This window comes from Lampetra fluviatilis, chromosome 4 (assembly GCF_964198595.1).
Source record: "Lampetra fluviatilis chromosome 4, kcLamFluv1.1, whole genome shotgun sequence".
Taxonomy (NCBI): domain Eukaryota; kingdom Metazoa; phylum Chordata; class Hyperoartia; order Petromyzontiformes; family Petromyzontidae; genus Lampetra; species Lampetra fluviatilis.
Window position 1 is genome coordinate 409,275 of NC_136278.1, and position 280,873 is coordinate 690,147.

The window sequence follows — 280,873 nt, forward strand, 5'->3', positions numbered from 1 at the left end:
GTGGGGAGGGGGCGAGGGGAAGGGGGTGAGGGGGAGGGGGCGAGGGGGTGAGGTGGAGGGGGGAGGGGCGAGGGGCGAGGTGAGGGGGCGAGGGGGGAGGGGGGAGGGAGAGAAGTGGAGGGGGGCGTCGCCCCCCCCCCCCCCCTCCAGCAGCTCGCCCGCGTCTCTTCTCTGGTGTCGGCCGATCGGTTTCAAAGACGATGCATCATATTATTATTATTATATTATTAGATTATTGTTATTTTATTATTATTTTATTATTATTGTATTATTATCCTATTATTATTTTGTTATTATCCTATTATTATCTTCTCATTATCTTCTTATTATCAACAGAACGTTTTGTCTGCATGTTTTGCCACAAGTCTGTGCGGTGAATGCAGACTTGACGCCTTGCAGAAGCGTTGTCTATTTGTTGTTTGAACATCTTCACATAATTCCTCTTCTGTTGTCAGAAAGGATAACGCCTGTTCTGGTTCTTGTTTAACCTATGGGGTCCCTCTTTGTAAGTCTATGGGATCTCTCTATGTAAGTCTATGGGGTCTCTCTATGTAAGTCTATAGGGTCTCTCTTTGTAAGTCTATGGTGTCTCTCTTTGTAAGTCTATGGGGTATATCTTTGTAAGTCTATGGGGTCTCTCTATGTAAGTCTATGGGGTATATCTTTGTAAGTCTATGGGGTCTCTCTTTGTAAGTCTATGGGGTCTCTCTTTGTAAGTCTATGGGGTCTCTCTATGTAAGTCTATTGGGTCTCTCTATGTAAGTCTATGGGGTATATCTTTGTAAGTCTATGGGGTCTCTCTTTGTAAGTCTATGGGGTCTCTCTATGTAAGTTTATGGACCTGTGTTAGTATTGTATATGGTTGTATGTGCGAGTCTGCAATTATATATGTAGGCCGAAACGTGTTTGTATAATTCTCTGAGTCTCTAAATAACGTTAACGTTATCTGCATGAGGCTCTGTGTGTCTTTGGGAGTCTGCGGGTCTCTGTGTAAGTCTATGCGTCTCTGTGTGAGTCTTTAGTCCTCGTTGTGAGGCGTCTATAGGTCTCTATATCAGTATGTAGGGCTCTATGTATACGAGTATATGAGTGTCTACGTATATGAGTGTGAGTTGATGGCTCTCGATGTAAGTCTGTAGGACTCTGTACATGCGCCTCTGTGTAAATCTCTGTGTGTGTCTATGTACGCCTTCGGCTCTCTATGCAAGTCTCTGGCTCTGCGTGAGAGTCGATGAAAGTCCATGATATTCCACAGGACTCCCCCCCCCCTCTCGCCCCCCGCTAGACGAGAGGGCAGCACGAGGAGGAGGAGGAAGAGTTATGAAGCTGCTGCCTTCCTTGTTTGGAAAGATCGCGTCCCACTTTTTTTAAACACATTCTCTTCCTACGCGTTCCTGTTTAAGTCTCAGCTGTCGGCAATGACTGGGGGGAGGAGGAGGGGTGAGAACACGAGGAGCGAGAAACCGGATGCGAGCAAATCCTGAAAGATGGAATAACCCAGAGTGAGTGAGCGAGAGGGAGGGGGGGGAGAGGGGGGAGAGGGGGGGGCGCGCTGCCCGCACGCCTCGCACGGACTGCGAATGAAGGGGAGGGGAGGGGGGGGGTCGCTGTGGGCACCGCGAGGATCATTGCCGCGTGGTCGAGAGCGGTGGCGGAATGGCAGCTGAAGCAGTGGAATACGCATGGGAAGACGAGGGGGGGAGGGAGGGGTGGGTGGCTCGCAACACTCCCGGCCGCCTTTGTCTCCCTAGTGGCGATATTTACACACCGGCTGAGTCGACTTAAGGGAGACACAGAACCGATTGAGATAATCGTCACCGGTGTTGGTGGTCGTGAGCGGGAATCGAACTCGGATTGCCGAGTTCGGAGCGCAGCGCGATCAGCACGGCACGACAAAGACCCCCCCCCCCCCCGTAGCCTGGAACACTGTAACAGACTGTTGGGGCGAGTGCTGTTAGCGAGCACCAATGAAGGCCGACAGGGCACACGCGGGGGTGGGTTGCCAACACCACGCCCGGCCGCCTTTGTCTCCCTAGTGGCGATGTTGACACATCGCCACTAGGTACTCATTTCAGGCTGAGTCGGCCTAGGGGAGGCCCAGGACCGGTTCAGATAATCGTCACCGGTGTTGGCCGTGAGCGGGAATCGAACCCTGGTCGCAATTTTCGTATCGCAACGCGCTAACCGCTGCACTACCGCTCCCCACTAACACACAGTCACCCATACATTGACACACACACATTGACACACACACACATTGACACACACACACATTGACACACACACACATTGACACACACACACATTGACACACACACACATTGACACACACACATTGACACACACACACATTGACACACACACATTGACACACACACATTGACATACATACACATTGACACACACACACGAGAAAGACACAAGCACAGAGACACACGTCACTGTAGCTGTCAGTGGGACGCGTGAAGGAGCATGAACTTGGGATTTGTGTTTCAAGTTTCCAGGGTTAATCCGCCTCCCCCCCACCCCGCCCCCACCCCTCCTCACCCTCCCCACGTGGAGTTGACGCAGAGGGGGGGGGGTAGAGGAAGGAGCGGGTTCTCTGTGTCACAGTGAGTTCAGCACTTCTGCAATTAACTCTCCCACCGACCCAGACCCCGGCACCATTCCTAACCTTGACACTGGCCTCACCCTGACACGACTGGCCATCTGTGAACAAGAGCTTCATAGCTCATCGGATTCCTCCAGGATATATAAAGAGTATTATTCCGAGCAGCCTAACCCTGACATGAGTTGAACTCTAACCCGAGGCAAACCCGAACGCTCTCCCGAAGCACCAACCACGCCAGGGGAGTGCCGGGCGTGCGCTCGAGACTCGCTGCAGTAGGACGGGGCAGCCCCGGGGAGCCCTCGTGGGGACAGCCCCGGGGAGCCCTCGTGGGGGCAGCCACGAGACAAGAGCTGGGGGGGGGTCGACTCCTCTCACCCCCCGCGCCCCACTCACAACTCGCCCCCACCCCTCCCACCCCCGGCCACGTGGTCCGCGCGCGCACGAGGCGAGATGAGAGCCACGATATCGACCCCGGCGCGCGCCGGGGACAACCAGGAGCGGTCACGTGCCTGTGTGAGTGTGTCTGTGTGTGTGTGTCTGTGTGTGTGTGTGTGTCTGTGTGTGTGTGTCTGTGTATGTGTGAGCATCTATGTGTGTGTGAGTGTGTGTGTGTGCCTGTGTGAGTGTGTCTGTGTGTGTGTGTGAGTGTGCCTGTGTGAGTGTGTCTGTGTGTGAGCATCTATGTGTGTGTGAGTGTGTGTGTTTGTGTGTGAGCATCTATGTGTGTGTGTGAGTGTGTCTGTGTGTGTGTGTGTCTGTGTGTGAGCATCTATGTGTGTGTGTGTCTGTGTGTGTGTGCATGTGTGAGTGTGTCTGTGTGAGCATCTATGTGTGTGTGTGTGAGTGTGTCTGTGTGTGTGAGTGTGTGTGTGTCTGTGTGTGTGCCTGTGTGAGTGTGTCTGTGTGTGTGTGTGCGTGTCAGGCGTGGTGCTGGCCACCCACCCCCTAGCGTGCCGGCCTTCATAGGTGCTCGCTAACAGCACTTGCCCCAACAGTCTGTGAAGGCGATAGGGGTCTGTGTCTTGTGTGTGTGTCTGCGCTACAAACCCGGCGACCTGATTTCAATCCTCGACCACGGCTAGCATCAGTGGCGAATATCTGAAACCGTCTTGTGCCTCCCCGAGGTCGACTCATCCTCAAATTAGTACCTGGTGCGGTGTGAACATCACCACTGGGAAGACAAAGGCGGCCGGTCGTGGTGCTGACCACCCATCCACCCCCTCGTGAGCCGTGCGCGCCTTCGTAGGCGCTCGCTAACAGCACTTGCCCCTCCGCTCTCCGAGGTCATACGGGAGGGATATTTCACTATCTTTGTGTCTCCCTGTGTGAGGGGGGGCGGGGCTCGTCTATTGACTCAAGCCCAGCAGGAAGCCCTCGGGACCTAATGACGGGGGGGGGGGCTGTTGGGGGTGGGGTACGCGACTCGTTAAGGGAAATGTTAATTGCCCCGTCGAGTTGTCATTAAGTTCCGTGGTGTCGTCTCTCATCGCAGAAGAAAAGCCTTTTGAGAGTTCGTGCCGACGAGGGGCGGCGCTGGGACGGGGGGCTGAGGGAGGGGGGCATCACCCATCACCATCCCCCACACACCCCCACCGCCTCCCCCTCTCTCTCCCCCCACTCCCTCTCTGCCTGTCTTTCAAAAATAAAAGAGCCTCCTAATTAATGAGACGGCAGCGCTTGGCAGCTCGTGATGAGACGGGAGGGGATCGGAGCGGGGGCTCGAGAGGGGTCCTTTGTCCGCGGTGATGGGCGATCAAGTGGGTCCCCTTCGCCTGCCCCCTCCACGGACCCCTCGTGTGCTCCCCGGCTGTGAGTGATTGCTGACCCGAGCGGCGCCAATTAGCGTGGCCGCGAGGCTGCGGGGTCGTGGGGACGCGGCCTCCGCCCCCCCCTCCTCCTCGTGCGTGCTCGCACGTGGCCGTGCGGGGGGGGGGGTCATGGGTAGGGAGCTTTGGGGAGTGTGAGAGAATGTGAGTGAGTGTGAGTTAGTGTGAGAGAGTGTGAGTGAGTGTGAGAGTGTGAGTGTGAGTGAGTGTGAGAGAGTGTGAGTGTGAGAGAGTGTGAGTGAGTGTGAGTGAGTGTGAGTGAGTGTGTGAGTGTGAGAGTGTGAGAGAATGTGAGTGAGTGTGAGAGAGTGTGAGTGTGAGAGAGTGTGAGTGAGTGTGAGAGAGTGTGAGTGTGAGAGAGTGTGAGTGTGAGTGAGTGTGAGAGAGTGTGAGTGTGAGAGAGTGTGAGAGAGTGTGAGTGAGTGTGTGAGTGTGAGAGTGTGAGAGAGTGTGAGTGAGTGTGAGTGAGTGTGTGAGTGTGAGTGAATGTGAGTGAGTGTGAGTGAGTGTGTGAGTGTGAGTGAGAGAGTGTGAGTGTGAGAGAGTGTGAGAGAGAGTGAGTGTGAGTGAGTGTGAGTGAGTGTGAGTGAGTGAGTGTGAGTACAGTGAGTGTGAATGAGTGTGAGAGAGTGTGTGAGAGTGTGAGAGGGTGTGAGTGTGTGAGAGTGTGAGTGTCCATCTTCACAGGTGCTCGCTAACAGCACTTGCCCCAAACGAGTGTTAAGGCTATCGGGGTGATGTTTGTCTTTGTTGGTGAGAGTGACTCCGCTTTGAGAGAGGACCTGGCGCGGGGTGCGTGAGCCGTGTGGAGGCCGCGCTGCGTGGATGTCGTTGGGTCTCTCTGTGTCCGCGTGGGTCTCTGTGCCCGCGTGGGTCTCTGTGCCCGCGTGGGTCTCTGTGCCCGCGTGAGTCTCTGTGCCCGCGTGGGTCTCTGTGCCCGCGTGGGTCTCTGTGCCCGCGTGGGTCTCTGTGCCCGCGTGGGTCTCTGTGCCCGCGTGAGTCTCTGTGCCCGCGTGAGTCTCTGTGCCCGCGTGGGTCTGTGTGCCCGCGTGAGTCTCTGTGCCCGCGTGAGTCTCTGTGCCCGCGTGATTCTCTGTGCCCGCGTGGGTCTCTGTGCCCGCGTGGGTCTCTGTGCCCGCGTGAGTCTCTGTGCCCGCGTGGGTCTCTGTGCCCGCGTGGGTCTCTGTGCCCGCGTGGGTCTCTGTGCCCGCGTGGGTCTCTGTGTCCGCCTGGGTCTCTCTGTGCCCGCGTGTCAACACGGCCACCTTCGATTGCGCCCGACACCGGAGCCGCTTTCAGCGATACAACTCCGGACCGGGTTTCGCCCGGATGGGTCTCATCAGCAGAGCCGCCGGGCCTGTGAAACGAACGCCGCTGGGGTTGCCACGCGCCACTGGCGAGAGCACTCCGACGTGTCCCTCGCTCAGCGCCGCGAGCCGCGAGCAGCGAGGGTTGTCGTTGTTGTTGTCGTTGTTGTTGTAGTTGTCGTCGTTGTTGTTGTATTGAACACCGGCGTCTCGGTGAATGTTGAGGAACGTCGCGAGTTCAAATCCCGATAGGAGTGTGGGGGTTGACTACGTCCATCATCCCTTTGGCTTGGGGTCGATAAAACGAGTACCACTTTGTGGGGATAAGATCAACAGTGGTTGTAGTATAGACTGGTTGACTTTGTGAATTAATTGCTATATATATAAATAATATAAATAAATGATTGGGGTCGATTCGCGACTCCGCTCTGAGAGTCTCTGCGCTTGGTGGGGCGAAAAGGGGCGGGGGGCGACCCCCCCTCACCCCCTCCCCCCGGGCCACCCCTCCCCTCACCCCCTCACCCCCTCCCCCCTTTCCCCCTCACCCCCTCCCCCCGGGCCACCCCCTCCCCCCGGGCCACCCCTCCCCTCAGTGAAATTCTCGTGAGAAACTCCGCGCGTCGCACAATGAGTCCCGCGTGGAGTGAACATCTCGGGCTGGGAAGGGAGGGGACCCGGTGACGGGTCACGTGGGACCCCCCCCCCCCCTCCTGCTGCTGCTGCTGCCCGTGTGTCATCCTGGGGAGCAGCGCCACGGCCACGTGCAGCGCCACGGCCACGTGCAGCGCCACGGCCACGTGCAGCGCCACGGACGATGCCGTGAATACATCGATAGTCTCCCACCCGCCTCTCTCCACATCCCATGAGCCCCACGCACTGCCTCTTGGGAGTCCGTCATTTCAAGCAGCATTGGTTCTGCGCAAGCAACATTGTGGGCCCCGTTTCGACACTAAGTGTTCCATCAGCACAGGAAAGCTGTGAAGAAGGTACATTTCTGAAACGTCGACCAATTACTTTTTTTCTTCTAATGCCACCGTGTTGTTGGTGGGTCGGTTGCGCATAAAAGTCAAACTCAGCTGGGACCAATGCTGACGAACTGCCCGATGCTTCGAGGCAAGGACTGGTCTCAACATGCAGTGTCTCATCAGCAGACTGAGACTTATATAATAGGCGACGTTTCTGGCAATGGTCCTTCTTCACAGCAATAAGGGAGGCAACTAAATACCTCTCACAGCAAACAGAAAGGTCACTCCATCTCTCCGGCCCCCTCTATGTGCTGTGAAGAAGGACCGTTGCCTGAAACGTCGCCTATTGTTTAGAGTAATCGTTCCCTTGAAGGCGACGCGCGCGCTGTGCTGTTGACGAATGTCTCCGGGGGTGGAGGTCAGCCCCCCCCCCCCCCCACGTGAGTTAATTGCCGTCGTCGTTGTTTCATCTTCAATTTGTTAGCGCGTCCGAGTGACGCTGCCAGCGAGCTCACTGGCCGGTGGAGAGGCGACGTCGCGCGCTCGCGGGACGGCGACGTCCGTCTGGCGCGTCGTGCTGGTGACGACGGTGATGGTGGTGATGGTGGTGATGGTGGTGATGGTGATGATGGTGGTGGTGATGGTGGTGATGGTGATGATGGTGGTGGTGATGGTGGTGGTGGTGGTGGTGATGGTGGTGATGGTGGTGGTGATGGTGGTGATGGTGGTGGTGATGGTGGTGATGGTGGTGGTGGTGGTGGTGGTGATGGTGGTGGTGGTGGTGTTGGTGATGGTGGTGGTGATGGTGGTGATGGTGGTGATGGTGGTGGTGGTGATGGTGGTGGTGGTGATGGTGGTGGTGATGGTGGTGATGGTGGTGGTGGTGATGGTGGTGATGGTGGTGGTGATGGTGGTGGTGGTGATGGTGGTGATGGTGGTGGTGGTGATGGTGACGATGATGGTGGTGGTGGTGGTGGTCATGTGTGTTGTCCTTTCCCTCCTATTTGCACGGTTGACCACGTACGGTGCGAAAGAAGTTCAACGCGCGCGCGGGTTGGTGGCGTGGTCGGTGGCGGGCGGTGGGGGCCTCCCTCGTGCGGGGCGGGGCAGGGGCGGCCTTTAAACATCTGGGCTAAAGGGGGGGGGGCTGTGAGGGGGTTGGCGGGGGGGGGCTAGGGGGGCTGGGGGGGTGTGAGGGGGCTGGCGGGGGGGGGGCTAGGGGAGCTGGGGGCTGTGAGGGGGCTGGCGGGGGGTGGGGCTAGGAGGGGCTGGGGGGGGGCATTTTGGCGACGGGGAGTCGGGGTCCGGGCGATGCATCACCGCGGAGTCTGTTTCACATCAACCAGACACCCCCCCCCCCACACCACCAACCCCCCCCCTCCCCTTGACCCCCCCCCACACCACCAACCCCCCCCCCTCCCCTTGACCCCCCCCCACACCACCAACCCCCCCCCTCCCCTTGACCCCCCCCCACACCACCGACCTCCCCCTCCCCTCGCACCCTTAACTCCTCCTCCTCTGACCCCTCCCCCCCGGGCCCGGATGTCTCTCTTCAGCACCATCATCACCATCAGCAGCAGCATCATCGTCAGCACCATCATCAGCAGCAGCAGTATCCCTCCTGTCCGTCCGCCTTTGTCTCCCCCCCTCTCTCTCTGTGTATACGCGCCAGTAGCACGTGAAGTGTCGCGCTTCGAGGCTTTTGTGGTAGTGGTGGTGGTGGTGATGATGGTGGTGATGGTGGTGGTGATGATAATGATGGTGGTGATGGTGGTGGTGACGATGATGATAGTGGTAATAGTGATGATGGTGGTGATTGTGGTGATGGTGGTGGTAGTAATGATGATGGTGATAATGACGATGGTGATGATGGTGGTGATTGTGGTGATGGTGGTGATGGTGGTGGTAGTAATGATGATGGTGATAATGACGATGGTGATGATGGTGGTGATTGTGGTGATGTTGGTGATGGTGGTGATGATGATGATGATGGTATGAATGATGGTGTTGATGATGGTAGTGATGTAATCTCTCCTCGTCTCATCTCGCTGACCCCTCTCGTCTCTGTTTGTCTCTCTTTCCTCTCGTTTCCCGTTATAAAAATACTAACTCATAATTCTAACTCATAATACTAACGAATAATACTAATTCATAATACTAACTAATAATACTAACGAATAATACTAACTCATAATACTAACTAATACTAACTCATAATACGAACACAAATCTTCCGTTTCACCCCCTCCCCGTCACCTTTCTCTGCTCTCTCTCTCACTCTCCCCACTCTCCCCTCTCCCCTCCACTCTCCCCACTCTCCCCTCCACTCTCCCCACTCTCTCCCCTCCACTCTCCCCACTCTCCCCTCTCCCCTCCACTCTCCCCACTCTCCCCTCCACTCTCCCCACTCTCTCCCCTCCACTCTCCCCACTCTCCCCTCTCCCCTCCACTCTCCCCACTCTCCCCTCCACTCTCCCCACTCTCTCCCCTCCACTCTCCCCACTCTCCCCTCTCCCCTCCACTCTCCCCACTCTCCCCTACCACTCTCCCCACTCTCTCCCCTCTCCCCTCCACTCTCCCCACTCTCTCCCCTCCACTCTCCCCACTCTCCCCTCTCCCCTCCACTCTCCCCACTCTCTCCCCACTCTCTCCCCTCCACTCTCCCCACTCTCTCCACTCTCTCCACTCTCCCCTCCACTCTCCCCACTCTCTCCCTCTCCCCTCCACTCTCCCCACTCTCCCCACTCTCTCCCCTCCACTCTCCCCACTCTCTCCCCTCTCCCCTCCACTCTCCCCACTCTCTCCCTCTCCCCTCCGCTCTCCCCTCCGCTCTCCCCTCCGCTCTCCCCTCCACTGTCTACCCTCTCCCTATATCCCTTTCCCCTATCTCTCTCTCGCTACTCTCGCCTCTCCTCTGCCTCTCTCTCTCTTTCTCCCTCCCTACTCTCTCCTCCACTCTCCCCACTCTCTCCCCTCTCCCCTCCACTCTCCCCACTCTCTCCCCTCCACTCTCCCCACTCTCCCCTCTCCCCTCCACTCTCCCCACTCTCTCCCCACTCTCTCCCCTCCACTCTCCCCACTCTCTCCACTCTCTCCACTCTCCCCTCCACTCTCCCCACTCTCTCCCTCTCCCCTCCACTCTCCCCACTCTCCCCACTCTCTCCCCTCCACTCTCCCCACTCTCCCCTCTCTCTCCCTCTCCCCTCCACTCTCCCCACTCTCCCCACTCTCTCCCCTCCACTCTCCCCACTCTCTCCCCTCCACTCTCCCCACTCTCTCCCCACTCTCTCCCCTCTCCCCTCCACTCTCCCCACTCTCTCCCTCTCCCCTCCGCTCTCCCCTCCGCTCTCCCCTCCACTGTCTACCCTCTCCCTATATCCCTTTCCCCTATCTCTCTCTCGCTACTCTCGCCTCTCCTCTGCCTCTCTCTCTTTCTCCCTCCCTACTCTCTCCTCTTGACTCACTCTCTCGTAACTCTCTCCTCTCTCTTTACTCTCTCCCCTTTACTTTCTCTCTCTCTTGTAACTCTCCCTCCCTGCCCCCCCCCCTCTCTCTGCCCCTCTTCCCCCCACTTCTCTCTCCCATCGTGTTTCTGTTCCCGCTCTCCACCCCTCTTCTCTCTCTGTCAGCTCCCTCCCGGGCGTGGTGTGCACAAGAGAGAGAGAGAAAAAGAGGTTTACATAAAGCAAAGCATAAAAAAACGAAATGATGAACGAAGCAAAGTGCCGACTACACCGAGCATCTTCTTGTTTCCTCTGATCGTAAAAAAAGAGAGTGTGTGAGAGTGAGTGTGTGTGAGTGTATGTGAGTGCGGCAAAAACAACCCCCTACCTCCTCGTGGTGCCGGACGGCAACGCTGGGGTGGGTAGTGCAGGGGGGGAGGGCCAATTTAGATTGGCCTTTCCCTTCATGGCGTGTGTAACCACCACAGCGGCCCAATGGGGGCTCTGGACGGGTGCGAGGGGCTGGTAACCCCTCCACCTTCAATCAACTACCACTAAACTACGATGCAAAAAACTTATTAAGCTTGTGCCAGAGGCCCCGGGGAGACAGGCATCTATGACGTCTCCTGGCCAAACCCCATTTGGCGTACGAATGAGACTGAATCCTTACCCACGGGGCTCCTCCAGAAACAACAAAAAGCCACTTCGGATGACCACGTGGAATGTTCGAACGCTCATTGCGGAGGAGAGGCTGCCACTCCTCTGTCGGGAGCTGGATCAGTACCGCCTGGATCTCTGTGGTATTCAGGAGGTCCGGTGGACCGGCTCTGGCTCCTGCCACCATGAGGGGTGGACAGTCCTCTACTCTGGGAAGGAGACTGCCAAACAACAGGGAGTGGCTCTTCTTCTGAACAAAAGAATGAATTGGGCATGGGAGCGTGGCGGTGAGGTGTGGGAAGCTGTAAGCCCCAGGCTACTTTGGGCTCGCCTTCCCATCAACCAGAGGCGAGGAGTGGTGGTCGTGGTTACTTATGCCCCCACCGAAGACGAACATCCGTGGAGGGATGCAGGCAAGGCCAATGAGTCAGATGCCTTCTATGACTTCCTGTCACAGGTGCAAGCTAAAGTGGCCCCTCAGGATAGAGTCATCTTGTCGGGTGACTTCAATGCCCGAGTTGGTCATGATGCTAGCCCCTGGTCTGAAGTGATTGGAAGACATGGGCCAGATCAGCTCAATAACAATGGTAGGAGGCTGCTAGATTTTTGTGCAGCCCATGGGTTTGTAATTACCAACACGCTGTTCCAACATCATGGATGCATGCCGGGTCCAAGCAAGAACATCGACTGGACTACATCGCTACGGAACAGTGGATGCGGGCCCATGTCCTTGACATCAGGACCTACCGTGGAGCTGATCTGCCCACTGACCATCGCCTTGTAATCTGTAAGATGCGCCTGCCATTCTTCCACTCCGGTGGTGGGTGTACACCCAGGACCCCATTCAAACCCATAGCGGCATGGTCTCAGCTCGCTGATGAAGTTGCAAGCGAGAATTTCATCATTGCTTGCGGCTGGGGTTGGCATCGTCCCCCACTCCTCCTGATGTCGAGGGGAAATGGGCAAGGTTTAGAACTGTGGCTCATGCAGCTGCAATGGCTGCTTTGGGTACACGGTCCAGACCTCCCCAGAAACCCTGGCTGACGGAGGAGGTGTGTCAGGCTGGCTGAGAAAATGCGACAGGCCCACTCTCGTCGGCTACAGCATCCCACCTCAGAGAATGAGGAGGCTTACCGCAGCCTTCGCTCGGAGGTTCAGTGAGCCGTGAGGCGCTGCAAGGATGGTTGGTGGTCGCGGGTTGCTGAGGAGATGGAGTCTGCCTCAATGGCCCATGATCACAAATCATTATTTAATTCCATCAAAAAAGTAACCTGCAGCACCACACCTATTACCATCATTAAGGGAAGGAACGGTGATCCAATCTCCGACACCTAGGAACAGGTTTGCAGATTTGCTGAGCATTTCTGTGAAGTCCTGGGCGAGGGGAAATTCCTCAACCTGGAAAACATCGTGGGACAAAGTGGGGATGACCCTGCTGAGGCTGCGGTGCCTCAAATATTGGAAGAAGAAGTCACCCCCTGTGAGTGGCTGGCTGAGGTGTCAACTGTTGAGAAAGTACTGAAGGCGATCCGGAGTCTGAGACCAGGAAAGGCACCGGGCAGAGATGATCTCCCAAGCGAAATGCTGAGGGAGGGTGGCGTTGGTGCACAGACTGCCCTATTTGACATCATAACAACAGTCTGGACCAATGGACAGGTTCTGCAGGATTGGAAGGATGCCCTGGTGGTCCCCCTCTTTAAGAAGGGGGACCGCACAGACTGCAATAACTACAGGGGCATCTCACTCCTCAGTGTGCCGGGAAAGGTCCTGGCAAGGATTATTCAACATCGCCTTGCTAGGCACGCTGAGGAGAGGCTTGCGGAGCCCCAATGTGGTTTCGGGAAAGGGCGGTCCTGCACAGATGCCATATTTTCTGTCTGTCTGCTACAGCAGAGGTGTAGGGAATTCCTACAAGACCTACATATCTGCTTTATTGACCTGGTCAAGGCCTATGATACCATCAGTAGGCCTGGGATCTGGGTTGTTCTTCGTGCTTTCGGAGTCCCTGACCCGCTGCTCACGATCATTAAGGACCTTCATGATGGTGAGCGGGCCCGGGTAAAACTACGTTGCCGGGAGTCGGATCCATTCCCTGTTCACTTTGGGGTGCGACAGGGATGTCCTCTGGCTCCCACATTTTCAAACATCTATTTCGACCACGTAGTTCGTGAAGCCTTCAATAGCTGTACTGGAGGAATTTCCATCTACCGTGTTTCAGGTCTGCTTTATGTTCACGGATGCAGTCCCAGATATGTCGTTTGGTTTCTCCAATGTAACTGCTAACACAGAGGCAACTTAGTTTGTAGACGTCAGGGTACTGTATGTCTGGAACCACATCTTTTACAGACGGGAGCAGATCACGGATTTTATGTACTGTGTTGGAGCAGACCTGGATCTTGTGTTTATTCAGGATTTTGGAGATCTTTTTTGTGATCCCCGCAATGTAGGGTAAGGTGATGGTTTTGAATGGCTCCACAAGAGGATTCTTCTTGATGGTTGGAGTGATGGCTTTGTTGTTGTCTCTATGCGCGTCTCTGTGTCGTAGTAGTGAGTTTCTGTGTAGTAATAGTGAGTCTCTGTGTAGTAGTAGTGAGTCTCTGTGTCGTAGTAGTGAGTCTCTGTGTCGTAGTAGTGAGTCTCTGTGTAGTAGTAGTGAGTCTCTGTGTAGTGGTAGTGAGTCTCTGTGTAGTAGTAGTGAGTCTCTGTGTAGTGGTAATGAGTCTCTGTGTCGTAGTAGTGAGTCTCTGTGTAGTGGTAGTGAGTCTCTGTGTAGTGGTAGTGAGTCTCTGTGTAGTGGTAGTTAGTCTCTGTGTAGTGGTAGTGAGTCTCTGTGTAGTGGTAGTGAGTCTCTGTGTAGTGGTAGTGAGTCTCTGTGTAGTGGTAGTGAGTCTCTGTGTAGTGGTAGTGAGTCTCTGTGTAGTGGTAGTGAGTCTCTGTCGTAGTAGTGAGTCTCTGTGTAGTAGTAGTGAGTCTCTGTGTCGTAGTAGTGAGTCTCTGTGTAGTGGTAGTGAGTCTCTGTGTAGTGGTAGTGAGTCTCTGTGTAGTGGTAGTGAGTCTCTGTGTAGTGGTAGTGAGTCTCTGTGTAGTGGTAGTGAGTCTCTGTGTAGTGGTAGTGAGTCTCTGTGTAGTGGTAGTGAGTCTCTGTGTAGTGGTAGTGAGTCTCTGTGTAGTGGTAGTGAGTCTCTGTGTAGTGGTGACCTCTGGGCCAGCGCCTTTATTTATTTATTTCCTTATTCGCTCTCGGCCTGGGACCGGTTCGGCAGGTGAGGCGGTGACGTCACCGCGGTGCCCAGGTGAGGCGGTGACGTCACCGCGGTGCCCAGGTGAGGCCTCGTGGCGGGGTGAGGCTCGAGGCCGAGGAGTTGAGGCAGCAGAGAGCCGCGCAGAGCCCCAGCCGCTCCTCCCCGCCTCGCCAGCTCGATGACGATGATGGCGGCGATGATGAAGGTGGTGATGGTGATGAAGGTGGTGATGGTGGTGATGGTGGTGGTGTGTGCGACAGGCGCAGGTGAGTCGGGGGGACTTGCCCCACCCACACAGGCAGACACATACAGTGCACACATCCACAGGTACACATACAGTACATACACACATACACAGGTACACATACAGTACATACATACAGTACATACATACAGTACATACACACAGACACAGGTACACATACATACAGTACATACATACACACATACAGTACATACACACATACACAGGTACACACATACAGTACATACACATATACACAGGTACACATACAGTACATACATACAGTACACACATACAGTACATACACACAGACTCAGGTACACATACATACAGTACATACATACACACATACAGTAGATACACACACATACAGCACATACAGCACATACACAGGTACACACACCCAGCCAACGCAGCCTTGCCTGCCGGAGGAGCTCACCGATGGGACTTTGCCCAGATATTTCAAGGATTTGTGAGCTCCTCACACAATCCAGCCTGGTTAAACCCAGGATGGATCGTAGGCAGGACAGCCTAAATGTTTCTAACCGACGAAGATGCTCCATTAAGGGGGTCCACGTTTCGCAAGCGTAGAGAAGGGAGGGAATGACTGTGGCCGAGAAGACCTGAAGCTTCGTGCGGAGCGACAGACTAGGTAGCTTCCACACAGCGTTACGCAACCGATGAAAAGATATTGCCGCTCGACTGATTCGGAGTGAGACCTCTGCTGTTAAACTGGAGCCTGTCATAACACACTGCCCAGGTATGGGAAACTCTCCACTCTCTCTACTATTGCCACATCACCGATTGGGAGTTGTGTGGGTGGAGTGTCCAATGGTACAAAATACCCAGGCAGGTGCTTAGTTTGTGGGGCTGATGGTAAGGCCCCACCCTCTTGGTGGCACGCTCCAGTCTCAGCAGCAGCGTCTCCAACTTCTCCCATTACCAAATCGGCATACATAACGTGGTTGACCAATAGGGAGCCATCCCTTGATCGCACCCGGGCGTCGATCAGCCTCCCATTATATCTGTACCAAATGGAAATTCCCCCGGTACAGCTATTGAAGGCTTCACGAACTACGTGGTCAAAATAGATGTTAAATAATGTGGGAGCCAGAGGACATCCCTGTCGCACCCCAAGGTGTACAGGGAAAGGCTCTGACTCCCGGCCACGTAGTTTTACCCGGGCCCACTCACCATCATTAAGGTCCTTAATGATCGTGAGCAGAGGGTTAAGGACACCGAAAGCACAACACAAAGACACACACAGGTGCACACACAAAGACACACACATACAGTACAAAAACAAAGATCCCCCCCATAGCCTTAACAGACTGTTGGGGCAAGTGCCGTTAGCGAGTAGCACCTATAAATGCGGGGTCAGCACCACGCCCTACCGCCTTTGTCTCCCCAATGGCGATATTTACACACTGCACCAGGTACACACACAGGTGTACAGCTACACAGGTGTACAGCTACACAGGTGTACAGCTACACAGGTAGACAGGCACACAGGTAGACACAGGTAGACGCGGCGCAATACGCATGACATGAGTCCCAGCGCTCACACCGCTGGGCAGGGGGGCGATGTGCCCCCCCCCCCCCCCGTGTCGCTGATTAAACCTCTCAACCCACAAAGCAAACACGACGACATCTCATAAAACATCTCATAAAACATCTCATAAAACACGCGTTATCTAAATAATGTCGTGAACCAAAACGATTATCTCTGTCCAGAAACTCTGCGCCAGTCGGCCGGAGCTCGCGCCGCGTGTTAAATGAACAATACCGCGACCCCCCCCCCCAACCCCGGCCGCCTGCCCCCCCCCCGTGAGTGACCGAGAGAGTTCCTCGCCTCTCACGGAGCTGTCGTACAGCCGCCCCGCCCCCCGAGACGCCCGTGATTGATTGCTGTTTGTGCTGCGCCGTGTTTGCTTCTCGCTGCCATCGCGTGTTCTCTTAATTGTATCTGCCCCCTCCCCTCGTCTCCCTATTCTCTCTTCGTGCCCCCCTCTCCTTCCGACTGAACTCTCTCTAGGTCCCACCTGCCCCCCCAAACACCCCCCCCCCCCCCCCGCAGGTGACGTTGTTTAATTGCGTGGCAGTGAGTGACTGCGTCACCCGCGCCTCATCCATCACTGCCGTCTCTGTGATGAGTGGCCCGCGATCCGTGGTGGTGCTGGTGGTGATGGTGGTGATGGTCGTTTTATTCTTGCGTATGGCAGCAGTTAGCGCGCTGCACTACGTACCCCGGGCCAGCCGGGTTCGATTCCCGCTCACGGCCAACACCAGTGACGATTATCTGAATCTCCCCTAGGTCGACTCAACCTCAAATGAGTACCCGGTGCGGTGTGTAATCGCCATGGTTATGCGTTGTCGTGTTCGCTAACAGCACTTGCCCCAACAGTCTGTTCAGGCTATAAGGGGAGGAGTGTCTTTGTAGTGTGTGTGTGTGTGATTGTGATGGCATCACACACATCACTCTTAGTTTCGTAACACCGCACCGCGCACGTCTCCGTTTACACGCCCCCCCCCCCCCCGTGCCCCCCAGGGTTTATAATCCCAGCAACACGATTCTTAACAATCGCCTCTGACCCCCCCGCCCCGCTCCCCCGGGAGTGGGGCAGCTCCCCCGTGAGACTCAACCATTGCCTGCCGCCCCCCTTCTCCTCGCGGTGCAGGAGCGAGCGGGGGAGACCCGGGGACAGCGAGACCCCAGGGGGTCACGGGAGGAGGGGTCACGGGGCCCGGAGGTGGAGGAGGGGTCACGGGAGGAGGGGTCACGGGGCCCGGAGGTGGAGGAGGGGTCACGGGAGGAGGGGTCACGGGGCCCGGAGGTGGAGGAGGGGTCACGGGAGGAGGGGTCACGGGAGGAGGGGTCACGGGAGGAGGGGTCACGGGAGGAGGGGTCACGGGGCCCGTGACCGCCGCCCGCCGCGTGAGGCTGGTGGGCGCAGGGGGGCCCTGTGAGGGTCTGGTGCAGATGCGGCACGGGGAGCGGTGGGACGCGGTGAGACCCCGACACTCACCCCGACATTGGACCAGCCTTGATCCCAACACTGGCCCCCACCTTTACCCCAAACATCAACTTTGACCTCAATTTAATCCTAACACTGACCGACATCTTTAACTTTTACCAAGATTTCGATTTAAAGCTTTCGTGACTGCAGGGATTCATCTTCTTGGTTCTTTCGGTAAAGTCACGTATAAGAGAAATAATAAAGTAATAAAAATAAAACATTATTAAATATTTTATTATGACCTGGCCACTACCACCAATAAGAACCAAGAAGATTTTACCAAGATGTTGATCCCAGAATTGCCCCTGAACCTGACCTCAACAGCAAACAACATCCCAGTCCGGACGCCAACCCTGATGTAAGTGTATACGAGTGAGTGTACAGGTAAATGAGTGGACAGGTGAGTGAGTGTAGAGGTGAGTGAGTGTACAGGTGACTGAGTGAGTGTACAGGTGAGTAGGTGGGTGAGTGTACAGGTGAGTGAGTGTACAGGTAAGCGAGTGAGTGTACAGGTGAGTGAGTGTACAGGTAAATGAGTGGACAGGTGAGTGAGTGTACAGGTGAGTGAGTGTACATGTGACTGAGTGAGTGTACAGGTGAGTAGGTGAGTGTACAGGTGAGAGTGTACAGGTGAGTAGGTGAGTGTACAGGTGAGTGTAGAGGTGAGTGTAGAGGTGAGAGTGTACAGGTAAGCGAGTGAGTGTACAGGTGAGTAGGTGAGTGTACAGGTGAGTGTAGAGGTGAGCGTGTATCTCCGCAGCTCTGCGTGAGTGGATGGAACGCGTCGGGGCGCCTTGCGGAGGAGCTGTGCCAGGGGGCGGGGTGCGGGCCCCCCAAGATGGACGCGGGGTCTCTAAGCCCCCAGCTCTACGGGGGGGACCTCCTCTACCCCAGCGTGCGCTGCCTCGGTGGGGTCCCTCTCTCCCTCCCTCTCTCCTCCCTCCCTCTCTCCTCCCTCTCACCTCCCTCCCACCTCCCTCCCACTCCTCAATCTCCCATCGCTTCCTCCTGCCTCACATATCCACACACTCAGCTCTCTCTCTTTCCCCCTTACTCATGCGAAGACAAAGATCCCCCGTATCGCCTTAACAGACTGTTGGGGCAAGTGCTGTTCGCGAGTTACACCTATGAACAACAACAACCGCTATTTGCCAACTAAGTGCCAGGCTCAGTGCAACTTGAGGCCACGTGAAGTGTGGAAGGCTCTCTGGCAGTTCACGGAACAGACCCAGGTGCCTTGGGCTGACCGAGTTGACTCACAGATCCACCACCTGTGCCAGCTTTCTGCACGTTAGCCACCCGGCACTCGACTCATTGTGAGCGGAGAGCTGGGCACACACTCTCTCACTCTCACACACTCTCTCACACTCTCTCTCTCACTCTCACACACTCTTACACACTCATCTCACACACTCTCACTCTCACACACTCTCAGTTACGCTCTCTCTCACTCTCTCACACTCTCTCTCTCACTCTCACACACTCTCTCACACTCTCTCTCTCACTCTCACACACTCTTACACACTCATCTCACACACTCTCACTCTCACACACTCTCAGTTACGCTCTCTCTCACTCTCTCACACTCTCTCTCTCACTCTCACACACTCTCACACACACTTTCTCTCTCACTCACACTCTCTCTCACTCTCTCTCACTCACACTCTCTCTCTCACTCTGGCACACACTCTCTCTCTCACTCACACTCTCTCTCTCACTCTCACACACTCTCTCACTCACACTCTCTCTCTCGCTCTCGCACACACTCTCTCTCACACTCTCTCACTCTCACACTCTCTCACTCTCACACACTCTCTCACTCACACTCTCTCTCTCACTCTGGCACACACTCTCTCTCTCACTCACACTCTCTCTCTCACTCTCACACACTCTCTCACTCACACTCTCTCTCTCACTCTCGCACACACTCTCTCTCACACTCTCTCACTCTCTCACTCTCACACTCTCTCACTCTCACACACACTCTCGCACACACTCTCTCTCACCCACTCTCACTCTCTCTCACTCACACTCTCTCTCACACTCTCTCACTCTCACACTCTCTCTCTCGGCCCTCACTCTGAGCCTCACTCACACTCGCTCTGTGCTCCCCTCTACTCCACCCAGGGGAGTTCATGTCCCGGTGCGCCGCGTGTCCCGTGCTGCGCTGCTCGTGGGAGAGCGCGGCGACCTTGGGGTGCGAACCCGACCCGGCCACTACCACCGGTAAACAACAACAACAACAACGGTCTCAGTATGACGTGCCGAACGTGTGTTGTCTAATCCACGTGGTGCGCTGTCTCTCCGGGCACGAGGGCGTTGCACGCTTGTCACATTTTGTTCCACATTTATATCACGACGACAACAACAACAACAACCAGGATAGTCACAACGACTACTCGCTCACCTATCCAGCCAGCCACCCACCTACCTCGCAACTCACCTCACCCCATCACTCACTCACCCCATCACTCACTCACCCCATCACTCACTCACCCCATCACTCACCCACCTCGTCGCTCGCTCACCCCATCACTCGCTCACCCCATCACTCACTCACTCCATCACTCGCTCACCCCATCACTCACCCACCTCGTCGCTCGCTCACCCCATCACTCACTAAGACAGTGGTACTAATAACGGCTCTAGTTACAACAACTACCACCATAACAACCACTCACCCACACACTCATCACGAACCCTCACCACCACTCGCCACATCACTCGCTCACCCATTCACTCCACGACTCGCTTATCTACCCACCTCGGTTTGTCTGTGTCTGTGTGCGTGTGTCTGTGTGTGTGCCTGTGTGCGTGTGTGTGTGTGCGTGTGTCTGTGTGTGTGTCTGTGTGTGTGTGTGCGTGTGTCTGTGTGTGTGTGTGTGTCTGTGTGTGTGCGCGTGTGTGTGAGTGTGGGGAGAGGTAGTGTAGCGGTTAGCGCGCTGCGCTATGAACTCGGCGACACGATTTTGATTCCCGCTCACGGCCAACACCAGTGACGATTATCTGAGCCGGTCCCGGGCCTCCCCTAGGTCGACTCAGCCTCAAATTAGTACCTGGTGCGGTATGTAAACATTGCCACTAGGGAGACACAGGCGGTCGGGTGTGGTGCTGGCCACCCACCTCCTCGGGTGAGTGGGGGTGCGTGAGGTGATTCCCATTATTAAAAAATTGAGTCATAATCATCAGTTGGTCTATCGTGATCTCAGCAATCACTATCGTCATCCTAGAGACAATCATCACGTCAATCACCATCAGCTCACCTGGTTGTGTAGTCACGTGTGGTAACGAACTGCCGTTCCCCGCACACATTCGACATTCTCCTGCACGGTACGCGTGCCGCAGCCTGCGTGCCTGCTACTAGAGGCATGACCCCCCCTTCCCCCCCCCACCAGATGAGGTCACGTGGCCGCGGGTGCGGGTGTTGGGGGGGTGGGGCCCGTGCCAGGGCCACTTGGAAGCGCTGCATGCTGGGAGCTGGAGGGGAGTGTGCGCCCAGGGGCTGGACGCCTCGCTCACCTGTGCACAGGTGAGGGAGGCACCCCCCCCCTCCCACAGGTGAGGGAGGCACTCCCCCCCCCCTCCCACAGGTGAGGGAGGCATTCCCCCCCTCCCCTCTCCCACAGGTTCGATTCCAGACTCGGGAGCACCTTTCTTCAGTGCATATTTCTGAGAGGCATTTGTACGAGTTTGAGTGAGTGAGAGTGGTTGAGTGCGAGTAGTTGAGTGAGGGTGGGTGAGTGAGGGTGGGTGAGTGAGGGTGAGTGAGAGTGGTTGAGTGAGTGAGGGTGAGTGAGAGTGGGTGAGTGAGAGTGGTTGAGTGAGAGTGGGTGGGTGAGTGAGGGTGGGTGAGTGAGGGTGGGTGAGTGAGGGTGGGTGAGTGAGGGTGAGTGAGAGTGGTTGAGTGAGTGAGGGTGAGTGAGAGTGGGTGAGTGAGAGTGGTTGAGTGAGTGAGGGTGAGTGAGAGTGGGTGAGTGAGAGTGGGTGAGTGAGAGTGGGTGAGTGAGAGTGGTTGAGTGAGAGTGGTTGAGTGAGTGAGGGTGAGTGAGAGTGGGTGAGTGAGAGTGGGTGAGTGAGAGTGGGTGAGTGAGAGTGGGTGAGTGAGAGTGGTTGAGTGTGAGTGGTTGAGTGAGTGAGGGTGAGTGAGAGTGGGTGAGTGAGAGTGGGTGAGTGAGTGAGGGTGAGTGAGAGTGGGTGAGTGAGAGTGGGTGAGTGAGAGTGGTTGAGTGAGTGAGGGTGAGTGAGAGTGGGTGAGTAAGAGTGGGTGAGTGAGTGAGGGTGAGTGAGAGTGGGTGGGTGAGTGAGAGTGGGTGAGTGAGTGAGGGTGAGTGAGAGTGGGTGAGTGAGAGTGGGTGAGTGAGAGTGGGTGAGTGAGAGTGGGTGAGTGAGAGTGGGTGAGTGAGAGTGGGTGATTGAGAGTGGGTGAGTGAGTGAGGGTGAGTGAGAGTGGGTGAGTGAGAGTGGTTGAGTGAGTGAGGGTGAGTGAGAGTGGGTGAGTGAGAGTGGTTGAGTGAGTGAGGGTGAGTGAGAGTGGGTGAGTGAGAGTGGGTGAGTGAGAGTGGGTGAGTGAGAGTGGGTGAGTGAGAGTGGGTGATTGAGAGTGGTTGAGTGAGTGAGGGTGAGTGAGAGTGGTTGAGTGAGAGTGGGTGAGTGAGTGAGGGTGAGTGAGAGTGGGTGAGTGAGAGTGGGTGAGTGAGAGTGAGTGATCGAGCGAGAGTGAGGTGCGTGTATCTGTGGAGTCTGTCTGGTCTCCTCCTGTTCTGCATGGGGTTCTGCAGTTTACTCCTCCCATAGACACAACAAACCACACACACACAGTGACGTTGGTATTGATCGTAAGCATCCCAATGCTGAGCAATTACCTGGGAATCGCTCAACGTGTATCACACAGCAGCGACATCACCTCCTACTGCGGTGGCGAGATGTGAACTACCTCGCCTGGTATTCAGGATACGTGGGTTCGATCCCGACCCTGACGTCTATGGTATATTTACGCGATCCAACCCCAAAAAACAGTTTTATGGATGATATTGGTCCTGAAAGCCTACGTGTTAAACTGTATATTTGTTTATTCTTTAGGTCTTTCAGTAAAGTCACGTAGATAGGTTCAAATTAATAAAAATAAACATTTTATTTTTTATTGAAAGACCCAAAGAATATCCAAATTAATACAAATAAAATAAACATTTAATTTTTATTAATTTGAACCTATCTACGTGACTTTACCGAAAGACCCAAAGAATATGAATTCCTGCAGTCACGAAAGCTTTAAGTCAAGATGTATTTTTGGAGTTGCATATGCTGCTCGCGGTCACGTGGATTTTTCTCCAGGTCCTCCGGGTTTTCCCTCCACATTTAGAAAAACATGCGTTTAGAGTATGTGGCTGCAATACATTTCCACGTGATAAGCCACTTCGTTGAGCTATCATTTGTGGCCAGGTCGCTTTAGAAAACAGCTCTACAGTAGCTCAGCGCGCCTCACCTGGTAAAATAAAAAATAGTTTCATTAAAATAGTTTCATTGAAATATTTTAGGACCCTCCCAAAATCACCTTCATTTTGAAATTCGGTGTCACAGTGTGGACCCACATCTCACACAGGCCAGGGGCTTCGCCTATACTCTTCTGGAAGTTCACCAGCAATAGCTCAAGCAAAGCTCGACTCTGCTGATGAGACGTTGAAAGTTGAAACCAGTGCAGAGTTCTGATTGCGTTGAACCACTGCTGCTGTGAGCACTCATGGGAGGAGGGAGGCCATACGGCTGATGGGATGTGTTAAAATAAAAGAACTGCGTTGTGTGGAGCGCCAAAGACGGCAGGAGGAGTTTAAGATTCCACGAGTCGACCCCCTCCCTGCTGCTCGTGTGATCCTCGACCCTAGCTGCAGTGTCCCACGGACGAGGTGAAGGTCACGGAGAGGGAGTTCGACCCCGCGGCCCTCGACCCCGACCCCTACCGCTGGGTGGCTCAGGCACCCTGCACGGGGGAGCGGGGGGAGCGCGGGGAGCAGGCCACCCACAGGTGCAGGGACCTCCTCGCGTGGAGCGATGTCTCCACGTGTCCTGGGAACCGCAGCGCCTTCATCTCGTGCCGTGAGAGGAGGTGAGGGCGGTGGGGTGATGACGGTGCTGACGATCAGCTGTTAGCGCACTGCGCGACGAACCTGGCAACCTTGGTCTGCTTCCCGCTCACGGTCAACACCAATGACGATTATTATCTTAGCCGTTCCTGGGCTTCCCCTAGGTAGACTCAGCCTCAGATGAGTACTTGGTGCGGTGGGTAATCATCGCCACAAAGGAGACAAAGGCGGCCGGGCGTGGTGCTGGCCAACTACCACCTCGTGTGCCGTGTTGGCTTTCATAGGTGCTACTCGCGAACGGAACTTGCTCCTACGGTCTGTGCAGGCTATACGGCTGATCTTTGGTGTCGATCATGATATTGAGGTTGAACATGATGGTACCGTTGATCTACTGATGATGATTAATCGATGAGGATGATGCTGTTGTCGTGTTTCTGCAGCTGCTGTTGATGAGACTTGCTGATTATGATGAGGATAATCATGCCAATGCTGCTGCTACTCTTATTGTTGCTGATGGTGATGCTGCCGAGGGTGATTACTTCACTCTGCTTGACCCTCCTCCTCCCTCCCTCCCTCTCCTCCTCCTCCTCCCTCTCCTCTTCCTCCTCCTCCTCCTCCCTCTCCTCTTCCTCCTCCTCCCTCTCCTCCTCCTCCCTCTCCTCCCCCTCCTCTCCCGCCAGTGGTCCCATGCTGGCAGTCAGCTGGCTCATCGTGAGCACGGCCATTGTGAGTCTGCTCGCCCTACTCGCCCTGCGGCTCGTGGAGTGGCGCCCTGGCCTCCTCTCCTCCGTCAAGGGGGGCCTCTCCGCCACCCGCGACCGCCTTTGTCTCTCCCGCTCCCGGCCCAGAGACCGCTACTCGCACCCCAATCCCGCGAGGTGGCGCGGCTCGCTCGATTACGAGGCCCCTAGCGGAGCTCACAGCGAGACCCACGGTGGAGCTCACAGCGAGGCTCACGATGGAGCTCGCAGCGGGGCCCACGGTGGAGCTCAAAGCGAGGCTCACGGTGGAGCTCACAGCAGAACCCACGGTGGAGCTCACAGCAGAACCCACGGTGGAGCTCACAGCGGGACCCACGGTGAGGCTGAATGGGAGACCCAAGGAGGTGCTCACATTGGGGCCCACGGTGGAGCTCACAGCGGGACCTACGGTGGAACTCGCAGTGGGACCCAAGGAGGCGCTCACATTGGGGCCCATGGCAAGGCTCAATGGGAGGCCCACGGTGCAGGTGAGAGCGGGCCCCAAGGTGGAGCTCACAGTGGGGTCCCTGGTGGAGCGGCTCCTGGTGGAGGGGCCCCTGGTGGAGGGGCCCCTGGTGGAGGGGCCCCTGGTGGAGGGGCCCCTGGTGGAGGGAGCCCGAGCCGAGTCGACCGCTACAGCGTGACCCCCGTGGAGGAGAAGGAGCGACTCGACTCCGGGTCCTCGATGCTCTGCGACCTCGCAGGTAGCGGGGATCTCCTTCACTGATTAAATCATTCATTCATTCATGTATTCATTCACCCTCTCCTGAACTGTCCTTGCTCCTCCCTCGTCCTGTGACCTGTGCACCTGGCGGTGTTGGGCCGATCTCTGCCACTGCGGAGGTCAGTGGGGAAGCTGCATTCACCCTTTCACTCGCAGGTTAACTGATTCGTACTCATTCACTTACTCGTTCACTCCCATTCGTTCAATCAATAATTTGTGCATTCCATTCAACGTTTATTTATTTGCTAATGCCGTTACATAAATACATCGCTCTACATCCGTGTATTCGTTCGTTCAGTTTAAGATACTCTTTAGTTCGTTATTTCATTCACGCATTAAATTTCAACATCCAATCAATTTCTTCGTTTATTCATTCCTTAAGCAATTGTTTCATTCATTAACTCGTTCACAATTTCATTAAGTCACGTTTCACTATTTAATCCGTCAATGCAAGTCTCGCACAAATCAGTCATTCAATTATCACTCCTCTACGCAGCACCCAGCATTGCTTCGAGGGGAAGTTATGTAGTGTGTGTAGTGTGTTACTGTGTGTGTGTATATAGTGTGTGTTACTGTGTGTGTATTACTGTGTGTTACTGTGTGTGTGTAGTGTGTGTTACTGTGTGAGTGTAGTGTGTGTGTGTTACTGTGTGTAGTGTGTGTTCGATTCCCGCTCACGGCCAACACCAGTGACGATTATCTGAACCGGTTTTGGGCCTCCCCTAGGTCGACTCGGCCTCAAATGAGTACCTGATGCGTTGTGTAAACATCACCATTAGGGAGACAAAGGTGGTCGGGCGTGGTGCTGGCCACCCACCCCCTCGTGTACCGTTGCGGCCTTCATAGGTGCTCGCGAACAGCACTTGCCCCTACAGTCTGTTAAGGCTATATGGGGGATCTTTGTCTTTTTTAGTGTGTATAGTGTGTGTAGTGTGTTAGTGTGTTAGTGTGTTAGTGTGTGTAGTGTGTGTAGTGTGTGTAGTGTGTTAGTGTGTAGTGTGTGTAGTGTGTGTTGAACTGCTTTCTCACCATACCAAGAAAACCGGGCTCATCGGAGGTGGAGGTGCGGGGGAAGGAAGTTCTTTGATCACCCCCTCCTCCCCCATCCTCCCTCCCCCCTCCTCCCACATCCTCTCTCCCCCATCCTCCCTCGCCGCCTCCTCCCTCCCCCCTCCTCCCACATCCTCCCTCCCCTATCCCCCTCCCTCCTCGAACCCCCCTCCCTTGACCCCCTCCCTCCCCCACCCCCTCTCCCCACGAGTGCTATCGCCAATAAACTGCAACTTGGATCACTACCTGTGAGATCTTCACTCAAAACTGCGCTAGAGGAGTTGTACACCCCCAGCTGCCACTGCTATTCAGAGTGGCCTGAAATCAAATTTATCGTTCCGGATGACCGCTGCAAAGTATGATCGCTGCAAAGTATGATCAAGAGTTTTGATTATCGTGTGCTGATCTTTAAAGGTGGATTGCAATTTTTGATTCTGCTACTGATACACATGCTGCTATGGAGTGACTCATGCAGCCAGATACGGCTGCAAAGTTTGGTCGTACATGTTATGGATATCGTTTATTGTTAAATTTGAATCACAGTTCCTATGATCACAGATACATTGTTTTATAGCTTTATTTTGGTGATTTTGAAAACGTTTTGGTTTAGCCATGTTTATTTGTTGTATTACAGAGTTAGCCTGATAACTTTAATCTACATTGTCTTATGGTTGTTATTGTTTGACTTGCATCCCACTGGGAGTTTTGCACACAGCGCTGGAATACGGTGTTTTTTTCTGGAAGTCTTTGCTGGTTTTTCCTGGATTTTTTCTGTTGCGTGTAGTCACTTTAAGATGTTTATTGTTCATGTTTTCGTTTTGTTGCGGTTGCACCCGAGTCAAGAGCCCCGTGGCTCACAGGGTTATACCTCCTAACACATGAAATGAAAAACGAAACGTCCCTCGCCCCTCCCTGGCCCGCCCCGCGTGTCCCCCAGAGCTGAACGGGCTTCTCTCGACCCACGGCTACCGGCTGGACAACTCCCTCACCCCGCCCCCCGGCTACCTGCAGGCGCTGCGCACCCTCACCAGGCCTCACCCCCCGGGGCTCACCCCGCCGCCCTCCTATCTCCAGGTGAGGCAGCCGCACTTTCTCCTCGTCCTGTTCAGCCGCTCGGGGAGTTAGGCGAAAGCCGGTGAACGTGTCCACAAGGACAATGCGTGCACATCATTATTGTTTCCAGGCGGCTTTGTGTGCATGTGTAGAGGTGTAATTGTGTATGGGAGCGGATGGCAAACAAACACAAGGGGCGTGGTTAGGGCCGTACACATAGGAGGTGGCCACACCGACGTCCGCACCTGCATCCCCCACGGGCCCCTCCCGGGGGGGCCGCGGACTATAAGAGGGGGTGAGCCGGAGGGCTCGAGGTCGAGGTATCAGCTTTAACCAGCGAAGACGGAAGACCAGCTAGAATAGGCCCCGGAGCTCCCCTGGCTCGCTGTCCTTATAAGGGCCGACCAGGGCAAGCCGGTGGCGTGGCCCCGAGAGCCCAGACTGACGAGCAAGTCTGGGAACTCAGGGGGTCGGATCCCAGCTTGACCAGGGCTGGGACAGGTAGCCTCCCCTAGCTCCCTAGTGGAGGACTTGGGCTTAGGTTAGCGGGGCTTAGATGTTGTGTCTCCCTGTTAGCCGAGTAAGGGGACGTTACCCCTTAGGTCCTGTGTATACTCGCTAACTGTATACAAGTTGTGTTAATAAATAAGTGTGCCTCCGATCCCGTCGTCAAGCCTCCTGAGTAATTACTACATCTGGTGTCAGAAGTAAAACGTCCAAAGATGGACACACGAGGGACGACACGTACCAGGGAGTCGGAGAGGGAGGACACCGCGGCCGAATCACCACCAGAGATGGCCGAGGTCGGATCGGAGCAGCCGGGGCCGAGTACACCCGCGCCGCTACGACAGGAGGGGGGGGATGCGTCGGCCGAGGGACTTCGGCTGGCTCACTCCCGCCTGGCGGAGCTGCTCTACGCCGCGGCCGCCGTGTTGGAGGAGATCACGCGGCTGGGAGCTGGAGGGGCTGCGCGGGAAGACGGCAGCAGCCGACGCACGCCGGCATTTCCCGCCACCCCGACGCGGCTCGCGGTTAAATTTCCCGCCATCACTACAGTGCGAGCAGAGGGCGGGGCCGGCCTGCGTCAGGTGACTGCTGAGGGCCAAGCACGAGCCGTGACATCATCAACGCCGGCCAGCGCGTCAACAACGGAGCGACCGGCGATGCCATGCTCACAGCCCGCCCACACTGTAACGTCGGCTGGGAACGAGGGAGCGAGATCCGCAGCCACGGACGTCGCCTTACAACAGCGACTGCCGCCTCTCAAGGAGTTCGTGGGAGCGGCTGGAGATTGGGGTGGCTTCAAAAGGCGGTTCATCGCTCATCAAGAGATGGCGAACTGGACGGACGCCGAGGCACTATGCGCGCTGCCGGCGATGCTGGACGACGACGCCCTGGCTACCCTCACCTCGGCGCCTAAGGAAAAGCGCGCCACGCTGCACCTGGCGCTGCAGCTGCTGTCAGCCGTCTATGGGCCGCCTTCGGACTGCAGGCAGCTGTTCCACGATCGGCATCGGGGCGCCAACGAATCGCCCCTGGCCTTCCGAACGGCTCTCCTGGCCCTGGCAAAGGCAGCTTTCCCGCGGATGGACGAGGAGGGAGTGGACGCCATGGTGGCTGAAAAGCTGCTGCTACTCGCCGATGAGCTGGACATCGCCGTCTTGGCTCAAGACGACGGAGAGATGTCGTCCCTGCTGGTCGCGCGCCACATCCACGGGGGCTTGCGGTCCCTGCGTCGCAAGGCTGCCAAGGGGGTGGCCGGCCATGCCATGGCGGCCACCGCCCTCCCATCAGAGGAGGTCTGCGGGGTGGAGCGGCGGGGGGAATGGAGATCGGCGGCACCGCAGGCTCGGAATGGACCGAGCCGCCAGGAGCAGCCCAGGCCATCTGGGGTGCTCACACGTTGCTACAACTGTGGCCTGCAAGGCCACGTTGCGTCAGGATGCCGGGCTCCCCGTCAGCGCGGAGCGACACCTCGTCAGGACGCCACGCCGTCTCCACCCAAGCTCCAGCAGAGAAATACGGCGAGTCGTGGCACCTCACACGTTTGGCCCATGCACACATCCGACACACACTCACGCGCTCAACTGAACAGGGTTCGAAAATCGCCGCCCATCGCGCGCGATTGTTCTGAAATGCGGCGAGCGCTCCAACCGGGTCAGTGGTCGGAGCTCGCCCATCGTGTCGTTGCTGCGTCGGCGGGATCATCGGTTGTGGTCGGTCATATTGATGGGGTAGAGGTGCGGATTTTAATTGACACAGGGGCATCGGCGACCATTATATCTGATTTGATTTATAACATCCTTCCCGTTCAAAGTCGTCCCTTGCTCCCTGTTGACGTGCCATGCTATGCTGCTAACGGGGGCTCGCTGGGCATTATTGGGCAAATCCGCGCCAAAATTTGCATTGGAGACATTAAATTATCCGGGCCTGTTTTGGTTTCCTCCTCACTCGCGGTTCCGTGCCTGTTGGGGACGGATTTCTTGGCCAAAATGCCCATCCGTATCTTGATTGACCAGGGGTGCATCGAGCTCCCATCGGGCCGACGTGTTACATTTTTGTCTTCCCCCACCACGGAGCGTCGGGCGTTTGCCACCGTGCAGGCGCTCGTGACAAAAACTGTGCGCGTACCCCCGGGGGCTCAGATGCTCGTCCCTCTTAGGTTGCGTCGGCCGTTTGCTAAAGGGGTTGCGGATCGGGGGGTCTTGTTGGGACCATCTCGGGCCGGGGTCAATGGACCCGATTTGCTAGCGGCTCAGACCATGGTGAAAGGGGATGGGGACCCCTTCATTGCAGTCCTTAATGTAGGATCGCGAACGGCCGTGGTTCCTCAAGGGACCGTGCTTGCACACGCAACGCCGGCGCCCTATGAGGAACCACTCGTGGGTCAGGTAACCACCGATCCTCCGTCGCGACCGCATTCGGACTGTGATGACGGATGGCTGGATGCACTTTGCGCGGGATCTGTGGATCTGTCCGACACGCAGCGTGCGCAGCTGCGAGTTCTCCTGAAAGAATTTGCCGACGTTTTTAGTAAACACAAATTTGATATTGGTTGTACTAAATTGCTGCGACACCATATTGACACGGGTGACAGCGCGCCAATCCGCCAGAATCCCTTTCGGCTCAGTCCCGCCGAAAAGGATCATGTCAAATCGGCTGTTGATGACATGCTAGCCGCCGATATCATTTCCCCTTCCAACAGCCCGTGGGGCGCACCGATCGTTTTGGTGAAAAAACACGACGGCTCACTGCGGTTTTGTGTCGACTTTCGGCGATTGAACAAAATTTCTGTGGCAGATGCGTACCCGCTTCCTCGAATGGATGAGTCGCTCGATGCCTTGGCGGGGGCGCGATTCTTTTCCACCCTCGATTTACTATCTGGATTCTGGCAGCTTCCTCTGGATGACGAATCAAAACCTAAAACTGCTTTTCGGACACCGCAAGGTCTCTTCCAATTTAACCGCTTGCCGATGGGCTTACATTCTGCGCCGGCAACTTTTCAGCGGTTAATGGAACTGGTCTTGGCAGGCTTGCAATGGGATTCGTGTTTAATTTACTTGGACGATGTCATCGTCTTTAGCAAATCCTTCGAGGAACACCTCCAGAGGCTGCGTGCTGTTTTTCTCAAAATGCGGGCTGCCAATTTAAAATTTAAACCGCAGAAGTGCCATTTGCTCCGCGAATCGGTGCGGTATTTGGGTCACATTGTTGGGCGCTCGGGGATATCCACTGATCCCGCCAAAACAGAATGCGTCAGCTCCTGGCCGACTCCCACCTCGGTGGGAGAGGTCAGGAGTTTCATTGGGTTCGCGTCGTACTATCGACGGTTTGTGGCTGACTTCGCTACGATCGCGAAACCATTGCATGCCTTGACGTCCAAGGGAGTCAGGTTTCATTGGGGGCTGGAGGAGGAGGCTGCTTTTCACGCCCTCCGGAATGCCCTGGTGGGGGCTCCGCCGTTGAATTACCCCGACTTCTCACAACCCTTCTTGCTCGATACAGATGCAAGTAACACGGGCATCGGGGGCGTGCTGTCCCAACTCATTGGGGGCGTAGAGCATGTGGTGGCTTACGGTAGTCGGGTACTGTCTCCAGCGGAACAACGGTACTGCGTTACCCGTCGGGAATTATTGGCAATTGTTTATTTCATTCAGCAGTACCGCCCATATCTGTACGGTCGGCGTTTCACCGTCCGTACAGATCATGCGGCCCTACAGTACGCTCTGCGGGTTCAACAACCATCGGGCCAGTTGTCTCGATGGTTGGAGATTCTCCAGGACTACGACTTTGTCACCACATATCGTAAGGGCGTCCGCCACACGAACGCTGACGCCCTGTCACGGTTGCCACCCACTTCGGAGTGCGCTTGCCTCCTGGGTTCGGGGCGTTGTAGGCCCCCGAACGTCACCACCGATTCGGTCCTCGTGGCCGCCGCCGATGCGCCTTTGGCTTCGGGTCCTATCGAGCAAGAAGGGAGGGATTCGTTGCTGGGGTTGTCGGTCGCGGAATGGGGACGCCTCCAAATGGAGGACACCTCCCTCCTCGCTCTGCGCCGTCGCGCAGGGGGGGTTGGGCAGGGGGTGGCGAACATTGACTCGTGGGGGTTGTTCCAGGGTCTTTTAATGCACTGGGACGGGAAAACCCGCCGCCAGCAGCTCGTGGTGCCTGCAGCATTGAGGGGTAAGGTGGTATGGGCTGTTCATGAGCGGCTTCTGCACTTGGGGGTTCACAAGACCTTTGCCATGCTCCAGCTCGATTTCTTCTGGCCGGGCATGGCAAAGGACGTGGGGGATCTCCTGGGGTCGTGCACGCAATGCGCGCAGCGAAAGCCACCAGCTAGGGGGTCCAACCCTCCGCTGCAGTCCATAAAGGTTTCCCGGGTTAACGAGCTCGTTGCGCTAGACATACTCGGCCCATTTCCCGCTACACCCAGGGGGAATAGGTATTTATTGACAGGGGTCGAATACTTCACGAGATGGCCTATGGCCTGGCCCCTGGCCAACCAGTCGGCAGCAGCCATCGCGGAGGCCTTTGTCCAGGGCTATGTCCTCGACAAAGGTGCTCCGGAACGGCTGCTTACTGACCAGGGTAAGAATTTTTCGGGAAAACTCCTCCGCGAGGTGTGCGACCTCTTGGGTACGGAAAAAATTCGGACCTCCCCGTATCACCCTCAAACTGACGGGATGGTGGAACGGCTACATCGGACCATCACGTCTATGCTGTCCCAACAGGTGTCCGAATCCCAGACAGATTGGGACCTTCGCATAGCCGGTGTGTTGCAGGCCTACAGGATGGCTCCCCATGCGGCCACCGGATTTTCCCCTTTCTTTTTAATGTATGGCCGCGAGGCTAACCCCCCTGTGACGACCCAGCTGAAGCTCTCGGCGCCTCAGGCGAAGTCTACCTTGTCCGAACACGTTAAATTTAACATCAGCAAATTGTCTGAGGCGCGGGAAGCGGCCGTGCAAAATTCTGAACTCCGCCAGAAGGCGAACGAGAGGCTTCGGCTGGGGCGGGTACATGTGTTCAAATGGAAACCAGGGGACAGGGCATGGTTGCACTGTCCCCAGGTGCCACTGGCAACCTCGTCAAAGTTGGTACGGCCGTGGCGGGGGCCAGTGGAGGTCGTACAGGTCTTACGGCCGCAATGTGTTCGCGTCAAATGGGGGAGGCGTCGGTGGTACGTGCACCCCTCAAGGTTGAAACCGTTCATTGCGCCGGCCCGTGGTTCACACACACACACGCATGGCCAAACGTGTGAGGGGTCCGCCGACTCCCCGACGTCGCTGCTCTCGCCTAACATGACGTCAACTGTTCCATCTCCAGGTGCAACAGGAGTGACGGGTCCACGCCCGCCAACCCCTCCCGGAGGGGTCGGGGGTCACTCGGCAGCGACGCCAGACTCTCTTGCACCCGGACCGTCACCAACCACCACTGAGCGTGCCGGGTCGAGCCCTTGTGACGGGCCCGCCGCGAGAACGCGCGCCAAAACGCGCAGACTATTGTGAGGTCGGCCGTTGGGGGGCCCTTGCGGACAGTGGGGGAGGGACATCCGGAGCGCGTGTATATATGTTGGGTTTGCGGAATGGGGTATTTATTCGGGAGGGTGCGCCGGGTTATTTTTTTTCTCTTTCTTCTTCTACCTGTTCCTGTTGTTGTTGTTGTTGTTATGACTGTTATCGTTCTTGTTAAATTTACGCGAGGCACACACGGTTTTGGGGAGGCATGCACCTTTATTCTGGTTTTGTTGCAGCCGGGGACGGCTGCGAGCTGTACAGGGGGGGGTGATGTAGAGGTGTAATTGTGTATGGGAGCGGATGGCAAACAAACACAAGGGGCGTGGTTAGGGCCGTACACATAGGAGGTGGCCACACCGACGTCCGCACCTGCATCCCCCACGGGCCCCTCCCGGGGGGGCCGCGGACTATAAGAGGGGGTGAGCCGGAGGGCTCGAGGTCGAGGTATCAGCTTTAACCAGCGAAGACGGAAGACCAGCTAGAATAGGCCCCGGAGCTCCCCTGGCTCGCTGTCCTTATAAGGGCCGACCAGGGCAAGCCGGTGGCGTGGCCCCGAGAGCCCAGACTGACGAGCAAGTCTGGGAACTCAGGGGGTCGGATCCCAGCTTGACCAGGGCTGGGACAGGTAGCCTCCCCTAGCTCCCTAGTGGAGGACTTGGGCTTAGGTTAGCGGGGCTTAGATGTTGTGTCTCCCTGTTAGCCGAGTAAGGGGACGTTACCCCTTAGGTCCTGTGTATACTCGCTAACTGTATACAAGTTGTGTTAATAAATAAGTGTGCCTCCGATCCCGTCGTCAAGCCTCCTGAGTAATTACTACACATGTTTGACCACGAGCATGGTGTGTGGTGAATGCAGGCGTGGCGATGCCTTGTCGTGGCGATGCCTTGGCGTGGTGATAATTGGCGTGTCTGCTTGGTGTTTGAACATCTTAACCACATCCTGTAGTCTTGCCGTAAAGGCTGTGAAGCCGATTATAACTTGTTATCATCATCTTGACAGGACCGGTTATCGCTTTCGATAGTCAGAGAGTGGCCGCGTGAACGCCCCGCGCGCCCTGCACGTGCTGAGGTGGTGTCCAGGCGTCGTTTCACAGCCGGGAGAGTCTCGCTCAGTCGTCTCGCTCTCTCCCTCTGTCCCTGGGCCAGGCGCTGCGCATCCTCTCCCGCCCCATGCTGGTCCCCCTCGCCACGCACGACCCCGACCAGCGGCAGGACGAGGAGGAGGAGGAGGCCGAGGGGGGCAACGACGAGGGGCAGGGGTTGCTGGCTCGCCCCGTGATCGTGCACTCCGCTCAGCCCGGCAGGGAGTCGCTCCTGTAGCCGCGCGCGGCCGCCCTCTGTCTCGTAACTCCAAATCACTCAATCCCCACGACATGAACGGCCGCCATTCGCCACTCGGTGACGACGACGTCACCACGGCGCTTGTGCCAGGCTATGTGCACTCACACTCACACACAGCGGCATCGCCCCCCCCCCCGCCTGCTGTGAAAGCAGCGCAGGCTTGTGCCTCGCGTGAAACACAGCGGCGCCTTGCTGCGCTACGATCGCCTTGCTGCGCTACGATCGCCTTGCTGCGCTACGATCGCCTTGCTGCGCTACGATCGCCTTGCTGCGCTACGATCGCCTTGCTGCGCTACGATCGCCTTGCTGCGCTACGATCGCCTTGCTGCGCTACGATCGCCTTGCTGCGCTACGATCGCCTTGCTGCGCTTTGACAACGATAACTCCCCCGTAGCCAATAAACTCAAATGTTCATCTCTAACGGAACAGTCCGAAAAGGTGATGGTGGTGGTAATGCGACTGGGGAGCAGTGGCACAGTGGTTAGCGCGCTGCGCTACGAACGCGACGACCCGAGTTGGATTCCCGCTCCCTGTCAACACCAATGACGAGTTATCTGAACCGGTCTTGGATCTCCCCTAGGTCGACTCAACCTCCATTAAGTACCTGGTGCGGTGTATAAACAGTCATCACTAGAGAGACAAATGCGGCCGGGCGTGGTGCTAGCCACCCACCTCGTTTCCCTGCAAGGGTGCTGCTCGCAAACAGCACTTGCCCCAACAGTCTGTTTAAGGTTACACGGGGGATCTTTGTCTTGAGCTGCTGCTTTCAAAGATGCATGAGCGGCGGCTCAGCTGTGGCTCGGGCTCGGCTCGGGCTGGCAGAAGGAAGGGAGCGATGGCGAGGCGGGGTGGCACCACTGCCATTGCCCGTGATGCCCTCTGTGTGTGTGTGTGTGCTCGCTAAACAGCACTTGCCCCAACATTATATTAAAGGCTATACGGGGGGGGTCTTTGTATTTGAACCAAGGTCATCACGACGACTCGGTGTGTGCTGCATCAATGGGTGAATTAGGCGACAGACAGGGACAGAGACGAACACTTAGGGGGAGACGGACTGACCCAAGACAGAGACTCGCAGACTCGGACACAGACATAGGGGAGAGACCGAGACACACACACAGCGACGTGGGGGACACGGAGACAACGAGACAGAGAGACGAGCGGTGTTCCAGGGAAGCACACGAGCACGGTAGACGGGGAGACAGGAAGACCGGTAGACCGGGAGACAGGGAGACGGGTCGTGTGCAGGGAGACGGGCCCCTGGGATGTTGTGTCTCTGGCCACGTGGAGACGGTGCCGCGAGGCCCCGGGCTCCGCGCGAGGAGGATGAGGAGGGGGGGGGAGGAGGGGGGGAGGGGGGGGGAGGATTCCTGCTCATCGTGAACGAGGTGTGTGTGGGGGGGGCGACTCGCGGAATCTCCACGCCACTCATGGAGGCGTCCTGCAGGGCGGAGATGACGACGTTTGTCTGATGATGTCGACGATGGTAATGAAAATGGTGGTTGGTGATGATGATGAAGAAGCAACTGCTAGAGCTGATTTCACTGATGATGATGACCACAATGATTTTGTTCCACCCTGCTCGTGTCAGGCCGCCACGTTGCCCCGGGCTCGTCCTCACCTTTCCCCGTATCCAGCCGCCCCAGCGCTCTTAATGACATCTCCAGGCGCGGCAGCCACTGATGGAATAATTGTCTCAGGGAGGGAGGGAAGGGATGAGGAGGTGGCGGTGATGGTGGTGGTGGCGGCGGCGTTAATCGTAATTAAATCGGACCTATTCGCCAGTCCTCCATCTCTCACATTCCTCAACCACCTCCTCCCCAAGGTTTGTAGGGAGCCGCCTGTACGTGTCCGCGGGGTGGAGTGAGTGCTGGTGGGGGGGAGTGGGTGTTACCTGGCCAGCAACGGCGGACATACCTGATTGACCGATTGATTGATTGATTATGGGAGGGCGTCAAAACACTCAGCCAATTAAGGCGTCTCACTGAGCCTTTGATGGTTGGAGTGAGCAATTTGAGGGTTTACTCTGCCGCGCTGCTTGCCGCGCTGGGGACCTCCCGTTGCTATGCTCGGGGTTTGTGTTTCTGGGTTTGTGTTTCTGGGTTTGTGTCTCTGGGTTTGTGTTTCTGGGTTTGTGTTTCTGGGTTTGTGTTTCGGGTTTGTGTTTCGGGTTTGTGTTTCTGGGTTTGTGTTTCTGGGTTTGTGTTTCTGGGTTTGTGTTTCTGGGTTTGTGTTTCGGGTTTGTGTTTCTGGGTTTGTGTTTCTGGGTTTGTGTTTCTGGGTTTGTGTTTCTGGGTTTGTTTCGGGTTTGTGTTTCTGGGTTTGTGTTTCTGGTTTTGTGTTTCGGGGTTTGTGTTTCGGGGTTTGTGTTTGTGGGTTTGTGTTTCGGGGTTTGTCTCTGGGTTTGTGTTTCTGGGTTTGTTTCTTGGTTTGTGTTTCGGGTTTGTGTTTCGGGTTTGTGTTTCTGGGTTTGTGTCTGTGGGTTTGTGTTTCTGGGTTTGTTTTTCTGGGTTTGTGTCTGTGGGTTTGTGTTTCTGGGTTTGTGTTTCTGGGTTTGTGTTTCGGGTTTGTGTTTCTGGGTTTGTGTTTCTGGGTTTGTGTTTCTGGGTTTGTGTTTCTGGGTTTGTGTTTCTGGGTTTGTGTTTCTGGGTTTGTGTTTCGGGTTTGTGTTTCTGGGTTTGTGTTTCTGGTTTTGTGTTTCGGGGTTTGTGTTTCGGGGTTTGTGTTTGTGGGTTTGTGTTTCGGGGTTTGTCTCTGGGTTTGTGTTTCTGGGTTTGTTTCTTGGTTTGTGTTTCGGGTTTGTGTTTCGGGTTTGTGTTTCTGGGTTTGTGTCTGTGGGTTTGTGTTTCTGGGTTTGTTTTTCTGGGTTTGTGTCTGTGGGTTTGTGTTTCTGGGTTTGTGTTTCTGGGTTTGTGCTTCTGGGTTTGTGTTTCGGGGTTTGTGTTTCGGAGTTTGTGTTTCTGGGTTTGTGTCTGTGGGTTTGTGTTTCTGGGTTTGTGTTTCTGGGTTTGTGTTTCTGGGTTTGTGTTTCTGGGTTTGTGTTTCTGGGTTTGTGTTTCTGGGTTTGTGTTTCTGGGTTTGTGTTTCGGGGTTTGTGTTTCGGGGTTTGTGTTTCGGGGTTTGTGTTTGTGGGTTTGTGTCTCGGGGTTTGTGTCTCGGGATTTGTGTTTCTGGGTTTGTGTCTCTGGGTTTGTGTCTCTGGGTTTGTGGATTTGACTTTGGGGTTCTTTCTGCACGCGGGCTGCGTGGCGGCTCGCCTTACCGACCTCGCGTTCGCAACTTGCGATCAAAATTAAGATACATTTGTGTTATAAACTTAAGGTCAATTTTTTTAATAGCTTAAGATAATTTTGTGTTAAGAACTTGAGATCAATTTGTTTCGTGAACTTAAGATAAATTTGTGTTAAGGCTGTAAAATTAATTTTCATTGGTCAATACCTACATTTGGATATTAATTTTATTTTTAAACATGTATAGAGGAAATGTTTTAACCATCGGTTGTGAAAGCCGGCTACGTGCGGAGTGAATGTCATGGTGTTCACGCTTTAAGATGCATTATAGTTTGCAAAAAGTCCGTCAAGAGAATCGTTAATTTTAATCGTAAAAAATGAAACCGCGTAACCGTGAGGATTCCCCGCGTGGGTGTCCGCGGTTGTGCTGCTGCTGCTGCCTTGCTGTGCGCGATGGCGTCGTTCGGCACGATGTCCGACGTTTCGCTGCCACGCGCCGGGAGCTCCTTCGGGAGTTGAAGTCGCTCTGAAATTGTTGGCAGGAGATCGCGGCGGCACGAGGCTCCGTGCGCGAGAGCCGTGATCTACGTGCGCGAGAGCCGTGGTCTACGTGCACGAGAGTCGTGATCTACGTGCACGAGAGTCGTGATCTACGTGCGCGAGAGCCGTGATCTACGTGCGCGAGAGCCGTGGTCTACGTGCACGAGTCGTGATCTACGTGCACGAGAGTCGTGATCTACGTGCGCGAGAGCCGTGATCTACGTGCACGAGAGCCGTGATCTACGTGCACGAGAGCCGTGGTCTACGTGCGCGAGAGTCGTGATCTACGTGCGCGAGAGTCGTGATCTACGTGCGCGAGAGCCGTGATCTACGTGCGCGAGAGCCGTGATCTACGTGCGCGAGAGTCGTGATCTACGTGCGCGAGAGCCGTGATCTACGTGCGCGAGAGCCGTGATCTACGTGCACGAGAGTCGTGATCTACGTGCGCGAGAGCCGTGATCTACGTGCACGAGAGTCGTGATCGACGTGCGCGAGAGCCGTGATCTACGTGTACAACTGCCGTGTTCTACGTGCGCACGGTCACGCTTTTTGGAACCCGTAGGCAGATCGTTCGTCACTCTCTGGTGTCACGTCTCTCGTCTCACAACACTTCTCTGTGTAACCTTGCGCCGAACACTTTGTAGAAATGTCCATAAGAAGCAAATAAAACTGGCGGATCGCCCATCCGAGAGTCGTCGCCGCAGTGCCGAGGGAGCACAGCCCCGCCGGGCTCAAACCCATTCCGAGCACCGCGCGTGAGTGGTGAGAGGCGAGTCCGCGTGGTGGTGGTGGTGGTGTGCGTGCTTTGTTGTAGGTTTCAGGTTGAACTCATTAATCAGTCGGCCAGGATCGATCCACTGCTTGATGAAGGCTTCCCCCATGTCGTCTGAATTTTGACTTTTAACTTTCGTGACTGCAGGAATTTATGTTCTTGGTTCTTTCGGTAAAGTCACGTAGATAGAAAACAAAAATGGAAATAATTAAATTAAAATAACAAATACAAATTATAAAAAAATATAAATAATACATTGAAAATAATCAAAGCAAAACACAACAATAAAATAAAAATAGTAAAATACATTTGAAAATATTATTATCATTTTAATTTATTATTTTTATTTTCTGTTTTCTATCTACGTGACTTTACCAAAAGAACCGAGAACATGTCGTCTGAATCTATCTTTGTGGAGTCTCAGTCGCGTCTCCCTCCGTTGGCTGCCACGCCGTCGTTCGTCTCGACCAGCGGCCCTGACGCGTCCCGCCACACACAGGTCCACGTCTCTAAGCAGGCAACGTGACCTGTCACTCACTTGCGTATGTCCTCTCATCTGCTTTATTGCGGCTCCTCAGTGCAATCATCATCATGTATCCACTGCTAGATGGAGATCGATGTGGTGTCTCTAACTTGCGTGTGTTCTCTCACCACGTGTTCTCTTGTTCACGTCTCTCGGCCTAACTCGAAGCGGCGCTTCTCCACGATGCTCTGCCAGTGAATTGCCCGCTGCAGTGGGGCACCGCTCGTCTTCGTGTCTGCCTGTTGAGCCATTCGCGAGACTTTCCACATTCTGATGGCAGGAGATCCGGTGCATCCAGCTGCCGCCCGCTGTGACGATGGAATATCCTCGCGCCACGGAGGACGCGTGTCACCATCATCAGGCGCGTGCAGCGTGTGCACATTTAATTCATATTTGAACGAATTCGGATTGGTAAACATGCATATGCGTGCTATGGTGGCTCGCGGTGGCATTTTATATATATACCCGTATATATTTATAAAAACCCCGTGTTGGTGGCGATGGTGATGAAAGCACAGCCCGTGCTGGAGGCGCCGCTGGGGTCTCGGTGAACTTCACAGACTCGAGTCCCCCCCCCCCTCGCTTCTCCCGATCGGGCGCGGGGTGGTGGAGGGCGGCCGGTGTCTTGATCTCAGGTGCAGCGACTTCACAAGAGGGGGGGGGACCTCTCAGTCGGTGGCCTCGGGGCGGCCGGGGACAGGGAAAAAAATGCGACGATGCCGTGACCTTGAGCCCTGCAAATGCTTCACGAGATCTTGGCTCCCAACCCCCACGGCGCCCGGGGGGGCGGGTGGCCGCTGAGATGAGACGACGACGGGTCCGGAACGGGGTCGCGCGAAAGCGCCGCGGGGACGGGGCCGAGGCGGCGGCGGCGGCGGCGGCGGCGGAGTCGGGGGGAACCGCCTCGTCATTTATCATCATTTACAGCCGCACTGTCAGTCCACTGCTGGATGAAGGTCTCCGTGTCAGTCACGGCCGTTTGAGCACGTGTGTACGTGTGTGTGACGCAGGGCACGCACACACACACGTGCGCGCGCACGCACGCGCGCACGCGCGCGGAAGAGTCGTTGTGGAGAGCGGTAGTGTAGTGGTTATCGCGCACCGTGCTAAGAACCCGAAGACCCGAGTTCGTTTCCCGCTCACGGCCAACATCGTCAATGACTATCTGAACCAGTCATGGGCATCCCCTAGGTCGACTCAGCCCTTAAAACAAAGTACAGAAACGAAGTAAAGCGCAATCGGAACTAACACGCTATCAAGTTCAGTAAAGTTCGTTAAATTTGCCAACATAAATCAACGTGAACTAGTGATCTGCGATTTGCAGGGCCCCACATTTCTGCGAACCTCCGAGCGAAGGCTACAGTAACCCTCCCTCATTCTCGGACGTGGGATGCTGTAGAGGGTGAGAGCGGACCTGCCACTTTCTCCCAGCTCGCCTGAACACCTCCATCAGCCACGGTCCCTGGGGAGGTCTGGACTGCGCACCCAAAGCAGCCCTTGCAGCTGCAGGAGTCGCGATCTTGGACATGGCCCATTCCTATCGGCATCGGGAGGAGAGGGAGGCGATGCCAACCCCAGCTGCAAACGATGATGACATTCTCGCTTGCAACTTCCATTAGCTAACCGAGACCAGGCGGTTTTTGGGCTTGAATGGGGTCTGAGGTGGACGCTCATCACCGCAGGGGAAAAATGGCAGGCGCGTCTTGCAGATGACAAGCCGATGGTGAGTGGGCAGACCGATTCCACGGTAGGTCCTGGTGTCAACGACACAGCCCGTTTTCGCTGTTCGGTCGTTGTATAGGTCAGCAGATGTTCTCGCTTGAATACAGCATGCTTCCACCCACGGTGGTGTGTGGAAGTCCCTCTGATGGAACAGCGTGCATCGCAGCATTCACTTATTATTCTTGAGCTGCTCTGGCCCATGCCTTCCAATCGTTCCACCAAACTGCTGACGACATGACTCACCGAGTCATTAAAGTGCCCAATAATATGACTATCCGGAGGGGCTGCTTTAGCCAACACCTGGGAGAGGTCATAGAAGGCATCTGACTCATCAGCCTTTTTGCGTCCCTCTTAGGATGTTCATGTTTGCGTTTGCCACCATCACCATTCGTCGCCTGTTATTGCCCGAGACTCGTTGCCTCTCGCACCACGTGATACCCTGTGGCCGACAACGGCTGTTGCGTTAAGTGCACTCAGGGAGCACCTGGGAAGGAAGGCACGGATCGCGAGAGGGTGGTGGCCATCCGCCTGTCTCCCGAGTGCTTAAACACTGCACCAGATACTCAATTAAGGTTGAGTTGACCTAGGGGAGGCCCAGGACCGATTCCGATATTCGCCACTGATGTTGGCCCAGGACTGTGAACGGTAATTGAACTCGGTCGCCGGGTTCGTAGCGCAGTGCGCTAACCACATTTTCGTGACACATTTTGACATGCTCGTATTCACCTCCACTTTAACAAACACGCACACACACACACCTGCACACACACAATCCTAACCTTTACACGCACACACTGGGTTCCTTCAAACACTCCCTGCTCCTCACGCTGTCATTCACAGACGATCCCCAGTGTAGCCTTGAACAGAATGTTGGTGCAAGTTTTGTTCGCGAACACTTATGAAGGCCGGCATGCCACAAGGGGGGATGGGTAGCCAACACCACGCTCGGCCGCCTTTGTCTCTCCGATACTTATGTTTACACACCGCACGAGGTATTTGAGGCTGAATCGACCTAGGAGGGACACATGACCGGTTGGCCGTGAGCGGGAATCGAATTCGGGTTTCTGGGTTATTGACGCATTGCGTTAACCACTGCGCCACCTGCTGTCATTCACACACAAATGCACATTCTACAAAGACAATCATACAACACAGACGCACGTGCATAAACACACACACAGACACATACGCAAAGACACACACAAAGACACACCTTCACACACACCCTCAAACACCCACGCATAGACCACATCTTAAACACACAGACACAAACCCTGCATACAATGTAATGTGTATTGGTCAAACATCCCACGGCTGACATTTTTACCCACGCTGTGCACCAGAGTGCCCCCCCCACGCTGTGCACCAGGGTGCCCCCCACACAAGTGCTCGCCACTCCACTTGCTGATGTGCCACTGAACTGGAGGCCACGAGGCGACCCCACCACCACCACCCCGGCTGGCTGTCCGTGCTGTCCCCACGTCTCTCCGCCCGACCCGGTCGCCGCAACACCCCGGGAAGAAGTCCCCCGGGAAGAAGTCCCCCGGGAAGAAGTCCCCCGGGAAGAAGTCCCCCGGGAAGAAGTCCCCCGGGAAGAAGTCCCCCGGGGAGCTGATTCACCGGGACCTCGATGACGGCCCTCGTCACCGCTCCGAGGCACGCGGAGCCCTGCTGGGCCCACACTTAGAGCCCTGCTGGGCCCACACTTAAGAGCCCTGCTGGGCCCACACTTAGAGCCCCGCTGGGCCCACACGCTTCGCCTTCAGCAACCCCTATGAACAACCACCGCCTTGTTGTGAATGACCCAACGCAAGAAGATCCTTGGGTTTGGCCTTCCGCGAAGCTCACGGCCCACCCTGGAACCGCGATCCACTGCACAAACCACGGCAGCAGATGCAGATGCACTTGACGAGGCACAAATGGAACATGAAAAACTCTCCAGTGGCGTGCGACTGGTCATCCAGAAGCGACCGAAGGAGACATCACAGCGATACAGCCCGCGGCTTGACCACCTCGGTGTGACTTTGCAGAGACACAGAGACAGAGAGAGAAAGAGAGACAAAGACACAGAGAGAGACACAGACAGAGACACAGAGAGAGACAGAGACAGCGACAGACAGACAGAGACATCCACGCGAGACGAGTGGAGCGGAGTGTGGCCACAGGGCGGCGCGGTGTGGAGGGCGGGCAGAGGTTGCAAATGTTTCGAGTGTTTTGCAAATCAATTTGCAATAACTTTGATTTTGCAATGTCAATTATAACTGCCCCTGTTGGAGGTATATGCGTTGTCATGATCTTCCCTAATAGAGCGAGGTGGCTCAAAAACCCGCTCGTTTTCCACTCCAATGTGGAACATTTCGTGGTATTGTGACCGGGAAATTTGGACAAAATGTTACATTTCACGAAGTGGTTACTAGTGTGGCTGAAGTTTCTTTGCTGTTGACAGAAACTCTGATTGTCGAGGCATTTACGCGACAAAAACTTTGGAAATTGTCGCGCATTTTCTGAGGTAAATCCCTCAAACGTCGGTGAAGTCGCCAACTCCGAGGAGGGACTGAGGCCAGGGGGAAGAGGAATGGAGACGGGGCGAGTTTACTCTGAAATGTCACGGATTGTTCACACTTTTTCCGTGAAATCAAAGTCGTTATCTTCAAACAATGCTGTAGAAAGTATTAGGCTGAGGGATTGTGATAATTGTTTTTTTACACGGAGAGACGAACATATGAGGGCGGTGTATTTTCTGCATCTCGATGTCAGTGATGTTCACTAATTTTCAGAGGGGGGCCACTTTGGCCGATAAAACAACGACCGTGTGAGGGAGGCCGCCACGCGTTTGAAGCCATTGGGGTTTATACTCTGAGGCTTTTAAGGTAAAGTCACGTAGGTAAAAAATAATAAATGAAAATATATCAATTAAATCACGACGTTTCGGAGGCAACACAAGCTTCCTTCATCACGTGTAAAAGGGCACAGCAAAATAACTGAAGTGATATATTAATGTCCCATCACAAATACCTCTCGCTACGGTTATTTTGTTGTGCCTTTTGACACCTGATGAAGGAAGCTTGTGTTGCCTCCGAAACGTCGTGATTTAATTTATTTGTTTTCATTTACTATTTTATTTTTTACTTAATTTATTATTATTTTACCTACGTGACTTTACCGAAAAAACCTAAGAGTATGAATCCTTGCAGTCACGAAAGCTTCAAATCTCGACCCATTGGGGTTTGACAGCAGCACGGTGATGGGGCGCTGCGTCTTGTCGGAGGCCGCCGCACGTCAGGGGCCGCACTGAAGGCCGCTGGGAGCCGCACTGAAGGCCACTAGGGGCCGCACTGAAGGCCGCTGGGGGCCGCACTCAATGCCACTGGGGCCGCACTGAAGGCCGCTGGGGGCCACACTGAAGGCCGCTGGGAGCCGCACTGAAGGCCACTGGGGGCCGCACTCAATGCCACTGGGGCCGCACTCAAGGCCACTGGGGCCGCACTGAAGGCCGCTGGGGGCCACACTGAAGGCCGCTGGGAGCCGCACTGAAGGCCACTGGGGGCCGCACTCAATGCCACTGGGGCCGCACTCAAGGCCACTGGGGCCGCACTGAAGGCCGCTGGGGGCCACACTGAAGGCCGCTGGGAGCCGCACTGAAGGCCACTGGGGGCCGCACTCAAGGCCACTGGGGCCGCACTGAAGGCCGCTGGGGGCCACACTGAAGGCAGCTGGGAGCCGCACTCAAGGCCACTGGGGGCCGCACTCAAGGCCACTGGGGCCGCACTGAAGGCCGCTGGGGGCCGCGCTGAAGGCCACTGGGGGCCGCACTGAAGGCCGCTGGGGGCCGCACTGAAGGTCACTGGAGGCCGCACTGAAGGCCACTGGAGGCCACTAGGGGCCGCACTGAAGGCCACTAGGGGCCGCCAGTAGCCCGCGGGCCTTCCAGTGAAGAACCACGAATCTGTTCTCCACAGCGACACTAAGTCGTTGTTGGAACATTGTATCGTTGTTGGAACATCACGCTACCAGGCAGCCAATCAGCGGCGCCGTTGCTGCCGCGCGCGTCTCGCCTCAGCCAATCGCGGGCCGCGGTGGAGCACCCAGCGCGCCGCTGCTACACGGGGGGTGGTGACCGGCACCATTCCGTTCCGCCGTGTCCTCGTCTCTGTAGAGAGACAGAGAGACGAGAGAGAAGGTGGAGGAGGAGAGGAGGTGGACGAGGAGGAGGTGGAAGACGACAGAGAAGAGCGAGGAGGTGGAAGACGAGCGAGGAGGAGGTGGACGAGGTAAGGGAGTGCGGTAGCATCGGGGCGGGAGGTCGGGGCCTAGGTGAGGCCTTAAATATAAAACCTGCGAGACCAAATAGCAACAACAATAACGACGCCTATTGGTGCTGTTAGCGAGCACCTATGAAGGCTGCACGACCGACAAAGGGGTGGGTGGCCAACACCACGCGCGGACACCTTTGTATCCCCAGTGCTGATGCCCACACCGTACCAGGTACTCATGCAGGGCTGAGTCGACCTAGGGGAGACCCAGGACCGGATAAAATATTCGCCAGTGTTGGTGGTGAGCGGGAATTGAACTCGAGTCGCTGGGTTTCATAACGCAGTGCTCGAACCACGACACTACCACAACAACAACAACCACCGCCGTCCACTAAGTGGAGGTCACATCGCCACGGCGCTTGTGCCAAGCTAGGTGCACTGGCGGGTCACATTGACTCCCTGAGATGACCGGCAGATGCACAAACTGTGCTTCCTGCTGTGCCCAGTCTGCGTTTTAGACACCCAGCTCGCCCCCCCCCCCCGCTCGTTGTTGTGAGTGTCGCTCTTCTGCCCTCCGTTGCTGGAGGGCGACTGCCTCCCAATGGTCCAGTGGCGTCCTTCACGATCCTCCTCCATAGAGGCCGATCTTGAAACTGCTGGTACCAGCCGTCGGCAAGTCCACTCAGCTCCACATCCCTCTGCACCACATCAATCGATCTCTTCTCGAGCTCGTGCCGCGCGCGTTTCGTCCCTCGAACCTGCCGAACAAACATAATCTGCTCGAGCGTGCGGTGGCTGGGCATGCGGGATCCATGACCCAGTCAACGCAGCCTCGCCTGCCGGAAGAGTTCACTGATGAGACTGTCCAGATCTTTGTGAACTCCTCACACAATCCCGTCTGGTTAAACCCAGGATGGATCGTAGGCAGAGCATGTTTCATGATAAAGGTTGTTTGGTCAGATCGCGTAAGTATAACCCTCCACCACCCGACACAGTCAGTAAGGTTTGTCACGTAAACAACGCACCAATTAGTCACTGCTTGAGCCTGCAGGTGTTTGAGAGCAAATCCACAACATTTACATTTTGAATACAACGTTTCGTTGGTTATTACATCCAACATAATCGGCCGATTTACCAGAATAGTGAAGCCATCCACCTGCTTCTGGTCTTAGAGCAAGACGACGTCATCACTGAACCCATCAGGTGCAGAAATCGTAGGCGGAGAAGGGGGGTTATTGTAATATAATAGATAATATAATAGATTAGTAATAATTTAATTATCATGTGTTCCTTCTATAAGTTCCACATCCATACATTGGTATGAATGTAGAATCTAAAGTGCCGTGAATCTGTAGAATCTATAGCTATATGGGTTCTATAGATTATATAATTAATTAACTATAGTATCTACATGATGCAAATGTAGAATCTATAGTGATGTAAATTTATAGAATCCATAGTATTATGAATTTTATAAATATATAGCGGCACAACAATAGAATATGCATTGGTGTGAATGCACAATATAAAGTGTGATTATCGAATTTACAATTGTGTAATTTTGTCGAATCTATATCAATATTAAACTATAGGCTATGATTTTTTATTAACATAAACTATTTTTATTCTTATTCGTAGACGTTGATTCGTGTATTGTGCTCCATGCTGTGTCTTTTGGAAATCAGTCGGTCATTTTATTTAATCAGCTGGACTTTTATGAAGATGAACTGACAAAATCTCCATCACCAATTTGTCTCTCAAATATTGCCGATCACTGTGAGTATTTACAGCAAATTGAACATTGCTGTGTTTTTTTCCAAGAAAGAAAAAAACATCCTGTTTGTGGATGACCAGTGCTGTTTTCATTTTGATGAATGGTTTTCGATGGACAAATGGAAGGTAAGCCTGATCGTTTCTCTGTTACCGTATTCCGTTCATACCATTGCTCGCTCTGTTCTGATTTGCAGCCTCTTAGCACCGCGCCCCGCAGTGGCACACAGGAGCCACTGCCCAAGGCACGAGTGGAAACGGCAGCACAGATCCCGCCTAAGCCAAACCATTAATCTAAACACGTTGCCTGGCCTAGCGCTAAGACTCTAGGACTCGCTTTCTTCCCGATTCGGCGAATCGCTGTGACCAACCGTACAACCACCATGCACCGGTCACCAGAGCTAGCCACTTTTGGCAATGTGCGCCGCCCGCCGTCACATATGGCGCCAGGCGCACCATCATCGTGGGGCCACCCCTCTCAGCGGCTCTGCCCAGGTGGGTTCCGGCGCTCTGGGTCCCCACCGTGGAAGATGGCACGCGTGGAGGAAGAGCCACACGCAATGCGCCGGCGTTACGAGCAGGGAGAGCCATACGGAGCACCGGACCCGTACGCGCGCCAGTCCCACCACCACGAGCATGAAAACTATGGCATCCACGAAGGTCAGTACGATACCGAGGAGCGTTACCAGAGCGAGGAAGGCTACAGGGGAGAAGAAGAGGGGGAAGCCTATGAGATGGAGGCCCCCTATGTGAGGGAGCCGCTGGACAGGTTTCCAGGCCCGGATAAGGCTAGCACGCGGAATGAAGCATTCTCGGAGAGATGGAGAATTGCGCCAAGGGACGACCCCTACTACGACGACCCCTACAAACACGATGGCTACCCCGACGTGCCCGAACCGCCACGCTTGTACGAGCGAGGGCTCGCCAGACGCCCACCCATGGAGGCCCGCGACCAGCATTCCCCAGTCCAGCCCGGCTTCTCGGAAGCAGACAGGCAGGAGCAGGACGACAGCGAGACGGCCACCGACCTGCTCGTTAACTTCGGCGGATACTCGGGCCCGCACCGGCGCCCATCCAGCGCGCCCAACCGTAAGCAACGACTGGCGGCGCTGCTCACCAGCCTGGGCCTCACGCTGGATGACCTCCAGGACCTGGGCACGTTCCGCGAGGAGGAGCTGACGCCTGGCCGCTCGCTCGAGATCCTCCGAGACATCAGCAATCGCAAGCTGATGAACGTCGCGTGCACCGTGATGGGAAGTAGCGAGGCGGCGGCCGCCGTCTCCGCCATCGCCGCCGCCACCACCGCCACCTCCTCCAGGAAGTCAGCGACGGCGATTGTGGAGGAAAAACGGCCGAAGGTGTGGGACTACACGCATGGAGAAAAGGACACGCACTCTGGCTGCCCCTCCCCTCAGCAGAAGAACGACTACTTTGGGCGCCGACCGCCAAAGTTCCCGCACACCTGCTGCATTTGCAACAAACCCCTGAGCGGGATCCGGGTAAGTGTTTCGCATGTCGGGCTAATCCCTTGAGCTGCGACGCAGCGTGTTTTGCCAAACTTTGCTGCCTCTCCCCGTTGCAATTTGTTTGGGTTAAGCTGGGGGATTTTTTTGTGTCTCCCAAGTTATATCCGTCTTGCGTTGTGCTCGGCATCATATGATCATTAGATGATGAAGTTTGTATTTTAAGCTCTTTCAGCAGAGCAATCCACTTGCCTTATGTCAGAAAATGGCTCCAGGAGATGACGTCGGAGCTGCTTCTGAAGTCACTTCAGTTGCCACTTTAACCGTGCGAGGTGGTGCGCCTCTTCTATGCCCTGCAAAGAACGTACAGTACGTCACGTTCCAATAGAACCAAGATACAGGCGGTCCCCACTTTTACGACAATGCATTTCTGGAAACCCCGTCATAAATTGGATCGTCGTAAATCAGGGCCATATTTTTTCCAATGACAGTCGAAAACAATAGAAGCATCACTTGGCAATGTATTTCTCTTCAGCCCTATTTAACAGGGTTTAATAGGTAAAAATCCACAAAAATACTTGAGAATAACAAAAGCTCCACACCAAGTCATATCGGAAACCAGACTGACTGTTCAAATGTGTTCGGGGTCATGTCGGAAGATGATTCGTAAATCAAGTTTTTGTGTCGTAAATCGATAAATGGTGGCATGTAAACGATGTAAATGTGAATCTTAGTAATTCGACCGTTGTAAGCCGGAGACCGCTTGTATTTGGTCATTTAAGCTGGAATTTGTCGATTTAAGTGACAATACAAACTTAAATCACGAAGCGCACAATATGCCCCTTCATTTATCTGTTCCTCCACAAAAAAACGTTTTTTTATTCATCCCATCAGTCAATACGGCCTTGTGGGAGTGCATAATTTCAGCAGCATCAATTCAACACAAGCATAACTTTGGTTTTGACATTCAGAGTCAGGCTTGCTTGAACCAATGCTGGCTAACTGGCAAAGTTAACAAAATTGTTTTTTGTCTGCGCTCATTGGTGAACAGGATAACACCATTAAGTCACTGCACTTGAAAACCCGCTATAATAATGGGTGGACGAAACCCTGTTATGAAGCCAGGCTCCCAACAGTATCAGGCTCCTCATTCATCTGGCCACCTCCTGGTTAAACATTTAGGATTGTCCTGTCGAGGATGAATGTTGAGCTTAGGATGCAGGGCAAAAGTAAGTCAGTCAGTATCATTTATTTAACCAAGAGATTAAATTAGCCCATTTACTTCACGTGTAGGTTTTTGTTGCCAATCTTATGATGATTTTATGGGTTAAAGGTCCACATTATTATTAGACAAACTTTCTTTTGTTAAGACCCTGCACCACCTAAACAGCCAAACAAGTTATATTGTCACCTGTGCAAGTGATTAATATGCCACTTATTGTTTCAGCTCACTGGTAGGTTGAACATTTCTCACAACCAAATTAGTCTATATTTATCTCATGACTAAATTTGATTTTGAGAACCGTTTTTCAACAATAATTTTCGCATTAAACACGTGCACACACAACTAATTTTTTGGTTCTGTCAGGTGGTGCAGAGTCTTAATGACGCAAATTTGGTCAGATCATTTTGTGGCCAAACGCAAAAAATAATTACGAATCATAAACCCATTGAGACACTTTAAACATTGCCTTAAGAATCATCTTCTGAACACATGGAGTGTGTGCGAGTGCTTTCAAGAAGTAAGTGCATCAGGTAGGTGTAAAAATAAATATATATCTTCGTACAATTGAATGGACACATGTGTAAAACGCACAAGGATATATACCCGTGTCCATGTATACAAGAGGCCGCGTGCTGTTACAAAGTGCGCCTGCGGTGGCAAGTGTGCACGTGCACACCCGCCCACCCGCTTACACTTTCATGCACAACATGAACAGACGCCATACGCACGCACCTGCTCAGCCGACAGCCCTCGCAAAACGCGCGCCAGAAATCCTAATCTGTGTTTATTGCCGCGGAAAAATCCCCGAGGATGTAATATTCAACTCCGCAGGTAAGTGTCGGGATTTTACAAGTTTTTTTCCTTTGTGATTCTGTACAATAGCTCTCTCTGGCTTGCTGCTTAGCACCTCTACGCGATTAAATCCCCGGTGTGTTTAGGGTAGATTCTTAAGTCTCCACTTAGTGTGTGAGCCTCTCACCTGACACCTGCTTTACGTACACATGCTCCTCCACAATCACTTTGTTATTGTTTGTGTGAGCACTTGGACTTATTTTACGCCCACTTATTTCAAAACGCTTATCTTTCAGAAAGTTTTGCTTTTTCTCCGTACTTTGTCTTGACATTCAAAAACCTATATATATTGTCAGTTTCTTTTCCACAATTTGTGTAGATGTATGAAATACTTTTTGGACCTGTTTATTTTAAACACATTTCAAAAATAGAAAGATTATCAAGTTATCATCAAAGGTAGGTATTTTCTCTGAAGCAGTTTCAACATTTGGTAGCTTTCGTGACTAGTAAACTCGATGAGGTGGTTTTCCACTGGCTATTCACTGGGCCGAGCCAGAACCAAGCCACGCTAAGCTGGCCAAACAACGCATCCGAATCTGGCTCGCTTCAAAGCCATGTTACGAGTGAGGCTAGTGAAGTGTACATTGCGTGCGGCATCGGTACATGGCGAGGACACAGCATTACCGCATCATCTACATGCTTCTTGACGTCGAGAATTGCGTGTGGGGGCACGGTTCGGTTTGTACAGTGGGAAAGGACCTGCGTCACACCGACTCGTGATGTGGCATGGCCCCAACACAGCTTGGATGTTCCAGTGGAAAAGAGGCATTGGATGCAGTTGAACTTATCGCAGTTACTTGGCATGAAATATTTTGCCCTGTTGGCTGTTGGGGCCCTTTATAGGTGACCTTGGCTAACGACCGCCCCCCTCGCCATGTGCATGTGCGTGTGCAGGACTGGACAAAGCACATTTCTGGACGCATTCACCAGGCCTCTTGCGAGTTCATCAAGGAGAAGTGAGTGCACAAACTTGTTTGTCTCATCCAGCAGTGGATTCACCATCCAGCAGTGGATCACCAAATCGCACTCACCAATGGGGTGAAGTATGTTAAAACAAAAAACCATGATCGACATGGTGTGTTGGAGACGTTCAACCAGCAATGGATTGGCAAAGGACTAATTTATTTTTTATTGATAATCGCCAACTCGTCTTTAGACTACAGTCTAGTCGTTGTGTTTGTGAGGATTATGACCTGCGGCACAATAACTGTGTGCAGTGTGAAGCCGTGTGATTTGTTGAATGACAGCCACACCCTCGCTCACAATGTGCACTAATACAACCACCCCACAACACTTGAGGCCTGCTTCCACCTCTTGAGTGCATCCATTTGCTTTAATTGGCATCACATTATTTTATTTGCATGAAGGGTTTTTTCCCAAAACTTCACACGTTGAAGCAGGCCATAAGGTCAAAGTCAAAAGTGGTTTTCTTCTCTATTGAAAATTGAGGCATCGGTACCCATTTCCCGTTTAAAGTCCTGCAGAGCCATTGTTGGAAATTCTTTATTGCTATGGTGGGGCTAAGTCTTTCCATAACACAACCACTGTTTGATTTCCCCCACAAAGTGGTATAAATTTTATCGACCCCAGAGGGAGTGATGATGGGTAAGAGGTCAACCCCTTAAGCAAGATTTGAACAATCGACCTTCCAATTGAGAGCTCTACTGCTGATCTACCCTGGCCGGTTGAAAGCCACATGGATGCAGGGAGGGCGGGTTAATCAAAAAGTAAAAGCACGGAACTGTTATAGCCAAGACATATTGGTGTTTGTGAAGAAGGATAATTGGCCACAATATCAACTCCTTAACTTTCCATTATGAGGCAGTGTAAATGACGAATGTGGGCCAGCGGTTTATGATGTCATTGTGCTTATAATGAAGCATATGTGCAAAAAAAGGAATTGCTGTACCATTTTGAATTATTTCTATAACAACAGTGCCTAAGTTATTATTGCTATGTTTGTAAATCTTTTTTAGATATCCATTGTGGAAGCCGGAGAACTGGTACGAAAAGAGGTGAGTGAACAATACGCGAGTTTTCCCATAGTTTCTCTTTGCAATGGACTTTCATAGCTCAGTAGACTCATACACAACCTCCTGCTGCTCAAGATAGAAGCAGTAACACTTATGATGATGATGATGATGTTTAGTTTTATGTAGCGTCATCATTCAAACTGTATCTCAGAATCGCAAAGGAACCACAGACAATCTGGAGGGAATCAGCCGGCGCTACCAACAATTTCCCAAGTTCTGCAGTCCCTCAAGCAATATATTTCATTCTTGTTTGTACATTCAGAACAATTCTTACAATTACATTTAGTATCTTTATTTTATTATTACACTTGTATACACAGGAAAGTCTCATAGGGTCATAAGACTTTTGGAGGAAGGGTCATGCCAAGTGATCACAGTAGTGGGGCGATTTTGCTCTGTAATTAATCCCAGTTGAGCCATTTTCAGATAATGTTTTAGCATGAGGGATGTTTTGTGACTTTCTGACTGGCCCCTACTGCGCATCTGTGAAAAAAGAGCTTCATAGCTCATCGGATTCCTCGAGGATAAATAAAGATTCCGATTTGCCCAATATCAGTTACATTGTGAGGGTTTGTAGAGCTTTGGGAGGAAACAGGGGAACCCAGAGGAAACCCATACAGAACAGGGGGAGAACAGACAAACTCTACACGGAATGGCTCCAGTGTCGGAAATCACACGCAGGCTAAATTTAGTTGTCAGGCACAAGTGTTTACTGCTCTGTCACCCCTGTTTAATTTCTAAATTTGGTCGAGAAAATTGTTCTTCAACTTACCGGTGTGAACTGACATAATAATACTTGTCACATTAAAGGCTTGTACACACGTGCCGACTTAATATGTTAGGCTTTGTCAGGTGGTGCAGAGTTGTACAGCAAAAATTGGTTTAGGTTGTTACGTGGCCTAAACCAAACATCGATTATGAATAATAGCATTGGCTGTGAAAACCCGCTATGTGTTGAAATAACCAAATTGTTTGATTATTTGAGGGATCTCTTTACCTGGAATCCAACCCTAACTCCAACCTTTTGTTCTTCTTCCTCCTTCTGATGTAATTTTTAAAAAGCAAAAGCAGCGAACAGAAAAACAACAACAGCAAAGAGAAGGCAGAAAATGCTGACGGCACCAGTGATCCCGCGGTCAACACCGCCGTGGTGGAGATGGAGCTGGAAAGCGATACGGAAGAGGATAGCACCGCAACCTCTGCCAAAGTTGATGTCGGTGTGAGCGGTGTGGCCGTAATGTCCAGTGGGGCCAACATGTCCGGTGGAGCCGTAACAACTGGTGGGGCCAGGATGACCAGTGGTGCCAGAATGTCTGGTGGGGCTGGGATGACCACTGGGCCTGGGATGTCCAGTGAGCCCAGGATGACCGGTGGTGCTGGGATGTCCAGTGGGGCTGGGATAACAGGTGGTGCTGGGATGTCCAGTGGGCCCAGGATGTCCAGTGGTGCTGGGATGACCGGTGGGGCTGGGATGACCGGTGGGTCCAGGATGTCTGGTGGGGCTGGGATGACCAGTGGGGCCAGGATGACCACTGGGGCTGGGATGACCAGTGGGTCCGGGATGTCCAGTGGGCCCAGGATGACCAGTGGGGCTGGGATGACCACTGGGCCTGGGATGACCAGTGGGCCCAGGATGACCGGTGGTGCTGGGATGTCCAGTGGATCCGGGATGTCTGGTGGGACCAGAATGTCAGGTGGGACCGGGATGACCTGTAGGGCTGGGATGCCCGATGGTTCTGGATTATCTGGTAGGGCCATCATGTCTGGTGGGCCTGATGCTTCTGATAGACCTGGCGTGTTTGGTGGCAGTGATGACATGCCTGGTAGGGCCAGGATGTATGGTGGTACCAGGAACATCCCTGATAGGGCTGGAATATCTGGTCGTGCCGAAATGCACAGCGATGCCAGTATATCTGATAGAACCGGCAAGTCTGGTGGGACCGACGTTCATGATAGGTTCAGCATGTATGCCAGCGCCAGAATGTCTGGGGGTGGTGACACACCTGGCATGGCCAGGATGCCTGGTGGTGCTGATGTTAGTGACCGCTCCGGCATGTACGGTGGTTCCAGTGTGTCTGGGAGGGCTGGGATGTCACCTCGTGGTACTGACACATTTGGTCAGACTGGGATGTCCGGTAGGGCTGGGATGTCCGGTAGGGGTGACATGCTTGGTATGACCAGGGTGTCTGGTAGTGGTGCTAGAATGTATGGTGGTGGCGATGACATGCCTGGTAGTGACATGCATGGTGGTGTAGAAGCATACTGTGATGACACTGCATACAGCAGTGACCGCCGTGGGGGAGCTAGTGGAGCCGGTATTGGTGCGTACGGTGGATACGACAGAGGCCGAAATTACAGTGGATCCGAACCAGCCAGTAGCAGCAACGCCGATGAGTTTGGTAGCAGGGCCAGCAGGTACCCTGTAGCCAAGTCGTATGGCGGCGTTAATGTGTACGAGTACAGCCAAACTGATGACTACGGTGGAGTTAGCGGCAAAGGTTATGTCGCCGACACGTACGGTAAAAGTGACGATGTGTACAGGCGAGCCGGTGGGGGCAGGGTGGATGGGTTCGGTAGTGAAACTGACCTGTATGGTAGTGATGATGATGGTCCTGGTGGTGGTACATACTTGGGGGAGAGAGTCTCTCTCAGCTCTTTCAGTGGATCGCTGAGATCTGCCGGTGCCGACATTTCCGGTGCAGCGCGACTGTCCTATGGGTCAGACGGTGCGTCTGGTTCTCGAGGCATGTCTGGCTCTGCCAAGATGTCTGGCCTCGATAGGATGTCTGGTCCTCCTCGTACTTCTGGAGGAAACAGATTTACTAGGGCCACCGATCATGCCGGCATAGGCGCCCCATTCCTGTCAAAATCTCACGACATGGTGAGCTGCACATCGCAAGCTCCGTGGGAAACCGAGGAGCACGACGGCGGCGATGGCGACGGTGGCGACGGCGGCGACGGCAGCAGCGGCGCCAGAGCTGGTTTCGTTACTGGTGCTGTTACTGGTTCTGGCTACGAACGATGGTGCTTCTCTCCGTCGCAGCAGAGCCACAGGGTGGCGCTACCGCCACCCCCGGAGCGGCACGGCATGACGGGCAGGAAGCGCTGTCTCTTGGAGGAGGAGAGCGAAGACTGCGACAAGTGGGGCAGTGTAAGTCTCCTACCCCACTCTGGCCATTGTCGAAAGTGTCAATATCCGTGTAGCGGTTAAGAAGCCGTGTCGCAATTAAGTAGCGATGTCAGGCGACGCGGTTATTCTGACTTCCTGGATTCCATCTCTAAGTTGGTTTGCGTAGTTGCAAACTAAATGTAATGTATCTCATTGCTAACTTTGGTTCTGATAAATTATTCAACTTACTGGTGAGAGCTGAAACAATAATTTGTGCGTTAAACTCTTGTACCCGTGAACATTTAACTTATTTGGCTGTGTTAGACTGTCGCCCAGACACTGTTTCCTCTCATCCACACCGCGTTCAACCACCACACTGCGGATCACAACAACAACACAACCACACTGCGGATCACAACAACAACACAACCACACTGCGGATCACAACAACAACACAACTTAACCACACTGCGGATCACAACAACAACACAACTTAACCACACTGCGGATCACAACAACAACACAACTTAACCACACTGCGGATCACAACAACAACACAACTTAACCACACTGCGGATCACAACAACAACACAACTTAACCACACTGCGGATCACAACAACAACACAACTTAACCACACTGCGGATCACAACAACAACACAACTTAACCACACTGCGGATCACAACAACAACACAACTTAACCACACTGCGGATCACAACAACAACACAACGTAACCACACTGCGGATCACAACAACAACACAACTTAACCACACTGCAGATCACAACAACACAACTTAACCACACTGCGGATCACAACAACAACACAACTTAACCACACTGCGGATCACAACAACAACACAACTTAACCACACTGCGGATCACAACAACAACACAACTTAACCACACTGCGGATCACAACAACAACACAACTTAACCACACTGCAGGCCAAAACACTTTTCTTTCTGCTCCTTCCCTCGTGCTAGATTTTGGAATAATCAATTTCCCCAAGTTCTTGTAAACTTGCTCAATTCAAGAAACGTGTTAACTACTATATTTAGAGTTTGATGTGTTGTTTTGTGTTTGACGTTTTGGGACATTGGACATGTGCTTAGCAATTGTGAGGGGTAAAAAAATCCCAATTTTCAAGATGTCGAGGGGTGCATTCCTCTACAAATCTCAACCTTTTCCAGTCATCCTACCGTCTAGTGCAGTGGTTTCCAACCTGTAAACATCAGACCCCAGGTGGTCTGCAAGGCCATTGGGAAGTTTTCTGCGGAACTGTCCCAGGTACACTTTTTTTCGTCTAATTTATATATTTTATACTGCTTGGTGGAAATCTTGGATGGCATCAACGACAGAAGAATGAATAAGTCATCAGAAGGTGAAAGAGGAACTGTTTTGGACACATTCTGTGACGATGTAAAACAGGAACGGAAGGAAAAATAATGAGTGGAAGGCCAAGAATGGGGAGGAATAAATGGGTCATTTGTGGAAATGAAGCAGATGGAGAGCAGAATAGGATGGAGAATATGGCAGCCAAGGCCCTGCTGTTGAGACAGAGCACCAAATGATAAGGTTGTAAGTGAATCTTTTTATTTGAGGATTGACAGTGGACCGTGAGTCCGGAAGTATTTTGGAATCCCCCAGCAAGCCCTCACCTCTTACGATATTTCCTATCCAGTTCTGTTGCCTTATTTGAACGGTTGCCATTGGGTTTCTACCCAGATGATACTCGAATATAAACCCAGGATCTTGGCGATGTCGGTCCGTCAGACCTAATATGACACAGCTGTCGGGAGATTGCCGGCAAGGCGGTGAGCGTTTCAGCCGCGTTCTGATCCCTGCGTGTCCATCTTCTCTGTCCTCTTTGCTCCGACAGGACAACCCGGCGAGTGGCGACCGCCACAGTGGTGAGAGGGCGCCACTCGGCCCGTATCGCAGCGCCATGCCTGCCTGGAAAGACGAATACAACAGCAGCGGTGGTGGTTGGCGCGCTGACGCACGCTAACTATCCGTGTAATGATTCACCCGCACACAGGCGGCAGGGTGTCGCGGTGGTAACGCTCGTGCCTCGCAGCAAGAATGGCCTGGATTAGATTCCCGACTCGCACAGCTTTCTGCGTGGAGTTTGGACGTTCTCTCACCCCCTGTTCTGCACACGGGTTTTCTCTGGGTTCTCTGGTTTCCTCCCATAGCTACAACATATACAATGTAACTGGTGTTGGCCGACCATCCCAGTACTAAAAAGATACCTGCACCTTACTCAATTGAGATCACACAGCACCAACATAACCCTCTCCTGCAAAATATTGGCATGACCCTTCTGAATAAGAGTGTTGAGACTCGGCGAGGCTTTTCCTGGGTAGACAAGTGAACTCATGTGTACAGTCACCCACGATTAGTCATGATTGGGAGTCGCGATTCCATTCCAGGATCAATTGATTTATGTCGGTTATTACTGCCTTGTTTTTACCGTTGCTCATTTGTTCCACCATGTTTGTGCCGTCTCATTCGTTTCAGGATACTGAATGTAACACAAACGTGTAATCTGCACAAATTGTAAATAAATTATTCCCCATGCATAATGTTACGCATTTATCAAAGGCATACACATTTTTTAAAGAATTGTTTCCTATTTAACAACGACCATACCCACTGAGGGCTGTCAGAGTGTATGCTGGAAATGCATTCCCCAAACAGATTTGTACACCCCTCCCCTGCCAAGTACAGATTCACTTTTATAGTCTATCTGTGATGCAATCAGTGCAGTCATATATGTGTTACAGAGATGTCAGTAAATCATTTGGTGCTCTTGGCTGAATTGGGACATTGGCAAACCAGTAAATCAGCAGCCACTCCTGTCGGACCACTAGTGTCAACATTATTTCCAATGGCGAGCACATGTCATTGCTCACAGGTCGCCCGCTGCAAGATCTCGCACAGTGCAGCAGCCTTTCTCCAGCAGTGGGCAGAGTACGAGGTGTCGCACGGCCCCCATCTCGCTACAGCGGTTGCAGCAGCAGCAGCAGCTCTGGTTTTGTAGACCACCACCACGTGGCCAGGTTGGACCTTGAGCTACTTGTGTGCCAAGTCGGTTCAGAGTTTTTCCACGCGGTCCGCCCCCCCGAGTTGATCCCGCCACGTCTCCTCGCGGGGAAGTCGTCCAGTGCCCGTGCTGTTGCGAGGAAGCTCCCGCGTGGCTCCGGGCGTTTGACTGCAGCGGCGCGGTTGTGTAGAGGGTGTCCGCTGTCTTCAATTTGTCGCCTCCTTGCCGTTTGACTCTCCACAGTGCTCCAAATGTCTGCTGGTGCTATTCCAGTGAGCGTGTACAGATTTTGGCGAGGACGTGTTGCTTGACAGAGGAGAGGACCTCGACGTTGGCAGCTACAACTGTCACTGCTGGCCCTAAGAGGGATCAGTCTTAGGTCATTGGTAGTTTTTTTTATTGGTGACCAGTGTTGGTAGGACTAACCGCGACATGGACACTTGAACTGTGACCTCTATGGTTATATTTCAGTGATTCTATTCCATAAGCCCATTCATTCCAGTCCTGATTTAAACATCAACATGTTTGGTTTTTATGCCCAACATGGTTAATTAACTTTGTTTTGCTATAAGGTGTCTAATGTGCCAATTGTTGGTTCAGGTCCCTGGTAAGAATAAATCTCAACCAAATTTAGTCAGAAAAAATGTGATTTGTAATCAAATTGTGAACTGTGATTGTGAGAATTGTTCTTCACCTTACTGGTCAGCTGAAACGATAATTCGCTCTGGTGGGTGGTGAAGGGTTTTAACGACACAAATGTGGCCAAATCATTCATTACACGTTTACCTGGAAACAACTGAAAGCGTAAATACTGTAGTGTAAATAAATCGGTAAAATGATTGCTAAGACTTTGAAGGGAGATGAATGTGAGCAGCTGTGGCGAGAAGGAACCGCATTCAAGAAGCCTGTACTGTGCAGGGTGTGTCATTCTTCGTGTGTTATTCTGCACTCTGACGTTTGTTATATTGTGGGTTATTTACAAATTCAAGTTATTGTTGCGTTGTGCAAAGTGTGCTGGGATATATGATGTTGTGTGGTGGGCATGTGAGCGTTGTGCTTGGCTGTTCGTGCTCATGGCAAGGTTGAGACACTCAACTCAATTTGTACCCCCTCGTGACGAGCCGACACGGCCACTCGTTCATCCCGCGGTCAGGGCGTTTTGTGAATTACGTGCTTGCGAGTGCAGTGGCGGTGCAGTGGTTAGCACAGTGTACTGTTAACCTTTTTACCCAAGTTTTAATCCCTAGCCCAGGGGTCGGCAACCTACGGCTCCGGAGCCGCATGCGGCTCTTTACGGACTGCTTCTTGACGATATGTACGTGAGTACAGTATGTACTCAGATGCATTGCGGCTCTTGAAATACTGAATTTTGTACCGAATTGGAAAGAAATGGCTCTTCTTGTTATTTTGGTTGCCGACCCCTGCCCTAGCCACAACTCTTGTCAGCGATGAGACGTATCTGAACCGGTCCTGTGAACATTGTGAAACTTGATAAATGTGTGGCTTAATTGAATTGTTGGTGTGGAATTAAAAGTTTGTGTATATTCCTTACATCGAGTTTTAGTAATTAATGTGCAGTGACTTTGATGCTGCATTCTACATCGAGCAGTGATCAAGTTATTTATTTTTAATCATCTGTCAAAATGTGTCGTAAGACCCTTCACCACCAAACGTAGCGAAACAAATTAAACTGTCAAGTGTACAAGCGTTTAACACTGAGCCGTGCTGCAGAAGTGGCTCACGCCTCCAACAAAGTACTGCGGAGGCAGCGAGGGTTGGTGGATCGCACAGATACTCTGTTTTATTTAGGACGCTTGTGTTGCCCCCGAAACGTCGTGATTTAATTTAGTTTTATTTTTTTATTTATTTCACCTACTAAGTGACTTTACCGAAAAAAAACAAAGAGTATGGATCCTTGCAGTCACGAAAACTTCAAATCTCGGATCGCACACATGTTGTGAAACTCCCTTCACGTGGGCGTTGAGGGGGAGCCATCCCCTTGCTCGCCAAGAGAATGCGGCACAGCAAATGTCGACCCCACCAGTTCCATCTGTCTGGGATAGAGTGTTGCCCCTTGGGTGAGTGCTCGGTTCAGTGACAGGGCGAGCTCGGGTCGGTAACAGAGGGGGAGTGTCTGGTGAGGTTGGGGATGCTGCTCGCCGCAGGCCTGGGCCCCGGAGTACCGTCCCTAAAGCCGCGTTTCCTCATCGCGACGCTAGGTGGCACGCACGTGTGAGCCAGTACGTGGGAGGCAATCCGAATACTCCTTCACACGCCGTCTGACCCCCCACATACAACGTTTTTACACATCCCATCAGCGGTACGACCCTCTAGGCAGTACAGAACGTCGGCCGCATTGGTTCAACATAAGCAAAATTTTACCGATGTTCACATTCAGGGCCTCATCAGCAGTCGGGCTTGCATGAACCTTTGGTTCAGCACTAGCAAACCTTCGGACGGGTTTTCACATTCAGGGCCTCATCAGCAGATTCAGGCATTCTTACACCAACACTGGTGAACTGCCAAATGTTTACGGGCAAGGACTCCCTCTGTGTGAGATATGAGCCCTAGTTTGACGCACAACTCTGCAATACACAACAATAACCATTCGCGTCGTTGTTGAGAATATAATCGACGAAACGACTTTGGTTTGTAGTATAGTGACTTTGGTTTGTAGTATAGTGACTTTGGTTTGCTTTGGATATTTCCCACAACTACGCGCAGGATGCATGTGGAAGGAGGCGAGGTTTGGTGAACGAGATTTGTGAAACTCGCTCTCACGTGCGCTGGCTGTGTAATGGAGGTGACCTGTAGATGGCAGTACCGCAAGTCGAGTCACTTCACCCCCCACCCCCCCATCTCATTGACCCTGCGTCTTCTCCAGGCACCCAAGTATTTAATTCACGTGCAAATTGCAAAACACTCGGATATACAAGTGCAGGGTGGCAGCGCAGTTGTAAAACTCGTTCCTCAGCAATAGAGGCCGAGGTTCAATTTCCGACACGGAGGCCACCATTCTGTAGAGAGGTTGATGTTCTCCATCTGCTCTGCATGGGGTTCCTCCTGGCTCTTCGTTTTCTTCGCATAGCTCAACGCACGAAATGCAATTGGCATTGACCGTAAACATCCAAATGCTGAAAATTACCTGCAAATTACTTAATTGGGATTACAGAGGTAGCAACATCGCCCCCGATAACAACTCATTGTGTAGAACCCTCCCGAGTCTCAGTGAGGCTTGCCTGGGTGAGCCAGAGTTATAATACGAATGGCAGGACCCTCCTGAAAGAGAGTCTTGAGACTCCCCTGTATACATAATAAGTGACTCGATTCAGCTTTGAGCACAGGGGAGGTGTCTGGCCGGGAAGTGTTCTTAGAGAACAGCTGTGCCTGCCGAGGTGGCCTTGGGTATGAAAGAGGTGGTGCTCGTGTTCTTTGTGGTCGTGGGGATGGGGTGGCACAGTGGTTAGCGCGCTGCGCTACCAACCCGGCCACCAGAGTTCGAAACCAACTCACGACCAATAGTGGCGAATATGAGAACCGGTCCTGAGCCTTCGACAGGTCGACTCGGACTTCAATGCGTGCCTGCTGCGGTGGAGAAAGTCGCCACTCGGGAGACGAAACCGGCCGGCCGTGGTACCGGCCACCCACTCCCCTGTGTCCCGGCCTTCATCGATACTGGCTAACAGCATTTTCCCCTTTAAGAGTCTGTTAAAGGCTACAGGGGGGGTCTCTGTTGAGGTTATTGTGGTAGTGTTGCTGGTGGTGGTCATTGTCTTTATGGTGGTGGTGGTGGTTGTTGGTGGTGGTTGTAGTGATGGTTGTTGGTGGTTGAGGTTGCTGGCTGGGCTTGTGGTTGTTGTGGCTATGGCCACGTGTCGAGGCGGTTGCTGTCTGCACGTCCACGGGGGGAGGGGGGAGGGGGTCTGCGCGGAGTCCGCCTGAGACGACCCCTGGGGTCAGAACAACACCACGAGTAGAAATCCGCAGAATCCCTTTCCCAGCTGCAGCCCGACTGACGCAACTACTGCATCAGTCAGACACTAGCATGGCCGTAAGGGGCCGTCCATAAATGACGTCACGCATCTAGGGGGAGGGGAGGGGTCAGACATTTGTGACGATGTGTGACGAGGGGGGTCAAATCGTCCAAAATCGAGTGACGTCATTTATGGACGGCCCCTAAACCCTAAAACCACGTCTCTTACAAACACCGCCTACGCGAAGCGAGAGCAAGGTTGCATCTTGGCTTGGTTCTTTAAAGATTATTACCTTCAAACATTGCTCTCATTCGCCGTTGTTGGGATAAAATGTGGGTACTCCGTACTCGCCATTTCTGAGATGTTGACTAACGTGGAAGAGTAGGCCAAACATTCTGTAGTCTAGAGGGGCTATCTAGAGCTTCCACGAGTGAAGGTCAGCCGTCATGTGCGCAGGCAGTTGCAGGGCTGCGCTTGTTTTATCTTTCCTCCACGCGCAGTGCCGCCTGTTACTTTGAGGGCGGCTCTCGTAGATTTTGTAGCTTCCGCGGATTTCCACGGCACGTGTGGCTCTCGGGCCGGTGTGGTGGTGGTGGTGCTGCTGGTGGTGGTGGTGCTCCTGCTGCTGGTGGTGGTGATATTGGTGGTGGTGCTGGTGGTGCTGCTGGTGGTGGTGCTGCTTGTGGTGGTGCTGCTGCTGGTGCTGCTGGTGGTGCTGGTGGTGCTGGTGGTGGTGCTGCTGCTGGTGGTGCTGGTGCTGCTGGTGGTGGTGCTGCTGCTGGTGGTGCTGCTGGTGGTGCTGCTGGTGGTGGTGCTGTTGCTGGTGGTGGTGGTGGTGGTGCTGGTGGTGGTGGTGCTGCTGCTGGTGCTGCTTGTGGTGGTGCTGCTGCTGGTGCTGCTGGTGGTGCTGGTGGTGGTGCTGCTGCTGGTGGTGGTGGTGCTGCTGGTGGTGGTGCTGCTGCTGGTGGTGCTGCTGGTGGTGCTGGTGGTGGTGGTGGTGCTGGTGGTGGTGGTGCTACTTGTGGTGGTGCTGCTGCTGGTGGTGCTGCTTGTGGTGGTGCTGCTGCTGGTGCTGCTGGTGGTGGTGCTGGTGGTGGTGCTGCTGCTGCTGGTGGTGGTGCTGCTGCTGGTGGTGGTGCTGCTGGTGTCGCGGAACTGGCGCGACCACCGCGTGCCCACGTGGCGCGTGACCGTGGCGGCTGCCACGTGGCTTCTCCGCACTCGTGGGACTGGAGCTGCTGAGCCACACACACACACTGCACACACGCCGTCTGCTCCTGAGTATTGTGAACGGGTTGGGTAACTTTGGCCACGCACCAGGTCGTCAGTCTCAAGTCGACAACCACTCCCTGCTCACATGCTCATATGTCAATTCCACATTCCGGTGGACGAGAGCGGTCCGTCCACGGCACGAGGAGCGCCATACAGGTGGATGGAGCCTCGGGTATCTGCCACGCACTGTTGATCTTCTTGTGCAAACGTTTACTCAGCAATGGGGCCTTGCGAACTGCAAGCAGAGCAACTGCGACCGCCCGTGGTGGTAACCAGGGCTTACGTTTTCACTGAATATTTGTCCAGAGCCGCTGCTGGACTTGAATAGCCACGCGGCTCAATCCGTATCCACACACACGTGCCGAGGGGCATACTGGACGCAGTGTGCCGGATGCGGACCGCGGGTTTTCCGGGTGACTGACCCGGACAGACCCGGCTGAAGTTGACCCCTGGTTGTAATGAATCTCTGATCTGGTTACTTTACCAGGTAAGGCCCACGGAGCGACATCGCTCTTTTTCGTAGACGACCTGGCCACAGGTGATGGCGGCACGAAGTGGCGTATCACGTGGGAATTCACAGCAGCCGAATACGCGAGAGACGCGTGTTTATAGATGCGGAGGGGAAACCCGGAGCAGCACGGTGAGAGCATGGACATTCAAGATACACAGCAGGCGTCAGGGTCGGGATCGAACCACGACCTTTGTACGAGGCGAGGCAGTTAACATCTCGCAGCCGCGGCGCGGTGACGAAGTTGTATATATTGGGTTGCACTGGCTCCGGGCGTTCTCGTAGCGCGTGGCGCTCACAGTGCAGCAAGGCGAGACGTGATTCACGCGAGACAGCCGGCCGTGCTTTCACAGCAGGAGGGCGATGCTGCTGCTGTGTGGTCCAGCCTGTGCTGCTGTGTGCTATGTTGTGTGCTGTGTGCGCTTTGTTGTGTGCTGCTGTGCTGTGTTGTCTGTTGTGTGCTACTGTGTGCGCTGTGTTGCGTGCTGCTGTGTGCTGCTGTGCGTGCTGCTGTGTGCTACTGTGTGCGCTGTGTTGTGTGTTGTGTGTGCTGCTGTGTTGTGTGTGCTGCTGTGTTGTGTGCTGTGTGCGCTGTGTTGTGTGCTGCTGTGTGCTGTGTGTGCTGCTGTGTGCTGCTGTGTTGTGTTCTGTGTGTGCTGTGTTGTGTGCTGCTGTGTGCTGTGTGTTGTGTGCTGCTGTGTTGTGTGCTACTGTGTGCGCTGTGTTGTGTGCTGCTGTGTTGTGTGCTGCTGTGTTGTGTGCTGTGTGTGCTGCTGTGTGTGCTGCTGTGTTGTGTGCTGTGTGTGCTGTGTTGTGTGCTACTGTGTGCGCTGTGTTGTGTGCTGCTGTGTTGTGTGCTGCTGTGTTGTGTGCTGTGTGTGCTGCTGTGTGCTGCTGTGTTGTGTTCTGTGTGTGCTGTGTTGTGTGCTACTGTGTGCGCTGTGTTGTGTGCTGCTGTGTTGTGTTCTGTGTGTGCTGTGTTGTGTGCTACTGTGTGCGCTGTGTTGTGTGCTGCTGTGTTGTGTGCTGCTGTGTTGTGTGCTGTGTGTGCTGCTGTGTTGTGTTCTGTGTGTGCTGTGTTGTGTGCTACTGTGTGCGCTGTGTTGTGTGCTGCTGTGTTGTGTGCTGTGTGTGCTGCTGTGTGTGCTGCTGTGTTGTGTGCTGTGTGTGCTGCTGTGTGTGCGTGCTCCCGATTTGGTGATTCATTTGCGGTGTCATTTTTTTAATAGTCGTGGAGTCCCGAATTAATGCGGGTCATTGTTGCTTACCAACTTCTTATTGGGTCAAAGTGATTTGTCTACCACGCCGTTGTTCCTAAACACAGTGCTCAGTGGCTGTGAAAACATAGATAGTTGCATGATTCAAATTACAATGACGGAGAGAAAGAAGAGGACGTGGATTGGAGATCAGACCGCAGGTGAATGCCATCGTCACGGCCAGAAGGGACACGACGGTCGATGGGCTGTGAGGCTCAGGACGCGGGTGTCAGCCAAGGAATGGAACGCGCCCCAGAGTCCCTCCGCCCCACCTCGGAGATGGAGCCATGAAATGAGGTCGTGTGCAGGCGCCGGGTTGATTGTTACCGGTTTCTACTTCTCTGGGCCTCATCATATCTGCCCAGCGCATTGCAGTGCCGTGTTTCTGCTGCGACTGGGGCCACAGCACGGCATCGACGGAGGGCTCTGGACTGTGACACCCGGCAACCAAGCAGTCGTCGGCATTTAAGAGGCCTTGCTCTGCTGATGAACCCCAGATTAATCGATACCGGTCCAGAGTTTGGCCGATTAAACAAACACGTGCTGCAATAAAAACATACCCCCACCCCCAGGCTGCTGATGCAAATGTCTTGTTGTTGTACTCCCACAATACACCAGGACAGCGCGTAACACGTGTTACCACAGCAAGGACGATCACGTGACAAGCCATTCATCAATCAGCCATGCTCTACACACTGCTGGATGAAGGCCTTCACGAAAACGTTGGCAATTTTTGAATTACGTTGAACCATGGAAATTGTCAGCAGCGTTGGCAGCTTTTCGTGTTTCACTGCTTTGAACCAGTGGAAATTCCACATTCCTCTGGGTGAGCACGTCGTTCATTACGGTAATATTGTGAAATCCGGGCAATTGCAGATATTGATTATACCTGCCCCCTTTGTCAAGGGAATTCTCTGGATATTTGGCCAATTTCAATGCCCGGGTTTGGTCTACAGCGGGAAAGGTGGAACCCCTCAGGACTATCGCCCGCCACGTCGCCTTCTGTGTATTTTAAGGGCAGTAATTGGTGAATGTCTTGTGATTACACAGTATTCTCAACGCAGTGCAGTATTACTAAATGTTCGTCAATCCTCTGCCTTGATCAATCCTCTGCTGAAGGCCTCCCATATCCGTAGCAACCCTCACGACCCTGCCACGCCATACTTCACCTCCCTGGCCACGTGGCCATGCGGTAGAGCGCGCTACTCGCAGCAGTCGGGATTTCGCGAAACCAAATTCTGGTTGGGGTTGTATGGATATTACACTACTGTATGTTAAACTTCTTTCGCACCGTACGTAGCCAATCGTGCCCATCGGGGAGTGCGGGGTAAGGACAACAAACTAAACACAAAAAGAAGTTCGCCTTTTGGCGTCCTCTGGTCTAACACAGCTGGGACAAGGCCATGCAGAAGGCTGTCATGGTGTAGGCCAGTTTCAGAGGCAATGCGTGTACAGTATTATAGATCAGAGCACGTTGTGCCACAACTGTGTGTGGCTCGTGCCATGCGAGAGCTTCATCTATTTGGTGTTTAAACACCTTCACACCTCTCTACTATTTGGTTCACGTCGGTATAAAATCAAACAAAACCCACGTGACTTTACCGAAATAACCAAAAAGTATGGATCTCTGCAGTCACGAAAGCTTCAAATCAAGGTCTTCACACCTGTCTTAGTGTTCTAAATGAACGCGTTTACAATTTAGAAGATGAATACAGCAGTTGGGTTGTCCTTTGGACGTACTCGCCCCCCACTATCGGAATGTGGAATTTCCACCAGAGTCTGGACTGCAGAGCTGAACCACCACCCCACGCTCCCCTACAGCTGCCGCTGTTGTTATGGGCGAGAGGTGACGTCACCCTCCTGCCATTGGTTCCCCGCGGGACACGCCTCCCTCACCGCGGCTCCCGCTCAGCCAATAGCCGCGCGGTGTCTCCGATCACGTGGGCCCCCTTCAATGGGGCGTTCTATCGCGTGCTGTCGCTAGTCACGTGGTTAAGGAAGCAGGGAGGGGGGGTAGCGCCCAGGGTGGAGAACGGGGGGAGGGGCCGTGGGGGATTTGAGTGGGCGCGCGCTGCCTCCGGTCACGTGGGGCTGAGGGGGGGGGACAAAGACGAAGATCCCCCGTATAGCCTCAGCAGGCTGTTGGGGCAAGTGCTGCTACTCGCTCCCCATGAAGGTCGGCACTGTGGCACACGAGGGAGTGAGTGGCCAGCACCACGCCCGGCCGCCTTTGTCTCCCCAGTGGCGATTTTTACAAATCGTACCAGGCGCTCGTTTGAGGCCGAGTCGTAGTCGAGGAGCCTCAGGACCGATTCAGATCATCGTCATTGATGGTGGCCGTGAGCGCGAATCGAACTTGGGCGGCTTGGTTCGGAGCCCGCATTCAAGCCACGAACAAAAATGGATTCTAACGATTCAAATTAAAACGATTCGTGAGTCGATTCCATTCTGTTGCGTCGCATGCAAAGTTGATTCACACCAACAACATCGCTGTTGTGTTTGTGAATCTCTGGTAAGTATTGACAAGTAGTAAAGGCGGACCGGAATCTGAGTAATGGATAAAGAGACGAGCGAGCTCCGGATGGAGTGATTTTGAAAACTGTAACGAAACATAGCCACGTGAGTGTGTGAGGGATATTTAACTCCGTGCGTATGACCTGCTGTGACGCGTAGATGAAGAGACATGGGGGCATTGACTATGAACATGAAGCCAAATCTGAAAAGTACGCAAAGAATCACGGCGAGTGGAATTGCGTCCCACCACGCTGAGATGGAAGGAGGAACGCATCGACGAGAGAACGTACGCAGGGATTCTTATTCTTGGATCTTTCGGTAAAGTCACGTAGAAGGGAAATAATAAAATTATAAAAAAAATGTAATTCCCCTTCAACGTGACTTAACCGAAAGATCCAAGAATATGAATCCCTGCAGCCACGAAAGCTTTAAATCGAAATGTAACGCACGCAGGTTTGCATCCACGAGTGGGCTCGGGCAGGCCACGTGGCGGCCTGGTAACGGAGTGGCAGCTAAAGGTTGGCAAATGCGCCCGAGAAGACGTCCGTCGCAGAGATGGAGCGGTAGAGTGAGCTCGTGTGCTGGCTGGATTATGACATCGCTCGCAGGATCGTGAGAGATTGCGGCGGGGGATGGGGGGTGGCTTCATCCAGCAATGGATTGACCCTGTGGCTGCTGATTCCAAAGTACATTGAATACAGCGCCATAAATGTTTATGTACAAAACAATGGTAAACATCTACATCGATCCATTGGTGGAATCGTTGCAATTGGATCGATTCTACGATCGTTTGGCATCCCTCTGCCCGGTAACTGTGACGCGAAGGGGGCGGGGCTCACGTGTCAATCACGCCCCGCCCCCTCACCCCCGCCCCGCCCCTCACCCCCCCCCCCCCGCTATATAAAAGGCGCCCCCGCGTTCTCTCCACACAGTCCCTGGTCCTGCTTAGTTGTAGTTACTTTACCTCACAACCAACATTAAACTAACAAAACACAACAAACATCAAACGCACTATTTTTTTCGCTTCACGCTGTCATTAATTGCAACCGAATCGTTGTAGATTCGAAATCTCGAACTTTTTTTTTTAAAAGTAATTATTTGTATTATCAACATCACCTCTTCTTCTGCTGCTGTTATTGTTCCGAGGCGATTGAATAGGAAAAAAAGAGGCGCTCGCCACTGTAAGTTACTGAGGAAATCTTTGGGCAATTTATGCAATTACAATTAGTTGCGTGGGGCCGTGGAGGAGTCGTGTTGTTGATGGTGGCGGTGGTGGTGCTGTGGCTTTGCTTTCCAGAAACTTCGTCTCCGTCGTCGTCGTCCGGCGCGAGGGGCATCGCCACCGACGAGCCGAGCCGAGCCATGGCCGCCGAGACCGTGGAGGCCCGGCCCGCGGGCAGACTCGCCCCGGGAGGTGGGGGTCAAACACAACAACAACAACAACAACACAACCACAACAACAACAACCACACAAAGTGTCATACACAACGAGCGACACGAGAATGAACAACACGGACGCGTAGTGCATCATGATAGAGGGAGAGCCCGAGGGTGATTGACACACAAAGCAGTCGACGTAAAGCAACACAAGATGTGACACACCACGGTGTAACGACATGGCCACACTGCTTTGTCACACTCGCCCCGGGAGATGGGCTGCTGATTTATGCATAAAAACACAACAATACATTAACACAACAACAACGACGTACTTGTGTAAACATAACGCCACTGCCATGCTGCATTGTGTACACAACAGTAACACGCCAAGTGGCGTAATAACACAATTCCAAAAACACAACAAAGTAACAACGCTCGCTCCGGGAGATGACGGGGGAGTGATTTGTGCACGACGCGATCCCACCGCCACAGTCGAGCAAGGATAGACTGAGCGAGTGCAGTGCACAAGTCACACACAGGCTGAACAACAACAACAACAATAGCGTACACACGAGCAGTGGCGGTGACGTAAACAACAGCGCCACAGCGCCACAGCGCCACACATCCTCAACACTGCGTAACAACACTTCACCATGCACACAACAACACTGCACAGTAAACAACACTACAGCATGCACACAGCAACACTGCAGCACACACACAACAACACTACAGCACACACACACACAGCAACACTACAGCACACACACAGCAACACTACAGCACACACACAACAACACTACAGCACACACGCAACACTACAGCACACACACAACAACACTACAGCACACACACAACAACACTACAGCACACACACAACAACACTACAGCACACACACACACAGCAACACTACAGCACACACACAGCAACACTACAGCACACACACAACAACACTACAGCATGCACACAGCAACACTGCAGCACACACACAACAACACTACAGCACACACACACACAGCAACACTACAGCACACACACAGCAACACTACAGCACACACACAGCAACACTACAGCACACACAGCAACACTACAGCACACACACAGCAACACTACAGCACACACACAACAACACTACAGCACACACACAACAACACTACATCACACACACAGCAACACTACAGCACACACACAACAACACTACAGCACACACACAACAACACTACAGCACACACACAACAACACTACGCAGCACTGCACAATAAACAGCACTACGCAAACCACCACAAGCCGAACCACACACGAGTGTACAGTAGCACACGACAGGCAAGGGCCTCAAGAGGACGGAACGGGGAGACGCACGGACACAATGGGACTCTGTTGCGACGCAGTGATGTCATGCCACAGCATACGAGCTGACAACGTGGACACAACGGGGACACGACGGGGTGTAACACAGTGCGTCTGAGCTCGGCACGATAGCAGCCCTGTGACATAGCAGGCACGCAACAGCCTCGACACAACGCGACTCGGCCACGCCGCGCGGTACGACGGCTTGAGACAACTACAGGGCGATAAGCGGTAGCACTGACGCGGTTACGGGACGACTACGCAATGGGACACGGGGTGATGACGCAGTGGGACAACGGCAGACACAGAACACTGCTGCAGGAACACGACAACTCACTCGGTAACCAGATGAGATTAGAGTTACAATGCAGCAGTAGCAGCGAGACGGCCGGTAGCACTGCGTCAGCACGATACCAACTCGTAGCACAATTAGACACGGCGACACAATGCAGCTGAACGACAATATAATATTAGAACAAGTATCTGCTGTGAATTGGACGTTGCTTAACGCCGTGGCCCCCTTTGCAAGTGGGGGAAGAGAACCCCCTTGATATTAATCGATAAAAATCGTTAACAATGGTAAAGTACCGCATGCATTCTCTTAATACGCATTTTAACGCAAATCTTTGCTTTAAGATGCATTAAAACTACACGAGGATTATTTGGGTATAACTTTTGAAGGCAATTTCACATTTTAAGCGAGTGGTTCAGTATTGGGGGTGAGCTGAATGCGGCTTGAGTCGTCACCGCGGCTCGCGATGTGCGCACTTTGGTGTCATCACGGGCCGCTTCGTCCGAACTTGTGCTACGATTTCGTGTTTGTGAAATGTTTGCACGCTTTTACAGTTGTTGCCTGCGTGTGTGTGTGTGTTAGCTGCTGTGTATTTGAGTCGCTTCGCCTGTGTGGGTTGCTCGGACCGGTTCACCGAGGTCTCTCTCCCTTGTTATGCTGTACAGACGTGTAACGTCTCAACCTGCTCCCGTAGTCAGCTGTATTTGAGTGCAACATTTCAGCCCGGTTCTGGAACTCAATGGGATCGGCTTGGCCAACATGTGTGGAAATTAACTCATCAGTTTACATTTCAATCGAGTTCCTGCTCAAATCATAATCGAGGTGGTGCTCATTTCCTATCCCTAGCCCTATTCATAGCCCTGGTGGAAATGCCCGATTCTTATGGGCGAGGGCGAGTCTATGCACAGGACAACCCACTGTTCACGTCCGAACAAAGTGGTACTATTCTATCGACCCCGAAGGAAAGGATGATGGGCTGAGTCCAATCTCCTCAGGATTTGACCTCGCAACCTTGAATGTCTGCGAGCGCTCGCCCCGGCACAGGGCAGCAAGCCCCCCGGGGATAACCAGCCTGCGAGTCCGAGGGGGTGGAGGGGACGTGTGCGTGTGTGTGCGCGCGTGTGCGCGCGCGCGTGTGTGTGTGCGCGTGTGCGTGCAAAACAACAACAAAGGGGCCGAGCCTGACGCAAGGCCTGGCTGCCCCCTCGCGGCCCAGTTGTTTACGGGAGACGTCACTCGCCCGCCCCTCGGTGGTGGAGGGGTGGAGGGGGGCGAGCTGCGTAGGCATGGGGGGCCCAGCGTGCCGGAGCGCGCGGGGCCTGCTGACAATGACACGTATTTACTACTAGGCAGGACGGCCCCAGCCTTCAGGCGCCTATTGAGGAGCAGGGTAAACCGGGGGTGCTGCTGGACCGTGCGAGGCAGCAGTGTTTGCTTGGCGTGGGTAGGAGGACACCGGGGCACCAATCGGTGTACGAGTGGATCTCTCGCCAGCGTCTGCGCACCGTGGTGGGCCCGCCAACACTGGCGTGCGGTCGTGCAAAAATAGCGTTGCACTAAATCAGTCGCCCAGAGCCTCACCCCACCGCTAATCCTATCCCCTACTACACCCATAATATCCTGTAACCCCCTAAATATGTTTATAACTCCATCCCCTAACTCTCTAACCTCGTCCCTTAACCCGATTCCTTACCTAATCTCTAACCTAACTCCCTAACCTTGTCCAAAAACTATCCCCAACCCTAACCAGATATCCCGAACACAAACCCCCATCCCCTTCTATCCGCTAAATCCAACCCAGTCTGTCCCTTTGTGCCCTCCACGTGTTTATATGCACGCACGAACACACGCGCACGCACAGTCAGTTGGATCCGGTTCGAGTCGCTGTGCGTGAGCTGCTGCTGGCTTCTAACGAGCACGGTGATTACTTTGCCCTATTTACAAACAATTTGTTAATACCACCCCGAGGAGGGATAGTTGGTACGCTTTTGAGAAGAACAGTTTTAAATGTGGTTCTATACGTGCAGATTTTACTACTTAAATCATTGACCTAACACCACTTCACCGTATCTCGATCAACATAACAAAACATGTTTGTCGTTCTGCTTATAGCCCTGGAACCAAAAGCAGAACTTCGAGCAAATGACAATAAAATAGCTGTACAAATCCCCTCCTCTCAGAAACTCGAGTTGGTGTGTTTGTAAGGTGCATAACCTTGGCCTCGACATGGGTGGGGGGGGGTGATCTTGCCTGGGACGGTAGCTGACAGACGGCTTTTTCACGTAAATTCTAACCACACGCTGATTGTTTTGTTGAAAGATGTTCGTCTTTGTCACTGTAATCGTCATCACAATTGTAAGATTGATGCATTTAGAGATGTATTTATTATCATACACTACTGCTACGCCAGGTCACTTGCATAAACGTGAAACCCAGAATGCACCTGAGCGAGTTGGATCTCGACAGCTAAGCAGGTTCGAGCCTGCGCAGCGTTTACCTGAGCAGCGACCATTCATCAAGCACACGCCGCCACGGGCTGCTGTTGCTGCAGGACTAAATGTCAGCAAGCAAATGCATTGTTGCGCTGTACTTCTATGCTCTCGTGTCTCTGCTTCCTGCTTTCAACCCATGCTGACCAGCGTGGTGAAGTATAGCCATCTTAACCCCAACGATCCTCATGGCATGGGGATTAGCCCGCAGGCAGCAGTTGATTTCCAATACAGCTCTTCATGGATACGTGCCGCTGTGGATGTATCGAAATATGTTCATCATACTCGATTATTGACACAATGAAGGGTGCATTATCATGCTATTGATCTGTCAATTATGTTCATTATTCATTCCACTTGCAACTCGATAACTAAACGTAGTACTGTGGCGTGTGTTTGTGCACACAAGCGACCTTGCTGTGTGCACCGTGGTGGTCGCGACACGGCAGAGGCCGTTTCGTTTTGGATAATAATTGCCTGCGATGGTGATTGTTGCCCGAATGTTGGACGTGTCGAGGCGTCTCTCTGTTGCCGTTGTTGGGTTTTGTGGGCTGCCCATGGCCCCCGCCACGCAAAGAACTTGAGATCACTGGGCCCTGCAGGAGCCCCTGTCGCTCGAGATAACAGGGATTGGTTTGAGCGTAACAGTTCTGAGTAGCTGGAAAATGGGCTGACGTGGGTGGGGGAGCACAACGCCGGCTGCACCAATAGGAGGCAATAGGAGGATGGGCTCTGAGCGATGTTTACCAGCCCGCTCACAAGTCTAATAAGGATCGATTCCTGAAGTCAAACAAGATGGATTCCTGGATCGATTCTTGTTTGAATTATTTTGTACTGTCTTACGTGAATTGTACTGTTGTTGTTTTTCACAATCTACCGTCGTGTGCTGTATGATTAGTCTTCGCCGTTTGTCTTAAACTCTTTGTCTCATTTGTACTGTTCTTTTGTTTATACCCTCTGTGCTGTTACATTTTTATAATGTAACAGTACAGAGGGTATTTTAATACTTCCACCTCTTGTGTGTATTCCCATCTCCAGCACCTTGCCTGCACCGTCTTCCTCGTTTGTACCATCTGATTAAATCTTTGTGCCCATTAGCCTAAGGAAATATTTGAAAAAAACAGTCAAACCTCACACCAAATTGAATGCACAAGTCCAGACTTGCCCATTGTTTACTAGGCCCGTGTGGTGCCTGTTCGGGTTCCGTGCTGCGTGGGGAGGGAAGGGCGGAGGCACAGGGAGGAGGAGGCGTGTGGAGCCTGATGCTTGTGGAATCCTCCACAAAAAAGCACTGCTTCGTGTAAGGGGGGTGGAGCAGTCGACAGGCTTTGTATCCCCTGCCGTTCACGGTGTTTACGAGAATTATTAGTTCCCATTGCGAGGTTCCACGGTGAATGATGGTGTAATTGTCCCAATCCTGCACTGGTTGGTTGTGACGAGTTTTACTTGCACAGGATCGCTGTGTGGTTGCGTAATGTTGATGTAAACAATATTGGGCGTAGCATTGGCATGCACCATAGAAACCCAGCAATGCTGAAGTAGCCGTATTGGTAATTATCAACAACTACTTAATGGTACTCTCTGGTTCTTTCGGTAAAGTCACGTAGATAGAAACAATAACGAAAGAGAACACGACGTTTCGGTCGCAACACAAGCGGCCGTCACCTTATTATTATTTTCTATCTACGTGACTTTACCGAAAGAACCAGAGTATGAATTCCTGCAGTCACGAAAGCTTCAAATCAAGATACTTAATGGTAGTTAGTAATAGTGTAGTATGTCTACTCAGGAAATCCTAACTGAGTCATTAAGACTTTTTCAGGAGGGTGCTGCTACATTATGATGCGTTGCCACTTCCATTAACGTTGACATTTTGGCTTCGAGTGTGAGTTATTGATTGGACTTAGTTATCGAAAATTTGATGATATTTGATATCGTCGTAGACAAAATCAGATCCTGATGTAAGAGTGTAGAAAACGTCAGTCATAATTACTGTTGTTACATTGTTTTTATAGCGTTATATTGGTGATTTCGAAAACATGGGTAATCTAAATTGTATTAAGGTTGTTATTGTTTGACTTGCATCACACTGCGATTTTTGCACACACCGTTTTTTTTTGGAAGATTTGCTGCTTTATCCAGGATGTTTCTGTTGCGCGTCATCGCTTTAAGATGTTCTCCGTTCGTATTTTGTTTGTTGCGGTTGCACCCGACTCAAGAGCCGCATGGCTCACAGGGCTACGCCTAATACTCTTAGGTTTTTTCGGTAAAGTCACGTAGGTGAAAATAAATAATACAAATAATAATATAAATAAAATAATAAATCGCGACGTTTCGGAGGCAACACAAGTCTCCGTCATCAGGTGGGACCGTCACAGCTAAATTTACTGTATCAAGCTTCAAATCTAGAACTATACCTAATACATGAAACTTGAAACTTGAAAACTTGATGTGACTGGAGAGCTACAAAAGATGGCATGCTCACATCGGGTTTGAAGTTTACCTGCGCTGACCTGATCATAAGGGGACACATTTTTGTGATATTACGCTGGCAGTGGAGCATACGCACAAACAACAAAAAAACTCAACATGTCCGTCAATACCACTTCCCTATATAGAAAATAAACATGCCGTATGCCCCGTTTCATATTGGAGGAAATGATCATAAGTGGTTATGCTTCTTCTAGGGGTCAGCTGCTTGGATTTTCTTTCCACGTTCCTCTACTCTTTGCTCCGTCTCTCGTCACATCTGCTGTGCTCATCTCCCACCACATCCTTAGCTGGATCTTCTTGAGCCAATTAAAGTTAAAGCCCTGCCAAAGTCCTAGGTCTGATGCCTCGGTGTCATGAATAGTGGAAAACTGACTCTGCTGGCCCAGGAACAGCCTCGGCACAGCACCGAAGCGCAGGTCCATGTGTCCATTCCCACACCCCATCTCCCTGCCTCCGCGTGCCCCCCCAGCTTACGGAGGCTACGATACATAAAAATAACATGTCCACACCTCCCTTCAACAACGTTGTCAGGCATTTTTTTCATGTTGGATATCAGTGTTTTGTGTGAGTGAGGTATGTGTTTCATGTGTATTTTATCAATGCAACGTGGCCGAACTGTAACCGTGTCGCAGCCTGCGGGCACCCCCCCCCCCACCGTTATATTGAGAACCATTGCCCTAACCACTAATCCCATCTTCCCTTGCTCTTTGTAGTTGGTGGTTTTGGGGGTCAAAAAGTGATCTTTAAAAGTTACTTTTGAACATAGTTTAATATCTACATGAGTTAAGTTGACTAATCAAATTTAAGAGTGTGTTTTGTAGTTTTCCATAGTCTGTTTTTAAACACTGATGGAGCAGTGGCGCAGTGGTTTGGCACACTGCGTTATGATCCCAGCCGCCTGAGTTTGGTTACTGGCTATGCCGAACAACATTGGCGAGTAATACGTTAATCTGTCCCTGCACCTTACCCCCTATTTCTCTCTCCACATGTTGATGTATGGCCAACGTAATCAACAATACATTATTTTCTATGGAATCGTGGCCCAGAATGGTTACGATTTGTCAAAATAGTGACATGACAGACCGTTACTTGGCCTGCATGTACAACACAAATTAAACAAATGAGTAAATTCTTAACTTGAATTGTGATCATGTATCGAATCGGTAAGGTGAATTGTTACAAGTCTGCAAACGGTACAGGTGAAACAAATAGGAGTCGTTTATTTTTGGATTGAATCCTAATTATAGGCACATTGTTACGTGGCCTGCAAGCAATATAAATAATACGAAAAGCAATTGTTAAATGGGTGTGGTTTCAATGTTCAGCGTTATAAAATGCAATTTACATGAATGACTCTTACAGAAATTAAATAATAATGACAAAATTATAATGGCGGAGTGTGATTCTTCAGACTCTTCAGCTTCACCTCTTAGCTGCCGCTGCTGACTCTACTCCCACCCCTCGTTGCGCACAGCGGAGTTTGTGGATGCCTACGACTACGACGACGTGGATGACTCGGAGGACTTTGGCGAGGAGATGAACGGGAACTGGTCACCGCAGGAGAAGGCTCTGCACGAGGCGAGGATCCGCGCGCGTGAGAAGCGCCGCCTCCGCAAGAGCTCGTCGCGCGACTCGGGACGCGAGTCGCTGTCCGAGGAGTCGCGGGGGTGCGACGGAGTGCGCGGGCCCGGTGGGGCCGGCACGCTCTCGGTGAGCCCCACCAGTCCCCGCGGCAAGGCTCTGCCGCTGCTCGACCGGCGCTCGCGCTCCAACAAGGGCCGAGGCCTACCCAAGAAAGGTGCGTTGTTGTTGCTGTTGTTGCTGGCACTGTTGTACAGCTTGCACTGCCCGCCCGCCTCCCTCGAGTCACCGGTCCCATCCGTTAGGGGAGCTGTGTGCTGCGCATTGAGGTCGTCGTGATGAATGGGTTTGTGGCGGCGTCGTGTGTAAATGTGACCCTCCCGGTAATGAACTAGACCCCACCTAAACCCCACCGTGCGCCGTTTCCTGTCCATGGGGGGTAGTGGATTATGCCTGCTCCTTTTGAGCAGCCCCCTGTGGGTTACTGCAGCTGTGTACATTGTCGATGCTCATCCTGTTCCCCCTTTGGTGGATTGACTCGAGCAAGTGGTGGATGTGTCCGTCTGGGAAATTATGAAATCAAAGACAGTAGGGGGGTATTGAGATCCTCATTAGGTTGTGCCATTGTTCAGCACGGGTTGTGCAGCCTCACACTTACACCACTTGAAATGGGAAAGAATGTTCAGCTATTCGGTCGATAATATAATCTCATGATAAAATTGGACCCTGCAAAGCCATTTAAAATGGCTCCGGGCGCACGGACGTTGAATGGGGGGGATATGGCGAAAAGTGGACTGCGTTTTTTTATTCACTGCTTAATTTTTTGTGTCATTGTGGAACAACCACCCTAGGTATTGCGTAACAGTGAGGCAGATAACTTTGGTGTAGGGCATTGGCCAATGCTGTCTCATCAATTTAGCAAGGGAGGCTGCACCTCAGTGGATTAGATGGCAGGGAATTCATGGAAAAGGAGCTTTGTTTTGTGGGTACACATGCTGGAATAAGACGCTAACGATGTGATTAACGATCTGTGATGTTCCACAAAGCCATGCAATTATAAATTTTCGAATATTTTTTTATGCAAATAATATACATGCATTGAACCGTGTGTGATGCTGTCCTGGTGTTAAATGGTGAGTACACTGGACTTGAAATCCAGAGGTCGCCAGTTTGATCTCCCGGAACTGCAGTTGAAATAATGGTTTAAGTTTATTAATTGTCCCCCCAACCGCCTCTGTTCGTAGCATGAAATCACAATAAACTCTTAAATCCATATTTAAAACAAGCCAAGGATACAGCATTGGAATTGCCTGCTCGCACCACTGCTCTAGAGAGCAGCTGTGTAGAGCTCCCTATTACATAGGCTCCTCCACCAGCAGTGGTGTGGTCGATCATTTCAGGGCTCCACCTTTATTTACAAACTAAAGTCCTTGAGCATAATTAAACAAACCATACGACACGAGATGGTCTAAAGGATGTAACTGTCAAGTCAGTGAATGGCCGGAGGGTAGATGGTAGAGGGGAGCCGGGAGGTTACATATCTATCTACCATGTCACAGAAACTCCCATTGCTGTAATGTTGTTGTTGGTGTGTCATGATGTTGTTGTGGCAGGTGGGGCTGGAGGCAAAGGTGTCTGGGGCGTTCCCGGGCAAATTTACGACGACATCAACGTTGATGCCCGGGACCCGAACTACGACGACGCGCAGGTGCGCTAACAGCAGCTTGCGCCTCCTCAACTTGAGCGGCTTTTTTTAAAGGGGCACATAGGAAACTCATTACTTTGCCTGCTAGATATTATAACAATGACAACACTGCATTTATGTAGCGTCTAATTGCAATCACATCTTAAGACTCCTTACAAAAAACCTATGCTCGTGTAGACGGAGGCTGGGTTGGAGAGTCAGGATGGAATTATGGGCAACAGCAGGAGGTTAAGCAACCCCGTGTCACAAGCCAGGAAAATGCAACAGGGGCCCCCCAGCACCAACATCAACAACACCAGCTAAAAACAATGAAAGTGATATTGGCCAAACATCCAAATGCTGAAAAATAACCTTTAAACGACTCCTTGTGGATCACACACAGCAGCAACATTCTGAGAGCCAGGCAGGACCCTCCTGAAAAACCGTCTTGAGCCTCTGTACGGCGTGTGCAGGAGAACTGCGTGTACGAGACGGTGGTCCCGGAGCTGGAGGACGGCAACTTTGAGAAGACGGTGACCCCCATTGTGCAGGAGTATTTTGAGCACGGAGACACCAACGAGGTCATGGTGAGCACCGCCCCCACCACAAGCAGCTTGGTCGTCGGGAACACCGCACCAATTAGTTCGTGGGCGAAACGTCAAGTACGCCTCCCAGTATGTGCATAGAAGTAAGACTGCCTGAACAGATCTCAGAAGTATTTGTACGCTGTTCGTAACCCTAACACGTTATACAACTCCATCCTACTCAAACCAAACCAGCCAATTCTGTTGCTTCATTAACTCTAAAATAGTTTAAACAAGTTTTCAGTCGGCTTTGCCTCTCCCCCCTCGTACATACGGTTTGTGCTCACGTAGACACATTGGTAATGATGAGAGGTTCTCTTGAGCAGCATACCTTGAACACCAATCAAGTCGATGCTGTTTAACCTCATTCTCCCCTCTGCCATTATGCGGTCTGCACATGTGCTCTCGTGCACACGCTTGTCAACGCGTGTCCACGAGTGTCACATTGCCAGTTGGGCGTGCTGTCCTCACGACAAAGTAGGTCGCGGCGGATCGTGTGTGTCTGTGTGTGTGTGCGCGCGTGTGGCGAGCGGTAGTGTAACGGTTAGCGTGCTGCGCTACGAACCTGGCGACCCGGGTTCGATTCCCGCTCACGGCCAACACCAGTGACGATTATCTGAACCGATCCTGGGCCTCCCCTAGGTCGACTCAGCCTCAAATGAGTACCTTTTGCGATGTGTTAACATCGCCACTAGGGAGACAACGGCGGCCGGGCGTGGTATTGGCCACCCACCCCCTCGTGTGCCGTGCCAGCCTTTATCGGTGCTTGCTAACAGCACTTGCCCCTACAATCTGTTAAGGCTATACGGAGGATCTTTTTTTTTATCTTTGTGCGCGCGTGTGTGTGTGCGTTTGCCACATTATTTGCAGGAAAACAGGCTTGGGCAAGTCGCCCCAATGAACCGTGCTACCATGCATCTCAAAGAGAACCCGACAGTGATAGACGTTACTGGCTTAAGTGCACGCAGGTTGTGCGCGTGGTGTGCTTGCGTAACCTGGTGAAGGTGCACCCAGCCTTGGCCTTGAGCTCACAAACGCTGGCGCTGGGTAAACACGATGGCGCAGGCTGTACAACCCGCTCGGCTTGCGCCTGAGAGGAGAGCGCCACGGTGCATGGGACACGGGGCAGGTGCGCTGGGAAAAACAACGGCTGTGCGGCCCCCCTATGTGTGTGTGTACGGGGAGCGGTGGCACAGTGATTAGCCCACTGCGCTACGAACTTAGTGACCCGAGTTAAGTTGCCACACACGGCCTATTTCAGTAACGAATATCTGAAACCTGTCCTGGGCATCCAATAGGTTGACTCGGCCTTAAATTAGCTCCGGGTGCAATGTGTATTGAACATCGGCAAATAGGAGCCCGAGTTGGCCATGTGTGGTCCTGGCCACAGCCGACCTGCTCGTGCTTCATACCCCTCTTGACGTGCTCATTAACAGCACTTGCCCCAGCAGCTTGTGTAGGCTACACAGTCCAATCATAACACTTGGGTCTGTCCTGTGACCTGCCAGTGAGCCTTCCGCACATCACGTGGCCTGCACCCTAGTCTGGCACGCCGCTACGACGTCACCACCTTTTAGTGGCGAATGGCGGCTGTTGTGGTATAGAACATAAGAGAGGTCTCGGTTTTCTCGGTTGTGCTGGGTAGCACTCCGATTGTTTACAGGCTTCACCGGGTGATCGGCAAGATGCCTTCACGTTTCGGTCCACATGCTGGGGGGACCACCAGCATGTGGAATGGAGCGTATATAGTAAAACCCTGTGTAGCCAGGCACTTACAGGATTTCACATTTAGCCGAAACCAGGTCGTCTAAATTATAAAGTAATCCTTGCAGTCCTCACGCAGTCTCGTTCGCCCCCTGGAGTATATACAGTACTCACATTAGCGGTGGGGATTTGGGGTGGAGGGTCGGGCTTTGGGGGATAATGGGGTGCTCGTGGGAGATGGAGAGAATGGCTGGTGGGGGGGGAGCGACAACCTGCCGAACCGACCAGAGAACGCGCGCGCGACTCTACAATGTGTACAATGCAATTGTGTTGGTGGTAGGGGAGGGGGAGGTGTGGAAGGGGAGGGGCGATGGTTGGGCGTAAGATGGTGGCACGGATGGACAGTCCTGTAATATACAGGAGTTGACAATACAGTAAGCACACACTGCACAAACTGATGCATGTATGTTAAACGTCTTTCGCACCGTACGTAGCCAACAGTGTTCCTCTGGGGTGCGGGGGAAGGACAATAAACGAAAAACAAAAAGCATGCATTTAACGCATATACGAACGTCTTTTGACGTAGGTATTCATGATTTTAGCAGCTAGCTGGACAAATATTAGTTTTGCTATTCGAGGTTTATGTTATAACATGCAACATCGCCAAATAACATGCGGGAACAACACGAATACACGTTGGAGAGAGAGTATAACGATACGGGTGTCACAAGTTGTGAGTGCTGTTGTTGTTGGTGAGTGTGGCTGGCTGGATTGGGGGGTGTGGCAGGGCGGGTTTGGCTGTGGTGGGAGGAGCTTGTGGGTGTTTGTGAGCTTTGCACGGTGGTGGGGAGACAGGCGAGGCGCGGGCGTTGGTTGGCGGTGAGCCGTGGAAGGCTGGGAAGCCCTCGTGTTAGGATGGGCTTGTGGGCTGCGTCTGCAGACCAGCGAGTGATAAACACGCCTGCCCGTACGTGACCCCACCGTACACTTGCTGCTCGTCGCATAGGCGTGCCGGCCCGCTCGACCTTTTGTTCCGCGAGAACCCCATCTGCCTATTGGCCGTTAGTGGAGAGTGTTTGAGGTGAGGCGACGAATGTGAGCTTGCCCCGTGGACGTTTATGGCCCAACTGGTTGAGCCAGGCCCCAGGCACGGAGCGGCGCCCTTAAACTTGAGCTTGACCTGTGCTCCCAACAGAAGGTCTCTCCACCCCCATCACGCCGAGCGGCAGTTGTTGAGTGCTCGTGTTTCTTTGGCGTAGCGGGAGTTGGTATTTTCGTTCCTTTCTTAGAAACCCACCCGACTGTAACATTTGGTGGCGTGGCATGATCTTTGTGTCTTGTGCGCGTCTTTTGCGCGACAAAGTTATTTTACCAATGCCAAACTGCAGGCTTTGTGTTGTGTGTATTCAGCTGTGAGAGAGAGATGGCTGATGGGAGGGGGTCTTGACTTTAAGGTGCGAGGCAGCCTTCCACTTGCGTGGAGTTGCATTTTTCTTGAGGGGGTCACGAACACTGGATTTTTTTGTCTCAATTGACACTACATTAAACAGCAGCCCGCTGCGGGTTTGCACATGCTACATTTGCCGTTGTTGCTGATCAATGCCGACGCTAGTCTCCTTGGCAGTGGCAGACCTGCCATGTTTGCTACGATTACCTCCAGCAAGCATCCCTGCCTTCATTGGTAAGTAACACGCTGGGCGGGCTATTTATAGGCATCTTATCGGCATGCGTGGTGCTCACATTACTGCTGTACGCTGGTGAACGCGCTGTAATCTCTCGCGACGCACAATGGTGAGACATTAATCTGCGGGCGAGCCAAAAAGAGCCCATTGGGCAGTCCCCTGTCTTTCAATGCGCCCAGAAGCACGCCCCACACACAGTTTGCCTCACCAGGCAAAGAGCACTACGAGTGCTGTGGCTGATGGGACGTGTAAAGAAAATGTATGCAGAGGAACAGATCGTGAAGGAGACATCTCTACTGTGTTTCAGTATATGTTGTGCATTGTGAGTGTGCTTTCACAAACAGTTTCTTTTAAAAATTCTGAATTATAAAGATTCCTGCTCCCCTTCCAGTATATGCCCCCGACCTCCCCTTTCCTGGAAACCTATTTCGTGAAGAGTTTCTTTCCCGCCGGATAAAAGTAGAGGAATGCGTGCAGTGATGAACGGCCTCTTGCCCATCCATCTGTGCGTGTCCTGTCTCGGGTCCCCTCACTGCGGCCCCTTGTTGATCCATCGTGAGGACGATGGGTTCTTTCCCCCTAGCCAACCACCCTCCCGCCCCAGCACCTTGTTATTCCTGCGCCTTTCTTTAGGACTCGGTCTTCCAGAATTATGGTTTTGTCTCGTCCACACTTCAAATACCACACTCCAGGTCACATCGCCTCTCATCCTCCTACTCGCCACACTGCAGGTCACCGAGATTTTTTATTTTTGCTTCTTCACTCGCACTGCTCCACTGTCATTCTTTCCCATTGCGGTCTCTCTTCCCCAAAGCTCTGATTACAGTAACTTTGCTCAATTCAAGATACGTGTTACGCTCTTATCTATTGCGACTTTTGTCCGTGCTGTTTTATGCTCGTCGCCTGACATTTTCAGCCTTTGGGCCCTGGCTCAGAAACCGTTGACAAAATATAACAGTTCAAAGGTGGGAGGGGGGGTAGCAGGAGTGTTGAGATGCCTGCTGCAGATGCCCACGAGCATATTCAAAAGAGAAGCAGCTGCCAAAACGGAGCTCCACACACACACACTCGCGCGAGTCAGAATCTTCACCGGGATTGCGTCGAGTCGCGCCTGAAAAAATTATGACGCCAACGACTCGGTTGAGTTGTAAATTCTGTTATTAAACTGATTGCGTCACAAGCTCAACGATGCGTGAACATGTAATAGTGTACCAGGACAGAAAAGGTGGTAGGAGCCAGGGTTACTTGTACTGTGTATTAGGACTTTACAATTTGGCTGCCCAGCGTTTCTCAGCGAATTGTCACAGTTGGGGTTTGCGGTTTGATTCAAGAATCGATTGGTTCTTACGTCGTGGTGCAGGGAATTGTCTCTAGTAGGGGCAGATCCCACGTGAGCCCTGCTTCAACAACAAATATATCTACAGCTTGTTGCAGAATAGCATGTTATGAATCTTAGATTGATTGACTCAAATCAATCCAAGGCTAGATGAGGGCTTCCCCAGGGAGGGGTCATGATAACTCGTAAATTTGATCGAATATAAATAAAATATATTATATTATTTGGTGCTTTCAGTAAAGTCATGTAGATAGAAAAAGTAATAATAAAAAAGTGAGCGTACTGGCAGTCTATAATGTAGACTGTAGCCTGGTTTTTAAGCTGGTGAGCGTACTGGCAGTCTATCATGTAGACTTATTCTGGTTCTTTCAGAAATAAAGTAAAAAATAAACACAAAAACCACGACGTTTCGATGGCAACACAAGCGGTCGTCATCGCTTGTGTTGCGATCGAAACGTCGTGGTTTTTGTGTTTATTTTATTTTTATTACGGAATTCCTGCAGTCACGAAAGTTTTAAATCAATTTTTTTTATATATTTTAGAGTTGTGTTGCTATTGGGGACCTACCATGTAAAGAACCAGCCGAACTGATCAAAGGGTTGGAGAGAACTTGGCGATTAAAAATAAAAAACGGCACTAAATTAGTTAGCCTTTTCGGCCAAGGTGATGGCATCATCATGTGTGGCATCATCTCACTATGCGGCTTCGGAGGGTAACGTTATCGTTAAGTAAATATTTTCGAGGACAACTGCACGTTTGTAAGCGTTGCAGAATCTCTGATGTGTGTGCGTGGTTTTTCTTCCAGTGCGATGACCCCTGACCGCCCCTCGTGCGCGCCCCCTCCTCTCCCAAAAGGTGCTGCTCAGCGACCTGAACCTGGGCTCGCGCAAGCCGCAGCTGCCGGTGCTGGCCGTGTCGCTGTCGCTGGAGGGCCGCGCCAGCCACCGCGAGTTCACGTCACGCCTGCTTGCCGAGCTGGCAGGGCGCGAGCTGAGCCCCGTCGAGATGAATCGCGCCTTCAACCGGCTCCTCAAAGAGCTCCCTGAGCTCATGCTCGACACGCCCGATGCCCCGCAGGTGCGTCCATGTGCTAGCCACCCCCACCCTCGTGTGCCACAGCGCCGGCCTTCGTAGGGGCTCGCTAACAGCACTTGCCCCAACAGTCTGTTGAGGCGATATGGGAGATCTGTGTGCGCGTGCATCTGTGTTGGCACAGTGTGGAGCACAGGTGGTGGTGGATCTGTTGGTCGTGTTTAATGTTTAGTTTTATGTAGCGTGCTCGTTCTTGCAAACAAGCTGGAAGGCAGCCAGACAGGTGAGCCGGTACTACCAACAATTGCCCAAACGCTGCAATCATCGCTGTAGTTTTCAGCCAATTAATGTTTATACAATTGGGAGGAAACCCTTCCCTTTGCAGTGCTGGATTACAGGTGTGCACCACCACTGCTAGGTAGTGTCATCTCACTCTGTTAACCCAACACACCAGGGCCTTTACCCTGACTTGTCAGCCTAGGTGTAACGTCACCACCACTTTGTGTTGAACGGTGGTTGTCGTTGTGTGCGCTTGTGTTTCCTTGTGTGTGCATGTGGATAAAGGATATTCACGTGTGTGCGAGTCTATGCGATATCACGTCTGGCCATGGCCAGCCCAAGATCCTGGGGGTGTGCGAAGAAGATCCCCTTGGAGTGATGGGGTGGGAGCTTGCGAATGCAACAGTTGCTGAGCACAGACATTAAGGCCTCCTTAATGCAAAGCAGCCATCAACAAACAGCATGATAATAATTACACTTCAAGACACTCACATACGCCGAGATAAAGATCCCCGCAGAGCCATAAAGACTGAGCGAGCACCTATAAAGGCCAGCAGTGCACGAGTAGGTTTTGTGGTCAGCAGCACACCCGGCCACCTTTGTCTCACCAACAGTGCTGATGTTTACACACCGCACCATGCAAAGGGGTCCAGTGCAGTTCTTGATTTGAGCACAGTTATAATAAGGTATTTGAGAGGCGAGACGATACGAGAGAGTTGCAAAGTCGAGCTGTGTGAGGAAAGGAGGAGAAAGAGAAGTGATTCGTCCTACGCCATCGTAACTGCATTTTTGTGGGGGGAGGCACTGTGCCTGCTTTTTTTTATGCATCGCACCACAGCAGAAATAGCCAGAGACTTGCCAAAGCCTGTTGTCCTGAAGAAACGCTATGGAAGCGATGGCAATGCTTTATCAGAGCAGATAGCTTGTAAATACTTTGTCATTCCAAATACACTGTTATTTGTCAACGTCGTTTCTCGTAAAGTTTGGAAGCTTTATCAGCGGAGTATTGCAGAGTACACAGCTTGTGCCTCCACCGTTTTTCCCTCGTTCCGAGAATGTTTGACACCAGAGAAGACAGTGGGGCCTTTGTTTTTTTATTACACGCTTTTATTTAACTCACTCTGTTATGTTTCGCCTTGGGTCTAAATTGTCCACGGTCAACTAACGTTGGCTGTAATTGCCCACGGTCCCTTACGTTATGGCAAGCTTCGGGGTCGATATACTGCTGGATGGCTGCTATGAATCTTTACGTGATGTAATGCAAAGTACTTGAACATTTAAAAAAAATGGTAACTTTTTAGTACATTTCCATTTAAAGCTTTCGTGACTGCAGGGATTCATCTTCTTGGTTCTTGCGGTAAAGTCACGTAGAAGAGCAATAATAAAATAATAAAACTAAAACATAATAAAATAAAATTATCACGATGTTTTTAGTACATTTCATAAAAGCGTGTCTTTTAAAAAAGTTTTTCTAAATATAGATTTGTAAATCTTGTTTTGTGACCTGTGGCACTGCTGCTGCCGTCAGCGGTGGTGGTTTGTGCAATACGCACCGCACAACTGCTGATACGCACCGCACAACTGCTGATACGCATCGGTGTGAGCCGTGGGCCTCTGCCTCATGCACTTTTTATCAACTTAACGTTCTTCAGTGCTGATAGTGATTACGAGTGTGAAGATTGTAGAAAAAACTGAAATTTGTATCAAGTGATTAACATCATATCTGTGTTATTTCTGCCAAGGATTTCATCATTTAGACAAAATATTTGGTGATGGACGCTGAATGCCAACAGGCTAGGTCTGACAGTTGCTTTGTACATTTGTAAGGAAAATTAGGAAATAGATGTTGATGAAAGCCCTTTGAAAATCTTTTTTTATAATTAATATCCACACTTGGGCCGGGAGGTGGGTTTACTCATGTTAAGCAATTCTTCAAAGATACAAAAGTTCTGTCTCGGGTTTGTAGGGCTATGCATGGGGTTTTTGTTGTTATGTGTAGGGTCTGTGGGGTTGCCTAGTGTGTTATGTTACTCTAAAAGGGCATTCTCATATATTTAGCGTGAATTCCAAATGATCATATTCTTAGGTACAAGATTCGATTTATGTAGAATGTAATCAATGCACGACTACATTCCTGCTGCTTGCTATGCCTCACGGCTACATGAACGTGTGTTGACCATCATAATATGTGGTGGGAGCTTTGCACGGGAGAGAAAAAAAGTTAGACATTTGCACTTGCTTGTTACCCTGGGGTAAATACTAATTTTCACAGCTCGTGAGTGTGAGAGAGGGCCCGCGCTGTGAGAATTTGGACCCATTTCAAAGGTTGGCTGCTTAAGTTAAGAGCATAAAAAACAGCAACAATAAGTTTATTGCGCAACTTCTGGGCCCCTGCTCTCGCGGCTGCTTCCCCTGCTTCTTCTTCCCTTGCAATACCCAACTTGGAATTCCCTCCCATCGTCTCTTTTCCCAAGCTCTTACACATCTTGCTCGATTCAAGAAATGCTTTGCACTCTTTTATTTCTCACAACTTTGATAGTGCTGTTTATGTTGCTGGCCGTTTGACGTTTTGGGCCTTTGGGCCCGCGCTGTCGGCGCTGGCCGCGGCTAGCGCACCTGGCGCGTCGCATGCGGGCGTTGACATCTGGGGAAAGAAAGAAAACAGCAGAAAGAGTGGAGGGGCATTTATTTTCTTTCTCTTGGGAAAGAGGGGGCAACCGAGGCCCCTACGTGGTGATGTATGCGGCGCATATGTGCAGCTTGCATCAGCCGTGTGGTGTGCCTGGCCCGTTGCCTGCCCTGCGTGTTTGCTGCCACGAGGCAGTGTGTGATGGGCAGGCCGTGTTGCATAACTAACGGCTCACTATGTTTACGGAACTGCCGTCAGTTCCCCCCCACCCCCTCCACCCCCCACCACCCCGCGCTCCTCCCGTGTATGGTGGAAGGCCGAATATGCGACGTCAGCGCTAAAGGAGCGATAGATGGGACCTCGGAGAATGTTGATGCCTGCTGCTGCTGCTCACGTGGCCTGTGAATGTGGCATATGTGTGCGTGTCCTATACGTCTGTGTGTGGAATTGTTGTGTGTGTTGCCTCCATGTGCGTGTGTATTTGGTTGTTCATGTATGTGTGTTTGCATGCGTGTTTATGTGCGTGTGGGGAGCGGGAGTGTAGTAGTTAGACCACTGCTATACTCACCTGGATTCAATGCATAGCCTCCCCTTACGCCAGTAGCGAGTGTCATCTGAACCTGCACTGGACCCCTTTGCATGGTGCGGTGTGTAAACATCAGCACTGTTGGTGAGACAAAGGTGGCCGGGTGTGCTGCTGACCACAAAACCTACTCGTGCACTGCTGGCCTTTATAGGTGCTCGCTCAGTCTTTATGGCTCTGCGGGGATCTTTATCTCGGCGTATGTGAGTGCATGTGTGCATGTGTGTGTGCGGTAGTGTCGCAGTTAGCGCGCGCTGTTAAGAACCCAGCGACACGAGTTTGATTCCCGCTCACGTCCCACACCAGTGACGATTATTTGAACCGATCCTGGGCCTCCCCTGGGTCGATTCAGCCTAAAATGAGTATCTGGTGCTGTGTGTAAACATCGCCACTGGGGAGACAAAGGCGGCCGGGCGTGGTGCTTGGCCACCAATCCCCTCATGTGTTGTACCGGCCTTCATAGGTGATCGCTAACAGCACTTTTCCAAAAGTCTCTAAAAGCTATACGGAGGATCTTTATCTTGTGTGCACAAAACAAGTTCATGGGGAGGTGGACCCAGAGAATGAATTAGTTCAAAAAGGCATTGTAGTATCATGGGACCTCCTTTGCCAGTACCAAAATATATGTAGTATATTTTCCACTTGTTGCAAAGGGAGTAGAGGTGGACGTTGGTGATGAAACATCTACATTTTATTGAGTGTGTTAATGTAACAACAATAATAACACTTAAGTTGCACCCGTAACGTAGGGAAGCGTCTCGGAGCACGGCTGTTTCGCCTATTCGCTAGGCTCCTCCTGAAGCCGCCCACTGGCTGACTTGCCAACCTTAACACGGGACCCAACGTTGCTGATCAACTCCCCACCATACAAAATAAGACTGTCTATTTAAATCTACGGATCTCTATGCGAGCCTTTGAGTACCTATGTAAGTCTATGGACCTCTGTGTGCATAAATTGATCCCTATGCTAGTGTGAAATCTCCACGATATGCACCAGGCTGCTCCTGAAGCTGACCACTGGCTTGCTCGCCAACCTCGGCATAAACATATAGATATTGATGATCCACTCCCCGCAGTACGAACCAAGAATGGTTCTGTTTTCGGGTCTATAATGTGGATTCTTGATACCGAAATGCCTTGGCCTGACATAACAGAGCAGGCAGGAGTGTGGCTCCTTGAGAATGTTGGGTGGAGCGCGACCGTGAACTGGCAACAATGTTGTTGTGTGGCCACATTCAACCCCCGGTAAGGTCAAGCCACAGCAAACAGCGTTAAAAAAAAAACGGGCCGCCCACGCACGGCAATTGCTCGGTGGCCGAGAGGACTGTTCACCGGCAACCTCCTCCACCTTCTCAAAGGGGCTAGCAAACCACCGGGCCAGCAAATAGTAAATTCCCCCATCAGTGGAAAAACACAGGTCCCGTGACTCCTGCTTTTGTTAGTTTTGTTTTTAGGATGGCACTCGTGTATAGATTTATCCCCCCACCCTCCCCCTGGAGTGATTCGATGAATTGTAAATGACCACCAAAATGTATTCTGATAACGAATTTGCTTTAAACAATAACGAGGTCGGCCCGGGTAATGTTGTGCTGTTCACTTACGAGAGGGAGTGCTGGAAGCCCACTTACCGAGCCATCTTGGTGTTGGAGTGGCCCAGTAGCACTGCCTGTAGGAACATGTAATTTTACATTATTATTCCTAAGCTTGTTTACCCAGGAAAGCCTCGCTGAGTTTCAGGATTCTTTCAGGAGGATCCTGAAAGTTGTTGGAGTCAGCGGCGATGGTGCTCAGTGTAATCTCAATTGAGTATTTTACAGGTATGTTTTTTACATTGGGATGTTTGACCAATACCAATTATATTGTGTTTTTTTTTTTCAACTCTGGGAGGAAACCAGAGAAACCCATGAAGAACGGGGGAGAACATACAAACTATACTCTTTATACATACAAACTGCACACAGGAAGGTGCCAGAGTCGGGAATTGATCCCAGTTCCTTCTTGCTGCGAGGCACAAGTGTTGCCACTGTGCTGCCGCCATGGCACCAGATACTTTATTTCACAATATTATTTTCAGCAAGCCCCTTAATGCTCGGCAATACGGGGGTGAGCTCGGTTCACAAACAGAACCAGCCCGGTTCCCACTTCGTAGAAACATGGCGCGCGTGGTTTTTTGTTGCCATTGATCTCAGTGCCAGACCTCCAGCGCCAGCTTGGTTTAGTCACCGCACGCGGGCACCATGAGGTGGTTGAACCGTTGCATGAGCGAGGAGGAAGCCATGGGAAATGAAAATTCAGCCTCGGTTATCATGTGAGATTTCACCGCTGAGCCCCGTTTGATTTCACGAGCCAGGACTGCAGATGTGGGAATCGGCTGTGTGTGCGTGTCCGTAGTGGATCCAGGGGTTGGGCGGCAGTGCCTTGAGGCCCCAACATTTTTTATTTTATTGATATTTACCAGAGAACAGACATTGAATGTTATAAATGTAGAGCCCTATTTAAAGAGCGTGAATGAAGATCGCATCGTAATTGAACACATAGTCACGGGTACAGGCAAGTAATCGTGCAAGCTAAAGCATTTGTGGACAGGATTTTAAGAGTTTGCACAAACTCTCCTTTGATGTTCATCACTTAAATGAGGCTCTTATTCTACCGCCGCTATTTAGATCTCACTTCAAAGTGTGGGGCACTTCAAAGTGAGTGACGTAAGTAGGGCCACAGAGTTGCAGGCGCATCTCTGCTCTGTCGCAGTCCAGAAACTCTTCAGTTGAGGGCGCTTGTCAGAGAGGACAGTTTGGTCCTCGAGAGAGCGACTTGACCAAACGTTGAAGCATGCCGAAAATATTTCCGTGAAAACAATATACCACACACGAGATGTTGTACTGCAGGGATGACCAACCTGTAACACACCGAGCCCAAAATTACCCATATATTGAGTTTTTGCCACAGGACAGGAGGAGACATTTATTGTTCTTTGCTACTGCGATAGTACGTTCTACCCCTTCGATAGAGCCACATGTGGTGGATTGAAGAGGCCAGTTGGCCACCGCTGCTGTATAGGAACCGTGGCTGTGCTTTGTTGATAGAGATGCAGTCAGTCCTAGGCAGAGGAGAGAAGAGGAAGGTGTTGAGGCTGGACTTGAATAGTAGCTGGGAATCCACAGCAAGGGTGGCTGTTGGAAAGTAGTTTAAGATCTTGGGGTGGAGGTAGCAGAGCAGAATGAGTGACCTCCCACCGAGTGAAGGGTGATTGGAGGGACTTGACTGCAAGCCTTGGTTGACATTGCCGAACCACACATCGCGCATATCAAACAATATTCAGGCCCCATGTACAGCGGAAAGCCTTGGACACAGGACCTGGGGCTGCAGGGCTGCGCTAAGTGGTGGTCAGCAGAGGACAGTGCCGCAAAATACATCAGACTGCGCTGCTGCCACATCTGTGCTCCCCACCTTCACGTTAATTTTGTTTAACAGTGAGAACTCGGGAGACAAGGATAGTCTCGTTTGCGTAAGTGATCTGGGTTAGCGTCCTTCATCAGCCTGCATTGACCAAAGTGGTGAAGTATGGTCAAATATAACCCTTCGGACTCACATGACATGAGGAGTCCTTTATTCAGCAGTGAAGTGACAGGCTATAATCTATAGGTGTGCGTGTTGGATTGAAGTGGGTGGGTGGGAGATGATGATGTACTCATTCGTGGCCACTGCACTGGCCTGGATATCCGACAAACAGCGTGAATTGCCATGCCGGTCATTGTCATTGACCCTGCCTGTCGTGCACTGCCTAACATTTTTATCCTGCGTGCGTGTCTCTGCGTGTCTGTCGTGCAGATGGTCGGGCAGTTTGTGGCACGAGCGGTGGCCGACGAGGTCCTTCCTCCAAATTTCTTGGAGAGCCACAAGGGCAAGGTGGACTGCCCACACGCCAGGTGGGCAAGGCCGCGGTGCCGCCCAGGCGCGCCTTCCTCTTACCTGGCCGGGCTGCGATTGCTAGACAGCTGGTCACATGTCCTGGCAACTAATGCTAACCAAATAGCCAACGAGGCCCTAGTAAGAGCCTAACCCTAACCAACTAGTCAGCCAGCTTACTAGTACTAGCTCTACCCATAATCTTGAACCAATTCGCCAGCTTTCCACTACCCCTATCCAAAAAGCTAACCAATTAGCCAACCAGCAACTAGGACTAGCTCTACCCCTAACAATTACCAAATAGCCACCCTTGTCACGAGCTCATGCCCGAAAGCTAACAAACAATCTGCTTGTAGTTAAACCAGTCTCTTGGGAGTAGCGAGTTGATGGTCCCAGCTGGGTCACCGATGGCTGCGCTAAATAAACCATCGCAATAATGTTGTGGTGTTAATTTTTTTTCAATAAAACTGGAAATGTTCTTGTTATATCGACATTCCACAAACGCCCTTTGCAGGGCATGTTAACAGTGAGCTCATGTAGTTAAGAGGGGGGGGGACTATCGAAAGGATATTCCAAAATGTGATGTCATTTTCCAGCACCTTTCTGACACAAGGTGATGCCATGTCATCTTTCCAAATAAGATTTCGTCAACTCATGACATGACAGAAATTGAGCGGCTGGAATTAAATAGAGCGTGCGTGTGTGTGTGTTGGTGAGAGCGCGTATTTGTGAGGTCGACTTCATAAGCGATCACTCGCAGCACTTGCCCCAACAGTCTATTTATGCTATACGAGAGAGCTTTGTCTTTGTGTAAGTGAGAGGGCTCGTTTGTGTGTTTATGTGATTGCCTGGGCAGACGTGAAGATCCGTTTGTCTGGTCCTGTGAATCGGACGTTAGGCACGAGTCGCTGAGCGCCCACACAGCCTTTAGTGCAAAGGCGGAAAAAAACCTGAGCTCGGCAATTTATTAAAGCGGCGTTGTCCGTGTTGTGCCGAGAGTGCCCATGGGTTGGGAATGCACGCGCTTGCCACGTGTATCGTGTGTTTTTGTCTTCCCGCACATGTTATTACAATTGCGTGTTCTTCATCACGAGGCGAAGTGTCCGTTGAGAACTCTAGCCAAGCGGCGCGTCATCCTTTAGAAGCAGGATATCAACAACTGCTGAAAGACCGTCACGTTACTTGCTGGGAGCGCTGCACTTTCCCATGTGCCCTGCGACACTTTTTGTCCAGTTTAGTGAAAATCTCAAATTGAATGCGATGGGTTTTTGTTGTTCAGTAATTGGGTGACCAGGTTGGAACCATCGACTCACTGCACTGGAGAACCATTTGCCACTCGTTTTGATGTCTAGTCAACCACACACGGGTTCATGGTGCAGGACAGCGATGGTCAGTCTCCCAAGCTCTGTGACGAACCATCCTTGTCGATCTCAACAGGCTCCACGAGCCACCAGATAGCTATGACATAACAATTACCCGGATGGATTTAACCCTGTAATTTACTGTAATAATAATGATTATAAACAATTTATTACGCACATTTCGCAAATGGAATACAATCGAGGCGCAGGAACTAGGCACTCACAGTACGATGTACTAGCGCCATCTGTTGGTAGAAGTTATTTTTACTGTAATTATTTCTAAGGGATTTGCCATCAACATTAACGAGAATTGTCTGCTTATGATGTCTGTGTTTGTTCTGATTTGTCCTGAGATCCATAAACAAAATGTTTAGCAATCCACCCGTGGATCACGATCCACGTATTCCCCACCACCGATGCAGGAGTGTCTTACCAGAGCTCGCAGTATGCTGTACAGTCGACATTAATGACCCCGTGACCTCATTCATAAAAAAAATACATTACTTTGTTCTTATGTCTTCTTTACACCAGCCAAAATATGGAATTATAACTGTGACGTAAAAATGTAGATTTTAATATCGTTCAGGTCTTTGTGAGGGAGAGTAAGCATCTCCTTGAGCTTCGCATGGTTCAGTCGACATTTCTGCGTGGTTGGAAATAAGCAAGGATAGCCTGTGGGCACTGTAGGGAAATACACTGCTGCTACCAATCGCAATCGTTTTTGGGTCCCAGGTGGTGCCATCGCGCGTATTAATGGCAGCAATGAATAGGAATAAATTATCGGATGGGGTTGGGGTTTAGTATTAAGAGTTAGGGTTGGGGATAGAGTCAAGGCTGCCGATTCTCCTCCAGAGGAGTTTTGAGACTCGTGTTAAATCTTGGTGTCGTTGTGCATCGTAGTGTTTGTCGTCACTGGCCCCGCTCACCCCGCGTGCCGCCGGGCGTGCAGGGCGGCGCTGGAGCGGGCTGCGGTGCTGCTGAGCATCAAGCGCGGCATCATGAGGCTCGACAATGTGTGGGGGGTGGGCGGGGGACAGCGACCCGTCAAGCACCTCGTTAAAGAGGTGCGCTGCCTACCCCTCCCCCTCGTCGCGATTGGATGATTCGCCACGAGTAGAATCGTGATCTCATTCTTTTGTTATTAGTGGGTCATGTAGAATGTATATGATGCAGAGCACACACACAACATTACAAACGAGACAGGGAGGGGAAAAAGAAACGATTCTAAAATAAGTAACGATCCCCGCGTAGGTGAGAAGTCGACAGACCAGGGTAGAGTCTGATTTGCAAGAGTGACCCGGGTCACCAAGACGACAAAGCAATCACAAAAAACCGATACCACAATGAGGCACATGGAAATTGGATCAAAAAAACCAAATAGAAATCAGAGCAATTTCCAATTTCAACAATTCGTCGCGGTTGCTCTGGGAGGGTGGTGAATTATTACAAGTGCTCACTGGCGTGCGTGCATGCGTGCGTGCGTGTAGATGACGCTGCTCCTGAAGGAGTACCTGCTGTCTGGCGACGTGAAGGAGGCCGAGCGCTGCCTGCGCGAGCTGGAGGTCCCGCACTTCCACCACGAGCTCGTGTTCGAGGTGTGCGTCCCCACACACGCTCCCACACGCCCCACCCCGCCGCTTGCGCCGCCCGCCGCTTGTGCCATGCCCGATATACCAACGATGTCGTCAGTAAATTTTCAGTTAATTTTTTGACACCCAGGTCTTCACAGCCCATTGCGATCTGAGCGCGGTGTTGAGAATTTCTCTTCTGGAGCTTTGGCCGTGCACTGCTGGGAGCGTCGTCGTTTGAACTTCGATGCCCGCAGCAGTGCGTGACAAAAGCTCGAGAAGAGAAACGAGGCAATGCGCAGCCCCAGCTGCACAAGCGCGCATGGGAATTCCGCTGCTGTGTAACGAGCAGGGGGTGGGGGGCTTTCTGGAGGTGGCATCGGCGGCCGTGTGTCCCCGTGTGTGTCGCCGTGTTCGTTCGTTTGCTCGGCTGACTGGCCCCGTGTCTCGTGTCTGAAATCTGGCGCCGTGTCGTGCAGGCGGTGGTGATGGTGCTGGAGTCGAATGGCGAGGCCGTGTCCTCCATGATGGTCAACCTGCTCAAGGTGTTCTGGGGGACCGGGGTCCTCACCCTGGACCAGATGAACCGAGTACGCGCACGCCGCCACCAGCGCAGCGGCCGCTACGAGGCGACACAACAACCATGTGCAACACGATCACAACGGCCGTTGGCTCACAGACGCAGGGATCGTTGCTAAGCGAATTCAAGCACTACTTTACAAACGCAACGATTACTACGGAAATCACACATCCATTACTCTGCATGCACAACCGTTACTTCGCACGGCCCAGCGGACCTGTGATGCACCGAGTTGTTAACATGGAAGGAAAATAGCACACACGCATGGATTCTTTAGCAATTTCCAATGTGCATTTGCACATGGCAGCATTAGTTAGCCATTATAACGTCGACCACCAATCCACACAGCAAGACGGCGTCATCACACTGCACGGGAACGTGTGATGTCGTGAGATGACGAGTCCACGGCATTGCGCCCCGCAGGGAAGCGAGGTGCGTGTCATGCGACGTTGGCCTTGGCCGAAAAGGCTTTCCCACCATCGCTGGGCTTTTATCATCATCAGGTTTTGGACTACCCCTTGACCAATTTGGCCGTTTTTTTAAAGGGCAAGTTCCTAATAGCAAGACAACCTTTTATCACTATTTGTATTGGATCTTGTTCACGAGGGTTGTCGTGATCCACCGCTGCAGACCAACGGAGTGAATGCAAACAACGAGTAAAGATGTGCTCACAAACAGCAGGAATCCCATCCTGCATTTGAATGTTGTGATGGGCTTTCTCATCATTTAAAGAAAGTGGTGGCGTTAAATGTTGTTGGAAAGCATTGCAAATCGATGCGACTGTGAGTGGTGTGTTAACCGTGTTTGTGCGTGTGTCAGGGCTTTGAGCGCGTGTTTGGCGAGCTGCCCGACATCAGTCTGGACGTGCCACGTGCGTACGCGCTGCTCGAGAGGTTCGTGGAGAGCTGCTTCCAGGCCGGCGTCGTCACCAAGCTACTGCGCGACCGCTGCCCCATCAGGTACCAGCACACCGGTCCCCCATGCCCCCCCCCCCCCGCATTATCCGCTAGGTCCCCCATGCCCCCCCCCCGCATTATCCGCTAGGTCCCCCATGCCCCCCCCCCCCCCGCGTTACCTCTAGGGATAAATGTTGTTTGGGAGCTCTCTGAAGTTCTTCATTATGATAGGGCGCCTCCTTTATGTTTGAGCATCTCGGAACCCTTTACGTTGCGCTCCGTCTCAAACATTCGAAAAGGCGGCACCCCCAAGCGGACGCTATCCCTGTGCATGCACACAGCGACTGCTCTGGCCTGCAAGTGGGCATTCATCTGCGGCCAGTAGGGGACCATGATTGCTACTGTGCGTGATAGTAACGGAGTAATTTTCAGTGTAGATTTTCACATTTTCTAAATTTAGCCCATGACGCACTGGCCTACTATTCTTTGAATGACGCCAGGGGATCTTTAACATCCACAGTGAACCAGATGGCACGTAGTATTTTTATGGTTAATACACAGCGGTAATAATTATGCTTGTGATGAACACGTCTTGTGCGTGACACCTGTGCCTGAACGTGTGGCGTGCAGGGGCCGCAAGCGCTTTGTGAGCGAGGGAGACGGCGGGAGAGTGAAGCAGGAAGCCTTCTAGAGTACGGACTCCGAGCGGATCATCGGCACAGCCTCCTCCCCCCTCCCCTCCCTCCCTCGACCTACCCCCCACAACCTCCCCCCCCCCCCCCTGCCGCATCACCGGACCACACCGCCCGGGACTGCCCGGTTTCCAGTGCTCACTCAGCGACTCCCTAGAAACTGCTAAATATCTAAATATGAGTCCTCGTCACGTCGAATTTGCCGCACGTGTTCATTTCTCCCGTTGCCCCTTGGTTGAGCCGTGGGCAGTTGTGACTGTCGGCCAGGTGGCCCGGGTGGCTCGAGGGTCGGGCTGCCGACAAGGCACCGTCGCTGGGTTTCTCACTCGGGATCGAAGGCAGCTGAGCTGCCTTGCGATGAGGCGTAGCGAGTTTACGGTCTCAGCCCGGTCACTGTTTACCCCACACACAAAAAACACTTTTACATGGTACTTAAACTTAATTGGGATAAATTCCAGCTCTTGAGAATTACAATATTTGACATTGCTGTGTTTCCTAGGTTACGTCGTCCAACTGAAAAGGGAAAATGAGAGTTGGAAACCCGTGGCAACGTCACCACGGGCGCCACGGCCAACAAACGTGCACAGGCGGCAAATTCCGAGTGAGAGTTGGGTCCGCTAAGTTTTTGTTTAAATCGTCGGAGAGACTGTGTCCGGCGTGGCTCTTGCACTTAATTCGAGATGAATCTGTGTCCGTGTGGAAGGCGGCAGCAGGGCAGGCCTCGGATTGGCGAGCCCTCTCGGGAGGGCGACAGCTGTACCCGGCTCCACGTGTGGGCTCGTTTATGCTTCCCTCGCAAATTGCAACGTTTTGTGCCTTGACCCCCCCTCCCTAGCCACTTCTTGATGGAGGAGTTGTAAATCTTTATAATGAGCCCAATGTCCCTTTCACGACCCCACTGTGAACTCTCAAAAGTGAGAACGAACCGGAAGCCAACGAGGTATTGGGGAGGACGAGATTGCCGAGTGAAGTGTCGGTAGAAGGAGTTCGAGTTAGGATCGTAGCTAAAGTTACAAGCTGATTGGTCTGGAACTCTTTCCCCCACCCAGCCTCCATACACGACCGCTTCCTTCTCCCCGTTGATGTTCACGGCACCGCGTGTTCGCGGGTCACCCTCCACGCCCATTCCGGCATGGCGAGTCGAGTCGGGCGATCTGGAAATGAAGGAACGCTCTGCCTGAGGCTCGCGGGGCCGGGTTTGCGGCCACCACTGCCGTCGCCACCATTGTACGCGGGCATTTTTTTTATTTGTTTTTGGCAGAGATGTATTCGTAGTCTTGAATCTGCCAACTAAATTCTGGTCGATGTTATTGCCACCAATGGGGGGGGGACCCCTGTTTACCAAAATCGGAGCCGCCATTGCGAGGATAAGGTTCCTAGGTAGTCGTTGAAACGTTTGACTGGTGAGGTCTGCTGTTGCCTCTGTCCACCCAGGAGTGAAGCCGTACAACCCGCGGTTGCCAGCTGGTGGTGGAGTAAAGTGTGGGTAACTCCCACGTCTTCCAAACCCAGTCTTGAACGGGACATTTATAAATTTGGTAGAGGGGGAGGTGTCTCCACGCACGCACACAGCGGTGTGTTGGGGCGGGCTTTCCCTCTACTCCTTCGAGGCCATGATATGTTAAACACTGCCGGGAGGGGAAGTAGAGCGTGCATAGACTTGTGTAAACCCTCCCTCGACAATTGACGGTGGAGGTGAGACAACTGCCAGTCGCTAGGCACGATGGGGGGCGTCTCGCTGTGTGGTGTGGACGCAGGCACACCGGCAGGAGGGCGGAATATGGGCCGCCCCCGAATCCCAGGCCCCCTCTCCCAGCAATCCCGTGTGTTACGCGCAACCCGAGGGCGTGCTGCCAGGCCCTGCTGTACCCATTCACACTCGCAAACTGATTTTACCGTCGTACGACAATTTCGTGCGCATCAGCCCTTAACGGGGAAAACATATTCACGCCAGGGCGTTTGTGAATGTACGTGTATAAAGTCGGGTGTAAAAAAAATAAGAAAAAATGAAAAAAGGTAAAAATGTAAAAAAAAGCTCCCTGAAGTTTATGTTTCCCTTCAGGCTATTTTTTTATGGTGTTAGTTTTGTATGTTGTCATCGCTTGCGCTTATCAAGGGGGGTGGGGGTGAAGCTCGTGGAGGGCGGTGGCGGCGGCGCCCGTGGTGGTGGCCGCCACCACCACGGGCGCCGCCGCTCCGCTCTGTTGGCCCACGTCGAGGGCAGCGGCAAGACTGACGGCTCCTTCGCGTCCGGGGCGGCCTGCGCGAGACCGCCGCGAAATCGCGGGGGGCCTGGCCCTTACCCCCCTCTCCTCGTCGGACGCCGCTCACTGGAGGGGGGGGGGGGTGGTGGGAGCGCCCCTCAGTGGAGGTGCGCCGGCGGAGAGAGACGGGGTAACGGTTGGTAGGCGGGTACGTTTTATTTTGTTTAAACATCTGTAGCACTAAAACAGAAAGCGCATCCCAGTTATTATTGACTGGTCCCCGCAGGGCTGAGGGGCCGAATTATCTCGAGGCCGTGACTCTTTGCGTGTCTTGGAGGGCGGGGGCTCTGCGTCAGCTCTGGGGGGCCCAGGTTGCAGCTGCAGAAGAGAGTTGGGGGTGGGGGGCGCTGGCAAGGCAGAATTTGGCTTGCGGATCGGACAACATTTACGTGAGGCTGTCCAAGTGGGTGGGCACCGACGCATCGATGCGGGTATTACAATTCATTGTTATGCTCATGATGCATGCGTTGGATCGTGTGTCATCAACTTTAAAAAATTAAAATGATAAGCTGCTGTGACAATTGGGATGATGGAAATAAACAAAACAAGTGGGACTGGAAACGGGAAACCACACAAGTCGGTGAAAACACGGCCGCAGTTTGATGGCTTATGACCCCGCAATTTCGATTTGTGGAATCTTGGGGGGTGGATCAATTGCTGCCAACCAAACGGCCTTGTTGAGTCCGTCGCCAAGTGTTACGGCCAAGACCGGGCTGAGCCGAACACTCAACCTTGTGGCTCGGCTTGGGCAAGGTTGAGCAATGGCCCAATAGTCAAAAGGACCAGCAACAAACAGCACTGTCAATTTGGGCCAAAGAGGAAGTAGCCAAGCATTGCCAATTTGACTTTGTGAACAGAAACCTCCGCTGCAGCTGCATCCAGTCAGCAGTTCTTGGGTTGCGTCTGCCCTTGGGCTATCTGTAATAAGCTTGTGTTTGTGTTGCACAGTTTCCGAAGGCAAAAATGTGAACGAGTCCAATCTATGTTGGGCAGGCGGCGCCGAGCGGCGCCGACGCATGGCGGCGAGTGGGAGAGTCCTCGCCCCTCTCCACGGCTCACGGTGGCTTCCAGATCTCATCGTCCCTCAAGCCCGGTCGTCACTCCGGGTGGGCGGGCGAGCGGGCAGGGCGATCACTCCAGAGTTAACGTCCAGCGCTCGTGGTTGGGAAGCGTTTGTAGAAATTGTCGGTGGGAAAAAACCGTTAAAGTGTGGATGGCGTGGGTGCAGTGCAACAGGCTCCGGCTGTCAGGTGAAACTTGATCAACGCCTACATCTCTACCTCCTCCCCACTAAATTGACCCGCAATTTTGCTTGTAAGTTCGAGGCGTCATCGTGACCAGAGCCACTGACGCGGCCACACCTCGCTGTACCAACAGCGCTCTCCTCGCCGCCAGATCCCGCGGCTGTACGTCTACAGTCGCTATCAGTAACAGCCCATGCTCTGTGGTACGGTTAGTGCCATGATTCTTAACACAAAGAAAACCTGCTCTCAGTGACATGTAATCATCATTGATAAACTGATTGTAATGGACATGAATTCGAGGGGTGTGGGGGGGGTGTAACGTTTCCACCACTCGTGCAAAGTCCGCAGTGAGTGGTCGGTCTTCCTGTGGCGCTTTCGCAGAATTTCACCTCGGCTCCACGCCAACGCTGAGTGCAGTGGGCTCCCCGCACTGTTCGCCCCGGACTCGGAGTACGGGTGGCGTGCATGGCCCCACGTGTGTGTGAGCGTGCGTGTCCATCCGTGCATGGTGGTGGACGGGAGGTGCGGGGAGCGGTGCTCTTTGTTCCGGTCAAGCGCTGTTACACCAACAGCGACACGGTGACGGTGACATGGCTACAATTGGAAATGACCAAACCTGCTGTCCATCCAGCGTTACCCTCAACCCTACCTCTGGCCCTGAGCGCAGCCCACGTTGTGTTCACTGTTGGTGTTGACGGCACAGCCGCCGTGTTTAACTTCTGAGTTTTCCCTTGGGAGGGTAGGGGGGTGGATTGACGTGAACCGTGGTTATTGTCGTCGTGGTGGTGGTGTGCTCGTGGAGGAGGGAGGAGGCGAGGCGCGATGCCGATAACGACGCTTCTGTCCGTGCGATGATGACCGCGTCGAGACCCTGACCAAACCGAAGCGAACCCTCCCGGCTCTGTGCCGGAGTGAGAAACTCAAATAAACGCGTTGAAGTAAAACCGGACGCATCCGCTGCTTGTTCATGCCAACAACGCGTGCACTCAGTCTCTCGGTGACCGTCGAGTTGAACCTGGTGGGAAACCTCTGCTCTTGTGCGCCAAACGCGGCCCACAGCGACATTTCATAACGCCCCCCCCCCCACTGCATTTTTCACGACCCGCAGCCACAAAGCCTACAATTGCAAAGCGGCCGCAAATATTTACCGTCGCTACCAGCCTCTTAGCTGCACTAATCGGGTAAATACAACTAAAGGGGAAAATATTTTTGCCCTGGCAACACTTGACGGTTTTAGCACTTGCAGTCACGAAAGCTTCAAATCTAGAATTGACAAAGGTGGGTCCGTGTTTCACGTGTCGCCCGCTAAAGGAAGTCACGTTAAATAATCAGTTAAATGAAGACACGTGACTCAAACAGCTGTGCTACACACCCAGTGAGACTGAACAGCTCATTCAAAGCTGCGTTACACAGCGCACGAACGCTCCCGTACGTTCCAATTAATCACTGCCGTGATGGTGGGCGTTCTTCTGGAATGTGAATACGTTTCAATAAGGTGGTTGCATCTTATCAAACAACTTGTGGCCGACACCCAGCCCAAGTGTGTAATTCCAAGAGCTCATCTCATGCCCCTTTACACTTTAGAGTGAAAACCCAGCTCGCAAAAAGGTATTCTCACCACAAACACCACGATGGTTGTTTTATTTTCCCTCGGCAAAAACCGGTTTGACCATGACCTCTTACGAGACCCGGCTTCTCCTCGTGAGCGATTAACAGGACGGTCGCCCTCTGGTGGTCAACACAAGCATTGCAGTACATTGTCCTTAAACGCTCGTGTGTTAACTTAGACGACATTAATAAACATCCTTCAGCAGATTCCTGTCCTTGTGTGTTTGGACACATCGAGGCAACAAGGCGCAAAAGGAGGCCCAAGGAAAACACGAATCGACATCCTCATGAGAGCATTGCACAGAGATGGAGCACACAGACCGCAGCGGAGGAGGGGGCACACACGGCCGGAAGTTAGCCACGAGATTCTGCAGCCACCACGCACCAATCTGGCGGCGTCGCCAAGCCCATAACGTCAGCTGGTGCAGTCAAAAATTGTTAGTATGTCCTTCTGTTCTACATGGGTTTACTCGCATAGCTAAACACCCACACGCAGCAGAAGTGGTATTGGCCAAACATGCCAGTGCTGAAAAAAATACCTGCAAATTATTCAACTGGGATTACGATGACAATCATCGATCGCTACTGCAAACACTTGGCAGGGTTCTCCTGCAAAAGTGGTGAGACCCAGTGGGGCTTTCCTGGGTAAATATGCGTGAGAATAGTCAGAAGTCGACGTTTACATCCGGGTTTATTAACATCGACTTGAAGTCGATAAACAACCCCTGAACATGGCCAGTGCTGACCGGCCAAGTGCAGTGAGCTACGAATCACCCCACCCCAATTAAATCCCCATCAGCCAAGGCAACAGCGACTGGACGCCTGCCAGCGAGGACCGGTCACCCCACAATGGCCACGGTGACCAACACCTCCGCCCCAAATCCTCGCAAGATCCAGGCGCTGCTATGCAGCCCCACGGCGTCGTGCGGCCGGCTGGGCAAGCGGGATTTGCTCACTCGCCGCCGGATGCCAGTGCGGCCTCGTGTTACCAACACCACCTGCGGGGAAACGCGGCCCAGGTAGCTGCGTGGTAGCTGCATTAGCCAGGCTGCATTAGCCAGGCTGCGTGTGCTAGGCCGCCCAACACGAGGTGTAACCTCAGTTAAGGAGAACACATTTGAATATCGCTGGCATGGCATCCCTGGCGCGTCAGTGCAGTAGCAACGCCACCAGTGTGCTCACGCACTGCCCTTGATATCTGTAAAGGATTTGTCTCTCACAAATACGTTTCAAACGTGTTGGGCCAGCTCATGACAAGCAGCCTGGGTGTGTTTGTGTTAACCTTCAATACGAGTCGGTCACTGGGTTCAACATCATCCTTTTACCGTACAGCAACGACGTCGTTTTGCTCGAGCAAACGCCAATCGTGTAAAGATCGTGAACTCTGAGATAGCGTCACGAGAGGGAGCTCCCGGTCGGGATGACAGACTCTCGGTCTGCTCTGCCACACGCTTGCGGCTCATCCTCCTGCTGCCACTCTTGCTCCTCCATCGTGCTCCTGCTGCTGCTCGCTCTGCTCTTCCTGCTGCTGCTGTTGCTTCTGCTACTGTTGCTGCTGCTGCTCGCTCTGCTCTTATTGTTGCTGCTCCTGCTGCTACTACTGGCTCTACTCTTCCTGCTGCTGCTCTTGCTGCTGCTCCTGCTGCTGCTCTTGCTCCTTCATCATGCTGCTGCTACTGCTGCTGCTCGCTCTGCTCTTCCTGCTGCTGTTGCTTCTGCTGCTGTTGCTGCTGCTACTACTGCTGCTCGCTCTGCTCTTATTGTTGCTGCTCCTGCTGCTACTACTGCTGCTCGCTCTGCTCTTATTGTTGCTGCTCCTGCTGCTGCTACTGGCTCTACTCTTCCTGCTGCTGCTCTTGCTGCTGCTCCTGCTCTTGCTCCTTCATCATGCTGCTGCTACTGCTGCTGCTCGCTCTGCTCTTCCTGCTGCTCCTCCTCTTGCTTCTGCTGCTCCTCTTGCTGCTGCTCCTGCTGCTGCTTCTGCTGTTCCTGTTGCTGCTCTTGCTGCTGAGCGCTGCGCACCTCCTGCTGCGCGTCGCGCTGCAGCTGCTCCATGCGCTCGAGCGTGAGCGACTTGAGGGGCAGCAGCTTGGGCTTGCACATGGCGAGACTCGGGGAGCCCTCCACGGACAGCTGCCCTGCTCCGCCACAGACAGACAGGCGGACAGACAGGGGGCGACACACGCACGCTGCGACACCATGACTCGGAACCGCGACCTCCGCATCGGACAACTCTCGGCACCGGATGCCACGGGGGGATTAAGCCTCGAGGGTTCCGACCCGGTACCGTGCCAGCAAATCGGATGAGCGTGCAAGAGGCGGATAAACCCCTCTCTAGCAATGGTGGCGAGCAGAGTGGGGTGCTGTGAACGTAGAGCCCCCACACACCGCTGGAGACACGACTAGAGGCGGGGTCCCTCGGCCCAGGGGATGAGCGGCTGAGCGCTCCCCGCGGGCCTCTCCTCACCTTGCTTGGGCAGCACCTCCTTGAACATCTCCCTGCGAGACGCGCCGCCGCCTCCTCCGCTGCTGCTGCTGCACCGCCAAGCGGCAGAACTGCGCGGTGTGGGAGTGCCGCGTGGTGAGGTGTTGATGGCTCTCCTTGTGCAGCAGTGGTCCCTGTGGTGGTATTGGTGTTGCTATATTGGTGGTGTAGTTGTGGTGTCGTTGTTGTGGTATTGGTGTAGTTATTGTGGTATCTGTGGTGGTTGTATTGGTGGTGTTTGTTGTATTGGTGTAGTTGTGGTGGTTCTTGCCGTTGTCTCGCGGCTACCACCGTCTCTCGCGCGCGCACGGATTGGCCAACACCCGCCACGTGACGGGGAGGGCACGTGGCGGCTTCGCCGCGTGATTGGTGGAGATGATCCGAAACTCCTCCCTCCTCCATGGCGCGCCCCGTTGCCGTGGAGACGGTGGCGCGCGCCGTCCCTGAGGGAACAGCGGCCACGTGACGCGGCCAAAGCGCGGGAAATGGATTCGGATGGTGACGTCACCGAGTGGGGGGGGGGGGGCAAAGCGCTTTAAATTCTCTCCCCCTCGCAATGTTACAGTACAAATATAAAATGATAATTGTTTTTCTACCCTTTTATCTGGCAACAAAACTGACACTTTTTTTTACGAGGAATCATGTTTGCATTGGCCACAATACCTGCAGTCGGAATGCACCTTTTGGCGTCATCTGGTCCAACACCATGTGAGACTAGGCTCTAAGAAAAGCTGTCTCGAGTGTGGACCAATCAACTTCAAGGACAGTGCATATCATGATCAGAGTTGTGTTTTTGTTTGCATTCCGACCGCAGGTATTGTGATCAATGCAAACATGATTCCTTGTAAAAAAAAAAATGTGTCAGTTTTTTTGCCAGATAAAAGGGTAAAAAACCAATTATCAAATTTTGCTACTGGCAAATGAGGTTGCAATGGGGTTAAAATATAAAATCGGTGACGTTTCGGGCAATTGCCCTTCTTCATGGCATGTAGAGAGGCCAGTAGATAGACAGAGTGGCGGTAAGACTTGAAAACTGCATTTGGGGCCTGAGGAGAATGACATCTAAAACAAGTTTCCTGATGAACAGTTCTTACATTGGGGTACGAATTAGCTCCGGGCAGTCGGCAGTGATGGGTCTACAGGACGTGGCTTGTCAAGTTGATCTCTCCGAGTTTCCCCAAATCTCCGCCTGGGTCACGCCGCACAGACGGCGCCCACTCCCCTCAGCCACGGCGAGTGCGCGTTGGCGATGTCCGCCCACGGCTTCGTGTTGTTTATTAGATCAGCGTCGTCCCCTTACAGACGGAGCGGGGGCGAGGAGCGGGGGTGGGGGACACGTGGAGACAGCTCCACGTGGAGACAGCTCCACGTGGGAGACACGATCCACGTGGAGACAGCTCCACGTGGGAGACATCTCCACGTGGAGACAGCTCCACGTGGGAGACATCTCCACGTGGAGACAGCTCCACGTGGGAGACACAGAGACAGCTCCACGTGGGAGACAGCTCGACATGAGAGACAGCTCCACGTGGGAGACAGCTCCACGTGGGAGACAGCTCCACGTGGAGACAGCTCCACGTGGGAGACACAGAGACAGCTCCACGTGGGAGACAGCTCGACATGAGAGACAGCTCCACGTGGGAGACAGCTCCACGTGGAGACACAGAGACAGCTCTGCGTGGGAGACACAGAGACAGCTCCACGTGGGAGGCGCGATCCACGTGGCGACTGGGGCTGGGGGACGGCAGCGAGCCCGAGACTCGGATGCCCAAACACAAACGAGCACCGCTTTGTTGGAAGAAGTCCACACTGATCGCCTGTTGCCTCCTCCATGGGAATGTGGAATTGCCTCCATTGGCCCAGGCTTCTCAGTGGCGACTACGACTATTTATTTAACCGGGCAAGGCCCACTGAGCTACATAGCTATTCTTTAGAAGCAACCTGGCCGCAAATGATAACTCAACGAAGTGGCTTGTCACGTGAAAATGTTGACTCTTAACGCATGTTGATTCTAAATGTGGAGGGCAAACCCAGAGGACCTGGAGAGAAATCTCCGCGACCACGGGGAGAACTTTAAACTCCAAATACACAGCGGCAGCAGCAGGCGTAAGGGTGGGGATCGAACCCACGGCCTCCTGTATACTGGGCGAGGGAGTTAACATCTCCTAGCCACCGCGGGTGACTTGAGACACGGGCTGTGGTGAAGGCCGCTTGGCCTGGCAGTGTGAGTGTCACGTGAGAGGTGAGAGTCACCAAACTGACAAGAATGTCGCTGTACAGTGTGAAAAGTAGTGAGAGGGAAAATCACACATGGTGACTTTTCACAGGGTGACTTGGCACAGGGTGATTTGGCACTAGAGGCCGACCGAAATTCGATTTCGGCGCCGAAATTTGGCAAATGGCCTCTTTCGGCAAACTTTCGATTTCGGCCGAAAGTCCATTTTTCACTTTCGGTCTGGTTTCGGTTTCGGCCGAAACTGATATTGATTTTCGGTCCATACTCTTTGTTTTTTTCGGTAAAGTCACGTAGGTGAAAACAAAATAAAAATAAAACAACTAAATTAAATCACGACGTTTCGGAAGCAACACAAGCATCCGGCGTCAGGTGTAATCGCTCCAGCAAAATTACGCTACAGTAATAAATACCGAAAAAACCAAAGAGTATGGATCCTTGCAGTCACGAAAACTTCAAATCTAGAACTGATTTTCAGTGGTCAACCGAAGATCTATTTTTAGAATATAACGCTCGTGCTACGTCTATCGGCGCTCGGCAATCCTATGCGATAGTCTGCAAACACACACACGTCAGCAGCAGCAGCTTGGGAGCGAGGTTACAGCCGCTAGCACGGTCTGCTAATGTAGATACGACCGGTCAACAGACGGCAGCCTGCATCTACATCCGTGGGTGGAGTCTCTCTGGCGGGACGACAACAAAGTGCCTCTCTGTTGTCTGTGTCCAGCCGCCTGCCCGCCTTGGCTGATGTGTTGCGTTCGCTTCAGTCTACACGCGTGTTGATACCGAGATTCGAAGTCTGACAATATTGATATTCAGTTAGTTAATAGTTCCGTATCAAATTAGTGATAACGAAATTACGAATCTGAGTGAAGTAGAAAATTAAAGTTAATAAACGGAGCAGTTAATCACCGTGAAGAATGTCGAAACACACGGTGTGGGATCACTTCACTAAAGTCGATTCTGATCAAAGCAAGACGCAGCAGCAACCTGCTGGGCAAGAATGCGGAAAAACTGTTGTTTCTTAACTACAACATTTGTTTGTTTGGATATAATTCCTAAGTAAGTAACATCTAAATATTTGATATTTAGCGACTCTTACTGCAGGCTTTGAATGATTAGTTCTAGATTTCTTTTTAATTAAAGTAGCATTGCATCATGACATATTTCATAAATCTTGTGTTCGGTAACTTCGGTTATATACCTTTCTGTTTCGGTCGCAGTCGAAAGTGAAGTTCAACTTTCGTTTTCGGCTTCAGTTTCGGCCGAAAGTAAATTATTAACGTTCGGTCGACCCCTACGTGGCACAGATTGACCTGGCACAGATTGACCTGGCACAGAGTGACCTGGCACAGGGTGACCTGGCACAGGGTTATGGACACACACACTGGAATCGCTCCCCACCCTGCATCATGTTGTCGCTCAGTCTCAAGATTTGTCGATTTGATAAAATGTGATTGGGGAACCCAAAAAAGTAACTCAAATTTACAGCAACAATCACCGAATTGGCAACACTAACCCCCTTTGTCTCTTCCCGTGCCCCCAACCCCACACCTCCCAGCCTGACCCCGTAACTCCGATTTTGGCTTCCTCTAGGTCGGCTTTGTGTTGCTGAGCCTCTCAATCTTCTGAAGCCGAGGACGATGACGACTTCTCACGTGCTGGAAGAGGCTCCAGATGGAAATCAACCTGAGCAGAAGGAGCACACACACGTGTACACGCATCGTGTTAGGTGTACGGACACAACTACACGCACACAATAGCGACAACCGCCGTTCACCACTTAGTGGCAGTGCCGTCACCACGGTGCTTGTGCCATGCACTTTGAGGCCATGTGAAGTGTCGAAAGCACGCTGGCAAGAGGTCACGGAACAGACCCAGGTGCCATGGGTTAACTGACTAAGATGACTGGCACATACACCAACTGTGCTCCCCACTGTGTGAACTTGCTGTGTTTTATCTGCCTGGTGCTCTGCTCGTTGTTGTGAGCATCACACCTCTGCCCTCCGTTATTGCTGGAGGCCGACTGCCTCAAACTGCCTAGTCACCCAGTCGCGTCCTTCACTAGCCTCCTCCATAGAGGCCAATCTTGACACTGCTTTGATCGGTCTTCGGCAAGTCCACTCAGCTCTACATCTGCCTCTTCTCGAGCCAACTCCCGGCCACACAGCTTTAACCTGGCCTGCCCACCATCATGAAGGCCCTTAATGATTGTGAGCAGAGCGTAAGGGACCCTAATAGAATGAAGAATAACCAAGATCCCTGGCCTACTGATGGTATGATAGGGCTTGACCAGGTCAATAAAGCATTGATGTAATTCCTGTTGAAATTCCCTACACCTCTGCTGTAGCAGATGGACGAAGAAAATCGCGTCCGTCCAGAACCAACCCATTCTGAAACCACATTGCGGCCCCGCAAGCTTCCTCTCGGCATGCCTGGTAAGGGCAGTGGCGGTCGTCGTGATTTCATAACCTCCGTGAATGATTGAACTCATGTCTCAGCACTGTGCTCTGTGGAATGCGTCCGTGTTTCTACCCAGGCGGTCAGGCATTCACGTGTTAGTGTGCTTGTGTGCATGTGTGGGAAGCGGTGGTGCAGTGATTAGTGCGCTGCACTATGAACCAAGTGACCCGGGTTCGATTCCCACTCAGAGCTAACAACACCGCTGATGATGAATATCTAAAATGGTCCAGGGCCTCCTCTAGGTCGACTCACTTTTAAACTTAGTCCATACTATGGTGTGTAAACATCAGCGCTGGGAAGGCAAAGACGGCCGGGTGTAGTGCTGGCCACCCACCCCCTTGAGCATCAATGCCGGCCATCGTAGGTGATACCCACTCGCAGAACTTGCCCCAACAGCCTGTGCAGGCTCCCTGAGGGATCTGTGTGTGTGTGTGTTTGCATGCCTCGCTGGGTTCGCTGTCCGTGACGATGGCGTCCGCGGTGGCGGTGAGGTGGCCCGCGGCCGATGCGCTCAGCGTGTAGACGCCGGGCAGCAGCAGTCGGAAGTAGTCCCCGTCCGTCCCTGCGGGGACACACGACATCGTGACCACCCCGGGGAGAACTCCCACACCAGGGGTCTGTGTCCCTGCGTGGGGGTACATGTCCCTCTTTCTGTATCCCTGTGTCTGTCTCTCTATCCTCGCGATGGTTATTGTGATTACAACACTACGTATTCATGTATGTTGAACTTTTTTCGCGCCGTACGTAGCCAACCGCGCGAATCGGTGGTGCGAAAAGTTGCAGTGAATGTAGTGATGATGTTGTGGTTGTTGTGGTGGTTGTCTTTAATCTGTGACTAGCCTTTTGCCCGTCCAAGGACGGGTGTATTGCAGTAAATCTGAAATTTGCAAGCGAAAAGCAGCCCGCGACGTGATATTCACTGCATCAATGCGCGTGCAATTTGTAAGGGCGCGGTGACACAGACCTATTTCATTTTAAGGTTATAATCCCTTGTTCATCATGACGTCATTTTTACTTTGATGTCTCAACAGCGTTACGAAGATCACGTGACGTGAGGGTTCTGCCTTTGTAGTGAGGGTTGTAAGTTGACGCCGAGGAGGTTGGAGGAGGCGCCTTGCCCCCCCATGTGGAGTGACGTCACCCGCTAATTATTGATGGAGGGGGGATGACCACGTCACCTGTTCATGATTATTAATGAGGGGGGCTGGTCGACATGGAGTGACGTCACGTGCGTTACACACAGTCATTCTGAAGCGGCGGTTGCGGTGTTTGCGTGTCTCACCTGCTGTGATGTCATGAGCGATCCCGGCCACGGAGATTTGGGCCCCGGGCAGCGCGACCCCCCCCACCCCCCGCACCACCCCCTTCACTCCGCGGTGAACCTGCACCGCCACCAACGCCAAAGCGTCCAGTCAGCGACCATCAGGGGTCATCATTGATCATTCGTGGTCATCGTCGACGGTAGCCTCGCGGCTCACCTGTTTTCATCTGTGAGCGATGGTGGTGAGGTGGGGGTGCGAGTCGTGCGGGTAGTGCGGGTGGTGCGGGTGGTGGTGCAGGTAGCGCGAGTGGTGTGGGTGGTCACCAGTGGTGTGGGTGGTGCGGGTGGTGGTGGTGTTGCAGGTAGCGCGAGTGGTGTGCGCGGTGTGGGTGGTGGTGCCCACCTGCTCGATGAAGGAGAGCAGTGCCTCGCGGTTGGCCTGCCACTCGCGTGCCAACTCCTGCGCTTGGGGGAACTTCTCACAGCTCAGCTCCAGTGTCACCTCAAAGCAGTTCGAGTGCAGGTAGTTAAAGTCCTGCATACCTGGCACAGGTGAGTGAGTACCCCCTGAGTAGTCTGGCACAGGTGAGTGAGTACCCCCTGAGTACCCGGCACAGGTGATATGTGCTTCATGGTATAGTAATGAGTAAGATAGTGATGGTGTTGATGTTGATTGTGATGCTGATGTTGGTGATGTGGTTGATGTCGTTCATCATTATGGTGGTGATGTTGATGTTGATGACGATCCTTACCCCCGCTCAGCGAGTACCAGCTGGCGCCGTTGGTGATGCCGTCAGGAAAGTAGTCCCCGCAGTTGGTCCCCGTGTGCATCCACCCGTGCGCGTAGGAATACGTGATGGCGAGCTGCGTGAAACGGCACGGCCTCAAACGTGTGGACACGGATCTGTGCAGTTGCGTGTGCAGCTGTGTGTGAGCTTGTGGGGAGCGGCGGGTGGCACAGTGGTTAGCGCACCACGCTACAAAAAACGGCGACTAATGATAGTGAGGAATATTTGACCTGGTTTTGAGCCTCCATTAGGTTGACTCAGCCTTAAATTTGTACCTAATGTGTAAACATCACCATTGGGAAGACGTGTGTGGCGCTGACCACCCGCTCCCCCCCACCACCTAGTAGGTGCCACGCCGTGATGGCCGTCACAGGGCTGCTGCTGCTGCTGCTGCTGCTCGCTAACAGCACTGCCCCACAGCCCATGAAGGCTATCCGGGGGGAGGGGGGGTTTGTCTCTGCGCTCACGTGGCGGAAGAGCGGGTCGTCGGGGGTGCCCGCGTAGTGGTGGAGCCGCGAGGGCAGCGGCTGGCGGCCGCGCCGCGATTTGTCGAACGGGTAGTTGGCCACCACGGCTCCGCCGTGCAGGTTCGCCGACAGCACGAAGTTGTGCTGCCGCAACCAGCGGATGACGGCGCGCGTCTCCGGCTGCACCTGGACGGAAAGGGGACGGGGGCCGGGGGGTGAGGGGGGAGCGGGAACCACGCGGTCGGCCCGCTCCGTGCCCGTCCGCCGACGTTCAGTAAAACGTGTGTGTGCGGACGGCGAGAGAGATTGTTGTCAGAACTCGACCGGGAAGCCAATGGGGGTCCCCAGGGCGAAAGGGCGTGAGGCCTCCCCACGCACGCGGATCCCAGCGGCTCGTGGCCGCAGCAAACGCCACCACGCTGATGAGTCCCGATGAGGGTGAATACACGCCTGCACGTCCGTGCACCCGCTCCCCTGGACACCTCCATACTGCACACCTGTGGACGCACTTACTTATCGACCTTGACCCAAAAGGTCATCTCGACCTCACAGTCCAAAGTCACAACTCACGTGACCGGGTCATGCCCCCCCCCCCCTCCCGTGACTGCAACCTCTCGACCTCGTGACCTCCCAACGAGGCGCCCTCGCCACGGTCCCGTGACCTCTTGACCCCAGAGCCCCCCGCCCGGAGGCGCGCACCTGGGCATGCCAGCCGCTGGGGAGCGCGAGGTGGTGGTTGGGGCCCCCCCCGCGCTCGTGCTGGTAGAAGACGGCCGTGAGGTCGGGGAAGTCGCGGTTGAGGTCCACGCCGCGCGCGTTCCCTCGCCCGTCCGTGTACCAGTGGGCCTCGGCGCCCTGGCTCTGCGGGGTTGCACGCCGTAACGGGGGAGCGTGGAGGTTTTAACGGCGACGGAGCGTCGCGTGCCACGGGTCACGCACGCCGGCATGAAGTACGCGAGACAGGCGCGCGCTGCGCTACGAAGCCGCAAACCCGAGTTCGATTCCTGCTCACGGCCACTGCCAGTGACGATTCTCTGCACTGGTCCCGGGCCTTCTGTGTAAACATCGCAACAGACCCCGCAACTCCATCCCTCTCCCTCCCCCCCTCACCTGTGCGGCCGCCACCTCGTACCCATCGGGGTTCATGGTGGGCAGCACGTGGATGCGCGTGGAGCGCAGCAGGCGCTGGACGCGCGCCGCGCCGCGCCGGTGCTCGCTGCACAGGTGGTGCAGCAGGTGCAGCAGCAGCTCGCGGCCCAGCGCCTCATTGCCATGCATGTTGCCCACGTACTTGAACTCCGGCTCGCCTGAGGCGGGGGGGGGGCACAGACGGCGGTAATTAATTGGTGCGTCACCGACGTAGCGGTCGGGGTGTCCAGAGGGGAGCTTGGGTCAGGGCGAGGAAGACCTCCATCGTCGTGGCAGGAGTGAGGGGAGGGCGTGAGGAGATGTTCGGGCAAAGCGTGAGGGAGGTCTCGCCGATGGCTGCGGCGAGCCCCGTGGTGAGATGCGCGCTGCACGAGGTGCCGAGCTTCGGTGACGCCCGCGGGTCGCTGTGGCCGCTGCCGGGATGGCGGAGGAGCACTTCCGAAGGTGGCGGAGGCTTCCTGCGCCGGTTTAGGCGCGGCGTCTGACGTAGGAGGAGGCGTGCGGTGCTGGAACGGGGCCCTGCGTGCCGCTCGCCCTGCTGGCTCCGCGGGAGCAAGTTCCCAGCGCCTCCCGGGTGGCTCGGCGTGGATGGCACCGGCGTGAGTCGCGAGCCACGCGGCGACGGCGGCGGCGTTGGTGGTGGTGGTGGGGAGCGGTGGTGTAGCGGGTAGCGCTACGCTGCGCTATGAACCCAGCGACCCGCGTTCCATTCCCGCTCACGGTCAACACCGGTGACGAATATCCGAACCGGTCATGGAACCTCCCCTAAGTCGACTCAACCTCAAATGAGTAGCTGGTGCGCTGTGTAAACATCCCTACTGGGGAGACAAAGGCGGCTGGGCGTGGTTCTGGCCACCCACCCCCTCGTGTGCCGTACCGGCCTCCATAGGTGCTGCTCACTAACATCACTTGATCCAACAGTCTGTTCAGGCCACGCAGAGGTCTTTGTAGGTTTTTTTGGTGGTTGTGGTGGTTGGTGGTGGTGGTTGTGGTGGTGGTGGTTGGTGGTGGTGGTGGCTGTGGTGATGGTGGTTGTGGTGGTGGTTGTGGTGGTGGTTGTGGTGGTGGCTGTGGTGGTGGTGGTTGTGGTGGCTGTCGCTGTGCTGCACGTGGCTGCCTGTAACCAGGGCCGGGTTGAGGCTATGAGGGGCCCAAGGCGAATAGGAGAGAGCAGCCCAAGTATGTATGACATATTGGAGAAAAAAAGTATTAAATAATCAAACATGTTTACTTATTTATCGACGTAAAATGAACAAATGTATTAGACTCAAGGTAAATTCATAAAACACTAATCGCTCATTAGCTTTCGCTGTGACAAAGTCATGAATGATGTCATCATAATGTAAAGACAAAAATGTCACGAGAATTACCAGCAATCAATCACACAGGGCTGCCTGTGTGTTTAGAACGAATATGCTGTGCAGAAGGCCAATACAGTACTTACTTCACCAATCGTATAAGTCTAGGGTGTTAGGATGAAGGCGTTGGACTTTTTTGATCATCCGTACGGGAATACTTCTCTTTAAAAAGCCTCTATTGATTGAAATGTTTTTTTACGTAAAGTCAATATTATCCCTAAACAAAAAGTTATGAAAACCAAACACGAGGGAGGTTGGCGGGGTGGGGAGTTTGGCAATAATCCAGATGCGTTTCAAAGAATACACATTCACCACTCACACATCCACCACTCACACATTCACCACTCACACACACACACAACATACACACACACATTCACCACTCACATTCACCACACACACATTCACCACACAAACTTTCAACACTCACACATATTCAACACACGCATTAGATACAAATACCCCCCCCCGTATAGCCTTAACAGACTGTTGGGGCAAGTACTGTTAGCGAGCACCTATGAAGACCGGCACGGCACGCGAGGGGGTGGGTGACCAGCACCACGCCCGGCCGCCTTTGTCTCACTCATCCACTCACACTCCGACCGGGACTCGCATGCCCACGGCAGCACGGAGCAACATCAGCAGCCGCAATATCAACAACATAAACACCAACAACGTCGCTACGACATCAACAACAACCAAAGTCAACAACTACTAAATACCCACAGCAACACCAACCACTCCATGAGCAACAACTTAATCGTCCAGAGCTCTGCGTCTCGCGGTGAGGGAGGTCGGGGGTCGGTATTGGGGTCACCGGTCAGTGGTAGGATTCGGGATTCAGGGTTCGGTTTACGGGGTCAGGGTTTAGCGTTAGGGGTCAGGGGACGAGGTCACAGTCCGGGTCAGGTCATGCGCTGGAGATCCCAGTTGAGGCTTCAGGGGCCACAGGGTCAAGGTCCGTGATCTGTGTCGGTGCAGTCGGGACCCCCCCCACCCACCCACCCCCGTCACCCACCGACTTCGTGTGTGCCCGGATTGTCGCTCATCTCCATCGCGTAGAGGTGGCGGCCCTGCGCGCTCTGCCCGATGGAGTAGAGGCGCGAAACGTCGGGACAGCGCGACGCCACGGCCCTGAGTGCGCGCACCATCGCCTCGTAGTCGTGGTGGACGAACGACGGCGACCACGACGCCGCCGCCGCCGCCGAGTTGGAGAGGTTGTGGTGGTTGTGGTAGTCGCCTCCGTCCTCGGACAATGGCACCGCGCGCACCGAGCTGAGCCACGCGACAAGAAGCAGCAGCAGCAGCGGGGGTCGCGCCGCGGAGGCGCGGAGGAGGAGGAGGCGCTGGGGAGCGGCACGTGGAGCCATCTCCTGCCGAGCTGCCACGCGGCGGCCGCAGGGAGAGGAGCGACTGGGCACGGAGGAGCCACGCAGAGCAGGAGGAGGAGGAGGATTGTGCTGGTCGCTCCTCGTGTTTCAGTGGTGGAGAAGAGGTCGATTGTGGTGGTGGTGACGATGGAGGCGGTGGTAGTGGTTGTCAGCGTTGATGATGGTAATTGATGATGATTGCGGTTACTATTTGATGATTATAACCGTGTGCTTTACTGAACGATGAGTGGAGTAACTACACGTGATGATGACGGCTGTCGTCTGTGATGATGTCTGCTGACGCCGAGGACGCTGATGTGACGCTGGCTCGGGTGCGTCGCTCGCTCCGTGACCCCCCCCCCCCCCGTGTCAGCACGGACCCGCTCCTCCCCCTCCACACGCGCCCGACAATCATTGACGACGCCCGGGAGATTCATTAACGAGGAGCGGCAGGGGTCCAAACCGGGGGCCCCAGTGGGGTCCCCTCGGGGCTCCGAGCGGCAGGGCTGGGTTGGGCTCCGGGCGAGGCAGCGTGGGGAGCGGTGGCGCAGAGCGCAGCGCTGCGCTTCGAACCCGGCGACCTGAGGTCGATCGCTGTGCCACGGCCGACGTCACTGCGATTGACGCCGCAGGTTGACTCAGCCTCGATATGCAGCAGCGCACCCGCTGGGTGCAGTGGCGAGTGCAGCAGCCTGCAGAGTGCACGGAAGAGGCGGGGGGGTAAGGTGCCTGGCGGGATAGGGGGCTCTGTAGGGGGTCTCTCTGGGGGGTCTCTCTAGGGGGTCTCTGTAGGGGTCTCTCTAGGGGGTCTCTGTAGGGGTCTCTGTAGGGGGTCTCTGTAGGGGGTCTCTGTAGGGGGTCTCTGTAGGGGGTCTCTCTAGAGGGTCTCTGTAGGGGTCTCTGTAGGGGGTCTCTCTAGGGGGTCTCTGTAGGGGTCTCTGTAGGGGGTCTCTGTAGGGGGTCTCTGTAGGGGTCTCTGTAGGGGGTCTCTGTAGGGGGTCTCTGTAGGGGTCTCTGTAGGGGGTCTCTCTAGGGGGGTCTCTGTAGGGGTCTCTGTAGGGGGTCTCTGTAGGGGGTCTCTGTAGGGGTCTCTGTAGGGGGTCTCTGTAGGGGTCTCTGTAGGGGGTCTCTCTAGGGGGTCTCTGTAGGGGGTCTCTCTAGGGGGTCCCTGGTCCCCGAACCGGTCGGGGCCTCATTCCTGCGGCGTGACCTCGACCCGCGCCGCCTCACGGGGGCCGCAGCCCCCCCCCCCCCCCGGCTCCTCCTCACCACTCACTCACTCACCTCGATATTTATTCGTCGTCGTCGTCGCCGCCGTCGTTTTGTTTCCGTCATCGCCGCGGAGTTTGGCTCTGAGCGCTGCGAGCCGGAGACCGGTCGAGCCGGCACGGCCGCTGAGACACCGGCGGCGGCGGTGGCTGCCCCGAGTGCGGGCAGCAGCCCTCTGGCTCCCCCCTCCCTCTCTCTGCCTTCACGGGGTGGGGTCGTCTCCGTGCACAACAACGCTCACAACAACGAGCGGGGCGCCGGGCGGATAAAGTGAGCAGTTGGCACAGTGGGGGACACGGGCGGTGGCATCCGCCGGTCGCCTGAGTCGACCCGTGGCACCTGCTGGACCGAGCCTTCGACACTTCGCGTGGACTCAAAGTGCACCTAGCCTGGCACGAGCGCCGTAGCGACGTCACCACCACTATCAGAGTTATAATCTTCATTCATCCTGGAGAAATCCGACGAGCTGTGAAGCTCTTTTTCAGACATATGCGGTAGGGGCGGGTGAGAAAGTTACAACGCAAACAGCGCGAGAGGAGTGAGGCGCCAGCAGCGTGCTCTGCACACGAGGGGGCGACGCCTCAAAAGCTCCGCACAAACGGATTCACGAATCCATCGATGTGTTGCCATCTGCTGGCCACCCCACAGAGCAGTCTCAACAGCGAGGTACGAACTTCCGAGGTCTCACACGAGGGGGGGGGGGGGGTTGGGGCGCATTGAGGGCGACTTGGAGATGAACAGAAGTCCATCGTGGCTCCGCGGGGCACTCTTCAACGCCTCGTGATGTAACACGACGTCGCCGCAGTGCACGTGCTCCACAGTGAAGATGGCATCCATCTAATCACCCGGAATGTGCCCGACCTCGGAGGCTAAGCAGGCCGCGAGCCTGGACGGTGCTCGGATGGGCGATCGTCGTGCGCGGCAGGCGCTGTCTGTGTCGCCTGCCGCTCGTGCCGGCACCACTCTCGTCACGAACTCAGTCGTCACCCACCCAGGAGCCAACTCATCCACCCTCTCAGGCTGCTGCCACTCGGTGGCGCAGCACGGCGAGTTCCCTGGGCGCCCGTGAGCCGCTTCTCACAGCCCGGCGTCTGGGACCGAGTGCAGTCGTACCGCCTGCACCCCCTATAGCTACGACACTTGCACTCACTCACTCACTCACCCGACCACCCGGCAAACACAACGTGAACTGCTTTGTGTGAAAAATTTTAATGAAAATCGATGGGTTTGGTCCATTGACGACCCATCTGTTCCTTCTGCACGGGATCGGATGTTGCCCCCTCGCACTCGTGGGGTTTCTCAGGGTGCTCCGGTTCTCTCAAACATACAAACAACTCATTCATTGGCCGAAAATGTTCTGAATATATCGAGGGGACCGCAGAGCTGGGGCACTCGTTGTCAGCGCTGGTTCATCGCCGCCGACTTCGCCGCTCGCCTGCGGCTCCTCCTCGACGATCGCGAGTGACGCGGATTGCAGAGACGACGATGCTGCAGCAGCAGCAGCTCGGTGCACAACATCCACGTTGTTGTTGGTGTTGACGACGTGAAATCCGCAGTGACGATCCACATCGGAAACAATGCCACTGACATGGGGGATGGATTCGCGGCACGACACCGGCATGAAGGCGACATCGCCCGCGGCGCTCGATCCCCACCAGAGCGCCGCAGCCCGGGGCCCCTGACGAACCGAGGCGTTTCGCCTCGAGGAACAACGCGGGCGGAATGTTTGAAAGTGCTAAATGCAAATAAACAAACTGTACAAGTGGCGAAAAACTCACTCCCCACGTTCGTCGCTAACGCTGCCTTATAACACACACCATACACAACGGGCTGACGTTTCGGGCAATGGCCCTCCTTCAGAGTAGAAAGGGCAGAGAGGTCAACCGACTGACCTGCGGTTGAAGGTGGCACTTGGCACTGGGACCACCCAGAAGAACTGGGAGAGCGTTTTAGGAAGACGACTAAAACTTGGGGGTCGAGGAGACTCGGGGGAGGACCTCGACCCCCCCGAGCAGCGCAACCCAAACTCGAGCGAGGAGCTCACAGGCGACTTCAAGGTGGCGTCACAGGCGACTTCACGGTGGAGTCACAGGCAAGGCAGCTGCGCTGGCAGGTACCAGGGACTAGGTACCAGGGACTAGGTACCAGAGGCGAGATACCAGAGGCGAGGTACCACCGCAAATTGGTACCCCGAGTGAGGCTGCCCTGTCCATCCCCGCCACTCAAGGTGGGGGGGGGGGGGCGCCACGCGGTCTCTCCAGGACCCACCGAGTACCCCGAGTTGTGGGGGGGGGGCTGCACAGTGGTCAGGCTGCAGCTGCGGTGGATTTGTGGTGCAGCAATTGGCACAGCAGCGCTCGAGGAAGAAGCCCGGAACAAACCCGAGTTCGACTCCCGGCCACGGCCCGCATGGACGGCGAGCGACATCTCAACCGGGGACATCTACCAAGCCGCGTCGGCCAGCGTGGCGAGGTTTGTTCAAACAACCGCCGCCGCCCCCATGACGGCGGACAGAGCTTTCATCCAGCAGTGGAGTGCGTGGCGATGACCGCACGCCCCCGGCTTGCGCAGCCGAAACGCCCGCCGCATGCGAGGAATGCGAGGTGGAGACATTCGCGAGGAGCTGCGTCATCGCTGCCAGCGCGGCCCCCAGTGTCTGAGGGGGGAGGGGGAGGCAGGTGGCGGGGGGGCTCGCGGACCCCACAGATGAACCCCCCATCGAGAACACTCACAAGTGCCCCCCCCCCCCCCCCACTAGTAATATTTATCCAGGCGGCTCAGCTCCTCGCAGCAGCAGTCGGAAGGTCGTGAGTTCAACTCAAGGTTTGCGGTGGGTGGCTTGACTCGGCCCATCATCATCATCATTCCTCTCCCCCTCCAGTGGTACCACTTTGTGGGGATATCAACGGTGGTGGTCCTATGGATAGACTCGGCCCCACCATAGGATTGTGGAATTCCTACAACAGGCTCTGCAGGGCTGCAAAGCAGATGTACTCCACCGACTGCCTCGATGCTCAATGCAGGGAAGTTTGGCTTCACGTGGCAGCAGCGAACCCGGAGACAGCGCCGCTGGATGGATACGAGGGGGTAGCACTCACGGGTCCGCACAGACGGGTCTGCAAACCCACTGGCTCCACTGTCGTGATCCTGACCACCTTGCAGCCTTAGGAGGGTTTGGGAGTTTCACAAATCTTTCCACCATCACCTCTAGTGCTTAATCACAGGTGTGCACTACCACACCTGTCTAACGCACCAGTGTACACCGAGTGAGAAGTAGGTGGGTCGGGGTGGGTGAGTGGGTGAGTGAGTAGGCAAGTGAGTGGGTGTTGAGTGTGTGAGAGTAGGTGAGTTGGTGAGTGGGTGTATGTGTGTAGCGAGTGAGCGGGTGTGTGACTGGATGAGTGAATGGATGAGTGGGTGAGTAGGTGAGTTGGTCAGTGGGTGAGTGGCTGTGTGACTGGGTGAGTGGCTGTGTGACTGGTTAAGTGGATGAGTGGGCGAGTAGGTGAGTGGGTGTGTGTGTAGGTGAGTGAGTGGGTGCGTGAGTCCACGAGTTGGTCACTGGGTGAGTGGATGTCCGAGTTGATGAGTGGGTGTGTGACTGGGTGTGTGACTGGGTGTGTATGGGTTGCAGAAGGGAGCCACTGGGAAATCTCGCGCCGTGCTTCCACGCAGACCCTGCAGCGCCACCACCACCACCACCGCCGCCGCTGCCGCCGCCTCCAACCCCCACTCTCGCCAAATTCCACAGCGCGCCCAAGCAGCTGCCACCATTCATCTGAGGTCACAGACACCAGGACACTTATTCTTCCTGTTGCTTCCACCACATTTTTATTCGTATCGTCATCACCACGATCATCGTTTATGCTCCGATTCGCAAAAAAAGGGGAACAGAAACAGTGGTAACCACGTGGTCGCTGTCGTCATTATTATTACTATTGTAATAACAGCTATCGTGGGTTCACGTGGGGGATTGGCTTGCCGGTCCTGCTTGTAGCCAATAAGGGTTGAGATAGGGAGTGTGGGGCCGGCGTGATCACGGCATGTCAGCAGGAGTGATTGGCCCAGCCAATTGGGACCCCAGCCAATGGGGACCCGGGTAAGAGGCGTGGTCCCGGGATTGACAGGGAACCATCGAGAACGGTCGAGATTGTCCATGGAGGATTGGCTGGGAGGACCACATGACGAAGGGATTAAGAGGGAGAGAGAGGAAGGATCGAGGAGGAGTCTGGGAACTGAACGGGGGCGAGAGCCACGCGCGTACGGGGCTCCGGGTGCCACGTGCGCGGTGGGAGCTGGTGGGAGTCCGCTGACGCTACGTTGTCTGCCAGCAACGGAGCGTGTGGGAGCAAGTGTACCGTCAAGTGAAAATAAAGAGGACTGATTCCGAATCCGTCTCCGGAGAATTATTACATTGGTGTCAGAAGTACTTCTGCGACTGTTTGGACGATCGTCAAGATGTCCAAGCACCCCAGAAAAAAGAACCTGCCTGTGCCTCTATCGGAGGAGGAAGTCGAGACGGATGAAGATGAGCTGTTGGGAGCTACAGCCCCTATGCCGCCTGTTGAAGATGTACCTCTCGACGTCTCTCAGCGTCGACCGACGGCAGATGCAACCGCTGCAGGAACAAAAGACGAGTGGTGGCTGATGGCGGAGCAGATCGAATCATTACGCGCCATTCTGCTTAGTCTGGTGACCGCCGTGGCATCCTCACCAGCCGCGGGCCGCCAGATTGCCGATCGACTGGACGCCGTGGGAAGGAGTCCGGTGAAGGAACCTGCGTCCGCCATTCCTTCTGCTACGCGGGAGGACGCCGTCGTTTTGGGTGGGGCAGCTGCGCCAGAGCCGTCGGCCGCCATTTTGGGCGCGCCTACCGCCACGCGGCCGCCATTTTGTCTGATACGGGTGGAGAGCGGGAACGCCAGTCGGAGACGCCCGCGGCGCGCGCTTGCCACCGCGGACATCGCCTTCCACAAATCAAAGAATTCATCGCCGGAGGTGATTGGAGTGCTTTCACATGGCGCTTTGAATCAGCTTTTAGATCCGTCAATTGGACGGAGGAGGAAGCACTGGGAGCGCTACCTACACTGCTCGACGATGTTTCTCTGGGGGTCTTCCGTTCCATTCCGGCGGCCAAGAAGAAGACACTGCGGGACGCGTTCGTGGAGATGGCGGAATTCTATGACCCACCGACGTCAGCCACCAGAAAATGTATGTTACGTCGCCGAGCATCGGAGGAATCGCCGTTGGCCTATCGGGGGGCATTGATGGCGCTGGCCATGGCTGCCTACCCCGACGCGACGGCCGACCATTTGGATCCTCTCATCCTCTCCCGTATGCTGGAGTTGGCTCAGGAACTCAAGATTTCGCTGCCAGTGTGCGGCCACGAACCACTTACATCGCGATGGGTGGCGCGTTGCCTGGACGCAAAATTTAATATCAGGCGTTGGGACCAGATGGCGGCGTGGACGGGGAAGCCGGAGATCGACGGGCCACCTTTGGGGTGGTCTCCACGACTAGTGGTCCACTGCTCCGACGACTCGGGCGACGACGACATGCTGGCTGCTGCTGTTCAGCACGAGAGTCCGGGACGGCGGCTGCGCAACCAGCGTGGCAACTACATGGGCCGTCCGCGTGCAAGGGCCGGGTCGTCCGACCGCCGGCCGACGTCGGCGGCTTGCTTCAAGTGCGGCAGACGGGGCCATTTCGCCCGTGACTGCCGCTGTCGGCCTCTGCTGTCGCCTCCTCCGACGAGGGGACCTCCATCTCCTCCACCTGCCGCGAGCTGCAACAACCTCGGGCGAGTCGGCACACATCGGACACCCGGCAGGTCCTGTCACATCACCCATCCATTCGCACTCATTCTCACACTCCTCGGGAAAAATTTACTTCCCCCGCTACAGTTACGCGCTCTGCTACGCAGTGGAAAAAATTGGCTCGCAGGGTGGTAGCTGCGGCTTCGGGCTCGTCGACGGTACGAGGTACCATCGACGGCGTTGATGTGCGCATCTTAGTGGACACGGGCGCGTCGGCCACCATCATTTCTGATGTTATTTTCCATCCGTTGTCCATCCCTGCGTCGCAGATACGTAGGGTTAATGATGCGTGTGTCGCCGCGAATGGGGGAAGCATGGGTATCTGTGGCCAGGTGGATGTGAGCATCGCTATCGGTAATATTACCGCCGCAGGACCTGTGTTAATCTCTCGCTCGCTAGCTGTTCCATGCTTATTCGGTACTGATTTCCTGCGTCGGATGCCGCTGAAAATACGAGTCGACCAGGACTGTTTAGAAATGCCGGGGGGTCGTCGTATGGCGTTCCTGCCTTCCTTGTTGGCCAGCGCGCCTACAGGTAACGCAGTCACTGCCGTTGTTGCTGCTACGGTAGAAGTACCGCCGGGAGCACAGATGTTGATACCGTTGCGTTACCGAAAACCCCTTCGAATGGGGAAGGGTGCAGAAGGCGTGCTGCTATCCCCATCTAATTCGGCATCTAAATCATTTTCTTTAGCGGCGGCGCAAACGATCGTACGACCGGGTCAAGCACCTTTTATACAGGTGTTAAATGGGGGACCTGACCGCGTTATTGTTCCAGAGGGGTCGGTGTTGGCTCACGCCACTACCGACTTCGCCTCTTGCGACGCAGCGCCGCGCGCACGAATGCCTGCTGGTAGGCCCCCACACGATCGCTCTCAAGAACGTTGGATCGCAGATTTGTGCGGAGAAAATTCTTCCTTGTCGAACGAACAAAGGAACGCCCTGCGTTCATTGTTGATACAGTACACTGATGTTTTCAGTAAAAATGATTTGGACCTCGGCCGCACGTCGCTTTTGTCGCACCATATTGACACCGGTGCGACGCCTCCCATCTCTATGCACCCTCATCGCATGAGCCCGGCGGAAAGGGATCACGTGCGCGGAGCGGTAAATGAATTGTTGGCGGCGGACATCATTTCGCCGTCCAACAGCCCCTGGGCCTCGCCCGTCGTTCTGGTAAAGAAGAAAGATGGCGGTACAAGATTTTGTGTTGATTTCCGCCGGTTAAACAAAATTTCGGTGGCGGATGCATACCCCTTACCGAGGATGGATGATTCGTTGGACGCTTTATCGGGTGCTAAGTTTTTTTCTACCCTTGACTTGTCCTCGGGGTTCTGGCAGCTTCCCCTCGACGATGAGTCGAAGGCAAAAACGGCATTACGCACGCCGCAAGGTCTCTTTGAATTTAATCGGTTGCCTATGGGCTTGAATGCGGCACCGGCGACGTTTCAGCGGCTCATGGAATTGGTGCTGACTGGACTGCAGTGGGAAACGTGCCTCATATATCTTGATGATATAATTGTTTTCAGCCGCACGTTCGAAGAACACCTCCAACGTCTAGAGGCGGTTTTTCAAAGAATGCGTACGGCTGACCTTAAATTTAAACCTAAAAAATGCCACCTTCTGCAACACTCTGTCCGCTACTTGGGTCATATCGTCAGTTCGGACGGCGTATCCACTGACCCGCTGAAAACGAAATGCGTACGAGAGTGGCCCACACCCACTTCGGTGGGAGATGTTCGGCGGTTTATTGGCTTCGCTTCCTATTATCGCCGCTTCGTTAAAAATTTTGCGACGTTGGCAAAGCCATTACATGTTCTGACTGGCAAAAATCAAAGGTTTCAATGGGGAGCGGAAGAGGAAAAATCTTTTATGGCACTTCGGGACCACCTCGCCACGGCGCCAACGCTGGATTACCCAGATTTCTCACAGCCGTTCATCCTCGATACGGACGCTAGTGATTTCGGCATTGGGGCCGTTTTGTCGCAACGTAAGGACGGGGTAGAGCGAGTAGTGGCGTACGGCAGCCGGGTTTTGTCCCCTGCGGAAACACGCTATTGCGTGACACGACGGGAACTTTTGGCAATTGTTCACTTTGTCCGTTTGTACCGGCCGTACCTGTATGGACGGAAATTCCTAGTTCGCTCGGATCATGCGGCTTTACAATACTCCTTGAAATTAGATCAACCGTCAGGCCAATTGGCCAGGTGGCTGGAATCGTTACAAGAATTTTCCTTTGATATTACATACAGAAAGGGGGCCCGTCATGCGAACGCTGACGCGCTCTCAAGGCTGCCGCTCCTTCCTCCGTGCGCTTGCCTGACGGGCACGCACCGCTGTGCGGCACCGGCCGCTTCGCCTTGTCCGGTTATGGGGGCGATAGCGGATGACGAGGCAGGGGCGGAAGCGAAGGAGGACGACCAGCAAGGGTCGGTGGACACGGATGATATCTTGCGGTTACCGCACGCGGTTTGGCTACGTGAGCAGGAGGCTGATGCCTCGCTGTCTCCACTACGGAAATTGATAGGGAAACAAAAATCTCGATTGGCGGGTTGGAAATGGCAGATGATCCGAGGCAAGTCGGGATTGTTAATGTGTAATGACGGGTTGTCTGATCGGCCACGCTTGGTCGTGCCTACTTCACTTCGCTACGACCTGCTTCGTGCTTTGCACGCTGATAAATTGATGCACCTCGGCGTCCAAAAGACTTTGGCCGCACTGCAGGATTTCTTTTGGGCCGGTATGACAACAGACGTCAATGATTTTATTCGCTCATGCCAGGACTGTGCAAAGAGGAAACCGCCTCGTAACCCCTATGTACCACCGTTACGTTCCATTGAGGTGTCCCGCATTAACGAATTGGTCGCGCTCGATATTCTGGGCCCGTTTCCCCCGTCGGCGAGGGGCAATAAATACCTTCTCGTCGGGGTGGAATATTTTTCTCGATGGCCGATGGCCTGGCCCCTACCCGACCAGACGGCAGCATCCATTACCGACGCTTTCTTGAACGGGTATGTCATGGACAAGGGGGCACCTGAAAGGTTGCTCACAGATCAGGGGCGGAATTTCTCTTCCAAATTGCTTAAGGAAGTTTGTGACGCGTTGGGTACGAAGAAAATTCGCACTTCTCCTTACTACCCACAATCAGATGGTATGGTGGAACGATTTAACCGCACCCTCTCGGCTATGCTTTGTCAGACGGTCAGTGAAAAGCAAACCGATTGGGACCTGCACATACCAGGCGTCTTAGCGGCTTACCGCATGGTTCCGCACACATCCACGGGATACTCACCATTCTTTTTGATGTATGGCCGTGAAAATGTTCCACCCATCGACGTGCAATTGGGTGAGCCAGGCAAACGGCCTCCCGTTCCTTGCCTGACCACGTGCGTGACTCGCTTAAACGAGTGACGGAGGCGCGAGAGGCTGCCCGGTGTGCGACAGCCCGTGCTCAGGCGAGGAACGAACGTTATGCGCGTCGATCGCATACGCACATGTCTTGGTCAGTGGGGGACCGAGCGTGGCTCCACTGCCCCCAGGTACCGGCGGGCACATCCCCCAAACTGCACAGGCCGTGGCGGGGGCCTGTAACACTAATAGATGTTCGGAACTTGCAGAGTATCCGTGTTCAGTATGAAAATCGGCGGTGGTATGTCCACTCCTCACGGCTCAAACCCTATGTTGACGCGCGTCGGCCCTTCATCCCCATTAGTTGACCTGCCGGGTTCCGTCGAGCCGACCACGCCGCTTGTCACACCCATTGATCCCAAGGGGGACTGTGTTGTGCCTCCTACAGATGAACAGGTTCTGAGGGCTGAGGTGGCCCCAGCCGCCCCCCCTCCAAGGAGACCTGACCTGGACGTGACCAAGCATCCACAACCTACTTCTTCTTCAAGCCTACCACCTCCTGTCCATCCGGAAGCAAAGGGATCAGGCGCTGGGAGCGGAGGGGGTCCCGCGTCGCGTACGCGGTCGAAATCTCTCCCGTTTCGTTAACGCTTTGTCGTTTGTTTTATTCCCTGTTGTTACTGCGCTGCAGGGGCGCCCTAATGTATGTCGTTGTTTTTGTTGTATGGGTGACTTTTTATATGTTGTAGGCGCAGGGACGCCGGTTCACCCTTATATCGTTAAACGCACCTCGGTGCCCTAATAATATGTTTCGGAATTGGTTTATCACCCTTTCCCAGCCGAGACGGCTATTTTTTTCACCGGGGGGGGGGGTGATGTAATAACAGCTATCGTGGGTTCACGTGGGGGATTGGCTTGCCGGTCCTGCTTGTAGCCAATAAGGGTTGAGATAGGGAGTGTGGGGCCGGCGTGATCACGGCATGTCAGCAGGAGTGATTGGCCCAGCCAATTGGGACCCCAGCCAATGGGGACCCGGGTAAGAGGCGTGGTCCCGGGATTGACAGGGAACCATCGAGAACGGTCGAGATTGTCCATGGAGGATTGGCTGGGAGGACCACGTGACGAAGGGATTAAGAGGGAGAGAGAGGAAGGATCGAGGAGGAGTCTGGGAACTGAACGGGGGCGAGAGCCACGCGCGTACGGGGCTCCGGGTGCCACGTGCGCGGTGGGAGCTGGTGGGAGTCCGCTGATGCTACGTTGTCTGCCAGCAACGGAGCGTGTGGGAGCAAGTGTACCGTCAAGTGAAAATAAAGAGGACTGATTCCGAATCCGTCTCCGGAGAATTATTACACTATTACTACTATTACTACACAGAACGTATGTACAGGTAATGTACACGGGACGAGCCCCCCAGATCCCACACGCCACGCCGCCCTGCACCCTCGGGTCACAACGCTGCACCCCACGCCACACCGCTTTGCACTGATGGAAGGTCAACCTCCGAGGCCTGCCCAGGGCAGGGCATGAGCACTGTGGATGAGGGGCATCAGGGGCAGCAGTGGGGATCAGGGGCAGCCTGAGACAACCTTGGCAGCAATGGGCAGTGGAGTGAGATCTGGGTCAACAGCACCAACAACCTGTACATCATCGTAGCCAACATCGCCATCATCGTCACGAACGCCATCGTCGTCAGAGCTGTTGTCGTAGTCATCGCCAAAATCGTCATCGTCAGCGTCATCAGTGAACGTTTATATTTCCGTCAAAACAACGGAACCCACACGTTCATAAATCAGGGTGGGAGATCCGTAAAAAGGTTTAGCGAACAATTAATTCAAGGAATGCTAAACAAAAAACAATCATCATCATCATCGTCGTTATCCGGGATGAAGAGGAGAGTGAACGCTTAGAACGAGTATAAAAACAAAAATCAGAGTTTGGTTGTGAACATCGCACGAGGGGTGATCGGAGACGCGGTAGGGGGAGACTTGGGGAGACATTAGGAGCTGGGGGGAGACTCGGAGAGGCACGGAGGGTGAGCAAAGACACGGGGAGACACTGACGTGGAAGATCCAGACTCAGTACTTCGGCCCATCAAAAGCTCCGGGTCCAGGTTTTGCAAATTCCCCACGACGGCAGCTGCCCAAGGGAAGTACGCGAGGCACCGCATGTCACTCACACCGCCCCACACACGCACACCGCACCACACCATACACGCACACCGCACCACACCATACACGCACACCGCACCACACCGTACCACACCATACACGCACACCGCACCACACCATACACGCACACCGCACCACACCATACTCGCACACCGCACCACACCGCACCACACACCGCACCACACCTCACCACACACGCACACCACACCACACCACACACGCACAACACACGGCACTCGCAACATTCATACTGCCTGGCACACACCACCCACCTCACCACCGACCACATACACCACTCACCATACGCCTCACACGCCACCCAGTCACCCACCACACAGAGCACCACACATCAAAGCTCACACAATCCACAGCATCGCACACAACTCACACCACCGCCCACACACACACGGACGTTGCCAGAATATTACACCTCCATAGCTTATATTCGACCCAGTCCGTCTGGGTTGGCGACACAGAAAATATTTCCGCACAAGGCACACCACATCCATTATACCTCTGGCTATGGATGTGTTGTCGACTCGTCACACGCCACCTACTCCAGTCCGTGAGTGACCCGAAAAATATTGTGCAAGAAATGAATCCCCGCTTACACCCAACAGACATTCACGCACGCACACACTCGCAACCGTTTGTGTCAGCCTAGCCCCGCCCAGCAGCTGCTGACAGGAGGAGAAGGGCAGCACACCGTGCCACACACACCGCCATGGAACACACACGCACACCTCCACACTGCCCCTACTCGCCAAACCGAGTGGGAGATCCCAGCTCCACCAGCCAGCTGCAATGCCACCACCACCGCCGCCACCGCCGCCGCCACCACCGCCGCCGCCGCCACAGCCGCCCGTCGCGTGAGCCAGTCCGGCACGGGGGGCAGGGGACGGCGCGGAGGGGTCAGATGGGGCGGCCCAGGAGGACGGCGTCTTTGCAGAAGCCTTCGGCCATGGGGACCTCGAAGAATCCGAGTTTGGTGTAGAACTCCGTGTTGCCCTTGTCGCTTGCCTTCACCTCGCAAAACGCACCCTGCGATCCTGCGTACACGTGCGTGTGAGAATGTGTGTGTGTGTACGTGTGTGCGAGAGCGTGTGTGTAAGAGTGTGCGTGTGAGAGTGTGTGTGCGAGAGTGAGAATGTATGTGTTTGAGAGTATGTGTGTGCATGAGAGTGCGCATGTAAGCGTGTGTGTGAGCGTGCGTGTGTGAACAATTGTATTATTAATGTATTAGTCCAGATCTCGCCATGGCAGACGTAGCACACGATGCCCTTGCACAACTGCACATGAGAAACGGTGGTGCTTTTCATGAGCACAAGTGCCCGGTCCAACCCTGGGGTGGTCCATTACAACAAATACAGCAGCAGCATCATTATCTGAGATTACAAGAATGATAATAAATACGCTCGTTTACCCGGGAGAGCCTCGCCGAGTCTCAAGGGTCCTGCCAATTTCTCGCAGGAGTAGGGGGGAAACGTTGCTGCTGCTGCTGCGTGTGATCTCCAATGAGTAACGTGGAGGTGTTTAGTCAGCACTGCGATGTTCGCAGCGAACGCCGCCTGGGCTCGCCTGCTGCCCGGCAGCAGTGGCGAGCGAGCGAGCGAGCGGTACCGTTGGCCTTGAGGGACGAGAGCAGGCAGCCCATCATGCTCTTGGCGACGCTGGGGTCGGTGACCCGGCTGTGGATGTCCACGCGCACCAGCGACGGGAAGCGCGATACCAGCGTCTCCGGGGGCACCCGCGCCTCCTCGTGGAAGCTCAGCATCACCTCCTGGGCGGAGGGGGGGGGGTGGTGGGGGCAGGGGGTGGGGTGGAGGTGAAGTGGGAGGCGAGTCGGAGGGAGCACGGCAAGTAGGGAGGGCGACAGGGATGGAGCACGATCAGTGATGCCACCGTGGCCAATGCCGCCGATGCCACCACCAGCACCGCCACCGTGGTCGCCAGCGCCTCGCTACCAAAGCTTCCGACCATCCCCCCGTCATATCCAGCAGCTGCTGCTGCTGCTGCTGCACAACAGAAGATGGGAGAGCACTCACACTTTACCCCAGCACACGCGACCGGTGAACCCATCTGTACGTGCTAATTATTTCGACTGCTGCGCGAGGAGATTGACGGACAGCAGGTCCGGCGTGCCGCTGACCGTGACACGGCCGTGGCGGCAGCGTCCCGACAGAGGGACACGCGAGCGGCGTCATCATCGCCGTGGTCGTACCAGCGAGAGGGAGAGCGCGTCGTCCCCGGTGGCGGCGGGCCGCGTGTACTTGTCCTGCATGGCCGGCAGCCAGGCCACCTCGCAGCGGCTGAAGAAGGACTTGGCGTCGACGGAGCCCAGCGCGTAGCCGCACACGCCCTCCTCGTCCTCCAGCACGAAGCAATACTCGGGGCTCAGCGACAGCAGGCTGCCCACCAGCCTGCTCGCGAGACGCAGGACACGCGCGGCGAGTCACGCGCGGCGAGTCACGCGCGGAGAGTCACGCGCGGCGAGTCACGCGCGGAGAGTCACGCGCGGAGAGTCACGCGCGGCACGGGCGACTCGTAACGCGCATTACGCGTCAGGCTCGTCTCTACGAACCGCGCGACACGCACGGCACACGCTACGCAACGCACACGCTACGCAACGCACACGCACGCCACGTTTCACACAACGCACGCGAAGCACGGGAAGTTACGCACGGCCGACACGACGCATTACAGACATCTAAAACAGCGGTTTTCAAAGCCAAGACGAGCGTTCACGTGTGACTGTTGGCTGGAGTGCCGGCAGGAGCGCCACACGAAGCTCACCGGTCTCCGATGAGGTCGGGGTTGTCCGGGAAGAGCTGCGTCCCGTCCAAGCCGTCAGCGTACGTCTCCCGGCACACCTTGTAGGCGGCGGCCTGGCGAAGACGCGACAGGAACGCTCGCGTCTCTCTGCCTCCCACCCACCCCCCCACCCCCGTCTACACAGCCAAGCCTCGCCAAGTCTCAAGATGCTCTTACAGAGGGTCCTGCCATATTGGGCAAATTTCCTCGTAAAATAACAGGAGCGTGGCGAAAACCCACCGCGTACATCAAGGGGATAACACCGAGTTACAATTCCGCAGCCCCGAGAGGCCAGCAAGGCCCACACAACTTCCTGCGATCCACCAACCCTCTTCGTTGGTGGTCACATGACCACTCGCGCGGTCCACTGCCCGGATATACGCCGAGCGCCGAGGGAAAGGCGATTCCTGCACCAACACCGGCACCGGTCAGACGGCACCGCCGGGGTGAGGGTGGGGAAGAAGAGGAGGGGGGGGGGCTCACCTCGTCCTGCGGGAGGTACGGCCGAATCGTGTACACCTTGGCCGTGGGGGGCAGCGGCGGCGGCTGAAAGAAGAGGTCGTTGGCGCCGTCGATGGGCAGCATGCGCTGGGCGGGCGACGCGACACGACAGGGAATCAGTGCGGCGACTTGACGCGTCGAGCTGACCTGTGACCCACCCTGCCCCGGTCTGGCAGGGGCAGGGTGGGTCACCTGCTATTAAGACGTGGGGGGCGTGGGGGGCGTGGGGGCGTGGGGGGCGTGGGGGGCGTGGGGGCGTGGGGGGAGTGGGGGGCGTGGGGGCGTGGGGGGCGTGGGGGGCGTGGGGGGCGTGGGGGCGTGGGGGGCGTGGGGGGCGTGGGGGGCGTGGGAGGCGTGGGGGCGTGGGGGGCGTGGGGAGGTGGGGGGGTCGGGAGGTGGGGGGCGTGGGCAGGTGGGGGGGGTGGGGAGGTGGGGCGTGGGGGGGTGGGGGTGTGGGGGGCGTGGTGGGAGGCCATAGAGGAGAGAGGTGCCGTAGTTGAGGTTGGATGAGGCAGCAGGGGTAAGGAAATGGAGGGCGAGGGAAGTGAATATTGAAGGCTGGACGCGGGCACGCAGTGGCCAACTCCCCTTCGAATGACATCACCGGATCTTGAACGCACAGCGTGAAGCGGACGGTGCGGAGCATTGTACGCTGAACACACCCGGCGATATCAACCAGCACGACGAAGGTGAACGAGCGATGATTATGATGATTACGAGGATGTAGCGAGACGAGCGTTGGCTCACCTGTAGCTCGCCGGCGAGACCACCGCGGAACACCCACGGCTCCTGGTCTCCGCTCAGGAACTGCGAGTGGGTCTGGCTGCGGCACCCTGTCACGGCACACGGCACACGGCACGCGCAGTCACAACCACGAGACGGCGTGCACCGCCGGTCCATAGGCGCGACGCGCGAGCAATCGTGGCGAAGGGCGAAACCAGAAAAAGTTCACACACACGTTCACACGTTCACACGCTCACCCACACGCTCGCACACACACTCGCACACACACGTTCACACGCTCACACACACGTTCACACACACGCTCGCACACACACTCACACGCTCACACACACACTCGCACACAAACGCTCGCACACACACGTTCACACGCTCACACAACAAAATATAATAATTTATTCTACCCTTTCTGGCAATAAAGCAGGTGGTAAGATGTTAAAACACCAAACTGAAATCTTTTGCAAAGAATCATATCTGCATTAACCACATATACTTGTGGTGAACATGCAATAAAAAAATATGCTCTGATAGTATATGCATAGTATATGCATATTCTATCAGAGGATGTTCTTGGCAGAGGAGGTCCCATGATGTAGCTACTCACCGCGAGCTCTCAATGTCCTGAGAGTGGCATTATCTTTGTGCTGTTCACCTTTTGGAGTCATCTGGTCTAGCACTGTTTGAGACTCGGCTCTAAGGAAAGCTGTCTCTGGTGTGGACCACGAGTATATGTAGTTCATGCAGACGTGGTTCCTTGCAAAAGGTGTCAGTTTGGTGTTTTAACATCTGAACACCTGGTTTATTTCCAGAAAGGGTAAAACCTAATCTTATATTTTGATACTGGCAATGGCGGTTCCATGATATCACACACATTTACACACACACGCTCACACACACACTCACAACAACAACAACCGCCATTCGCTACTAAGTGGTGGTGACGTCACCACGACGCTTGTGCCAGGCCACACGCTCACAGACAAAGGCATCCCACACTGCACTACCCCACATTATTGCTGGGTCACGCTGTGTTTGCAGATTTCCCATGGGATTTTGCGGAAGCCTCTATCACTTTCATTTCTCTTTGCGAGTGGAAACCGGGCGTCCGTACTTCAAACGCACCGAGAAGAAGAGGCCGGTTCGGGGCCGAGGGACCGAACCGGGTCGCCGGCTCACAGGCCTCGACAGCCGCCCCCTTACCAACTCTCCTACCTTCGTCCGACCCTGAACTCTGGCCCACAACCCCGGGAAAGCTGCCTGCGCGAGTGAGCTCGTGCCCGCCGCCTCCTCGCCAGGCACCTGGGGAGAGACAGGGAGGGAGCGCACCACCGCAAGAACCCCCCCCCCCCCACCAGCCCCGCCGCCCACACGGGCCGCCACCCGAGCCCCACCGGTGACCAACGTGCCGCCACTCTACCCACAAACCGCTCTCTCGCTCGCCACGCCTCTCTAAAGCCAAGTCCTGGTGAGCTTCGCTTGGCCAGGAATGGAGAGCACCGGGCCGCGCTGGCGAGCCGGGTGAGAGCGTGGCGAGAGGGATCGGTGCGGGATGGATGGCCGTGCCCGCGGGGGAGATGCGACCGTGCAGTTTGACCTCTGCACGTCACCGGCTCGCTGCGCAATCGGAACAGCGCGCAGAGGAATGCCGCCCTCTACTGGCAGACCAATGTCCACTTGCCGGCGGGTGCCGCCCACAGCTTGTGCCACACAAGGACCCGCGCAACTCTTTGAAAAACCTGGCTCCCTGCCCCCTCTATCGATCACCTCTATAACTCCCTCTCCTCCAAGAGGCGCCCCCCGCGCCCACAGAGACAGCCCCCCCACAGGTAGGACCCCACGTGGACGGCACACCGCCGCGTTGTGCCCACCCAGCCACTTGACGAACGACTTGACCATGGAGACGATGCCCTTGATGTCCCAGATGTAGGGGTAGAGGTCGTAGAGGACGCTGCGGTTGGCGATGCTGGAGAGGCGCGTGAACATCTGCGTCACGCGGTTACACAGCTCCTCGAAGGCGAGGGCACGGGCTCGCCACTCCTCCTCCTGTGAGAGCCACGGAGAGAGGGGGGAGGGTGAAGGAGGGTGAGCGTGGGGAGAGAGGGGGGAGGGTGAAGGAGGGTGAGCGTGGGGAGAGAAGGGGGTGGGTGAGGAGAGGGGGAAGGGTGAGTGCAGGGAGAGAGAGGGGAAGTGAGCGCAGGGACCGCATGTGCACTGACATAGCAACACGACTATGGAGTCGTCAACACAGCTGAAAATACAACAAACAACAACACAGCCACACAGCACAGGCACTGCATCACAGCCATAACGTTACACGAACAGCAACGTAGCCGCACACAACTAAATGCACGGCAATGTGGACACGCGCACACAGCAACGCACATCAACACGGAGACCCACGCACACAGATACTACACACAGCAACACGGATATACAGCTACACATACATAAACAGAACCACACACAGCACCAAAATCACAGATCCCCGTATTACCTTAAGAGACTGTTATGGAACGCCTATTAAGGCCGGCACGCCACACATGGCACAAGGTACTCATTTGAGGCTGAGTCGACCTAGTAGAGGCCCAAGACCGGTTCAGATAATCGTCACCGATGTTGGCTGCGTGCAGGAATCGAACTCAGGTCGCCGGGTTCGTAGTCCAGCGTGCTAAACACTCCACTATCACTCCCCACAGCACCTCCCACACTACAGTACACGGCACCGCACACGGCACCACAGACGGCTGCACTCACGCGCTCATTGTTGGGCTCGGCGACGCTCCGGCTGCAGCCCACGGCGCTGCTGTTGACCTTGAGCCAGTGGAATTCGCGCAGCAGCTGAGCGGCGCGCGGCCCGTGCTCGTACGGGAGGTAGAAGAGGTCGGCGAGGAGGTCCAGGTCGTCGGCCGTCACCGGATCCACGGCCGAGGACTTTCCCCCGCTCCCCGCCGCCGTGCCGGCACCGCCGCACGGGATCACATCGTCCGTCTGCATGGGCCACGCCTCGGCCTGCATGCTCCTCCCATCCTCCTCCTCCTCAACAACGACGGCATCGATGTTGCCACGCAGGAAGTCCGGCGTTCTGACCTGGAGAGCGAGGAGAGAGGGACGCACGGGGAGCTTCGCGGGGTGAACGCTACGGACGGGATGCCATCGAGCGAGCATGACCCCAACGAGAGGTCAGGCTCGTTAAATACTGCCCCCCCGCCACCCCACCCTTCACTGTAGTCTGGAACATCCCTTCCCTCCATCCGTCCGTGCAGTTGACTCAGGCTTAGGACCTTTGCCTTTGACTGCCTCTCTGTTTAAAAGCAAAATGGACAGCAACTTCAAATATGGTGACATTCGGATGCTCACTCGCTCGCTTCCCCACTCGCTCCCTTTCTCGCCCGCTCATTCACCCAATCACCCGCTCACTCGCTCGTCCACTCATCCCCTCACTCACCTCCTCACTCACCCCCTCGCTGACGCCATGCGCCGGGCTGCTCTCCGCCACTCCCTCACGCTCCGTATCAATCGGACGCATCTCCCGGTCGGGCGGCGTGGCGGGCGCGGTGCCGCCGGGCCCCTCCTCCGTGCCGCCGGGCCCCTCCACGGTGCCGCCGGGCGGCCCCCCATCCGTGGCCACGGGGCCACCCGCGGCGCCGTCCAGGTCGGTGTCCATCGGCCGGGGCTCGCTGGCGGTCACGGCGTCCCCGCAGTCTGGCTTCTCGCACGCCGCCGTCTCCATGGGCTCCTCCACCACCGGTTTCGCACCGGCGCTGTCGTCGACGGCACCGCCGCTGCCACCGCCATCATCCACATCGTCCCCCCCTTTAACGAGGTCTCCGCCTTCCTCTTCCACCTCCTCGTCAATGCCCAAGAGCGGCTTGGGGTCGATCGCGGAGTCCGGGGAAGCTGTTGGGGAGATACGGGTAGACACGGGTCAAAGCGCAGAGATACACGGAGACACACAAAGGGAAAAACACAAAGGGAGACAAAGGGAGAGAAGGGACACGTGGGGATTGAGTGCTGGAGAGCGATGAGGAGACAAGGGGATGGTATTAAAAAACTACAACTATAATTGGAGGGAGGGCCCCCACCTGGCAGGGTAGTGGAGGATGAAGACATGATGGGCTGCTGGTAGATGGAGGTGCTAACGGTTGCCATGGAGGCAGCCGGCAGGGACACGGTGATGACGTTGCTGAGGCTGGTTTTGGGTCCGCTCCCTGTCACTTGTCTCCCTGTGGGGCAGGGGGGATGGAGGGGGAGGGAGGGAAGAGGAGAGGATGGGAGGGGGGTCACGACCATGGCTGTTACAGTAGTATTGCTTGCGTAACTGGTAGCCGAGTAAAAACATCCAGACCAATAAATGTAGCGCATTTACCTTTGAAACAAAGAAATGTGGGAGAATCAACCACGTGGTGGCTTAGGCTACTGTGCTGTTTGTACGTCCACAAACGACTCCGACGTGCCATGGGAATCGGTCAGAAACCAGTAACCAATTCTGAAAGCGGTTGCCCGTTTAGCAGGTTACCATTAATCAACCCTAGCCGCGTCTCAGCCAGCACTTGCCAGCAGAGTCGGCTCTTGGGCAGGTGTAGCGAGTCGGTGAATCTCCCTTCCTTACCCGGCAGGCTACACGAGTCCGGTGAGACACGAGAAACGTCATCGCCTCTTTGGCAAGGGCAGCCTGGGTTTCATCCAATCCAAAGCTAACAATAATACAAACAACTGTTTGAATAAGGTTACTTGAGTGCCTGCTGGGTGGGCGGGGGTGTTGTGTGTGTCTGTCAGGTAAGGGTGTCACCTGGCCGATAGGTGAGCTGACAAGTAAGTGGAGGGCTCAACTGGTTGAAAGGTGAGTGGACAGGTGAGCAGACGGGTGAGGGGAGGGCTCACTGGGCTGCTGGGCGGCGAAGTCGTGGAGCCACTCGACGAGCGCGAGCTTGAGCGCCGTGCGGGGGCTGTAGAGGATGTCGGTCTCCAGCTCCTCGTCGCTGCCCTCGTTCTCCAGCTTGATCTGCACCGACACCGTGCTGTCCTCGCTGCCTGCTACACACACACACACGCGCACAAAGACACCACATGTAACCCACGCAGGATGTTGGGCCAAGTCCTGTCAAAGAAACATTTTACGGGTTTAAGTTCCCTTTGGAAAGCGTTGAGATCAGACGCAAGGCGTAGGCCTCTTATTGCGTGAAGTGCTCCGAGACGGCGTGAAAGAGGGCGGCTTTCTCGCACAAATCACGGTCGTTAAATTTGATTTTGTCGATTCCAATGAGCCAGCGGCAATTCTGATGTAACTTGGGAGGCAGCGAGCAGCCCAACTGAAGCTCCCTGGCACTTCCTGATATGAGGCAACTTCTCGGATCCACCACAAGTTCAGGATCGACCGATTCTTGGCACGTCAACTAGGAGTGTAAGAGGTCAGCCATTCCTGTAAATATGAAGGCACGAGATGACGAACAGCTCCATAAGCAGCGATTAGGATTATTTTAAATCAATGCTGAATTTTGCAGGAACATAGCCAGTAGCGCGATTTCATCACCGGAGATATAATCAGAATCTTTATTTATACTGAAGGAATCCAATGAGTTTGGTCTTTTTCACAGATGTCCAGTCGGGGCAGGTCAGAACATTACAACAATACAAATTTCATCACAGGGGTGGCAAAGTGTGTAATGGGGAGCAAGGTAGCACTCTGGCTGCAGTGTGTGCTCACCGCCACAACAACCGTCACTTCCGACCAGCACGGTTGGCTACGTACGGTACGAAAGAAGTTCAACATGCGTACAACCGTCACAACCGCAACAACAACCGCCGCAACAACAAGTACAATGCCAACCGCCAAAACTGACCCATGACGGCATCCTTGCGCACGCCGTGCATGTTGGAATGGTACCACGTGGCAAGCGTGTGCACCGCCACGAAGTTGGCCTCGAACTCGCAGTTGGGGTTGGTGAGGACGCCGTTGAGCCGGGGGATGAGCTCCGAGGAGCGGCCCTTGAAGGGCCCCAGGAAGAGGCGCTTCTGGTCGTAGTCGTTGGCGTGGATGTTGTCCCAGATGACGGGTCGGCGCTTCAGCACCTTGGACACTTCCTCCACCGACTCCAGGGAGATGTCCTTGGACACCACCTTGGGGCCTGCGGTGGCGGCACACGAGTAAGTGGCGCACATCCGAACCGGTGGAGGAAATTACATATTCCTATGGTGGGGACCGGTCCATCCATCTGGTTTCCCTATTCACCTAAAAAGGATTAAGGACGTTAGTGGGATGAATAATGCTAAACCACAAGGATCAGCCAATCTATATCTCAACCAGTACGTTGTTAATTTACTTTGTTTTATTTCTGTGATTGTCCTTGTTAACCCAGGAAAGCCTCACTGAGTCTCAAGACATTTTTTTCAGGAGGGTCCTGCTAAGTTCTTGCAGTAGGGGATAATGGTGCAGTGTAATGACAACTGAGAATTTTTCGGGAATTTTTCAGCATTGCGATGTTTGGTTAAATACATTAACAGTTGCACTGTATGATTATTTTAGCCACGCGAGGAAACTGGAGAACCTGGAGAAAACCAACGGAGAAGAGGGGTGAACAGACAAACTCCAGGTGGAAAGGCACCCCCAAAAGAGTCGGCAATCGAACCCAGGCCCTTCTTGTCGCGGGGCCCAAGTGTTACCGCTGCACTACCGCCACCCTGCCACCACCGAAGCCCTCCGTTTAAAACCGTGTGCGAGGGTCTCGGGCGCGTACGCACCTGTCCACAGGACGTCGATGTTGGGTAGCAACTTCTCGCCCACTGTCTGCAGGTACGGAGACTGCGCGGGATTGGGGTAGCACAGGGAGCCGCAGTATTCTGCACGCCGCACCAAGACAAAGAGCCACTCGCAATCAACAGGGAGGGCAGGAGGCCGCGTGGCTCAGGGGTCAGAGACGCCGAGAGCCTGGATTCAAATTTGGGTTCCAGCCACCCGTCGTGTGCGACATCGTGAGATGACGTCACGCGTGACGACGTCATGGGGAAGCAAGGCTCGCCCGTGGCATATGACGTCATCGCCTAGGCTAAAAGGACTAATTCATTAAGCACCGTTTTTGTTTTCAGTAACCTTTTCATCAAATGGGTCTGTTTTCTATAGGTTAAAGTCCCTACAAGCAACACAACTAACCACAAAATGTAATTAATATTGAACAATCTTAACGAGAGGTATTGTGACTACCCCGCTACACACGACCGCTGGGGCTGGAGTCACGCCAAGGCGGGAGCGAGGGGCGGCCGCACGTACTCACCCGTCGGGCAAAACATGAAGGAGGCGGGCTCGCCGAGGTGCTGGTAGACCTCGTTAGTGACGGACACCTGCGCGTAGGCAAACGAGGTGAACACCTCCTTGTCGGCAGGGCACATGTTCTGGTCGATGTCATCAAAGAGAAGGGCGAATCCACGGCAGCCAAACTGAGAGACCTGCGTGGAGGGGGAGAGGCAAGGGAAATACGGGGGGAGGAGGGGATGAATGAGAATGTCCCGTCTCATGGTTCAATGTTGATTCTTAAGCCTGCAATACACGAACCCAATCGCACACGTGATAATTGATATTTTTATATGTATACAAATTATATACACGTGGGCCAACGTGGAGAAGCACAGTCAAATGACCCCCAACGACCCGCGCGACTGTGGGGAGATCCTTGTCCAGCAACGTGCTGACAAAAGGGGCCACACGGGGACATGAACAGTGAAAAATTGGGCACACGAGACGGTACGAGCGCACCTGCTCCAGCTTGCGCTTGAGTGTCACCACCTCCTTGGGGTTGGAGAAGGACATGTCGAGGCCCGGCGAGATGGCGTACACAAACTCCACGTCGTGCTCGCGCGCTGCCGCGATCAGTGACATCAGCTGATCTGTGGGAGGGGAGGCGGGTCGCACGGCTCGACCTGCGTTAGCCACTCATGGCTCACACCACCGGCGGCGCAAAGGAACCAGCGAAAACCAGCCAGCCTCTACGGAGAACCGCACCAGAGCCCTGCACGAGACTCGCTCTGTGGACTTCTCCAATGTGCTTTTCGGGTTGTACGATGTCCGACGTTTCGTTCAATATGCTGGGAGCTCCTTAAGGAACTGAATGGAGCAGGTCACTTCAGTCGATTACGTGAGGAGTTGCCAGCTGCTGCTGGTGTTTCCGGTTGTTGACGCCGATTGGCTCAGCTCTGAGAAATGTATTCAGGTTCCTGAAAGCGCCTCTCAGCACAGTGTAGAGAAGAGTAGGGTGACAGTGTCGAGAAGAGTATGGTGAAATGAGAGGAGAGAGGCATGACTGTGTGGAGTAGAGTGCGACGAGAGGGGAGAGGTAGGAGAGCGCATTGAGGGTTGTTACAGGAGGTTTATCTTGGCATTATAACATACGCATATCTAACCAACACCATACTGCCAAATAAAAACAATCCTCCTTTATTTATCTAGGACACCCTCTGATCTCAAATCCATTTTTCAACAGGGTCCCGAATTTGGATGCTGGACAAATTCCTTTTGTAAGTCATTTAAATGATTAAACCTCAGCTCTCCGGATGTTCTCGTGCCCAGACCTGCCCCGTACCAATCATCTCTCCACCTGAACACACGCGCAAGCACTAACTGCGAACCGCGGTCATGAGGAACAAGCGACCATTTACAAGGAAACGGAACCAGAACACCACAACACACGCCGGCAGCCGAGAGTCTCAGTGACTCCGACACCATAGCTGCCGCGGCCGCCACCACAACACCTACCGGCCTCCTCCACGGAGTACATCTCGCGCCAGAACATGCGGTGCTTGCTGTCATCCTTGGGCGCGTACATGTAGGTGTTGAGGCCCCAGCGCTGCATCCTGCCGGGCGAAAGCACATCCGCTATGATGAGATGCGCCGCTCACTTGCCCTCAAAATAACGTTGGTGGAAATACCGTGACCCGCGTGTAACAGGTGTCATCTTTGGGAGAGGCCTAAAATCTTTAAAATATCGGAAATGTTTTAAAAATCGCACTCATTAAGCTCAACATTTCACAAGGGTGCAAAGCGTTGCTGCCTTGTGATTATCTGCATCTCCATGGTGCTTTCCATTCCCCATCCATGCTGGAGCGGGCAGTCCCAGTTTAGTTCTGTACTGTAACTAATGTGGCATTGGATTGTACGTTCCAATGGCACCGCAATAGGCAACCAAACACCGGCAATCGATGCAAACCAAGGAGCAGGAAACTGAGCACCAGCAACTAACAACGAATCACCAGCAACTAAGCATCAACAAACAATGCAAATAACAGCATCAGTAATGTATGCAGCCAGGAATTAGAAACTAGTAAAAAAAGCAATTGGCAACTCAGCATCAGCAACCGAGCACCAGCATTCGAAGCAACCAGCAACTTACAACCAGACGCCAGCAGCCAAGCACTGACAATGAATGCAGTGAGGCAATGCGCTCGGGGTGACTCGGGTGAGTGCATGGCGCCACGTTCCTCACCGCTTGAAGAGGTTCTTCCTCTGCTCCATGGTCCATGGTCTCCCGTAGAATCCTGAGAGGGGAGACAGAGAGAAGAGAACCCCAGCCAGGGAGTCCAGAGTAGGGGTTCGTTAGGCGTTGCTCGCTACTTAGGGAAGAGGCAGTGGCAGGGGTCTGGAATGCTGCACCCCTGAAGTCGGTTAATGATGATGATGTGCTATGGAGGAACAGAGACAATGTGATGATGCTAGGTTTTGATATTCGGTACAGAGCTTCGGGAGATGTGGAGTGAATGAATATGCCAGTAATTAATGATTGCTGTCTAAATGTCACCAAGGACTTACATTTGTATGGTTATGATTGTAATTGTTGTCACCGCATTATTTTTTTTCATTTTTGTGTTAAATAAATAAATGTATTATCCTCAAACAAGCTGACACAAATCACTTGGTGATGCTGCTGCGTTGGTAGTGATGCACAAACACAACGAACAAGAAACTCCACACATTCATCAGTAGCAGTAATAATGATGATACCTTAAAAGGAACCCACATGTGCTCAGGTCATTGCCCGAAGCGCCGCCGAATATACACATCTCCTTTAGCGTTAACACGAGATGCGGTTATTGTGGATGCAAGTTCACGTCCAGAACAACGAACACATCAACAGGGAAAAATAACAGCATCGACAACAAGAACGGCAACCACAAAAACAGAAAAAATACAGGAACAAACAACTACAAGTACTTTAACAACATCAACAGGCATGCCATGAGCATCAACAATAAACACAATGACAACAACTATGACAACACCATTATCCACAAAGTCAAAAACATGAATTTTTTTAAAAGAATGTGTCAGCACCCAAATCAACAACCACAGAAACCACAGCAACAACAACTCGCCATTCAACAACGGCACCACCAAAGACCGTGATTGCATTCACAACGCAATCAACACTGTAGCGACAGCTTTACAATTCATAATTTGACCCAAACAAGAAGAAAAAAAGCACTATAGATTTAAAAACCACCACAAAAAATTAATTATATTACGAACAAAAGCAGCAACTACGACACCGCTGAGGCCTTGCCACAGCGGCGCTCGGCTAGTTGCCACGCCGAGACCGACGTGGGGGAGCCCGCAGGCAGGGAAAGGCCGAAGGGGGTCTCGGTCAGGCGAAATTTCAAGATGCAATGTAAATATATAAACCATAAACCCCCAGCGAAGTTTATACAGCAGTGCGTGTAATGTGCGTGTGTTTGTTTTTGTGCATTTCGCGTTTTATTGACGCAATGCAATAAGCAGCGAAGGTTCGTCAGCCCTCTGAGGAGTGCAGGCGTTGTCGAACTACAAGGCGCTGGCATTGGTTCAATCCCCCGACTTGAGGCGAATCATCACCAACAACATCATCCTCCTCACTCCCACCACCACCACCATCATCACCATCGACATCACCATTATTGCCACCACCACCGAGCACATGACAGTTATATATAGAGCTGTGGCAGCAGGAGCACCAAACAACTCGCCACATTCGGTCTTAAAAGAACATTACACATATTAAATATAATCGGCGACGCTTCGGGCAATGACCCTTCCACACAGCACATCCCCACAAAACAATTTATCACGACCATCATCATCACGACCATCATCATCACGACCGTCACCGCTTTCATCACCGCTAGAATGATCACCATCATCGTCACCACTCCATTCAGCGGTTCATCATTGGCAGCAGCATCGCCCACATCATCACTATCACAACAATTATCACAACGCTCATCAGCACGTGCACATCAGCACAATCATCATCGCCACCAGCAGATAAAGCAGATACCGCTTTGTCGTAATTACACAGCGGGTTCTCTCACCGCCATAGTAACGTGGAATTGTCAACACAATCCCAGGACTTTTCGATCGGCCCTTCCCAATGAGTGGTGGCTCTAAATCACTGCGCAGTGATTGATTATATTTTTATCAGACAATTAAGGCGATATTCATGTTTAGAGGCACACTCCTCATAGATAATGAACATCAGCACGCGATGGGTCGATAAATTCCGCTCGTTGTGCAGGCGCCCGATGGATGTTGCTGCCACCGCTGGGCCGAGAAGGGTGGCGACGGCTTGCGAGGGCCTTCATCCAGCAGTGGATCTACCACGACTAGCGACGACGGTGCCCATGACTCAATCTGGGCGATAAAGGACGCGGATCAACTAACGGCGACCGATGAACGAATCTGACGGATGAATCGAGTTTCGGTGTTAACCGCGCGGATCCGTGCAGCAGTGGACAGAGCACGCCGGAGCTGCTCCCCCTCCCCCCCCCCCTGTGTCTGTGTTTGTGTCTGTGTGTCTGTGTGTGTGTGTCTGTGTGTGTGTGTGCGCCTACCCTCCACACCCTGTGTGTGTGTCTGTGTTTGTGTCTGTCTATGTGTGTGTGTCTGTGTGTGTGTGCGCCTACCCTCCACCACCCTGTGTCTGTGTGTGTGTCTGTGTGTGTGTGTGCGCCTACCCTCCACCACCCCGCACGAGAATTTCCTCTTGGAGCCGCCGCCGCCGTGCGCCGCTCCTCCCTGCGCCATGGGGGGCGCGTGCGCCTCGTGGGGGGGGTCCCCCTCCTGCTGCACCATCTCCGCCGGCCTGGGACGCGAGCTCCGATTGGGGGGCTCCGAGTGGGGGGCTCCGCGTGGGGGAGGGGCGCCGCGGAGATTCCGAGCAGCGAGCGGTGGAGCGGGCGCGCGCGCGGTCTCACTCGCGATTCCCTTTCCTCGCGATTCGCGCGGGTCGTCGATTCCCGGCCTAATTGATCGTCGATTAGGGTCGCCGATTCGTAATTGCGTTGGTAAATCGGTTAAGTTTGTCGAGAACGGTCGATTAATTTATTTCTTACGATTATCGGGATTTTAAAGGTAGTCAATAGAGTAATAAGGTTGCTCGATTCGCACTTGTAGAGGATACAGGACTCAATTAGAGTAATCGATCACCTTACGTAGCGATTAATAGCCAAATCGATTCCTATTTTTGCAAAGCGCACAGTTGGTCAATCAATGAGAGCGGAGCGAGTCAATATTGAAGGAGGGTGATTGATCTTCACCGCTTCCTTCCCATCCTTCCAATCGTCGATTCCAAGGGGCGCGAGTCCCCACGACCCTTTGCCGAATGATCGATTCTTCCCGCCGCAACTCTGGGCCGGATCGCCGACTCGGCTCCCCGCCGTTAGCGTCGGTCAATGGAGCACAGCAGACAAAGGTTCCCCGGGTAGCCTTCACCGGACTGCTGGGGCAACTGGGGCAAGTGCAGCTACCGAGTTGCAACCTACGAAGGGCGGAGCGGCACTCGAAGGGGGCGGTGCGATGCCAGCCCCACGCCCGGCTGCGTTTGTCTCCCCGGTGCTGATATTTACACACCACCGGGTAACACGCGTTTGAGGCTGAGTCGACCTAGGGGAGGCCCGCGACTGGTTCAGATATTCGTCTCTGCTGTCGGGGATCGAGCTCGGATCGCCGGGTTCGTAGCGCAGCGCGTTAATCGCTGCGCCACCGCTCCTCGCACGTGTCCGGGTGGGGGTCTCGAACCCAGCCTCGTGTCGCCGCGAGACCTCGCCAGCCAGCCTGACAGTCGCCAACACTGCGCGGCACGGGGCCGTGAGCGTCTGGAGACCTTCATCCAGCAGTGCGTAGACCATGACGATGTTATACCCTTAGGCTTCTGTCGGTGAAGTCACGTAGGTAAAAATAAATAAATAAAAGTTAAAATAATAGAAATAAAAATATTATAATCATTGTATTTCTAGTATTATTTCTATTATTATAAAATATTTCTATTATTATTGCTATTATGTTTATTATTTATTTTTCTCTACGTCACTTTACCGAAAAAACCTAAGAGTATGAATCCTTGCAGTAACGAAAGCTTCAAATCTAGAAAAAACATGACGATCTTGATTAATGAAGTCAATGTTAGCCACTCTTCCCTGCCACTGGCATCTGGAATTTGCACCACTGGCTCACGACCGGATCGAGGCACTTTGAGAGAATCATAGTTGGTGGAAAAGTCGGCCAAAGTGCCCTCTAGAGGGGCTCTCTCCAGCAGGGGCGTTAGTGGGCGATTGCAGGGCATCGCCTTTACCTTGGTGAATGTTGTGGAGCGAGCGGTGGCGTCGTGGTTAACGCGCATCAACACGGGGCCCTGCCCGCACCTTCACAGGAAGCCGCTGGAGCTACGCACTTTTAAACCTCAAGTGAAAACTCATTTATTTAAATCAGATTGTTGTGTTTAGTTTCTTGTCCTTCCCCCGCACCTCCGATTAGCACGGTTGGCTACGTACGGTGCGAAAGAAGTTCAACCGTATGATCAAAACAACACCCATGAACGCGACACGGCGTGAGGAGGCCTTCGTCCAGCAGTGGAATGACAAGAGGCTAAACATTTACACAATGTTACAATACATTTGTTTCTTTTTTTATCACGTTTCATAATAACGCGGCGATTGACTGGCAGTGTGCGCCTTGTGCCGCGTAGGGCCACGTGCCACTGGGGAGTCCCCTAGGCGAGGACTGCCACCCGCAGCGCGCCACTGAGACAGATGCAGGAAGCTAAGCAGGGCAGGGCAACACCACCACCCGTTGTACCGTACTCCTATGTTCACCCACATCTCTTGCGGTTCGTTCACAGCTATCTTCATTTAAACGAACCCACACCACCACCATCATCATCATGCCACACTGGTCAAGAACTCCCATGTCATATTCGGAGTTCGCGTGTTCTCTCCGTGGTCGCGTGGATTTTTCTCCGGACCCTCCGGGGGTTTCCCTCCACATTTAGAATCAACATCACCACGCGTTCAGAGTATTTGGCGGATGTCAATTTCCACACGATGGTGAGCCACTTCGTTGGTCTGACATTTGTGGCCAGGTCGCTTCCTCAGTAGGCATTACCTGTAGGCATTACCTGTAGGCATTACCTGTAGGCATTACCTGTAGGCATTACCTGGCCACATAAACAGATAATTGGTTCTTTACCCTTCTATCTGGCAACAAAACTGACACCTTTTTACAAGGAGTCATGTTTGCATAGACCGCAATACCTGCAGTCATAATACAAACAAAAGAACATAACTCTGATAATGTGCACTGTCCTTAAAGTTGATTGATCCACACCCGAGACAGCTTTCCTTAGAGCCTAGTCTCATATGGGTTGGACCAGATGACGCCAGAAGGCGCACAACTCAAAGACAATGCACCATCAGAGTATGAGAGCTCGGGGCAAGCATCTACACTATGGGAACCTCATTTGCCAGTAAAAATATGATAATTGGTTCTTTACCCTTCTATCTGGCAACAAAACTGACACCTTTTTACAAGGAGTCATGTTTGCATAGACCGCAATACCTGCAGTCATAATACAAACAAAAGAACATAACTCTGATAATGTGCACTGTCCTTAAAGTTGATTGATCCACACCCGAGACAGCTTTCCTTAGAGCCTAGTCTCATATGGGTTGGACCAGATGACGCCAGAAGGCGCACAACTCAAAGACAATGCACCATCAGAGTATGAGAGCTCGGGGCAAGCATCTACACTATGGGAACCTCATTTGCCAGTAAAAATATGATAATTGGTTTTTTACCCTTCTATCTGGCAACAAAACTGGTGTCAGTTTTGTTGCCAGATAGAAGGGTAAAGAACCAATTATCATATTTTTACTGGCAAATGAGGTTCCCATAGTGTAGATGCTTGCCCCGAGCTCTCATACTCTGATGGTGCATTGTCTTTGAGTTGTGCGCCTTCTGGCGTCATCTGGTCCAACCCATATGAGACTAGGCTCTAAGGAAAGTTGTCTCGGGTGTGGATCAATCAACTTTAAGGACAGTGCACATTATCAGAGTTATGTTCTTTTGTTTGTATTATGACTGCAGGTATTGCGGTCTATGCAAACATGACTCCTTGTAAAAAGGTGTCAGTTTTGTTGCCAGATAGAAGGGTAAAGAACCAATTATCATATTTTTACTGGCAAATGAGGTTCCCATAGCACATAAACAGAGTTTAGTTTTAACTCCCGTGGAGTCAGTGCCACCCTGGAGGGGATACCCTGGAGAGGGGGCCCTATAGAAGGGGTGGGGGGTGGAGAGGGGGCCCTATAGGGGGGGATCCCTACAGCGAGGGCCCCATAGAGAAGGGGACATTGAAGAGAGGACCCCATAGGGGAGACCCTATAGAGAGGAGACCCCACAGAGAGGAGACCCCACAGAGGGGAGACCCCATAGAGAGGAGACCCCATAGAGGGGAGACCCCACAGAGAGGAGACCCCACAGAGAGGAGACCCCATAGAGGGGAGACCCTACAGAGAGGAGACCCCACAGAGAGGAGACCCCATAGAGAGGAGACCCCACAGAGAGGAGACCCCACAGAGAGGAGACCCCACAGAGAGGAGACCACATAGAGGGGAGACCCCATAGAGGGGAGACCCCACAGAGGGGAGACCCCACAGAGAGGAGACCCCACAGAGAGGAGACCACATAGAGGGGAGACCCCACAGAGAGGAGACCCCACAGAGAGGAGACCCCACAGAGAGGAGACCCAACAGAGGGGAGACCCCACAGAGAGGAGACCCCACAGAGGGGAGACCCCATAGAGAGGAGACCCTATAGAGAGGAGACCCCACAGAGAGGAGACCCCACAGAGAGGAGACCCCACAGAGAGGAGACCACATAGAGGGGAGACCCCACAGAGAGGAGACCCCACAGAGAGGAGACCCCACAGAGAGGAGACCCCACAGAGAGGAGACCCCACAGAGAGGAGACCCCACAGAGGGGAGACCCCACAGAGAGGAGACCCTATAGAGAGGAGACCCCACAGAGAGGAGACCCCACAGAGGGGAGACCCCACAGAGGGGAGACCCCACAGAGGGAGACCCCACAGAGGGGAGACCCTATAGAGAGGAGACCCCATAGAGAGAGGAGCCGTTGCACCGGGAGGGGACGCAGCGAGCCCGCGGTGGTGGCGAGAATCTCCCGCGCTTATCCGCTCTAGCAAATGTGAGGTGCATAACCGCCGCGCCGTTCTCGGTATGCGGGGCGGCGTTGTAGATTTCCCAGCCGGGATAAGCGAACCCCCGTCGCGGGCGCCCCCTGGCGGCCAGGCCGGGTCTCCGCGCACGTGTGCGGCGGGCGGCGGAGTCCAGCACCAGCGGCGGCAGCAGCAGCAGCAACCCCGTGTGCGTGGGAAGCAGAGGGCTGCCCTTCCCCTGCCCTTGCTACTGCCGGCCATGGGGGTCTTTCCAAGGGGGCAGAGACCCCGGCGAGGGGGTGCCGAAGGGACCTGGTTGTCGGCGCTCCTCGCCCTGGTGCTGTGCGACTCGCTGTGGCCGCGGCTCGCCCGCTGCGAGGTGAGCAAAGGGCATCCGGGAGAGGGGATGTAGTGGCAAGGATCCCACAGAGGGGACCTAGAGAGGGGATACTACAGATGGGACCCGAGGTGATCCTAGGGTAACGTCGAGGAATCCCTATAGAGGGGAGCCGAGAGAGGGGATGTTGAAAAGAGGACCCCTTTTAGGGAACCATAGAAGACCCTGGAGAGGGCATCCTCGAGAGGGTAACCCGGGAAGGGACCCCATAGGATCCCACAGAGAGGACCCCATAGAGGGAACCCATCCGGGTTGCGATGTTACCGCAACAGCAGCACCGCTGCCAATTCGTATACAGTACAGTGCTACTGTACATCCCGCAGACTAAAGCCCTAAAACCCCGAACCCTAATCCCGCCCGCCAATCCTAGACCTGGCCCTAAACCTTTACCCTAGCCCCAACCCACACCTTGACCCTAACCCCAACCCACACCTTGACCCTAGCCCCAACCCACACCTTGACCCTAGCCCCAACCCACACCTTGACCCTAGCCCCAACCCACACCTTGACCCTAGCCCCAACCCACACCTTGACCCTAGCCCCAACCCACACCTTGACCCTAGTCCCAACCCACACCTTAACCCTAGCCCCAACCTACACCTTGACCCTAGCCCCAACCCACACCTTAACCCTAGCCCCAACCTACACCTTGACCCTAGCCCCAACCCACACCTTGACCCTAGCCCCAACCCACACCTTGACCCTAGCCCCAACCCACACCTTGACCCTAGCCCCAACCCACACCTTGACCCTAGCCCCAACCCACACCTTGACCCTAGCCCCAACCCACACCTTGACCCTAGCCCCAACCCACACCTTGACCCTAGCCCCAACCCACACCTTGACCCTAGCCCCAACCCACACCTTGACCCTAGCCCCAACCCACACCTTGACCCTAGCCCCAACCCACACCTTGACCCTAGCCCCAACCCACACCTTGACCCTAGTCCCAACCCACACCTTGACCCTAGCCCCAACCCACACCTTGACCCTAGCCCCAACCCACACCTTGACCCTGACCCCAACCCACACCTTGACCCTAACCCCCAACCCACACCTTGACCCTAGCCCCAACCCACACCTTAACCCTAGCCCCAACCTACACCTTGACCCTAGCCCCAACCTACACCTTGACCCTAGCCCCAACCCACACCTTAACCCTAGCCCCAACCCACACCTTAACCCTAGCCCCAACCTACACCTTGACCCTAGCCCCAACCCACACCTTAACCCTAGCCCCAACCCACACCTTGACCCTAGCCCCAACCCACACCTTGACCCTAGCCCCAACCCACACCTTGACCCTAGCCCCAACCCACACCTTAACCCTAGCCCCAACCTACACCTTGACCCTAGCCCCAACCCACACCTTAACCCTAGCCCCAACCTACACCTTGACCCTAGCCCCAACCCACACCTTAACCCTAGCCCCAACCCACACCTTGACCCTAGCCCCAACCTACACCTTGACCCTAGCCCCAACCCACACCTTGACCCTAGCCCCAACCCACACCTTGACCCTAGCCCCAACCCACACCTTGACCCTAGCCCCAACCCACACCTTGACCCTAACCCCAACCCACACCTTGACCCTAGCCCCAACCCACACCTTGACCCTAGCCCCAACCCACACCTGAACCCTAACCCCCAACCCACACCTTGACCCTAACCCCAACCCACACCTTGACCCTAGCCCCAACCCACACCTTGACCCTAGCCCCAACCCACACCTTGACCCTAGCCTCAACCCACACCTTGACCCTAACCCCCAACCCACACCTTGACCCTAGCCCCAACCCACACCTTGACCCTAACCCCCAACCCACACCTTGACCCTAGCCCCAACCCACACCTTGACCCTAGCCTCAACCCACACCTTGACCCTAACCCCCAACCCACACCTTGACCCTAGCCCCAACCCACACCTTGACCCTGACCCCAACCCACACCTTGACCCTAACCCCCAACCCACACCTTGACCCTAGCCCCAACCCACACCTTAACCCTAGCCCCAACCTACACCTTGACCCTAGCCCCAACCTACACCTTGACCCTAGCCCCAACCCACACCTTAACCCTAGCCCCAACCTACACCTTGACCCTAGCCCCAACCCACACCTTAACCCTAGCCCCAACCTACACCTTGACCCTAGCCCCAACCCACACCTTAACCCTAGCCCCAACCCACACCTTAACCCTAGCCCCAACCCACACCTTAACCCTAGCCCCAACCCACACCTTGACCCTAGCCCCAACCCACACCTTGACCCTAGCCCCAACCCACACCTTAACCCTAGCCCCAACCTACACCTTGACCCTAGCCCCAACCTACACCTTGACCCTAGCCCCAACCTACACCTTGACCCTAGCCCCAACCCACACCTTAACCCTAGCCCCAACCTACACCTTGACCCTAGCCCCAACCCACACCTTAACCCTAGCCCCAACCTACACCTTGACCCTAGCCCCAACCCACACCTTAACCCTAGCCCCAACCCACACCTTAACCCTAGCCCCAACCCACACCTTAACCCTAGCCCCAACCCACACCTTGACCCTAGCCCCAACCCACACCTTGACCCTAGCCCCAACCCACACCTTAACCCTAGCCCCAACCTACACCTTGACCCTAGCCCCAACCTACACCTTGACCCTAGCCCCAACCCACACCTTAACCCTAGCCCCAACCTACACCTTGACCCTAGCCCCAACCTACACCTTGACCCTAGCCCCAACCCACACCTTAACCCTAGCCCCAACCCACACCTTTACCCTAGCCCCAACCCACACCTTGACCCTAGCCCCAACCCACACCTTGACCCTAGCCCCAACCTACACCTTGACCCTAGCCCCAACCCACACCTTGACCCTAGCCCCAACCCACACCTTGACCCTAGCCCCAACCCACACCTTGACCCTAGCCCCAACCTACACCTTGACCCTAGCCCCAACCCACACCTTAACCCTAGCCCCAACCCACACCTTGACCCTAGCCCCAACCCACACCTTGACCCTAGCCCCAACCTACACCTTGACCCTAGCCCCAACCCACACCTTGACCCTAGCCCCAACCCACACCTTGACCCTAGCCCCAACCCACACCTTGACCCTAGCCCCAACCCACACCTTGACCCTAACCCCAACCCACACCTTGACCCTAGCCCCAACCCACACCTTGACCCTAGCCCCAACCCACACCTGAACCCTAACCCCCAACCCACACCTTGACCCTAACCCCAACCCACACCTTGACCCTAGCCCCAACCCACACCTTGACCCTAGCCCCAACCCACACCTTGACCCTAACTTCTAACCCTGACCTTCACTGCTGATCCCCAACCCGATCTCTAGCCCCCACCCTCCGACCCCGACAAGGACATCCAACCCTGCCACGAGCCCACGCCCTGATTCGAGCTCTGACCCCAATACCCTCACGCTCTCCCTGCACCCACCACCTGCTCCCACCCCTTGCACCCACCCGCTGCACCCACCCTCTGCACCCACCCTCTGCACCCACCCCCTGCTCCCTCCCCTTGCACCCACCCTCTACACCCACCCCCTGCTCCCTCCCCTGCTCCCATCCCCTGCTCCCACCCTCTACACCCACCCTCTGCATCCACCCCCTGCTCCCTCCCCTTGCACCCACCCTCTACACCCACCCTCTGCACCCACCCTCTGCACCCACCCTCTGCACCCACCCCCTGCTCCCTCCCCTTGCACCCACCCTCTACACCCACCCCCTGCTCCCTCCCCTGCTCCCATCCCCTGCTCCCACCCTCTACACCCACCCTCTGCATCCACCCCCTGCTCCCTCCCCTTGCACCCACCCTCTACACCCACCCTCTGCACCCACCCTCTGCACCCACCCTCTGCACCCACCCCCTGCTCCCTCCCCTTGCACCCACCCTCTACACCCACCCCCTGCTCCCTCCCCTGCTCCCATCCCCTGCTCCCACCCTCTACACCCACCCTCTGCATCCACCCCCTGCTCCCTCCCCTTGCTCCCACCCTCTACACCCACCCTCTGCATCCACCCCCTGCTCCCATCCCCTGCTCCCATCCCCTGCTCCCACCCTCGGCTCCCACCTTCTCCACCCACCCCGTGCCCCCCGCAGGCCAAGGACGTGTGTCTGGGTCTCAACGAGCAGCAGTACTACTGCGAGAGTGGCCACTGCTGCGGAGACAACGGCTGCTGCACCTACTACTACGAGCTGTGGTGTGAGTACCTACCAGAGGTGTGGACTCGAGTCATGTGACTTGGACTCGAGTCAGACTCGAGTCATGAATTTGATGACTTGCGACTCGACTTGGACTTGCATAACAATGACTTTGTCCCACCTCTGGTACCTACTACTACTACGAGCTGTGGTGTGAGTACCTACTACTACTACGGGCTGTGGTGTGAGTACCTACTACTACTACGAGCTGTGGTGTGAGTACCTACTACTACTACGGGCTGTGGTGTGAGTACCTACTACTACTACTACGAGCTGTGGTGTGAGTACCTACTACTACTACTACGAGCTGTGGTGTGAGTACCTACTACTACTACTACGAGCTGTGGTGTGAGTACCTACTACTACTACTACGAGCTGTGGTGTGAGTACCTACTACTACTACTACGAGCTGTGGTGTGAGTACCTACTACTACTACGAGCTGTGGTGTGAGTACCTACTACTACTACTACGGGCTGTGGTGTGAGTACCTACTACTACTACGAGCTGTGGTGTGAGTACCTACTACTACTACTACGAGCTGCGGTGTGAGTACCTACTACTACTACTACGAGCTGTGGTGTGAGTACCTACTACTACTACGAGCTGTGGTGTGAGTACCTACTACTACTACTACGAGCTGTGGTGTGAGTACCTACTACTACTACTACGAGCTGTGGTGTGAGTACCTACTACTACTACTACGAGCTGCGGTGTGAGTACCTACTACTACTACTACGAGCTGTGGTGTGAGTACCTACTACTACTACTACGAGCTGCGGTGTGAGTACCTACTACTACTACGAGCTGTGGTGTGAGTACCTACTACTACTACTACGAGCTGCGGTGTGAGTACCTACTACTACTACTACGAGCTGTGGTGTGAGTACCTACTACTACTACTACGAGCTGCGGTGTGAGTACCTACTACTACTACGAGCTGTGGTGTGAGTACCTACTACTACTGCTACGAGCTGTGGTGTGAGTACCTACTACTACTACGAGCTGCGGTGTGAGTACCTACTACTACTACTACGAGCTGCGGTGTGAGTACCTACTACTACTACTACGAGCTGTGGTGTGAGTACCTACTACTACTACGAGCTGTGGTGTGAGTACCTACTACTACTACTACGAGCTGTGGTGTGAGTACCTACTACTACTACTACGAGCTGTGGTGTGAGTACCTACTACTACTACGAGCTGCGGTGTGAGTACCTACTACTACTACGAGCTGCGGTGTGAGTACCTACTACTACTACTACGAGCTGTGGTGTGAGTACCTACTACTACTACGAGCTGTGGTGTGAGTACCTACTACTACTACTACGAGCTGTGGTGTGAGTACCTACTACTACTACGAGCTGTGGTGTGAGTACCTACTACTACGACGAACTGCGGTGTGAGTGTAGTACCGCTCCCAGTGGCTGGCAGCGGCCACCACCTTACACAGGGGACCCCAGAGAGAGTGTTCAGAGAATACCCGAGAGACCCTAGAGAATATTTATTGGATGTGGAAATACTAACTGTTTACAATTCAGAATAGATTTTTGAGAGAATTCGAAGACAGATTCAGCAGTGGTCGGATAGCGCGATGTCTCGCTTGAGACTGCATCGATCGTCTTGAGGGCGAGGTCCGGGAAGGCGTTGGCCTCTCTTTGCCGCCGTGCCCCCCAGGGTTCTGGCTGCTGTGGACGCTGGTCGTGGTGCTGAGCTGCTGCTGCGCTTACCGGCACCGGCGCTCGAAGCTGCGCTCGCACCAGCGCGCCAGGCAGCGCCGCATCGACATGCTCGCCTACCGGGGGGCCTGCAACTACCCGGGCCCCCCACTCGACATACGTGAGTGGCGCACGGGCATGGTCACACAGAGACACACAGACAAAGATCCCCCGTATAGCCTGAACAAACTGTTGGGCCAAGGGCTGTTAGCGAGTAGCACTTATGAAGGTCGGCACGGAACATGAGGGGGTGGGTGGCCAGCACTACGCCCGGCCGCCTTTGTCTCCAAAGTGGTGATGTCCACTAAACATCGCACCAGGTGCTCATTTGAGGCGACACACACGAACACACACAAATGGGGGTACGTGCAAGAATACAACAACAGCCACCATTCCACACGGTGACGTCAGAACGGCACCTGTGCCAGGCTAGGTGCACCGTGAGGCTACGGGAAGTGTCAAGGCCCGCTGGCAGGAGGTGACAGAAGAGACCCAGGTGCCATGGGTTCACTTAAATGACTGGCACATGCACCAGCTGTGCTCCTCACTGTGCCAGTAGTGACACAAAGACACAGGAGCACACACATTGGCATGGGCACACAATCAGAAACGTGCGCACACATGCGCTATCACCCCCACGCATGAGTGCATTTTAACCAGATGAGAGCCTTAACCAGGTCGAGAACCCCTCCAGAGGGTATTTGGCCTACTCTTGCATGCTGACCAAGTACGTCTTGGTAGAATAGGCGTGAGTGGTGAATTTTGTTGTTGATGTTATGTTGATGATGTTGTTGGGTGACATTGTCGATGTTGTTTTGATGTTGATTATGTTGCTGTTCATGTTGCTGTTCATGTTGATGCTTCATCTGTCCAGGCCTCATGGCCGTATGCAACCTGCCGCCCTACGAGGAGGCCATCCTGACCCAGGCCGACACGTCACCGCCGCCCCCCTACAGCGAACTGGGCCCCCAGCAGGAGGGGGGGCTCGATGTGGGCCCCCCCCCCACGGCCAGCTCCGACTCCAGCCTGGGGGGGGCCATGGTCATACTTCACCGTGCAGACAGTTCCCCCGAACCCCACACGGACCCCAGCGACTACCGCCCCTCTGCTTCCCCTCCTCCTCCTCCCGCCCCTCCGCCGCCTTCTCCTCCTTCTTCTCCGGCCGCCACCACCGCCACTTGGAGCGCGACCTCCGAGGATGATGAGGGGGGCTGTGAACCCCCGGTGATGAGGGGTCCAGAGGAGGAGGAGGAGCACGGCGAGCAGGGTGCAGGACAAGGTGCTGGCGGAGAAGTGTGCGGCGTGGAGCCGAGCCGCGATAAGGAAGTAGCAGTGACCCTGACCTCGACCCCGACCCCAGCCTCAACCCCGACCCCAGCCTCAACCCCAAACCCGAGCGTGACCCCGAACGTGACCCCGAGCGTGACCCCGAACGTGACCCCGAGCGTGACCCAAAGCGTGACTCAAAGCGTGACCCCACGGCCCGGTTCCGGCAAGAAGCGAGCGCGCTTCTGTCCTCGTCTCGACGTCACTGTGGAGATCACCGATGGAGAGGAGAGCAGGACCATGACACACCAGGAGGAACCGCCTGGTAACCATGGCAATGACGATGATCGTGATGATGGAGGAGGGGGAGAGTTTGGGTGTGGCGACGACGACGATGACGATGATGGTGAAGAAACGGATCATTTTCGTCACCGCCGACTGACCGGAGATTCTGGGATCGACATCCGACCTCCTGACCCTGTAGGTGACGATGATGATGGTGACGACGAGGTCATGGAGAAGGATAAAGAGGTGGCACTCGTGCATGGGAGACTCGCCGCAGAGCTGGGCGCCAAGGCCCACAATGGGGGGCAGGCGAGCGCCTCCCAAAGCAGCCAGCTGGCGAGGACCCCTTGACAGCCCCCTACCAATGATAAGCCGGTCCTGCGCCAACTCTTGGACTGCAGGGCCCCCCACAAAACCTGACCTGGGCCTCGCAATCGGAAGGTTGCAAGTTCAAACCCTGGCTGGGATTCTAATCGGGGGGCCCCCCAACAACCACCCCACCATCATCATTATCTCAAGGGGGGTCGGTAAACTTAATAGCGACACTCGTGCAGTGGCTGTGGTACAGAGGCTCCCGTCATATGAATGTGGAATGCGCTGGCTCGTGGTCACTATCTGTTCTCGTGCGGGGGCCGTGCCGCCGCGTGCTGTTTGGCACGATGTCCGACGTTCCGCTCTATGTGCCGAATTAATGAGCGCTCGCGTATTCGCGAGTATTCGCCGTCGCGAGTTCTCGACCCCGATCGCTAGGTCCGGGCCACGGAACGCTCGGGGCTCCCGAAGCTGCTCCCGGCACGTGGAGCGGAACGTCGGACGACGCGCCCGACAACGCGTAGCGGCACGATCCTCGGAAACGCGGAGAGTGGGGGGTGAACTGCGGGCCGCGGTCACCCACTCCTGCCTCCACCCCCCGACCCCCCGACCCCCCCACACTCGCAGCCCCTCCCCGTGAAATGCGGCCGTTAGACTCGGCAGCTGGAGATGCGGTCGCCGTGGAAATGAAAAGTGTTCTGTCATTGCATGTTAACGCTTCATAAGGTGTGGGGGGGCAAGTATCTCGAGAGGAGGGTGGCCCATACAAATAGAGGGGACACGATATAACAACAATAACGATAACATTATTACTACAGTATAGTCATTTATTTACCTACGCACTTTGATCCTTGGCAATCCAGGAGAGGCTCGCTGTGCATCAGGAGGGTCCTGCCCCTGGGGATGTTGGGCCGACGTTCCCACGGTCCGCACGGATGGGTTCCGCGTGCCCACTTGCTATACTGCCATATCCTGGCCACCTTGCCCACGGTCCCTAGTGAGGATGCCATCCTCTCCCTTTTGGGTTTTTTTAGTGGGTCCCTATTCAAAACTCATTAAGGACGGCCCTCCCCCCGCCCACTCCCCTCTAAAGTTTCTAAATCTGCCTCTTCCTGCATCCCACGTTCACATTGTTGTACAACACCACCATCAACTCCTAGGGCCTCCTGCCCTGTGGCCGGCTACTTGGGGGGGGGGGGGAGGGGGCCTGGGAGCGGCGTGCAGCAGGTAGGGCCGTGGGTGCAGCACCACCCCGCACTCGCCGGCCAGGTCCGGGAGCAGGAGGGCGCCCCCCACCCCGGATCGGGGGGCCTCGAAGCGGAACCTCTGCAGCAGGGCGGCGGACATGAGCAGCAGCTGCAGGCGTGCGAGGGGCTCCCCCAAGCACACGCGGGGGCCCCCCCCGAACGGCAGGAAGGAGGAACCTTCGGGGGCCCCCGCCTGCAGCCGCCCCCCCTCCCAGCGCAGGAAGCGGCCTAGTGGGGAGCGGTGGAGGGCGACATGGGGAGAGGAGAGACTGGATTAGCAGAGTTTGGGGTTCGGGGGGGGGGGGGGCACTGAAATTTGGGTCACGTGACCCAATGGGAGGGGGCGGCAGTCGCGTTTGGATCACGTGACCCATATTGGGGGGGGGGGGGGGTCGATGATGGATTTAGAGGGCGTCCTGAGAAATCTTAGTAAAGCTACGCGGTCGGTTGATGGCCTCCTCGCGAAGGCCGTGACTCCTCGTGGGGTTGAGTTGAGAGTTGTGCAGTGACTGGGGGCCCGGCCGCCCCAGAGACATCCCAGGCGCACCGATCCGAAGGATGTCCACCACTCCCGGGTTGCTGGCTCGGTGGCGCGTGACGAGTAGCCACGGCGAGAGGTCAACCGAAGGATGTGGTGTGCCTTGGTTACACACCGATGGGTGGTGGCGATACGACGATGGCGATGCTGATGATACAATAAAGCGGTGGATTTATATTGTTCACGGTGATACTCTGAGGGGGAGGAGGCTGCAGGAGGCAGCTGCCACAGCACAGCGACGGATCGCACGCTGGACATGCGATCCAGAGGTCGCCGGTTGCGCGGCAGCTGAAACAATGGAGCAAGGCTCCCACTGCCTCTGTCTACCCAGCGGCAGCTGTAGACAGGGGTTCACCACAGCCGATTGGCCAGGGTGGAGGAGTGGACCAAAACTATTTATTTGGCTCCGTGCGGAGACTGGGCCTCCGTGCCGGCTGCCCGCCAGGGCCGCGGGCCACTGCATTCCTCACGGAGATCAAACGGCAGAGGGGCTCCTGACGGCCCGGGCGATGGGACCGGGAGATGGGAAACTGGACCAGAAAATGGGAGATGAGAGACGGCAGACAGGAGGAGTCGGAGATGTAAGACAGGAGACGGGAGCTGGAGTGGACCTGGGTCGAAGCGCTCGGGGTCGGGCCACGCCGCCTCGTCGTGGTGGATGGACCACATGTTCACGAGCACGCGCGTTCCCTTGGCAACCGCGAAATTCCCCACCCTGTGGGGAGTGGGGGTGCACAGAGTAGGGGCAAGGCGAGAGGAGGGGTGAGCAAAACATCGGGTCCTCATGCCCCCCATGTTCCCGGCCCCCCGAGTTCCCGGCCCCCCTAAATCCCAGTAATCCCCCCGCACATCCAATTAGCACCGTTGGCTACATACGGTGCGAAAGAAGTTCCAACGCACATACACGTTGCGTGTCCTCCATCCCTTCCCCTCCACGGTCCTGTTTAGGTCGCACTCCCGTGTCCTCCACCCATACACCCTCGTGTCTACTTCCCCTATTACACGGTGACCCCTTTGTGGTGACCCCGTGCCCCCTACGTGGTTTCCTAGTGGCCCCCTGTGGCCCACGTGACCCTTTGCCCCATACCTCCGCGCTTGGCCCCTTTCCCACGTGTCCCCTCCCCCCGTACCCACATTAATCCCTCCACCTCGCGTCTTCCCACGCTCCCCCCCCCCCCCGTGCCCCCCCCCACCCCCCGTACGAGGTGTCCTCCATGGCCACGTGCGGGATGAGGAGCGGCGCCACGGGCCGCACGCGCTGCGTCTCCAGGATGGCCGCCGCGAGCTGCGGGAGCGCGGCGCGGTCCGAGGCGCGGGGAGCGCGCTCCGCCCCGACCACCACGTCCAGCTCCGCGTGGACTCGCGCCTGCACCTGCTCGGGAGAGCGTGGCACGGGGGGGGGGGAGCGGTGGGACGACTGGTTAGTGATGCGCTCGATTTCCCGCTAACGGCCTGAAACAGGGAGCAAACATTTGCACCGGTCTTGGGTCTCCTCGAGGTCGACTCAACCAAAAATAAGGACCTGCTGTAAATATCAGTGGGGAGACAACAAGTGGGCGGGTGTGGTGCTGGCCACCCAGCCCCCAGTACGCGAGGTGCTCGCTAGCAGCACTTGCTTGAGCAGTCTGTTGAGGCTATACGGAGAACCTTTGCCTTTGTATACAGTTCAGTGTTGCGGGTGTGCAGGTGAGTGTGCGTCACGGCACGCGCCTCGGGGTGGTGCACCAGGTAAGCGAGGAGCCACCGCAGTGACGTCACCGTGGTCTCCACGCCGGCGCCGAAGACGTCGGCCACGGTCATCATCACGTGGTCGTCGGTGAGGCGGCGCGCGTGCTGCTGCAGCGCGCTCGGCTCGCCGCCTCCTGCACCCTCCCCTGCACCCTCCCCTGCACCCTGCCCTGCACCCTGCCCTGCACCCTCCTCTGCACCCTCCTCGCCGCGCTCCGCCTCGCGCCGCGCTTCCAGCAGCAGCGAGAGCAGCGCGCGCGCTCCGTGCTCGGGTCCCGTGGCCTGGCACGAGCGCACGCGATGATGAGCACGGTCCACGTGGGCACGGTGATGGTGACGGTGGTGGTGGTGATGATGAAGTTGACGGTGGTGATGGTGACGGTGATGATGAAGATGACGGTGATGATGATGAAGATGACGGTGATGATGAAATTGATGATGAAGTTGACGGTGCTGGTGACGATCACCTTGTGCTCGTTGAGCTTCTGCTGCAGGAAGTCGTCTCGCACGGCCACACACGCGCGCAGTCGCCTCAGGTGCGCGATGGGGAACACCTGAGAGGAGCGCAGCACACAGGCAAGGATTCTCCGGGTAGCCGACAAAGGCGAATGGGCCAAGTGCTGTTAGCGAGCGCCTATTAAGGCCGACACGGCACACGATAACAATGGTGGTCAACACCACGCCTGATCGCGTTCGACTCCCCAATACCAGAGTCATTATTTGAGGCCGAAACAACTTAGGGGAGGCCCAGGACTGGTTAAAATAGTCGGCACTCTGATTGGCCGTGAGCGAGAATGCAACTCGCGGGTCGCCGAGTTGGTAGCGCAGTGCGCGACCCACTGCGCCCTCGCTCCCCACAAACGCACGCGCGCATTCGCAGAGGTTCATCACATCCGCACGGCGGTTCACAGCTCTTCCCTCCACACTGGCCCACCGACTCTCGACCTCTATCTCTCATGACCCCTCCCTTCTCTCTCAGGACCCCCCCCCCCCCACCTTGCTCTCCCGTCTCCGCTCACCTGGAGCCAGGGGAAGAGGTCCACGGGGTGGTTTCGGGCTGCGGTCTCCACGATGCCGCGGTTGAAGTGCAGCACGCGCTCCACCTCGGGGGCCTCGGGGGCCCCGGGGGCCGCGGCGCCGAACACGAGCGCGAGCATCGCGGCGGTGACCGCGCGCGCCACCCACGGCTCCGGGTCCACGGCGCGCGCCCCGCCGAGCCCAGCGGCTTCCAGGCAGGCCACGAGGCCCCGCGCCTCCCGGCTCACTGCAACACACGCGGCCACGCTCCGTCCACTGCGTGACGGCTCGACGCAGCCTGCCCCTGCCCCGCGGGGCTCGACGAAGGGAGCCGCAAGCCGGTGAGCCACTCGCCTAAGGGAGCCTCCTTGTTGACAGGCTGGAGCTCTAACCCCCCCCCCTCCCGGGTGCCCTAACACCTACCGTACTCTCTTGGTCCATGCACCAGATCAGACGTCGGTACCACCTCAAGTCGCTTCACCGTTAGCGGCACACGGGGCCTGGCGCTAATTGTACCGCGCGCCCTGTAATGATCACGCCACGAAACTGTGACCCGCGCAAGCGATGCCACCACCCTGCGGTGTTTCCCACACGCGAGGTGCCCGGCCTCGCCTCTTGGACTCTTCACGCCCAGAGCGCGCCCCAACGCGCAGGGCGCGTTACGCAGTCGGCACGTGAGAGTTTATTTTTGGTGAGGATTTTGGCAAAACCAGGCGCACGCATGGATCCCGAGGCCGTGTGTGTGGTCCCGTGCCGCCTCCTCTTCTTGGCCCGCTGTGTGCCGAGTGGAACCGCGGGCACTGGGACCGCATGGTCCACAGAATCACGGTGCGAGTGTTTACATCGTGAGTGTGGGGGGTGGACGTGGCGAGCGTGGTGAGCGTGGTGAGCGCGGCGCCCACCGATGTCGTGGAGGGAGTCCTCCCCGGGCGGCCTGGCCCCGTACAGCGCGGAGTGCACCACCTTGCGGTGGAAGCGCCACGCGGGGCTCGCGTCCGCGAAGGCGATGTCGCGTCCTCCGTGACTCACCAGGTCCGTGCTTACCTGCGGCCCGGCACACAACATCGAGACATTGTAGCGGCGGTGATGGAGTTCGTGAGGATAGAGGATGGTAGTGATGGTGGAGTTGGTGACGGTGGTCTGGGAGTTAGTGAGGATGGTGTTAGTGGAGGGAGTGGTGGTGGTGGTAGCTAGGATCAATGTTGGTGGTGACATTCGTGCCGCCGCCTCTGCCGCCGGCCTCACCATGCGAGCTCGCCCCGCGAACGCGCGTCCCTTGCGCAGCAGCACCTCCCGCGCGGGGCCCAGGGCGCACACCGCCAGCGCGCGGTGCGCTCCCAGGCGCAGCGCGAACACGGGGCCGTGCCTGGGGGGGGGGCAGGGCGCGGGTGAACGCAGAGCCCAGCGCTGTAGACCACCGCTTCATCTACATCCAGCAGCAATTGTTCGAGCCGGCGGTCTCTGAACCGGTTTGTTCGAGCCGGCAGTCTCTGAACCGGTCTAGACATTTTGGGTCTCATCAGCAGGGCTAGACTCGTTAAACAAATACTGCCGGTTTACCAGACGTCGTTCGCAAGAGCGCCCGACTGAAGACCACTGCAGTGTCGCGATCATTAAATGATGTCAGCTTTCAGGGCCACACAGAGGGGAAGATTCCCCCGGGGGCCTCACACAAAGGGCCCCAGAGCGAGCCTCCCTGTGGACGGTGGGATGAGGAGGCCGACCCCACGCGGCCCGGGCCTCCCCAGGCACCTCTGAGGGGCCCTGGCAGCTTTGGGTGACCTGGGGATCGACCCGAGGTGCGCTGGTCCCGTGACTCCTACCGCTTGGCGAGCTCGTGCAGCGTCAGGTGCAGAGCGCCGCGCCCGGCGAGCACGTGCAGGCTGCCCAGCAAGGGCAGGCAGGGCAGGCAGGGCGGAGCCGTAAGGGCAGCAGCAGCAGCATCGGCAGGCCCTGCTGCCCTGTCGCTGCCCCCAACCCCGCTGCCCTTCCCGGGGTCAGGGCGAGAGCGGGCGAAGAGGCGGGAAGATGCAACCAGAAGAGACACAACCACCACGAGCAGCAGCAGCAGCAGCGGCGGCATCGCGTTGTCTCCCACAGCCCCCTCTGTAATGGTTACAGACCCACGCGGTGAAGTATGGTCAAACTACCCCGAAGACCGACACGGCGTTGGGAGGCTTCCGCTTAAGAGTGGAGAACAAAGCTGAACGTCGTTACTCTTGACGAGACGACGATGATGATGAATAAATGATGATCAAAGATTGAGTTCTCATCTCGGTGTTGTCTGGGACGTTGCTGAGGCTGCCTGGCTTGGAGTAAGGGTTATTGGCGTAAGGCACTAGCACTAGCACAAACGTGAACAATACGCCGATCCATAATGCAAGTAATCCTATAGCACTGTACGCAGTATTATACTGTCATCGGCCACGTGCCTCAGTGGCAGAACGAGCGGCTCTCAATTGCAAGGTTGCAAGTTCAAATCCTCGTCAGGGTGGGGGTTCACTCATTCCTATCATCCCTCCTCCGGGGTCGATAAAACAGCTACCATTTTGTTCGGCAAGTCAACAGCGGTTGTCCTATGCATCGACTCCACACCGCGCGTCATTGGAATGTGGAATTTACACCACTGGCTCAGCAAGGCATTTGAAAAGGAAATCACTCTGACTTTGTTACCTATTAAGGCCGGTACGGCACACGAGGAGGTGGGTGGCCAGCACAACGCCCGGCCGCCTTTGTCTCCCCAGTGGAGATGCTCACACATCCCACTAGGAACCCATTTGAGGCTGAATCGACCTAGGGGAGGCCCGGTACTTGTCAGATATGTGTTGCTCGTGAGTGGGAATCGAACTTGGGTCGCCGGGTTCGTAGCGCAGCGTGCTCACCGCTACACTACCGCTCCCCGCAGTAGTACACACACAGACACACGTGTACACAGACACACACACAGACACACGTGTACACAGTCACAACACACACACACACACAGACACACGTGTACACAGACATACGTGTACACAGTCACACGTGTACACAGTCACAACACACACACACACAGACACACGTGTACACAGACATACGTGTACACAGACACAACTCAACAGCCCCACTTCACGCACCCCGCCGACTCTCACCTGGACGCTCCCAATGACCGAGCGCAGCTTGGGACCGAGTGCGACTGTGGACTCGGCACCACCCCAGCGGGGCCCGCGCTGCGGCACAAGAGGCCGGCGGCGAGTGAGGAGGGAGCTCCTGGCGCCCGCGATGCCGCAGGTGAGTGAGTGAGTGATGGTGGTTGCTGGTGGTGCTGGTGGTGATGGTGATGCAGCATTGGGTTGGGGGGGTCATTGATAGCACGTGGGGGGGGGGGGGGGGGAGTCGCGTCACGGTCACGGTTCACACGCGCACGGCGACCGCGCTCACCGCCCCCACTCCCAGCCCCCCACTCCCAGCCCCCCACTCCCAGCCCCCCACTCCCAGCCCCCCACTCCCAGCCCCCCCCCCCCCCCCACTCGCTCTCCTGGCTGCTGCTCCTCCCGCCCGCCGGGGCTGTCCAACTCGCCCCAGGGTCGCGTTGGCGCCAGCAGCAGCGTCGCTCCATCCGCACGGGTGGTCGTCCTCTCGGGCACGTTCCCCCTCCGTGGGCTGCCATTCCGTCACCAGCCTCGTCCACCGCCAATGATCCCTGCTGCTCGCCACGACGAGTCCAGGCAAAAGCCAATTCGCCGTCTCCCTTCTGAATGCGGAGCCTCTTTTCCGTGTGGCCTGCGATCCACGCGTCCCTCCTCAGCCCCTCTCCCGGTGCTCGTCAGTGCTCCAATCTGCTCCCCTCTGCTTCTCTCTGCTCCACTCTGCTCCACTCTGCTCCCCTCTGCTTCTCTCTGCTCCACTCTGTTCCCCTCTGCTTCTCTCTGCTCCCCTCTGCTTCTCTCTGCTCCAATCTGCTCCCCTCTGCTTCTCTCTGCTCCACTCTGCTCCCCTCTGCTCCCCTCTGCTTCTCTCTGCTCCCTTCTGCTCCCCTCTGCTCCCCTCTGCTCCCCTCTGCCCCCCTCTGCTCCCCTCTGCTCCTCTCTGCTCCCTTCTGCTCCCCTCTGCTCCCCTCTGCTCCCTTCTGCTCCCCTCTGCTCCCCTCTGCTCCCCTCTGCTCCTCTCTGCTCCCCTCTACTCCCCTCTGCTTCTCTTTGCTCCCTTCTGCTCCCTTCTGCTCCCCTCTGCTCCCCTCTGCTCCTCTCTGCTCCCCTCTACTCCCCTCTGCTCCCCTCTGCTCCTCTCTGCTCCCTTCTGCTCCCCTCTGCTCCCCTCTGCTCCCTTCTGCTCCCCTCTGCTCCCCTCTGCTCCTCTCTGCTCCTCTCTGCTCCCCTCTACTCCCCTCTGCTTCTCTTTGCTCCCTTCTGCTCCCCTCTGCTCCCCTCTGCTCCCCTCTGCTCCCTTCTGCTCCCCTCTGCTCCCCTCTGCTCCCCTCTGCTCCCTTCTGCTCCCCTCTGCTCCCCTCTGCTCCCTTCTGCTCCCCTCTGCTCCCCTCTGCTCCTCTCTGCTCCCCTCTACTCCCCTCTGCTTCTCTTTGCCCCCCCCTGCTCCCATCTGCTTCTCTCTGCTCCCCTCTGCTTCTCTCTGCTCCCCTCTGCTTCTCTCTGCTCCCCTCTGCTTCTCTCTGCTCCCTTCTGCTCCCCTCTGCTCCCCTCTGCTCCTCTCTGCTCCCCCCTGCTCCCATCTGCTTCTCTCTGCTCCCCTCTGCTCCCCTCTACTCCCCTCTGCTCCTCTCTGCTCCCCTCTGCTCCAATCTGCTCCCCTCTGCTTCTCTCTGCTCCCCTCTACTCCCCTCTGCCCCCCCTTGCTCCCCTCTGCTCCTCTCTGCTCCCCTCTACTCCTCTCTGCTCCCCTCTGCTTCTCTCTGCTCCCCTCTACTCCCCTCTGCTCCCCCCTGCTCCCCTCTACTCCCCCCTGCTCCTTTCTACTCCTCTCTGCTCCCCTCTACTCCCCTCTGCTCCCCCCTGCTCCCCTCTACTCCCCCCTGCTCCCCTCTACTCCTCTCTGCTCCCCTCTACTCCCCTCTGCTCCCCCCTGCTCCCCTCTGCTTCTCTCTGCTCCCCTCTACTCCTCTCTGCTCCCCTCTACTCCCCTCTGCTCCCCCCTGCTCCCCTCTACTCCCCCCTGCTCCCCTCTACTCCCCTCTGCTCCCCTCTACTCCCCTCTGCTCCCCCCTGCTCCCCTCTGCTTCTCTCTGCTCCCCTCTACTCCTCTCTGCTCCCCTCTACTCCCCCCTGCTCCCCTCTACTCCTCTCTGCTCCCCTCTACTCCCCTCTACTCCCCCCTGCTCCCCTCTGCTTCTCTCTGCTCCCCTCTACTCCCCTCTGCTCCCCCCTGCTCCCCCCTGCTCCCCTCTGCTCCCCTCTACTCCCCTCTACTCCCCCCTGCTCCCCTCTACTCCTCTCTGCTCCCCTCTACTCCCCTCTGCTCCCCCCTGCTCCCCTCTGCTTCTCTCTGCTCCCCTCTGCTCCTCTCTGCTCCCCTCTGCTTCTCTCTGCTCCCCTCTACTCCCCTCTGCTCCCCCCTGCTCCCCTCTACTCCTCTCTGCTCCCCTCTGCTTCTCTCTGCTCCCCTCTACTCCTCTCTGCTCCCCTCTACTCCCCTCTGCTCCCCCCTGCTCCCCTCTACTCCTCTCTGCTCCCCTCTGCTTCTCTCTGCTCCCCTCTACTCCTCTCTGCTCCCCTCTACTCCCCTCTGCTCCCCCCTGCTCCCCTCTGCTTCTCTCTGCTCCCCTCTGCTCCTCTCTGCTCCCCTCTGCTTCTCTCTGCTCCCCTCTACTCCCCTCTGCTCCCCCCTGCTCCCCTCTGCTCCTCTCTGCTCCCCTCTGCTTCTCTCTGCTCCCCTCTACTCCCCTCTACTCCCCTCTGCTTCTCTCTGCTCCCCTCTACTCCTCTCTGCTCCCATCTGCTCCTCTCTGCTCCCCTCTGCTCCTCCCTGCTCTTTGCCACAGTGCGTGTTTCCCATCCATACTTCGCCGATTACTACAACAACAAACTCCACACATCAATGACCAAAACCCTTGTACCGGTTTCGACCTTCAATGCCTCATCAGCAGTGCCAGACTTTACTGGCGGGTGTGTTTGTTTTTAGTTAAATGCACACAGACTCAGAATAACAATTCGTACACCCAGAGCTGCTTGTTGTGTGTAGCTTGTTGTTGTTGTTGTGTAGTTTGTTGTTGTTGTGTAGTTTGTTGTCCTTTCCTCACACCTCCGATTAACACGGTTGACTACGTACGGTGCGAAAGAAGTTCAACGTACACACAGAGCACACGGGATATTCGCGTGTTGGAGTTGTTGAGAATGGTCGATGACTAAACAACTAAGTCGGACTAAACTCTCGGTGAGAAACGACAGAAAAAGTAAACAACTAAGTCGGACTAAACTCTCGGTGAGAAACGACAGAAAAAGGGGGAGGGGCGGCGGAGGGGCGGCGGGGGGGCGGCGGAGGGGCGGCGGGGGGGCGGCGGGGGGTGGGGGGGCGGTGGGGGGGACTCCTCTGGCGAGGCAGTTTGACGCGGTCCCCGCCCGTGGCTGACGGCGCAAATGGCCGCGGTCCCCGCGGTGTAGGCGAAGGAAGAGTGAGAGAGGAAGGGGGAAGAAGAGGAGGAGGACGAGGAGGACGAGTGGGAGGAGAGGGGGAGTGGGGCGAGGAGAAGAGGGGGAGGAGGAGGAGGGGGGGATGGCGAGTGCGGCTCCCGCTCCGGGTCCCGGCCCGTTCGGCGTCACGGCCAAGTCGCTGCTGGGCGAGAAGGTCGCGTCCGGCACCGCGGACCTCGTCTCCCTCTCGCGGCAGATCCTCAAGGGGTCCCGCAGCGCCGAGGTGACGGGGACACGGCACGGGGGGACAACCTGGGGAGACCCGGCACGGGGACACGGGGAGACACGGCACGGGGGGACAGGGAGAGACGGGACACATGTTCCTGTTGACATAGTCGGTGACCGTCATTGTACTGCAGTGGGATAGCGCGTCGCGTGAGTGGTGTTTGTGTTGTGTGTGCAGTATAACCTGTGTGGTGTTGTATTGTGTGGTGTGTATGTGATGTGTGGTGTGTGATGTGATGTGTGGTATGTGATGTGATGTGTGGTGTTGTATTGTGTGGTGTGTGTGATGTGTGGTGTGTAAGCAGTGTGGTGTGTGATGTGTGGTGTTGTATTGTGTGATGTGTTAGTGTGGTGTGTAACCAGTGTGATGTGTGGTGTGTGTGATGTGTGGTGTTGTATTGTGTGGTGTGTGTGATGTGTGGTGTGTAAGCAGTGTGATGTGTGGTGTTGTATTGTGTGGTGTGTGTGATGTGTGGTGTGTAAGCAGTGTGATGTGTGGTGTTGTATTGTGTGATGTGTGAGTGTGGTGTGTAACAAGTGTGGTGTGTGTGGTGTGTGATGTGTGGTGTTGTATTGTGTGTGTGATGTGATGTGTGGTGTGTCGTGTGTAGCTCCTGGGTCAGGCAGCACGCAACATGGCCGCCCAAGAGGATGCCCTCCTGAGATCTGAAGATGTGAGTCCGTGTTGCCCTCATCACTGCCCCGCCACAACCACTCACCCCGCCACAACCACTCACCCCGCCACAACCACTCACCCCGCCACAACCACTCACCCCGCCACAACCACTCACCCCGCCACAGCCACAACCACAACCACTCACCCCGCCACAGCCACAACCACAACCACTCACCCCGCCACAGCCACAACCACTCACCCCGCCACAACCACTCACCCCGCCACAACCACTCACCCCGCCACAACCACTCACCCCGCCACAACCACTCACCCCGCCACAACCACTCACCCCGCCACAACCACTCACCCCGCCACAACCACTCACCCCGCCACAACCACTCACCCCGCCACAACCACTCACCCCGCCACAACCACAACCACTCACCCCGCCACAACCACAACCACTCACCCCGCCACAACCACAACCACTCACCCCGCCACAACCACAACCACTCACCCCGCCACAACCACAACCACTCACCCCGCCACAACCACAACCACTCACCCCGCCACAACCACAACCACTCACCCCGCCACAACCACAACCACTCACCCCGCCACAACCACAACCACTCACCCCGCCACAACCACAACCACAACCACTCACCCCGCCACAACCACAACCACAACCACTCACCCCGCCACAACCACAACCACTCACCCCGCCACAACCACAACCACTCACCCCGCCACAACCACAACCACTCACCCCGCCACAACCACAACCACTCACCCCGCCACAACCACAACCACTCACCCCGCCACAACCACAACCACTCACCCCGCCACAACCACAACCACTCACCCCGCCACAACCACAACCACTCACCCCGCCACAACCACAACCACTCACCCCGCCACAACCACAACCACTCACCCCGCCACAACCACAACCACTCACCCCGCCACAACCACAACCACTCACCCCGCCACAACCACAACCACTCACCCCGCCACAACCACAACCACTCACCCCGCCACAACCACAACCACTCACCCCGCCACAACCACAACCACTCACCCCGCCACAACCACAACCACTCACCCCGCCACAACCACAACCACTCACCCCGCCACAACCACAACCACTCACCCCGCCACAACCACAACCACTCACGCCGCCACAACCACAACCACTCGCCGCCACAACCACTCACCCCGCCACAACCACTCACCCCGCCACAACCACTCACCCCGCCACAACCACTCACCCCGCCACAACCACTCACTCGACCACGGCAACTCCACCCGGCCACAACTCAGTCGGCCAACTTCATTGGACGATGATCCAATTTCTAAATCGGCTCCGAGGTGGCCGAGTGTCTCAGGGGTCAGTGATGCTCAGCCGGCTGAGACGCTGGGTTCAAAGCCGGGTCGCAGACGCTGCCTGCGATTGAACCGGGTTCTCAAGTGTAGAGAGTCTCCGCTCTCAGGTGAGGCTATAATTCACAATTGATTTTCTGGTCAGGCCACGAAATGATCCGACCAAATATATTGCCTGGTAACCCTCCACCACCTGACGGAGCCAAACAAATTAAGCACTCGCGTTGAATGGGCCAATTACGATTGTTCCAGCTCGCTTACCGGGTGAGTCGGAGAACAGTTCTCACAACAAGTCAATGGCATTCATGACATCACAGGGGCAAACCAATCGATTTAAACGCGACCTTTTACAAATTAATGCCAGTCGAGTAGCCATCCGAAAAGTCCACGCCGACGAGTGGAGATGCGGGCCGCGGGTCCCTGCAGCGCTTGTGGAGGTGAGGCGGTGTTTGTGGGGTGGTGTTTGTGGGGCGGGGGCCGCACACGCGACCTCGCGTCCGCTGCCCTTGGGCTGTCGACGGCCGCCGAGAGAAACCTTGGCGTCGATATTGACGAGCGGAGAGCTTCCACCTGCCACGTGGAGGTGGTGATGGTGGTGACGACGGTGACGATGTCGGTGAGAGTGCACTCTCCGTGAGCACGACTCGTGTGTGTGTTTTACAGAACATGAAAAAGATGCAGATAATAACGTCGCATCTCCAATACCAGTACGTGCGTGCGTGTGCTCGTGTCCTTGATTACATGTGCGTGTTTACGCGCGTATACGTGATTGTACGTCGCTTACCAACGCTGGCACTGTGACGCATACACGTGCACTGCTCGTGATGAGCAGCATCGCTAACATTGAGTCTCGTGCGTGTGTGTACGCGCGTGTGTGTGTACGTGCGTGTGTGTGCGCGTGTCCACAGGCAGGAGTCCATACAGAAAAAGTGAGTAGCGTCAGCCGTCCGTGCAGACACAAACGTCAGGGTGACAATTGCCCGCGTAGCCTACACAGGCCGTGAGCGAGCAGCACCTCTTAAGGGCGCACAAGGGGGTGGTGTATAACGCACCACGCCCGGCCACCTTTGTCTCTCCAGTGCTGATGTTTATACACACCATTCCAGGTACTCATTTCAAGTTGAGTCGACCCCGGGAAGGCCCCTGACGTGTTCAGGTATCACTGACCACGGATGTTAGACGTGGCTGGGATTAGAACTCAGTCTTAGGGTTTGTAATGCGGTGTGCTAACCACTGCCCACCGCTCCTGTGTACACGCACATGCACATTCACAAAACCACAGGGATTCATTTGAGGCTGAGTTGACCTTGGCGTGCACACACGGTAGTGGTGATGTGGCCCGGTGGAAGTGCATTCACCACTTGTTGCAGAAGTTCACTGGTCGAATCCAGCGGCCGCCCTGATTCATACTGCGGAGCAATAATAAATAATAACTACCACTCACCCACGCTCCAACTCACTCGCCGTGATGTCCCGTCTCTCCCCCCACCATCCCCCAACCCCCCACCCCAGCGTTGAGATCTCCTCAAACGTCCTCGATCAACTCAACCACCTGCTCAAGTAGCGGCCGCCCCCCCTCCACCCAGACCACGGAACTATTCACCCTTCAGCGATTCCACGAATTGCCGGATTGGGGGCCGACAGGTTCCATTCTAAGAATGTATTAATTTCGTTTGGCTTCTCGAGTCCGTGTGACCGTCGGTGTCATCCATACCCTCTCTCTTGCACGGTCTCTCTCGTCCGCGCGGAATGTTTGTATCGTTGGTTTCGTTATAGCGACCTAAGAGAGGCGTTAAAATTATAGTTTCCTTAATTGTTTGTAAATACAGGCGTCGCCTCGCTGAGACAAACCGCTCATGGGCCTGGGAGAGAGTTCGAGTCTCACGACGATGTCAACTGGAATTGAAGACGCACGGGAGCACGAAGGCGTCATCGCCACGCATCCGTGTCAACTTGTACGTGCAAAGCATACGTGTAAAACTGTACATGCATATGCCACCCGGTCACATGCAAAGTCAAAACAGGTGCATGTACAGTACAACTATGCTGTACACTGTAAAAAAAACAAGCAATTGTACATTTGGTGGTGCGCACGATCGTTCCACGCGAGGTCGGCTCTCACTCGCCTCCCAAGTCTCATTTTACAGAAAAACGCGACGCAACTAACGGAGTGGAATCTCTGGTGGTCGTGTGCGGAAACCTGCGCGGGCTCGTGCGGCACGAGTGTCGAACTTTATTTGTGACTTTGAGCCCAGAGTCCCGAAGAGTGCCGTAGGGATGAGTGTTGCGCTCGTTTACCCTCGTGACGTTTTTTGAGGAGGGTCCTGCCAAGTCTTTGCAGGAAGGGGGCAATCATTGCCACGTACATTCCCATCGAGAAATTTCCGGTTTAATTATTCAAACGTGGTGAATGTGATCCGTGACGTCGGCACACAACGGCCTGCTCTTGGGAATGACGCCATGGGATCTTTGACGTGCACTGTTGAGCGGACGAAGTCGTTTTGGCTGCGTGACCGTTGGAACAAAAATGTAGCTGCTCGGCTCAATGGGCCTCACAAAAAATAAACGGAATCTACAGACGCGTTGTATTTGCATGGTTTATACGCCCGCAGTATTAATCAGGGCGGGCGCTGCATTTGAACCGCGAACCTCTGCAACGAGCGGCCAACGCGCTACAGCGAGGCCCCGGTGTGACCCCCGTACGTTGCCTCGTGTCTCTGGGGGCTGTGGCCATCGTGGTTCGTACCAACCGGCTGCTCCGAGCCGCTTGTGATGCCAGCCTCCAGGTTCGTCCACAAGGACCGTGATCCTCTCGGGCGTTCGTCAGCAACTGTCACCGGCAACTTGTTTACCGTGACTTGGTATGGCCGTGGTAGAGTGACGGCGTGGAGTCTGCCCAGGGCCCAGAGTTTATCGAAAAGATAAACTGTGATTGGTCAAGAGTATACACATCCTTGTGCAGTCATGTGATTTATGCGAGGGACAGCAGCTATGGGATTAGTTTTACAATGCAGAATATTTCGGCAGCCTTTGCCAGTGATACGAATTGTCGGTAATAACTGCCCTAAACTTTTCCGAACCAGATGGGTGACTTGGCGGGAGATTTCACCGCTCGCACTCAGGTCGCGAGTTCAAACCCTGATAGGTAGGGAGTTGGCTCAGCCCATTATCCCTTCCTCCGGGGTCATTCAAATGACTACCAGTGGGGGAAGTCAACAGTGGTTACCCTATGGGGATACTCGCCCCTGGCATAGGAATGTGGATCATTTACCACTGGCTCTGCAGGGCTCTAAACAGGAGCAGAGCGCCGATGCCGCAATGCTCATTGACTCTGCTGCTCTTGAGCTGCTCTGCTCAAAGGACCGGAACAACAGTGGACGAGGAGCCAGCGTTGAGCGTCACTCCTCGTCCGTCCTTGGCGACACCGCCAGCGCTGGCGGCACGGCGAGGCCTTGGCTCCGTGGGCCCAAGGAGACGCCTGGCAGCTCAATGTCAACGCCGGCACGGTTGTTTACGCTGCCCGGGCGGGTTGGCGCACGCGACAGCGCTGCGTGTCGCGCGGGGCCGATGATGAATCCAAGCAGAGGAGACGGTGTATGGCACGGGGTACGTTTATTGAACTTTGAGAAAAACCGGAGCTGTGTAAACAGATCTCAAACGACACCCAGAGATGGGTTACGTCCACCGGTGCGCCCGCGTACCTACCCAACCATATACGGACCTGTCCACCCACCTACCCACTCCTCTATCTACCTACTAGGTATATATAAATAGAATGCATATTTGATTGACATCGATTCTTGCAATCGTGATTCGTGCATCGGGGCGTGCGTGCGAGAGCAGGCGAGTCGATGCATGTACAACGAAGGTGATCAGACTCCACAAGCGCGATTATTGTCATTGTGAAAAAGATTATCCATTAAAATCAAATCAATTACTTACACACCCACCTTATCACCTCTGTACCCACACGAGCCAAGCTACCCCTCCCACCTACCATCCACCGACCTACCTTACCCACCTACCTACATTCAACACCTACCCATCCCCCTCTCCGACTCACCCACACAACTGGGCCACCCACCCCTACCATACTCATCCACAGCACTAGGCTACCCCCCCTACCATACTCACCCACCCCCTACCCTATTCACCCACACGACTAGGCTACCCACCCCCCTACCCTACTCTCAAAACTTCCAGGCTATCCACCCACTTGCCCGTATATCAGATTTGTACCAAAAATAGAATGTGACCGCTGCGTTTAGATTTTTTGTTGCATTTCAAAACCGCCGCTCTCGTCGGCCTAGGACCCTCGCTCGCAGCGGCCCTCGGGGTGAGGCCACACGACCCTCTGACACCCCACGACCCTCTGACGCCCCTTCCTCGGCCGGGGCCCGAAGCTCCGTTCGCAGATCACGACGACCCAGGTCGCAGGTCGCGACGACCCAGGTCGCACCGGCCCCGCGCCAGCCGCACCACCGAGCCCGAGCGTGAGGAGCGGTAGCGGCGCAGGGAGGGCGGTCGCGGCATCGTGGAATTTTTGCGACAACGCGGAGTTAAGGCACATTGCGCTCCCCACTGGGGGCCGCAGCTGATTCGCAAAGTTCACATCCGTGAGGGTGGGGTGGGGGGAGTTCAGTGCATTTGCGAATATTCACAGCAGTGGCAGCGAAGGCGACGACACAGCAGCAGCGCGTCCTTCCGCGCGCGCGACTCGGGGACGGTTCCACCTGACAGAGGGGTTGGCTCCCCCACCCCCGCCCCACCGCTGTGACCGCGGCCACCCAAGGGTTCCAGGAATCTCCGGGGCAGGGTGCCCCGTCGTGGAGCCCCCTTGTGCGACGTCCAGGGTGGAGCGGCCCCCTCTGCTGCCCCCTCTGCTGCCCCCTCCCCTGCTGGTGGCTTTGCCCGCGGCTACGAGTCCCGTGCCACCTACCCCAGTCAGGCGGCGAGCCAGGAAATATTCGGTGAGATAGGAATCCCCCGGCTGAGAAATTAAACGGGCGGCTCGTGAGGAGGGGGCTCGTGAGGAGGGGGCTCGTGAGGAGGGGGCACGGGGCGATGCAGACGGCACGAGCTGCCGCGTTGAGGTGGCGCCCCCGACCGCCAGCAAGACACCTCCCCACCCCACCACCTTTGACCTCGCATGGGCTTCACCGTTGGGTTTGTCATTGGAAACGGTGCGAGCGGATTTGACAAGTCATGAAGGTGGTGCAGCATCGCGTGTGTAAAGATTTCGGACGTATCCAGACCACTGGCTCAGAAGAGCTGAACTTGTATGGCCATTGTCGTTTTGGAAGCGCCAGCCCGGAGAGTTGAGAGAACGTGGCCGTGCCGTGGTCTGAACAAAGTCGACGGTGTCTGGACACGCAAAGCAGCGCACCTCCATGTGCCGTTAAATCTGTTTCCGGCTGCATCGATTGTTCTGTTGTGATGGGGTTTCCCATCATTTTACAGATCTGAAAATGGACAGCGTCCGTGTTGTAGATGTGAACTCTGCAAAAACGTCAGCTCTGGGTGGGATGCGTGGACGGGCGGCCACCGAGACAGGCATGTGGGTGGTCTCCGGTGGTGGGATGCTGTTCTGGCAGACCTATGGGTTCGTGTGCGAGTCTACAGTCTCTGTGTGAGTGTATAGGCCTCGATGTAAATCTCTGGGTCGCTATACCAGTCTATGGGTCTGTCTCTGAGAGTCGAACAGCAGATAGTGGTGGACATGGTCTGGTCAGAACTTGGAGGTCGCAGTTTGCCATGCAGCAGCAGCTGCGGGATCTGGCAGAGCACGGCACGGTGGGTGCACAGCGCACGATGCCACCACTCCACGTTAAAACGACAAAACAAGAGGGGGGCCCAATGATTGACACGCAGACGCAGTCATAAGACTCTTTTCACGTCCACTTCAAGCTCCTCACCCCGACCATCGTGGCTTCCTAACCCTCCTCACCGCTCATTCGACAATATTTGTCCTCTGTGGAAACTTTTAAAGAAGCAAAAATAAATCAGTTCAACTGCCCCACCAGCTAAGGCCTAAAAATTCCGGAGATAATGACGGAAGAGATTAAGCTTACTGCGGCATCACACCTCCCACAACAACCCACCTCACAGCTCCTCACAACACTCCCCCACTCACCATCGCCCCCTCCCTCCACTCAATCGCACACTCGGCCAATCAGACGCAGCCAAAGTCATGGACCACTACGCTCTATCCCTCCCCCCCAAGCCATATCCCTAAACCAGAACCCCAATCCAGATCACCAAACCAAATCTCTAATCCAGATCCTCAAATCAATGCAGTTCCCCAAACCATATCTTGGAAGCCAGATCCCATATCCAGATCCCCAATTCAATGCAATTACTCACACCAGATCTCTAATCCAGATCCTCAACCAGACCTCTAAAACCAGACCCGGAATCCAGATCCCCAATCCAAATCAATGCGAATCCAGAAACCAAAGCCCACACCAGATCTCGGAGCCCTGCCCGGCGGTCTGGGGCAGTCGGCAGCATCGCCTCCTCGCTTCCGAGCAAGTCACCGAGCTGCCCTCCCCCCGCCCTACGCCGACCCCAAGCTGACCCCCGACCCCCGGGGTCAGTAGAAGCGCTTGCGGCTCTGCTCCTGCCGCTTCTGCAGGACGATGACAGCGACGACGGCACAGATGACGATGCCGATGAGTCCGAAGAAGACGAGGAGGAACACCTTGATGCCGCTTAGCGGCTCGTTCCGGTAGCTGGGCTCGTCGGAGAGACCTGACGTGCATGCACAAAGACCTCTCATGTAGCCTTTTAACACTCTTAGGGTAAGTGCAGTTAGCAAGCACCTATGAAAGCCGGCACAGCGCACGAGGGGGTGGGTGGCCAACACACACCGCACCAAGTACTCATTTGAGGCTGGGTCGACCAAGTGAGGACCCAGCACCAGTTCAGATATTTGTCACCAATGTTGAGCGGGAATTAAACTCGGAACACTGCACCACCACCATCCGTGTCCACACACGTGTATACATGTATGCACGTACACACCACTGTACAATCGGAAACATATACACACGCACACACGTAATCCCCATCTAGTCTTTAACAGACTTTGTGTGCGTGTGTGTAAACAAAGACACAATCACGAGCCTCGTCCTCCCCTCCGCTACCCATCCCCACCGAGCCCCCCCTCCTCACGGGCATGGTGGGGGAACTCGGCACTCGGCTCCACGGAGCTCCAGTCGAACTGCATCTCCTCGAGGGTGTGCTCCACACTCAACTCGTACACCTTCATCGACATGATGTCGTGGTTATCTGCGCGCGCACACACACACGCCGATGCACAGGTAAGCGGGCAGGTGAGCGACCAGGTGAGCAAGCTGGTGATCAGGCAGGTGAATGAGATGGTAAGCAAGGTGGTGAGGAAGCAGGCAAGCAAGCATAAAGGTGAGGGAGGTGAGTAAGCTTATCGAGTGAGCAAGATGATGAGCGATCAGTTTGGCGAGCTCAGGGGTGAGCCAGTGAGTGAGAACACAAGTGAGCGAGGCGGTGAGAAAGTGATTGTGTGCACAGGTGAATGAACCACTGATCGAGGGCGTGACCACAAGGATTAGTGAGTCGTGAGCGCACGAGTGAGCGGTGACGCGTGGAACTCACCTGAGAGGTCTCCGGTGGCGGAGGAGGCGCCGAAGTAATAGCCGGTGGGGAGGCGGACGCCTGGCACGTCCACACAGTCGCGCCACTCGCCCTTATCGTCCACGTCGACCTTAATCTGAGTGAGCGACAAGGGGAGAGGGAATCGGGGTTAGAGGCACCGCCCAAACCTCGGCCAGCCGTGTAACGATTCGCCCGATCCCCCCCATCCCACCCCAATCATGTCATTTCACAGGGGACGCGATTGCATTCACGGGACGATTCTCTGTCTCTCGTGTGTACCGTGTATGTGCGTGCGTGTATCACGCGTGTATCGTGCGTGTGTGTACCGTGCGTGTGTGCTTCCGTGTATGGCGGCGCAGTGGTAAGCACCACCGTGCTACAAACCCGGCGACCCGAGTTCGATTCCCGCTCGGGACCAATGATATCAGTGGCAGCAAATATTTGGACCAGTCCTGGGCCATACCCGAGGTCAACTCAGCCTTAAGTACTTGGTGCCGTGTATAAACATCAGCACATTGAGGAGACAAAGGTGGCAGCACGTTAAAGGCTATACGAGGGATCTTTGTGATGTGTGCGTGCGTGTGTGTAGCGTGTGTGTAGCGTGTGTGTACCGTGAGTCGCTGGGCGGAGTAGCGCACGGAGAGGAAGGTGTCGTGGTTGACATTGCGCAGCGCGGCAGCGCACCCCGCCACCTCCGTGCTGCTGCCGTCCTTCTCGTGCTCGTAGCGCAAGGAGCCGTTATTCACCATCACCGAGATGTAGGGGAACACGCGCTGCCACGGGCACACACACACGGGGACACACAACCGAGATTGCCCGTGTAGCCCACACGCGCCACTACAAACCAGAATGAGAACTTACAGACCAATATACTGTGAGTCTCATTTGCAAGAGTGATCTGGGCCATTTGTCAGCAAAAGGGGGCAATGATTGCTATGTTTAGTCTCAATTGAGTAAAAAAAGGGTTGTGGGCCAAGTGCTGTTAGCGAGCAACTATTAAGACCAGCACGGCGAAAATGGTCTTGGGTGGCCAGCACCACACCCGGCTGCCTTTGTCTCCCCAATGCTGATGCTAGCATACCGCACGAGCCACTCATTTAAGGCCGAATCGACCTAGGGGAGGCCCAGGATGGGTTCAAATATTCAAAACGGATGACGACCTTGAGCGCAAATCCAACTGTTTGCCCGCGTCCGTCGCGCAGTGCGCAAATCACTGCACAAGAGCTCCCCATCGGGTATACGTACGCACGGTGCAAATGCACACACACAAACTATGATTAAATGCAGTCTTGAGTGTTGAACTGGTATTAGTGTTGTTATTATTACGCAGCTAAGAATAACTGGGACTTTTATGTCGGCAGCTGCCTCCTCACTCACCAAGAGGACGATCCCGGGGAAACCAAGAATGCACACACGCACATGCGCACACACACGCAGATACTCACCGCCGGATAAAGGTTTCGCTCACCAAATCATCAAGCCACCAACCAAGAGCATCACCCGCACACCCAGTTATACCGTCGGCGCTCCGTTAGCGCAAGCAGCTCACGCGGCACGCTCGCGCAGGGGCGGTTAGGCAAGCCGAATGTTTCGTTACAAGAAAAACCAAAGGGGAAATTGACACCTTCCAGGGCTGAGGATGTTTCACCAAACCAAGCAGCAGGCAGGGAAAGGTGGTGCCAAACGGAGAGGGGGAGAGCGTAGACGAGAGTCGCAGCGGGGAGTGGCGGGGGGGCACTTACTGTGTCGTCCTTAAGGTTGTTGGCGTAGGTGTCAATAAAAATGCCTAACCCGCGAAAGAAATCTCGGCTGCCGAACACGCTGCCTGCGGTGGGGTAGGGGGCAGAGGGGTCGAGGGGGGTTCGTGGGGGGGGGGATGCGGAGGGTGTGGGGGGAGGGGTGGGGGGAGGGGTGTGGAGAGGAGACGGGGCAACACGGACAGGAGCACGGTGAGACGGGGGGAGGGAAGGGCACGAGGACACCACTCACTTCGTGCTTCTTCCCCTCGTTATAGTACGTGTCCAAGAAAATCCCCAGCCCTCGGAAGTTCTCTTTGTTTCCAAACACGGGTCCTGTGGGAAGCGCGGTCAGGTGGGAGATGGGTGAAGTGGTGGGCGGTGGGTTTTGTGGACGATGGGCGATGAGATGTCAGAAGGGTGATAGGTGGGTGGTGGGGTTTGGAGGGTGATGGTGTGGAACAGGGATCAGGAAGGGCGATCAGGAAGGGGGATCAGGAAGGGGGATCAGAAAGGGGGATCAGGTGATGCTTGACATTTGTGGGGGGGGGGGCATGGGTGAGGAGTGGCGTGTGGAGAAGGTGGAGGTTTCGCGTTCGGGATGGATGATGTGATTGGGGGGGGGAATCACAGAGACCGGTGGGTGATGCAGCGTGGAGGACACCGCACACATCAGGTTGCTGAGGCTGTAAACAACAATAGCAGCAATGACGGCAACACCACCAAATACTGGCGCGGCTGGCGACGGCGTTGAAACGCCCGGTGCGCAACGGGCACGGCACGTACCCAGCTGCATGCGGTCCATCGCGTACCACAGCGCCAGGCCGTCCCCATGCAGGTTCTTCTTGCCGTGCCCGTGCACCTTGAACTGCACGTGCAGCTCCCAGTCCAGCAGGTAGCACGGCTGGGGGTCGGGCGCGGCCACAGAGGACGGGGAAGCACAGGGGCCATAGGTTAGAGGGGTAGTGTGATTGCCATGGGCCCTGGTGTAAGGAACGAGATAGCTGGGTGGGTGCAGCTGGTGCAGCTGTGTGCCGGGTGCCGCACCACGCGGTTCCACAGCGCGCCCTGCTTGCTCTGCTGGTCGGGCGTGAGCCGCACGTACTGGCTGGTCACCATCGTGCTCCCGGCCATGTCCCACAGGGCCATGCTGCCCGAGCCAGCACCTACATGAAGAGCATCAACATCACCATGACCGGCACCATCATCAACATCACGTCTCGCAGAGCCATGCTGCCTTCGTTAGCACCGACATCAACAGAATCATCAAGAGCACCATCAACATGTTGAAGGAGACCCGCGTGGGGTCGTCAAGGGGACCCGTGTGGAGTCGTCAAGGGGACCCGCGTGGGGTCGGCACGCACCCTGGTAGGGCTTGACGATGCTGTGTTCCCGCTTGTAGTGCTCCCCCAGTTCGCCAGGGTCACCGGCGCACGGGCGGAGCAGCAGCAGCAGCAGCACGAGAGAGGGGCCCATGGCGAGACGCGGTGCAGGCTGCAGGGAGCTCGGGGTTCAAGTCGTGGGGGTCCCTGCCGCCAACTTCGCAGGGCCGCCTCGGAGAGGGAGGGGACTGGGACTTGGGGGGGGACGCGGGGAGACGCGGAGGGGCGCGAGGAGACGCGGGGAGAGTCGGGCTCCCTGCTCCGCCTTCCTCCCCACGGGGGACCCCTTGATCAGACCGGACCGCGTTCTCGCGCTGCCAACGCGGCCATCTTACGTGGGGGTGCGCGCCGCTTCGACTCCTCTACGGGATGACGTCACGAAGACGTCACGGGTAACGTCACGCGCCGCTCCCGGGCACACGACACGTGGGGGTGCGCGCCGCTTCGACTCCTCTACGGGATGACGTCACGAAGACGTCACGGGTAACGTCACGCGCCGCTCCCGGGCACACGACACTGAACCAACATGGCGGCCGTAGAGCCCGCCTTGTGACGTCGAGGCCACTGGTCGTCGCTGAGGATCGCGATTGGGCCACGTACGTGACCACGTGCCCGTGATGAGCCAATCACCAGCGCCCGAGTGTGAGGCGTTCGTAATTGGCATCGATCCCGACCGCAGGTAATGAAAGCGACGGGGGAGAGGGGGAGGGGGGGACAGGGGGAGGGGAGGGGGGGACAGGGGGAGGGGGGGGGGGACAGGGGGAGGGGGGGGGGACAGGGGGAGGGGAGGGGGGGGACAGGGAGAGGGGAGGGGGGGACAGAGAGAGGGGGGGGACAGGGGGAGGGGGGGGGGACAGGGGGAGGGGAGGGGGGGGACAGGGGGAGGGGAGGGGGGGGACAGGGAGAGGGGGGGGGACAGGGGGAGGGGAGGGAGGGGACAGGGAGAGGGGGGGGGACAGGGGGAGGGGAGGGGGGGGACAGGGAGAGGGGAGGGGGGGACAGAGAGAGGGGGGGGACAGGGGGAGGGGGGGGGGGACAGGGGGAGGGGAGGGGGGGGACAGGGAGAGGGGGGGGGACAGGGGGAAGGGAGAGGGGGGGACAGGGGGAGGGGAGGGGACAGGGGGCGGGGGGGGGGGACAGGGGGAGGGTTTTGCCTCTCCTGTCTCCCGCCACAGGAATGTGGAATGGACACACCAACACAGTCGAATGAGCGCGCAGCACCTATTAAGGCTGACACGACGCAGGAGGAGGGTGGTGTGGGTGGGAAGCACCATCCTTCCCGTCCGCCTTTGTCTCCCCAGTGCCGAAGTTGTACACACCGCACCAGATTACTCATTTAAGGCTGAGTCGCCATAGGGCAGACCCAGGCCGTGCGTGTTCGGGCACCACTCGCCACTGACGTTGGCTGTGGTCGGGAATCGAACTCGGCTTGCAAGCATTGCACACACAAGCATGGCACACACGAGCATGGCACACACGAGCATGGCACACACGAGCATTGCACACACGAGCATGGCACACACGAGCATGGCACACACGAGCATTGCACACACGAGCATTGCACACACGAGCATGGCACACGCAAGCATGGCACACGCAAGCATTGCACACACAAGCATGGCACACACAAGCATGGCACACACAAGCATTGCACACACAAGCATGGCACACACAAGCATGGCACACACAAGCATGGCACACACAAGCATTGCACACACAAGCATGGCACACACAAGCATGGCACACACAAGCATGGCACACAAGCATTGCACACACAAGCATGGCACACACAAGCATGGCACACACAAGCATGGCACACACAAGCATGGCACACACAAGCATGGCACACACGCCGGCGTTCGGGCGGTGGTGGTGGTGGCCGTGTGCGTGGCTGCAGCAGCGAGAGTTGGTGGGTCGCGCACGGACGTTGCGAACCTCCCTTCTCTCCGTGGGCGAGGGTGACGAGCCGTGCCCTGGCTCGCCAGCACAGGGCAGCACAGCAATAACGTGTCGTGAATCACTTCGGATACACTCGTAGTCGGAGGCACTCTCGTTTATTCCAGCTATCGCAGGCGATAACTGTACACTTGGTCAGGACAGCCGGCACACTGCCTGACCAACAACGCCGAGGAGGTGAGGACGAACACGAGGCACGACGGGTTCCATTCCACACGACAGCCCCGACCCACAGTCGGGACCTCCCTTTTATCCCCCAGCGTGGCCTGGCTCCGCCCACGGCCACGCCCACTTCTGGAACCTACCAGAAGGTTCTGGGCTCCACCCCACGTGTCCCCTCCGTCACCTTTTCCCGACATCCCTTCCTCCCTCTCTGCCAGCAACCAGCAGCACCACCACGCGCCCTAGTGACCCATTCTATGTCACTACAAATGTATGGGATAGAGTGTTACCCCCTCGCATGCGTGAGTTGTCTCCCGCATGTAAACACTCATTAATTGGTCGCTAACACCTTCGTATATAGAGGACCGCAGAGCTTGGGAAGTTGGTGCTACTGCTGCTGCCTTCTCTCCTGGCACGTGTGAGTCGCCCTCTCTCTGTCCCTGCGCGAGTGGAGTTTTACTACTTTGACAGACAAAGATCTAAGTGCTGTTCCTGAGTACCCATTAAGATCGGCACGGCACACGAGCGGCTGGGTGGCCAACACCACGCCCGGTCGCCTTTGTCTCCCCAGTGCTATTGCTGTGTTATCCAAACAGTGGCAGGTGGTTGAGGGACACAGGACACAGGCCACCATATCCCGGGACCTTGTTGGGCTTTGTGGCCCTGGGTTAGTGCAGGCGAGGACAGGCGAGTCTCGGGCTGGAAGTTTACAACCCGGGTAGAGTCCGGCGGAATGGACCGCTCTGGCAAGGGCCGCCCGGACCGGTCTGGCGCTCAACAGCAACGCCACTGGGGCCCCACGCGAGGTGATGCGAGCTCCGTGCGGCGGCTTGCGAGCTCCGTGCTGCGGATTGTGAGCTCCGTGCTGCGGATTGTGAGCTCCGTGCTGCGGATTGTGAGCTCCGTGCTGCGGATTGCGAGCTCCGTGCTGCGGATTGTGAGCTCCGTGCTGCGGATTGTGAGCTCCGTGCTGCGGATTGTGAGCTCCGTGCTGCGGATTGTGAGCTCCGTGTTGCGGCTTGCGAGCTCCGTGCTGCGGATTGCGAGCTCCGTGCTGCGGATTGTGAGCTCCGTGCTGCGGATTGTGAGCTCCGTGCTGCGGATTGTGAGCTCCGTGCTGCGTGTGTTGCGAGTTGGCGCTGTGTGTGCGACTCGTGTTTTGTTGTTCGGTGTGAATGTCGTGTGTGGTGTGAGAGTTGTACACGAGGAGCTGCGCTGATAGTCGCGCGCGCGAGAGTTACGGTTGTGGTTGGAATGTGGCAACTGGGGTGACCTTGTCAGGGTCAGAATTGTGAAACGCGACACCACTTCGCAGGACGTAGTTATCACCCCGAGCTCTCTCTCCCACTCTCCCCCCCACTCAGCTTCACCGCCGCGTCCCCTGTGCAGGAGCTCGCGCGATATGGCGACACCCAGCGAGGCGTCCCCGCTGGGAGATGTTCACGAGGACGTGAAGGTGAGAGGCAGCCTCCTCCTCCTCTACCACCCCTCACCTACCCACACAGTCACCTACCCACCCGCTCACCTACCCACACAGTCACCTACCCACCCGCTCACCTACCCACACAGTCAGCTACTTACCTGCACGCCTACCCATTCACTTACCTACTCAGTCGCTCACCCGTCCGCCTTTCCACCCGCTCACCTACCCACCTGTTCACCTGCCAACTCGCTCGTGCTTAACCATCTGCTCACATAGCTACCGGTCACCCATTCACCCCCTCGCCAATGTATCAACCCACTTGCCTACTCACTCACCTACCCACCAACTAATCTACCCACCCGCATTTAACTACACACCTGCACACCCACCTGCTCACCCACCGGCTCGCCTACTCACCCACTCAGCTGCCCACCTGCTCACCCACCGGCTCGCCTACTCACCCACTCAGCTGCCCACCTGCTCACCCACTCAGCTACCCACCTGCTGCTAACCTGGGGCCTGAGTGTACCGACCGACTCAATTACGGGAGGAACAATTGGACCTTTCAATCGCAGAATTTTCTGTTTCCGAGGGGTGAATAATCAATGGATCGCTACTTTACAAGTTTATATTTGTTATTCTGTGCATGTTTTGTCTTGTAATCTGTCTCACTGTTTCTACATGCCTCCACGTGTCTCTGTCTCTATCTCTGTCTCTCTGTATATCTCCATATCAATCTGTCTCCATATCTTACTGTGTCTCTCCACATGTCTCCACGTGTCTCCGCGTGTCTCACCACTCCTATGGGGAGTGGCTGTGTCTGCCCGTGTCTCCGCGTGTCTCACGACTACTATGGGGAGTGGCTGTGTCCCCGCGTGTCTCACCACTACTATGGGGAGTGGCTGTGTCTCACTGTGTCCCCGCGTGTCCCAGCACTACTATGAGGAGTGGCTGTGTCTCTACGTGTCTCCGCGTGTCTCACCACTACTATGAGGAGTGGCTGTGTCTCCACGTGTCTCCGCGTGTCTCACGACTACTATGGGGAGTGGCTGTGTCTCACTGTATCTCACTGTGTCCCCGCGTGTCCCAGCACTACTACGGCAAGCGGCTGCAGAGCCAGGGCGACCTGCAGACGAAGGCGTGCGTGACGCCGGCCACGCCGCTGCCGCCCGCCGTGCGTGCCGCCCTGGCCAACGTCCACGACGAGGTCGTATCCCGGTCAGCATCGCAAGCAGCAGCAGTGTCCAGCTGGAGTTTGATTTGTGTAACCAGGGGAGATGAGATCAAATACTGCAATGAAGCAAACAAATTAAATAACAAAAATAGCTGCGTCATCACACGAAAACTCGAAAATATATTACATAAAATTCCCTGTCTCGCGAGTCGGCTCAGGCAGACGACTTTGAAACTCACACCGTGGGTAGACAGACGACTTTGAAACTGACACAGTGGGTAGACAGACGAGGGCGAGATGAGCGGGGAAAGGGAAGAGAAACCGGAACAGAAGTCCCCAAGACGGACAAAGAGGAGGGCAAGGCTCAAGATGAGGAGCAGAGAGTAAGGAGGAGGAGGAGCGCCTGGAAGCAAGGGGAGGGAGAAGGAGATGGGATGACCGGGCCAAGATGTTGGGGGGGAGAGGGGCAGGGCAGGTAAGAGAATGGAGGAGGAACGAGCATTGGTGAGCTGCAGGGGGCGGCGGGGAGAGTGGAGGGGTTCAGAGCGGGAGTGGCCACACGGAAGTCACGTGATTGACAGGAGGCTTGAGCTGGTTTAGATAAGCCTCGTGTGAAGCAGCAGTTGTTGTTGTTGGTGACGTGTTGTTGTTGTTGTTGGTGACGTGTTGTTGTTGTTGAAGCTACTATGGCTGTGGCCTGGTGGTGCCTGAGGAGCTGTCCGGCTGCCGGGTGCTGGACCTGGGAAGCGGCAGCGGCAGGGATTGCTTCGCGCTGAGTCAGCTGGTCGGGGAGGATGGTCACGTGACTGGCATCGACATGACCCCCGAGCAGGTTCACCATTCGGCCACGTGACCCCCCTCCCCAACCCCCGATCTTCCCCGACAACTCTCCAGCGATTCCTTAGAATTTTGAATAATCGTTCGATTTGTAATGCCGTTGGCTTCAATGCCTCGGCAACGCAAAGCGCCTTTGGTCGCATCTCATCCTAAACATTCGAAGGGCGTCCCCAGTGGCTGCTGTCCCTGTGCGGCACAAGGTGACTTAGCGCCCGGCCTGCAAGCGGACATTAGTCTGCTGCCAGCAGGGTGGGGTGCACTATTTTCTGCGGTCGCAATTGAGTGATTTGAAGGGTAACTTTTCAGATTTGTCCATTTTAGAATGGCGTCATGTGATCTTTAACATCCACTTTACACGAAGCAGACGGCGTGTAGTATTTGCACGGTTAATACGCACGGCGGTATTAACCAGGGTAGGCCTGCTAGATTCGAACCGCAAACCTTTGCAACGAGCAGCATACGCGCTACTGCTGGGCCACGTCACTGCCCCCTCCCGCCCCTCCCAAGCACCGTGCCGGCCTTAATAGGCCCTCGCTGACAGCGCTCGCTCCAGCAGCCTGTTGGTGGCGATGTGGGGGATCTTTGTATTTGTAGTTGGAGGTGGCGCGGCGCTACGTGGAGTACCACACCAAGCTGTTTGGCTTCTCTCGGCCCAACGTGGAGTTCCTGGAGGGGTACATCGAGCGCCTCGGGGACGTGGGGCTGCAGGACCAGTCCTACGACGTCATCGTGTGAGCCTCCCACAAATACGAAGGTCCCCCGTGTAGCCTTCAACAGACTGTGTGGGCAAGTGCTGTTAGCGGGCACCCTATCGAGGCCGGAACAAGCTGGTAGGGTGGGCAGAACCACGACTGACCGCTTTTGTCTCCCCAATGGTGAAAAAAAGTATTAGATTAATATTGAGTTGACCTCGGGAGGCCCAGGACCAGTACAGGATATTAATCACCAATGTTGGCTGTGAGCGCAGTGCACTAACCACTGCACCACTGCTCCGCAATACTCGTGTACATACATTTACAGCACCCCCTCGTGTGCCGTGCTGGCCTTAATAGGTGCTCCCGAACAACACTTGCCCCAATAGCATGTTGAGGCTATACGGGGGATTTTTGTCTTTGCTGCCCGTGCTAGATCGAACTGCGTTGTGAACCTGGCTCCAGACAAGGGCCCAGTGCTGCGCGAAGCCTTCCGGGTTCTCAAGGTATGATCGCTCACGCTTGCCCACTCACTCACCCGACCACTCACCCACCCACCCAGTCACTCACACTAACTCACTCCACTTACAACTTTGATAAGAGTGCTGTTTGTTGCTGGCTGTTTATGTTTTGAGCTTTTGTGCCGGCATTCAGCAACTTAGGTTGGTGATATGACCTTTGCAGGGGTTTGCGGTTCTAATCTAGCAGGCGGCCCTGGCATCACTGCAGCTGTTCTAACCTCATGGCACTCGGACTGTGCGCCGTCTGGCGAGCGGTGAACGTCAAGGGCCCCGTGGTGTGACGCGAAGAGGAGTCAGCCACCGTGTGCCGGCGTCACGGGCTCCAAATTTGAATAATCACACCGTGGATTTACTCCGTCACCCCCGCCTGTGGAATCTTAGCAGAGCCCTCGTGAGAAAATAATTTACCCAGACCTTCCTGGGTAAATAAGCAGAATAATAAAGAAATAATAAAACATTTGTTACAAAACTGACGTAAATGCTTTGGCGGTGTCACCCTGGGGCGTGCGTGGCCAGGACGGCGGGGAGCTCTACTTCAGCGACATCTACGCTGACCGCACGCTGACCGAGGACGTCCGCAGGGACAAGGATCTATGGGGTGAGACGTCGGCCGAAACCCGGACGATGGCACGGACACGGGGACAGGCCGAAGCGCTGACATGCACCACCCCCTCGTGCGCCGCGCCGGCCTTCACGGCGCGTGCTTGCGTGCAGGTGAGTGTCTGGGCGGCGCTCTCCACTGGTGCGACCTCCTGACCTTGGCGGCCGCCGCCGGGTTCCTGCGTCCACGGCTCGTGAGCGCCACCCTCACCGAGGTGTCCCCCGACCTGCAGGCGAACATGGGTGAGCGTCCCACCCCCACCCGACACCCCCACCCGGCACCCCCTCTCGGTACCCCCTCTCGGTACCCCCTCTCGGTACCCCCTCCCGGAACTTGAGCGGATCGGTGGGCAGCTCACACGCAGCAAGATGGCACAGTGAGGCGCACAGGTCGTGCCTCTGCCAGTCATTCCCGTCTGTCAGCCCACGGCACCTGGGTCTCTCCCGTGACCTCCTGCCAGCAGCGAGAGCCATCCACACTTCACGTGACCTCAAAGTGCACCTGGTCTGGCACAAGCGCCATGGTTATATTACCACCACTTAGTGACAAATGACGACTGTTGTTTGTTGTTATTGTTGTTGTTGTGCCCCGCCTGCCACCACGCGCACCACGCTGCGTGTGGTTGCAGGCGGGGCGCGGTTCGTCTCGGCGACCTACCGACTGTTCCGCGTGCCGCCGGGCGCGGTGGCGGCCGGGGGGGCGGAGGTCGTGTACAACGGCGGCATCGAGGGCAGCCTGCACGAGTTCACCTTCGACGCCCACTCCACATTCCCCGTGAGTCCTCCCCCTCCTCCCGCCCTCTTCTCCCACCACCTCCCCTTCCTAAATTCCTGCCTCTTTCCTCCCTCCCCACCCCCCTCGCGTCCCCTCCCTGCTCCCACCCTGTCCCACCCCCCTCGCGTCCCCTCCCTGCTCCCACCCTGTCCCACCCCCCTCGCGTCCCCTCCCTGCTCCCACCCTGTCCCACCCCCCTCGCGGCCCCTCCCTGCTCCCACCCTGTCCCACCCCCCTCGCGTCTCCTCCCTGCTCCCACCCTGTCCCACCCCCCTCACGTCCCCTCCCTGCTCCCACCCTGTCCCACCCCCCTCGCGTCCCCTCCCTGCTCCCACCCTGTCCCACCCTCCTCGCGTCCCCTCCCTGCTCCCACCCTGTCCCACCCCCCTGGCGTCCCCTCCCTGCTCCCACCCTGTCCCACCCCCCTCGCGTCCCCTCCCTGCTCCCACCCTGCCCCACCCCCCTCGCGTCCCCTCCCTGCTCCCACCCTGTCCCACCCCCTGCCGCGGCTCCCATCGTGTTTATCCGGCGCAGTTCCCCGCGCGCCATCGGCGGGAAATGAGATGGCACCGGTGGCACCGACGCCCGTGATGGCGGTGGTTGATTTTGGGTGATGGTGGGTGATGGTGGATCGTAGTTGATGGTGGTGATGGTGGATCGTAGTTGATGGTAGTTGATGGTGCTTGATGGTGGGTGATGGTGGTTGATGGTGGATCGTGGTTGATCGTGGTTGATGGTGGTTGATGGTGCTTGATGGTGGTTGATGGTGGTTGATGGTGGATCGTGGTTGATTGTCGTTTGAGGGCGGGCGGCCCGTGACGGTGGACGCTGAGCTGGCCGCCATCCTGCGCTCGTCGCGCTTCGCCGACGCGTTCATGATCCGCCCGGCGACGAAGCAGCAGGGAGGAGACCTCGCGCAGGTGCTCGCTCGTCACTCACTCGTCACTCGCTTGCTCGCTCGTCGCTCGCTCGTCACTCGCTCATCACTCGCTCATCACTCGCTCATCACTCGCTCGTCGCTCGCTCGTCACTCGCTCGTCGCTCGCTCGTCACTCGCTCGTCACTCGCTCATCACTCATCACTCACTCGCTCGTCACTCGCTCGTCACTCGCTCATCGCTCGCTCGTCACTCACTCGCCTTTGTGTACCCACCCCCCCACCACCACCCCCCTCTCCTGTCGCCGTGTCTCTGCAGGAGGAGAGCGTGGACCCCTTCGCTCTGCTCCAGCGAGAGGGAGCAAAGGGGGCGGCTGTGCAGGGCTGCTGTGCGGGGGGAGGGGGGGCCAGGAGCTGCTGCTGAGCGGCACGGCCCCCGGCTCTGGGCCCCCACGAGCCCCGAGCCCCCGCGTGCATCCCCACGTGGTCCCCTGGGGGCCGCTCGTCACCATTACGCTCTGCTGATGGTGGTCGCGGCCCCAGCGGGGTTCACAGACGAGCCGCATGCACGCAGCAGCAGTCTCTCCCCTTGAGGGTTTGCAGCAGCAGTGACAGCGTTAACTCAACGTTATGTCAACCACGACTGCAAATAACGCACTGCAATATTAATAAAAAACTAAAAAATAATGCGAATGATTCACTCGATTCTTATCGGCCAATCCAAAGAACTTACCGCAATTGAAGGTAAAATTACTGCGTTTTAGTGAAAAGAAATGGGAGAAACTGCGACACTTCCACATAACTGCTTCACCTGCTCAGCCACCCTCTCACCCGCTCACTCACCGGCTCATCCACCTATCCCCTCATCCACTCACTGACTCACCCATGCACTCACCCACTCACTCACCCACCCATCCACTTGCCCACTCACTCGCCCACCCATCCACTCACCCGCTCACTCACCCACCCATTTACTTACCCGGTCACTCGCCCACCCATCCACTTTCCCGCTCACTCACCCACCTATCCACTCACCCACTCACTTACCCACCCATCCACTCACCCGCTCACTCACCCACTCATCCACTTACCGGCTCACCTACCCATCCACTCACCCGCTCACTCGCCCAACGATCCACTTACCCACTCACTCACCTACCCATCCACTTACCCACTCACTCGCCCACCCATTCACTCACCCACCCATCCACTCACCCGCTTACTCACTCACCCATCCACTTACCCGCTCACTTACCCACCCATCCAGTTACCCGCTCACTCGCCCACCCATACACTCACCCCTTGACTCACTCACCCATCCACTCACCCGTTGACTCACCCACCCATCCACTTACCCGCTCACTCACCAACCCATCCATTTACCCGCTCACTCGCCCACCCATCCACTCACCCCTTGACTCACTCACCCATCTGCTCACCTGTTGACTCACCCACCCATACACTTACCCGCTCACTCACCCACCCATCCACTTACCCGCTCACTCGCCCACCCATCCACTCACCCCTTGACTCACTCACTCATCCACTCACCCGTTGACTCACCCACCCATACACTTACCCGCTCACTCACCCACCCATCCACTTACCTGCTCACTCGCCCACCCATCCACTCACCCCTTGACTCACTCACCCATCCACTCACCCGTTGACTCACCCACCCATACACTCACTTGCTCACTCACCCATACGTTATGAGCCAGGCAAACACAGTTACGCTGCGACGCAATTACTGTTACTCTGCGCACGCGTGAGCGGCTGTGTTTGTCGTTTAGTCGTAAATATTGTTGCAGAGCAACGTGACCCCCCCCCCCCCCACCAGCGGCCGAGTGGATCCTTCCACTGCGCCGCTCGTGGCTTACCCAGCGCGACCAGGAGCCGGGAGGCTGGGCGAGTCCACGTGCGTGTGTTGTTGGAGGAGGGGGTTGGGGGGGGGTCGTGGACGTGCCAGGCCACAGGTGGAGTCTGTGTGCCCGTGGATGTGGCGGTGAAGTGGACACAGCCGTAAATTAAGCAACAAGCGAGCAAACTCGAGCGATCCGGGTTTCATTTCCGACTCGCGCGGCGGCAGACGACGGCCCCCTCGCCCCGCACCCGGCACAGAGGGATCCCCCTTGACCCCCTTCGCCAAAGGGGGGCGCTTTCACAGGGGTCCGCTGCGGTGGACGCGGGTTGCTGCTCGTCCCTTGCTGCTGCCCCCCCCCCCCCCCCCCCACATCTCTGGACTCGTCTTCCCGACGTCCCTCGAGTCGTCCGCGTCTCCCCACATCTCCTCGTCCCCCCCCCCCCCATGTCACTCTCCCCCTGCTCCCCGCTCTCTCCTCGCAGCGTCTCCCCTCGTCTCAACTCCTCCCACCGTGTCTCCGTGTCTCCACCTCGTCTCCCCAACCTTTCGAATCCTCTCCCCTACCTCGTATCGCAACTCATCATCGCATCTCCACCACCTCGTCTCCCCCCCCCCGCATCTCTCCCTCATCTCCACACCTCCCACCTCCTCCTCGTCGCCCCCTCCTCTTCACCTACCGCCCGCTCTTTACGAGCACTTCATGTTTGCCCTCGCGCGTATGTGTACACGTGTGTGTACACGTGTTTGTACACGTGTGTGTACACGTGTGTGTGTGTACACGTGTGTGTGTGTACACGTGTGTGTGTGCACGTGTGTGTGTGTGCACGTGTGTGTGTGTGCACGTGTTTGTGTAGACGTGTGTGTGTGTACACGTGTGTGTGTGTGTGTGTACACGTGTGTGTGTGTGTGCACGTGTGTGTGTGTGCACGTGTGTGTGTGTGCACGTGTGTGTGTGTGTGTGCACGTGTTTGTGTAGACGTGTGTGTGTGTACACACGTGTATGTGTGTGAGTGTACACACGTGAGTCAGTGCGTGTGTTTGAGGAGCGGTGGCACAGCGCTTAGCGAGCCCAGCTCCATTCCCGCTCACAGCCACCACCAGCGGTGGCGAACATCTGAACCGTCCTCGGCCTCTACCTAGGTCGGCTCAGACTTAAATGGGCAACGTTGACGAGGTGTGTCCGCATCGCCACTGGTGAGACAAAGGCGGCCGGGCGCGGTGCAGGTCACCCATCTGTTGGTGCGCCCTCCCAGCCTTCATCGCTCGGGTCCCACTCGCTAACGGCACTTGCCCCAACAGCTGGTGTGGCCTACACGGGGGACCTTTGTCTTTGCGCGTGGCTATCGCGCGCGCTCTGAGCGAGGGAACTAACGAAAGCTCTTGGGAACGCAGCGATTGATGACGTGGCCGATTGAAGGATTGAAGGAACAACGGATTGAAGAACGAGGAGAATGAACTCGGGAATGAAAGAGCAAGGGACCTTGGGGACAACGGAGAGGAAAGCAGCAGTAGAATGGAATGAGTGGTGACCGTGGTAAATGCAGAACATGCGTTATATAATGAATTCATGAATGAAACAGCGAAAGACTTGGTGAACGAATAGATCCGATCCGTGCAGCAGTGAATAAACTGGGAGTGAATCATCGAAGGACCTGAGGAACGAAGAACTTGGGTTCAAAGAAGCGACGAGGGAATGACGTCTTAAATCACCTTGGCAGCGAAGGAACGAACGAAGCAGCGAATGAGCTGGGTGATGAACGACTGAAGGGCCTGGCACGCGAAGGCCCGGGCGCGGTGGCCCTCGGCGCCGCGATGCCGCTGCTGCTGCTGCTGCCTGGCGCGGTGACCCTGAACCCGGGGTCGAGCCCGGACCCTGGGACCCCGAGCCCCCCCTCTGCTTCCTCGCCGGAGACGTCCTCGGCAGGGGCGGGGGACTCCCTGTTGCTGTACCCCGGCTTCCCCTGGGCCGGGCCGGGCGAGACGGCGGCCAAGGTGATGGCTTACCTCGTCATCTTCACGCTGTCCCTGGGAGGGAACCTCCTCATTCTTTTCATCCTCAGCCGCGGCCCCGCGAACTTCGGAATGAGGTGAGGATGAGTAACTTAGTCCGCGCGCTCGCTCACCCACTCACTCACCCACCCGCTCACTCACCCACTCATCCACTCACTCACTCACCCACTCACTCACTCACTCACCCACTCACTCACCCACTCACTCACCCGCTCACTCACTCACCCATTCACTCACTCACTCACTCACCCATTCACTCACTCACTCACTCACCCACTCACTCACCCACACACTCACCCGCTCACTCACTCACCCATTCACTCACTCACTCACCCGCTCATCCACTCACTCACTCACTCACCCACCGAACCACCCACTCACCCACCCACTCACTCACTCACCCACCCGCTCATTCACTCACCTACCCACTCACTCACTCACCCACCCAACCACCCACTCACCTACTCACTCACTCACCCACTCACCCACTCACTCACTCACCCACTTACCCACTCACTCACCCACCCACTCACCCACCCACCCACTCACCCACCCACTCACTCACTCACTCACCCACTCACTCACCCACTCGCTTACTCACTCACCCACCCGCTCACTCACTCACCCACCCGCTCATTCACTCACCCACCCGCTCACTCACCCACCCGCTCACTCACACACCTGCTTATTCACTCACCCACTCACCCACTCGCTCACCCACTCACCCACCCGCTCACCACACTGCAGGTCACCTCACTTATCTCTGCTTCTTCCCTCGCACTCCCTCCTCCCATCATCGTCGCCCCCCCCTCCCCCGAGCTCTCATTCCAGTAACCTTGCTCAACGAGAGAGACGCGTTCGTTACTCGTATCCACTACAACGTCGACACTCGCGCTGTTTGTTGCTGGCCGCGTAACGCGTTGTGGCCTGAGCTCAGCAACTGTAAAAAAAATTAACCCGTAAAAACAAAGTCTGTTACTATAAATCCTTTATATGCGTAGCATCGGTTTTATTTTATTATTCATTTCTGTTTTTCTTGAGTAAGAGTTTCATTTTTATCACATTGGTATTTTAAATTAAATATTAAAAAAATAAATTCCTAAAAAGTGGAAAATTTAGGAAAAAATTTTCACGAAAATAAATTGTCACGCACAACGAGTCTGTGTGCAAAATGTCAGCTCGATTGGATCACGGGAAGTGGGTTAAAAAACGACCGAAAGATTTGCACGGTCGTAAGCGCGCAAGCAAGCAAGCAAGTGAACTTAATATAAAGGATTTAATACAGTAATTGTGCTGGAAATAAAAACTCCACCCCGCCCCCCCTCTTGATCCATTGCCCCCCCCACCCCGCCCCCTCGTCCCCTACTTGGACCCCCCCCCCCACGAGGCCTTACATCGCGAACCTGGCCGCCTCGGACCTGCTGAGCGCCGTGTTCGGGATGTGGTTCGCGTGCGTTAACCACCTGCTGCCCACGTGGGTGTTCGGCGACTTCTTGTGCCACCTCACCACGCTCGTGCAGGGTGCGTGCCACACCACCACCACGTGCAGGGTGCGTGCCACACCACCACCACGTGCAGGGTGCGTGCCACACCACCACCACGTGCAGGGTGCGTGCCACACCACCACGTGCAGGGTGCGTGCCACACCACCACGCTCACGCCGCGGTCACAGCGGTGGTGTTGATGGTGGGGGTGATGACGATGATTGTTGGTGGTGATTGTGATGACTGGCGATGGTGATTGTGGTGGTAGTGATTGTCATTGTGATGATTATAATGAAGATGGTAACAGTCGTTATGGTAGTGGTGGCGGTTGTGGTGATGATGGAGGTCTTTGTGATGGTTGTGGTCATGGTGATGGTGGTAATGATGGTCATTTTGGCGATGGCGGTTGTGGTGGAACCGACGGCCATGACGGTGATGGTGGCCTTAATAGGTGCTCGCTAACTGTCTCCCACAGGCGTGACGTTCATGAGCAGCGTGTTCACGCTGGTGGCCGTGGCCCTGGACCGGCTGCGCGCCGTCACGCGGCCCCTGAGCCCGCGGCCCCCGCGCCGCCTCGTGGCGGGGGCCCTCGCCTCCATGTGGCTCCTGGCGGTGGCGCTCAACCTGCCCGCCGCCCTCTTCACCAACCAGGAGTGAGTGGCACGCCGCGCTGGCCGGCAGGGGCTGGTCGACCTGGTGGCGAGTGACTGGGAGAGAAGCCACGTGGTGGTGGTGGTGGTGGTAGTCCTGGTAGTGCTGGTGGTGGTGGTGAGTGACAGAGAGAGAAGCCACGTGGTGGTGGTGGTGGTAGTGGTAGTACTGGTAGTGCTGGTGGTGGTGGTGGTGAGTGACAGAGAGAGAAGCCACGTGGTGGTGGTAGTGCTGGTGGTGGTGGTGGTAGTGCTGGTGGTGAGTGACAGGGAGAGAAGCCACGTGGTGGTGGTGGTAGTGGTGGTGGTGGTAGTGGTGGTGGTGGTGAGTGACAGAGAGAGAAGCCACGTGGTGGTGGTGGTGAGTGACTGGGAGAGAAGACACGTTGTGGTGGTGGTGGTGGTAGTGCTAGTGGTGGTGGTGGTGAGTGACTGGGAGAGAAGGCACGTGGTGGTGGTGGTGATGATTGAGAGGAGAACCGTAATGGTGGTGGTTGCAAGGGGAGCGGAATATTTATACCCGGTCCTGGGCCTCCCCCTAGGTCGACTCAGCCTTACGTATGTTTGTATGTTGAACTTCTTTCGCGCCGTACGTAGCCAACCGTGCTAATCGGAGGTGCGGGAACGAGTATGTTGGTGTGGTGTGTAAACAACATCGGAATCTGGGTAGACAAAGGCTGGCCACCCGCCCCAGTTGTGCTTCGTGCAGGTCTTCATAGGTGTGCCCGCAAACAGGACTTGCTCCAACGGCATGTGTGGGCTACGCGGGGGAGCTTTGTCTTTGTGGTGATGGTTATAGTGGTAGCGATGATGATGATGACGATGGGCACGAGCTGGTGGCTGTGATTGATTTGCTACCAGTGGCAGCAGTAGTGGTCGTAGTATCATGATTGTAATCGTTTATTGATTTACCCAGGATAGCCACAGGAGATGCCTGCCGCTACGTCGGCGTTTTGTTTGAAGAAGTTTGAAGCCGATTAACGATGAGGGGGCGTCCTGTTTATTATTCACCTGGAGACGACCTTCGCCTTGCGCGAGGTGGCAACAACACTCCGTTCAGATGGAAACAGATGGCGAGGAGTCCACACTCTGCTGTACCGCCCTCTCCTGGCGAGCCAGGGTCACGGCTCTTGCCCGACGCCCACCCAAGGCGAGGAGGGAGTTTCACAACATCATCTGTGCTGGGGCTACAGGCAGCAGCCACGTGCACAGCAACCACCGCCCCCTCCTATCTCCCCCCCCCCCGCCGTCCAGCCAGTTCGAGTGGGATGACTTCCTGGAGGTTTGGTGCGGAGAGCAGTGGCCGCAGCCCGACACGAAGCTGCAGTACGACGCGGCGCTGCTGGTGCTCACCTACGCCGCGCCGCTCCTCGCCATGAGCCTCGCGTACGCGGCGATCGCGCGCGCCCTGTGGGGGGCTCGCCGCCCCGGGGAGCCCAGCCGACTGCACGGGGGGCACGCGGGGCAGCGCAGGACCAAGTGGAAGGCGCGTGGGGAGAGGAGGGGGCGGGGGGGCAGAGTGGGGGGGTGGGGGTAGAGTGGGGGCAGGGGGTGGGGGGGCAGAGTGGAGGGGTGGGGGTAGAGTGGGGGCAGGGGGGGCAGAGTGGAGGGGTGGGGGTCAGGGGGCAGGGGGTTGGGGGAGCAGAGTGGAGGGGTGGGGTCAGGGGGCAGGGGGTGGGGGGGCAGAGTGGGGATGGAGGGGCAGAGTGGGGGGCGCAGTGGGATGGAGGGGAGCTGTTTGTCAAAGTGCAATTCCATCGCGGGACAATTCGATAGTGGGGGGGGGGGTTATGCTACAGGGACATTCAATACGGGGGTATGTGATAGGTGCATTTAATAGAGGGCATTTGACAAGGAGGGCATTTTTATCGAGGGTGATTTTATAAGGGATTTTTCATCAAGGGTGTTTGATAAGAGATGATTCCACAGGGAGTTTAAGATGAGGGGCATTCATGAGGGGCATTTGTTCGAGGGCAGACCCCACAGGAGATGATCGTAGTAATGATGATGGTGATTATGGTGGTGAAGCGATGGCAATGGTGGCGGTGATGAAGATGCCCATGGCCATCATCGTCTGCCTACGGTGGTGACGCACAGCCTCATGGGGGCGCGATCACCTCTCGGTGCAGAGGTTCGCGGTTCTATTCCAGCGGCCGCCCCGATTAATACTGCGGGTGTGTTAGCCGCAGTGCGAGCACTCCGCGCCGTCTGCTTCATTCACGATGGACGTTAAAGATCCCGTGACCTCATTCATAAGAAGAGTTGGCCATTGCGTGCCAGCTTCACGGTCCCAAATGTGGAAAGTGACACCGCTGATGACTCACTGGGGATCAGGCACAGCAGCGATCATCGCCCTCCTACTGCAAAAACTTGGCAGGACCCTCCTGAAAAAGTCTTGGGACTCAGCGATTCTCTCCCGGGTGTATACCCCAAGTGATCGTCACGCTGTGATGACGGAGACGTCGTTGATTATTAATCATAAGAATTGTGGCGGTAATAATTATGTTTAATGAAAGTGAATATTATGAATATAATGATTGTGGTGGTGGTGATGATGATGATAGCGATGGTGGCGATGGTGGTGATGGTGGTGACGGTGATGATCATGGTGGTGGTGGCGGTGCAGGTGGTGCGCATGATGCTGTGCGTGGTGGCGGCGTTCCTCGTCTGCTGGACCCCGTACCAGGCCATGGTGCTGCTCGCCGACGCACACGCCATTACCGTGCGTCACAAACACACTCCTCCACTCACCCACACACTCCTCCACCCACACACACACTCCTCCACCCACACACTCCTCCACCCACACACTCCTCCACCCACACACCCCACCCACACACTCCTCCACCCACCCACTCCTCCACCCACACACTCCTCCACCCACACACTCCTCCACTCACCCACACACACCTCCACACACACACTTCCACCCACACACTCCTCCACCCACACACTCCTCCACTCACCCACACACACCTCCACACACTCCTCCACCCACACACTCCACCCACACACACACTCTTCCACCCACACACTTCTCCACCCACACACTCCTCCACCCACACACTCTTCCACTCACCCACACACACCTCCACACACTCCTCCACCCACACACTCCACCCACACACACACACTTCCACCCACACACTCCTCCACCCACACACTCTTCCACTCACCCACACACACCTCCACACACACACTTCCACCCACACACTCCTCCACCCACACACTCTTCCACTCACCCACACACACCTCCACACACTCCTCCACCCACACACTCCACCCACACACACACACTTCCACCCACACACTCCTCCACCCACACACTCCTCCACTCACCCACACACACCTCCACACACTCCTCCACCCACACACTCCACCCACACACACACTTCCACCCACACACTCCTCCACCCACACACTCCTCCACCCACACACTCCTCCACTCACCCACACACTCCTCCACTCACCCACACACACCTCCACACACTCCTCCACCCACACACTCCACCCACACACACACTCTTCCACCCACACACCCCACACACCCACACACTCCTCCACCCACACACTCCACCCACACACACACTTTTCCACCCACACACTCCTCCACCCACACACTCCTCCACCCACACACCCCACACACACACTCCTCCACAGAGGTGTGGACTCGAGTCATGTGACTTGGACTCGAGTCAGACTCGAGTCATGAATTTGATGACTTGCGACTCGACTTGGACTTGCATAACAATGACTTTGTCCCACCTCTGCTCCTCTACCCACCCACCCCACCCACACACTCCTCCACCCACACACTCCTCCACCCACACACACCACACCCCAACACTAGCCGAACAGCCTAGCACTCTACCCCTGACACTGCCCCACATCGGCCTGTGAGTGGTGAACTCTGAACCCTTGGAGCCCCCCCCCCCGCCCCCCAGGGCCCCGTGTCGATGCAAAGGAATCTTCACTTCTCCACTCGCTTCCTGAGCTACGCCAACGGAGCCGTCAACCCCTTCATCTACAGCCTCATGCACGCGGGCATCCGCAAAGAGCTCCAGGCAGGGCCCCCCTCTCCAGCTCCCTGCTCCTCATCTCCCCATCATCATCAAGTCTCTGCCTGTCTCTCACATCTCCCTCTGCACTCTCACATCTCCCGACACTCCCTCTGACTGGGAACTCATCTCCAATACCAGACCAGAACTTTCCCATCTCGATCTGTCTCGTCTGTCTCGACTGTCTAAGTTAATTTCTAGCTAATCTCTCCATAAACTCTCACTGAACACTCTCCGCACCCTCCTTAAACGCTCCCCAACCTGCAGATATTGACGTGTGATGATGGTGATGGCAATGATCGTCACGATGATTACGATTATTTTTTATTTAATTGTTTAAAATGATAGCTAATCATCTTCTTGGTTCTTTCGGTAAAGTAACATAGAAGGGAAATAATAAAATAATACAAATAAAACATAATAAAATAATTCTCACGACGTTTCGGCCACAACGCAAACAGCCGTCCTCAGGTGAAGAACAGGTCTGTCGGAAAGACAGGTTGCTTGCGTTGTGGCCGAAACGTCGTGAGAATTATTTTATTGTTTAATTTTTATCATTTCATTATTTCCCTTCTACGTGACTTTACCGAAAGAACCAAGAAGATGAATCCCTGCAGTCACGAAAGCTTTAAATCGAAATTTGATAGCTAATCAATTACGATGGTTAATTGGTGAAGATGCTGATGATGAACACTCAAAGACGACGACGACGACGAATGAGTAGTCGCGATTGACGGTGACCTCTCTCTCCCCCCCCAGGCTCTGTGGCGGCGGTGCAGGGGGAGGGGGGGGGGCGCGCGTCCACCCGGCCCCGCCCCCCACCGTCGTGTGCTGCTCCGACGGGGCCCCGTCGGGGCCACGGGGGCTCAGGGAGGCCGCTGCCTCGGCGGGACCCCGAGGGTCTGGAGGGTCAAGTGGCAATGCTGGGTCTGGAGGGTCAAGTGCCAATGCTGGGCCTGGAGGGTCAAGTGGCAATGCTGGGCCTGGAGGGGCAGTGGGGCCCAAAGGGCCATTTGGAGGGTCCTTGGGACCCGCTGGGTTAGTGGGCCCTACAATGTCCTGCGAACTCGGGAGGCCATTGAGTCAAGGAGGATTCTTGGGACCCAGAGGACCGGTTGGCCCTGGGGGGTCATTGGGTCACGAAGGGTCAGAGGCACCTGGAGGAGGGACGCGACAGTCATTGGGTCCCGGAGGGGCGGCGGAGTCCAGGGGGTCCGAGTGCTTGGGGGGCCCCGGGAGCCCCAAGGGGTCAGGTAGGTCACCGGGCCACGTGGCTCACGTCACGTGGTGCCAGGAGCCGAGTGTGGATGTGTAGAGGTCAGAGGTGAATGTATAGAATGAACAGGTCGATTAATGTATAATTATTTATCAGGTTTATTACCCAGTTTAATTTGCGCAAACGTGAGTGTGAAGCTTCGCATATTTAAATAAGAAAAAACCCTCCAAAGAGACTCAGTTGCGCTGTGGTGACGTCGTTGGAGTGAATGTCTCAACCCACAGGGGCACTGAAGTAGCTCACGAGGCCTCTCTGCTCGTGTCTCTGAATCGGCTCCCAGTTCAAACCCGCATTGAGGTCAGATTCTCATTACATGGCAATCACTCATTCTCCACTCATTCTCCACTCATTCTCCATTCACTCAGTCATTCATTCCATGCATTATTCACTGTCTTCAGTTTCGCTTTTACCGAATTTACACATCACAAGTTTGCCCCAATTGCTCACTGTATTGACTCTGTATTGATTGTTCACTCTGTGTTGATTGATTGCTCACTGTATTGATTGTTCACTCTGTATTGATTGTTCACTCTGTATTGATTGTTCACTCTGTATTGATTGTTCACTCTGTGTTGATTATTCACTCTGTGTTGATTGATTGCTCACTGTATTGATTGTTCACTGTGTGTTGATTGATTACTCTATATTGATTACTCACTGTATTGATTGTTCACTCTGTGTTGATTGTTCACTCTGTGTTGATTGATTGCTCACTGTATTGATTGTTCACTCTGTATTGATTGATTACTCTATATTGATTACTCACTGTATTGATTGTTCACTGTATTGATTGTTCACTCTGTGTTGATTGATTGCTCTGTGTTGATTGTTCACTCTGTGTTGATTGATTGCTCTGTGTTGATTATTCACTCTGTATTGATTGATTACTCTATATTGATTACTCACTGTATTGATTGTTCACTGTATTGATTGTTCACTCTGTGTTGATTGATTGCTCTGTGTTGATTGTTCACTCTGTGTTGATTGATTGCTGTGTTGATTATTCACTCTGTATTGATTGTTCACTCTGTATTGATTGATTGCTCACTATATTGATTGATTGTTCACTCTGTATTGATTGTTCACTCTGTGTTGATTGATTGCTCTGTGTTGATTGTTCACTCTGTGTTGATTGATTGCTCTGTGTTGATTATTCACTCTGTATTGATTGTTCACTCTGTATTGATTGATTGCTCACTATATTGATTGATTGTTCACTCTGTATTGATTGTTCACTCTGTATTGATTGATTGTTCACTCTGTATTTCCCGCAACGCTGCCAGCTGGGTGCATAGCGTGGAGTCGGGGATGATAATCGGCGTAAGGCACTACCACCAGATTAAAATGCAGCTGTTTCACGGGCTTCTTTCTCTCGGCTGTGTGAGCGAGAGGAGACAGACGAACACGAATGCCCATCAGGTGACGCGTTGGGGGGGGGGGAGGAACTTCCCGTTTGGTTTCATAGAATGGGAGCCCGAATCTGGAATACCCTGGCCCTGACATAGACCCCCCGCCCGCCCCGACGCCCCGCGAGGCGACGCTTCATCCACCTGGAGAGCCGCGTGAGAAGGAACGACATTCGTCGGCCGGTGTCGGCACCGGCCTCAAGAAAAACACCGCAGCGATGCCACTCGCGGCAGACACCCCACGCACCCCCTAAAAACCTTCATAGCTTGACACGTGAACACTCCCTGCTCACTCGCCACTCGTCTGCACTTTCACGCACGAGTCTTCTCCTACTCTCAAATCTGCCGCCGCGAGGCTACGAGACTCGATCTCCAGGCGAGGCAGGGCAGCGTCGTCACCGTGAGGTCGCGGCCTGCGGGGAGCTGTGGTGAACCCAGCGATCCTCCTCCTCGACCCCCCCCCCACCCCCACGGGGAGTTGGATGCTCCAATAACCTCCCTCCCGTGGGTGTCCGGGAGGAGGCGTCCCCTGGCTCGCCAGGAGACGGCGGTACAGCAGCGGCGTGGACTCCGCTTCGTCCACTCTCGCACGCGTGCGGTTTCTCCGACTGTTCCGGATTACTCTCCCACGTTTAAGCAACTCGTCATTAATAGGCCGATAACGCCTTCATATGTAGAGGACCGCAGAGGTTGGGCAATTGTGAGTTGCGCCGTCTCTTCGCTGTGTGGCTGCTGCTGCTGCTGCTGCTGCCTTGTCGCTGCTGCTGCTCCTGCTGCTGCTCCTGCTGCTGCTCCTGCTGCTGCTGCTCCTGCTGCTGCTGCTCCTGCTGCTCCTGCTGCTGCTGCTGCTCCTGCTGCTGCTGCTGCTCCTGCTGCTCCTGCTGCTGCTGCTGCTGCTCCTGCTGCTCCTGCTGCTCCTGCTGCTGCTGCTGCTCCTGCTGCTGCTGCTGCTGCTGCTCCTGCTGCTGCTGCTCCTGCTGCTCCTGCTGCTGCTGCTGCTGCTCCTGCTGCTCCTGCTGCTGCTGCTCCTGCTGCTCCTGCTCCTGCTGCTGCTGCTGCTGCTCCTGCTGCTGCTGCTGCTCCTGCTGCTCCTGCTGCTGCTGCTGCTGCTCCTGATGCTGCTGCTGCTGCTCCTGCTGCTGCTGCTGCTCCTGCTGCTCCTGCTGCTGCTGCTGCTCCTGCTGCTGCTCCTGCTGCTCCTGCTGCTCCTGCTGCTGCTGCTGCTGCTGCTCCTGCTGCTGCTGCTGCTCCTGCTGCTGCTCCTGCTGCTGCTGCTCCTGCTGCTGCTGCTGCTGCTCCTGCTGCTGCTGCTGCTCCTGCTGCTGCTGCTCCTGCTGCTCCTGCTGCTGCTGCTGCTCCTGCTGCTGCTGCTGCTGCTCCTGCTGCTGCTGCTGCTCCTGCTGCTGCTCCTGCTGCTGCTGCTGCTCCTGCTGCTGCTGCTGCTCCTGCTGCTGCTCCTGCTGCTGCTGCTCCTGCTGCTCCTGCTGCTGCTGCTCCTGCTGCTGCTGCTGCTCCTGCTGCTGCTGCTGCTGCTCCTGCTGCTGCTGCTGCTCCTGCTGCTGCTGCTGCTCCTGCTGCTGCTCCTGCTGCTGCTGCTGCTCCTGCTGCTGCTGCTGCTGCTCCTGCTGCTGCTCCTGCTGCTGCTGCTCCTGCTGCTGCTGCTGCTGCTGCTCCTGCTGCTGCTGCTCCTGCTGCTGCTGCTCCTGCTGCTGCTGCTGCTGCTCCTGCTGCTGCTCCTGCTGCTGCTCCTGCTGCTCCTGCTGCTGCTGCTGCTGCTCCTGCTGCTGCTGCTCCTGCTGCTGCTGCTGCTGCTGCTCCTGCTGCTGCTGCTGCTCCTGCTGCTGCTCCTGCTGCTGCTCCTGCTGCTGCTGCTCCTGCTCCTGCTGCTGCTCCTGCTGCTGCTCCTGCTGCTGCTGCTGCTGCTCCTGCTGCTGCTGCTGCTCCTGCTGCTGCTGCTCCTGCTGCTGCTCCTGCTGCTGCTCCTGCTGCTGCTCCTGCTGCTGCTGCTGCTGCTGCTCCTGCTGCTGCCTTGTCGCTGCTCTGGGGTTCATCCTCCTGCCCTCTCTCTCTCGCTGTCTCTACGAGAGCCACGAGCAGACACTGTGGCGTTACCAATCTACACGATCACCACTACTATTAAGTGGTCACTTGATTTAACCTCAGAAGTGGTTCTGTGATATCATCTTCCGCGGGCCGCTCTCGAACACATTGGGCGACGATGAAGATGACGATGTACCACACTCACGGACACTCGCTGGCGAGTTGATGATGATGCACTTTATGCCCCAACATAGGTACATGATGGCCTACGCTAGAGAATGGCGAATCACCCCCGTCTTGAACGTCCGCTTTCTTAAATGTGGCACAAAATAACACACACACATATGCAAAGATCCCCCGTGTAGCCTTAACAGGCTGTTGGGGCAAGTGCTGTTAGCGAGCACCTATGAAGGCCGGCACGGCACACAAGGGGGTGGGTGGCCAGCACCACGCCCGGCCGCCTTTGTCTCCCTAGTGGCGATGTTTACACACCGCTACACCAGGTACTCATTTGAGGTTGAGTAGACCTAGGGGAGGCCCAGGACCGGTTCAGATAATCGTCACTGGGGTGGCATGGATTCGTAACGCGGCGTGGTAACCACGACACTGCCGCCCCCCACACACAGACACACGTACACATAGACACACGTACACACAGACACACGTACACATAGACACACGTACACACAGACACACGTACACATAGACAGATGCATTCACGTATACTACATACGTGCACACACACACACACGGCTGTCATTTACAGGCGAGTTTAGGTGAGTTTAGGTGAGCGGTGGGCCTGCGACGTCATCACAGAGTCTTTAACGTCCGCCCCAGAGCTACGGCAGACGGTGCGCTTTGGTCGAGAGTGACGGCCATGAATAGAGCTTTCATCACTACCACCATCATCATCATCCCTACCATCATCATCATCACTGCAATCATTATCATCCATACCATCATCATCAATACCACTGCCATCACCACCACCACCATCATCATCATCATTATCTCTTTGGGGTCGCTAAAACGAGTACCGCCCCTTGAGGCCGTATCACTCAGTGCAGGGACTTAACGAGTTAATACAAATAAAATAAAAACATACTTGGTCCTGTCACAGTAACGTGGAGGGTCCACTACTGGTTGGGTACCGGCGACAAGAGACACAGGAAGAGGAGCAACGAGACTCACATACAGTCTATAGGTACAGTCTATAATTACAGTCTATATTAATTACAGTCTATGTACAGCACCGCATGTTACCCACAAGGAAGGGGGCCTCGGGGAGTATGGGGGGGGGGGGGTCTTGGATGGTGTGGAGCCGGGGGGAGGGGGGAGCCTGGATGTGGGGGGCACTGAAGATTGTGGAGGACCCGAGAGAGTGGGGGGCCTTGGAGAGTGTTTGGGGTGGGTGCGTGTATATTGGGGGACCCTGAGGTGTGGAGACTCTTAGAGAGTGGGGGGGGGGGGGCTGGAGAGTGGAGGGCTCTGGAGTGTGGGAGGTCGTGGAGAGTGGGGGGCCCTGCAGTGGGGGGCCGTGGCTAGTGGGGGGCTCTGGAGTGGGGGGCCGTGGCTAGTGGGGGGTGCTGAAGCTGTCGATGTCGGCGTCCGGCAGCACGAGGAGGCGGAGCCTCCGATCAGGCCACGAGAACTCACGCGGCAGCTTCAGCTGCCACATCGAAAAACAAAAACAACATCAACAACATCATCAGCAACATCAACAACATCATCAGCAACATCAAAAACAACAGCGGCAACATCAACGTCATTCACATCATCATAAACATCGACAAGACCAACATCATCACCACACCTTGTGGGGCTCGCTCACGAGGTCGCTCATGTCTCCCAGCATCCTCCGCGCAAACTCATCCGGGATGAGGATCTGTGGGAAGGGGCGGCGGGGAGGGAAGATTCAAAACTCCGCACGCGTGGGTTCACGATCCACGTGGGTTCACGATCCACGTGGGTTCACGACCCACGTGGGTTCACGACCCACGTGGGTTCACGACCCACGTGGGTTCACGACCCACGTGGGTTCACGACCCACGTGGGTTCACGATCCACGTGGGTTCACGACCCACGTGGGTTCACGACCCACGTGGGTTCACGACCCACGTGGGTTCACGACCCACGTGGGTTCACGACCCACGTGGGTTCACGACCCACGTGGGTTCACGACCCACGTGGGTTCACGACCCACGTGGGTTCACGACCCACGTGGGTTCACGACCCACGTGGGTTCACGACCCACGTGGGTTCACGATCCACGTGGGTTCACGACCCACGTGGGTTCACGACCCACGTCGGTTCACGATCCACGTGGGTTCACGACCCACGTGGGTTCACGACCCACGTGGGTTCACGATCCACGTGGGTTCACGATCCACGTGGGTTCACGATCCACGTGGGTTCACGATCCACGTGGGTTCACGACCCAAGTGGGTTCACGACCCACGTGGGTTCACGATCCACGTGGGTTCACGACCCACGTGGGTTCACGACCCACGCGGGTTCACGATCCACGTGGGTTCACGACCCACACGGGTTCACGACCCACGTGGGTTCACGATCCACGCGGGTTCACGATCCACGCGGGTTCACGACCCGCGCGCTGCCACGTCGCTGGCCACGAGCTCCCGTCACTCGCGACCCCACGATCGTTCTCGGCGCGTTGCAGGTGTGTCGAGCATGATGCAGGCGTCGTCACATTGTGGTACAGGCGAGGCACAGGTGAGCATGACACAGGTGAGGTGCAGGCGAGGTACAAGTGAGCGTGGTACAGGTGAGGTGCAGGCGAGCGTGGCTCAAGTGAGAGTATTTGATATTTAATAACAGGTAAGCTCACGGGCGTGGCACAAGTTTACAGTAATGGCTGAGTGAGACACAGGTGGGATTATCGTGGCAGGTGAGGCACAGGTGAGCGAGTCCCAGGTGAGCGAGTCCCAGGTGAGCGTGCAAGGCGACCTGCAGCCAGGGCCCGTGTGCGGCGTGGGGGCAGGAGGGGCGCACGAGGGCCCCGTGCACCGCGCTGGACACGAGCGTCAGCGCCACGAGGCCCGACACCGACTTGAAGGTGAAGTGCCTCCCGTGCAGGATGCGGCCCCTGGGGGGGGGGGCGGGGGGAGAGGGGTTACACGATGGGGGAAAGAGAGGTGGGGGGGAGACCATTGTGGGGGGTGAGGAGGGACAAGGGGAGGCGCCAAGGGGAGGAGATGGGAGAGGGGCCAAAGGAAGAGGGGGGGGGCAGAGGCACAGGTGCGGTGCCGAGGTGTGAAGTCGTGGTACAGGTGAGGCGGAAATGGTTGGTGAGGTAAGGCAGAGGGTTGCAGTACTGTGGTGAAGCGGTGGTGAGTCTGTGGTGAAGCGGTGGTGAGTCGGTGGTGAGGCGGTGGTGAGTCGTTGGTGAGGTGGTGGTGAGGTGGTGGTGAGGCGGTGGTGAGGCGGTGGTGAGTCGTTGATGAGGTGGTGGTGAGGTGGTGGTGAGGCGGTGGTGAGGCGGTGGTGAGGCGGTGGTGAGTCGTTGGTGAGGTGGTGGTGAGTCGGTGGTGAAGCGGTGGTGAGGTGATGGTGAGGCGGTGGTGAGGCGGTGGTGAGACGGTGGTGAGTCGGTGATGAGTCGGTGGTGATTCGTTGGTGAGGTGGTGGTGAGGCGGTGATGAGTCGGTGGTGAGGCGGTGATGAGGCGGTGGTGAGGTAGTGGTGAGGCGGTGTTGAGGCGGTGTTGAGTCGGTGAGCGTTGCCACGGTTACCTCAGGGCGAGCGGCACCAGCAGCGCGGCCTCCATGTTGAGCTGGAGGCAGACGGCGCCCAGCCTGCGGGCACGCACCAGCTCGTGGGGCACCAGGCCCGGAGATGCGGGGGGCCCGGGGGGCCCGGGGCACGCAAACCGCTCCTCCCCACAGCCCCCCGCACCCCCTGCACCGCGGGCACAGCAGCAGCAGCAGGGCAGCAGCAGCAGGGCAGCAGCAGCAGGGCAGCAGCAGCAGGGCAGCAGCAGCAGCGTCAGCACGCCGCTGACGACTCGCGAGCAATGGGGGGCAGGGGGGAGGCAGGGGGGGGCATTCCACCCCCCTGGGTAAACGAGCAATAATGATGATGAGGGTGGTGAGCAGGGGCGGTTTCTTCATTAGGGCGATTGGGCGACGCACCACCAATGTCATTCAACCACAGAGTCACGCTAGCCGTCACTGTGCCTCTGGATATAGTCCAATCAGCGTCATGTCACGTTCTGTGGAGTACCGCCTCTTTTTGGGCGATTTCACTCCGGCTGAGAATCGCCCCGAGTGGTCCCATAGACTTACATTCAAAGATGTTTTTTTTCGAACGGGGGGCGCTGCAATGCATTCTCTATGGCTTCCGGGAGGGCTCGCACTAACGTGCTTACGTCATCATACGTAAGCACGTTTCATCCAACAAAATTATTTGTCGCCACCTAGTGGAATCTTTAATAAAAGAAACATGAGTGGATTGTATTAATAGTGAGTATAGAAACAAACAAGATGTATTGTAAGAGTCACTTTATTTTTCATTAATATTAAAGAAGTGAAGTTGCCTTTACATGCTTAAGCTGTTAATTTATCCTTTGCATGGGTGGACCTTATCCTTATAAATCATCCAGACATTTGCCCCCCCTGAGAGATTTTGCAGGAGCCGCCACTGGTGGTGAGGATGGTGAGGATGGTGATGGTGATGAAGAGGATAATGAGGATGGTGAGGATGGTGATGGTGATGATGGTGAGGGTGGTGAGGGTGGTGAGGATGGTGAGGATGATGATGGTGATGATGGTGAGGATGATGATGGTGATGATGGTGAGGATGATGGTGATGATGGTGAGGATGGTGATGATGGTGATGATGGTGAGGATGGTGAGGATGGTGAGGTTGCCACCAACCCTGGCCGACTCACCAACGCCGCACGTGTCTCCTCCGCCGCCCGGGAGGATGATGGAGTCGTCGTCGTCGTCATCCTCGTCGTGGTGGTGGTGGCCATGGTGGTTGTAGTCGGGGTGGTGGTGGTGGCCCTGGTGGTTGTAGTCGGGGTGGTGGTGGAGGTGAAGGTTGTGCCCCCCCCCGGCCACGCCGGCGCCACCCCCCCCCCTCCTCCTCCCACGCGCAGCGAGCGCTCACCCCGCTCAGGTTGGAGCCCTCCGCCTCCACGCCGCGCTCCACGCGCTCCACCGAGCGCGGCTCCAGCTCGAACACCGACTCCCCGCGCCGCATGTCCGTCACCAGCCAGGGGCCCCCCGCTCTGCACGGGGGGGGGACACGGGGGGGGGGGATACGGGGGGGGGGGGGGGTTCGTGCAGGGAAGAAGGGGGAGGGGGCGTAGGGAATTACGGGGAGCAGATAAAAGGGGTACGGAGGGTCACGGAGATTCAGAAGAGGTCGCGAGAGGTGACGGTGACAGGGTTCACGGGCCATGACCGATCATGGGGGGGGGGGGGGGGACACAGCAGGGGTCGTGGGGAGGGAGGGTGTCACGTGGGCATGGGTAGGAGGCACAGGGGAGTCGCGGGAAAGGGGTCACTGGGTGGCACGCGGCCCAGCTGAGCAGGTGGTGCCACATCCCACGTTGCTGGGTGGGGGGCCCTGCGAGGAGGGCACATACCCCGGCACCGACGACAGCAGCTCCAGGACCCCGAGGCCGTTCCACTGCTGTGCCGCCCGCATCTCCTCGGCGCAGACCCCCACCACCTGCGGGCCAGACACCGCCCCGGCCGTCAGTCAGACGCACTCCCCGCGCCATGGGACCCCTCGGGCCACCGGTCCCCGTGTCGTCTCCTCCTGTCCCCGCGTCTCCCCATGTTCCTCCATCTCGGAGTGTTCCCTTTGCGTGTGCCCATGTGCCCCGCCCCCCAGCCCCCCAGCCTCTCTCTGCCTCCCCGCGTCTCCCCGTGTCTCCTCTTGCGTCTCAGTGTCTCCGTGGGGCCCCCGCATCCCTTCCACGTCTCCAAGTCGCTCCCCCTGCCGCCGTGTCCCCACGTGTTCGATACCACCCCGGCCCAACAGTGTCTCCCCGTGTCTCCCCGTGTCTCCCTCTCCCCCGTCTCCCCGTGTCTCCCTCTCCCTGTCTCCCTCTCCCCGTGTCTCCCCTGTCTCCCCGTGTCTCCCTCTCCCCTGTCTCCCCGTGTCTCCCCGTGTCTCCTCTCCCCTGTCTCCCCTGTCTCCCCGTGTCTCCCTCTCCCCTGTCTCCCCTGTCTCCCCGTGTCTCCTCTCCCCTGTCTCCCCGTGTCTCCTCTCCCCTGTCTCCCCCCCCCCCCCCCCCACGGGACCTGCAGGAAGGAGAGGGTCCCGAGGGGGCTGCGCAGCGGCTGCAGCTGCGGCTCAGGCGCCACTAGCATGTGCTGCAGGCGCGACTCGGAGCCGTCCAGCGGCACGTGCCACGACACGTGGTCCCCCGCGCACAGCGTGTTCTCTGGGGTGGGGGGCGGTGAGAAAGGGGCGGTGAGGAAGGAGGGGGGGGGCGCTGTTGCTGAGCGTGCGCCTGTAATGCGGCGCTGCGGAGGCGGCAGCAGCAGCAGCAGCGGGAGTTGGTGGATCGCGCACGGATGGGCTGTGAAGCTCCCTCCGGCCCGTGGGTGGGCGCCGAGGAGGAGGAGGCGTCCCTCTGGCTGGCGCGGGGACGGCAGTGCAGGCCAAGTGTGGACTGATCCCCACCCGTTCCAGCTATGGGGGATACAGTGTTTCCACCTCGCACGCGGGGTTTTCTCTGGGCGCGCTGGTTTCACAGCCACATCTAAACGCTCGTGATTCATTGAACGGAAACGCCTTCATATATAGAGGACCCCAGAGCGGCGACAACTGTTGATGGTGCCAGCTCCTAGCCGCGTGGCTGCTGCTGCTGCCTCCCCCCTCGTCTGTGGAGCCCCCCCCCCCAGCGGACGCTGCGTGACGTCACGAGCCGAGAGACGACGGCGAAGGGGGCGGTGACCGCTGTGGTGAGTGACCAGTGACACACTCCACGTGTGACGAGTTGTAGTGGCGTTGTGGGTATTGTGGTGGTTGGTGTGCTTGCGGTGGGTGTCGTGGTGGGTGTTTGTGGTAGTGGTTGGAGTGGTGATTGTTATGGTTGTGGCGGTGGTGGTGGTGGTGGTGGTTGTGCTGGTTGTGGTGGTGGTTGTGCTGGTTGTGGTAGTTGTGGTTATGGTGGCGGTGGTGGTTGTAGTTGTGTTGGTAGTGGTGGTTGTGGTGGTTATGTTGGTTGTGCTGGTGGTGGTGGTTGTGCTGGTGGTGGTGGTTGTGGTACCAGATTGGAACACGTATCTGGCCAGTCCCTGCAGCAGCTCTGCGGGCCACGTGGGGGGGGCGCTCTCCCCCGCCTCCCTCCGGACGCGGAGCGTGAGCTCGAAGCCGAAGCCGCTCAGCTCCTCGGGGGAGCCCCTCCTGAGGGGCGGGGCGAGGAGGGAGGAGGGGGAGGGGGAGGGAGGGAAAATAATGAGGAGAGAAAGAGAGAAAGAGAGGAGCAGGAGAGAGAGGAGGAGGAGGAGAGAGGAAAGGGAGTGTCGAGGAGTAGAGAGGCGCTGGGAGAGCGGGGTAGGAGTGAAGGTAGCAAAGAGGGGAGGGAAGAGAGTGTGAGGAGGGGTGGGGGGAGGAGAAGGGGGTGGGGGGAGGAGGTGGGGGGAGGAGGAGGGGGGAGGATGGAACTCGCCGCTAATGGACGTCACGCCGGTGAGGGGAGCGGCGACTTCGTGTGTGGCCGCGTGGTGGGTGGTGAGAGCGAGGGGGGGTGAGTGGGGAGAGGGAGGGTGAGTGGGGAGGGTGAGTGGGGAGAGGGTGCGAGGGAGGGTGAGTGGGGAGAGGGTGCGAGGGTGGTGGTGGGTGTCTCGTGTGCGCCGTGCACTCGTGTACAATGACAAAGATCCCCCGTGTAGCCTACACGTGCCGTTGGGGAAAGTGCTGTCTAAACGAAACTATGTTTTTGTTAAAGTCGCCACGGCGCACGTTGGGAGACGGTGGTGGGGTGGGTGGCCAGCACCACGCCCGGCCGCCTTTGTCTCCCCAGTGGCGATGTTTACACACCGCACCAGGTACTCATTTGAGGCTGAGTCGACCTAGGGGAGACCCAGTGCCGGTTCAAATAATTGTCAATGGTGTTGGCCGCGAGCGGGAAGCGTACTCGGGTCGCCAGGTTCGTAGCGCAGCGTGACGCTAACCGCTACACTACCGCTCCCCACACGTCGACACACACACGCACACGTACACACACGTACACACACACGTACACACACACACACGCTTGTGCACACACAAACGTCGACACACACACGCACACGTCGACACACACACGTCGACACACACGTCGACACACACACGCACACGCACGGTCTTGCACACACACACACGTCGACACACACACGCTTGCGCACACACACGTCGACACACACACGCACACGCTTGTGCACACACACACACACTCTTCTGCACACACACGCACACTCTTGCGCACACACACACACGTCGACACACACACGCACACTCTTGCGCGCACACACACACGCGCGCGTGTACACTCACTCGTGTGCACACACACACACGTGTACACTCACTCGTGTGCACGCCCGTCCCCGTAGAGGTCGGACAGCCCCATGGTGACGTAGTGCCAGTGCTCCGGGACCCCCCTGGCGCGGTCCCCAGCGCTGCGGTACATGCTGACGTAGTCGAGGGGGTCCGGACCCCCGAGCCTGCACGCGCAACGCAACATCAGCACCATTAACACCACCACCATCATCATCAGCACCACCACCATCAACACCACCACCACCATCAGCAGCAGCACCACTACCACCGTCATCAGCAGCAGCAGCACCACCATCAACAGCACCACCATCATCAACACCACCACCACCACCATCATCAACAGCAGCAGTACCACCATCACCGTCATCAACACCACCACCGTCATCAACACCACCACCGTCATCAGCAGCAGCACCACCACCACCGTCATCAGCAGCAGCAGCAGCAGCACCACCACCGTCATCAACACCACCACCACCATCAGCAGTACCAGTAGCAGCAGCAGCAGTGTCTCCATCAGAATAAGCAATAGATTCATTATCACCACCAGCACCATCACCACCATTACTATCATCAGGTCGGAGACGCTCAATCCACGATGCCCTCGCCCTCTCCTCCCACGGCCACGCGCCCCACCTGGGCCGCTCACCTGCACGAATTTGCGTCTCCCTGCGCCGGATCTCGGAGGCTAAGCAACGTTGCGCCTGGTGCGTAAGTGGATGGGAGTTGTGCCTGGCTAGCACGAGGCGGCCTGTAGGCGTGGGGCTTCGAGGTGGCCAGCAGATGGCAACACGACAGCATAGAGAATTATTGAATCCATCTGTGCGGAGCTTTGAGCCTCGAGTTCTCGGGTCCCCTTTCCTCGCGCGCGGAGAGCCGCACCGCCAAACACCGCGGCCATCGCGCCCTCGAGACGGGCCGGCCGGAGTCGGTGCCCGCCGGCCGGGCCGGAGGCGTCTCTCAGTGGGCCCAGCTCCTCCAGCAGAGGCGGGGAGCGTGCGGGGAGGAGGTGGGCGTGCAGTGGGGAGCGGTGGCGCAGCGGTTAGCGCGCTGCGCTGCGAACTCGGCGACCCGGGGTCGATTGCCAACAACGCCGGTACCGATTATCTGAGACTGTCCTGGGCCTCCCCTAGGTTGACTCAGCCTAAAATGAGTACCTCGTCGGTGTGTAAACATCGCCACTCGCGAGACAAACGCGGCTGGGCGTGGTGCTGGTCAGCCATCCCCTCGTGCGCCGTGCCGACCTTCACAGGTGCTGCTCGCGAACAGCACTTGCTAAGGCGATGCAGGGAGGGTTTCTGTGTTTCCGAGTGCGAGCCGAGTTGCTGAGATGTCCCCCTGTTCTGCGAAGGTCTCCTCCGCATTCTCCGGTTCCCTCCTCCCGTAGCTCCAAAAAAAACCTCCAATGCTGAAAAACGATTGGGGCGTCTTTGTGTTTGTCTGTGCGACTAGAGAGCGTCGGGGGGGCGGGGGGGTGAAGGGAGAGAGCGCGTGAGTGTGGTGGACGGGACAGTGGGCAGCAGAGAGGAGAGTGCTGGGGAGAGAGCGGAGGAGAGGTTGACGGGCAGTCGTGAGTTTATGAGACAGCAGAGGGGAGCGTGGCTGGGAGTGGCTGGGACCGTGCGTGAGACCCCGAGAGAGAGAGCGGGCGAGGGTGAGGGGAGTGGGATGGGAGACTCAACCAGGTAGGGTGGTCGGGAGAGAGCGTCGGGAGAGAGAGAGTTGAGGGCAGAGTGGGAGAGAGTTCGGTGAGAGGCAGAGGAAGAGTTCGGGGAGCGTGGTGGGGAAAGGGCGCATGGGGGAGTATACCGAGGGGGTACGTGGGCGAGCGTACGGGGCTGCACAAGAGAGTGGAGAGTGAAGAAGGTGAGAGTGGGTGAGAGAGAGAGTGCATGAGACTCAGGGGTGAGAGTGGGAGGGGGTGCAGGGAGCGGCAGGCAGCAGGAGGAGAGAGGAGGGAAGAGGGGGGTGGGTGGGGGGAGAGGGGGGTGGGTGGGGGTAGAGTGGAGAGAGGGGGGAGAGTGGAGGGTGGAGAGAGGGGGGTGGGTGGGGGGAGAGGGGGGTGGGTGGGGGGAGAGGGGGGTGGGTGGGGGTAGAGTGGAGAGAGGGGGGTGGAGGGTGGAGAGAGGGGGGTGGGTGGGGGGAGAGGGGGGTGGGTGGGGGGAGAGGGGGGTGGGTGGGGGGAGAGGGGGGTGGGTGGGGGTAGAGTGGAGAGAGGGGGGAGAGTGGAGGGTGGAGAGAGGGGGGTGGGGGTGCCGCAGACGTCAGCGCGACCACCCAGGCCGCTCTCGATCCGCCCGCGAGTGATCGTGTGGGGAGCGGTGGCGCAGTGCTTGGCGCACCACGCTACCACCCAAGGCACCCGAGTTCCATTCCCGGCCAAGGCTAAAATGGGTTGTGATTGATAAACGAACCCGTACTTGGGCCTAGGTCGACTTGGACTTTAAAGAGTACCGGGGTGCGGAGTGTAAATGTGAGCAGTGGGGAGACAAAGCGGGCCAGGCGTCATGCGTCATGCTGGTCTTAATAGGAGCTCGCTAAAAGCACTTGCCCCAACAGTCTGTGTCGGCTACACGAGAGATCTTTGTCTTTGTTTTGTCTTTGTGTGTGTGTGAGAATGTGTGCGCGCGCGTGTGTGTGAGTGTAAGAGTGTGAGTGCGTGGGTGTTGTGAAATAGCTCGTGTGAGTGTGTGTACGTGTGAGTACGTGTAGTGTGTATAAGTGTGAGTGTGTGTGCGTGTGAGTGTGTGTACGTGTGCGTGTGAATACGTGTACGTGTGAGTGTGTGTACGTGTAAGTGTGTGTACGTGTGAGTGTGTGTGAGTGTGTGTACGTGTGAGTGTGTGTACGTGTGAGTGTGTGTAAGTGTGTGCACGTGTGTGTGTGTGTGTACGTGTGAGTGTGTGTACGTGTGAGTGTGTGTACGTGTGAGTGTGTGTGTGTACGTGTGAGTGTGTGTACGTGTGAGTGTGTGTGTGTACGTGTGAGTGTGTGTACGTGTGAGTGTGTGTGTGTACGTGTGAGTGTGTGTACGTGTGAGTGAGTGTACGTATGAGTGTGTGTACGTGTGAGTGTGTGTGAGTGTGAGTACGTGTGTGTACGTGTGAGTGTGTGTACGTGTGAGTGTGTGTGTGTACGTGTGAGTGTGTGTACGTGTGAGTGTGTGTGTGTACGTGTGAGTGTGTGTACGTGTGTACGTGTGAGTGTGTGTACGTGTGAGTGTGTGTACGTGTGAGTGTGTACGTGTGAGTGAGTGTGTGTACGTGTGAGTGTGTGTATGTGTGAGTGTGAGTGTGTGTACGTGTGAGTGAGTGTGTGTACGTGTGAGTGTGTGTACGTGTGAGTGTGTGTACGTGTGAGTGTGTGTGTGTACGTGTGAGTGTGTGTGTGTACGTGTGAGTGTGTGTACGTGTGAGTGTGTGTGTGTACGTGTGAGTGTGTGTACGTGTGAGTGTGTGTGTGTACGTGTGAGTGTGTGTACGTGTGAGTGAGTGTGTGTACGTGTGAGTGTGTACGTGTGAGTGTGTGTACGTGTGAGTGAGTGTGTGTACGTGTGAGTGTGTGTGTGTACGTGTGAGTGTGTGTACGTGTGAGTGTGTGTATGTGTGAGTGTGAGTGTGTGTACGTGTGAGTGAGTGTGTGTACGTGTGAGTGTGTGTACGTGTGAGTGAGTGTGTGTACGTGTGAGTGTGTGTACGTGTGAGTGAGTGTGTGTACGTGTGAGTGTGTGTACGTGTGAGTGAGTGTGTGTACGTGTGAGTGTGTGTACGTGTGAGTGTGTGTACGTGTGAGTGTGTGTACGTGTGAGTGTGTGTGTGTACGTGTGAGTGTGTGTACGTGTGAGTGAGTGTGTGTACGTGTGAGTGTGTGTACGTGTGAGTGAGTGTGTGTACGTGTGAGTGTGTGTACGTGTGAGTGTGTGTACGTGTGAGTGTGTGTACGTGTGAGTGTGTGTGTGTACGTGTGAGTGTGTGTACGTGTGAGTGTGTGTACGTGTGAGTGTGTGTGTGTACGTGTGAGTGTGTGTGTGTACGTGTGAGTGTGTGTACGTGTGAGAGTGTGTATGTCTGGGACGCGGTGACGCAAACGCTGCGTGAATCAGGCCACCCGAGATCAATTCCCGTTCACCACGAATCAACGGCGGCGAATATCCGAACCGGTCCTGTGACTTCCCCAGGTCGAATCACCCGAACGCGACGCCCTTGACGAGTGTGTAAACATCAGCCCCGGGGAGACAAAGGCGGCCGTAGCGTGGTCCTGGCCACACCACCCCCTCGCACGCATTCCCAGCCTTAATAGGCGCTCGCTAACAGCGCTCACAGCCTACGCGTCAAACCAGCGATCTTTGGGTGAATGTCAGTCCCCACATCATGCACCTGCCCCTTCTCACGCCCCTCACCTCACCACATTCCTCACCTCCCCCCGCCCCTCACCTCCCCCCGCCTCTCACCTCCCCCCGCCCCTCCCCCCCGCCCCTCACCTCCCCCCGCCCCTCACCTCCCCCCCCGCCCCTCACCTCCCCCCGCCCCTCACCATCAGCGGGAATGAAATGTGAACAAAGTCCTGGGCCTCTCCTTGGTCGACTCAGCCCTAATGGAGTACCTCGTGCAGTGTACGAACATTAAAACTGGGGATACAAAGGCGGTGCCGGCCTTCATAGGTGCTCGCTAACAGCACTTGCCCCCAATAGTCGGCATAACCACACGGGGAACTTGGTCTTTGCTACCTACAGGCTCGCCCTGTCACGCAGCGCTGTGGAGGCAGAAGCGAGCGTTGGTGGACCACGCGCAGACGTCGCGAAACTCCCGTCCCGTGGGTGGACGGCGAGCAGGGTGGACGTCGTCGAGGAGGACAGCGAACGTGGACTAATCTCCATCTGTTTCATCTCTGCGTGAGAGCCTGCTGCCCGCTCGCAGTGTTTCTCCGGGCGCTCTGGTTTCCTCCCACTTGTAGACACTCATCATCGATGGCCCGAAGCACCTCACTATACAGAGGACTGCAGAGCTTGACCAACTGTTGGTAGCGCCGGCTCGTCGCCGCGTGGCTGCTGACGCTGCTGCTGCTGCTGATGCTGCTGCTGATGCTGATGCTGCTGCTGATGATGCTGCTGCGGATGCTGCTGATGCCTTCCCTCCACCGGGCGCCTCCGAGTCGCCCTGCCTCTCTCGATGAGAGCGAGTGGTCAACCGTGTGGTGGCGGCGCGTTTTGATTGGAGGTTACTGTTATTGTTAAGGCGCGTGTGTAAAGGTGTGAAGATGTGTGTGTGTGTGTTAAAGGTGTGAAGATGTGTGTGTGTGTATGCGTGCACCGCTTCGAGAGAGGTCTCACTCCGAATCGGTCGAGCGGCATTATATTTTCATCAGCTGCTCCACGCTGTGTGGAAGCTACTATCGCTCCACACAAATCTTCGAGTCATCTCGGCCAAAGTTATGCCCTTCCACCTCTATGCTAGCGAAACGTGGACCCCTCTAATAGAACATCTGCGCCGGTTTTAAATAGTCAGGTTGTACTGCCTACGATCCATCCTGCCTTTAACCAGGCTTGCTTGTGTGAGCTCACAGATCGTTTAAAGATATTGATACAGTCCCATCGGTGAGCTCCTCCGGCAGGCAAGGCTGCGTTGAGTCATGGAATCCGCACGCCCAGCCACCGCATGCCCCAGCAGCTTCCGGGGCTAAACGGGCACGGCACGGGCTAGAGAAGAGATGGAGTGATGTGGTACAGGAAGATGTGGAGCTGAGTGGACTTGCCGATGACCGGCACCAGCGGTGTCAAGATTGGCCTCTGTGGAGGAGGCTCGTGAAGGACGCTGCTGCTGGGCAGTTGGAGGCAGTCGCCCTCCAGCAACAACTGCAGAGGGCGGAGGAGCGACGCTCACGGCAACGAGCGGAACGCCGGGAGGACGAAACACTGCGAGTAGGTAAAGTAGGTAAAGTAGGGAGCACAGTTGGTGCTCCCTACTTTAACCCATGGCACCTGAGTCTGGTGTCTGACCTCCTGTCAGCGAGCCTTGAACACTTCACGTGGCCTCAAAGTGTATCTAGCCTGGCACAAGTGCTGTTTATTAATTTTGATGTTTTACCTTCGTGACTTTACCGAAAAAACCTAAGAATATGCTGTTGAGACGTCACCGCCAGCTGTATATGCGTGAGGCTGGCATAACGTAGCACTCTTGCCAATAGCGCCACAGACTCATCCACCTCGTCATTGTGTTTACCATCATCCCCTAGGCGATCATCATTCACCCAGGAGACGCATCGCACTCACCACCCTCACCCAGGTTACTCCCCAGTCCCCACCCTAATCACTCTCACCACACTCACCCAGGTAACTCACCAATCTCACCCAGCTCATTCCCCACCCTTACCACCCTCGCCACCCGCACCCCGTTCACTCACCAATACTTGATGATGGCCGTCACCTGCAGGGGATTCGGCTGGTCGGGGTAGGCCCGCCGGCACTCCTGGTAGATCGCTCGGAGCCCCAGCGGGGCCGAGGGGGTCGCCGGGGAGGCAGGGGTCGGTGGGGCCCCCTCCATGGCCTCGGGCCCCGCTCTCCCCGGGCGAGTAGGGGGCCCAGGGCCCCGGGCGAACCCCAGTGGCGCCGCACCCCCCGGTACCCCCAGCCTGGCTCCACGGGGCAACGCCGGAGAGTTAGGGGGAGCACGGACCCCCCCACTCCTCCCGAACCCCAACCGAGAACTCGACCCTGACAGGGATCTTCACGTCTCTACCGCGGGGGTCCGAGGAGCCCCTGATGATGACGATGATGATGTGTCGGGAACCCAGAGCGAATGGGTCCGGAGCTGCAGGAGAGAAGAGGGGGGATGAGGATGATGATGATGATGGGGAGAGAAGAGCGGCGACTTGGAGTAGGAGCAGGGGGGGAGTCGGGGGGCGTGGACAGGAGCGGTCCAGCTGCGAGTGACGTCAGCGCTCAGTACGAACACGTTGGAGTCAATCCTGTACAGCCAACATCATCCCCATCACAGCCAACATCACCCCCATCACAGCCAACATCACCCACATCACAGCCAACATCACCCCCATCACAGCCAACATCACCCCCATCACAGCCAACATCACCCACATCACAGCCAACATCACCCCCATCACAGCCAACATCACCCCCATCACAGCCAACATCACCCACATCACAGCCAACATCACCCCCATCACAGCCAACATCACCCCCATCACAGCCAACATCACCCACATCACAGCCAACATCACCCCCATCACAGCCAACATCACCCACATCAAACCCATCACAGCCAACATCACCCCCATCACAGCCAACATCAACCCCATCACAGCCAGCATCACCCCCATCACAGCCAATATCACCCCCATCACAGCCAATATCACCCCCATCACTGTCAACATCACCCCCATCACAGCCAACATCACCCCCATCACAGCCAGCATCACCCCCATCACAGCCAACATCACCCCCATCATAGCCAACATTACCCCCATCACTGTCAACATCACCCCCATCACAGTCAACATCACCCCCATCATAGCCAACATCACCCCCATCACAAGCCCAACATCACCCCCATTACAGTCAACATCACCCCCATCACAGCCCAACATCACCAATGTAACATCACCTTTGTAAGTGTTCGCGACACTGCGTGAGTGCGAGTGTGTTCCTGCGTCCTGTGTGTGGCTGAGTGAGTGTGTGTGTCTGGTGTGAGTGTGTGTGTCTGTGTGTGTGTCTGGTGTGAGTGTGTGTGTCTGTGTGAGTGTCTGGTGTGAGTGTGTGTGTCTGTGTGAGTGTCTGGTGTGAATGTGTGTGTCTGTGTGAGTGTGTCTGGTGTGAGTGTCTGGTGTGAGTGTGTGTCTGTGTGAGTGTGTGTCTGGTGTGTGTGTGTGTGTCTGTGTGAGTGTGTGTCTGGGGTGAGTGTGTGTGTCTGGTGTGAGTGTGTGTGTCTGTGTGAGTGTGTGTGTCTGGTGTGAGTGTGTGTCTGGTGTGAGTGTGTGTGTCTGGTGTTAGTGTGTGTGTCTGGTATGAGTGTGTGTGTCTGGTGTGAGTGTCTGGTGTGAGTCTGTGTGCGTGTGTGCGAGTATGTGAGCGTCTATGTGTGCGTGTGTGCCTGTATGAGTGGCTGTGGCTGTGCGTGAGTGACTGTGTGTGCCGGTCTGTGTGTGGCTGCGTGCGAGTGTGCATGTGCGTGTACCGGTGTGTGTGTGTGCGAGTGTGTGTGTGCGAGTGTGCGTGTGCGAGTGTGCGTGTACCGGTGTGTGTGTATGCAAGTATGCGTGTGTGTGTGCGAGTGTGTGTGTGTGCGAGTGTGCATGTACCGGTGTGTGTGGCTGTGTGTGTGTGTGTGCGTGGCTGTGTGTGTGTACCTGTGTGTGTGTGCGTGGCTGTGTGTGTGCGTGGCTGTGTGTGTGTGTACCTGTGTGTGTGCGTGGCTGTGTGTGTGTGTACCTGTGTGTGTGTGTGTGTGCGAGTGTGTGTGCGAGTGTGCGTGTACCTGTGTGTGCGTGGCTGTGTGTGTGTGTACCTGTGTGTGTGTACCGGTGTGTGCGTGGCTGTGTGTGTGTGCACGCACCGCGGAACGTACGTGGCGGTCGTGGAGCGCGGCTCCACGCAGAATCGCGAGCACGGGGAGAGGAGTGGAGGAGGGAGAGGAGGAGGAGAGGGGATACACAGGGGGGGTGGGGGTGGCGCTGTGTGTGGCCGGGCTCGGGAGAGAGGCTGGCAGGGGGGGCACTGGGTGGATCTCGGTGTGTGTGTGTTGTCGTGCGGAGTGGTGGCGCAGTGGTTAGCGCGCTGCGCGCCCCGAGTTCGATTGCCGCTCACGGCCAACATCAGTGATGGCTATCTAAACCAGGCATGGGCCTCCCCTAGGTAGACTCAGCCTCAAATTAGTACCTGGTGCGGAGTATAAACATCGCCACGAGGGAGACAAAGGCGGTCGGGCGTGGTGCTGGCCACCCATCGCTTCGCATGCCGTGCCGGCATTCAAAGGTGCTCGCTAACAGCACTTTCCCCAAGAGTTTCTTGAAGACTATACGGGGATCTTAGTCTGTGTACAGTGTGTATGTGTGTGGCCTCGGCCCGGACCACACAGCACGACGCCGCCACATCTGCGACCCTGATCCCTCCTCCCACTCCCCCGACTCACCCCTCCCCCGACCCCCCCTCTCCCCCGACTCTCCCCCCCCTCTCCCCCGACTCTCCCCCTCCCTCTCCCCCGAGTCTCCCCCCTCTACCCCCCCATCTCCCCCCCCTCTCCCCCCCTCTCCCGTCTCTCCTCTTCCGTCTCTCTATTCATTCCTCACCTCCTCTCTCCCCAGTGCTCGCTCCTGATCCCATGTCCCCACTCTCTACTCACTTTACTCTCCTTTCTTTCACTTTCCGCACTCTCCCCACGTTCCCCTCTCTCCCACTCTCCCCACGTTTGTCTCTCTCCGTCTCTCTCTCTCGACCCCCTTGCTTCTCCCAGCTGCGCGCTCTCTCTCTCTCTCGCCCGTCTCCCCATTGCGCTCACTCTCCTACCGCAGCAGCATCGGTTGGAAGTCCGATCGTCAGTTGATGTTCGCAACCACATCGCCCACTTGTCTCCACCCAGCTCTTCTCCTTGCCGCCGGCTCATTGTGGATTCTCACTCAGCCCCGACCCGTGCCGCCGTGTGAAGGAATGGAGTAGGCTCGTGGAAGGCACGCGAACACGATTGTTGACTGTGAGCGAGGTCATTCGAGAACTAGGGTCAAACAATCGTAGCGCAACTTACTCAGACTATACCTACTATAATCACCCAGGAATGTCTGTCCTTAACGCTCGTGACGTCAGTCTACATTGACCAGCCCCCCTCATTAATAATCATGAGCAGGTGACGTCCTCCAAATGGACCCCCCCCCCCCATTCATAATAATTAGCGGGTGACGTCACTCCACATGGGGGGGGGCAAGGCGCCTCCTCCCCCCTCCTCGGCGTCAACTCACAACCCTCACTACAAAGGCAGAACCCTCACGTCACGCGATCTCCGTCACGCTGTTGAGACATCAAAGTAAAAAGGACGTCGTGATGATGAACGAGGGATTATAACCTTAAAATGAAAGAGGTCTGTGTCACCGCGCCCTTACAAATTGCACACGAATGGATGCAATGAATATCACGTCGCGGGCTGCTTTTCGCTTGCAAGTTTCAGATTTACTGTAATACACCCGTCCTTGGACGGGCAAAAGGTTAGTAAACTATGTCTAAACTATTTTAATTTACCAGGTAAAGCTCAAGCTTTTTTTAGAATCGACCTGGCCAAAAATAATAGCTCTACGAAGTGGCTTATCGTGTAGAAATGTACAGCAGCCAAATACTCCAAAAGCATGTTCATTCTGCAGAGAAATCCACGCGACCACGGGGAGAGAGACACGCAAACTCCAAATATATAGCAGCAGCAGGCGCGAGGGTCGGGATCGAACCCACGGCCTCCTGTAGACCAGGCGAGGTAGTTAACATCTCCTAGCCACCGCATGGAGAGAAACACGAAAACCGGTTTTGAAATGTCAAGAAACAACTATATTACCCGTTCACCATCCAAACTGAGCCTTGAAGGTGGTAGCCGGTGACTTACGCTGCAAGGCCGTGAGCTGCGTTCACACGCGCCAATCGGTGCATTCATTAACAGCGATTCCACGAGTGGCGAAGTTTACACACCGCACAATGTACTCATTTGAGGCTGAGTCAACCTAGGCGAATCCCAGGACCGGCTCATATTATCGTCACTGGTGTTGGCCGTGAGCAGGAATCGAAACTCGGGACACCGGGGTCGTAGCACAGCGCGCTAGCCACGACATTACCGCTCCCCACACACTCACTCCCGCTCACTCTGACACAACTCCACACAGCAAGGCGGCACAGACGGGAATCGAACCCAGGCTCTTCCTGCCGCGAGCCGCGAGCGCCAACCTGCCACCGCCACTGCGCCAGCCTGCCAGCCTGCCACCCTGCCAGCCTGCCACCCTGCCAGCCTGCCACCGCCACTGCGCCAGCCTGCCACCCTGCCAGCCTGCCAGCCTGCCACCCTGCCAGCCTGCCACCGCCACTGCGCCAGCCTGCCACCCTGCCACCCTGCCAGCCTGCCACCCTGCCAGCCTGCCACCGCCACTGCGCCAGCCTGCCAGCCCAACGTGCTGCGCTCCGGCCGGGCTCGGGAGGCGACCGAACGGGATGAGCCGTGAGCTGCAGTGCGGTGGCGGAAATCGGGGCGGATGAACCGTGAGGCTGGTACGGGGCGCCTTGAACTCAATCCACTGCTGGGCGATCCTTCGACCTCTGTACGCGGGCGGCTTTCAGTGCTCCATCTCCTCTGTGGACGTCCTCTCGGACGCCGTCACATTCGCCGTCTGCCTCACTCCGTCAATATTCTTGACCGCTGGGGCTCTGCGTGTCTCCTGGCCACGTGTCCTGCCCGGGCAGCTGAGTGACAGAGCGCGCCCTGCTGGGTTACAGAGGCCGGGGATTTGCGGAAGGGGCCAAATCTCTTTCACTGCCGAGACGGACAATGTAATCGAACCGGCGACCTCGGGGTGACAGGTCCAGCGTGCTGACCATTAAACCGCCACGGATGTGTTGAATAGAAAAAAACAAATATATTTTTATATTGATTTTGGTCCGACTTCAATCGTCTTCCTCAGTATCCACACGGGGAATGAAATCACGACAGACGCAGAATTATATAACTAGCGGGGCAATTCAATGCAGATCTCTCATCATCTCCATCAGCCACGGTTAATCTTGGCTGATGATGATGATGATATATTATAGATCCCATCAATAAATACTATTTTCTGTCAATCAAATCATTCGTCAGATTATCATGAATTATTATTGTTACGTCTGTTAACCTCGGTAAGACTCACTCAGTCTCAAGACTCCGTTTCAGGTGGGTCCTGGGACACGGACGAGAGAGAGAGATGAGACATGGGGACACACGGGGGCAGAGAGAGGGGAGACACTGAGACACAGGGATAGGGAGAGGGGGGACACGGAGACACGGGAGCAGAGAGAGGGGGGACACGGAGACACGGGAGCAGAGAGAGGGGGGACACGGATACACGGGAGCAGAGAGAGGGGGGACACGGAGACACAGGGATAGAGAGAGGGGGGACACGGAGACACGGGAGCAGAGAGAGGGGGGACACGGGGATAACGGGGAGACACGGAGTGCGGCCGCCACCTCGTGGCGGAGACATGAAGCCAAAGTCTCTCACACACGTGACGGTGCCGGGTGGGTGGGTGAGTGGGTGAGGGAGCGGATTGAGTGAATCGGTCGGTGAGTTGGTGAGTTAGTGGCTGGGTGGGTGACTCGGTGGGTGAGTGAGTGGGTTGGTGGGTGAGTGAGTGGGTTGGTGGGTGAGTGAGTGGGTGAGTGGGTGAGTGAGTGGGTTGGCGAGTGAGTGGGTGGGTAAGTGACTCGGTGGGTGAGTGAGTGGGTTGGTGAGTGAGTGAGTGGGTGGGTGGGTGAGTGAGTGGGTTGGTGAGTGGGTTGGTGAGTGAGTGGGTGAGTGAGTGGGTCAGTGAGTGGGTTGATGAGTTGGTTGGTGAGTGAGTGGGTGAGTGAGTGGGTTGGTGGGTGAGTGAGTGGGTTGGTGAGTGGGTTGGTGAGTGAGTGGGTGAGTGAGTGGGTTGGTGAGTGAGTGGATTGGTGAGTGAGTGGGTTGGTGAGTGGGTTGGTGAGTGAGTGGGTTGGTGAGTGGGTTGGTGAGTGAGTGGGTTAGTGGGTGAGTGGGTGGGCCAGTGAGTGGGTTGGTGAGTGGGTTGGTGAGTGAGTGGGTGGGTCAGTGAGTGGGTTGGTGAGTGAGTGGGTTGGTGGGTGAGTGAGTGGGTGGGCCAGTGAGTGGGTTGGTGAGTGGGTTGGTGAGTGAGTGGGTGAGTGAGTGAGCGGGTGACTGGTTTCTCTCCATTGGCTCCAGGCACTTCGCGTTAACCACTGCGCCACCTGCTGCTGCTACTGCTGAGCGCGGTGGAATTTGAGGAGGCGGGGTTAGAGGGCGGGGCGTGTAGATAGGGGGCGGGGCGTGTGGGAAGGCGGCGGGCGTGTGTGAAGGGGGCGGGGCGTGTTGGTAGGGGGCGGGGCGTGTGGGAAGGGGGAGGGGTCACTGTGGGCCGAGGGCTTTTCGCAATAACGGAAGCGCGGGACGGGGAAAGATGCGAACCTAACACGCTGGGCCCTCCACGCTGGGACCTCCACACTGGGACCTCCACGCTGAGACCTGCACGCTGGGACCTGCACGCTGGGACCTCCACGCTGGGACCTGCACGCTGGGACCTTCACGCTGAGACCTGCACGCTGGGACCTTCACGCTGAGACCTGCACGCTGAGACCTGCACGGCTGGGCTGTTCGCCTCTGCGCCCCCCTCCCCATGTAGCCCCCTGCCGAGCCGAGCCCCCCGCCGTGAGGATGGAGGCGCGGGGGGCGAAGAGGAAGCGACGCGAGGCGGGGAGTCGGTGAGGCCCGTGGCGGCGTGTGTCTGTGTGCTAGTGAAAGCGTGTGTCTGTGTGCTAGTGGAGACGTCTGTCTGTGTGCTAGTGGAGACGTCTGTCTGTGTGCTAGTGGAGATGTCTGTCTGTGTGCTAGTGGAGACGTCTGTCTGTGTGCTAGTGAAAGCTGTGTGGTAGTGGAGACGTCTGTCTGTGTGCTAGTGAAAGCGTCTGTTTGTGTGCTAGTGGAGATGTCTGTCTGTCTGTGTGCTAGTAGAGATGTCTGTCTGTGTGCTAGTGGAGACGTCTGTCTGTGTGCTAGTGGGGACGTCTGTCTGTGTGCTAGTGGGGACGTCTGTCTGTGTGCTAGTGGAGGCGTCTGTCTGTGTGCTAGTGAAAGCGTGTGTCTGTGTGTCAGTGGAGACGTCTGTCTGTGTGCTAGTGGAGGCGTCTGTCTGTGTGCTAGTGAAAGCGTGTGTCTGTGTGTCAGTGGAGACGTATGTCTGTGTGTCAGTGGAGACGTCTGTCTGTGTGCTAGTGGAGGCGTCTGTCTGTGTGTCAGTGGAGATGTCTGTCTGTGTGCTAGTGGAGACGTCTGTCTGTGTATCAGTGGAGACGTCTGTCTGTGTGCTCCGTGCGTGTGCTGCTTGCTGTGTGCTCGGGGAGCGGTCGTGTAGCAGTTAGCGCTCACGGCCAACACCGGTGACGATTATCTGAACCGGTCCTGGGCCTCCCCTAGGTCGACTCAGCCTCAAATGAGTACCTGGTGCGATATGTAAACATCGCCACTCGGGAGACAAAGGCGGCCGGGCGTGGTGCTGGCCATCCCCTAGGGCTGAACGATTAATCGATTCCAAATCGAACTCGCAATTTGAAACAATGCGATTAGTGAGTCGCAAAGGCTGCGATTTTTGTGCGATTTGAAAAGTCGTTTTACTTCTTGGAATTGTTTTATTTTTAATTATTATAACTTTATTCATTTAACTTAACAATTTGTTTATGTTTTAGATTTGAAGCTTTCGTGACTGCAATGATTCATATTCTCAGGTTTTTTCGGTAAAGTCACGTAGGTAAAACATTAAAAGTAATGAAAGTAAAATAAAACAAAACAAAAATAAAAATAAAATTCACGACGTTTCGGAGGCAACACAAGTCTCCGTCATCAGGTGGGACCGTCACAGCCAGATTAGCTGCAGCAGTTTTATTTTACTTTCATTACTTTTAATGTTTTACCTACGTGACTTTACCGAAAAAACCTGAGAATATTGTTTATGTTTCATTGTTCTATTTCAATTAAAACATTTTAATAAATACATGTTGGAAGCAATGAATATATTTTAAGTTCTCATCCTTGCATTAGAATATATAGAGCATCACATGTTTACATCTATTATTGCACAGTGAGTATTCAACTGAAGTATGACTCACATTTGTTTTATCGCAAATCAAATCGCAATATCTGTCAGAACAATCGCAGTTAGATATTTTCCCCAAATCGTTCAGCCCTCACCACCCACCCCTCGTGTGCTCGCCAACAGCACTTGCCCCTACATTCTGTTAAGGCTACACGGGGGATCTTTGTCTCGTTTAGTACTTGTGTATATCTTCTACACGCGTGTGTATGCACTGCAGTAGTTTATTATACTTTATTATAATGATATGTTTTCGCTGCCTTTAGAGTCCTGAGGTGAGGCCTGGCCCTCAATACCTACTCCTTGGGATGTATAACCGTTTTAACAACCGTAGTTATTGATTACACTGCATTTAATTAGTTTTAAGGGTATAAATATGCTCATTGATGTATTTACTTTAATACAAAATTTAGTACTAAGTTATGTTTTAAGTGGCTGAGGAGGTGGTTATTTTTAAGGGTTAAGTCAACGTGATGAGATGTGTAATGTACGCCTGTACATCTTTGTAGAAGTGGGTGTACATCTCGCCTGGCACGGGTAATGTGGTGTTTTAGTTGGGGTTAATGTTTATAAAACTGACTGTGAGGTTGAGGAGGCTGCTGAGGAGATTGAAACTGCCTCAGGAGCACGTGGTCACAAATCACTCTTTAAGGCCATCAAGAGAGGAACTTTTAACGCCACACCTATTGCCACCCTTCAGGAAAACAACGGTGATCCAATCTCCAAACCCCAGAACCAGGGTTACAGGATCGTGATTCGTGGTGGTGGTGGTGGTGGTGAAAGTGGTGATGGCGGTTTTCTTCGTAGGTTGATGTAGAGCAACGACTGTAATTTACATTGTGGTTGACGAGTCAGATGTTTCTGTTAGCTGTGGCGGAATGCTGCATCACTGTTGCGATGCCTTCTTCGTCTTGGTGAATGGCGTCTTGAGTCGACAGTTCGTGTTCCTTGTGTCTGTACTGGGTGGTTGTCCACAGCCGCACACTCGGGAGTTTTACTTTTTACATTTTTGCGTCAAGTATCCGCATCTGTTGCCATGGTTTGTGCGGATGTGGTTTAGGGTTGCCCCATCAGCTTCGCGGAAGATTGGTGGTGGAGTAGGTCTTGTTGGTAGTGCTGGTGGGATGTGATGGTGATTGTGATGGAGGTGGTGGTAACGATAGTCCTCTGGTCTCTCCCACTCTCTCCCAATCTTCCACAGTCTCCGCTCTACTTGCCCCTCTCCCCCACACAGGACGCAGCCAATCACCAACTTCTTCAAGCCCAAACCGTTGAGCGACCTCGGTAGGTTACGACACGACCCCTTGATTGGAGTCAGAGGTCGCATCCACCCCAGCTCCTAATCGCCACAATTTGACGTTTTCATTTCCGCCCTTTCCCCGGTCCGCTGACAGCTCCGTCACACCGCACCACGACACGCCATGGGTTGCTGTTAGGGACGTCACCTACGTGGTTTGTGCCTTAGTTCACCTCCTGAATATGCCCGAAAAAAAAAACTCAAGTGAACTAATTTCTCGACACACGGCCCAACCAGGAAACCCACACCGAGATCATTAATGAGTGTGTCGCGAAAACTCGTGTGTACGCATGTGTGTGTTTCCACGTGTGTCTGCATGTGCGTGTGTGCAGGGGGTGCATCTCTCCCCACCGAGGTCCTCGCACCAGAAACAGTCATGTTGCCATCGATGCAGCTCGAGCCCTGCGTCAACCCCATGGACCCCATTGTCTTCCTTGGGCCCCGGATTATGGCTCCAAGCGGTGGTGCTGGTGACGGTGCTGGTGCCGGTGCTGGTGGTGGCAGTGGTGGGGTGAGCGGGGGATTGAACAGGGTGGTGAGCAGTGAGGCGAGCACCGGTGCTCATGGGGTGAGCGGGGCGGTGGGTGGGGCGGTGAGCGGCGGGGTGAGCAGGGTGGTGAGCTGGCCCATGAGCTACGAGCCGGTGTTGGTGCTGGAGAAGCTCCAGGAGGACGAGCTGCTCTTCCATACACGTCCCTCGTCCTCCAAGTTGGCGCCGGACGCCTCCTTGGGCGGCAGGAGCAAGCGGCGAGCGAGCGGCACGACAAAGAGGACGAGTGACGACGATGACAGTGGAGAATGCAGGGCTGGTCGTGCGAACAGGTGGCACTCATCCTTTGACCATAGTGACGGTGGTGGTGGTGGTGGTGGTAATGACGCCGACGATGATGACGAGAAGGTGAAGCTGCCGAGCCTGAGGACAAGGACGGTGCAGCAGGCGACTGGGCCGTCCCCCGAGACCCCCATCATGGAACGGCTCCGCGCCATAGCGCAGCAGAGAGAGCAGTGAGTCCTGAATCGCCCTCGTTCACCCTCACCTGACTTACCCTCGCTCACCCGACTCCCCATCACTCACCAGACTCGGGCTCACCTCGCTCACCTTCACATGTCTCACTCCTCGAATCCTCTTCACCCCCGGCACTTCTATCACCCCTCTCACCTCACCGCTCTCACCTCCATTGCCGTCTCCCCAGGGCCCCGAGCGAGGCGGCTCTCCTGCCCCGCACCCTGCACTGGCAGCCGCACACCAGCGACGAGGAGGACGAGGGTGAGATGGACCAGGAGGGGGTGTCTGAACGGCAGCTCCTGGAGGTGCCCAACCTCCCTAGGTAGCGCGCTCGCAGCCCCACGCCCACATCCACCTCTGATGGTGCTGGTGGCTATACACGCGTGTCATCACACACACATGCGCTGAGCTGCAAGACAACCGAGTTCCAGACTAATCATAATTTTCACAGCAGTGGCCTGTGATCCAGCACTGTGGAGGCAGCAAGGGTTGCTGGATCATCGCACAGATGTTGTGAAACTCCCTTCACATGGGTGGACGTCAAGGAGGGGCCATACTCTTGCTCGCCAGGAGAAGGCAGCATGGCTAAGTGAGGACTCATCTCCATATATGACAAAAAACAAGAATAGCTTTTACCTATTCTTGCAATAAAACAGGTGTTAAGATGTTCAAACACCAAATATAAACATGTTGCTTGGAATCCTGTCTGCATTAACCACATGTACTTGCGGTGAACATGATTCCCACTTGGCTGAGGCTCCTCGTCGTGCCTCATTCGAATGGAGTAGGACATTGTGTGCCGGCCTCACGGGCATACACACAACACAGCAGCGGTCACCGCTGCCTCCACCGGCATACTGAATGCCCTCTCGCAGCCAGGAGCTGAGACACCTCGTGCCGAACAGGGGCAGCTGCCGCTGAGGGCGCCTTTTCGACACGCGAGCCGCTTGTCGTGCGCGAAGCCCCCCGACTCTCCCCCCCCCCCTCCCCCCGGCGCCCGGTCAGGAACATCCCCCACCGCGTCGTGACCGGGCACCGTCGCTTTGCTTGTGCGTGCGTCAGCTCGCTGCAGCACGTGATCCAGGCCCACATGGGCCCCGTCTACTCCATCCCGGACCACCCTCCCGGCGAGGTGCTGCTGGGCCCGCCGTGCGCCGGTGGCGGTGTACCCTTTTCGAGCGCCCCCTTGCGGCTGGACGGCCTCTCCGATGAGCCGCTGGGCACCATGCTGCGCAGGTGAGTGCGGCGGGCACGGTCAACTCGACGAGCTCCCGCTCCCGGCCAACCTGAATGGGTCGGAGGGGGACATTCCACGTTCCTGTTGCGGGGTCGGCTCTTTCCCACATAGTGTTACCGATTGTACTGACCCCGGACAGAGGAATGATAGGCTGGGCTAACCCGCCCACTCCGACCAGGATGTGAACTCGCAACCTTCCCATTGCGAGCCGCTCGCTCTACCGCTGAGTCGCCCGCCCGAGCAATCATTACTGCTGCTGCTGCTGTTGTATCTGGGGTCGAACACTCAGTTCATACTTCACTGTACTCGCTTACACACTGACGGTCAGTCTCCTCCGTGTCGCTCTTCTATCCCCGCCACTACCTTGGTTACTCTTCCCGTGACGTTCGCTCGCTCGTTCATCCAGACTGTTTGGCCACCGTGTTGCAGGTCAAAACGACTCGCCCACTCAACAACCCACTCACTCACTCGACACTCACCCACCCACTCACCCTTTCACCACACTGCAAGTCACAACACTTCTCTCTCTGCTTCTTCCCTCGCACTGCTGCACTTTGGAATTCCCTCCTCGCATCATCACAGGATCGTGAGAGATGGCGATGGCTTGGGGAGGCCTTCATCGAGCAGTCGCTGGATCGTGGTTCGTGCTGCTTGATGATGATGATGACAACGATGCCGTTGTGTGTGTGTGTGTGATGTCAACACACACACAACGATGCCGTTGTGTGTGTGTGATGTCAACACACACACAACGATGCCGTTGTGTGTGTGTGTGATGTCAACACACACACACAACGATGCCGTTGTGTGTGTGTGTGATGTCAACACACACACACAACGATGCCGTTGTGTGTGTGTGTGATGTCAACACAGTTGTGGGGAGCGATAGTGTAGCGGTTAGCGCGCTGCGCTATGAACCCGGCGACACGAGTTCGATTCCCGCTCACGGCCAACACCAGTGACGATTATCTGAACCGGTCCCGGGCCTCTCCTAGGTCGACTCAGCCTCAAATGAGTACCTGGTACGGTGTGTAAACATCGCCACTAGGGAGACAAAGGCGGTCGGGCGTAGTGCTGGCCACCTACCCCCTCGTGTATCGTTCCGGCCTTCATAGGTGCTCGCTAACAGCACTTGCCCCTACAGTCTGTTTTAATGCTATATGGGGGATCTTTTTGTTCTTTGTTTTGTCAACACAGTGGCGCTGGCCTGTCGGAGCTGGTGGAGCTGGTGCAGTCCCGACTCAGCCCAGTGCAGTGGGAGCAGCAGTGGCTCTTCAGGGTAACCCCTCACCCCTCACCCCTCACCTCGTCCTCCCTTTTTTATTGTCTCATTTTGTACAGTGGAGTTCAAACCGCTAGGCTGAGCGTCGCCTTAATATCTCATTGGCATAAATAATTGGTTCTCACGTGCACAGCTGTGTGCTGTGTGCACGCTGTGTGCATGCTGTGTGCCCGCTGTGTGCCCGCTCTGTGCGTGCTGTGTGTGTGTGCTTGTCACGAGTGTGGGAATCGTTTGATCGATGATTCGGTGCGTGCCGAGAATAGCAGCATCATCGGCAGCAACAGCATCATCAGCAGCACCAGCAGCATCACCAGCATCAGCATAATCAGTTCTGCCTGTTTGCGATGCAAATCATGGTGTTGATGATGATGATGCTGGTGATGCTGATGATGATGATGCTGGTGATAATGATGCTGGTGATGCTGATGATAATGATGATGCTAATGTTGATGCTGGTGATGATGATGATGGTGCTGATGATAATGATGCTGGTGATGCTGATGATAATGATGATGCTAATGTTGATGCTGGTGATGCTGATGATGATGATGCTGGTGATAATGATGCTGGTGATGCTGATGATAATGATGATGCTAATGTTGATGCTGGTGATGATGATGATGATGGTGCTGGTGATGCTGATGATAATGATGATGATGATGCTGGTGATGATGATGATGCTAATGTTGATGCTGGTGATGCTGATGATGATGATGCTGGTGATAATGATGCTGGTGATGCTGATGATAATGATGATGCTAATGTTGATGCTGGTGATGATGATGATGATGGTGCTGGTGATGCTGATGATAATGATGATGATGGTGCTGATGATAATGATGATGCTAATGTTGATGCTGGTGATGCTTCCAGCATCATCGGGCGAATTGCCCGATGATGCTGGATGCAATTACCAGCGAAACGTCGTACTACTCAAATTGTAAATGTTGTGGCTTCAACACACCGGTGGGCTAAAGCAGTGAACTATTTGTCTTTTGTCAACGTGACACTTTTTTTACTGATTGGCCGTGTCGGGTGGTGGAGGGTTACGACACATTTATAAATAACGCGATCTAAACCCAAAAACGTTGATTATGACTGATGATAATGATGATGCTAATGTTGATGCTGGTGATGATGATGATGATGGTGCTGGTGATGCTGATGATAATGATGATGATGATGCTGGTGATGATGATGATGATGATGATGCTGGGGATGATGATGATGATGCTGGTGATGATGATGATGATGCTGGGGATGATGATGATGATGCTGGTGATGATGATGATGATGCTGGTGATGATGATGATGATGGTGATGATGATGGTGATGCTGGTGATGATGATGCTGGTAATGATGATGATGCTGGTGATGATGATGATGATGCTGGTGATGATGATGATGGTGATGATGATGTTGGTGATGCTGGTGATGATGATGCTGGTAATGATGATGATGCTGGTGATGATGATGGTGATGCTGGTGATGATGATGGTGATGCTGGTGTTGCTGGTGATGATGATAGTGATGATGCTGGTGATGATGATGCTGGTGATGCTGGTGATGATGATGGTGATGATGATGATGCTGGTGATGATGATGCTGGTGATGATGATGCTGGTGATTATGATGATGCTGGTGATTATGATGATGCTGGTGATTATGATGATGCTGGTGATGATGTCGTTGTCCCCGGGTGCAGGTGGTGGTGAGAGTGGACAGGGACATGGAGGCAGACATGGCGCGTGCGGCGTTGTGGAAAATCTGCAGCCGGAGTCGTGGACGACGTGAGAGGCTCTCCTCGTCACCTCGGTGTGGTGCGTGTGTTATGTGCGTGTGTTATGTGCGTGCTGTGCGTGTGTGTGGCGTGCGCAGTGTGACAGTATGATCTGTACGGCATGCGTCTCACAGCTGTGTGGGTGCCATCGCTGCTGGAGTTCTTCTGGGCGCTGGCCATGTTGGGCATCCCGTACTCCGCCATCTTCCCTCATCCCCACTTCACCGTCGACGAGCTTCTCGATGGCTCAGCGTACGCGCCACGGCACACCGTACCACACCACATTATACCACGCACGTCACACGCCACGCCACTGCACGCCCTACCACCCCACACCGTACCACACCACGCCACACCACATTATACCACGCACGTCACGCGCCACACCACACTGCACCGCGCCACACCACGGCACATTGTGCCACAATGAGCTACCATCGCAACTCTCTCACCACTGATGTTTGCCGTGACCGGGAAGCAAACAGAGCAGTGCGCTAATGGCTGTGCCACCACTCCACTAGGACCGTATGTGATGCTGTTGTAATTGTTTTGGATAACTATCCCAACCCCTCGTGGCCCACTGCCTTCCCGCTCGTGTGCCCCCCTTCCTGTGTCCTGGCTCCTACCCTCTATGCCCCCCCCCACCTCTACTCGCACTCTCTGTGCCCGGCCTTCCACGTGCACCCATCCCTTGTCCCCTCCACCCCTTGCGTCAACGCCCAATGCTCTGCCCCCCCCCCCGTTCCCCCATGCTATGTCCCCTGCCCCCATCCCATCCTCCCTATGCCCTCCACACTCATGCCATGCCCCGTGTCTCCTCCATCCCCTTCCTGTTCCCCCGCCGCCATGTTGACCCTGTTCTTGACCTCCCAGGTTATCTGCGGATGCAGCTGCCCCCCTGGCTGCCTCCCTGGCTGCCCCCATTGCTGCCCCCTTACCGGCGCAGACTGGGACTGCCAATCACTCCCAGCTCCTCCGCCTCTCCATGCTGCTCCAGGTGAGAGATGTGGAACCGGTGGTGCGTGCGTGTGTGTGTACACGTGCGCGTACACGTGTGCATGTGCGCACACCTGCGTATGTGCGCATGCGTACACGTTCACGTGCGTGTGTGCCTACCCGTGCGTGCGCACGTGTGTTGCCGACCCTCCAGGTGCTGGCGGGCTGCCTCTCTTCTTGCCCCTCCGCCTACTCCGACCGCGAGCTCTCACTGCTCATCTTGGCCATCGGGCGCCTGAACCTCGACCCCGCCCTGCGACCCCTGACCTCCAACCTCCAGCAGCTGCTGCACGTGGCGCTGGGCGGCGTGCGGTGCTGGGCAGAGCAGGTGCTCACCGTGACGATGACGATGGTGACGTCGGTTTTCTCTTTCCGCCATCATCCGGCACGGTGGTGACGTTCGTGCCTAACAACAACAAGGGCCTGGGTTTGATTCCTCATGTGGATGCCCCTTTTTGTGTGGAGTGCTTCTGCTGCTGTTTTTTGCAGTGAGTGTGAGTGAATGTGAGTTTGCGGGGAGCGGTAGTGTAGCGGTTAGCACTGCGCTACGAACCCAGTGACTCGAGTTCGATTCGCGCTCACGGCCAACACAAGTGACGATTATCTGAACCGGTTCTGGACCTTCCCTAAGTTTACTCAGCCTGAGTACCTGGTGCTTTGTGTAAAGATCGCCACTTCGGAGACAAAGGCGGTCGGGCTTTGTGCTGGCCACCCACCACCCACCACCTCATGTGCCGTGCCAGCCTTCATCGGTGCTCGCTAACAGCACTTCCCCCAACAGTCGATTAAGGCTACACGGGGGATCTTTGTCTTGAGTAAGAGAGTGCCAACCCCCCCCCACCCCATGCCGACCCCCCCCCCCCCGTGCATGTGTAGATGCCGCATCTGCTCTGCTTGCTGAGCCAGCATTCGAGCCACCACCACAACCTGCTCAGCCTCGTGCAGATGCTGCCCTCCTACGAGCCGTGCTGCAGGTGCTCTACACGCTCGCTCTCTAACACACTCACTCAACACTCTCTCTTACACCCTGACTCACTTAACAGACTGCAAGGGCGATTGCTGTTAACAAGCGCCTATGAAGGCTGGAACGACACACGAGGGGGTGAGTGACAAGCTCCATGCCCGGCCGCCTTTGTCTCCCCTGTGCTGCACACTGCACCAGATATCCATTTAAGACTGAAGCGATCTAGAAGAGGCCCAGGACCGGTTAAAATATTTGCCACTGTTTTTGTCGTGAGCAGGACTCAAACTCGGGTCACCGGGGTCGTAGCCCAATGCACTAACCACGACACGACCACTCCCCTCGCACACGCACACCGTGACGCTCGCTCACTCGGGCGCACAAACATAACACGCATGCCCACATCTACGCACGCACGCACACGTATCGCTGGCGCCCTCAAAGTGATGGCGGTGGCGCCAACCACAGCAGCCGTGTCTGAGCACCTCCCCCCCCCCCACCCGTGTCACGCGTCGTCGTGCGTTTCTCGTCGCGTGTCATGCGTTGCGCGTTACGTATCACGCGTCACGTGTCACGTGTCACGTGTGCTGCCCCGCTGCTTCATTGTATTCCCCATCCCTTGCACTCGCGTCCCTGTCCTCAGCCCATCATTTCTCCAAGGGTCTATAAATTGAGACGATTTTGTTTTGGTTGCGTTCAAAGCGGCGAGGTAAACAATCTAGAAATTCGGCTTGAGACATTTTTTTGTTTTGTTTTCAGAGTTCCGATAACAATCTGTGCTGCACCTCCCCGTACTTTCCCGCACCTCCCTAAGTCTCCCCGAGCCTCGCCGGTATCCAGTTACTGGAACGGCTGTTCTAAGCCGGTGCCACATCTGTGCCATGCCATTGGCCGTGACAGGCATCTGATCTGGATCCTGATAAATCGATGCCGCTGTTTGCAACAGGCAACTGCAAAGATGCCTCTGCTTGGCAGTGATTGGTCGGCTTCTTAAGGAGCCACAGCTTCCGCTCGCACACAGCGAGGAGGGCAGCAAAGACGAAGTGGAGGTGAGGGCACTTTTGTGTTGGTGTGCGTGGTGCTGAATGAGTGGCGGTGTGCGTGGTGCTGAATGAGTGGCGGTGTGCGTGGTGCTGAATGAGTGGCGGTGTGCGTGGTGCTGAATGAGTGGCGGTGTGCGTGGTGCTGAATGAGTGGCGGTGTGCGTGGTGCTGAATGAGTGGCGGTGTGCGTGGTGCTGAATGAGTGGCGGTGTGCGTGGTGCTGAATGAGTGGCGGTGTGCGTGGTGCTGAATCAGTGGCGGTGTGCGTGGTGCTGAATGAGTGGCGGTGTGCGTGGTGCTGAGTGAGTGGCGGTGTGCGTGGTGCTGAATGAGTGGCGGTGTGCGTGGTGCTGAGTGAGTGGCGGTGTGCGTGGTGCTGAATGAGTGGCGGTGTGCGTGGTGCTGAGTGAGTGGCGGTGTGCGTGGTGCTGAGTGAGTGGCGGTGTGCGTGGTGCTGAATGAGTGGCGGTGTGCGTGGTGCTGAATGTGTGGCGGTGTGCGTGGTGCTGAGTGAGTGGCGGTGTGCGTGGTGCTGAATGAGTGGCGGTGTGCGTGGTGCTGAATGAGTGGCGGTGTGCGTGGTGCTGAGTGAGTGGCGGTGTGCGTGGTGCTGAATGTGTGGCGGTGTGCGTGGTGCTGAATGAGTGGCGGTGTGCGTGGTGCTGAATGAGTGGCGGTGTGCGTGGTGCTGAGTGAGTGGCGGTGTGCGTGGTGCTGAGTGAGTGGCGGTGTGCGTGGTGCTGAATGAGTGGCGGTGTGCGTGGTGCTGAATGAGTGGCGGTGTGCGTGGTGCTGAATGAGTGGCGGTGTGCGTGGTGCTGAATGAGTGGCGGTGTGCGTGGTGCTGAATGAGTGGCGGTGTGCGTGGTTCTGAGTGAGTGGCGGTGTGCGTGGTGCTGAGTGAGTGGCGGTGTGCGTGGTGCTGAGTGAGTGGCGGTGTGCGTGGTGCTGAGTGAGTGGCGGTGTGCGTGGTGCTGAGTGAGTGGCGGTGTGCGTGGTGCTGAGTGAGTGGCGGTGTGCGTGGTGCTGAGTGAGTGGCGGTGTGCGTGGTGCTAAGTGAGTGGCGGTGTGCGTGGTGCTGAGTGAGTGGCGGTGTGCGTGGTGCTGAGTGAGTGGCGGTGTGCGTGGTGCTGAATGAGTGGCGGTGTGCGTGGTGCTGAGTGAGTGGCGGTGTGCGTGGTGCTGAGTGAGTGGCGGTGTGCGTGGTGCTGAGTGAGTGGCGGTGTGCGTGGTGCTGAGTGAGTGGCGGTGTGCGTGGTGCTGAGTGAGTGGCGGTGTGCGTGGTGCTGAGTGAGTGGCGGTGTGCGTGGTGCTGAGTGAGTGGCGGTGTGCGTGGTGCTGAATGAGTGGCGGTGTGCGTGGTGCTGAGTGAGTGGCGGTGTGCGTGGTGCTGAGTGAGTGGTGGTGTGCGTGGTGCTGAGTGAGTGGCGGTGTGCGTGGTGCTGAATGAGTGGCGGTGTGCGTGGTGCTGAGTGAGTGGCGGTGTGCGTGGTGCTGAGTGAGTGGCGGTGTGCGTGGTGCTGAGTGAGTGGCGTGCACGGCGGTGAGTGGGGGTGACGAGTGTTGTATTTTTTCTGTGTGGTGGTGAATGTGGTGGTGGTGGTGGTGAATGTGGTGGTGGTGGTGGTGGATGTTATGTGCGCGTGCATGGTGGTGTGTGTAATGCTAACCACCCACTCCCTCGTGTGCCGTGCCAACCTCCATTGTTGCTCTCTAACAGCGCTTGCCCCACAAGTCTGGGAAGGCTACACGGGGGACCTTTGTCTGTGTGTGTGTGTGCGGTGGCTCCCGCAGGTCTCGCTGCTGCTCCCGTTCCTGCCCAGGATGATGCGGAGCTCGCTGCTGCAGCTGCTTCACACGGAGGAGGAGGGGGAGTTGGGGGACGTCACTCGGAGCGAGAGAGACATGGAGGTGAGGATCCCTGGGAGCCGTGTCACCCCGAGCACTTCCCACAATGCCCCGTTCTGGAATTCGCTCTGCAGGCGACGTTGTTCCGCTTGCCCCCCCCACCCCGTCTAATCGCCGTGGTCTCTGTGCCCCCCGCCCACCCCCCCGCACCCCCCCACACCCCTCCACCTCCTCCCCACAGGCGTGCTACTTGAGCTGCTCGCTGCTGACGCTGGCGGACGTGTACGTCGGTGTGCAGCACCTCTCGCAAGCCCAGCGGGTGCTTGCCGTGGGATGTTGCCAGAGTGCATTGCGTACCCCGGTGCTCGTAGAGTCTCGAATGTTCGGACCCCGAGTCCACACTCCATTATGGAGTCATAATGGAGTGCGTGCTGCGTCACATGGTCTACTGTGGGTGGTGCCAGTCAACAACGCTTGGGCTTACCCATCGGTAACGCTGGGGTGTTCATGCCTGTGTCTGAGGGCGTGTGTGCATCCGTGAGTGTGTGTGCGTATCTGAGCCGGACCTGGGCTTCCACTGGCTCGACTCAAATGAGTTCCTGGTGCAGTGTGTAAATGTCGCCACTCGGCAGACAAAGGCAGACAGGCGTGGCGCTGGGTCACCCACCTGCCCATGTACAGCGCCACCCTCCATAGTTCTCCTTGGCAGCACTTGCCTCAATAGTCTGTTAAGGCTATAGGGGTGATCTCTGTCTCTATTTGTGTGCTCAGAAACCGCTGATGAAGTTGGTGGAGCTGCTGCGTCGCGTGCAGAATGACGTGTGGGACAGTCCCCAACGCCTCTACCGCTCCAAGGTGCACGCACACGCACACACGTGCACACGCACACACACACGCACACACACGCACACACACGCACACACACACGTGCACACACACACGCACGCACACGCGCTCTTGTTTTGCTTGTACTGGGTGCGTGCTAGCACTGGGTGTCCGGCCTCCGCAATCCATCGTCATGGCTGTGGTCGTCGTCTTCGTCACCCACGCGCGCCTCTCGCCCCCCCCACCCCCCCAGCTGAAGAATCTTATCCTGCGCATCGAGTGTCGCTGGCAAGACATACTTGGGTGCATGCAGCCCACACAGGTGAGCGGTGGGAGGGGTGAGTGGCGAGGAGGTGAGCGGGGTGGTGAGTATTGTGATGGGCAAAGTGTGAAATGTTGCAGTGAGGGAGATTCGGTGGTGTGAGTGGTGTGGCAAGAGCTGTAGTGAGTGGTGTGGAGAGAAGTGTGGCGACCGTTGGGGTGAGCGGTATGATGAGCAGTGTGGAGATGACACCTGCAACATCATGATGCCTCACCTTCGCCCTCCCCTCCACCACCACACAGGGCAATCTGTACAACTTCTGGAACCCCTGCGAATTATCAGATGAGGAGATGTGGAGCAATGAAGAGTTGAATGAGGAGGAGAAGAAGGAGATGAAGAAGTGAAAGGAGGAGGAGGGTGAGATGGGGAGTGACGTGAAGAGGTGACACACGGAGTGGGAGGTGTGACGACACGAGGAGGTGGGGGATGAGGAAGCTGTCAGAAGAGGTGTTTAACACGAGGAGGTGAGCACAGGTGGATCTTGGTCCTGGCGAGGTGTGGTGTGTTGGTGGCCGCGTGGTGGACTCACTACGGGCTACTCAGGAGGCTACTCACTGCCCCGGAGAGCGAGGCACGACAAGACGGGCACATGGGCCGCCCTCACGGCGTCATCATAACTTACAAACGTGATGCAGCAGGGCGACATTGCTGAAATCAAAGAACGATGTCCTCACAACTTGTTGACATGTGAGTGGACGGATAAAGACTGATCCGGGAAAACACCAAGACTTGTAGCTTTGTGTGTTGGGTACGCTTTCTGACCACCCGTCACCAGACTGAGGGGGGGCCAAACTTGGACAACTGGTAGGAGAAGTCAACGGGAAGCATCTCGGATTCATGACCGTTGGAGAAAATGATGCGGTGTGCAATGTTTTACGAGCAAGAGCGAGGATGAAAGCGCACAGCCCGATCCCAGGTCGACGTAGATTTGCGTGTAGGCTACGTAGCGAAGGTAACGTATCACCTGGCGTTGCAGGAGAATTCCAGGCAGGGCCGTGTACGCAACGAATAAAGCGGCGGTTGTGCTGATAGCGTCACCCGGGGCCATGCGAGAGGATTTCAGGAGTACTTCCGCTATTGACAGGGAGAAGCTCGTCGGATTTCCTGCTCGACTTCGGGACATCAGGAGACCCATTCCACGCCATCAAACACGGCTCTCACTGCGGCTACGTCGGAGATACCGAGACGCTGCTGCAAGAATTGGAACTCCAAGGAAATTGTGTCACTGCCCTTCTGTGTGGCCTCGGAGAAGAGCGGTGCAGTGTGCAACACCGGAGTGTTGATGTGCTGTCTCATATCGATAGTTTCATTGTTGTTTATGTTTGTGATTTTTTTAAACAAAATCTTTGTGATGCTCACATCACGCCGGGCGTTGCGGCGTCACGCCGGGCGTTGGCTTGGGCGATGTTCACCAACTCAGGAGGCCACGGGAGTGGAGAGGACTCGGGGCAGTGCCGCCGGTGTTGATTTCACTATCTTCGTGGTTCACGTGAGAGCTGGCGCTCCTCCACACTGGGGCGCTCCACACTGGGGAGCTCCACACTGGGGCCCTCCACACTGGGGAGCTCCATACTGGGGAGCTCCGCACTGGGGAGCTCCACACTGGGGAGCTCCGCACTGGGGAGCTCCACACTGGGGAGCTCCATACTGGGGAGCTCCGCAACGGGGCACTCCAAACTGGGGAGCTCCACACTGGAGAGCTCCACACTGGGGAGCTCCGCACTGGGGAGCTCCGCAATGGGGCGCTCCATACTGGGGAGCTCCACACTGGGGAGCTCCGCACTGGGGCGCTCCATACTGGGGAGCTCCATACTGGGGAGCTCCACACTGGGGAGCTCCGCAATGGGGCGCTCCACACTGGGGAGCTCCGCACTGGGGAGCTCCGCAATGGGGCGCTCCATACTGGGGAGCTCCACAATGGGGAACTCCGCAATGGGGCGCTCCACACTGGGGAGCTCCGCAATGGGGCGCTCCACACTGGGGAGCAGGCCTCCGTCCACAGTGAAGGGGGGGGAGGAAGGCGAGTGTGGATATCTCGAGCGCCTCCCCATGCTGTTCCCGTGTTCTTGTGTTGCTGTTGGCTCACCCGAGAGGTGGTGGGACTCTGTGAGCGTCCAGTCCAGGGTACCTGTGATATGCGTAATGAATTTAAATAAAATAATCTATTTATCTATTGTTTTAACCGTTGCAAAAGTGGAGTGAGGGAAACATCGACGTCGACTCGGGGTGATCATTGCACGAGCGTAGCGGTGGCGAGTGTAGTGGTGGCGGTGGCGAGCGCGGCGACCATTCACCCTGGTGGGGCTCGGCAGGCATCGCCACCATCCACGGCCAACAATCACCTGGGGTGGATTGAGCCCGTGGTGACAGTATCCCATTGACAGTCTGTACCAAGTACTACTCGCGGCCTCTCTAGGTGTGGTAGTATGCTTCTGTAAGGACAGTACGGGGCCTCGTGGCCGTAAATAGATGAGTCCAGGCAGGGCCAGGTGGGGTAACTGGGTGATGAGTCAACGCGGGGGGTAGAGATGGAACCCCGGGGGGGTGTGAGAGTGAGGCAGAGGGGTAGAGACGGAGCCCCCGGGGGGGTGTGAGAGTGAGGCAGAGGAGAGAGTTCGGGAAAAGGGGCCTGGCAGAGCCGAGGGGAAACAAAAGGCAGAGCGGAGTTCGGGGCTCGGGGCTGCTGTGAGGATTCGGGGTCCGGAGCGTCGTCGCTGGGGATCGCCCTCGTCGTCTTGGAAGGCTGGGGAAGAAGTTCTACATCGACGGCTCCGATACATGTGTAGCAGCGACAAAGTCGTCACCCAGTTGTGTAGAGTCAGCCTGCGTCCAGCTGGTAACGTGTCATCGAGTCGGGTGAACTGTAATATTTAATATAAACTCGCCTATAACCCATATTCTTTGGGTCTTTCGGTAAAGTCACGTGGATGGGTTCAAATTCATAAACATAAAATGAACACTTTATTAATTTGAACCTATCTACGTGACTTTACCGAAATACCCAAAGAATATGAATTCCTGCAGTCACGAAAGCTTTAAGAGTCAAGACAATTTTGGCTCATATCAGTAATATTGTATATATAACTTGAGCAAGACAGCGTCTCTGAGTGCTACATTACACTTTTAATGCATTCATTCTAGAGTCGGGGATTTTTATTTGCCATCAGCCATCCCGAAAATTGCTGTTTGCTTATGATGTGCTGATTTGTCCTGAGACGTATTCTGCAGTCCACGTATTGGCCACCTCTGTGCGTGCGTGTAAACGCACGAGGATCTGTCTCTTGAAGCTCTTCTCGACTGCTCATCATCTTCTCGACCCTCCACTCCTTCCCATCCCTCCTCTACCCCTTCGTGACCCCCCAAGTCCCCTCTATCGCTGTCACTCATTCCTCAATCCTTGTCGCACGCCCTTGAAATTAGAATAATTTCCGATTATCCTCGCAGCGAATTTTGGCTCCCCATCGAACAAAGACGGCAACTGCATCACTACGCGCTTTGAGATTCGCTTCTGCGGCCGTCTGGAACGCTCTTCCGATATTAGGAAGCCACTAGAGTTAAGCACTTGTAAATCATCTAGGTAGAAAACTACTTTATTTGAACTAGCTTGTTGTTTAGCTCGTTGTCCTTCCCCCGCACCTCCGATTAGCACGGTTGGCTACGTACGGTGCGAAAGAAGTTCAACATAATATGCTGTCACCGTGGTGCAAGCTCCGTCAAGCGCCCCGAGTGAAGGCGCTCTTTGAATATAACTTCGATTACGGGCCGAGCAGACCCCCTCGTGACCCTCCCGGGTTGCGGCGAGCCTCTCGCTCGCCCGCTCCGCACTCGCGATGGCCGATGCCGCCGTCGAGGAGGAGACGAAGGCAATGAAGCTGCTGGGAGGGGCGGGGTCGAGCGCGGCCTTTGGACTCTGCCCTTTGCCTGGGAGAGACCCGCGTCGAGGTCCAATGGGGGAACGAGGTCACGTGCGCTGTGGTGTTAGTGGGTGTTGTGGCGGTGATGCTCAGCGCGGTAATGGTGATGGTGGTGTTAGAGGCGGTAGTGATCCCAGGGGTCGCTGTGGTGTGGGGGTGGAGGGGGACCTCTCCCGCACCTTCCACGTGGACCCTCTGAGTCACAGTGAGGTCAAGACAAGCAGCAGCAGCGTCATCGGCATCCGCTCATGAAGCGGGGGGAGGACGTCATGTCTGGCGGGTGACGTGATCTGGTTCCTCTGCGTCAGCCGGGCACTTTGAACCCTCCACTGACTCGTCTGGTGTGCACGAGGTCGTGGCTTCGATCCCGACCCTGGCGTCTGTTTATTTGGAGTTCGCGAGTACTCCCCGTGATCGCGTGGACTTTTCTCCGAGTCCTCCGGTTTTTCTATCCACATTTATACACGCGCTTTTCAAGTATTTGACTGCTATACAATTTCCACGTGATAAGCCACTTCGTGGAGCTATCGTTTGTGGCCAGGTCGCTTCTGAAAAAGCGCTACGTAGCTTAGCGGGAGAGTTGTAGGCGTGGGGAGGCCCTCTTCCAGCAGTGGATTGTCAACAAGGGCCCGACACAAACACCAACTGTGGTTAGACGTGTCCCCAGGTGTGTGGTTAGGTGTGCCCGTGAGACGACAACACAAGGGCCCCCTAACAACAGCGAGCTTTCCTTTGTGTTTCACCAAGAAATGAATTGGGGTTGGAGCTTCCGCGGATTTCTCTGCCGTGCGTGACAGACAAAGAGGTGAGTGGGTGGGCGGGGCGGGGCGGGGGGCGGTGACGTAATCGGTGGGTGCGGGGGAGACTTGGGTCGAGTTCACAGGTGACTTGGTGTCTGAACCTGCGGCGCAATAATGGCAGGCGATGTTCAGGGGCTCGCTGCCAATGTGGAGGGCTGCTGCTGCTGCTCGCCACGACGCAGACGTCTCTGGCTCTGTGGCGCAGACACCCGCCGGCACCTCGCGTCCCTTCCGTAGTCTGTCCCGACTCGGGAAAAAAATCAAAAATCATGTTTCGCACATCCCATCAGCCACGCACGCGGTCTTGCCCGAGTGGCTATTGACGCAGCGCCGTTGGTTCGACGCAGAACAAACTTTGTGCCGGTTTCGACACCCAGCGTCTCAGCAGGCAGCGTCACGCTTCGCTTGAATCATTGCTGGTGAGCTGCCAGCTCCTTTCTGACAGATGTCCATGAACAAGGATCCCAGTTCGACACAAAGCTCTACACGCTACACAACACAGACTAATAATCAGCAGCAGCAGCATTGTTGTGGTGAACGTGACCAGACCGATCGATCCACATCCCCGTGGCGAATCTCTCCACATGCAAAATCAGTCGCCCCTTCTCCCCTCCCTCCCCTCCCCTCCCACGCCTCCAGGAGGTGACGCGCACGGCGTCTTCGGCCCCTCACCTGAGTCTCGGTGCGAACTCGCCCCGCCCTGCAGCGCCACGCGAACTCGGCACTCGCACGTCAACACGCAGCTCTCATACCCAGTGGACTTACAGGTGAGCAACACTCGCACGTACACACACACACACACTCGCACGTACACACATTCACTCGCACTCTCACTCGCACGTACACACTCGCACGTACACACACTCACTCGTACCTACACACTCACTCGCACACTCACTCGCACGTACACACACTCGCACGTACACACACTCTCACACTCACTCGCACGTACACACACTCACTCGCACACTCACTCGCACGTACACACACTCGCACGTACACACACTCACTCGCACACTCACTCGCACGTACACACATTCACTCGCACTCTCACTCGCACGTACACACTCGCACGTACACACACTCACTCGTACCTACACACTCACTCGCACACTCACTCGCACGTACACACACTCGCACGTACACACACTCACTCGCACACTCACTCGCACGTACACACACACTCGCACGTACACACACTCACTCGCACACTCACTCGCACGTACACACACACTCGCACGTACACACACTCACTCGCACACTCACTCGCACGTACACACACTCACTCGCACTCACTCGCTCTCGTCCACTCACTCGCTCTGAGCGGCAACTCTCATACCAGGTGAACTTCCAGGTAAACAACTCTTGCACCCACAAACTCGCACGCACGCTCTGTCACTCTCACGTAAACACTCTCACAATCACACATCTCACGTGACCACACTCGCTTCGCCTCGTAGACTCACGTAACAACACCCTCATTCGCTGACCTGTACACTCACGCGAAACACTCTCAGTCGTACACACTCTCTCACGTAAACACTCGCCACTCACGGTATTCACTCACACTCATGTACAGCCACACTCCTTCACACGCGAACACTCTCACACACTCACACTCTCTCACACTCTCTCACACTCTCACCGTCATACTCGCACCGTCACACGGAAATGTCACCGCAGGCGAACTCACAAACACGGATGTTCACCACAGCGATGCTGATGAGTGTTCTGTTTGAGGCTGAGTCAACCTACGGGGACGTCCAGGACCGGTTCAGATAATCGTCACTGGTGGTGTTGGCCGTGAGCGGGAATCGAACTCGGGTCGCGGGTTCGTAGCGCAGCACCACCGATCAAAACTACGGGGAAATCTATATCGAGACACACACAGACATACACAGACACACACAGACACGTACACACGCACACAGACAGACACGTACATACAGACACACACAGACACGTACACACGCACACAGACACACACACAGACACGTACACACAGACACACACAGACACGCACACACACGCAGACACAACAACAACCGCCATTCGCCACTAAGTGGCGGTGACGTCACCACGACGCTTGTGCCAGGCCATGTGCACCTTGAGGCCACGTGAAGTGTCGAACGCCCACTGGCAGGAGGTCACGGGGCAGACCCAGGTGCCACGGGTCGACTGACTGAGATGACCGCAGACACACACGCAGACACACACGCAGACACACACGCAGACACACACGCAGACACACACGCAGACACACACAGACACGTACACACAGACACGTACACACAGACACGCGCACACACACACGTACACACAGACACGTACACACAGACACGCACACAGACACGTACACAGAGACACGTACACACAGACACGTACACACGCACACAGACGCACACAGACACACACACAGACACACACTGCATCACCTTTATTCCAGGTGTGCGCACTCTCGCGCTCAGTCTTCACACTCTCACTCTCTCACGCACTCTCACTCTCACTCTCTCTCACTCTCTCACTCTCTCACACACACTCTCTCACACTCTCTTACACACTCTCTCACTCTCTCACACTCGCTCACACTCTCATACATACTCTCTCACACTCTCTCACTCTCTCACACAGGTGTGACCCGATACAGGTGAAGCCCAGAGAACAGACGCAGGAACCCAGGGTACGTGGAGTGATGATCGTGGTTGATGTTCATGACGATGATGATTGGTGAAGGATGATGTTGATGTTTATGATGATGTTTATGATGATGTTTATGATCATGTTTATGATCATGTTTATGATGATGGTAAACACAATGACGAGGTGGATGAGGCTATGGCGCTATTGACAACAATGGGGAGGTGTGGCAATGTCACGCGCATACACAGACACAGAGACAGACACAGACACACACACATACACACACACAGACACACACACAGACACGCACAGACACACACACAGACACACACACAGACAGACACACACACACAGACACACACATACATACACACACATAGACACACAGACACACAGACACACACACACAGACACGCACAGACACGCACAGACACACACACACAGACACACACACATACACAGACACACACACAGACACACACACAGACACCTTTACACCTTGCACTCAATCCCTCACCCTAACACTGGTGATGGTCACGACGTGAACTCGGAACGCCGGGTCCGCTCGCCCAGAGAGAGAGAGCGAGCGAGAGAGCGAGGGTTACATAAAGCCCCGTTAAAAAAAAAAACATTTTACGAAATGATGAACGAAACAAAGTGCCGAATACACCGAGCATCTTCTTGTTTCCACTGATCGTAAAAAAAAGAGAGAGAGAGCGGGGGAGAGGGAGGGAGAGATGGAGAGAGAGAGGGGGAGAGGGAGGGAGGGAGAGGGAGGGAGAGATGGAGAGAGAGAGGGGGAGAGGGAGGGAGGGAGAGGGAGGGAGAGGGAGGGAGAGGGAGGTAGAGAGAGAGGGGGGGAGAGGGAGAGAGGATCACTCGGAGGCGCCTCACCGCCGCCGCCGCCACCACCACGCGTGCGGGACCCACTCGCCCCCTGACCCCTAACCCCATAGCCCTACTCACACTCGTCACCCGATTGTTACGCATTACCTCTAACCCAATACCCCCAGCCCCGAACCCCATACCCTGACCCTACTCCTACCCATCATCCTAACATCTAACGCCTTAACCATGGCCCTGACCCTAATCTTGACCCTAACATCGCCTGACCTTGGGTGAGTCGAGTCGCGTGTAGTTGCGTGACCGCTGAGTTCCATCTCCTCGGGTCGCGTCCTCTCACCCCCTCGTCCTGTGCCGCAGACACTCCCCACTCCTCTCGCCACCGCGTCCCTCTCGGCGGGGGTTCGACTGGGACCCCGGCTCCACATGGGGTCTCACGGCAGGCCCCTCCTCCTCTCGCTCCTTCATCTCGCGGCCATGGTGGCCGTGGCGGCCCTGGGTCCGGAGTTCAACTTCACTGCTGGACCTCGCGTGTCTGTTCCTCAGAGAGGTGAGAAGCGTGACCCCCCCCAACCGTTACCCCCCCCACCCGTGACCCCCACTACCCGTGACCCCCCCCTCCACCCGTGACCCCCACTACCCGTGACCCCCCCTCCACCCGTGACCCCCACTACCCGTGACCCCCACTACCCGTGACCCCCACTACCCGTGACCCCCACTACCCGTGACCCCCCCCCCTCACTCCGGCCTCCTCGTGTTGTGCACAAATCTCAACAATCATCCCTCCGGTACCACGTTTTCGGGGAAGTCAATAGCGGTTTCCACTAGGAATGAACTCGTCCCGGTCACAGCAATGTGGAATTTCCATCACTAGCTCAGAGATGTAGGACATCACTTTGACTTGATTATTTTAACTTCTCCACCCTCTCCCCCCCCCCCCTATTCTCCTCTGCTGCCCCCCCCCCCTCACCAGAGCTGAAGGGGGTCCTCGTGTGGACTGACCCCTCCGTGGAGGGGAACGCCTCCGCTGCGGGGGGTTCCTCGCAGCTGCTCGAGTTGGAGGGGCTGCTGCTGCTGGGGGGGCGGGACGCGATACACGTGCTCGACGCGAGCAACGTGAGCCGCCCCGTGGCTCCGCCGGTGCGTGCTCCCCCACACAGCCACGTGCTCCCCCACACAGCCACGTGCTCCCCCACACAGCCACGTGCTCCCCCACACAGCCACGTGCTCCCCCACACAGCCACGTGCTCCCCCACACAGCCACGTGCTCCCCCACACAGCCACGTGCTCCCCCACACAGCCACGTGCTCCCCCACACAGCCACGTGCTCCCCCACACAGCCACGTGCTCCCCCACACAGCCACGTGCTCCCCCACACAGCCACGTGCTCCCCCACACAGCCACGTGCTCCCCCACACAGCCACGTGCTCCCCCACACAGCCACGTGCACCCCCACACAGCCACGTGCTCCCCCACACAGCCACGTGCACCCCCCCCACACCCCCCCCCCCCCCGTCTTTGTTTTGATTGAGTGGAGCGAGGTGATTTGTACCAAGAGGCGAGGCGGGTGGGGGGAGGGTGAGAGACGGCGGCGGCGATGGGAGAGGTGAGGGTCGAAGCAGAGAGAGCGGTGAGGTGACCTGTGTTGAGGTGAAAGTGAGGTGGTGGGTGAGTGGGTGAGGGGGTGAGTGAGTGAGGGGGTAAGTGAGTGAGGGGGTGAGTGAGTGAATAGGTTGGTGAGTGGGTGAGGGGGTGAGTGAGTGAGTTGTTGTGACCTGGAGGAGGCTCGTGAAGGACGCTACTGAGCAGTTGGAGGCAGTCGCCCTCCAACAACAACGGAGGGCGGAGAAGCGACACTCACAACAACAAGCAGAGCGCCGGGTGGCTAAAGCACAGAAAGTTGGCACAGTAGGTGGGCACAGGTGGTGCATCAACCAGTCGTCTCGGTCAGTCGACCCGTGGCACCTGGGTCTGCCCCGTGACCTCTTTGCCAGCGGGCGTTCGACACTTCACGTGGCCTCAAGGTGCACCTAGCCTGGCACAAGCGCCGTGATGACGTCACCGTCACTTAGTGGCGAATAGCGGTTGTTGTTGTGACCTGCGGTGTGGTGGTGGACGAGACGAAATTGTTCCATCTGGTCGACCCGAGTCTTCAGGACGGGTGGAGGAATCAGTGAGTAAAGTTCAGGGGAGACAGCCACCACAGCCGCAGCAGCGCTAGAAGAGGGACAGGGAGGGGACTGCCCGCCGGCGAGTGACTGGGTGGTGTCCGCTGAGTGGCTGGCTGGTGTCCGCGTGTCTCCACAGATCGTCTGGGCTCCGTCGCTGTCCGAAAAATCTGAATGCTCCAGCAAGGGACCCATGATGGAGGTCAGGCTCATGGTCTGGGTCATGGTCTGGGTCAGGGTCATGGTCATGGTCAAGGTCATGAGGGAGGGAAGGAGGGACCCACGCGATGGGATCTGGGGCCGTGATGCGGCCCAGCGGTCGCGCGTTTGCCGCTCATTGCAGAGGCTGCCGGGTCGATTTCGGCAGCTTACGCTGGCCACTAGTGCGCGGTGCGACGATGTCGCTGCTGCTGCTGCTGATTTTGATGCTGCTGCTGATTTTGATGCTGCTGCTGATTTTGATGCTGCTGCTGATTTTGATGCTGCTGCTGATTTTGATGCTGCTGCTGATTTTGATGCTGCTGCTGATTTTGATGCTGCTGCTGATTTTGATGCTGCTGCTGATTTTGATGCTGCTGCTGATGTTGATGCTGCTGCTGATTTTGATGCTGCTGCTGATTTTGATGCTGCTGCTGATTTTGATGCTGCTGCTGATTTTGATGCTGCTGCTGATTTTGATGCTGCTGCTGATTTTGATGCTGCTGCTGCTGCCACTGTGTCGCCAGGAGTGCGCAAACTACATCCGCGTGCTGCACCGGCTCAATGACTCCCACCTCTTCACGTGCGGCACACACGCCTTCAACCCGCAGTGCGCCTACATCGTGAGTCAACATCATCACCATCGTGACCATCACCAGCATTAACAACATCATCATCACCAGCATTAACAACATCATCATCACCAGCATTAACAACATCATCATCACCATCACCAGCATTACCCACATCATCACCATCATGACAATCACCATCATTACCAACATCATCATGACAATCACCATCATTACCAACATCATCATGACCATCACCATCATTACCAACATCATTACCAACAACATCACCATCATCATCATTAACAACAATACAATCTTCGCTAACATCGTCAACATAATCACTACTCTGATTGGCACGGTTGGCTACGTATGGTGCGAAAGAAGTTCATCAGTACTAGATTCAAAATCGTCACCATCACTGCAATTCGCAGTGCTCATGCATCGTAAGTCCCATCATCATCATCCACATCATCACCGTTGACAACACGAATCTATGTGTGTACCCTGTGTGTGTGTACCCCTGCCCCCGTGTACCCCTGTGTGTGTACCCCTGTGTGTACCCCTGTGTGTGTGTACCCTGTGTGTGTACCCTGTGTGTGTGTGTGTGTACCCTGTGTGTGTGTGTGTGTACCCTGTGTGTGTGTGTACCCTGTGTGTGTACCCTGTGTGTGTGTGTGTACCCTGTGTGTGTGTGTACCCTGTGTGTGTGTGTACCCTGTGTGTGTGTACCCTGTGTGTGTGTACCCTGTGTGTATGTGTACCCTGTGTGTGTGTGTACTCTGTGTGTGTGTACCCTGTGTGTGTGTACCCTGTGTGTGTGTGTACCCTGTGTGTGTGTGTACCCTGTGTGTGTACCCTGTGTGTGTGTGTACCCTGTGTGTATGTGTACCCTGTGTGTGTGTGTACTCTGTGTGTGTGTACCCTGTGTGTATGTGTACCCTGTGTGTGTGTGTATCCTGTGTGTGTGTGTGTACCCTGTGTGTGTACCCTGTGTATGTGTGTGTGTACCCTGTGTGTGTACCCTGTGTGTGTACCCTGTGTGTGTGTACCCCTGTGTGTGTGTACCCTGTGTGTGTGTGTACCATGTGTGTGTACCCTGTGTGTGTGTGTGTACCCTGTGTGTGTGTATCCTGTGTGTGTGTGTGTACCCTGTGTGTGTACCCTGTGTATGTGTGTGTGTACCCTGTGTGTGTACCCTGTGTGTGTACCCTGTGTGTGTGTACCCCTGTGTGTGTGTACCCTGTGTGTGTGTGTACCATGTGTGTGTACCCTGTGTGTACCCCGGTCCCTGTGTCCCCGTGGCCCCACAGCGCACCACCCCCAGGCCCCTGCAGCTCCTCCCGGCGATGGAGGCAGGACGCGGGCGCTGCCCCTACAGCCGGAGCCAGGGGGCAGCCTCCGTGGTGCTGGGTGAGTGGGGCAGGTGGGGAGTGAGTGACACTCGTGCTGCTGAGTGAGTGACACAGGAGGGGAGTGAGTGGTGGAGGTGGTGAGTGAGTGACACAGGTGGTGCTGAGTGACACAGGTGGAGAGTGAGTGGCACTGGTGGTGTTGAGTGGGGCAGGTAGGGAGTGAGTGACACAGGTGGTGCTGAGTGGGGCAGGTGGGGAGTGAGTGACACAGGTGGTGCTGAGTGACACAGGTGGAGAGTGAGTGACACAGGTGGTGCTGAGTGACAGGTGGAGAGTGAGTGGCACTGGTGGTGCTGAGTAGGGCAGGGGGGGAGTGAGTGACACAGGTGGTGCTGAGTGGGGCAGGTGGGGAGTGAGTGACACAGGTGGTGCTGAGTGACACAGGTGGAGAGTGAGTGGCACTGGTGGTGCTGAGTAGGGCAGGGGGGGAGTGAGTGGTGGTGGTGGTGCTGAGTGGTACAGGAGGGGAGTGAGTGACACAGGTGGTGCTGAGTGGGGCAGATAGGGAGTGAGGGGTGGTGGTGTTGAGTGGGGCAGGTGGGGAGTGAGTGACACTGGTGGTGAGTGAGTGGTGGTGGTGGTGCTGAGTGGCACAGGGGGTGAGTGAGTGGCACAGGTGGAGAGTGGTGGTGGTGGTGGTGGTTATCGGCACTCCACTACGAACCCGGCTACCTGCAATTCGATTCCCGCTCACTAGCAGTGGATACCGTTTGAACTCAGTCCTGGGCCTCTCCCCGAGGTGGACCCAGCGTTAAAACGAGTGCCAGGCGCTGCAGGGCGAGGTGGTGGCCACCCACCCCACGTGTGCCGTGCCGGCTCTCATCGGTGCTCTCTAACGGCACTTGCCCCAACAGTCTCGTGGAGGCTCTCCGGGGATCTTTGTCTTTGGTGCCGGTGGTAGAAGGGGCGCCAGGCCCCACCCGCCCGTGGGGCAGTTGCACCGCCTGCGCACCCCGCGCCAGCCGCAGCCTGGGGTGGCAGTGGCCGCGTTTGTGGCGCTCCTCGTGGTGATGATTGTGATGTTGCTTCCACTACTCATGCTGCTAATGGCGGTGTTGATGCCGATGGTGGTTGTTGATGGTGCTGTTGGTGACGATTGCACTGCTTGGTAATGTTGATGGTGATGATGTCGGTGGTGGTGTTATTCTGGTGAAGCTGGTGGTGCTGGTGGTGATGGTGCTGGTGGTGATGGTGCTGGTGGTGATGGTGCTGGTGCTGGTGGTGGTGGTGCTGGTGGTGATGGTGGTGGTGGTGCTGGTGGTGCTGGTGGTGGTGCTGGTGCCCACAGCGAGTCGTGGTTGCGGTGGGGGCGGGGCTGGCGAGTTGAACCCGGGTTTAGTGTCTCTGCGGTCAATCGTGGCGAGCGGGAACTTGCCCGCCGAGTTCCTGCGTGTGTCACTGCTCGCATACCACCCGTGCGTACCACAGTCACGTGTCTACCACCACACGTGTACACCACCACACGTGTGGTGGTGCACACGTGACTGTGGTGCACACGTGTGGTGGTACACCGCACGTGTGCACCACCACACGTGCGGGTGTTCGTGTTGACGCAGGGTGCTGGGCTGGTGGGAAGTGCCCGGGGCCCCCGGACCCCCCCTCCCCCTCTCCCCCCGGAGTTTTGGGTTTCACCGTGCGGGGGCGGGGGGCGGGGCTACCCCCAGGCCCCGTCTCCCCCCGCCGCTCTTCTCAGCACGCGCTCGGCGCTTCCGCGGATTTCTCCGGGCGAGTGAAGGAGGTGGGGGCTGTACGGGCTGTGGGGGCTGTACGGGGTGGGGGCTGTACGGGGTGGGGGCTGTACGGGGTGGGGGCTGTACGGGGTGGGGGCTGTACGGGGTGGGGGCTGTACGGGGTGGGGGCTGTACGGGGTTGTTTGTCCGACTGCAGCGCGCAGGTGTGAGAGTCTCACTGTACCTGGAGGGGGGAGGGGGGGACTCGATTCCGATGATGGTGAATGGCATGTTGATGGTGAGGATGGTGAATGGCATGTTGATGGTGAGGGTGGTGAATGGCATGTTGATGGTGTTGATGTTGGTGATGGTTGTGTTGATGTAAAAGTGGTTATTGTCAAAGCCAGCACTCGTGTCTGAGTCACCGTGCGCTCCCTCTCTGTGTGTTGACCTCCCGCCCTCATACCAGCAGACCTCACTCACTCACCTCACTCTTTCACTTCCACCCCCTCTCCCCCTCATTTTTCCCCTCTATTTTAGCTGCAAAGCCTGCTCCCCTCACCTCTCTCACATCACCTCACATCACCTCACATCACCTCGCTCACCTCACTCACCTCACTCACCCGTGTGTCTCCTGCCCTCTCCTATCGTTCTCCCATCACCTCAAACCGCTTCCACCCTCACCTGCATCCCTCTCCCCTCTAACCCTCCCTCACCTGCGCTCCCCTCCCTCCCTCCCTCACCTGCGCTCCCCTCCCCCAATCTCTCCTTCCCTCATCCAAATATCTCCCTCACCTGTGCTGATTTCCTCCCTCCTTGCCTCGCCTCCCTCACCTGTGTTCCCCCCTCACCCGTGTTCCTCTCCCCTCCCTCACCTGTCAGATGGTGAGATCTACACCGCCACGTCCAACAACTTCCTGAGCACCGAGTACGTGGTGGCGCGCTCCCTCGGGGGGCGGACTCCCCTCAAGACGGAACTTCTCAACGACTGGCTCAGCCGTGAGAGACGCTCGCAACAAAGACAAAGATCCCCCAGCTGTGGAGCCCTTGACAGGCCCGCAGGGCGCCCACCCACTCGCACTCCGCCGTCACGCAGAGCGAGTGGGTGGGCATGGCCAGCACCACGCCCGGCCGCCTTTGTCTCCCCAGTGCCGATGTTTTAACTTTTAAGGCCGAGCCGACCTGGCCGAGAATGAAACTCGCGGGTTCGTGGCGCGGTGCGCTAACCACCGCACCGCCGCTCCCTGCAACACACACACACAAACACACCCACCGTGACCCACCGTGACGCCTGACCCATCACCTCCTCGCCCATCGTCATCCTTGACCCCTACCTGTGACCGCCGAAACTAGCCCTTGATCCTCGTGACACCGATGGCATTAAGGTGACCCCTGACTCCCGCGTGCCCTGACCCCGTGACCTGGTGAACCCCGTCAGATCCGGACTTCGTGTTCCTGGGCGCGGTGCGGGAGAGTGAGGATAGCGAGGATGGCGATGACGACAAGGTGTACATCTTCTTCAGCGAGAGGGACAGGGACACGAGGGCCATGGTGGCCAGCGTGGCACGCGTGTGCAAGGTGTGTACCACGTGTGTGCGCGCACGTGTGCGTACGTGCAATGTGTGTGCGCCTATGGAGGAGGCTCGTGAAGGACGCTACTGGTCAGTTGAAGTCAGTCGCCCTCCAACAACAACGGAGAGCGGAGGAGTGACGCTCACAACAACGAGCAGAGCGCCGGGCTGATAATAGTAGGGGGCACAGCTGGAGCATCTACGACTCATCTTAGTCAACCCATGTCACCTGGGTCTGTCACGGGCCTTCGACACTTCACGTGGCCTCAAAATGCACCTGGCTTGGCACAGGCGCACGTAGTGGCGAATGGCAGCTGTTGTTGTGCGTGACCGTGCGTGTGTGTGTGACTGTGTGTGCATGTACGAGTTATTCTACCAAAACCTGCTGACCCTGTACGGTTGACCCTGACGCCCCCCTCTCCCGCACCCCCTCCTCTCGGCAGGGAGACCTCGGGGGGCTGAAGGCCCTGCAGAAGCGGTGGTCGTCCTTCCTCAAGGCCCGCGTGGAGTGCACGCTGCCCGGCTCGCTAGGGCCGCTGCAGAAAATCCGCTCCGTGTTTTACCACCAGGCCGGGCCGTCGTGGCGCGACGGCCTCTTCTACGGAGTCTTTGAGTCCCAGGGGTGAGGCTTTGGGAGCAGAGGCGGGGGGCGGGGGAGCGGGGCCGGGGGGGTACCTCTGCCCATTTGTAGTCGTGCAAAGGGCGCCACTATCCTCGGTCACGGGATGGATCGGCTGTCCGTCAGCAAGACCCGGACGCAGATTTAGCGCAGGAGGTTCCAGTGATCACGGCACCTCCACTCCTCCGCAATGTTCACCGGAACAGCGCCGAGGTTGTCCCGGAGGTTCTCTTACACTGACAGCGATGACACTCGGATGGATCTCGCTTGTGGTGACGTGTACCCTCTGTGTTCCCCGTGGTGCGGTGTGTGGTGCCCAGGCCGTGGGGCTCCATCTCCGCGCTGTGCCCGCTCCCCGTGTCGCGCCTGCGTGACGTATTCCAAGGCCCGTACCGCGAGTTCCACTCCGACAGCATGTGCTGGAGTGCCCGCAGCACCAACATCCCCTCCCCACGGCCCGGATCGGTGAGACACGAGGGAGAGGGTGGAAGGAGCAGTGGGGGGGGGGGGGTGCACGGGGGGAGAAGGGGAACGCACGGCGAGGGCACGGGGGACACACGGTGAGGTATGTGCTGCGCGTGCGTGCGTAGTGCATCACGAACGCCATGCGCGCGCGGGGGATCAAGAACTCCACGGACCTGCCCGAGCAGACCTTGACCTTTGCCCTGGAGCACCCCCTCATGGCGCAGGCGGTGACCCCGGGGGGGGCCGCGGGCCCCGTCCTCGTGGCCCCCCCCGGGCTGCGCTACACGCAGGTGGCGCTGCTGCGGGTGCTGGACGCCAACGGCGCCCCCCGCGACCTCGTCTACCTGGGCACAGGTGAGCCCCCCCCCACCACAGCCCCGCAATCTACAACCACAGCGCCCCCCCCCCCCCCAACCTCAATTCACGCAGCCAAGGAAGGGGCGGTGGTGCTGGTTGGGGTTGGTGGATCACCACACTGGGGTTGTGAAACTCCCTCCACGTGGGCGTCCAGGAGGTGCAGTACCCTGGCTCTCCAGAAGACGGTGGTACAGCAGGCGGACTAATCGGCATCTGTGTCCATCTGTACGGGGATAGAGCGTTGCCCCCTCACTCAAGGCGTGGGTTATCTCCGGGTACTCCGGTTCCCTCCTACACAAATAAATATTAATTCGCTGAAAACATCTTAAAATAAAATGCAATGCAGGAGCAGAGTGGCTCTGCTCGATTAATAAGTACATTAAAATAAGATGGAAAGATCGTGATGATGACAAAAATGACGATGTAGTGATGCAGGGGATGATAATGGTAACAATGAGAATGATTTTTGGGATCATGTCAGCTGACAGGACGGTGATTACATTGGTGATGATAGACAAAGTGATGACGATGGTGATGTGTGGATCTGTTTTCGATAATGATGATGTCAGATCACAGGATTATGGTTGTTTGATGGCTTGATGATGATGTGACATCAGACACAAGGATGATAATGTGATGCTGATGCTAATGACAATGCTAATGATGATGCTGCCGGTGATGATGGCGATGATGGCAATGATGATGGTGGTGGTGATGATGATGGCGATGATGGCGATGATGGTGATGATGGTGATGATGGTGATGATGATGGTGATGATGGCGATGATGGTGATGATGATGGTGGTGATGATGATGATGGCGGTGATGATGATGGCGATGATGATGGTGGTGTTGATGATGATGGTGATGATGATGGCGATGATGATGGCAGTGATGATGATGGCGGTGGTAGTGATGGCGATGATGATGGTGTTGATGATGGTGGTGAATGATGCTGATGATGATGATAGTGATGATGATGGCGATGATGATGGCGGTGATGATGATAGCGGTGGTGATGGCGATAGCGGTGGTGATGGCGATGATGATGGTGATGATGGTGATGATGATGGTGGTGATGATAGTGATGATGATGGTGATGACGATGGTGATGATGGCTATGATGATGATGATGATGATGATGGCGGTGGTGATGGCGATGATGATGGTGGTGTTGATGATGATGATGTTGATGGCGGTGATGATGATGGTGGTGATGATGGCGATTATGATGGTGTTGATGATGGCGATGATGATGGCGGTGATGATGATGGTGGTGATGATGGCGATGATGATGATGGTGGTGTTGATGATGACGATGCCAGACTCAGGGCTGCTGCACAAGGCTCTGCTGGGTCCCCCGGGGCAGCCGGCCCACGTCATCGAAGAGCTGCACCTCTTCAGTGACCCACAGCCAATCAGCAGCCTGCAGATCTCGCACGACAAGGTGGGCGCCAGGGGGTGCGGGCAGAGAGAGGGGCTCAGGGTCACTTGGCCAGTGTGAGTGTGAGGGTGAGTGATAGTGTTAGGGTGAGTGTTAGGGTGAGTGATAGTGTTAGGGTGAGTGTTAGTGTGAGTGTTAGGGTGAGTGTTAGGGTGAGAGTGAGTGTTAGTGTTAGGGTGAGTGTTAGGGTGAGAGTGAGTGTTAGGGTGAGTGTTAGGGTGAGAGTGAGTGTTAGTGTTAGGGTGAGTGTTAGGGTGAGAGTGAGTGTTAGGGTGAGTGTTAGGGTGAGTGTTAGTGTTAGGGTGAGTGCCAGTGTGGTGGGGAGCGTCGTGATCGCCGTTGCCGCGGCCCCGACCAACGCCGCACCCTCCTGCCCCCCTCCCCAGACGCGGCTCTTCGTGGGCAGCGGGCGCGCGGTGGCGCAGGTGGCGCTGGGGGGCGCCTCGTGTGGGCGCTACCCCTCGTGCGCCGACTGCGTTCTCGCGCGTGACCCCACGTGCGCATGGGACGCTAAATTGGGCTGTGTGGGGGTGCTGGACAACAGGTGAGGACTTGCGACCCCCACCCCCCCCCCCGGACCCCCCCGCGCAGCGCTACGCACCCCACAGTGCCGCCTGCACCCACACGCGCCGTCTCAAGGAGCGGACGTCGTGGCAATCAGTTTTTTGCGTGATTCCTTCGCGAGTGAATCCTTCACGTGTCGTTCCTTTGTGTGTGACAGAGGATACCGCATCCAGGATGTGGAGAACGGGAACGTGGGGGAGTGCGCCGAGAAACAGGGTGAGCACCACCGCCACCCCTCACCACCCCTTACCACAGCTCACCACAGCTCACCACACCTCACCAAACATCTCACCAACAACAACAACAACAACCGCCATTCACCACACACCTCATCACGCACCTCGGCGCCACACTGCACCACGCTACTCCACCAGGCCACCGCACCACTGGGTGATGCACGGCGCTTCGTCTCGCGGCACCGACAACATCGCAAAGCTGAACGCGAACGAGCCTCTCATGTGCCTAATCAGCCCTCTCCCCCGTACGCAGCCACCCCCACCGTGACCCCGGTGCTGGCCGCTCTCGGGGGCAGCGCGTTCCTGCCCTGCCCGATGCCCTCGGCTCACGCCCACGCCCGCTGGCTCCACGAGGGGCGCCAGCTGCGGCGGCCGCCGCCCTCCGAGGCCCCGGCCTGGCGGGCCCTGCCGGACGGCCTCCTGCTGCTGGCGCTGGGCCGCGAGCGCTCCGGCGCATACGAGTGCTCCGCCCTGGAGCGCCGCTCGCACCGCGCCGTCGCCGCCTTCTCTCTGACCGTCTCCGACGACGCCCTGAATCTCTGCCGCCCCGAGGGTTCCCGCTCGGCGCTAGCCGGCGGCGGCGCGTGGAAAGGCTGGGTCGTCCTGATCGCGGCGGCGGCGGCGACGGCGGCGACGGCGGCGGCGGCGGCGGTGGCGGTGCGAAGGTGGAAGAGGAGCAGGAGGGTGACGATCGGCGAGAGCGGCGGCGGGGGGGGGGGGCCGCTCGTACCGGCCGCACCGACGGCGGCGCGAGCAGCGGCAGTCGCGCGTGCCGCTGGTGGGCAGCGAGGACGTGGCGCTGCTGGCCTCGTACCGCGCCTCGCTGCGCCACTCCGCCGCCCCGCAGTTCGCCGGCGCCGAGCCGCCGCCGGACGGGAGCCGCGCCAACGGGGAGCTCCGCGCCAACGGGGAGCTCCGCGCCAACGGGGAGCTCCGCGCCAAGCGTCGTCCGCCGGTGGCGCTTCCGCTGCCTCCCCCGCCGCTGCCCCCGCCACCGCCACCGGCCATCCCGTACCGCGAGCGGCTGGTGAAGGTGTCGCCGCGGCACGGCGGGAGCGGGAGGCTGAGCATCGTGGCGGGGAGGGCTCACGAGAGCGCCCCCCCCCCGTTGACGCACTACGGCAGCGGGGAGGAGGTCACGGGCGACGGGGGGCAAGAGTCCACCGTGTGAGCCGGGCCGGACTCGACTCAGCAGATCTGGCACGTGGCCGAGGGGTGAGCAGGGCTGGACCGGATATTTTCTGGGTCACTGCTGGACTGGAGTTGGTCGCACGCGACGAGCCACGGCCAACGTGAGAGGGGCTGTGGATGTGGTGTGCCGGATGCAACAATACTTGCAGGTCGCCAACCCAGACAGACCCGGTGGATAGCTAAGCCTTGGGAATGAGAGATACGTTATTGTGGTTGTTATTGTGGTTGGTGTTGTTGAGTGCGAGGTGGGGTGTGCATTCCTGTGGCTCTGCCCATACACACCCAGAGTTCTGTTCAACCTGGTGGGGATCACCACTGGGTCTACTTGGCCTGAAATGAGTCCGATTGGTGCTAGTAGTGGTCATGAAACCGTCAAAGCCGGAGAGACAAAGGCGGCCAGACATGCGTGGCCATTCTGACCTTTCCACCTCGCCCACCACCACGTCCGCTCTGCGTTTGCCTTAATCGGCGGCTCGCTAACCCGCACTCCATTTGCATGCGGCTCAATCTCCCGGAATGCACCTGGTTAGTGCTTGGACGTGAAACTGCCTGGGAGTCACAGATGCTATAGGCTCGGGCTCCGAGGTGGCCAGGTGATGGCAGTACGGAAATGTATTCTTGGATCCATCTGTGCGGAGTTTCGAGTGGTGGAGGCCTGCCGGGCGGGTAGCCCGCGGGCGAGTGGCGACTCGCCCCGCGCTCCTCCTCCTCCTCCACCACGGGGGGATGAGCAGGGGGGCGGGAGGAGGGAGATAAAGAGGAGTGGAGGAGGTGGGGGCGGGTCTGGGTTGAGGGGGAGGGGGGTTGTGGGGTGGGGGCCACGCTTTCATCTCTCAGAGAACAAAGCGCGATCTGTTGCTGCGAGCGGCGACTCGGTGACAGAGAGAAGGGAGGGGAGGGAGGGAGGTGTGGGAGGTAGGTGAGGGAGGTGTGGGAGGGAGGTGAGGGAGGGAGGGAGGTGAGGGAGGGAGGGAGGTGAGGGAGGTGAGGGAGGGAGGTGAGGGAGGGAGGGAGGTGAGGGAGGGAGGGAGGTGAGGGAGGTGAGGGAGGGAGGTGAGGGAGGGAGGGAGGGAGGGAGGTGTGGGAGGTAGGTGAGGGAGGTGTGGGAGGGAGGTGAGGGAGGGAGGTGAGGGAGGGAGGGAGGTGAGGGAGGGAGGGAGGTGAGGGAGGTGAGGGAGGGAGGTGAGGGAGGGAGGGAGGGAGGTGAGGGAGGTGAGGGAGGTGTGGGAGGGAGGTGAGGGAGGGAGGTGAGGGAGGGAGGTGAGGGAGGGAGGGAGGTGAGGGAGGGAGGGAGGTGAGCGATGTGGAGTGCGAGGGGCAGGGATGACGATGTGGGGTGGTGAGTGATGAGGTGTGTGATGGTGACGAGGTGAGTGATGATGATGAGGTGAGTGATGAGGTGTGTGATGGTGACGAGGTGAGTGATGAGGTGAGTGATGAGGTTGTGTGATGATGAGGAGGTGAGTGACGAGGTGAGTGATGGTGATGAGGTTGTGTGATGGTGAAAAAGTGAGTGACGAGGTGAGTGATGATGTTGTGTGATAGTGAGGAGGTGAGTGACGAGGTGTGTGTCAGTATTTATTTGTTTGGTGCCATTGAACACGCGGGCGGGGGGGGCGTGCATCGTTGTCGGTTGTTGTTGTTGTTGCTGTTATTAATTGTTGTTGTTGTTGTTACTAATTATAGTTTTTACAAACCAATTATTCTCGTGTACACCTTCGTGTCTGCGGTCACATTTCACTCTCTCCTGTCACCTTTCAACTGCCACTTGCTCACCTCCGCTTCGCACGATTGACTACGTACGGCGCGAAAGAAGTTCAACAAACAAACATTACCTTACAACAAGAGATAGCAAATCACCCGTGCACACATTTGTCCTTTTGTAAACATTTATTTCGTTTTATTCCCAAACGTATACAGTATTTTCATATTCGTATGTAAAACAAAGTCAAAGACGAACACCGCCCACCCCCGCATCGCCTTCGACAGGCAGGGAGGGGCAAGTGTTGGTAGCGGGCAGCACCTGCGAAGGCCGGCACGGTGCACGAGGCCATCGTGGTGCGGCCAGGGCCACGCCGAGGCCGCCTGCCACCCGTGGCGCACACAAGACAATTCGCGGCAGGTGGCAATGGAACCTCCCACGACGGCCGGGCGAGACGGAGCCACAGACTCGCCCCGGCACCACCACCACCACCCCCCCGGCACCACCACCACCACCACCCCCCGCGTCCCTCGCCGCCCTCGTCCTAGCGCCTGGCCCCCTTCTTGCCCTTCTTCCCCTTCCCCCTCCGGCCCCCGTCGCTGTCTCCGCTGCCGCTGCTGCTGCCGCTGGGACTCGGGCTGGGCCTGAGCACGCGTCGCTCCACGGTGTACTCCTGGGGCCCCACGCGCGGCTCCCCGTGCACCAGGAACTCGCCGCCGCTGCGGCTCACGGAGAAGGCGGTGTGCGGGAAGGTGCCGTACACGCGCCGCAGGTCCGCCAGCACGAGCGCGGGCAGCGGGCGCCGCTCGCTGCCCGCGTGGACCCGCGACACCTCCCCGAAGCGCAGCTCCCCGCTCAGCCTCGCGCCCTCGGGCCAATGCTGCAGGTCCTGCGCGTGGTGCTGCTGCTGCTGCTGATGATGCTGCTGATGATGCTGCTGCTGCTGGTTGTAGTAGAGCCCGAACGTGCCAGGATAGCCGGCGTAGTAGCCTGCCGCGTGCTGATGGTACGCGTACGGGTTGACGTACGGGTTGACGTACGGGGCGAAATAGGCGCCGGGGTGCAGGTAGGGGTAGGCGTGTTGGTAGGGGTAATGTGGCGGGGTGGAGGACGAGTAGGAGGAGTAGGGCGAGGTGGTGGTGGTGGTGCCGCGTCCTCCGTGGTGGAAGTGATGGAAGGTCTCCATGGCGCTGGGGTCCGACCACGCGGCGCCCGGGAAAAACAGAGGACGGCTGAGAAAGTTGTGCCCCTGGACGGGAGGTGGCGTGAGAATAGGAGCAGGGCCGGCCAGGAACATAATTGCCGACGCCGCGGGTCGCTCACCCCGCTAGCGCGGGGACGCGCATCGGAGTGGCCGCGATGGTCACGGAGTGAGGAGGGGTCCCTGTCCGTTATTAGGGGGTCCTCGGAGGAAAGGGGGTTCTGGATCTTGGGGGTACCTGTGCGCGGAGAGGGGGGGGGGCACATGAGGTGTCATTTGCAAGAGAATCGCGGTCACACGCAACCACACGCAGAGCCCCCCTTTGTCTACTCCACATGGACCCCCTTGGCTACTCCACATGGACCCCCTTGGCGACTTCACACAGACCCCCTTGGCTACTCCACACGGACCCCCTTGGCGACTCCACACGGACCCCCTTGGCTACTCCACATGGACCCCCTTGGCTACTCCACACGGACCCCCTTGGCGATTCCACACGGACCCCCTTGGCTACTCCACATGGACCCCCTTGGCTACTCCACACGGACCCCCTTAGCTACTCCACACGGACCCCCTTGGCTACTCCACATGGACCCCCTTGGCTACTCCACATGGACCCCCTTGGCGACTCCACGCGGACCCCCTTGGCTACTCCACACGGACCCCCTTGGCGACTCCACACGGACCCCCTTGGCTACTCCACATGGACCCCCTTGGCTACTCCACACGGACCCCCTTGGCGATTCCACACGGACCCCCTTGGCTAATCCACATGGACCCCCTTGGCTACTCCACACGGACCCCCTTGGCGACTCCACATGGACCCCCTTGGCGACTCCACATGGACCCCCTTGGCGACTCCACACGGACCCCCTTGGCTACTCCACACGGACCCCCTTGGCTACTCCACATGGACCCCCTTGGCGACTCCACATGGACCCCCTTGGCGACTCCACATGGACCCCCTTGGCGACTCCACATGGACCCCCTTGGCTACTCCACACGGACCCCCTTGGCGACTCCACATGGACCCCCTTGGCGACTCCACATGGACCCCCTTGGCTACTCCACATGGACCCCCTTGGCGACTCCACACGGACCCCCTTGGCTACTCCACATGGACCCCCTTGGCGACTCCACACGGACCCCCTTGGCTACTCCACACGGACCCCCTTGGCTACTCCACATGGACCCCCTTGGCTACTCCACATGGACCCCCTTGGCTACTCCACATGGACCCCCTTGGCTACTCCACACGGACCCCCTTGGCGACTCCACATGGACCCCCTTGGCGACTCCACATGGACCCCCTTGGCTACTCCACATGGATCCCCTTGGCTACTCCACATGGACCCCCTTGGCTACTCCACATGGACCCCCTTGGCTACTCCACACGTGTCCCTCTCAGCCCCCGATGTCAACAATCGTTCCCACGCGTCTCTCCGAGTGACGGGAAAATGGTTCACCTCTTCTTCCTGTCCTCCCTACCACCTCGTCAACAACCTCCTCTCTCGGCCTCCTCACACCTTCTATCCCACACAACCCTCGCCTACCGCTGCTTACCTCCTCCTCCTCCTCTTCTCCTCCTCGCGCCGAGACGCGGGGTCGAATCCGAAGCGGCCAGACCCGCGCGAGTCACTCACTCGAGTCACTCACTCGCCCCGAGCTGCTGCCCTCCGCGTCCCCGTCTCTGCGCGCTCCTCTCACGCTCCGAGTCCAAACACCTCGACTCGCCGCCGTCGCCTTACCTGCGGCTCCGACCCCCCGCTGCGCGTGACGCACGCAGGCGCGCGCGTGGTTACCTGGCGACACCAGGCGACACCAGGTAACAGCGGCTCGAGTGGGAGGTCGGAGAAAGGCGGAGGGAGAGAATCGGTGGGGCGCAGACCCCCAAGGAAGCCCCCCCCCCTCCCTCTGCTTTGTGTGCTCGGGGGGTCGGGGAAGTAATCTGCAAAGGGGGTTATTGCTTTGTAGGGGTCTTGTTTGTGCACTCAGCTACCATTCCATTGTCATGGATTTCCTAGCCGTAACTTTGAAGTCTCCGTGTTGTTATCGTGGGCAAATATGCAGAGTTGCATCAAACAGCGTGGGCCATGCGACCTGATCGTGCGGCTACAAGATAAGAGCTGCGTGTGCTGGCGTGCAGTCATCCGCGAGTGTGATGACAGTGACGATTGGTATGATGATGTCATATTGGGTGCTGTGATGATGATGATGATTATGATGTGGTGGTGGTGAACTGTGATGATGAGTTGGGTACTGGTGTTGTTGTTGATGATGATGGACTGGGGAGATGAAGGTGGTGGACTGGGGTGATAACGATAATATATCGGGTGTTGTTTGTGATGATGAAGATGATGTTTACGATCACAGAGTATGCTGATTATGATCATGTATTGGCATGCTGGTGATGATGATGGATTGATATGTCGATGATGACGATGATTGTATTGATATTTTTGATACTGGCACGGGCTGTTGATGATGATGATGTTGACGTTGTTGATGTTGCTAATGATGATGACACGGAGCGCGTGGAGGCGAGTCGATGGGGCTCATCGTGGGCGTGGGAGTCAAGTCCCCACAACCACACTGTGGGGGCCTCTATCTTGGCCGATGCCAACAAGAATCAAATCTGTAGATGAGAAGAACCCATCATCACAACATTACCCAACAAACACGGTCACTGCATCGCGCGCTTTCAGACGAACTTCTGCGGCCGTCTGGAACGCTCTCCCGTTATTAAGAAGCCACTGGAGCTATGCACTTTTAAATCATCTAGATTTATAACTAAATTCTTTACAACTGATGTTGGTGTTTAGTTCGTTGTCCTTTCCCATCACCGACGATTAGCACGGTTGGCTACGTACGGTGCGAAAGAAGTTCAACACACACACATCACCCATCATAACATAATATTGCAGGCCTGCACTATAATCCTGTTACGATGGGCTAATGTGTGAGTAAACACACACGCACGTGGAAAGCGATGTCAGGCACCGCTTAACATCATGACGTCTCTCATCGTCACGCGCTTTGTTCCATGAGTCAACTCGACTCGGCGCGGGGGGGGGGTGCTTTGTTACGACCACGGGAACCTCAGAGCGACGCGCAAACACCATCGCCTCGCGTCTTCATCCGGTCGGCCGGAACCTTCACGCGCTAGGGAGCAATCTCCAAGAACGAGACATCGTCACGGGCAAAACCCGTTCGTAATAACTTTGTAAATGGTATTACTCAAGCAGATACCGAGTAAGCGTGTCTCCATAGCAGCAGCAGCAGAGTGTCAGCCCCTGACCATGCCGGGTCAGTTCGGCCTCCCGATCCCGGAGGTTCCGACAGACGGCGTGGCTCGCCACGTGGCGGGGTATGGCCCGAACCCTGACCCTGGGGATCACCGCGACGATGCCGCTACACAGGCAAAGATGTGAGGGCCACTCTCCGAATGGCGACGTGGAATGTGTCGACTTGAAATGGCAGCCCTCGTCAGGCAGCTGTCACGGCATCGCTGAGGTTCCGGCTCCCGTGGAGAGCGAGCGGTCAGAACCGCGAGGATGACGCTCCCACGACGGGTCAATGACCACCCGGGACCCCTCGGTCCCCCTGTCCCCGGCTTAACGCCACAGACAACGGCACGTCCATGCGCTCATCATCGCGACCAGCTGTCCGCTAAAGCACAGTCGGGTGCCAACCGCGCGGGCGCCTTTGCTGTGCTGGGGGGACGCGGCGGTCACGGGCCGCCACCGTCACGGTATCGAAGTCGCCTGCGGGAGCTGCTGGCCGCAGCGTCGCCGAGACTCCCTGAGACCCGCTCGGTGGTAACGGAGTTGGTCTCGCTGAGAATGACTTGAGTGTGCCTACGATGAGTTGCAGGTCGGAGGTGAGCCGCTTGACTTGGTTAAAGTTGGCAATGGTCCAGATGGGGACATACCGGTCACTGTCCATTTGGGACACCGGGTACAGGTCGTGTGCCAGGTTCTCTCGCGAGAAGTAGGATTCCAGCTGCTTGTTCAGGCTGGTCTCTCGCTGAGACCAACTCCGCAGCCGGCGTCAACATTGGCGGCGAGGGCGTCGCAGGACCAGCAGCGCTGTGCTTCACAGACGCGTCGTAGGCACCCGGCAGGGGGCGACGTTGCTTCGTGTGACGCCAACTCAAGTCATCTGCGGGTATTTTTGTCTGGGGCGGGGGGGGATTTTGTCGAATTTGGACCGTGACGCGGGCACACGACCCCCTGCGCGTTCCGAACGACGTCGCGGGGTCTTGAGCGTGGACCGTGCAGGAGACGGCGCGCAGTACGTGTTGATCAATACCACGCAGCAGCAGTGACCAGGGCGGACTGGACGGTTCGAACCGCGAACCTCTGTCAGGAGCAGCGGAGGTGGGGGTCAGGTGGGTGGGGGGGTGACCGCCACCCGCCCGCCCTCCACAGAGCGCCCTCTGGCGGTGGAGCAGTGGCATTGCAGGGCTGCGCCTTCATCTCGTGCGATAATTATCACAAAGTGTTTCACGTTGGACACGCCGGCTTTCGCGACCAATCTCGCCCATAACACAGGTCAGGTTCCTGTGTGTGTTAGATCGCGTAAATAGATAAATGCGGCGTTAGAAGCCCGCCACCATCCGACACAGCCAAGGTGCTTTAATAGACCCCGAGTATCACGCGGGCGCACACACGACCCCTGTGATGCGGTAAACAATCCCACGTGTTCCCAGCGCGGTAATGACGCTAATTAGCGCGTCGCGACTTCCGTTTCCGCCGGATGCACCGTCAGAGCCGGGGCCACGTGACTGGCGCGCGGGGCTCGACATGGAGGCGCTGTCGCTGTGGGTGGCGCTGCCCGTCGGCTCGTTGCTGCTCCTCCTGCTCCTGCTGCTGCTGCTGCTGCTGCGGTGGCAGCGGCGTGCCCGAGGGCCCGGTGAGGGCACCACGGGGTCATCACGCCGGGGTCATCACGCCGGGGTCATCACGCCGGGGTCATCACGCCGGGGTCATCACGCCGGGGTCATCACGCCGGGGTCATCACGCCGGGGTCATCACGCCGGGGTCATCACGCCGGGGTCATCACGCCCGGGGTCATCACGCCCGGGGTCATCGCGGGTGTGCACAGGGGCCCTGCCCTGCAGAGACTCGGGAGGAGCCGCAGTGAACCACCGAGTTCAATGTGGGATGTTACAGTACCGTACAGTAACGGGGGACCCGCGGGACTTAGCGGGGACCCCCAGAGAGACACAGGGACCCCCAGAGAGACACAGGGACCCCCAGAGAAACACAGGGACCCCCAGAGAAACACAGGGACCCCCAGAGAGACACGGGGACCCCCAGAGAGACACGGGGACCCCCAGAGAGACACGGGGACCCCCAGAGAGACACGGGGACCCCCAGAGAGACACGGGGACCCCCAGAGAGACACGGGGACCCCCAGAGAGACACAGGGACCCCCAGATAGACACAGGGACTCCCAGAGAGACACATGGACCCCCAGAGAGACACAGGGACCCGTAGGGTTCGTAAGGGACCCGCAGGGACCCACGGGGCCTTGAGAACCCCATAGGGACCGCAGTGATCCACTGGGTTCGCTGAGGGTTCGATATGGACACTCGGTGACATCGCGACCCACCGGGTGGCACACAGGGGGACGATTGGCGATCAATATCACGTGGGCCCGAGGGGTTCAGAGCAGTGCGCGGGGGTCAGGGGACCACGTGGGCCCGAGGGGTTCATGGGGGTCTGTGGGTATCCACGCGTCGCGCCAGACGCGTTCGCATAGCCTGCTCTCGCTGACCTACCCCGCCGTCTCGCGCGATGTGTTTGATGCACCGAGCACGGAGGGTCGCAGTCCGCTTCGAGCGGCGACCGCCAGCCGAAGTGAGCGCAGTGTGGGGATGTCCACGGACGACTCTGGACTTGGTTCCAGGGGACCGTCAGTAGCTGGGCACGCACAGGGGGGGGGGGGGGGGGCCTGATGGGCCTCAGGGGGCCACGTGTTGACGCGCGTCAGTGGCCGCAGTGGCCGTGGCCTGCCACGTCCGTGGTTTAGAGATGCGAGAGCTTGTGGCATTGGCCAATGCAATGGGGCGCAGTAGTGTGGGGATGGGGACTTCACAGAGAGAGAGAGATGGTTCCCGTAGGCAGACTTCACGGCAGTGAAGAAGCATTGGTCACTCGGCCGTGCTGACGAGTCGTTTTAAGGATGAAACCGGTCGGCAGGGGGGGGTCTGTCGCAGCGTCATTGCTGCTGTCAGCCACATTCTCTGACGTTTATTTCGATGGCGATTTCAGACAAGTTGACCACAATGCATTTGTTCATGAAATGCTGATGTTTGTTTGCAGAATGCACAAATGGCCGTGTTTTTATTTACACCTTTCTCTGTGTTATTTGACAATTACGTGTTATAGCTTGCGCTATCGTGCTGTTATGATGATGGGTTTTTTTTTTCCTGGACAGGAGAGAGTCAGCCGCCCTCCTCTCTTGGTGATTCTGTATTAATCCGCTGACCACCGCCCCCCCCCCGCCCCGTGCCGTGGCGCCGCAGAGCTTGACGATGCGGCACAAGTGCCGCCGCTGGCGGCCGCCACCAGACCCCGCGCCGCGGCCAACGAAGAGCGGGCGCCGGGGGAGCCGCGTCGAGTCCGCAACCTTCGGCACCGGCGCGACGCTCAGAGACTGGCGCAGCAGCAGCAGCTGATGCACAGGGATGAGGAGGGCGGTGAGCGCTGCCGCCCGCTCGCGCCTTCATCGGCCACTCGCCTGTCGGACCCTCCACTCACTGATTCCGCCACCACATGTGAAGGGACTCGGTCGACCAGACTCGACTGTTTCGTCTCATCCACACCGTGTTCCTCCACCTCCACACTGCGGGTCACAACAACTCACTCTCCCACTCGCCCACTTGATCAATCGCCCACTCTCTCGCCCACTCTCTCGCCCACCTGACCACCGTATTTTAGGTCACAACAACCCACTCGCTCACTCACTCACCCACTCAGTAAAACTCTCAATCGCCCACGTATTCATTTATCCACCCGCTCACCCTCTCTCGTTCAGACACCACTATCACCCATTCACTGACTCGCTCATGCATCCTTTCAGTCAGCCACTCACAACACTGCAGGCCACCTCACTCCTCTCCCTGCATCTCCCCTCGCACTGCTCCACTTCGAAATTCCCTCCCATCGGCTCTTTACCTCAAGCTCTAATAATAAATAACCTTGCTCAATTCCACTCTTGTTTATAACAACGTCAATGGTGCTGATTGTTGCTGGCTCCGTGACGTTTTGGGCCTGTGCCCGGCAACTCTTTGCGGGCGTCGTGCGCAGGTGCCGAGTGGGAGGGGGACTCCGGTGACTCGGAGGAGGAGGAGGTGGGCGGGGGCAAGATGGGAGCCAAGAAGCAGCGCAAGCTGCAGATGAAGCAGGAGAAGAAGTCGCAGAGAGAGGTGAACCTCCTCCCTTCTCACCTCCCTCTCACCTCCCCCTACTCCCATCTCATCTGCCGCTACTCCCATCTCGTCTCACTGTAATCTCCTCTCCCCTCCCTCTACTCCCCTCTCCCTCTCGTCTCCCTCTGCTTCCCTCTCATCTCACTTTACCACCCTCGCTGTGCCCTCCTACCTCTCTCCTCCTGTCTCACTTCTATATGCGTACACATGGGCGGATGCACGCGTGTGTGTGTCCCCATGTGCTTGTATACACGTGTGTGGGGAACGGTAGTGTAGCGGCTACCACGCGGGGGAGTGGTTGTCTTTGTGTAGGCATGTGTGCAGGCATGTGTGCATGCCCGTGCATTTTGCACATGTGCGCATGCTTGTGTGCACGTGTGTGCATACATGTTTGTGTGTGTCTCCGTCAGGCGGAGGAGGCAGATAGGGAGGAACGCCGGCGAATGGAGGCGGCGCGAGACGAGCAGCGCAAGAAGGAGGAGGCGCGGGAGCGTGACAGTGAGGAGCGGCAGGTGAGTGTCTGCTCGCCCGAGTGACTACTGCTCGCCCGCATTCGTTGGTTCGCTCACGACGAGATGGACCGCAGACGGACGAGGCGCGAGCGTCTGGCGGCAGGGCCGTCTACGGGGTGGTGGTGCGGGGCCCGGGTAAAATCCCACTGTATGGGCCCTCCATCAGATTCCTTTATACCAAACCAGAAGTATTACATCTGACAGCGTGACGTCGAAGCGCGGGGCCCCCCGAAGCGCAGGGCCCGGGGTGGTCGCCCCAATTCGTCGTACCCTAGGGGCGGCTCTGTCTGGCGGTGTCAGCGTCTTTCGTTACCAAAAAATATTTCTATTTCCTGCCAATGTTAGAGAACGGCCCATGGAAGCAGATGTCGCAGAGCTGCCTTCGAGTGACCTCTGGTCTGCACACGGTAGAGGACGGCACTTTCTCCACCCGCTCTTAATACGAGAGCGATGTTCGACGTACGGGTATCGGCGTTGGTACAGAACGCGGTTGTTGAACTGTCGGCCCACAGAGCCTCTGGTGGTGGCCTGCCGGGAGTTTTGGCTTGCCGGGATATGTCAGAGATGAAGAAGGGCCATCTCACAAAACTTCGGTTATCTTGTTTCTGTTATGGACCACACTGTTCGTGACGAATGTGTTAAGTTTTTTTTGTGTGCATCGTGCACCACTGCCAACACAGAAGAATCGCATGTGTTTTTTGGTGTAGTGTCTCTCCGTAGCAGCGCGTGTGTGGAAAGAATAGGCGGCTAAGTGGATGAAAGCATAAATGCTTGTGTCAGTTAATGGCATGGGCACCGTTGCAAGCGGTGTCCAGGCCGTTCCAACACACGGGCAGAGACTGTAACGGGTTTGTAATGGAGTCTCAAACCGCAGTGGGAAGTTACACAGGACCCCTCCACATAGATCAACAGCAACGGCCGTCACACAGCCGTCCAAGCCGTTTAAAACTGCCGCTCTAAAAATTGGCGCCATCCCACGATCGTGCCGTGTGGCCACCGCAAAGTTTGCCATGTTTCTCGTGTTTGGCGGCAGCCCCTTACAATTTAAATATGAAGGTAACTTTTACCGTCCTTTACTAGAATACTCCTAACAATGAATCGTGCGGCCATCTGTGAATAAACTACACAGTATCCCTAATTAATGACACAATATCCCCAAATAAACTACACGATATCCCTAAACGACACAATAGCCGCATTCCGCGTGTAGCCCGGCGCGATGTCCGAGGCGTCACTCGGCGTGCCGGGAGCGTCTTCTCACATCGCGCCGACTTGTCCACGTGGGGGCGTGCCCGAGGACACGTCGTGCGTTCGTAACGAGGCCGTCGATTGACATACGCATCTTCTTGGTTCTTTCGGTAAAGTCACGTAGAAGGAAAATAATAAAAATAAAACATTATAAAATAATTCTCACGACGTTTCGGCCACAACGCAATCAGCCGTCTTCAGGTGGAGAACAGGTCTGTCAAGTAGACAGAGTCTGAATGGCACGCTCCAGGCTTGGAGCGACTATTTATGCCGGGATGGAGGGGCGGAGAGCGTCTTGACAAAATAATTTGCATATCAAGAGGAATTTAGCATATTTATGGGAAATGCAGATATGCGATTAGTACTACTTGTGAAATGCGTAGGAGGTTTGGTGAGGGGTTTAAAGTCATTATGCCCATGCATTATGCAGGATTAGCAGTATCAAAGGGAGGGAGTAAGGTTAGAATTAATAAAGGGAAGGAATGTTAATAATATGGCGCCGCAGCAACTAATATGTGTTTACACATATTAGTTGCTGCTCGATCGCCCGCCGTGTTGCTCGCATGTTTAGCAACACGGCGGGCGATCGAGCTTTTCCAGGACACCGAAGGTTCAATGCCACGATCCGATTTCCCGGCAGCGTCCACTTAGAGGAAGTGGCGGGGCGCGTGGGGCTTTTTCGCCGTCCGCTTGTGGACTTTGACGACAAAAATACATCTGAGAGAAAGTCACGCGCGATTCTACCGTCGTGCTCCCGTCGCGCTCCGTCGCGAGGCCTCGCGGCTCGGCGTCGCGCTCCCGTCGCGATCCGTCGTGAGGCCTCGCGGCATCGTCGTGAGCGGCTCCTCGCGGCTGGGCGTCGCCGTGAGTTCGACTCCAGGTTTGGGGTGGGGGTGTCGACTCGGCCCATCATCATCATCCCTCCCTTGCCGAGTTCATCGATTGAGTAAGAACAGTGGTTCTCCGATGGATGGCCGCCACAGGAATGTAGAATGTCCACCGCTGGCCGTGCGGGGCTATAAACAGGAAGATGCACACCGCCTCCAGGCTCGTGTGAGAAGGAAATCGCTTCGACTCATGACGTCGCCGTATCGTCGATCCCACACAATTACAGCTTACAGAGTTTATTCATATATAGTATCTACTACACCTGGCAGAATCACGAAACGCCGCTCAGCGTGACATGCGCATCACGTGAATCGGAGTGAACACCAGACGCACTGCTTCACGTCCTCTACACTGTTCAACCACCACCACACTCCAGGGCTCAACAAAAAACTCACCCGCTCGCTCACCCGCTCACTTACTTCCCCACTCACCACACTGCAGGTCACAACAACACACTAGTTTACTCATCTACTCACTACACTGTAGGTCAAAACAACACGCACACTCACCCACTCGCTCATTCACCCACTCACGACACTGCATGTCGCAACAACACACTCACCGATTCACCCACTCACTCACTCACCCGCTCAGCACAGTGCAGGTCACAACACACTCGCCCACTCACTCACACTTGCAAATGAGACTCTATCCTGGTTCCTTGAGTTCACTCCTGGTTAAACAAAACAAACCTGTCCAGTTAGTTCTATGTTGTAGAGAGGCGTCTCTCGCAGGTAGGGGGGAGGAGCAAGGCCTCGAGCCTGGACTTTAACAGGTGCAGGGAGTCGAGAGCACGCGCGACTGGGAGAGGCACATCCATATTTCTGTGACGGCACACGACGGGGGAGCGTTAGCGGTACGGCGGGGCTGTGTTAATCTGTGCGTGCGTGCGTGCGTGCGGTGGGGAGCGAGCCGGTGGGGACGGTGACCTCGAGTAGGGAAGCCAGTGCCGTGGGCACCTCTCATCAACAGAGACGGCCCTTGTACAGAATTGTCGAGCCCAGCTTGACTCTGCCGATGAGGCACTGAATGTCTAATCCGCCACAGACCTCCTCCCCACAGACCTCCTCACAGTCCTCCTCACTACAGATCTCCTTACTAAAGACCTCCATGTATGCTTCATTGAGCAGAAATCATTTGGATTTAATTTGCATATTTTTTTTAAAAATAGCTTCTTACGTGCATGTGTGTGCGTGGGCGTATCTTGAGTGTAGGTGTGTGTCTCTGCGTTACGAATCGGTGAATTGTTTAGAGGCCCGACTAACAGCCTTGGTCGAACCATCAGAGCCTCAACACCCCAGGTCTCCTCTAGATCCCAGGCACTCCGGTTCAGAATCCCGGTCTCTTTCCCACGTCGTGTTTGTGCCTCGCAAGTTCAGCTCGCACTGCATGGACCCTCGATCTATAATTTTAAAATAATACATTTGCGCTCGCACCCATACCGACGCGCACACCCGTACGCACGCACACACGCGGTGCCCTTCACGATCCCGGCCAGCGCTAGAATCGATCCGAGCGGGCGAAGCGCCGCGGGACACACGGCGGGACGCGCTTTAGGAAAAACAAGTGCAGCGCCGTCGTGGCGTACAGCTGGGCCGTTGCCCCCCCCCCCCTCCTCTCTCCCCCCATCCGCGGGCATTGTGCTGATCCCGGCAAAGCTGGTGCCCACAGCTTCTCGCTTGTGGCCGAGCGTTGCCCGCTGGCGCTTACTCGCGCACTCTTCACTTCTGCAATCGCGGGGTTTCGGGTTGATGGGAGCGAGCGAGCTCGGCCCTGCCGCCCACAGCAGCGCTTCCGTCGCCAGCGGCAGCCCCCCGCACCTGCAGCGCTCCCACGTGGGGTGGGGTGGGGTTTGGCCAAATTCATGGCGGAGCCACGTTTGGTGTGACGTGTACCTTGGCATGCGGAGCGGTGGCGCGGCGGTTACCGCGCCGCGCTACGAACCCGGTATCCCGAGTTCGATTCCCGCTCACAGTGATGAATGTCCGAACCGGTTTTGGGCCTCCCTTAGATCGATTGAGCCTTAAATTAGTAGCTGCAGCGGTGTGTATACTCGGCCCTAGGGAGACAAAGGCGGGCGGATGTGGTGCTGGACACCCGCGCCCTCGTGTGCCGTGCCGGCTCTCACGGGCGCTCGCTAACAGCACTTGCCCCAACAGTCTGTGAAGACTACACGGGGTGTCTTTTTGGGCGTGTGTTTGAGGTTGTGTGCTTGGTGGTGGTGCGTGTGGTTGTACGTGAATGTATGATTGTGTGTGGGTGTGTGCACATAGCCTAGCACAGGCGCCGTAGTGTTGTCACCGCCACTTAGTGGTGAATGGTGGTTGTTGTTGTTGTGTTGTCACACTTGCCCTAAAAGTCTGGTCAGGCTATACAGGGGATCTTTATCTTATTGGCGGTTGCTGTGGTTGTGCTTGTAGAGGTTGTGTGTGGTCGTGATGTTTGTGTGTTCGTGTTGGGTCTCTTTTTAGTTGGTGCACGTTGCGTGACCGTGGTTGTGTCTGCACAGGAGGTGTGTTGGACGCTGTTGTGTGGTGGTGGTGGTGGTGGTCAGAATGAGAATCTTTATTTATCCTGGCGTGTGGAGGGGCGGGATGTGCGTGTGTGCTTGTTGCTCTGCGTGTGGTTGTGCCCATTGCGGTTGTGTGTGGTTGTGTATCCATGGTGTGTCCCGTGGTGCTTGCGCTGTTCGCACGCTCCGGCGGTCGTAGCGGCGCGGCTGTGCTCGTCGCGGCTGTGCGTGGGGTTTTGCCGCTCGTGGTTGCACAACGCAGACTGACGAGAAACCCTCTCCTCGTTTCCCAGAAACTCACAGTTGGCCTCAAGAAAGAAAAAAAACTGAACAAAAACGAAATAACAGCGGCCGTGGTTTTATAATAATCGGCCAAGTTTCCCGTTTTTCAAAATAACTCCCCACGCACGAGGGGCCCCCTCCGTGCCCCTCGCCGTGGCGGCACCCGCGGCACCGCCTCGTGAACAGAAAGTGGAAGTCGCTCGGGGCACCGTAACGAGGTCCCAGCTGCCCCCACCCGCCGTCCCACTGTGACCCCTGCGTGAGGTCACCTTGCCCCCCCCCCCACACTCGCATCGTGACCACCGAGCCCCAGGTGTGCCAGCACCTTGGTTCACCTGACGCCCCGGCCACGGCCAGGCCACGGCCAGGCCAGGCCACGACCAGGCCACGGCCAGGCCACGACCAGGCCACGGCCAGGCCACGGCCAGGCCAGGCCACGACCAGGCCACGTTCAGGCCACGGCCAGGCCACGGCCAGGCCACGGCCAGGCCACGGCCAGGCCAGGCCACGGCCAGGCCACGGCCAGGCCACGTTCAGGCCACGGCCAGGCCACGGCCAGGCCACGGCCAGGCCACGGCCAGGCCAGGCCACGGCCAGGCCACGGCCAGGCCACGGCCAGGCCACGGCCAGGCCACGGCCAGGCCACGGCCAGGCCACGGCCAGGCCAGGCCACGGCCAGGCCACGGCCAGGCCACGGCCAGGCCACGGCCAGGCCACGGCCAGGCCACGGCCAGGCCACGGCCAGGCCACGGCCAGGCCACGGCCAGGCCAGGCCACGGCCAGGCCACGGCCAGGCCACGGCCAGGCCACGGCCAGGCCACGGCCAGGCCACGGCCAGGCCACGGCCAGGCCAGGCCACGGCCAGGCCACGGCCAGGCCAGGCCACGGCCAGGCCACGGCCAGGCCACGGCCAGGCCACGGCCAGGCCACGGCCAGGCCACGGCCAGGCCAGGCCACGGCCAGGCCACGGCCAGGCCACGGCCAGGCCACGGCCAGGCCAGGCCACGGCCAGGCCAGGCCACGGCCAGGCCACGGCCAGGCCAGGCCACGGCCAGGCCACGGCCAGGCCAGGCCATGGCCAGGCCACGCACACAGGGACGGGGGGCCTATCCACTTCCTCCTCCATGCCTTGCGAGGGATGTTTGTCCATACTTCACCACGCCAGTCGGTGTGTGGGGGCAGCTAAGGGGCGGGGGTTTTCCCGCACTGCCCTCTGCCGCCACGACCACAACCTCACAGCGCCCCACGATGTGGGGGGGGGGTGGCTAATTGCAATCGTGGTGGACAGCCCCCCCCCCCCATTGGTTAAGCAGCCCCGTTCCCCTCATGTGATCTCCCCCCACCATACCATTCCAGGAAGTACGTGGGTGGATTGAGGGGGAGGGGTCGGTGGGTTTTGTCAATTGTAGAAGAGGAGTGTAGGAGATAGGGGGTGGGGGAGGGGGATAGGGGTGGGGGGGAAGTGGGCGTTGCTTTAGGGAATTTTTTTAGTTCCCCACCGGCCCCCCCCCTCTGCCTGCTATGCAAATCGAGGACCTCGATAAAACCCCAGGGTCTGGCTGCCGCCGCCGCCACCGCGTTGTGATGATCACCGAGGCGGTGCATGCGGGCATCGGGATGGTCGCAACCGGACGAACGAGGAAGTGGCCGTGCGCTCGAGTCTCGGGCCGCGTCGCCCCCTCCCCGAGGTAGAACAGAGCGAGGGACACACGAGGAACGTGGTGGACAGGCGAGGCCCGGCTGCGGCCCGGCTGCGGCCCGGCTCTCCCCGCGACGATGCGCTCCGTCCACTGCCGCGTCCTTCTCGCGTAGCGGACGCCGCCGTGCGTCCAGGGAGCGGGGGGAGGTGGGGGGTGCGGCACGGCGGGGCAGGGACCGGCGGATCCCCCTATCGGGGGGCTGACGAGAGCGCGCGATGGACGGGAGGGTGACGGGGCCGTCGTGCCGCGTGCCGCTCGCAGGCCGTGGAGGAGCTCCGGGCCAAGGAGGAGGAGGAGAGGCGCGAGCAGGAGGAGTACCTGAAGCTGAGGGCGGCCTTCGTG

General features: G+C 56.2%; 15 protein-coding genes across 24 annotated transcripts in view; 9 read left to right on the top strand and 6 right to left on the bottom strand.

The window, feature by feature from the left end:
• The first annotated feature begins 45,203 nt into the window (after positions 1-45,203).
• On the top strand, positions 45,204-60,399 carry LOC144931424 (uncharacterized). 2 transcript variants are annotated; one of them, XM_078855234.1, is made up of 6 exons: positions 45,204-45,374; positions 47,324-48,625; positions 51,561-51,622; positions 52,643-52,681; positions 53,762-55,850; positions 57,691-60,399. In XM_078855234.1, the coding sequence occupies exons 2-6, from the start codon at positions 47,510-47,512 to the stop codon at positions 57,817-57,819; spliced, it is 3,435 nt and encodes a 1,144-aa protein (XP_078711360.1). In that variant the 5' UTR covers positions 45,204-45,374; positions 47,324-47,509; the 3' UTR covers positions 57,820-60,399. The 2 variants fall into 2 exon arrangements, with proteins under 2 accessions (XP_078711360.1, XP_078711361.1); XM_078855235.1 differs by having other exon boundaries at positions 55,743-55,850; positions 57,691-57,830.
• Positions 60,400-69,306: 8,907 nt separating this feature from the next.
• Positions 69,307-100,629, top strand: PDCD4 (programmed cell death 4). The gene is made up of 12 exons (XM_078855236.1): positions 69,307-69,562; positions 69,679-69,795; positions 77,858-78,181; positions 79,578-79,672; positions 80,122-80,235; positions 85,810-86,031; positions 93,306-93,403; positions 95,694-95,808; positions 96,232-96,339; positions 96,792-96,902; positions 97,712-97,851; positions 98,419-100,629. Exons 2-12 carry the CDS (start codon positions 69,744-69,746, stop codon positions 98,477-98,479), a joined length of 1,440 nt encoding a protein of 479 aa, XP_078711362.1. The 5' UTR covers positions 69,307-69,562; positions 69,679-69,743; the 3' UTR covers positions 98,480-100,629.
• A 3,002-nt stretch (positions 100,630-103,631) lies between these two features.
• BBIP1 (BBSome interacting protein 1) lies at positions 103,632-106,716 on the bottom strand. Its single transcript, XM_078855238.1, has 2 exons — positions 106,064-106,716; positions 103,632-105,734 (listed from the first exon to the last, which is right to left on the bottom strand). The coding sequence occupies exons 1-2, from the start codon at positions 106,089-106,091 to the stop codon at positions 105,493-105,495; spliced, it is 270 nt and encodes an 89-aa protein (XP_078711364.1). The 5' UTR covers positions 106,092-106,716; the 3' UTR covers positions 103,632-105,492.
• A 2,543-nt stretch (positions 106,717-109,259) lies between these two features.
• On the bottom strand, positions 109,260-117,526 carry LOC144931239 (carboxypeptidase N catalytic chain-like). Its single transcript, XM_078855042.1, has 9 exons — positions 116,819-117,526; positions 114,404-114,600; positions 113,993-114,154; positions 113,294-113,479; positions 112,791-112,902; positions 112,442-112,581; positions 112,060-112,159; positions 111,221-111,339; positions 109,260-110,003 (listed from the first exon to the last, which is right to left on the bottom strand). Exons 1-9 carry the CDS (start codon positions 117,168-117,170, stop codon positions 109,935-109,937), a joined length of 1,437 nt encoding a protein of 478 aa, XP_078711168.1. The 5' UTR covers positions 117,171-117,526; the 3' UTR covers positions 109,260-109,934.
• An 11,885-nt stretch (positions 117,527-129,411) lies between these two features.
• On the bottom strand, positions 129,412-146,056 carry OGA (O-GlcNAcase). Of its 2 annotated transcripts, none has more exons than XM_078855240.1 (18): positions 145,794-146,056; positions 143,294-143,345; positions 142,567-142,664; positions 141,571-141,701; positions 141,092-141,263; positions 140,562-140,660; positions 139,664-139,948; positions 138,705-138,857; positions 137,906-138,046; positions 137,281-137,720; positions 136,578-136,910; positions 135,692-135,866; positions 133,830-133,915; positions 133,065-133,169; positions 132,564-132,655; positions 131,992-132,190; positions 131,391-131,550; positions 129,412-130,819 (listed from the first exon to the last, which is right to left on the bottom strand). In XM_078855240.1, exons 1-18 carry the CDS (start codon positions 145,909-145,911, stop codon positions 130,683-130,685), a joined length of 2,976 nt encoding a protein of 991 aa, XP_078711366.1. In that variant the 5' UTR covers positions 145,912-146,056; the 3' UTR covers positions 129,412-130,682. The 2 variants fall into 2 exon arrangements, with proteins under 2 accessions (XP_078711366.1, XP_078711365.1); XM_078855239.1 differs by having other exon boundaries at positions 137,269-137,720.
• Positions 146,057-150,421: 4,365 nt separating this feature from the next.
• On the top strand, positions 150,422-159,696 carry LOC144931429 (uncharacterized). The gene is made up of 4 exons (XM_078855242.1): positions 150,422-150,668; positions 154,802-154,904; positions 156,579-156,740; positions 157,494-159,696. Exons 1-4 carry the CDS (start codon positions 150,549-150,551, stop codon positions 158,519-158,521), a joined length of 1,413 nt encoding a protein of 470 aa, XP_078711368.1. The 5' UTR covers positions 150,422-150,548; the 3' UTR covers positions 158,522-159,696.
• On the bottom strand, positions 159,639-165,095 carry LOC144931428 (steroid 17-alpha-hydroxylase/17,20 lyase-like). The gene is given in 10 exon segments (XM_078855241.1): positions 159,639-159,680; positions 159,683-159,957; positions 160,879-160,982; positions 161,470-161,639; positions 161,978-162,277; positions 162,463-162,549; positions 163,015-163,259; positions 163,915-164,056; positions 164,258-164,378; positions 164,836-165,095. Coding segments are annotated over 10 exon segments (1,746 nt in total).
• A 4,453-nt stretch (positions 165,096-169,548) lies between these two features.
• Positions 169,549-175,784, top strand: BORCS7 (BLOC-1 related complex subunit 7). 2 transcript variants are annotated; one of them, XM_078855250.1, is made up of 5 exons: positions 169,549-169,858; positions 170,472-170,534; positions 172,523-172,566; positions 172,772-172,788; positions 173,372-175,784. In XM_078855250.1, the coding sequence occupies exons 1-5, from the start codon at positions 169,718-169,720 to the stop codon at positions 173,524-173,526; spliced, it is 420 nt and encodes a 139-aa protein (XP_078711376.1). In that variant the 5' UTR covers positions 169,549-169,717; the 3' UTR covers positions 173,527-175,784. The 2 variants fall into 2 exon arrangements, with proteins under 2 accessions (XP_078711376.1, XP_078711377.1); XM_078855251.1 differs by having other exon boundaries at positions 169,560-169,858; positions 172,768-172,788.
• A 238-nt stretch (positions 175,785-176,022) lies between these two features.
• On the bottom strand, positions 176,023-183,018 carry LOC144931431 (vesicular integral-membrane protein VIP36-like). Of its 2 annotated transcripts, none has more exons than XM_078855249.1 (8): positions 182,592-183,018; positions 182,275-182,393; positions 182,014-182,131; positions 181,234-181,316; positions 180,103-180,264; positions 179,492-179,606; positions 179,033-179,149; positions 176,023-178,609 (listed from the first exon to the last, which is right to left on the bottom strand). In XM_078855249.1, the coding sequence occupies exons 1-8, from the start codon at positions 182,701-182,703 to the stop codon at positions 178,452-178,454; spliced, it is 984 nt and encodes a 327-aa protein (XP_078711375.1). In that variant the 5' UTR covers positions 182,704-183,018; the 3' UTR covers positions 176,023-178,451. The 2 variants fall into 2 exon arrangements, with proteins under 2 accessions (XP_078711375.1, XP_078711374.1); XM_078855248.1 differs by lacking the exon at positions 181,234-181,316 and adding an exon at positions 181,481-181,563 and having other exon boundaries at positions 182,592-183,015.
• A 21-nt stretch (positions 183,019-183,039) lies between these two features.
• AS3MT (arsenite methyltransferase) lies at positions 183,040-192,293 on the top strand. 4 transcript variants are annotated; one of them, XM_078855245.1, is made up of 11 exons: positions 183,040-183,092; positions 186,117-186,183; positions 187,241-187,368; positions 188,006-188,156; positions 188,756-188,892; positions 189,290-189,359; positions 189,891-189,972; positions 190,089-190,217; positions 190,604-190,749; positions 191,553-191,669; positions 191,945-192,293. In XM_078855245.1, exons 1-11 carry the CDS (start codon positions 183,070-183,072, stop codon positions 192,047-192,049), a joined length of 1,155 nt encoding a protein of 384 aa, XP_078711371.1. In that variant the 5' UTR covers positions 183,040-183,069; the 3' UTR covers positions 192,050-192,293. The 4 variants fall into 4 exon arrangements, with proteins under 4 accessions (XP_078711371.1, XP_078711370.1, XP_078711373.1 ...); XM_078855244.1 differs by lacking the exon at positions 183,040-183,092 and adding an exon at positions 183,212-183,288; XM_078855247.1 differs by lacking the exon at positions 183,040-183,092 and adding an exon at positions 183,229-183,288 and having other exon boundaries at positions 186,092-186,183; positions 191,945-192,292.
• Positions 192,294-194,832: 2,539 nt separating this feature from the next.
• On the top strand, positions 194,833-200,350 carry LOC144931370 (neuropeptide FF receptor 2-like). The gene is made up of 5 exons (XM_078855174.1): positions 194,833-195,576; positions 196,887-197,020; positions 197,459-197,636; positions 198,888-199,019; positions 200,260-200,350. Exons 1-5 carry the CDS (start codon positions 195,302-195,304, stop codon positions 200,270-200,272), a joined length of 732 nt encoding a protein of 243 aa, XP_078711300.1. The 5' UTR covers positions 194,833-195,301; the 3' UTR covers positions 200,273-200,350.
• Positions 200,351-207,718: 7,368 nt separating this feature from the next.
• Positions 207,719-223,585, bottom strand: SUFU (SUFU negative regulator of hedgehog signaling). The gene is given in 12 exon segments (XM_078855255.1): positions 207,719-208,082; positions 208,227-208,298; positions 209,381-209,519; positions 210,166-210,331; positions 211,323-211,509; positions 211,511-211,664; positions 212,025-212,110; positions 212,689-212,831; positions 213,663-213,799; positions 214,963-215,097; positions 221,333-221,739; positions 223,510-223,585. Coding segments are annotated over 11 exon segments (1,455 nt in total). The 5' UTR covers positions 221,473-221,739; positions 223,510-223,585; the 3' UTR covers positions 207,719-207,986.
• A 4,475-nt stretch (positions 223,586-228,060) lies between these two features.
• On the top strand, positions 228,061-244,544 carry LOC144931433 (protein FAM178B-like). Of its 3 annotated transcripts, none has more exons than XM_078855252.1 (17): positions 228,061-228,399; positions 230,986-231,068; positions 231,414-232,086; positions 232,275-232,409; positions 233,150-233,323; positions 234,522-234,603; positions 236,312-236,426; positions 236,521-236,638; positions 237,260-237,383; positions 237,537-237,710; positions 238,259-238,356; positions 239,290-239,392; positions 241,181-241,297; positions 241,476-241,553; positions 242,006-242,089; positions 242,313-242,381; positions 242,624-244,544. In XM_078855252.1, exons 1-17 carry the CDS (start codon positions 228,353-228,355, stop codon positions 242,723-242,725), a joined length of 2,376 nt encoding a protein of 791 aa, XP_078711378.1. In that variant the 5' UTR covers positions 228,061-228,352; the 3' UTR covers positions 242,726-244,544. The 3 variants fall into 3 exon arrangements, with proteins under 3 accessions (XP_078711378.1, XP_078711379.1, XP_078711380.1); XM_078855253.1 differs by having other exon boundaries at positions 236,312-236,396; XM_078855254.1 differs by lacking the exons at positions 238,259-238,356; positions 239,290-239,392; positions 241,181-241,297; ... (2 more) ...; positions 242,313-242,381; positions 242,624-244,544 and having other exon boundaries at positions 236,312-236,421; positions 237,537-238,185.
• A 5,225-nt stretch (positions 244,545-249,769) lies between these two features.
• Positions 249,770-263,751, top strand: LOC144931240 (semaphorin-4E-like). The gene is given in 16 exon segments (XM_078855044.1): positions 249,770-249,775; positions 250,939-251,128; positions 251,552-251,718; positions 252,886-252,948; positions 253,472-253,567; positions 254,830-254,929; positions 257,484-257,600; positions 258,040-258,179; positions 258,616-258,794; positions 259,112-259,256; positions 259,382-259,610; positions 260,939-261,060; positions 261,444-261,601; positions 261,779-261,837; positions 262,111-262,559; positions 262,561-263,751. Coding segments are annotated over 15 exon segments (2,616 nt in total). The 5' UTR covers positions 249,770-249,775; positions 250,939-251,004; the 3' UTR covers positions 263,029-263,751.
• Positions 263,752-270,628: 6,877 nt separating this feature from the next.
• The window catches only part of DDRGK1 (DDRGK domain containing 1), a 16,107-nt gene continuing 5,862 nt past the window's right edge, over positions 270,629-280,873 (top strand). The window contains exons 1-5 of the mRNA XM_078855257.1: positions 270,629-270,865; positions 272,484-272,657; positions 273,268-273,386; positions 273,800-273,901; positions 280,793-280,873. The exon at positions 280,793-280,873 is cut by the window's right edge and continues 42 nt beyond it. Coding sequence (XP_078711383.1) covers positions 270,670-270,865; positions 272,484-272,657; positions 273,268-273,386; positions 273,800-273,901; positions 280,793-280,873 — 672 coding nt within the window. The 5' untranslated portion in view covers positions 270,629-270,669. The remainder of the gene's footprint in view (positions 270,866-272,483; positions 272,658-273,267; positions 273,387-273,799; positions 273,902-280,792) is intronic.

What these genes read in the sequence shown, in the direction of transcription:
- LOC144931433 (XM_078855252.1), top strand. Translation starts at nt 228,353, where the DNA reads ATGGAGGCGCGGGGGGCGAAGAGGAAGCGACGCGAGGCGGGGAGTCG. An exon ending in CAAACCGTTGAGCGACCTCG is followed by an intron (nt 231,069 to 231,413) that starts GTAGGTTACGAC and finishes GCGTGTGTGCAG; the next exon opens with GGGGTGCATCTCTCCCCACC. An exon ending in GGAGCGAGAGAGACATGGAG is followed by an intron (nt 241,298 to 241,475) that starts GTGAGGATCCCT and finishes TCCTCCCCACAG; the next exon opens with GCGTGCTACTTGAGCTGCTC.
- LOC144931431 (XM_078855249.1), bottom strand. Translation starts at nt 182,703, where the DNA reads ATGGGCCCCTCTCTCGTGCTGCTGCTGCTGCTGCTCCGCCCGTGCGCC. An exon ending in CATCGTCAAGCCCTACCAGG is followed by an intron (nt 182,394 to 182,591) that starts GTGCGTGCCGAC and finishes CTCTTCATGTAG; the next exon opens with GTGCTGGCTCGGGCAGCATG. An exon ending in ACAACCTTAAGGACGACACA is followed by an intron (nt 180,265 to 181,233) that starts GTAAGTGCCCCC and finishes TGCCCGTGGCAG; the next exon opens with CGCGTGTTCCCCTACATCTC.
- AS3MT (XM_078855243.1), top strand. Translation starts at nt 185,461, where the DNA reads ATGGACCGCTCTGGCAAGGGCCGCCCGGACCGGTCTGGCGCTCAACAG. An exon ending in CGACCTGCAGGCGAACATGG is followed by an intron (nt 190,218 to 190,603) that starts GTGAGCGTCCCA and finishes GTGTGGTTGCAG; the next exon opens with GCGGGGCGCGGTTCGTCTCG. An exon ending in AGGGAGGAGACCTCGCGCAG is followed by an intron (nt 191,670 to 191,944) that starts GTGCTCGCTCGT and finishes GTGTCTCTGCAG; the next exon opens with GAGGAGAGCGTGGACCCCTT.
- LOC144931370 (XM_078855174.1), top strand. Translation starts at nt 195,302, where the DNA reads ATGCCGCTGCTGCTGCTGCTGCCTGGCGCGGTGACCCTGAACCCGGGG. An exon ending in CCCGCGAACTTCGGAATGAG is followed by an intron (nt 195,577 to 196,886) that starts GTGAGGATGAGT and finishes CCCCCCCACGAG; the next exon opens with GCCTTACATCGCGAACCTGG. An exon ending in CCTCACCACGCTCGTGCAGG is followed by an intron (nt 197,021 to 197,458) that starts GTGCGTGCCACA and finishes TGTCTCCCACAG; the next exon opens with GCGTGACGTTCATGAGCAGC.
- OGA (XM_078855239.1), bottom strand. Translation starts at nt 145,911, where the DNA reads ATGGTGCAGCAGGAGGGGGACCCCCCCCACGAGGCGCACGCGCCCCCC. An exon ending in CTTCATGTTTTGCCCGACGG is followed by an intron (nt 140,661 to 141,091) that starts GTGAGTACGTGC and finishes TGCGGCGTGCAG; the next exon opens with AATACTGCGGCTCCCTGTGC. An exon ending in GCGCAAGGATGCCGTCATGG is followed by an intron (nt 138,858 to 139,663) that starts GTCAGTTTTGGC and finishes GTGTGTGTGTAG; the next exon opens with CAGGCAGCGAGGACAGCACG.
- BBIP1 (XM_078855238.1), bottom strand. Translation starts at nt 106,091, where the DNA reads ATGTTCAAGGAGGTGCTGCCCAAGCAAG. An exon ending in GGAGGTGCTGCCCAAGCAAG is followed by an intron (nt 105,735 to 106,063) that starts GTGAGGAGAGGC and finishes GTGGCGGAGCAG; the next exon opens with GGCAGCTGTCCGTGGAGGGC.
- PDCD4 (XM_078855236.1), top strand. Translation starts at nt 69,744, where the DNA reads ATGGCCGCCGAGACCGTGGAGGCCCGGCCCGCGGGCAGACTCGCCCCG. An exon ending in CCGAGGCCTACCCAAGAAAG is followed by an intron (nt 78,182 to 79,577) that starts GTGCGTTGTTGT and finishes TTGTTGTGGCAG; the next exon opens with GTGGGGCTGGAGGCAAAGGT. An exon ending in CCCTGGACCAGATGAACCGA is followed by an intron (nt 96,903 to 97,711) that starts GTACGCGCACGC and finishes TGCGTGTGTCAG; the next exon opens with GGCTTTGAGCGCGTGTTTGG.
- BORCS7 (XM_078855250.1), top strand. Translation starts at nt 169,718, where the DNA reads ATGGCGAGTGCGGCTCCCGCTCCGGGTCCCGGCCCGTTCGGCGTCACG. An exon ending in AGGGGTCCCGCAGCGCCGAG is followed by an intron (nt 169,859 to 170,471) that starts GTGACGGGGACA and finishes TGTCGTGTGTAG; the next exon opens with CTCCTGGGTCAGGCAGCACG. An exon ending in CCCTCCTGAGATCTGAAGAT is followed by an intron (nt 170,535 to 172,522) that starts GTGAGTCCGTGT and finishes TGTGTTTTACAG; the next exon opens with AACATGAAAAAGATGCAGAT.
- LOC144931424 (XM_078855234.1), top strand. Translation starts at nt 47,510, where the DNA reads ATGCACCGGTCACCAGAGCTAGCCACTTTTGGCAATGTGCGCCGCCCG. An exon ending in AACCCCTGAGCGGGATCCGG is followed by an intron (nt 48,626 to 51,560) that starts GTAAGTGTTTCG and finishes GTGCGTGTGCAG; the next exon opens with GACTGGACAAAGCACATTTC. An exon ending in ACTGCGACAAGTGGGGCAGT is followed by an intron (nt 55,851 to 57,690) that starts GTAAGTCTCCTA and finishes TTGCTCCGACAG; the next exon opens with GACAACCCGGCGAGTGGCGA.
- LOC144931429 (XM_078855242.1), top strand. Translation starts at nt 150,549, where the DNA reads ATGGGGGTCTTTCCAAGGGGGCAGAGACCCCGGCGAGGGGGTGCCGAA. An exon ending in CTACTACTACGAGCTGTGGT is followed by an intron (nt 154,905 to 156,578) that starts GTGAGTACCTAC and finishes CGTGCCCCCCAG; the next exon opens with GGTTCTGGCTGCTGTGGACG. An exon ending in GGGCCCCCCACTCGACATAC is followed by an intron (nt 156,741 to 157,493) that starts GTGAGTGGCGCA and finishes TCATCTGTCCAG; the next exon opens with GCCTCATGGCCGTATGCAAC.
- LOC144931239 (XM_078855042.1), bottom strand. Translation starts at nt 117,170, where the DNA reads ATGGCTCCACGTGCCGCTCCCCAGCGCCTCCTCCTCCTCCGCGCCTCC. An exon ending in CCAGCGGCTGGCATGCCCAG is followed by an intron (nt 113,480 to 113,992) that starts GTGCGCGCCTCC and finishes CTTTCCGTCCAG; the next exon opens with GTGCAGCCGGAGACGCGCGC. An exon ending in ACGACCCGCTCTTCCGCCAC is followed by an intron (nt 112,903 to 113,293) that starts GTGAGCGCAGAG and finishes CGTTTCACGCAG; the next exon opens with CTCGCCATCACGTATTCCTA.